We start from the raw sequence: 243,793 nt of genomic DNA on the forward strand, positions 1-243,793 counted from the left end.
TGACTAAAATGTATTGTAATAATAATAATTGGTTGGGCTCTAGACCGGACATGATTAATGTCTATGTAAGCACTAAAAACAGTGATGATCTGGGACAATTTTGTTGTGAATGTGGGAAAACAGGAGAATTTTGTGTTTTACTGATATTTATGATAGTTGGGACACCCAGCGAAACTCAGTCAATTCTGGACAAGTCAGGATGTCTGGTAACAGTGGGTTAGGTTCAGGGACAAAAACAACTCGGTTAAAGTTAGGGAGCGATCATTGTCATGGTTAAAAGAAACCAGCACGGGCTGTTGGTGGAAAACGGGCAGTTTCCTGTGTCAAAGTGATGATACAACACTATGGTCAAGATTAGATTTAATAACAAAAATAATGAAACGGACCCATAATGCCATTTCTTAGTAGGACAGTCTCCTTCTGTCTTGTTTGTTCTCATCTTTCTTAAAATTGTGTTGTATTTATATAATTTTCCCACCATTTCCTCGTCTTTACATTGCTGCCACCTCTCTGATTTATGCTCCATCTCTTCCCAATGCGTCCTACCACACACACACACACACACACACACACACACACACACATTCACACACGTCTCTTCCTCCCCGTTGTCCCTCTCTCTCCTTCCACCTGTTCCATGGTCCACTGGATGACTGTGAATCCTATTAGGGGAGACCCCTCAGCACCGCCCCCCCCTCCCCAGCCACACTACCTGGCACTAATCCATCAGAAGGGCAGTCAGGCTGTGCACCACCCCGCCACCACCCAATCCCCGATACCCGCCAGTGCCCAGTGCTGCAGCAGAGGCCCCAGCTGCGGGACCGCCAAAGCTCGGTCGTTATCAGATGACGGATAGCTTCATATCAGGTGTATAAAGCGGGCGAGCGTCGGCGAGGGCCATCTGGCCGATGATTTGGGGGAAGTTGGGAAGTCGGGTCCGCAAGCGAGGTATAGCAAGGTGGGTGATGATGATGGATGGGGCCAGGAGCATCGCCGCCAATCACAGCAACCTTCGGCAGCTATTATACATACATGTGTGGAAAAACTGTTTCACAGCCACATAAGTATGCAGACATGGTTAGACACGTACACACAATCTCTCTAACTTCACCTTTCTCTCAATCACTCATCTCTCTTTCCTCCTCAATAATCCTTCTTCCTCTTTATCTTCCCGGTTGCATTGCCTTCTCTCTCCTGTCTGTACAGTACATTTGCTGTTCTCAATCCAGGCAGAAAAACACCAAATCTCAGTCTAACATGAGGTAATGTCATTGTAAATTCAATACCTGAGGCGTGAATATTCCCTCGGTACCTTTACATGATGTTTGGTGAATGTGACAGGCTCCCTCTGAAGAGGAAGTCTTATTTGGGTAGACAATGTGAGAAAAGCAACACTAACTTTTTATCCACTAGCTGAGAGAGAAGACACCAATTCCTCCACAAAGTCTAGTCGTGTTTCCATCAACAAACTTCCATGCGCAAGATTCTCATTAGTAAAATCTTGATGGAAACACCAGTTTTTACACTCGATTTAGGTGTTTTTTGTCTATTTTGTAAAATAGGTACTGCGCTAAATACATTCTGACATAGTGAACTTTAACATTTAATTTTCTCTCATAGGTTGCCAAAGTTGTTTAATTAACAACCTCTTTCTTGTTGTTTCCTCTCTCTTGCGTAATATCTACTTCTTCTAGCATTTACTGACTGATTAGCCTACAGCAATACATTACACTGCCATCTTCTGACAAAAGTACATTTATGCAGCTTTGTTTATTCCTCTCAACCAGTTGATGGAAACTTCCCTAATTTAAATTTTCTTTAATGCGACATTTCAGAAATGAGCGCTTCAAAATTCACTTTGACTTTAATAGAAACACGACTACAGACTCACTTATATGAACAAAATGTTTTTGCCCTTATTCTGAAAAAGACAATATTCCTACTAAATTGTAGAGGTGGGGGGAAAATCAATAGAGCATAGCATCGCAATATTTTGTATGGCAATATTATATCAATTCATGGCCACCGAGTATCGATATTTAGTGTTCCAACGGTCTGTATTTTTGACCGTTGTGCATCAGGATATTGCGTCAGGAAGTTGTTGAAGTTCTTTAAAGTTTTAAAGAATACCTTCTTGGTCATTCTGTGGCTTTGACTCTGTTAAGCACACACTGTTAAATCACAATATATTGTATTGCAAGACTCACCATATCGCAAAATGCTTAAAATCGCAATAATATTTTTTCTGACTCAAGTATCGGGATAAAATCGTATTGTGGGGCCTCCGGGGATTCACATAATATTCAGCGTATATTCTGGTATATATACAGCCTGCATAATGGCTGAATTTGCTGTATACTTGTACAAAAAATGTTCTTAAAACCCAGTAATACCCAAATAAGATCAGCATATCTTATACGTCTTAATCTGAAAATGCTGCATTCGGAATGAGACATAATTTAGAATATCCAAACAGAACATAATGTTTACATGACCTGTATCTGATTCGGAATATTGTCGAATTTGGAATATAGTGGAATATTAGTGTCCAGATAGTCACTGTGAGGATTGTGACAAGCCGAAGACAGACATTTTATCCATTATAAGTAAAAAATAAAAAAGACACAAATTCTTCAACAAAATGAGTCCTTGTCTTTTTAATTTGACCATTGTACTGTTCAATTTAATTTGTATATATATATATATTTGTTTTGTGTTAGTATCTCAGTCTAATAGAATCTATAGCAGATTGATATAATGTTGTTATTATAGAATCAGAAGACAAAAATAGGTCAGATGAATCCACCATAAAAGAAAACATCAATTGTTATGAAAATCTTGTGAAATGTTAATGAATGCAACTTTTTCCATTATACTGCGCATACATCTAAAGCCATTTAATGTGTCCTTGTGTGTGATGAGCTCCTGCACAATCATGTCTATGAGCAGTTATTATGACATGCCCTTGTGTGTTTGATTTGCCGGCTATCGTGTATAAAATCCCAAGGATACGTAAAGTATACCTGGCTTCCTAATTTTCCCTGGATGTGTTTTAAAGGTCTCACCGACTGAGTACACTTCCAGTTGTTAAAACATGGTTCCGTCTTGGCAAATGAATTCACTCCATCATCCCCCGGTGTAAAATCAGGACTCAACTTTCAGAGGTTCTGCTCACTTCGAAAACCAAAAAAAACAGACTTTCTGCCAGACCGACTGACAAGGAGAGCAACAGAACATTTCTCGCGTCTTGTCTGTCTTCCTCTTGTCTGTCAACTTTTTTTCTTTTCACAACCAGAGGGAGTACAGGAGTGACGAGAAGGGGAGGAGAGGGGAGAGACAAAGGTGGTGTGGCGGCAAACAACAGGAAAATTTTCACGTGTTCACATCAAATGCACATGGAAAACTACAGCACCTCAAAGCATTGTGGGAAACTCTTCAGGCCCCAAGAGAGAAGCAGTGACTGACGTATATACATCTGCTGTTTTGGGATTTGACATACACAAAGACAATACATTGGGGATATCCCTGTATCTTTTTACCTTCGCAAGCTTCCCTTACATCATGTTTAAATATGATATATTGGTTAAGATGACAGCCTACTGGTTTGCTCATTAGACATGGATTTTGTCCTCTAATATAATATGACATCGTTATCAACAAAGTGATTTGAAAGTTATTGTCTTACATGTTTGCATGCTGTCAGGATATTTAGCCAGTCTTCTCCAGAAGTTGGAAAGTCTCATTTACATTCTCATGGAAGACGGCGAGCTTGTCAGTTTTCGCCCACTTAGTTCTTCTGCTCTGCTACGAGCCAGACGGTGGGTTGAATTCCATAATACCCCAGTGTGTGAGTAAGATCCCTCTCCAGACACTGTACCTGCATAAGATGCTGCACTGCAGCTGCTATCCCATCATGCAGCTCTGTCTCTATTCCTCCCTCCCACAATCCCTTTCCATCTCTATCAAAGGACGGTTAGGGGGGGATTTTTTAATTTAAGTCGTTAAATTTAATTCATTGCTTTTCATACTTTTTCAATGAGTTGTGGAATAATGTCAATGGTGTATAAATATCTAATAATTTGTGACAGAAAAAATAATTGTGTTTGGTTCAGTTCAGTAATGCAGCCTGGTTTCCTAAACTGTACCTTCCCCTTCCCATGCGGTAAAAGTGCATCGTCAATAACCTTATGCAGGATTACCTTTGTTGTTGGGTTGGACGGAAGGGTCAAACAACATTAACCTATTTAGGTTACCAACATGCTTATAATTTTAACCCAAACTTCTTTTGGTAAACATAACCAAGTAGTTTTGGTGCCTAATCTGCCACCATTTCACAACATTAACCATGTGTTTAAACTGTAGTTTTGTTTCAAAAAGCAAAACTGCATCTGTAATCACAGAAAAAAATACACTGAGGAAATATACATGTACAATATACATTGAGAATACCCGGGGGGAGGGGGGTAATATTTCAAGAAAAAAGTCGCAAATTTACGAGATTAAAGTGACAAATCTACAAGATAAAAGTAGCAGATTTACGAGGAAAAAAAGTCAGAAAAACTGTGTTTTGTATTTGTCAAGGAACCTCAACAAACCACAGATGCCGCCCGGATACGTTAGTGAAGATGTGCAACGGTTTGGCACATACGCGTATAAATTGCAGTGAGTCCGGACAACCGGCTCCCCAAATAGCTTTTTCTTCAATCATGATGGAGCCAGTGAGGCCCAGGTCTTAGAGGCCTATATTCATAGACTCTGAAATTCCAGTACGTAACTAACGACCTATTTTGTATAGGCTTCGCCCTCTAAGAGCTATTTCTATTGGGCACTCTTCTGTGTGGAGTTTGCATGTTTGCATCTCCCCGTGTCAGTGTGGGTTCTCACCGGGTCCTCCGACTTCCTCCCACAGTCCAAAAACATGCACTTAGGTTTAATTGGTGACTCTAAATTGCCCATAGGAGTAAATGAGAATGTGATTGTCTGTCTCTATGTGTCAGCCCTGTGGGGGTTGGGTGGGGGTGAACCCCGCCTCTCGCCCAATGTCAGCTGGGATCGGATCCAGCCCCCCGCGACCCGAGTGCGGATAAGCGGTTAAGGATAATGCATGAATGATTAAACCCAGCCAACATGGCACGCGTAAAAATGCATCATGTCGTAAATTTGCGACTTTTTTCTCGAAATATTACCCAGACCCCCCCAGGTCTGTATTTTTTTTTTCATACTTGGCTCTAATACGCCGTTGTAGAATACAGTCTGATCTTATGGGCACGTAAATTATAGGAATAGTTAATGCATGTGTGAGTTGCAGTGTTGATAATGGAATCATGACATCATATCATGTGGCTGACCAGTCCCCAGCAAAAGATGTTGGCATTTCATGTGACTATGAACCAGTTACGTTGATCTGAAACATTTCTTTATCCGGTGATAAACAATAAGATGTAAAAGACCATATAGGATCACCGTAAGGCAGGTGGGAGGTAAGAGGTTAATGACACCAACCGACCCAGGACTTTATGGGTGACAGTTGTTTACATGCCATTGGTTGAAGATTTGTCCACAAGTAATGTTTTTAAGTCCAACACTGTTCTTTAACCAAGTAGTTTTGGTGCCACACTTTAATCAAAGTGTTTTTAGTGTTTCAAACTACGATCAGCATGTATGTAAAACAGCAATTATCACTTGTTTGCAGCGTGTTTAAAGCAGCAGTTGTCACATGTCACAATGAGAACAGGTTGCAGTGATTCAGAAACTTTCACATTTGAGATATAAATATGTTGCAATTCAACAAATATATGATTTGCTGAAATGTAAAATGCAAATATTTATTGTGACTTTGTTGGAAAGACTTCTAGTTAAACCTAAAGCTCTAAATATTTCCACAAATATAAAATTTGAACCAGTTAACACAAAATCCCTGACTCTTTCTGGATTGTGCATATTCTGATCAATTAACCTTGGGAGTATTCAATAAAAGCCAAATTTTTTCCTTGATAGACCTGCGCTCCCCGTCTCCATCAATGCTTTCCTTTTTTTCTATCGCAGATTCAGAAACTATCCAATCTTTGCTGAATCACTGGAGGACAACTTCAAAAGTTTCTGTTACCTTGGACACGATTCTTTAAAATATTCATGTACAGTTGGAAATTGGTCTTTAAACAATATTATGTGCAGTTGGGTGTTGCAACATTAATAACATTACTCCCTTTTCTTCACCAGAAATATTAGTAACTGACTCTGTATTACCTGGCTTGGACTGAAATGCATTAAACAGACAGGTAAAGTTAAGAGTTCAGAGTTACTCATGGTCAGAAACAAGCAAAAGTCAATACCAGAAAGGCAAGGAAGAAAAATTATACAGTTCAGGCAGAAGTCCAGAAAGAAGTCAAGGGTTCATGCAGGCAGAGAAACGGCTGGAATGCTAAGTTGAAACCACAGAAGATATACTGTGTGCTGCTAAGGCTAATGGGAAGTGGGGACAGGTGTGCAGGGTAGGTCAGGTGATGTGAAATGGCGGGAACGCCAGGGGTTACTGCAGGGCAGGAGGGAGCGGCAGGAGAGGTAGAATACGGGAAGAGAGCGAATAGAAACCATGGAAGTAGAAACACTGATTCAACTGGAAAGAACGAAAGATTCATTATGTCATGCAACCTTTCTGACTTAAACTCCACTGCTTCACTTGATGTCTTTATCTTAATCAAAAGTAATCACTAATTGTGTGACTCTCTCATCATGTTGTTTTTATAACAGTGGTGTTAATGGTGTTGATGGTGGCCGCTTGGCCTCAGGCTATGTTGACCCAACGCCAGATAATTACGGGGGTTTGAATGGCACTTGTTTACTGTCAACTCCGGACTTATATTTGTCTCATTTGGGCTTTGTCTCCATGAATGTAATATGTGTGTGTGTGTGTGTGTGTGTGTGTGTGTGTGTGTGTGTGTGTGTGTGACTGTGTGACTGTGACTGTGTTACAGGTGGCCGCCCAGTAGGTGGGAAAATGCAGGAAGTCTGCTTGTCTGTGTCCACATGTATCAGACGCAGCATGTTTTTCCCTTTCAGAGGCGAGGTATCCTGTGTGTGTGTGTGTGTGTGTGTGTGTGTGTGTGTGTGTGTGTCTGAGTGCGTCCGTGTGTGTGTGCGTGTGTGTGTGTGTGTGTGTGTCTGTGTGCGTCCACATGTGTGTGTGTGTGTGTGTGTGTGTGTGTGTGTGTGTATGCCGCCGATCACACTGGGCGGCTGACTTCCAGGAACCCCTGCAGCAAAAACAGGCACTGTGTGTTTCCTGCTCTCACGCACCGTTATCACAGGACACACACAAACACACACACAGATCATTGCCCTATTCTCTTTTCCCTTGCAGGTTTCCTCAACGCCTATCCTTGTGCCTCCGGCCGTCAAGATGTTTCGCTGTGATTGCCATGAGAGAACTTGCTCTCCGGGAACAAACCAGAGGACACAAATAGGCGAGGAGTGACGGCATCCTCACAGCCCCGCTGTTGTTTTCTGACCACGTTAGGTTGCTCAGTTCGAGTGGGCACTTCACCTCCTTGCACCTTGTCTGAATCAGAGGCCACTTCTTTTCTCATCACAACCTTCCTTTGTTTCATTATGAGTCACGTCTCACTTTCTTTTCCTCTCTTCTTATCATGCAACCTCCCCTCCCTCCCTCTCCATCCCTCACCTTCTCCTCCTATATCTATTCACACTTCCCGTGTAGTCCACTGCTTTTGTCAGAGATTGACAAAAGGACCCGGACTGGAAAATGGAAGTAGAGCGCAGAGTCCTTGCTCTGTGCTTGTGAGAGTGCCAGAAACTGTATCTCTCCATATTCCCTTTGAGAACACAATGCTGAAGCAGTGAGACAAGAGAGATGAGAGAGAGAGAGAGAGAGAGAGAGAGAGAGAGACAAAGTGAAAAAGAAAAATGCACAATGGCACTGTTGCAAACAATTGCCATTAATGGCATCATCTTTTCCCCACAGAGATCGCGTTGAGGGAACAATGAGCTCCATGTTGATGCTGCGCTAACAACCATTGAATGTTTTACATACGATACGTGGCAGACAAAAGTAGAAGATGTTACTTTTGTTGTGATCATGCTCCATAAGCTGGATGGAGAATATTACAGTAAAAGATTATTTTGTGAGTAAAAACACACAGAATTAGTTATTTTTCAAATATAACCTTTGAATTGTCTGGAAAGTAGAGACCAGACTGGCAGCATCTGACATCAGACTAAACTGAATATTCATAAAGGACGAGCAATTAAGTGATGTTTAGCCTTTGTTGCGAACACCACATTTGTCGTAACCTAAATACCTTTGTATATAAGCATTGCAGGGTAGAAAACAACAGAATCTTTTAATTTATGAGATGTTATGAACGGGCCGTGGTGCATGACTTGTTCACCCATGCAGTTCAAGTGGACCGGTTGTTATCACCGAGTTGTAAACGTAGCTTCTGCTCTGTGCTTTCACTGGCTCTGCGGGCGAGATGACTTCCAGATGGTCCGGGGAAAGTGTTTGCCTTAGGTTACTGCAGGCCAGCCTGCCTGTGCCTTTTTCAGCTGAGGGAAAGATAGAGATACAGTGTGTGTGTGTGTGTGTGTGTGTGTGTGTGTGTGTGAGAGAGAGAGAGGGAGAGAGTGTGCAGACATGTATCATGCAATCCTACTTTTCTTTTGCACATACAGTACAGCCAACCGGCTCCTCCAGAATTCAGCTGGCTGGTTCTTGTCCATGACACTCCACTGCTGTCTGTGCGAGGGGTTCTCTGGATGGGTAGATATTTTGATCTAATAACTAATAACCCCCACCTCAAGAAAGAGATTAAAGGATGGGTTCAAATGTCTTCACATATGACTTAAAACAATGCCCACATGTGCACTGAAAGAGTTATTGGCCACTGTGTTTGTTGTTCGTGTCCATACTGGATTGGATGTCAGGGCAAGTGATGGGGGACAGATATTACAGATATTACATTTCTTTGCTAGAATGTCCTATTGTGTGCTCAGGAATGAGATTCAAATAATAAACCTTCTCAAAGAGAATTTGAATTCTGTGCAAAAATATATTTATTAGTGCGTTATGAGTTATACAAATCAAGTATCTAATTTCCAAAGTTGCACACTGTTTTGTACGAAATTCCCTTCAGCCAGGAGCCAAGTTTGGATCCCTAATTTGAAGCACATTTCAACAAAAATTCCAGAAAATTAGCAAAGGACCCTCCAAATGAATGCACATTTCCATCCATGACTGTTATGCAAATTAGGAGATCTGTCCAACTGTCCAGTTGGGAGCCATTAAACCGTTTTAGAAGATGCAACAACATGGCGTCTGTTCATCCTCAAACCACTGGTAACAATGTGAAGAACACAATGCCAATGAGGTGATTGAGGCAGATTTCTCCATATCGTTGTGGTGTTGATTATTTTGTAGCATTTATGTTTGTTTGTTTTTCAGTGAAGTGTTTGGTTGTTGTTGTTTTTTCCCGTATTTATCCTTTTTTTCAATTGCATTTTGGACAGAATGAGAAATGCTGATTGTCCATTGTAATTGCATTAGAAATGGATTTTGTCACAGCCAGAATGGACAAAGGAAACAAACACAGCCACCAGTAATGCTTTGAATATACTTATGTGCATGTAAGATTTGTTCTATGACAGACTTTTAAAAAAGGTGTACCTATCCTTTAGATCTGGACTATATGACACACATTTCCTGTGTCCTTGGGTGGAAAACCTTGCGGGTGATCACCCTCCGAGTCCTTGACGTGAAGAAGCTTCGGGAGCTGCTGGTACAGTAGAAAACACTTCGACTTGACCTGACCCCGCTTTTTCCAACCTGTTTTAGGACACACAGATGCTGGCTGCTGCCCAGTCGCCGCCTCCTCCTCCTCAGCAGCGCTCCGGTCCCGCCCACCGCCACCTGGCTCTGCTGCGCACCGCCGACTGGAGGCAGAGTGCTGCTACTCCTCTTACCCACGCCAACGGAGAAGCAGAAAACAAGGAGCCCCGTGACCAAGGGTGTGTGTGCATGATTTTTTTTTTCTCATAGCCCAAATCCGATTTCTAAAAGCCAGACCGACTCGACGTATAAAGGATTTTGAAGGAAAGGTGCGAAAGACGGATAGAAAACCAGACGGGTGTCCTGCGCACTAACTGCATCCTCCCTCTCCATCTCTGTCTCATCTCTCCTCCTTCTCTGCCTCTGCGCTTTTACAAGACTCCCGGCTTCCCATCCTCAATCTCCCCACTGACTGATCACTTTATTGCAAAGCGGTGAGCGGCCCCTTCTTCTTCTTTTGTCGGAGTTTGAACCACATTTCTGAGGTGCTGGAAGTATACCGCCAGAGCCCCTGAGAGCTGGCCGGACTCTGTAGCTTTCGTCTTCCCGATACGAGCGGATCATCGAGGGGACCTTGCGCGGAGTCAAAGGGACTGGAAATTATTTAGCCCTCTCACATCAACGTACCGCATGGTGGGAATTTCTGCCTCTTTTCAGTGTAAGTGCCCTCTCTTTTGCTATTTTATTTTTCCAACTACGCCTTGGCTGAGTCATTTGTGCACCAAATTAGGAAAGAAAACCCATGAAATAGCTGCTGACCCACTGTAGAATCTGACATTTCTGATGTGTGCTTTTGTTTCATTTATTTAATATAAAGTAAGCAGACGCTACGGTGACATAGAATGATGTGGGGTGATTTAAAAACACACCATGTAGGCCTTTATTGCCTGCAATTATATGATTTTTATTTATTTATATTTCATTTTCAGTGTGTGAGATTAACTGCGAGGACAAATATATTGCAAGAGCAAAGAACGCGTGTCTGCTGTGCGTAATAGTATATTTTGAGGTTATAAACGCATTTCATTCTAATGGGAGAAATAAGCTGAGCATTGAAAATAGATTTTTGTTTGGATGGATTGAAGTTGAAGATCAGCTAAAACCGAACATAACTGAAACACCATTTAAATCTATACTAAACAGAAATGTTGTGTCTCGATGACTGCACTTTATACAATCAGTATTTGGCTCATTTTTGTGTCATCAGAAGGACAATTATCTTTCCACGAATTACTGGTTCAGATGGTCAGGTATTATTTCATGCTTGAACCCGGGATGAAGAGTTGTTCTCGGGCAACAGGCAACTTTAGTTCACGGATCAAGTTTTGTGAACCGCTTTTTATCGGTCAAGACCCCTTTCCAGGAGTGAAGTAGCCTTCACATCGTCTGATAATAATATGGACTCTGTTAGGTTTACAGCGAGGCGTGTATCGCCACTCCTCAGCACGGGATAGACTATCATACTGTGCCACGGAGTGCTGAGAGCATGCAGGGTTTTAAATCAAAAACGCAGCACAAGGTGAATTAACTGATTTCTAGTCTTTCCTCGCTGAATGATTAGAATATTCCTAAATTTGAACGCAAATGTTTACTCGTTTCTGGAAGACACCCATCGCTCTTCCAAGAAATTGTGGTGATTTGCAGTTTTGTTGCAAAGATATTTTGGATGCATCCCTCCTCAGCCCAGCCTCCCTTCCTCCTCTGCCACTTCTCTCTCTTAGCGAGACTTTGCATTTTAGAGTTTGCATTTGAAAACATCCTCCGCAGCTCTGTCACAACTGTCAAACGCATCTTCTCAAATCCATGTGAAGTTTCCATCTTCCACCCGCTGCGACTTTTTCATCATCACATAACCGAAAAGCGCAAAAAAAAAAAAAAAAAGAAGACGAAGATAATTTTTTTTAATAGGGTAGCGTAGGGTTGAAATTAAAGGGCTATATTTTACTCCAGTGGGAATCTGTTTTCCCTCGACTGGGAAAAGAGCAGACATGCGGGTTAGGGAGGGAGGCTGCTGGGGCTCAACCTGCTGTCGGTGCCCGACTGTTCTCACGGCTCGGATTAGAGAGAGAGGAAAATATCTCCTGGAAACCCACAGGGCTTTGGACATTTTTTACGCATGCCGAATGGTCCCATGCAAAGCTTTGTAGGCATCCAAGAGGGTGATTGTGAACCCACTGCAGATGTAGTATTTACCCAGTTATATATATAGATAAAAAGGGGAATTGTTTATGAGCATTTTGCATTGCACTTTGGAGTATTTTAAAATGAGAAAATCTTCTGTGAATTTAAGACGTTAGTCTTTTTATTGGGCTGTGATGATGCACATATAGTCTGTGTCTATCCTTTTTATTATCAGTATTAGTTATCGTTATTTATTGCAGTGGTCATTCTATTCGAAGTGGTCACGCTGGCTGTCATTTATTGTGTCATCTGTTGTTTTTTCCCCATTCTTTAACCACTGGGACCTTCATTAAAGTAGTGACTTGACTGAAAAGACCATTACCTGGAGTGTGTGTGTTTTTAGAGATAAAGAGACAGACAGAGAGGGGGACAGAAGGAGTAAATGAAAGGTAAACAAAGCTGGTGATGAGGGCAGAGTAAATGATAAGTGCTGTTTGCAGGTTATCGCTGTGTGTGTGTGCATGCGGTTGCACATGTGTGTTGCATCCACGTGCACGCTGTATAAACAGGCTTGTATTAATGTTAGCTGCTAACTCACTGTGGTCCAGGCTCTGCAGCATCAGCTAGCACTTCCAGGGGCCATCTGCCTAGCCACCAGCCTGCCTCACACCTGTTCTCCATCCCTCCCTCCCTCCCTCCTCGCAGCTCTTAGGCTATAGGGTCAAATGCATCAGACTGCCGCTCACAGACACAGACGTGGCCTTGCAAAAATGATGGCAGCCATTTTATTCTCGCCTTCACACAAGCACACACAAACACTTGCACACTCCTGGTTGGCAGGTTGAAAAATAGTGTCACCTGCACAGTGACAGAATGCACACACACACATCACTTTGTTTTTTTTTTCATTTTTCCTTCAGTGCTTTTTGATGCTAACCACATCTCATATCTTTCTAGTGGTGCATTCTTTCAGATCACAGCCTCAAACAACAAGTTTCTATTATTTCAGAGAGGAAAAAACAGATTTCTCCTTCAGCACAGAGTCATATTGAGGCTCCAGCGCTGTGATGTAATTACAAAGCACTTCTTTTAAGTATGACACACAGACGTTTGGACGCGCTCCAGGTTTGCTATACGGTGAATAAGTGATGATGACTCAACACAGTTAATATGCCGGCTACATCTAGAAGCACCCTTGTGTATTTCTGCATCAGCTGGAAGGCTGATGCAAATATTAAAGGCAGAGGCTCGGTGTTGGATGATGCCCAGAAAAAATTGCATCACCTGCATTGTTTTACTATGCTGGTGTGGTTTTAACTGAGTGAATTTCAGCGTGCTTGCAACATAAAATGATCAGCTAGATACATCTTTTGTTTGACAAGTTGTTGTTTTTCTACCATGCAAACGTGAGCTATGTCATTTATGGGCTGGTTAGATAGATGCTGCATACATGCTGCATGTTCTTTGTTGTATAATTCAGCATACCTGAGCTCTCTTGGTTCTTCAGTTGGCTTGTAGGAATTTCATGTAACTGCAATGTCCTGGAGTTACATCTGGAAGGTTTGTTGCAAGGAAAAAACAAGTGATTCTTTCCATTGCCGTAATTCCTTATGAAATTGCATAGATATGTATAAAGATAGAAATGATAGAGTGTTTAAAACAGACACAGGTTGCATTTCAAGTCAAGAGGGCAAATGTCAGCAATAGAATTGGATACTAAAACCACTCTTCCACACACTCCTTCAAGATGTATAGATCTGTTCTGATTATTCAAAGCCATCTCTTACCAAGTCCCAGAGTGAATTAGAGATTATAAAGTCAGTGTGTGTGTGTGTGTGTGTGTGTGTGTGTGTGTGTGTGTGTACCTACACACACACACATGCCCTTGTAGATCGATAGGCCCATTGATGGTTATCAGCGAGAGGGCAGTTCTCTTCACTGCTTATTGAATTTCATCACCCATGAAAGAGCAGCAGCGGTATAAAAGGACTTTCATGTATGTGTGTGTGTGTGTGTGTGTGTATGGATTTGTGTGCGAGTCTGTTGTATATGTTGCGTGTGTGCACATGTGTGTGCACGCTCTCCAGGGCTCACAAAAGCAAGAGGTCTTTGTTTTATTGTAGTCGTGAGTTGGCCTTTACAGCGGCTTATTTAATGTCAAAGTAAACAGTGAGCACTACAAACTGATTTTATTGGCCTTATTCGTGTTTTTACTCCAGATAACATGAGACTTATAGGGCAAGTGAAGAAGAGGCCAATAGGGCAGAGTTTGACAATTCATCAAGTTTCATGGTTGCAGTTAATTCTTCATAGGTTTTTACACGTTAAGCCATTTAGGAGGCAAATGGGAAACCATATTTGTAATAGATCAGTTCCTTAGTACAACCAAATCCAACTTCTTGTGCTTCTTCTTCTTCCTTTTCTTAACTAAAAGCAGCTGTACTCGCACTGTTGTTAAGGCCAGACAGCTGGGAAATGTAGTTTTTCACTGGCTAACTATCTACATTATAGTTCAGGGTTCTTGGAATAAAACGCACTAATAGACGGGACAACACAAACACACACACACTGCTGCCTCAGTCCTCTCTATATAGACTGGGATTGAGTTGCTAATTAACTTCACTTTCTCAAACTGTATCGCACACAGGCAGACTGCCACACACACAAACACACACACACACACACACACACACACACACACACACACACACACACACAGGCAAGGCAGAATCTCTCTCTTAGGCTCCTTCTCATGATGTCTTTCCTCTCTCTCTCTCTCTCTCTCTCTCTCCCACTGTTTATTTTCCTGCCTCCATCTGGAGTCGGCTGATATTGTAATCGCCCTAATGCACATTGCCTTCCCCTCACACACACACACATACACACCAACACACACACATGCATACAATGTGCCATCCTGACAAGCCCCTTTTCTTATTCCAAAAGATAAGCCACTGGATGGGATTCTGTGACTGTGTGTGTGAGCGTTAAGTGCACATGCAGGTGTCTATACAGTGTGTCCGGTGAATACAAAGGGACACACACACAAAAGTGTGTTTCTCCCTGCACTCTGCCAAAGGTAACAATATTGAATAGGCACTTCTTAGTGATGCGGAGCGTCGATAATGTGGCTGGGTGAAGATGTTACCCATTATCGCTCACCTCCTCAATATTCACCTGTCACACAATTTACATTTAGAATTTAGACAGTGGAAGCGGATTGAAGGTAGGCAGTGGAAGTGTGTGTGTGCTTATATTTGCATGTGAAGGTTTGTATGAAAGGGAAAAGTGTGTACGTGTGTGGGCACATGTGGAAAGAGATTACGGCGCTGCCATCTCTAATAGCTTTTGTTTTGTGATTCAGGAGAGGTTTGGGGATGTTGGAAGGTGCGCTCACACAAATGCCGAGGACACACAGACAGACAGGTTTGATAGATGGCGTGTATGAGCTGTGAAACTGTGCGATTAGGAGCCTTTTTTTCTCCCCAGTTCACGAGAGGACAATTGTTGAAGAATGGACCGGCTTGCTTTGCTGCCAGTCCATAAAACCTGACCATAAAAGTAGTTTCTGTCCCGTGTGTGTGTGTGTGTGTATGTGTGTGTGTGTGTGTGTGTGTGTGTGTGTGTGTGTGTGTGTGAGAGAGAGAGAGAGACAGAGGTGGAGGGGTGGGCGCAGACAGACAGCTCTTAAAACAAACAAACAGGCAGGCAGAAAATCTGACAAATTGACAAAGAAAGAGAAAGAAAGGGGTGAGAAAGAGAGAGAGAGAGGGCGGGAAGAAACCTCACCTCAGCCCCGTCACGCTTTAGTGCTTTTAATCACCTAAACCGAGGTTGCTTCCTCCATAAAAACTCGACATTGTTAACGTTGACCTGCATGTGAAAATAATTCTCTTTATACCCTTCTGTTGCTGTTTTTTAAAAGAAGGACATAATTTACGATCACCATCCCTGCTTATCAGCTTGGATACCCCCAATATTTGATTTACAGCTCCGCTCTCTCTCATTAATTTTGATGTATGGATTTGGACGGTACACTTTATGAAAAGGGCAGCCGCTCAGAGTGGAGGCCTGGCTAGCCTGGTAAAAAGAAGTGTAATTAAGATCAGCAGACAGGGAGAGAGAGAGAGAGAAAGAGAGAAGCAGCGATCAATAGATGCAGACAGTGGACCTTCTGATTTTTTCCCTCCGAGTATTGACGTGTTCAGTCAATTACAGCTCGAGAGAGAAGAAGAGGAGATGGGGATGTGTGTTCAACTCTGTGTGTATGTGTGTGTCAGAAGACGGGCGCATGCGTCTGCTCACATATTGTGAAAGTCTGTTTGTTAGTATATGGGTTTATGTGTGAGTAGGTGCAAACAGCCAATAGACATCTGCGTTTAAGATGTGATTTTATTAATATTCATAATAAAATACAGTCGACAACTGCAGAGCAGACAGATCCACTGTTGTTTTAGGACTTCCAGTTGCTCCGAGCCTTTTATCTACCATCAGCAGACACAACTAAATCATTGTTTCCTCTCTTTGCTGGTTAAAAATCACACCACTGCAGCCAAATAATGAGGCGCTTTTTCTTTTGTGGTTGAATTTGACTTGCATGATGGGTATTGTAGGACAAGAGGGCTTCCAGCTGTTGTCAGTTAGTGTCACAGACAAACAGGGAGATGGGACAATGGGACGACGGCCACGCACTCCGTCCGATTGTCTTGTTGTCAAACCGACAGCAGGTGCCTCGGATGATAAACGCAGAGTGTCAATTATTTCGAGGAAGGGCCATTTTGGAAATTGGTTCAAAGAGAAAGAGAGAGAGGGAGTGTGGCAGAGGAGACAGTGGGGGTTACATAAAGAAATGGAAGGAGCTGGACCATTTTCCCCAAATGGGGCCAAGTAAAAGCCCTATTTTGTTTAACTTCTCCTGCATCCTGTCCACAGTATTTCCCTCCCCACATGCCCCCCCTCTCCTCCACATCCACATACAACCTTCAATAGCTTGAATTGTTGCCGGCCACCCTGCTAAGTGTTTCTATGCTCACAGTCGATATAGTCTTCGCTGGGAACAAAATTACAGTCCATTTTATCTCAACAAAAATGATATTCGATGGCATTTCCACCCCCCCAAAAAAGAAGATTATGCTGAGAATAATCACACTCACTGGGGTTTTTTTTTCTCCAAGGGAATAAAAAAAGTCCTGGTTTTTCGAGGCTGAAAATTGTGGTTAAGTAAAGAAAGGGGGAGATGTGAGGATTAGATGTGAGGCTGTAGCTGTGTATTGATGAATAGATAGAGATCTCAAGAGTTGTCTGTCTGTCTGTCTGTCTGTCTGTCTGTCTGTCTGTCTATCTATCTATCTATCCATCTATCCATCTATCTATCTATCTATCTATCTATCTATCTATCTGTAGTGTCATCTGATATACATTCATGACCCCAGCTGCTCTTATGGATTTGCGATTGACAGCCCTTTCATCAAAGCATCTGTTCTTCCCCTCTGTCGTACTCTCACCATATGGACATGTCATCCTCAGCTGCACGTTTCATACTAGCGTAGATGATGTGTCTCCATGGTAACCAAACTCCACTTTTAGAAATATGATATGAATTATGTTTTTGGCCCCACATGTGCAGGATGTCTTCACACAGACACACACACCCACACCCACACACGCACACACACAAGAGTGGTGTGTGTATTGCGATGCACCTTGACATTTATAGTGTTTCATATCAAGTTAGTCGGCGTGATGGTGGACTCGTGCAGATTTGGGCAGATAACTGCGGCACTCTGTGAAGTTTTATGGCCCCTGCGGTGTGCGGACATGTTTGTCTTCTCTACACGATAAAGCCATTTGTGGAAGAACTTTTTTTTTTCTCCAGGATTTAAACAGCTCCAGATTGCGGCGAAAATCTTTAGTCCTGGTAACACTGGGAGAAGGCGCCGAGCGGAGGAGGGAGAAGGGCTCTCACGGAGCAATAAAAAATCCAGGAGAGAGCATAAATCCATCTCCCCTTGTAAGGTCCGAAATTTTTTTGCAGATGTTTCGAGATGTTTGGCCCAAGTGACGGTAATTTCTTGCCCATCTGTTTTCTCTCCTCCCCCTATGTCTCTTTATCAACATCTGGTTTTCGGTGCAGCAGGGAAACAAGTATCCTTTATAAGCCAAGGGTTCCCAGTTCCCCCTCTGCTTGTGCTATTAACTTAGCCTCAACTACTGCTCTCTCTCTGTGCACACATACTCACATATGCTAACCATTAGAAAGTCATACCATTCAGAAAATGTAATAACTTTCAGTTAGAGGGGGAGATAAAGTATTTTGGCTTTTTTGTTCTCTCTTCACTTTTTCCATAACTGCAAAGAATTTGGGGTTCTGGTTTTTATGCCTCCCCTGTGAGAGAACAAATTATTGCTTAGTTGTTAGTTTGAGGATGCTTTAGTGAGGGGAAGCCCCTTCCCCTTCAGCATTTGAGTAGGACCCTAGGGTGTCTGTCTGCACCTCTGCTACCCATTTAGCAGTGAAGAGTGTAGAATCACAGACGCATCATTTGACTTGCAGGAAGAGGACATGTTTATTTGGGAATGAATGCACACAAACATTTTGCCGCACACTTTAGCATTACAGCAAAACTAAGATCTTAATTTGCTATTTCCTCTTTGGCAATATTAAATTGTCCACATAATAATTCACAGCTGCGCAGGGATTGCGTATTGTGGCGCAGCTGCAACTTTATGTTTGCGAATTAAACCGTCTCGCACACAGAGCTGAACTGCACATCATATGCACACACACACACACATCTACAAACAGACACACCTGTGTGCACTCACCAAATCGCTCTCTCACATGCTCGCAGACAGTAAGAAGTTGAATATTCAGACAAAGACGCAGCTCAGCGCCATATGGCAGGGTTGTCAATCCGAAATCAAGGCATGCGGAGTGTGCTTTGAGTGTGCCATGTAAGGTGGTGTACAATTTTTCTGGGGTGTGTTTGATCGGTGAGCAGTGTCATAACAGCCCTGTATACATACACAAACACACACAAGTTAAAAAAAATACTATTTTTTGTTTCACACGAACCCAACATACACACTCTCCTATTCCGCCACATGCCTATGTCCTACTTTTTGTCATTTAGCTGCTTAACAAAAGCATGCTGAGTTCATTGTTACTGCCAATTATGTTCTATTAAATCAGGGTTGTTAGTGTAACACAACATAGTCTCACAATCTTGTGAAATGAACGTTATGACTAAAATGCAGTGTCAAATACATTTTGAAAACACAGCATGTGCCATTTTTTTTACCAGTTCATTAAAGTGACAGGTTTCCCTAAACATTAAGCTTTTTTAAGGTCAGCTATTGGCAGCAAAAGTCAGGTCAGACGACAAGATTAAAACTTAGTATTAGCTTAGAATGTCTGTCGTCATATTTTATGATGTCAACACCTTCAGTATTTCATTCGCACTTATTCCTCATTCCTTCCGCTTCACTCCATACCACTGGCTTTGCCGTCCTAGCGAGCTAGCTAACTAGCTATCTGTCTCCAGTACTGCTGTCTGCTGTCCTTCTGGTGAAGTAGTCTCCTATCAGCGTGGACTGAGGCGGAGGGACCCAGCATCAACCAGCTGTTTGACTCATTTTTTGTAATCAGTGTAGCATGAAAGCAATTTGGGCTTAGCAAGCTACCTAGCCAGCTGCTTAATATGCACAAAAAAAGTATAACTTGATGCTTTATACACGGTTTTCACATCATAGGAACACACATTGCTGTTCATAGATGAGTGGCAATTTATTTCAGCTCATTTTCTGTAAGCCATGTAGCTTGAAAGCATGGTGAAATTAGCACGCAAGCTAGCTAGCTAACCTGCTGCCGGTGATGAGTGAAACAGATAACACACAACATCAACTTTACATCAAATTTATAAATGAATCTTTGAAGCTTTGAACAATTTGGTATAGCCCAACAAAATATTGGAGAAAATCTTTGGAGACGAAACTGCATCCGTTCTTAAGTTGTAACATGCGCAGGCTTTATATTTAGATATCAAGCCTTTGGGGTTGCCACTTTGCCCGAGGCTACAAGACACAATCACACAAAAACATGCACCCGCACATGACAGATGCCCCCAACTGCCAAAGACACTAATGCATTAGTCGTGCACCGCCCCGGGCTTTTGCCTGATAGGACAATAACAAGACCAAGTCACCAGCTGATCAAGGGTGGAGGACACACACAAACACGTGTGTTTAGCCTGATCCTATGTTTGTTCATTATTACCATATAAAAGGGATTACACTTGTAGCTAAATGCATGCAGATGGTTTTAATAATTCAGTTCAACTCACTAACACACATTTACCTGTTGTCTTTTTTCACAGAACTCCTCTACCGTATACATCTACCTGCACTCTTTGAATACTATTTAAGTGTTTTTTCTGATGCAACCACAAAGCTACCAAAAAATATCTATTTACAGGCAATAGTGTGTTGAGATTAGAATTGAGCCTGGCTGCTTTTGTGTCTTGGAGACCTCTGTTTGCTCACTGGGTTGACTGTGTGTATGCTGGGGGCGGGTGGTATCTTCACGGGGAATTGATTGCAAAGGATTAGATTGTGATTACAAAAGGGGGGTAGAGATCGAGGAGGGAGAGAGGTGAGTGGTGACAAGGTGAGAGGTGTAGCAAGGTGAAACGAGAGAGGAAAGAGATGATTGTTTCAAAATAAGATAGCAAAGTGCAAAGTCATTGCTAGAACAAATGGAATTATTAACTTTTTTAAATAGAAATATATGTATGTTTGAAACAGTGAGTAAAGATTTCCAAGTCATTTTAAATACATTATTTAGTTTTAGACAGACTGCTATTGATTTGACATAATGCTTATTGATTAACACTTGTATGTATTGATCGCATAGCCCATCAGGCTTTAGGTACCAGCGCTCAGTTAGACCAGTGGGAACAATCCAAAATTGGATTCTTGTGTTTTGGAAAAAGAGCCAGCTTATTAAGCTGGGTGAGTGAGGTCTGTGTGTTTGTGGCTCTGATTTAAGCCTGTTTGCCGGTGCCAGTTGGAGAACAAGACCCTGAAAATAGAGAAAGTGGGAAACAGGGAGAAAAGCAAGTGGGACACATTTGTGAGTGACTCTAAACCGCTGGAGACTGATGCCAGAAGCCACAGAGTCAAGCAGTGGAGGGAGATGGAGGCAGGGACAGAAAGAGAGAGAAATACCCCGTTCAAGATGTTCAACAACATTTATGAGTTCCCCAAATTGCTGAGCTCGGAAACAAGCTTCAGCTCTCAGACCTCTAATGTGTTTTTGAGATTCTCTGTCTCTGTTTTAGACAGCCGCTAATGTTGAACTGCCTATACGCTGGAAGGATTTCAGCATTTGGGGAAAAATAACATACGAAATCAGTCAACCTATATTTAACTAGTCCACGTCAAGGAGTTCACACAGCCAGTCTTAACCACAGCTACATGCAAGCCACAGTATACACTAAATATAGCTGCTCTACTGTAATAGAAAATTATAGTGCAACTGGAGATTAAGAGGTTGGGGAAAAATGCTGTATTCATGGTATGTGGAAGGAAGCTTGTAAAATGTGACAGCCTGCAGCTAAAAGAACATCTTGCATTTCGGATGATTGCCAGTGTGAGGCTGCCTTATTTCATGGAAATAGATAGAGAGGCTTACAGTATAGTTTTTTTATTCAGTGAAGAAAGACAAAACAGCTTCTGCATGTGTTCATTGTAAATGAATTGCTTGAAACATGCCAGTGTTTTCATTCAGTCTCTGCAAATTAAATCAAGAGCACAAATACGAACGTGCGGGGAAATTAAATTCATGGATTCACAGATCCTAAAATGCTTCATTTACTATTTGAAATGGAAATGGAAGCATCTGAAGTGACAATATTGTAAATCTCTACATTATAACACAAGTAATGCCTCAATCCGTGCACACATGTTTGTAAGCACAGATGAATGTAGGAGTACAAACTCGTCACACACACATTCACATACTGACTCTGACATCCTCAGTCCCCAGAAAACCATTAATTGTGATACTGCTGAGTGGTTTTGATTCAGGAAAGGTCGTACAGTCTCTTCTCTGATACTTTCTCTGGTGTCTGAGAGCAACAGTAATGGTGCACTTGTACCAGAGGAGGAAGCAAGGACACAGTGTTTTATTTTACCAGCCAGACACATGGACAGTCTGGTTCAAGGCGGGAGAACAGGAGAACATAAAGTTATTGAGGTTCAGGATAATCAAGTACATTTTCAATACTGTAGTCTTGTACATTGAGTTAACAGCTCATTTTTACCTCCGCAAAGGAGGTTAAGTTTTCGGTTGGGTTTGTCTGTTTGTCAGCAGGATAAAAGGAAAAAACACCCACCAGATTTCTATGAAAGTTGCTGAAAGGGTGTAGCATGGGCCAATGAGGGAACCATTAGATTTTAGAGTAAACCACATGGTGGAAACACAAATTATTTGCGAGATAGGGCATTCATGTAAAGTGGAATAATCTGAACAATGAATATCCAGATTGTATTTCATGGCTGATCCATTTGCACTTTATTGTCATGCCTACAGGTGCATCTCAATAAATAAGAATATCAAAGAAAAGTAGATTTATGTCAGTAATTCAATTCAAAAATTGGAAATAACACATTATATAGATCCAATACACACAGAATGAAACATTTCTTGTCTTAATTTATTTAATTTCTTCTAATTATAATGATTATGACTTACATTTAATGAAGACCTAAAATTCAGTGTCTCCAAAAAATGTAATATTACAAAAGACCAATTTTTAACAGTATGTTTAATATGGAACGGTTGGCCTCTGAAAGTATGTCCATCTATATGACTCAATACTTGGTTGGGGCTATTTGACTTGAACTACTAGAAATGGACTTTTCCATGATATTCTAATTGGTTGAGATGCACCTAAACAGCTAGCTTGTTTAAATGCTCTGAGCAATAAAATACAACATGTTTCTACATTGCAACACACTCATGAAGTCAATGAAGTCGAAATCGGACCACCCGAGGAGCATGTGAATGCACCATTGGCCTTGGTGGAGCTTTCTGAGTGCAATTCTAATTGGTCTCTGTATCATTACTGGCAATAAAGCAATCACTTTTTTGTATACCTACGTGCATATGAATGTACATTTGTGTATGTGTGTGTGTGTGTGTGTGTGTGTGTGTGTGTGTGTCCTTTAACAGTTGCGAGAGCATATCTACCCCACTAGTTGTCATGGAAACACTGGGGCCCATGAGTGTGTGGATGTGTGCTTCACCTTTAAGACCCCCAAAATTGAGCAGAGAGCGGGTCTGGTCAGGGGAACCAAAGCCACGTTTAGACCTTTTTCTGGCTCTTGCTTATCTCGCTTCTTCCACTTTTTTAATGTTTGTCTCGATGGCCGCCTCCCATCAGTAAGTTCAGACTCAAAGATCACCGCTGCTCTGGTTTGACTCACTGTTTGATGCTCCAGGCAGCGTCTGACAAAGCCAGATAGGACCCAGGGAAGCAGGCAGGACAGCAGGGTCAGGCTCAAGGCCATCTGTCCCACCACCACCCTTCTACCCCTCTTCCCTCCTCCATCAACTGTCCTCCATCCGCTTTCAGTCCCTCACTTGCTGTTCCAACTTTAATTACCTGAAAACAAGTGAATAACATCCTGGCTCCAGAGAGAGAGAGAGAACTTATGAATGAGTGCGTGCATGGGAACAAGACATTTATCTGAGCAGCGCAACACTGTCTGTCACACACACACACACACACACACACACACACACACACACTGTCCCCCTCACACACATCCTGACCCCGACCAGCCAACCATCCCCACCCTTCTCCTCTCCCTTGCTCCCTGGGTTCCCATCCTCTGGGCTCCCCCTCCCCCTTCCCAGATTCCTTCTGGTTCCCTTTCTGGTTCCTGACCAGCGGGGCTATCTCTGGATGGCCGGCGGTTCCTCTCATTCTGCCGACCCATTGTGTGGCGACTTGGGCTGGGCCCTGGGCCCCCGGGGCCGGGAGGGGAGCCAGGAATGGTCTGGTTCCTGTTGCTGTACAAGTTAAAGGAACTGTGGCACCGTTTCCATTAGTCTGTCATAACTGCTGTGAAACTGATTTTTTAGGGCTATTTTTGTGAAAACAGTTACATCCATGTAAGTTGTTTCCCTCGTTTTTGGAGAGCTTTGGCTTTGATAAGGAGAATTGGGGAGTTTAATTGGATGCCTTGGGTGTTAAAGTAACTTAATAACACAATTTGTTCCACAGCTGGAATGAAAAAAATCTATATTTTACATGTAGAAAATGCAGAACCAAGGAGTTGTTTTCCTCTGGGCCAGGATGCAGCAGGAGAGACATGAAATACTGACATACTCAGAAGCAGGTACATTTACATACAAATCAAGCAAAAACAGACATTTTTATTAGTGGTAGTTGTTCAGTCTGTCTGCCGATTATTTGCATCAATGAATCCCATTTTGAGATATTCAGCGTTGGCCGATGCCTGCGCTCACAAGGCCGATATTTTATTTATTATAATATTTCACTGAGCCAACTTCAGGGAAGGCCACTGCACTAACATTGTATTTTTCTATTTATGTGAGTTCACAAATGTTTGTTCTCTTAGTCAGACACAAGGCCATGCTGCTACCTGCTAAAAAACAGTGTTATAAAGTGCACCGAAACTCTATTTATTAGGGGGTTTATTAAACAAAGGCTAATTTAGTTTTTTTTTAATACCTATTGACATTAATTTAGTTTAGTTGTGCACTGTAGATAGTTGTCGGCCATTGAATATCCTGTATCGGTTGACCACTATTTTTAATGATATTGATTAGATGATGTCAATATTGATTTTTTTGTTTTTTTTTGTTTGTTTGAATGAAGATACTGGTGTGCAGGGAGTGATCTATCAGGCTTTTTAAACAACATTTTAAATGATCCATTTCATTTGACACTAACAAATATGGACAGCTGTATTTTTTAGGATCATTTGGTACCTTATAGCCCAACACTGACTTTGTCAGCAGCCAAGCAGCAACACCCGTCCTCAGAGAAGACTGTGATACTCAAATGAGTACCGTAGGCTTTAAAAGTCTTTTTGTTTTCCCTGAAGAACAGCTACAGTGAAGCACACTTACAGCTCATTATCTTTGTTACTGAGTTGACAATATGATGAAAACACACAATTTAAAGCATGTGTGCTTTAAACGTCCACACACATAATTCATCACACGCTCACAGCCATCACACCCTGGTGCAGCTCTAACTCTGAGCTCCGTCCACTCTGAGCCTGGTGAGCTTCTCCCTTTGAGACTACCCGCTCTCCGCGGGGTGTTGCTACACTAGCTAGTGCACTCGGTTAATTATGACTGTCAAGCCAGGCTGTCACAGTGATTCACTATGGAAAGAGAGAGAGAGAGAGGGAGCGGAAGAGAGGAAGGAGAGAGAGTTGGCAGGTGTACAGATGTATCGTTAGCGCCACCCAGTGATGCAGAGGGAAGAGAATAGCAACTACGACTCATGAAACACTTGAAAGGGAGTTGATTTTGACAAACTGTACGTCATTCTGTCTGTATTGCTGCACATTTTTCTTCTTTGTGCTCAACTGCCTTTATCTTTTCTTCTCAAATATTCCGCTTTCCTCTCCTCCCTCCATCTCATATCTTGCACCTCCATCTTTCAACACCGTGACACTATCTTTTCTTCCCTGCTTTTTTCTCACTGTCGTCACTTCTCTTGCCGATGTCAGTTTCACTGTACTGTTGCGACAAATCAAGCACTCCATTCATCTGGTGTCATCTGTGTTACAGAGAACTGGAAATGTGCACTCTCTCCTCTCTTCTGTCTCCACTGACAGCCACCTCTCCACTTTATCATCCCTGAGCAGATCAGATCGGAACTGGGCCAAGTAACTCAGTGCTGGATGAATGGATGGAGGCTGTGAGCGAGGATTTATAGGACTGGTAGAAGCTGTCCAAGCTGAGATGAAATGGGCTAGCTCCCTATTGTGATCATATGGTTTATTTGCTATAGATCCTTGAAGCACAGCGGGAAATGCGTTCAAATTACAGTTCCCTAGACTCTGTGTAAAAAGGGTTATTGCATATATTGGATAGTTTACTGTTTCCAGTGCTCCAGAAATCAAACATCTGTGCGCAGAGACATCAGATCATGTGTCAGTAATCTGCAGCTATTTTGTGCCTCCAGGTGAGGAGGCAAAAAATGGTTTCTGCATAACCATTAACAACTCTTACGGCAGTTAAGCGAGCGGTTTGGTAGCAGAAGCAGCAGAGATTGGAAGAATTCAGTAACCCATCCACCCACTCACTCACACACACACACACACACACACACACATACACGCAGGCCCGCACACATGCATGCACCCACAGCAAAAAAGTCATTTGTTCTACCTCATTAGCATGTATTGTGGCGAGCGGGCGTAACACACTGAAAGGTGAAATGGGTCCGCCATGAATAGCACACCAGTCGGCAGAGGAGAGGAGAGGAAAAGGAGGGGGGAGGGAGGGAGGGAGAGGGAGAGGGAGGGAGGAGAGTGTCCAGATGGCTGGGGACCTGCCGCACACACAGGGAGTCTCTCACTCGCTTTTTTACTCCGCTGATTGCACCGTTTCGACTACACTCGCTTTCACTTGCTCTCTTTCTGCAGCTCCCCCTCTTTTTTCCCCTTCCATCAACACACACACACACAAAGGCTCACCCCATATGTAACCTCCCTTTCTGTGGAGTTGTTGTTCACATGCAGCCATCGTACACACACACACACACACACACACACACACACACACACACACACACACACACATACATATATATGTATATATATATATATATATATATATATATATATATATATATATATGCATGTATATATATAATATTACCTATATTTAGTATATATACTCTCACAGGCAATGTGTGACCAGGAGGCACAGTGCAGCTGAGTGCCTGCTGTGGCCTATTGCACTTCTGCACAAACTCCTCCTTTCCTCCTCTCCTCCTTCATGTCTTTTTCATCCACCCTCACCACCTTTCTGTTCACCCACTCTTCTACCTTTTACCTTATAGCGTTTGACCTTCCCTTTACTTTAGGCGTCTCCTACAAGTCCTGCTCTGCTCTGCTCTGCTCTCCTCTCCTCTCCTTTCCTCTCCTCTCCTCTCCTCTCCTCTCCTCTCCTCTCCTCTCCTCTCCTCTCCTTTCCTCTCCTCTCCTCTCCTCTCCTCTCCTCTCCTCTCCTCTCCTCTCCTCTCCTCTCCTCTCCTTACCTCTTAATTGTCCATTCACTGAAGTGGTTGTTAATACAGCCTTAATTAATGACTTACATGCACTGGAGTTTGTTAGATACATCATCAGTCCACCTTACAGTCTGACACACTTTGGACACATTTCACATAGCCTCCCTCTTCAGTTTGATGACTGGGGTATGACTACGTTTGATATGCAGTATTGAGACTCTGTTTCTGGCAAGTTACATCAGATTGCACTAAAGCTGAGGCCATCTTTGGTCGATCCTTTGACTAGGAAAGAGGAGCGAGGGAGAGAAAGTCACAGAGAGGAAGAGTACTGACGCTCGCCCTGATGTTCCCTTTCCTCTTCTCTCAGTATTGTGTAGCGCTGCCAGAATATTTGTTCATTTATCTTCCCATCTGTGTGTGTCTGTATATCAGTCTGCCAGTCTGTCACTGACTCTCTTTCTCTCATCCTTCTTCTCTTGATTCTGTCTCCCCATCCCTTCTCTCCCCTCTCTCTGCTACACTTTTGTCTCTTTTCCCGTGTCACTCTCAGACTATGTCTTCCATGTGTGTCTGGTCGAGAATCACTAATGGTCTCCACTGGGGTGTAAACTGTGTGGGGTTCTGTGTATTCTGTAGGCTGTACACACACACACACACACACACACACACACAGATACCCACACATCAATTTCAGACAGCACAGAAGCAGGGGTTAGTGGGCAAAGAAGACAGGAAAGGGAATAGAGTGAAGGAGGCAGACATGTCTGGGTGTGTGCTGATGTGGTGTACTGTCTGTCTGTCCAAACACAACCCTGTATTTACACCCTTTTGCATCTCCACTCTTTTTGCATATCACTACTTCTCCTGCTTCCCTTTTTCTATTCTCTCACACATCCCTCTGTGCCATTAAAGGGACAGTTCATCCCTCAAATCAAAAATGCATAGTTTTCCCATTATGCTATTTGTCAATCTAGATTGTTTTTCTGTTGGAGATGCCTACCTTCTTTTGTGTATCATGGAACTAGATGACGTGTCACTTGTGGTTCTTAAAACACCAAAAATCATGACCCGGTCACTCAAGATGATCCTCAGACCTTGTTGTGAGCAGTTTAATGTAGGAACTATTTTTTTTCACCAAATTACACCCACCAAACACATTACTGTGCAGTTATATTCTAACTGATATACAGCTACTGTTTCAGCTGTAGTTTACATCCTGCACTGTAAAATAAAAACCTTGCATAAAAACCTCTTGTCCATGGATAGGTGCATGTTTCCTTTAGAGTGTAATTCAGTATAGCAAGTAGTTCCTACATACACACTTACAACAAGCTCTCCTAATTATTATTTGAAGATTATTTTTAGATTATTGTGAGTAAATTATGCATTTCTTAAATGTATTTTTGTGGTGTTTTCAGCATCACAAGCCAAGTGGCATCTAGTTCCATTATTTGAAACCTTTAAAAAAGAAAGCAGACATCTCTATAGAACATATCTCCAACTTACATGAAACAAATCAAGATGGATAAATAGTACAACAGGTAAGAGAAAAATATGTTATTTTTTATTTGGGGGTGAACTGTCCCTTTAAATTACACATGCCGAGCTGCCAGAGGCTGTCTAATGGGACTTCAGTGTGTGTGTGTGTGTGTGTGTGTGTGTGTGTGTGAGAGAGAGAGAGAAAGCATTTTGTGTGTCTCACTCCATCACCCCCACCATTCAAGTCCACCTCATTGACTCATCATTGAGTGGGCCCTCCAAAGCTCTATTGAGTTTATCAAGTCTTCCACAAAAAGTCACTCCCATTCTTTCTCATTGAAGCTCTTTAACCCCCCTTACACACACACACACACACACACACACGGCTGGTACACACAGGATGGCTCCATCCCACACAAAACAGCCTCAGCGCTCCATTGAAATCCCCTTAGCAAAACGTTTTCTCCTCATCAGCTTTGTGTGACTATTCAGTTTGTTAATGCGCCTGTATGAAGAAAGCCTTTTATTTGCCTGTTTTGAATTTAAGCACATATATTAACCCATATGTTGAGAGAATGACTCTTTAATAGCCAGACACGGAGGTGACGGGGCTGGGTGTGAGGAGGCAGGAGAGAGGAGGAGGTGGGGTCTATATCTCAGGATGCAGCAAGCTTACTTAAAGCCACAGCTTCTTGACGAGTTGACTTGTTTAATACTTGAATAAAGCAAGTCCTTCATGCTCATTCCTTCCCAGACACACTTGCACACAGAGAGAGTAATTTAACACAGCACGACTCGTATCTCATACCATTGTAAAAGTCGCGTTGCAATGCGAGTGCATAGAATGTATTTATCCCTTTTTAACAAAAGCATTCAAATGACAGAGAACGCCATTATAACAAACAGGTGAAATTACAGGCATTACAAAACTTAGACCAATGCAAACAATCATCACTATTTGGCCGGCGAGTTTTTGCAGAGCTTTTGTCGCTGTCAGTCGGATTATATGTTTTGGCAAGCGTCTCACTAAAGTATTTGTTTGGTTGCCTACGTCTGTTGCTGTTATTACATGTTTTTGTTGCGGATGAGGTGGTGAAAGCGGGACTGATTCCAGACAATCTGGGACAGAGGAGTGAGAACAAATGGATTGATAAGAGGCTTCAGAATACCTGAACATCTCGCTTCCACATATGGAATTATTTCATTTGTGCTGCGAGCTGATAAGTCCTTATCAAGTGAAAAGAAAACCACCGTTCTGTGTGATCACACAGCTTGACTGGCATCAGCTGGTGCTGGTGAGCATGGTAGACCTTCCTGGCACCAGCGCTGTGAATAATCAATAGCAGATCTCTGATTACAATAACTGGAAGGTGGGATATGAAGTTAAGCTCCCAACTGCTGTTTATTGAATAAACTAAATCCATTGTATCAATGTCTGCTTATGAAAGGAAATATGAGCTTAAAGAGAGACAGACTACGTGGATGTGAATGTGAGTAATTTTCAGGGCCGCAAGTCTCAAGGGAGCTGGTGGAGCTATTGCTGAAGTCTACCGGCACACGCACACACACATTTGCACTCTCATCTATCTCGTCTCTGTGTGTGTCTTATTATGTTTCTTTATCCCTTTCTCTCTCTCCTCCATTACTGGCATTTTAAGCAGCTCACTAGGGAGCATGAGGCTTGTTGGTTTGCAATAATGTTAAGATGCTTTGTCTCTCATCCTCACTGTTGTGGGCACACTCTCTCACACACACACACACACACACACACACACAAACACACACACATACACACACAAAAGGGAGGTAACTGCGGTTAAAAGGAGGATCAGTGGAATTTCTCTGCCTTTTTGTGTCTTCACCTTCCCGAACCTGAGACATGGTGCATGAGATTGTGTGACTGTGTGTGTGTGTGTGTGTGTGTGTGTGTGTGTGTGTGCAGATGCCTGCAAGCTGACAGGGAGTGAAAGCCCAGACATATGTTAATCAGATGTTGTGATGATGGCAGAGCAGAAGGAGAGAGAGAGGGAGAGAGCGACAGGGAGAGAGAGCACTGGAGGGAGGATTGAAGGGTGAAAAGAAACGAAGAGCTTTTAAAAGACAGAGCGACAGAGGAAAGAGGGAAAAAAAGAGGAAGCCACGGTAGGAGACGAGGAGAATAGGGAAAATGACAGGAAGTGGTGCAGTGATTCATTTTCTAACTGCAAGAACCACTGCTGAGAATCGATCCAATCCATTAGTTTAACTGAATGGACCTACACTATGAGTTTGAGGTCACTGAACAAAAACGATAAATGTTTCCTGTAGGTACCGGATACATTAGTCAAACACAGCGGGATTTTGTTCTGATTTTAGGATGACAACGTCTCCCTGTTTTAGCCTGCTAGCAACATCTGATATGTGTATCATAAAACTGAAGCTAGTGTAGCGGTAATCTAATATTAAAGCAGCTGTGCTCATTATTTGTATTTAAAAATGTATGAAATGACTACATGTAAGGTGAGAGTCAGAGGAGTCACTTAGAGTTATTCCCAACAATGCAGCTTGCCTTCAGCAGTAAGGACAGTTTTAGCATCTTTCAGCACATTGTTTCGGTTGTATGGCTCACAAATGTACTGTTTTGGTTCACTGCAACAGCTCATATCTATGTTTTTTCCAGCTCATAGACCTTAATAAGAAGTGGACGTAGCCATCCTGACTTATCGTCTATCGACCATAATTTACAAAATGAACATCATGAAGTTTTGAAGAAGCCTTGAAACCAGTGATTGAGACCATAAACTTATTAGGACAATGTCTATTGAGGTTTAAATCAAATGAGAAGTAGAGCTATTTTCTCATAGACTTCTACACACTCAGAGTTCCTTTTGCAGCCACTGTAGTCGCCCCCTGCTGGCCATTAGAAAGAATTCAGGATTAAGGCATTCCCACATCGGCTTCACATTTCAGACCCTGAGGTCGCTGCTCGTTCCAGCTGCAGGAGGCAGCTGTTTTCAGTCACAAAGCTCTAATACACTGCACACTATCAGCCTAGCACCACATGTCCAACACACAAAGTTAGCGGGTAGCTGGTGAACATAACGGGCCATTTAGCTGGTAAGTAGCTGGATGCTTCCCTCAGGAGAACAAGAGCTAAAAGAAGAGTAAAAAGTGGACTTCATCAGATAAGTTTCATCAGGTGGACAGAAACACAATTCTTAACAAATGCTAATGTTGCCTTGTACCTGCTGGATGTGTAAATAAGCAAAGGTTTTAAGCAAATGTGCTTTACAAGGTGATAATGGCCTAAGAGGTTTTTTTCTAAAGTAATGCTGAAATCCACAGTATTATTTTGCATATATTTTCCATATCAGAAGTTAAAATGATTTAAGTCTGAGGTCTAAGGTTATCAATAGAAAGAGCAAATATGAAGGCAGTACAAAGGCAAGCAAATAAGTGGCTGGAGAAACAGATAAGAGAGCGAAAAAGCGAAATGGAGAGAAATAATTAGAAAGAAGGGAAATCCAGGAGGGAGTGAACAAGGAGAGGAGAGATGTGGGGCATTTCTTCTCAGGAGAGTTCAGAAGGGGCCAGAGAAGCAGCAGACGGCTGCTCCAAATGGATTTTCCTTGTTTGTAATGAGGCTACTTCTTCTGCCGCTGCCAGAGCATGTGGTGATTTTGGAGGGGGGGGGGGGGGGGGGGGGGGGGGGGGGGGCGGGGGCTGGATGGAGAGAAGGATTGAGAGGCGTACAGAGATAGCGGAGGATGAGAAGTGGAGAAAATGAGTGGTAAAGAGAGAGCAGGAGGAAGGCAGGGGGACGTGGGTGACCGAATGAAAACAGAGGGTGAGAAAGATTTAGAATAATAGGAGTGGGAAAGTGTTCAATCGTAGATCTTTGTGATGGTGTTACGCAGTTGCCAGAGGGAGGAGGGAGGACCGGCGACGGAGAATGGATGGTGGGAGAAACAATCAGTTATTGCAGGTAGTGGTGTCCAGCGAGAGGGAAAGAAATAAATGGAGCGAGGAATAGGAATAGAGGGGAGATTTGTGATTGAAAATATTACAGCTGTTGTGTTGTCGAGGAGAAAAGTGATAGCTTGGCGCTGTTCCAAAAGTCAAGCTGTTAAACTGTGATGTAGGGATAAAAATATTAAGATAAATGGAACAGCATCTGGACAAAGTAACAATTTCTTCAGTTCGGCAAATGAGCTAAATCATACGTAAATCATACCCCAGCTGAAGAAGAAAAAAAAGGACATGGCTATACGTGTTTAGTACTTGAGTCTTCAAACAGTGGTTCAGAGGTTTAAATGAGAAACATATGAGAGAGCGCTTCACCCAAGGCATAACTCTGGTAAAGACACTGACCTGTTTTAGCTTCTCTTTGATGTGAATTCCACGCTTCTGAACTCATATTACCTTCCCACTTCTCTTCTCCTCCTTCCTTTTTATTTTTTCCTCTCCTCTCCACTTTCTGTTGTCACTCTATTTCCCACTTCTTTGTTCTCACCTTCACTCACTCTTCCCTGAAGTGGAACACTGTGTATTAAGACTGAGATGGAGGGATATTCCACCTTACATTCACTCATTTTGTTCCATGTTTTTGCACCTTTCCTTCTGGTTTTCATTTGACTTGTGTGTTGCATTCCAGGTTTTATATGCATCCATTCCCAAGCCTATATTAAAGGGATAGTTTGGATTTAAAAGTGGGGTTGTAGAGGTACTTATTCATAGTCAGAGTACTCTTAAATTGATTTTTAATGTGGCTAAAATAAGCTTTGCTGCTGCCCCCGTACTCCTGCCTACTTGCATGCAGACTGCCATCTACTGTAGGTAACACACTGACTATGGATGAGTACCTCATGCAACCCCACTTCAATAAATCTGCACTGCCCCTTTATGGATAAACATGTGTTTCAGTATGACTAAAGCACTCAAGGACACCTATTATGGCCTCTCATCTCGTCTGTACATCTGATAGCGAGGGAAGCAGGTTTAGTGGAGAGCCTCTGCGGACTCTGCCTGTCTTGTTCAATTCCAGTTAACCTGAGAAAGACCTGTCAGGTGATGACACGTCTTAATCTTGTATGCGATGGTATAAAAAATACATGGAAAGTGTCAATGCACAGATGAGCGTGACATAACAGAGGAAATCTGCAATAAGATGACGAGAGAATGCGAGGAAAGGGACGGAGAGTTTATGAAAGCAAAAAACAAGGGCAGAGAATGAAGCCGAGGGAGAGTCAGAGGCAGCGCACAGATGGTGAGCTGTCAGCGGCCGGCTGTGCATGTGTGTGTGCTTCTCTGTGTGCGGCGTTCATGCCATGCATATGTGTGCATGCTGCATGTATGTGGAGTGCATTTCTGCCCTTGTGTGCATCCATGCATGTGTGTGTGTGTGTGTGTGTGTGTGTGTCTATCTGTGCCCTCTGAGCTGAGGAGAGGTACTGTATGTGCGCAGAGCTGTTCTTCCCAGATGGCACTGGCAAACAGACACTGCAAGGCTGGCAGAGTTGGCACGGCTACCCGGTGCACAGTTGGCACTGCCAGCCACCATGCTCTCCCCTATGTACCGGGGCGAGGGTACCTGCTGCCAGCCGCCTGAGCTCATTGACTGACTGGCAGGCTGTCTACCAAGTGACTTATTCAGTTGTTAAAGTTTCTCTGTCTTTGTTTGATCCTAAGAGAGCATCCTTTCACCCTAAATGAATATGAAACCTGCTGTTTTCATGAATCGCTTCGCGCACAGCTGCAACTAATGAAAAAACCAGAGTGAAAGCATGAACATCAGATTGCCTGTCACAAGGATTCACATCACACCTTGAAGCATTAAAACGGTTTCAACTGTACACAGCTGCATTGTAATTACATTCTGTTGATTCTATTGTTCCACTAAGAGCTTTCATGTCTTAATTTCATTGTCAAATCATTAAACAGTGATGTGTCTTAACACACTCCTATGATCATGCTGATCTATAGGCCTCTGCTGGCAGGTTGCCAGCACTGGAGGCTTTCCAACTGGGCGCCTTGATGTTTTCTCTCTGTGTGTCGAGCAAAACAAGCAGATACAAACAAGGTTGAATAGCTACCGAGGATAAAGCACCGTAGTAGTGTTTGTGTGTGTGTGTGTGTTTGTGTGTCTGCGTGTGAGATGCAAAGGCATGCATGCCTGTGTGTGGGCTCTGGTGGTGTGGGAGTGGTGTGGCAGTGTGTGTGTGTGTGTGTGTGTGTGTGGGTGGAGATTGTGGACTTTATACTTCCCATGCCTTAAACAGGAAGTGTAAACTAAGCACAGATGTATGTGTATTTGTTTGTGTGTGTGTGTGTGTGTGTGTGTGTGTGTGTGTGTGTGTGTGCATGTGCGTGCGTGCGTGTGCATGTGCTTGCGTGTGTGTGTGCACTACGTGTGAGTCTGTAAGTGTGTTTGCCTCTGAGGAAGCAGCTGTGCAAGCGGCAGCGTGTGCCAGGTCGGGAACACTTAAGCAGAACCAAGACACCGTGTGTGTGTGTGTGTGTGTGTGTGTGTGTGTCTCTATTCTGGAGCATATGTATGTGTGTGCATGTGTCTGTGTGTTTGTGTGTATGCAGGGGGTTATTTTGGCCACCCATCTGCGCTAGGCTATTTCGCTACTGTTTCTGCAGGCACACACTCACATGCAGTCACAGACACACGCAGAGCGCCGTGCCAGGCAAGCTGTTCACTAGCTGGCGCTGGCAACGCTCCAGAGAGAGTGGTGGCATCCATCTGTAGCACTGGAGAGCGGTTAGGCTGTGTGTCTGAGTCTGTGTGTGTGTGTGTGTGTGTGTGTGTGTGTGTGTGTGAGTATGTGTGTGTGTGTGTGTGTGTTTATGCTGCAGAAAAACAAAACAATGGTGTGATGGTGCTATTAGTAGTGTTGGTGGTGGGAGTGGGGGACAGAGTTCAGAGTTGTGCTGGTTAAAAAGCTGCTGTTGTTTGATGGACGGTGGGAGGTGGATGTGGGAAGGACAGTCATCTGAAGCGCCTCCTGCAGAAGGAAGACTGCAATATGTGTCCCACATTGTGCTGTGTTAACTTTCATGAAGTCAGAGAAAAGTTTTACTGTTCGGACTGCCAGCAAACAACATGAACTGCCCTAATATTTCAGAAAAATATGGGGTTGTTCCTGATGGAGTAGCTACATTTATTATCAAGATGAAGGACAGAATATAATTGGTGAATATTGAGCTTATCAATTTCCTTGTTCTCCAGCTTTCATTAAAGAAAGTTAGATTTAAAGTAGATTTAAAGGGGTTGCTTTGACTTGCTTGAAGTGGGGTTATATGAGGTACTTATCCACAGTCAGTGTATTTCCTACAATAGATAGCAGTTGGCACAACCCCAGTTGAAGGCAGAAGCTGGCAGGAGTACTGGCACAGAACCTAAGCAAGGTACTGCTGTGGATGGGGGCAGCAAAGCATATTCTGGCCACCTAAAAAAACATCAATATCAGTTTAAGGGTATACTATATTTAGAAAATTTTCATCGCCTAACTTTGCGATCAGTCCTGTTTACACAGGGAAAACTGAAGCTGTTCTATCTTTTCGTCTAAGCCACCAGACTCCTGTCCTTTAAGATAAAATTACTGTTTTTGTCAATGGAGTCTGGTGGCTTTGATGAGAGCATAAAAAACGCCTCAGTTCCCCCCTCTTAAACTTAAACAGGGTTGTCTGTACCAGTACTCCTGCCTGCTTCTCCAAACCACCATCTACTGTAGATATTAGAGCAACTATTGATTGATATGGTTTAAATGGCTGGTTTTATGTTTTCTGAGAAAAGAAGATACTTCTCATGCACTTAACAGCAATGGGCGTCTTGTTGCAGAGAGGATGGCTCAAAAAGTGCTTCAGCTTAGAGAAAAATTAAGAGAAATCTTGAATAAGCTGCTGATTGTGAGTGCCTCAAAACCAATTGAAAAACACAATGAATGGTTAAATTAACCAGAGTATTTCAGCAGTAAGTGCTATTTCTAAACCCCCTTTTTACCCCCTTTTTCTATTATTCTTGATTTAGTTGATGTATGCACGTTTTTATATACAGTCATGGAAAAAATATTAGACCACCTATTTTCTTTAATTTCTTGTTCATTTTAATGCCTGGTACAACTAAAGGTACATTTGGACAAGTATCATAATAACAACAAAAATATCTCATTAGAGTTTAATTTAAGAGCTGATATCATAATAATAACAACAACAAAAAAACAAATTCAACTCTTATGGGCTATTTTTGTTGTTAACATTATATTTGTCCAAACAAATGTACCTTTTAGTTGAAACAGGCATTAAAATGAACAAGAAAGTGAAGAAAAAGGGTGGTCTAATTTTTTTTTTACATGACTGTATTTAAATTAGATCTCAATGCATTTTAGATTTGCTTTTAAAAACCAAAATTCCTAAAAATAATGAGTCCCATGTGCAGTTACATGTCACATATGCTCTATGTAGCGCACAGAACATGTTGTATCCTGGCAGCAGCTCTGTGGTCCCCTCTGTCATTGATGTTTCAGACAGAGGTCAGTGTATGTCAAGGCTTTGTTGTGAACTGGCATTCTTGCCCATTTTGAGATCCTCTCTTGTTGTTTGTCAGCGGCCTCAGATGGCTGTGGGCTGACAGGGAGGTGAGACAGCGAACGGTGAAACGATGAGGAGGAAACAGCCGAGGAGGAAGTGTGTAATGGTTAGATGAAAAGAGACAAAGACACATCGCTGACCTGGAATGGTCGCAATGCTACTGCGTGTGTTTGTGTATGTGTGTGTGTGTGTGTGTGTGTGTGTGTAACCCCCCTTCCAGACATGCTCTACTCACAGCCACTCAGAGCCATTAGCAAATCATGGTCACCATATCACACACAAACACACACAGGTACACACACACTGGAAATGCCCTGATGCGAGGTCACACCAACCACCACTCTCTGGCTCCCTGCTCACCAGATGTGACTCAAACCCCTTTTTTAAACATCTTCTCCTGCAGGGGAAAGGAGGGAGGGAGGGAGGGGGGAGGGAGGGAGAGGGAGCGTAAAAAGAAAAGAGAGTAGCGGTTTTCATAGAAGGGGCGGTGAGGGGTAAAGGTTTTTTTTTCTGTTTTGCAAATCTGGTTCTACTTAGCAGAGCCCTGGAACACATTTCATAAATTGCAGACATATTTTTTCGGAGCGGTTTTGGGGAAGATAGTTAACCGGCAGTAATTTCCAACACATGGCGGCCGTCATGTGATATTTTGAAAACACCAGGCAGACAGGCTGGTTCCCTCCCCCACCTTCTCCCCACCAGGAACCCTCCTCCCTCCCTCACTGTTAGCCTCTGCCCTCTTTTTCTCTGCGCTCGTCCTCTGCCTCTCTCGTTTGATTTCCCCATCTGTCTCTCATCGGCGCTTAATGTTATCTCTCAGTTTAGGTCCCTGTCTCCACCATCCTCACCTCCATTTTCCTGTGTCTTCCCTGTTTCTTCAACTCAGTTTTGCACATCTGTTTCACCCTTTCATCCTCATCTCTTTTCCCACAAACACTGCACTCTCACTCATATCCCTCCATCACCCGCTCCTTCATCCATCCTCTCTCTCTGTGTGCTTCTGTCTCCGCATAGTAAAAGACAACTGTCATGTAAAACACGAGGGCCTTTTACTGTTGGGTGAAAATTGATTTTTCTCCTGAAGACAGGGATATGATTCCTTTCAGCACTGACACACGCACAGATTCAGATTAGCTGCTGAGAGCGTTCCACGTACCGTAAGGAGATAAAACAGGTGAAAGGGTACAAATTGCTGCTTGGGCATGTGTGTGTATTGGTGCATATCAATCAGAACCAGACAGGTATTGGCCTAACACGGATATATCGATATTTATCTGTAACGGTAATGTTTTATGATATGCGATGATATGACAATCTTTTTTTTCTCAAAATATATTGCAAAAAACAATGCTCTGTGTTGTCTCATTATTCCTTTAAAGAATTGGTTGACAGGGTTAATAATGATAATAAATAATAATAATAATAATAATAATAATAATAATTATTATTATTATTATTATTATTATTATTATTATAATCTTAAATATTCTTTAATGCTTTGTTTAAGTCAGTGCCCGTCTGAGTACCTTTGCATTGTAGTATTGGTGCACAATCCATGTCAAAGAGGTTTATTTTAATTTAATAAAATAAAAAAAAATCACTGTATTGGCCGTCTAATCAGTGAATTTCTCCCCTCTAAAATCGGTATCAGTCTCATTGGTCGGGTTCTAATTTGAGTGTGTTTGTGTTTAGAGACCAATTCGATGCATCAGTGATTTTAAATTGTGCTACAAGGGTCGAGCAGTTCATATCAGGTCTTCCTCTGCACCGACAGCAGAAAAGCTTATAAACTTACAAATGAAAAAAACCCAACAACAAGATTCCCATAGTGAGGTTGTTGTTGCGTACTATAAACAGTGTTATCTTATATATGCTGCAACAATATTAATCCGCAGCCACACAACAGATATATTCACTACATCACAAAGGAAGCGAAGGTAACCCACTGTCTGCGCATGAAGCTTAGCAAAATAAAGCCATGTGTCGTCAGCTTTAGGATGTGTGTGGAGTGTTTTGTGTGAGTCCTTTTCTGCTGGCGTGGAGTCTTGCCTGGGAAAACACCCAGATCCATTTGGGTTCACTTGGCCGCGTGTCAGCGTGGCATCAGAAATGAACCAAACTGTACACAGAAAGCAATTTCCAAAAGGCTGGCTTCCATCAAATGGCCAAACAGAGCTCCCCAAGGCTTACATCTGATTTATATTGCTCCTTTTTCCCCCCAAAAAGCAACATTTATCTAATTATTTTGACATCAAGTTGTTAATGGCAATGACAGGCCAGCTTTATATAAATAAACAATGCTTTTGATATAGTTTTCTAAATATGTTAAGTCCCGCTTGGCCCTGCTGTTTCTAGTTCAGATATAATAATGGTCACACTACATATCCTCATGCTTTCTTTACCTTTACCTCTCCCTGACCCACTTCTTTCTCTCCTCCAACCTCTCTCTGTATTTTTTCCGCCACCTTTTCCCACTTCCTGTCTTTATTTTACAAGGCCCTGTAGTTCAATTTTGCCTGGCAACAAGATGTGGCAGGAATCGGTTTGATTTGAGAGGATGCGTAACGGGCACTGTGAATCATTTTTATTGTTCCTTAACACTTGCTTCCCCTCTCTGTCTCTTTCTCTCTGCAACAGAGACTTTATTTCAACAGATGGGTAAAACAGACATTACTATAAATCTATTTTTTGAAAAAGAGCGAAGGACTTCTAATGTTATACGCCACATATGTTTTATTGTTCGCCGTGTGTGTAGAAGGAGGTGTTTCGTTGGATTTGTGTGTTTGGTTTATGTATTTTTGTGTTTGTGTGCATGCGTGTGCGTGTTAATGTTTGTGTGATGGAACAGATGGTGTTCAGACCTTTGTGTGCGATTGAGAAATCTCCTTATGTCTTTGCTGGCTTGACAAAGTGTAAACACACGATGTTGCACTGAGAGAAAAATACAGATATGGTGGGAGATGCGAAGGACTGTCAACAGTGATCAGGAGCAGATCTGTTTGCAGGGATTTAATGCTGTAATGTAACCGTCACTCCTTCACTCTATACTGCTCCATGTTAATCTCCTGTTTATGATATCGGGGCAAGATAGTATCAAAATTAGCTGAAATAAAGACAAAAACACTTGAACAATTATTGAAATTGTATTGTTTGAGTTGTATTCTTATGTTGTATATCATGATACAGTCTTGTTTAAAACATAACAAATAAGACACACTTTTTGTCCATTTTTCTCATGATATAAAATTTTGATTACAACACACACAGTGACCTTTGACCCTCAAGGAGAAGCTCCAACCTGCCATTTTTCAGACACCTAAAGATGTAGCTTATTTCTACAATACAACCAATGTTCAGATAATTACTAAAAAAAAGTAATGTATTACACCTTACTCATTTCTTGAGTAATGCCTACTTTATTATTTACTCCTTGTTGAAAGTAATTTGTGACACTACTCAATACTTTACTTTTGAATTACTTACAAAATCAACTGAGAGACATCATGTGATTGCCAGTTAACAATAAAACGTAAAACCTGACATTTTCCCACATGAGATCTGATGATAACAAACCTAAAAGAGAGAAAAAAAACATGACTTAATGGCATATAAACTGCATTTAATGGGCCAAACAGACAAATGTGATATGTTTACAGTAATGTATTAAGTGTTTGTAACACTGAATATAAAAAATATAATCATATTCAGATTAGTGGATCCCATTAATCTGCTCCACCAGCTGGTCAACAAAGACAAAAAAATAGGTGGTAAAAGAAATATAAAATTGTCTTAGTGTGTTGATTTCAATACTCTTATGGTTAAAAATAATACTATAATTAATTTTGAGGTGTGAAAGAGAATAAATTACCAGGTAACACATTGAGCAAAGTGTCTATCCCGTGGAGTGAGGTGTAAAGGAATGCATGATGAGTAATAGGTAATATTTTATACGCTAACACTGAGAAAGAGATTTGTATCAAAATGTACCCAAAGTCCCTGCATCATTTAATGTTGCTGTGTTGCTGGGAGATGTGGTGAAGTAGCAGCCACCAGTCAACTAGACCCTTCAGGAGGAATGTGAGTGTTTGTACACAGTGGGAAAGAGTCAGAGCCAACAGAGAGGGTGAGAGAGAGAGAGAGAGAGAGAGAGAGAGGGAGAGAGGGAGAAGGGAGATGGTCGTAAAAAAAAAGAGAAGGGAAGAGAGGAAAAAAAGAGAGAAGTCCAAGGGGACACGCTGATGGTGGTACTGCTCTCCTCTGCATCCTGCATCTGCTGGGGAGGGAAATAAATAAGATGATGGAAATCCAATCTATGTGTGTGTGTGTGTGTGTGTGTGTGTGTGTGAGAGAGAGAGAGAGAAAGAGAGAGTTGTGTTGTTTTGCTTGCTGTTTGTGTGTGTTATGCGTCCTTGCAGCTGTGTGTCTGTGTATGTATTTGTGGGTTTGCGGGCTTGTGGTAGGGCGTTGCATCCATACATCTTCTTGACAAGCGGGTGGAGTTTGATGGGACATGCTCTGCATACTGCTCCATCTGGCTGCCGATGACTCTGTGTGTGTGTGTGTGTGTGTGTGTGTGTGTGTGTGTGTGTGTGTGTGTGTGTGTGTGTGTGTGCGTGCTCGAAAGGAGAGGGATGATGGAAAGAGAAGAGAGGTTACTACACTTGCATACCGATAGATTTCTCTTGTTTGTCTGCATACTCCGCCTGAATCTCAATTGTCCCCACCTGTCCCTCCGCTGCGTTCTTTAACACATCCGTCCTCTCGTTCTCTCCACCTTTATCTCCCTCTTGTATGTATCCCCCTGCTCCCCCCTCTCTCCCTCTCTCTCTCTCTCTCTGTCTGTCTCCACATCTGCACCCAGAGCAATCACCACAAGCCTCTATCACACTATCTCTGTATCGCTTTATCTATTCCATTACCTATCTGTCCAGCTCCCTCTCTTCACACATTATTGTGTACTGTGTGTGTGTGTGTGTGTGTGTGTGTGTGTGTGTGTGTGTGTGTGTGTGAGGGTATAACACACCCAGAGGCACCATTTTGCACAGACATTGGCACGTTGTGGACATTAGTGCTCAATTCACAGGCTTCCTGTGGCTCCAGTGCCTCATGGTTTTCACTTCAACACCTACATATCAGTGTGTGTGCTGAAGCTATAACGCCTATCTAGATTATATGTTTGCCTGCGTGTGTGCATGGTATAAGTGGGTCAGTCTATATGCATTTTTCCATTTAAGTCCATAATGATGATATCTTATGTCTGGCTAATACAATCTTGTGCTCACACAGGCGCCAGCGCACCGTAAATTGTTTATGTCACAGCCGCCAACTCTCGAAAATTCACCCAGCGTGATTGAAATCCATTGTCGTTTTGAAGAATGGGATTTGCCTGTGTGAAGTACTCTCGAGTGGCATATTACTGCCACTGTTATCACATCATTTTCTGGGTCTCCAACTGTACGATCACAGCGCGCGCACACACACTCACGCAAACACACGTACACACAGCGGCAATTCTAACTCATGAAGTGTGTAATGGAGATTGTTTGACTCTGTCTCCTGATGATAGACTTTGAAGTCGTTGTAGCCGCTATGAATAATCTAAAATATCAAGGTTAGGCCATGTTGTCCCCACTTCGCAAGGTGATTTGAATACAAAATGACCTCACAGCTCTGTGTGCGATGATGAAATGCATGCAGTTTTGATATCACATTGTATTTTTGCCTTGAGTTGTGGGTTAGCACAAAGTCCTCTCTGTAACACATTGAACTGTTTCTCAGGGACCGCGTTCCTTCTAGATATCGTTCATTGCAACAACCTTGTTTTAGGCGAGTGATGTAACTTGCATGTAACCTTAGAAAAGGCGTGTTTCACAAGTCAGCGGGGGGATAAAATCTCCTTTCTTTGAGCTCGGCTGAAAGAGGGTGCGAGTGAGAAGGGAGAAAAGCGAAGAGAGAAAAGAGAGAGATTTTGCAAACATTGAGGATCACGTAATCACGGACGATGCAAACGGGTGATGTAAGTGTGAAGACATCCTTGTGAGTGGCAGGTGGTTGTCCAGGGTTCTGCCTCATTTCTAGGATCGCTCTGTGAATCAGAGAGATGGATCATGAAGACATTAAAGAAGTTACAAACAAGAGCAATTCAACTTTCGCTTTGTTATTTCAGCAGGGAGCCTTTTAGAGCAGATTAAGCAGAGATGTGAGGGCTGTTAGTCTATTCAAATTCCTGTATTTTATCCTCAAAGACAAAGACTGCAGTAAAAGCTTGAAATATGGTGGTTTGTAGAAGTGGTTCTCAACCTGGGGCTGAGGGGTTGCAGTATGATCAATAAAACAGAAAAAATGAAGTTTATTTTTTGTGACTTTTCTCAAATGTTTGCTTATGAAATAACTTTCTCCCCTTTCGTCATCTAAAAACTGTCCAAACTAAAACAATCTGAAAAGGCAACATGACTTCTTGATGAACTGTTCACAGCTTGAAGGCAATGCAATTAGGCATAGTGTGGCTCAGAGGTGGAAGCAAGTCATTGTTTTGTAAGTCATGAGTAAGTATGAAGTCCTAGATTTAGTCTTTTAGATACCCAATAAATCATAATGCGCTCTTCATCGAATGTAACAAGCAACAGAGTAATTAAGAATTTAAAATAATCATGACTGCTTTAAAAATTTTATTTTTTTGTTCTTCCTGTTTCTCTTCCACAGTTTAATTGGATTCTGTCAGACTGGTGTAAAGAAAAGTAAAAAATATCATTAAAGCTGCATGCACACCGCCACACAGTAACACACACAAAAAATATTTCATCGAAAAGTCGAGCATTTTTAAAAGTATGCAGCAACCCTTCATAACCCTACTGCCATGACCTTCACTATGTTTCCTTCTCCTCGATGAAATGACTGGAGGTGGCCAGTTACTGTGTGTTGCTGTGTTGATTTAGGAAATCAAAGGAAAATAACTTTTTGACAAAACACAAGTCCAACTGGAGTCATAAGCTATTGGTATTATAGTTCAAGTTGGGTTGCAAGTCTTCATATCTGTGACTTGAGTTTGACTAGTCCACACATCTATAAAAAGTCAAATAAACTGTATTTTATACCAAAAGATTTCTCACTACACATCATTGTAACAGCACATTTGCCATCATCATAATCCCTACTTTATGTGGACAAAGCACATAAAACCCCATCCCTCCAGGGAGCTCATAATTCAGTGGGATATCAGTGTAATTACCTCTGACACATACAACATGATAGCCGGGTAACAGTACACCAAATACATTTAATGAGGCATCACTCCAGCTCTGATATTCTCATGGGTTTGAGTCTCATTCAGGCCACCCATACTGCAAATATTTGCTCTAAGAGCTCCTTTATGATGCTCTAGATGAAACCACGCCGCAAGTGGCTGTTGTGAGACATTAATCACTGTCATCCATAAGCATGATCATCAATAGGTTTGGCACCTCTGCCTGCACAGAGTGTGCAAGTGAATCAACACGCATTTGAGAGGCTCTTCTGTTCTTTTATAGCTAATTGCTGCCTCTTCAACAAGCGTCCTCATCCTCTTCAATCCATTAATTCCTGGACAACAGCGCTTCTGAGAAGTCATAAAATGAGTTAGGCAAAGTCAAAGCACTCATCGGCCCCTTTCCATTAAAGCTCCGCACATCAATACCTGTCCAGTCCTGGAATACCATCCATCGGCCCCGGCCGCAGATCTGCTGCTGCGCCTACAATATGCAACTGGCGGGGCTAATAAATGAACAATAGATGTGCATTAAGTTCAGCCATTAACGTCTTTTAACAGACGTATTAGGCTGGAGGACACGCCCAACTTTGTTTTCAAGGTTGTTTAAGGTTGCGTGTTCAGGTGGTGCTTTTTGAATTGAATTATGCATGAGAAAGCGAGCACTTGCTTTTGTTCAGCTTCACTCTGTTGCTGTAATAAAATGAGCGCTTGTCTGTCGTCCACACATGTATCTTTTATTTTAAAATATATGTGCCATATCTGCTCATGAAAATGGATCGCTCACATTCAGATGGCGTAAGCTGTTTTCAATAATGCGCTTCAGTTGTAAGATGTATTTTTATTTTTCCCAAAGACTGGGTAAATTACCTTGTGGAGGGAGTATTGCTATTGATTCAAGTGGCATTGTAAGTGGAGAGTGAATGGTTGGGTGCAGCCCTTGTTGGTTAGTATGAAGCCATTGATTTTACTCTGCTTATATGCTTTGCAGTGCTCTCAATCAAATCAGGAACAGAGAAGATGCTGTTTATAAATCTGTGTGTGTGTGTGTGTGTGTGTGTGTGTGTGAGACAGAGAGGGAGCATGTTATTGCCTGGATGCATGCATGTATTTGCTGTGTACACGGATTTCACACTAATTCATTCTTTATCTTTTATCTTCTTCCCCCCCTGAGGGACGGCGGACTTTCAAATGCTTTCGGGGGTTTATGTTTCTCTCATCTCCCCCCGACCACTGCCATCCAATCATAACACTGACCCAAGTGTTAATCCCCAATTACAAGCCTGTAACCAAACTCATCTTTTCATACTGCCGCGGGGCCCGCGATGCAGAAGCATGCAGGAGTTCAGGTGGATCTTGAGTCCAGACTTTTCTACCTTTTTCCCCCTTTTATATGTATTTTTACATTGTGCTTCCCCATGACTTTTTAAGTTTTTATAGTTGAATGTTAGGGAAAGCACTTTTTTTGCTCTCTTTAAATGAGTATTTCCTGATGAATAATGCTCCAGGCCTCTCTTTAAACCCCCCACGTTGCTGTAAATTGAAAAAAAGATTTTCTCTTTTTCACTCTGGGGACTCCTGGAGGTCAGTATCTAATTTCACTTCCCATTGTGGCGATATGAGTCATTTACATTATCCTTCCTCCTATCTAGTCACAAAGATTAAGGTAATTATAAAATGATTTGGATCTTAATTTGAAGCCCTAGTATCTAACAATAGATCAATTGAACTGGGCCAGAAATTACCACACAATTAGAAAAGCCAATATACAGAACTATGGAAAGCCTGAGCTCAAAGATCCTGTGAAACAGAATAAGTACAACCATGTGTGATATGGTAACGTCTTTCTGTTTCACTTGGGTTCATTATACATGTAAGGTCTTTGTGTTTGACTGGAAAAATGATGAATTGCCTTGGGTCCTGTCACCCGGGCCGTCTTTTTTAATGACCTTGTATTTTCATAGATCATATTTGAGGCAGGCATACAGGATATGATAGCTGGCAGCTAGAGGTAAGACTATATGTTTCCACTGGCTATACGGCTATATCCTGAGTTTATAAAATAAATAGTCAGGTCCAGACTTTTTAACTGTGGTGAAATTAGAGCAGTAAACCTTTCTCAGTATGGCCGGGTCGGGAGGAGAGAGAGAGAGACAGAGAGACAGAGAGACAGAGAGAGAGAGTTAGCAGAAATGCAGCAGTGTGAGCAGATAGTTAAAGCTTTGGACGGTCATTCTGTTCTCTGTCTTCTTTTCACATTGACTCTTCGTTCACCTCCTGTCCTCTATTCTCTGCTTTCCCAATCACCCGACTTTTTTCCACTTATCTTTGCTCTGTATCTATTCATGCAGCTTTCCGCAATTTGTCCCTTTTTTTCTCCATTCCAGTCCTCCTTTGCTGAGTTAAAACTGGTGTTATAGTAAGAATCAGTGATTAACGAACTAAAGGGGACATTTGCGTTTTGAACTCAAACATTTTTATTTTATTTTATTTTTATCCTACTGTCTGTCTGAGTATAGCTGTATTCACACTGTGTCTCAAACACTCTGTCTGTCTCTTTAAGACGCCGTCCCATAAAAGCCCAGTCTTCTCTAATTGGTCAGTGTTTCTGTGTCTTCCCAATTATGTTCTCTGCATTTCTGCACCATCATTGCAGCCAGGGAATGACTTTAAATGCACTTTAGCTGCACTTTCTACTTATATATTGTATAATTGTGATATCACAGCCTTACAGAATTCCTGGCGGCTCATTTAAAGGCACAGTATTTGAATATGGGCTGTGTGCATTTCTCCGTGATTTGAGCATTTTAACATTCACAGTATTTTATAGCAGCTTAGCCTGCTTTATAATTTAAAAAAATATATGGAAATATCACTTCATAATATGGGACCATTAATAATTTTGTTTTTACAGTATGATTAAATCACAATTTTAGTCAAAACCTTAAAATCTTTGAGATCTTTAGAAGGTTTCAGACCTGATGTCTGTTGTTTTCTCAGTGTTTTCTGCATCTTAACGTCATCCAGATGTGTGACCTCTATCTGGAAAAGTGATGGTTCTTTATTCCTACTTTCTGTCCTCTGACATTGTCATATGGGTTGGGAAATGTTTGTGTTAAAGATCTTTGAAAGCCCCTGTGGACCATTTACCAACAGGGGGACATCTTGATAACAGCATATTGCTGCTTTTATACATCATTGTTCCAGCAGTCAGTAAATTGGTTCAAAATCATTTCAGTTTGATGTGACATAAGGAGCGGTGCAGCTTCAAGGAGCCTTGTGACTCTTGTTGGAAAACTGTTACTTCCTTGTATGTCACAATAGGCTAATCATAACTGCTCCTGAACATGTTGCTGGCCATAAAAGCTTTCATTATGTATTCATATCTTGTGTATTTTTTTGTATTTTGTTTTATTCTTCTACATCCCGTTCCCTCTGCTTATTTGAAATGGAGCTATAAAGCTGTCTCTATTTAGAATTTCAGTGACATCTCCATCTCACACTCTCCTTCCTGCTGAAGCTGAGCTGGCGTGACTAAAATCCTTAGTCACAGTGCACCTCGGCAGCAGTGAGCCAGAATGCTACTGAGTCTTGGGCCTGGCTAACAGGCTTAGGCCATCCTGTCTCTCTTAAATCAGTATTTCTCTTTCATTTCACTTAAACTTAACAGTATGGATCCAAACAGTCAGCACAGAGGGAAACTAATATTTACATAGGGTGTAGTGGGTTTAATGTGCACAAACACTGAGAGAAAAACATGCATTAGCGTAGTTACGTATAAAATGTAAGATTAATAGCATATTTATCGTGCAAAAACGCATACAAACACACTGTAGGGTCTTGAGAAAAATGTGTGACGGGTACCACCCTGTTTCCCCTTACCACCCTGATTACAGTGTGTGCCTTTGACATGCATGTGTGTGTGTTTGTGTCAAAGCACATGCATCCACTCCATGATTACAGCTACATGTTCCCAATGTCACAGATAGTACTTTTGTTTCTTTTGCAGCTCCTCCCTTCCCTCCTCTCACTCCCCTTTCTCTTCTCTCCCTCTACCCTCATTCCTCTCTCTCTCTATTTTTTTTAACAATCTCCTTTTCACAATGTGCCACAGAGACAGTTGATAACAGTCTGTTGACTCTGTGTTACTGCTTATTGCTGAGGGAAGTTCTGTATCTTATCCTGCACAATATGGGCTCAGCCCTCACCGCCAGTGCAGGACTCTGATAACGTCTTGTTGTTGCTCTCATATATTTGATATGGTCAGTTATCTGCTGAGCACAAAGCAACTGAATTAGGTGAAAAGAGGCATGGCATGAAATATTTTTTTTGTTTTTGATTCATGTTACATCTTTTAAATTAATTGTGAGTAGTTTTCGTATGATGCGGCTGCTTTCTTCTGTATCGCTTGTGCTTTAAATGGGACCTATTATATATATATATATATATATATATATATATATATATATATATATTACCATCGAAAGTTGATTGGGCAGACATTCGAATGAGACGTCGCTGCCACAGGGGCCAGCAATCGGCTCGAGATTATCTAGAGTCACCAAAGCGGCCGGGGCGCCCCGAGAGGCACCCCGCATGGGTTTTGGATCTGATAAATGCATGCATCCCCGGAATTATATAAAAGTAATCGCAGCAAGACAAAAATCCAGGTTTCCGATCATTTTGAACACCCTATTTCCAACTGTTTTTTCTATTCTCAGCTCAATGTCCATGTTTGTTTGTCACATTTCATTACATCCACTGCTACATGTAGCTACATTGCTAACATCAGGGTAAACTGTAATATTGTGAGCACATGTTGACGATTTTTCCCTAATTTTGGATCACATTCCTGCTGAAACATGTTAGATTGTTTAGTTTTTGTTTTTTTAGCTTTTATTGGGGATTTTACCCAGAAGAAAGTGCAGATATACTCCGTTGTAATCCTCTGGCTGTAATGAAGAACAGAACAGAGATGGCGAGAGCACAGATGCAGAAGACCTGGAAATGCTGACCAATCTGAGCATGCTGATCTTTTTCAGAGGGAGATTTAAAGAGACAGGAGCTAAAACTGCTGGTTTCAGGCGGAGGGTAAACAGGAGTTTGATCTCTGAATTATCATAAAAGGTCTCCTTTAATTTTCCTGTATGAAGTCACTTTTTCATGAGTGTCACAAAATATCAAGTTGACTGACAAGTTTAGAACAGTTTATGTGATTTATTTGCCATCTTAAAGTTAATCATTGGCTAGTAGTTGTTGTGCAGTGCTCCACTCCTGAACAGATGTGACTATAGTATCCAGAGGTACAAGCATTAGAGCTCTGTGTGTGTGTGTGTGTGTGTGTGTGTGTGTGTGTGTGTGTGTGTGTGTGTGTGTAATGAGCACTGCAGTCGTTAGCAGGGGAGGGGGTGGGTGCTGTGTCGCCGTTGTGTACAGCGGGCATGCAGGATGGCACAGATGGTGGTGGAATAAGACCCGTACTCGCTGCAGATTTACGCTCCTCTCTCGGGTGTCTGTCTGTGCGTCTGTGAGTCTCTCCTTTCTCCTCCTCTGATTCCTCATCTGACAGTCTGAGCATATGCATCAGTGTCAATGTGGCCAAACACATGATGTGGTGAGCCATCTATTTCCACAACTACTCTGTTGCACCTCACGGGCGCTTATCAAATTAAATCCTGCTGCTGTTTATGTGCAAATTATGATAAAGTTCCTCTCTAGATGTTCGCACAGATGTGGAATGTGTTGCTCTGAGCTGTTGTTTATTTCCTGCGTGAAGCTATCAGCATGTTATTATAATCTTTGACTTTGTCTTCTTTCAGATCGCACTGGGAAGCGCTCCACCATGCCCGACTCACCTGCGGACGTCAAGACACAGTCCAGGTTGACCCCCCCTACCATGCCACCCCCACCCAGCACACAAGGAGCACCTCGTAACAGCTCCTACACCCCCACCACATGTGAGTACAGAACGGTTATTGTATAGTTTCAATGCAGAGGTACACATCATCCACGCCATTGGCTGTTATGGTGCTACATATTTAACATTTTAATAACTATGTTGTCTCCTACTAGTTTCCAGTGGACTGTATCAGTGCAGATACTAACTTTATGAAGCGGATCTGGTATTGGCCATGATGTAACTGATCCTCATTAGATGCAGTTTCTTGTTGTGGTTTCGCAAACGGTATCTGGAGAGAAATAGTTGAGTGCATGCATCCATACATCCAAAACTTTGGTGTTTGTATAAACAGGTTCTAAGTTATGCTGAACTTTAAATAAATTCTTAGTTGATGATGGATAGAATTCCACCTTGAGGGCCTCTTTTTGCTACGTTGGCTGCATTTACTAATATTACTAATAGCAGGTGCATCTCAATAAATTAGAATATCATAGAAAAGTTTATTTATGTCAGTAATTCATTTCAAAAAGTGGAAATAACACATTATATAGATCCATGACACACAGAAACATTTCATGTCTAAATTTATTTAATTTCTTCTAATTATAAAGATTATGGCTTACATTTAATGAAGACCTAAACTTCAGTCTCTCAAAAAAATTGAATATTACAAAAGACTAATTTTAAAAAGTATGTTTAATTTGGAAATGTTGGCCTCTGAAAAGTATGTCCATCTATATGTACACAATACTTGGTTGGGGCTATTTGACTTGAACTACTGGAAATTGACTTTTCCATCATATTCTAATGTATTGAGATGCACCTGCATTTTGCTAGTATAACACTGGACAGGCAGAGGGCACTTTCAGTGGCTCTGATTGAAAGTGAGAGATTGTTTCCAAATAGGATGTTGGACACAGGAAAATTGAGATCTATGTGGGTGGTACATGAGAACCTCAGAAAGAGGAGAAATCACAGGGAGAACCATCACCTGGTCCAGGAGCTTGGCTCGGATGATGGTTGGTTTAAGGTTTACTTATAGAATGAGTCAGGGGCAGTTTGACAGTCCAATCTGAAATGATTCGATTGGACATTGGGAAGAAAATGCAAATAACGGCTGCTTTTCTGCTCTGAGTTTAAGTAAAACACCAGACGCTCGGAAACACAAAACACTTCGCTCTCATTGAAAAACAATTACAATAAGCTGCCCCAAGCCACTAAAAAGTGCTCTGTGTGATTGGTCATAAGTCACCCATGGAAAATGAACAAAGTAACACAGCAGGTATACATTCACTCACACATGGGAAGGCAATCACACTTTTTCACAAAAGTAAAAAACATCATAAAAGCTTCGTAACAGGTTGCATTGAGCCTTCCCAAACTGCAGTCATTCCAAACAACTCCCCCAACAAGTTCATTAACACCCACACTCACAAACCGTTGGAGCTCTGCCACGGCGTGCACATTGCCTGTGACGAGCAAATTACACCCCAGTATTCACTTAGAAGTGCATACTTAACCACTTGCATGAAGAGCACTAGAATCAAAGAATCAAAAGGCCTTGTGGTTTAAAATGCTCAGAGCACTCAAGTCTGTGTTAGTAGTGCTGGTTCTCTGCAACAGAGGCATTATTTTTCTTCTCTTTCAATCACTTATTTTCCCTTTCTTCATCTCTGGTTTTTACTTTCTCCCTCTCCCTTTGTATCTGTCTCTCTCTCTCTGTCTCTCTCTCACTGTTGCAAATGCTCACACTCCGCAATTAACATCGGGGCTTCCGTGCGATGAGGGAGGAAAGGCCCAGCTCTCTCATTACGCATGCCGAAGGTTTTAACAAAGCAGTATGCTTTGATTTCCACCCGACGTAATTGTTACCAGATGCAGTTTGAGTATCTCGTCTCTCTCCTCTCTTTACAGTGGCGGCTTTGGACGGCAGCCAGAGGGGGAGTGAGTGGATCGCTAGTCAAAACCTAATCTCATTAGAGAGAAAGCTTTATGCCGCCTTGTATCTCTTTGTACACCAACTCCCCCAACACACACACACACTGCTCCCGTGCTCTGGCACGACAGGGGGTCACACTGTCCCTGCTTGTTTAGACTGCAAGGAGGGAGGGGAAGGGAGAAGGAGGTGCAGAGAGGCAACATGTCTCCAAATGCAGAAATATGTTTTTTATGAGAGGATGCCGCAAAGGATCAAACGAGCCGCGATGATTGGAAACAAATGTGGAGGATTGTGAATGTTTTCAGGGGAATGTAAATCATTCCAAATCAGTGGTTTGGTCTCAGTGAAGCTGACGCATGTTGTTTCCTTTGTTGCCGTTTGTTAGAGGAGTAGTTAGGGATTTTAGGTCATTTTTGGTGATTTGCATAAAGCATTACACAATAGTAATTTTAATTAAAGGTAAAATATCCAGTAAGATGTAATAATCTCTCAGTCAGGATTTATGAAGTGTGGGGCGGTGTCCATATCTGCAGAGACTCTGCCCTCTGCCTGTCCCCTTTTGTCTTTTCATGTTGCTGTGTCCAGGAGGTTTCTGTGTGTCACATTTTTGCCATAAAGCTTTAAAAATAGTGCACACAGCTTCGAAAAAAATGCAAAATATAGCAAGGCGAAATGCGAAGCAGACAGAGTGAATCTGAGTGTTGCTTTTACTTTTATTGAGCCAGGGATGAGGGAACCAGTTTGAATGTTGTGTTTTGTAAACCTGCATAGTTTGCTTTTAAACACATTTTTCTCTTTTTTCTTATTACAATTTTGTATGTCCTTGTCTCCCGCAGTAACCAATGGCAGCAGCCACTCTCCTACAGCGCTCAACGGTGCTCCGTCTCCTCCAAACGGCTACAGCAACGGTCCCAGCTCCTCCTCCTCCTCCTCGCTGGCCAACCAGCAGCTGCCGCCGGCCTGCGGTGCCCGGCAGCTCAGTAAGCTCAAGCGCTTCCTCACAACTCTACAGCAGTTTGGAAACGACATCTCACCTGAGATCGGCGAGCGGGTCCGCACATTAGTGCTGGGACTAGTGGTGAGTGGCTTCTGAGTGTTCAGTTCAAAGGGCTCATAGAGTGAAAGTTGACACCGGGCTTTAAGTTAGCAGGAATAAGTGAATCCATTAGTGGGTTATTTGAGAATAATTAATTTGTTCAGCGTGACTGAAGTAGCAGATGGGATGAGTTTACTGAATCAAACAGTTTAAACAGTGTCAGGTTAGTTGTCAGTCACAGAGATGAATGCTTAAAATACTTTGAAATACTTATCGCTGATTATAAAAACCTCATGGGTATTTCTTTAAGGCTTTTTTTATTTTCTTATGTCAGAAACCATCTGGTCCTCCAGGCGTAAGTGTAAAATAAACAAAGATTTGCAAACCTCTGCCTCCAGGATTGACATCCATCAGTACTTTGCAGCCCATTATTCAGTGGAACACAAAACCTGACAAAACAATGGCAGAATGTTGTCCTCTGGGACAACAGAAACACCAGACCTGCAGACTACCGTCTGTATGCACCTGATCCACTTTGGATTTTATAACATTACCCTAATTTATATTCAAATATGCACAACATGGATAACCAGAAGTACACTGTGATAAAGATTACACTTGTTATTTTAACATCAATCTAATTTTATCACTCTGGTTGTGCATATAGGCCTGGGCTGGCAGTGGGGGACTTCTCAGTTTTTCTGGCCCCCTGATTGGCCTGGAGTGCCAAGCTTTTTAAAAAATGCAAAATTAAACATTTAAATCAAAGCAAAAATGACACAAAGCAGAAAAAGTCAGTGAAATCTGGCTTTTAACATCATATTGCTTAGTTGCTGGACAGAAAATGTGTTTCAGATCAAAATATCTGTGGTTTGCAGACATGTAAAATGCCAACAGTTTTTGCTGGCGACCGGCTGCTTTTCTGTCAGCTGGAAGTAGCTCCAGTTACTGAGAGCTACCAGAGCTGCATGATGATCAACACAAGTCCAGTCAGAGCTCTGAGGAAATTACACCAACACTCCAAATTATAGATATATGAATATTTCTTCCTGTAGCTTTAATCATGGAGCTGCAATTAAATCTGGAAACTGAAGACGTGACTAATTTGGAGGTTTATAAAGTAGTAAAAACTCATATTTTCCTAATAAACCTATGGAATTGTAAATAAATGATGACTGTAGCTTTAAGAGGATGCACAAATTAAAGCAATACTAATAATTACACTTGTAACTCTAATTAAGATCATGCACATTAAGTAGATAAAAACAGCATGTTAGACAGTAGGCCTACATAAATAAGACATATGCAGAGAATAAGAAAAAATGAAACTATTTTCATCACCCGGGTCTTGGGACTGCATTGGTAATACTTCTAAATACGAATCAAGCCTGCAAACATCAAACTACATCTAGCCAACAGAGATTTGATAAGACAGATGTGTTTCTCCAGCTTAGCTGACATGCTCATATGAAGGTGATATAAAATACATGTGCAAAACTAAAGATTTACCGCGTGTCTGTGCAATCTGAGAAGATTTGACTTAACGAGCAGGGGAATACAGGAATAGTGATTGAATGCTGTGCAGAAAGGAGGAGGCGGAGGAGATGGAGGGAGGATTTTTTTAATTAGCCTCACAGAGCATAGCCTCCTTTTGGCTTCACTATGTTTATTATTCTCACCGTCTGCATATGCACATGCCTCTCCTGTGTCGATTTGGCTGGCATACCCCCTCACCCCCCCACTGCATATCTCTCTCCCTCTTTCTGTCTTGCTCACTGTCTCTCGGTCCCTCCCCTTGCCTTATTGAAAAGAGTGACACCGTTAATTAGCTAGTTGTGTGCAGGGGAGAGGGAGAGAGGGAGACTCAGGAGGTTTCACTAGCTGTCAAGAACAGCCCCTACGCAATCTGGGTGAACAGATGTAAGGCTGAATGTAACAAAATTCAGGTCTGGGAAATAACACAGAGAGTGTGGGGAGGAAAAATAATATCTGCTGCTGTTTTTTTTATGTTCTCCGTCTCGCTTAATTCTTTTTTTTTTCCTTGTTTGTATTTTTGTTTTCACGCTCACCTCTCCTTTCCTCTCCACTCTTTCTCTCGGCTCTGCATCGCGGGAATAGCTCATGTTGAAAATTAAAAATAGTGTCACCGCTGTCTTGTCAGCCGTTAATGTTGCAACCAAAGAAGAAGAGACTTTGTTTGGAGTTGACAAACTGAAGCTTATAACCCACTTTGAACCCCCCACTGCTCCAAACACGCTGCTCCTGTCATCAATCATACAGAAAACACACAAATACCTCCTCACTAAATATACTGCCTGCTCCCTGTCCTGCACATTTTCCTGGTTCAGCATGTATTTTGGTTACCTTGGTCTTATCTGGTCTGTGAAAAGAGCCAGGCAGTTATTCGGTTGGCACTGATGGAAAGAGGTAGCACAGGTGTGGAGCTTTATGGCACAAGTGTGTCTGGCTCAGTGTAGTGTGTTGATAAGGACAGGGGGTGTCATGCATGTACATGTATACAGCAGGAAGCATGTGTGCAAACATGCCAATGCATGTCCAAGTGAAAACAAAGACAAATGTACCCTATATATGATACCAGGAGGCTATATTTTAATCCAAGAAGTGTTGTTTCCTACCAACCTTTTGCAAAACTGCAATTAATGTGTTATATTATTATACACAAATGACAGAATTCCCTCCAAAAATGTTCTTCTTTCATGTCACACTTGTCTTCTGCAGACCTGAGCTTAAAGTATTAAAAGTAAAAGTACTACATGCAGAAAAATGTTCCCTGTGACTGTTATAGTTTAATATAATATAATCATCATTATCGTTATGACCTGAAGCAGGATTGAACTAATATGGTTGGTTCAGGTGAAACTCATTTTGAACTATAAACTATAATTGATTTTTTTTTTTTGTAAACAAATCTACTTATTTTCTCCATTTATCAATTTATTGTTTTGTTTGGGGTTTTTAATGCATAATGCATTTTCAAGCCAATATTTGGTTAAAAAAAAGAAGAAGAGAAAAAAATAATAAAATAAAATAAAATAAAACGAGTACATTTGTTCCTCATGTTGCATACTTGTTTGATGATGTGACTCCTGCATGTGTATTTGTTTTGTTAATTGAAGGAGATGTGTGTTCTTTGTTTTCTGTGGCTCTTTTCACTGCCCATATGCTTCCTATTACAAAAGCCGAAACACTCACTCCAGGCCAGGATATAGCTTAGCTTCCAATAAGTAATATTATCACTTAATGCCTTCCACATGGATTCATATGTTTTCTCTCTGTCTCTCGCTTTTCTCCAGAATTCCACGTTAACCATCGAAGAATTTCACTCCAAGCTCCAAGAAGCCACCAACTTCCCTCTGCGACCTTTTGTCATCCCCTTCCTGAAGGTAGATACTTAAATATGCAATTACTAAAAAAAGGTCTGCCTGCCTGCCTGATCGACCAAATCTGGAAAGCATTTAGCCTGCCCAGATCCAGATGTGCATACTTATGTTTGTGATATTTATCCCTCTTTTCTCCCTATTTTTGGACTCATTCTTCTTTATCTCTCTCTTGTATCTATCTCTAACCTGTCTCTTCCTATCTTCTTACTCGGTTTCTCTGCAGTTTTGCAAAATACAGTTGCTCTCCGCCTGTCTCTCGCATCATCTTTTTCTTCCTCTTGCTCCATCTGTCTGTTTCTCTTCTCCAAACTTAACAGCGCATTAGTCTTTTCAATACTGAGGCTGATCTCACTATGTTAGGTTCACGCTGTTCAACCCAAAGCTAGCAAATTTGTTCAAACTATTATTTTTCTTTACAATATTTGAACTGGAAGAAGTCGTTTTTTTGTTCTTGTTGTTTTAAATGTGCCATATTGTGAAAAGAGATTTCATGTCTTTTTTGGATTATAAAGCAGGTCTAGGTGCTACATAAACACTGTGGAAGTATCTAAAGCTCAATCTCAGCAGAAATACTCACAGCCTGTATTTAGAAAATGTGACTTTAAAAGAGCCGTCAGGACTTAACGTAACGTTATGATGTTACAGCTATACTATACTGTATATAGTTAAAAAGTGCTGCTGCAGTGGTGTTGCGGGTTTTCCTCGTCCGTCTTGTGTAAACCTTTTGACAGAGTTAGGCATGAGAGGTGAGATTGGTTGAAGTTAGGGTAAGAATGGCAGGGTAAGCCAATCAGAGGACAAGTAAGGAGGGTCCTGCCATAAATCGGTACAGTTACAATTAGAACATGACGTCATATTTACACAAGACGGATCCTTTCTAGCCATTCCACAGCTGCAATGATGGTGCAGATGCTGAACTCCCAAAAACTGACCAATCAGGGCAGACTGGGCTTTTTCGGGACTGGTGCCTAAAGAGACAGGCGCTAAAATGGAGCTTTTCAGACCAGTGTGAATACAGGTTCATTCAGACAGACAGTATGACCATACTAATGGGTTTTGTTACATTAAAGCATTAAAAAAGTTCTTCAAAAAACCCAGAATACAAGTATGACAACCTGAAAATGAGCATAATATGTCCCCATTAAGAGACTTCCTTTACATGTGCTGGAACAGAGCAGACACAACAAGTGTGGTTGTAGTCCTCCTCCACCTCTTTCAGGTTTGTTTGTCATCAATTCTTCATCTCTCTGAGCCACATTTTCAGCGAGTACTTCCCATTTTCAGCCATTAGCATGGAGAAAGGAGCACTCTTTTAAGCATCCAGTCGCGCCCTTTCTTCAGCTCATTTGTCACCGGTCACAAGCTCGCATCTCTTTATTCTCGTCTGGGAGATAAAAATGAAGAGGGATTGGTGGATTTTCTGTTTGTATCTACAGGAGAAATAGTGGCCATTTATGTGCATTTGGGCTGTTTGTGTCAGAAAGGTGCATATTCTGAGTATCTGCAGGATCTGAGGAGCTAAAGCCGTCTGGAGGTGAGAGTGGTGGCGGCAGCGGTGGCGGTATGATTTGTTTTGGTAGTCAAAGATGACAAATGGGGCCGGGGGGTTTATATTGAGGGATGTACTGTGCAGCAGCAGCAGTTGAGATCATGTTATGGGTCTTGGAGAAGCTGAGATCAATATCAGTGTGGTACTGAGAGATGGAGAGCAGGGACGGGCGTGACATTTAACACAGAGCTCATTTGTTTCTATTACAGACTCTTTTTACCCATTTTTCCCTCTTCTTTATTCCTCTGCCTCCCTCTTCTCTCTCTATCTATTCTCCATCCCTCATCCACCCCTCCCTCCTCCGCTCTGTCTGTCTGACTGACAGGCACGAGGTAAATGTTATTTGTGAAAACAAGACAGTCGGTTCTCCCTGAGCACAATATCTCGCTTTATGCCGCCTGTATACACGTGCATGGGTGCATTTGCAGATGTGTGAAGTGACATTCATGAGCCTATATTACCCACTGAGGTCCTGCATGGACGTGATATTGGTCCCACTAGGATTGCTGTTACTGCCGTTAACGACACAAACAGGGACTTTGTGTCCTCCCTGTCTCCTTCCTCATCACTCCCTTATTCTTGAGTTTTCTTCATCTTTTTCTGCTTTGACTCACCTTCTCATTTTTTTCTCCCTCCATATCTTCATTCCTTTCCTGTCTCTGTTTACTGATCCCCATCTATCCATCCTCCAGTCCCTCCTTCACTTCTCCTCCTCTCCTCGCCAGATGGTTAGTGTATCACTGGGATGGCTGCAGAATCAAAGATGCAACTCTTTTTTTTTTTTTTCTCCTCCGTCGCTCCTTCTCTGCCGCTCTCTCTCCCCAGTCTAATTTTAGTGTCTTCCCACTGCGGAGCCTTTAATGCCAGCTACCATATGGTAGCAGAGAGCAGTTGGAGGTGTAGGGGAGCTTTTATAGGTGCGTCGAAGCACAGCTGCAACAATGCGCGTCAGGGCTCAGAGTTTTTCATTACGCTAATGTTAGACCGAGCCGACCCCCTTCAACCCCTCCCCCACCCACCTCCATCCAAACCCACTCAACTCCTTTCCCCTTCTCTTAATACTAAACCGCAAATTGGTTGGGACTCTTTACTGGAAGGAGGCAATCATAAACCACACAGCGCCAGTGACGTGATGTGTTGGCGGGACGCCCGCCACACGAGACAACGGGCTCACAGAGTAACAATGATTCTCTGTTTTCAAGTTAAAAGTTGAGCTTTTTTAAGGCTGTCAAGTGTTTTGTTTTTCTTGTGTCGCGCTGGAGTGAGACGAGCGCCGCGAGACAGTGGAATAAACATATTCCCCCAAAGAGAGAGAGAGAGAGAGTCGTGATAGGAAATAATTGAAATAGGACAGTACAGACTTGCAAAAGCTAAGTCTCCTCAATTCTCCTCCAACTGCAAATTACACAGAAACAGAAAGTTGATGAAGTGCAGCATATCCTGAACGTGGCATATTCTGAATAGTTTTTTTGGCACCGTTTGACAAAATGACAGATCCAGTATTTTCACAATAAATCATCCTGGGCGGATTTTAGCTGCGGCTGCTGAACACTACTTGAAATTTTCCTTTTATGCAAGTGCAGATGTTGGTTACCATAACTGCACAGAAGCAAATGGCCATACTTTGTCATATGAAAAATGATCCAGTCTCTTCAGTGGTCTGCATTTCTTGACTCAGTCTTTTTGTTAATGCATCCCACATCTCTGGCAATTAGGATGACCTCTAATTAATGAAAGATGAGTTCGGCAGGGTCAGAGCAATCTATTTTATGCTCTTTTTTTCAGAGGGTAATTACGATCATAAACTATTAACGGACCATTAACTCGGGCAGGTAAAGCGAAGGCCAGCGCTTGGCATTTCTTTTACTACAGCCAATTACTGGAGAGGGATTTTCACATGATTATGAAACATAAATCCCACTTAACAAATCGTGGTTGTGTTTTGCAAGTATTATTTCTGTATGCAGAACAAAATGGAATGGTCAAAGAAACTGAAGCATATTCGTATGTAGGACATGAAGAACGAGAGAGGAAAAAAGCCTATGGATTATAAAACTGAAAAAAAAATAAGAAAGGAAAAAACCAAAGCAAGAGACTTAGAGAGAGATTATGTTATTGAGAACAAAACAAAGATTAGCAGACCTAAACTTACAAAGATGGCCTCTCCAAAGGCTCTTATGATGTACCTCGCCAAAATAGCCCTCACTTTTATTCTGAACCTGCCTGACGCAACACTTTCATCTTCTTGCTTCAAAACGCACCCCATCAGATGTCTTTGAAGTCAGTGCGCCCATACCTGCATGACACTGTAACTCCGCACAAGAAAGCAGACCCCCTTGTTATGTCAAAGAGATTGAAAATAGCTGCTGTTTCTTTATAAAAAATGCATATGCCAGAGAAACTCTTTGGTTGGTGGTTAATGCACTCTGGGTCACAGGAAGTGGTGGTGGTTCAGAGGTAATGAGTGAACAGGGGTCAGATGATGTGGAAGAAATGGATCTCAAATTGGTGTTTTTGGAATGAAAAAGCTTTATTATATCAGCAATATTTTTGTGCTCTATGAGCTTTACATTTTGCTTTAGATCAAAGAGATGCATCATTGTGGTTGAATTTATCTTTGTTGTGATATAAATTATCAACTACATGATTATCTTTTGCACAAGATACAACTTGAAGGATATTGCTACATGGATATTTTGCTTTTAATGTCTCGTATTGTAAAATTCCCCTTTTTTTTATTATAAAACAGGTCCAGGTGGTATACTGTATACTGTAGATAAATATAATATAATCACACACTGTACATTTAACAAGCTGTCAGGACTTAGGATGTGACAACTATAATATGTATAGGTAGAAACTGCTGCTGCAGAGTCACAAATTACCCAGCTGCAACGATGGTGCAGAGATACCGAGATGCGGAAGACCAACAAATATTAAGAAATCAGAACAGCCTTTTTTGGGAGTGGGAATTAAAAAGACAGGTGCTTCAACTGAACGTTTCAGACAAAGGTTGAATACAGGTATATTTAGACAAAATAATGTGTTTGCTTGTAAGAATGCTCTAGTAGAGACTCAAAATACAAGTATGACCCTTAAAACGAGCAGCATATGTGGGATGCTCTGGTAACTCAACTGTCCCATGTACAATTCTTTGTTGCCTGTCTATCTCCAGCTGTCTTATCAAATAAAGGCAAAAAATCTTTAAAAAGTTCCCTTTAAGAGCTTAAGGTGACTTTAATTACCCTTAAAGCAATACAAACACAATTGAATTTGCATTTTATTGTCTCATTCGGTTCTGAATCTTCATTATTATGTTTCCCTACAAGATTTATCTGTATAAGACGTTGTAGTAAAAACAGCTCGGCTAAGAATCTGACAGATTATTGTCGTTGTTTCCCAAATTAGCAAAAAGGAAATAGAGAGCATCTTAGAAAGAGGAGGGAGTGACTGAGCGACCTGTATTGTTTATTTTTTTATACATTTGTTGAAAGGCAAAACGGCAGATGTGATATTTCTATTCTTGCTTCTCTGCAAGAAATAATTGTCAGCATTGTCTAAAAGCTGTGCAGTTGTTACATTTCCTCTGGTAATACAGAGCTGTTTTCCTTCTGAAGGCCAACCTGCCACTGCTTCAGAGGGAGCTGCTGCACTGTGCCAGGCTGGCCAAGCAGAACCCAGCTCAGTACCTGGCCCAGCATGAGCAGCTGCTCCTGGACACCAGCACCACCTCCCCAGTGGACTCCTCTGAACTCCTGCTGGACGTTAACGAGAACGGCAAGAGAAGGACGCCAGACAGGTGGGTGAACCAGAACGTCATATTTTGCCAGTATGGGACTCGATTGTTTATACATTTACCTGCTCAAAACAAAAAGGGGATAGTACATATTTTTTAAGTGAGGTAGTTGCAGTTTAGGTGTACTGTATATTTAGAATATTTTCACTGCTTTACCTTGACATTAAACAGCCCTGTTTAAGTTTTCCCTCGCTTTTGTCAAAGTCACCAGACTCCTTTGACAATACCAGCAATTTTATCCGGCAGAACATGGGAGTTGCTGTTGTATCACTGCCTCAATTGCATAGTTTATCTGTTTAATTATGTCACTTTGGTGAATCAGGGCGGAGCCTTTAAACACACAAGTCACACAATGACAAAAAACAAACAAAACGATTGAGGCAGCAGACCAGCTATTCCAGTGTTCTGTGAGGTAAAATTGCCATTTTTGTCAATGGAGTCTGGTGGCTTTGACGAGAGCATGCAACGGCCTCAGCCATCCCTTAAAACAGCCCACCAACAGAGTCTTTTTCCTCTATTATTTGATCTCATGCATGAATCCCTTTGAGCCTGCCTGCATCCCCGTGATCCCATACAACACTCACAGACAGCTGAGCCAATGCAAGGCAATAGTGTGATGTGTTAATGTATGTATGGGAAGTGTCTGTCAGTGCGCCACCGGGCCTCATGACGTGCTCCGTTGGACGTCTCAGCTCCCGGCTCCTGCTCTTAATGGGCCAGAACTGAGGAGAGGGAAGAGATGGGAAAAGTAGACCTGGCTTCATCCTAACACACACGCGCACACACATACACACACATATCCCGAGGATAGAGGAAAGGAAGGGAGACAGCTGTGCCTTAATGAAAAGTGTGAACGTGTCAATGAATGTTTATGAATATGTATTCTCTGCAAGTTATCATTTACTTCCATGCTTGATTGGGTGTGTTAGTACACAGTGTGTGCCTGCCTGTGTGTGTGTGTGTGTCTCTCTGCATCAGTTCAACCCCCCACCCTAGCCAAATCATTACATCCGTTTGTTGTCACGGACTTTGGTAATGACTCAATGTTCTCTGGTCTAATGGACAGGCACTGAGACGTGCCGTCCAGGAACACACAGCACTGTAAAAACCTATAGTCCTCTCTCCAACAGTCTTCCCCTGAAGCAGCAGAAACAGAAACAAGCGCAACACCCGCCAGCCCAACGGCGAGAGCGTGTGCATATTTAAGACTGTAGCTCATTCCAAGCCCATTAAAGTACATTTTATTCTGGAGAGCTGCAATATGGTTAAAAAAAATGTCAGAATCTAGGTATAGATTTCTATGCATTTCTCCTAACATGGATTTCCAAAGAGATTCACTAATTAGAATAATAACTTGAACTAATTACAAACCTTGAGTAAATGCAATTAGATTTTCACAGCCCCATGCAAATACCCTTTCATTAAACATTAATAAGCATTTTAACTTCTGGAAAAAAAAGTTTGTGAACATTTGTGTTTTTGCATTGTTATGAGTTTGTGCCTGTGCTTCGAGTACAATGTGTGCATGGTCTTTTGATATAAAGAGTAATTCTCCGGGGGCCTCGAATTTTTAATACAGGCAAGGGAGAGGAAAATGTACTTTTTATATTTGCTGAGGGACAAAAATGCCAAAAACGATATTAATAATTCTCACCTCTCTTTTCCCCCAACAGTCGGATAGGCAGACTTTTTCTGTAATACCTGCATATTTGCAGGCCGTCTGGTGCATAGGGGAGTGAGCTTAGGGGAAAAGGTGTGTGTGTGTGTGTAAATGTGAGAGGGAGGGAGAATATATGGAGGGAGAGAAAAAGTAAGTAGGCATCTGTATTCAATGAAAAAATGTGATCTGTTTGTGTGAATGTGTGTGTGCATGACTCTCTATCCAGTGTGAAGACGTGAGTGTGGTTCATGCATGTGCACCTTTGTACGTGTTTGGGTATGTGTGTGTGTGTGTGTGTGTGTGTGTGTGTGTGTGTGTGTGTGTGTGTGTGTGTGTGTGTGCCTAGGGAGATGGGCTGATAACACTTACAGATGAGGCTCCAGCACCAATACGGCTGGCTAAGCACCTCTGGTTTCTGCTTACCTCTGCTCTGCGTTCCCACTTATTGGAGCCCTGTGTCGGAATATTGGAATTTGAATGGGAATCCTTAATTACAGACAACAGTGCACCATCAATGCATCCTGATTAATACCTTGGTCTGCTGACCAGGAATATCGCCGTACAGTATGCATATTATGAGAAGAAAAAAACCCATACACATCATGTATACCATAATTATCTAACAAAGCCGATATTCAAATAATAGCTGGCAGTGCAAAATTCCTGGTACCTATACTGTAGAGGCTTGCATGATAAATTCAGTGTGATTCAGCATATTTTCACAGCATTAATTCCATCAATGATATGCAACATAATACATTTACATTCACCACTTCTCTTCTTAAGAGAAATACTGTTCTCACTCAGTAATTGATTAATTGTTACCCATTCTGCTTTGTCAATGGAGCACAGATGTTTCACAATAAAAGCCTTCCAGGCAAGTGAAGGAATGACACCCCCCGAAAGCCTTTTTTTAATGTGAAATAGGGGAACTGTTGAGTTTATATAACACCAAAGGGAGCAGATCAAAAAATAGTGAGGCGTTTTACTAAATTGTAATCCAATTTAGCCTACTTATTAAACAGGAATTTAGAAATAAAAGCCCTTTCTCTCAAAGCTGCCAGTGAAGGCATTGATGTTTTACAGTACAAGGTAAAAAATAAAAATCAATACAAAAACTAATTTTCTACTTCAGTATTTGTATTTGAAATTTGGTCATTATTACTCATTGTTTAATCACATCACACGCATGTCTGTCTGTGTGTGTGTGTGTGTGTGTGTGTGTGTGTGTCTGTCTGTCTGTCTGTCTGTCTGTCTTGTATCATGATGGAGCAGGGAAGTTTTTGACATTCAATATACAACACATATTCACTTTTTGTGTAAAAAATAAAAAAAAAATAAAAGTATTAAAATGTCAGGGCATGTAAATTGGGTCTGGATGTATACAGTAGGTAAATTTTGCACCCACACATCAGTGCGTTGTATAGGTGACTGTGAACATGTGTGTACTCCAGTGCCTGTAGATATAAACATTGTTGCAGAAGGAAACCTGGGGAGATAAGAGTGTGTGTTGGGGAGGGGGGAGAGAAGAATGGATGGATGAGTCGAGGGAGGCAGCGAGAGACGGACGGATGGAGGGAAAGAGCATATGGAGAGCTGTGGATGAGCATTAGGAGCCCATAAAAACAGCTCATTAAGAAGTTCAATCTGTTCATCGGAGAGAGAGGTGGGGAGGAAGAGGAGAGAAAGGAGAGTGGAGGATTGCAGATAGTGGGGGGAGGTTGGCAAAGATTTAACTGTGAACTGACAAAGCTGAGAACACACACACGGACACACATGTGCAATATGTGCACACACCAACACACCTGGGCGCATTAATCTTCCCAAGCAGACGTACAAAAATTCACCTGAGCTTTTGGAAGATACTTTAGTGTGCACATGTATGTATGTATGTGTGTCTGTTAGTTATGTGGGAACACACTTAAGTAGTGTGTGTGTGTGTGTGTGTGTGTGTGTGTGTGTGCATGAATGAACATGTTTTACATGAAAGAATTCCATGATGATTCCTTGCAAAACAGCTTTTAGCTGCAGTTGTTATGCCTGTTATCTGGTCAACTCAAGCCTTTGTTACAGCACAAATAGTTATTGTGATGAGAAGTTTTAAGTCTGTGTTTTGTATGTAATAACTGTAAAGACATTCTGAATCAGACATTTTTACAAAAAAGGTATGTCCTCTGCTCTCTCCTTCTTTTATTTCCCTTTCCTTATTCTACTCATCCATTGTACCCTAAGAGGTTATTCACTGTTGCAGGATTTCACTGTGACAAGAATGTGCTTCAGCCATATTTGCTCTCATATTCAATCTGTTTTTACTTAGAGCAAGTGAAAAGTTCTGGTTGAAAAGTAGGTTGAAAAAAATCAGCATGGTCCTAATGCAGCGCCCCATGTTTAAGGGTTCTTACAAAACACCAATAGGAAAAGTTCAAGAAAAATCTACTAATAGAGAATGCTACCTGCAGTGATAATAGCCGTGTTTCCATTCATGTATTCTTAAGTGCTTTTTGAAGTATCGAAAGTATCAAAATTGAATAAAGTTTTGTTTTTCCTTAGTTGAAAAAGAGTTGATGCATTATAAAGTATAATGGAACACAAAGCCGACTGAAGAGAACAATTTAAAGTTGCCCAATTCAACCAAATTCCTTATAGATGTGTTAGATTGACAATGCATCTTGTTTTGTTTCTGGTTTGCAACATCTACTTTTACTCTGTTAATTGGCAGATTACAGCCAACCTTTGCCTAAAGCACTGACTTCTGATGGAACTAATGCTGTAGCCTCCTTCATTCATTCCAAACCAGTTGCTGGAAACAGGGCTTAATTTGCATTTGTTTTTTGCAACATTTTAACAATTCCCTTAAAATTTGCAACAGTCAAATGTAAACATGTCTAATGAAATACCTTAAATGTCTCTCTTTCTTTTTCTCTCTATCCAGAACCAAAGAGAACGGCTTCGAGCGAGATGGTGCCCTGCACCCGGATGTTCACCCTAGCAAGCGGCCCTGCACCATAAGCCCCGCCCAGCGCTTCAGCCCATCCAACGGGCTCTCCTACCAACCCAACGGCCTGCCCCACCCCGGCCCGATCCCTCCGCAGCACTACAGGCTGGATGACATGGCTATCGCCCATCACTACCGTGACACCTACAGACACCCTGCCTCCAATCATCGGGAGATCCGGGAGAGACCCAGGCCTATTGGTGAGGACATGCAGAGTGTAAATGTGTGTGTGTGTGTGTGTGTGTGTGTGTGTGTGTGTGTGTGTGTGTGTGTGTGTGTGTGTGTGTGTGTGCATCTCTGTGTGTCCGTACATTTGGATTTTGAGAAGCAGACTAATTCCACAACATGGCAGACGGTCAAATCTTCTACTCTGTTGTAGTACCAAGAGAAACATAAAGAGGATTTCATATAAAATAGTAAATAGTTTCAACAGTTTCATCATTTTTACATCATTTCTCAGGCTACTCTGCTCTTTATATATGAGATCCGTATCCATTTTAATAATACTGATAATCAGTCTGCGTCCACTTCAGCCTGGTGGATGCTTGTGACTGACAAACAGTCTCTCTGACCAATAGGCTGTCCTGCTGCATCAGAAACACCAAGGCCACGGCAACCTGATGTCTGACTGAAGTAATGCACTGTGAGACGTATGAGCGCACAACAGCAGCACATTTAGGCACAGTGCCGTCGTATTAGAGACATTTTTCTGCACAGACCGAGCCTTGATGAAGCTGTAATGACGACGTCGGCTCAGTTCTAAAAATAGGAGAGACATTTACCATGTCTCGCCTTGTGATGGATGTTTATTGGACTGGAAGCTCAGTCATTTGAGTCCTGCCCTCAGGGTGGGAGAGAGATATGGAGACAGCAAAGAAAAAGAGGAGCAGGGGTGGAGGAGAAAGAAAAATGGATAGAGAGGGGTTCAACCTGGGACCAAATGAAGGATAGATAGCAGGGAGTGATGGAGTAATGTTACATTGATCCTCTGTGTCAGGCTGACTTACCCTTTGTTTATCTTTCTATCTGTCTGTCTTTCTATCTATCTTTTCTGTCTTTCTTACAGGTCTGCATACAGGGACCAGGCAGGAGGAAGTGATCGACCACAGGCTGACAGACAGAGAGTGGGCAGAGGAGTGGAAGCACCTTGACCATGTAAGAAAAGTAATAACATTTTTTTATTACTACACCTTAAGTAACATAGATTAAATCTTCATTTTTAGTCCCTTAAATTGTTATATATCACATTCTACTGTAAGTTACAGTGTTAGGAGAAAATGTGTTTGTTAACTGCTGTACACAAAATAAGAGTGACCCCAACATGTTTTGTGTGCTAGTCAAAAAATAGTGTTATACAATCAAGTTTGGAACACAGTGTAATAGTCACTGTTTTCATGATATATAAAAGACGTGTGTATGTGTATGCTTGCATGTAATTGTTAATCCAGTCCTATGTTCAAACTGCAACTTACATGAAATATGACAGAACATCTATCTTTACATTTGTGATTCAGTTTCACCTCAAAGTCATTGGTATGAAGTGAAAATTGAATCACTCAATTGTGTGAGTTTTCTTGTGTCAAGAGAATATTGAAGGTGTTTCACGACCAAACTTCATGATATAACTGAGTATTATAATGACAGCGATTAAATCAAAGATGTCACCTTTAATTTAGAACCCCACATGCCGCCATTATACTTGCTAAATTTAAATCAACAACCCCTACATTCCTATGTGTAAACTCAGCGCCTTGTCCGCTCCCTGTCACCTCTAGCTGCTGAATTGTATCATGGACATGGTGGAGAAGACGAGGCGTTCACTGACAGTACTGCGGCGATGCCAGGAGGCAGACCGCGAGGAGCTCAACTACTGGATCCGACGATACAGCGACGCCGAAGAGTTGAAGAAAGGTGCCGCTAGTGGGCAGTCAAGGCAGCAGAGCCCGGCAGCACAGGAAAATGCAACACCAGGTAGAAGATGACACATACTGTACATGTATTAAAGTTATTACAGGACATAGTGGCAAATAAATTACTATATGTATGTTTACAGGACTGCTTAAAGCCGTGATCCAGTAAAGAGTGATGGAGTTTTCTTTCTCTATTTGGTACTTTTTTTGGTTAACTAATGTAAACACTTCTTGCCTCATGACCTTTCTTAGCTCCCTTAAATCTGAAAGTTTATGTGGAGTTCCCCAGGGAAGAATGCTAGGTCCTCTACTGTTTTGTCTGTGCGTGTTGCCACTATGATTATACTGATGACAGTCGGTTCTACATACCACTGTCCAGCCTGGTCTACTAAAAAATTGCATGCAACTGAAATACAGTTTCAATTACATGTCAGGGAAAACATATTTTTCCTAGATTACAGTTCTTGATGCATCACAAAAACATTTCTAATCAAATATTGTGGATGTCCCTGCATGGAGGAGATTCTTGAAAGCCAAAACCAACAATCAACATTGATATATTTACACAACAAGTGTATCTCTTTGAACCCAAACCATGGTATTTTGCTAAATATAACCAAGTAGTAAAGCCAAACTATGACTATTTCACAACACTTACTATGTTTAAGACTGCAACTGTAATACGGGAGGACATTTAATTAATCTCAAAACGTAGTTGAGAATGCAGATACATTATATGGGTTTGTAATTTTTAGGAGACAGTCTTTCTTGCTGTGTCTGATGTCTGATTACCATGGTTCGTGTTTGTTTCTCCCCAGAAATTCACAGGGAGCTGCTGCACCGGCCCGTCTCTGGCTACGTCCCTGAAGAGATCTGGAAGAAAGCTGGTGAGCAGCACTTCCATGCCTGCCATCATCAAAATAGATCTTCCTATCATTACACACACACATTTTTTTCTCTTTATCACTCTGTAGTTTTAAGACATTTTGCTTTGTAGAAAACAAGTCCATATTTTTTACTCAAGGCTGGAAGTGGATCAGAGGTGCTCCTTTAAACCCCATTCTCCCCTCTCATCCCAGTGTTGTCTGCTGTCTGCAACCTCCTCCCCTGGTAGACTTGAATTCATGTGTCAGGTTGCTCTTAGAAAATCATTTATATTTGATACAGTAGAAAGTAAAAAAAAGAAAAGAGTTCCACCACCACACTCTGCACGCTCCAAATATGATGTCAGGTCGTAAAACGATTTTATTGCACCAGTCAAATAAGGGACATAAGTAGCTTTAACAGCTGGTTCGGCGGTTCTGCTGTTAAAAGTACAGTAGCAAAACTCGGCATCTTCTTGCTTTTGGCACTTTTGTAATCCCCTTAGCGACAGACATTGCAGCTATTCTATTTAACCAAAGTGTTGTAAAATTGTGGAGGCGAATTTGTAGAGCCAGTGAAGCTCAGGTATTGAAACTAATTTGTTGCTTTAACAGCTTTCATTAGTTGCCATTAAATTTTTAGCGTACACAAACAGCATTCTTTAAACTCAGCTGCAATCACCATTATCGCTGAAAACTGAAAGAATTTTCCGCTGAGGGTTCAACGCTCGAGGAATCCACTTTGTATTCACCGTCAGTGATACAGTATATCTGCTTTTTAAACCCCTTGGAGAAAAAGAAATTGTCCCCTTGCTTGACCAAGCATGATGTGTGAGATACTCAGAACAAGTAATATGCATTTAAATTGAATTGAGTATCACCATCGGGACTCTGCCTGCTCTCCAGTACTCTCCTCCCCTCACCAGCTTTGATCGATCTTCCATCTAAGGCATTTGGTGTGTAATCACAATTCCATGCACAAGGCATATATCACACGGCACCGGAGCAATTTCCATGACTTCAGGCAGCACAGTAGGTTAAAGACAAAACCACCCTGGTTTGAAAATTTAGCTCAATCATGATGGAGAGAAAATCTCTCTGTGTTTAGAAAAGCACACATTCTGTCTGATACTGAAAACAGATTTTACATTTGTAATACAAGTGTTAAAAGGAAATGAAGTAAAGTGAAGCATATTTGTTCGACATAAAGCTGTATTTATCTTTTGTCTGTAGGGTAAATGCTGGCCGCTATTTTTCATTCTCCCTGCATTCTTCTCAGTAATTCCTTTTCACTTCAGTCGCATATATTCTGGCTGAGGAGCAACTGATTTAAATGTGACCCAGGGAGGTTTGCAAAATAGGATTTTTAACACAATGGAGTGCGGCGGTGAATACATCTGTTTGAAATGGGCAAAATGTTTACAGTTGGTGATAAATATTCAAGCACCTTGCACGGTGTCCTACCGGTTTCCCACTTCCCCTCACCACATGGGCCTTTGGGATCACAATGGAAATGCATAATTTAAATATAAATTGCCTGATTTGCATACACAATTAGTCAAGTTACAGGCTTGATGGGAGAAAACAAAAAAGCCCTCCTTTTGCTTTGACGTTCGGTTGGAATTCCACCGCTTAACACCCGCGCGGCAAGGTTATTCATTACACAAAACAAGTATAAAATAACACGTTCCATCTCAAAAGCACATTTTCTGACTGATTACCTGAGATTAATTGGCCCACGCTGCTGTATCCAGGATATTTTTTCAAAGAGAAGAAAAAAATATGGGTTATGTTTTCAACTTTTTAAATTTAAAGAAGCAGGAGTAGGAGAATATGTACTGTAACGGATAAAGACACCAAAATCACTGTTACTTCCAAAAGACTTTAAAGATTTTGGGCTCTTTTACTTCCATAACATGTCTTATATCAGACTGGTGGAAAGAAAACATGCAAAACACACATTTAGGTATTTATTTATTTATTCAATTTTTGTTTTATGTTTTTTTTAGTTCAACCCTAGTCTATTTGCATCTGTAGATTCCTCGTAAATTCACCATTATATGTTTCATTTGCCTATTTAAATATACCATTTCAGAAAACAACAATATGTCAGTAGGCTGCATTTTCCCCCTCATTTTCCCCCTGTTCACCTGTAGTGTTTTGCAAAATGTATATTATAATGCATGGTTTTAATGCTGTTTTCCCAAAATGTGTGTTTTTTTTCACAATCTGAACCAGAAATCTCCACTTCAGTAGCCTTTCATATACCATACATTCCCTATTCCCTCCTATCTATAATCAATTTTTATTTTTATATAAAAATACTAAATTAATATTTATTAGTTACAACTTTACTCCATTCATCTGTAGTATGCCCCCATATAGTTGGTGTATCTCAGAGGGTACTACATGCAGCTGATCTTGGAATAACAAAAGCTTAATAAGTGTAATATTTCCCTACCATGTGACTTAACTCTTATCATCTCCACAACTACAAAGCATGTCTTTTCTCAGATTTTGTCCGCACATAAAAATGAATGAAAGCATCAGTTTTACGGTTATGGTTTCTGTTTTCCAGATGTGTTACAGACTTAGCACATGAAATGGCTTTTACAATGAATCTTTTAGAAGACACAATCTTAGACTTTTGAGGGGTTTTTTTTTGTTTTTTTGTTTCTATTCAGTATAAAAACATCAGTGAATTCTTAAATTAAGCATTGTACAAATAACCTTCCCACGACAGGATGATACAATGCAAACTACATTGCAGGTACGGGAGGCTTGACTTCCTCTGTGTCCACACTCTTTCCAGAAGAGGCTGTGAATGAGGTGAAGCGACAGGCCGTGTCAGAGCTGCAGAAGGCCGTGTCAGAGGCTGAGCGTAAGGCTCACGAGATGATCAGCAGCGAGCGAGCCAAGATGGAGCGTACGGTTGCCGAGGCCAAGCGGCAGGCGGCCGAGGACGCACTCTCCATAATTAACCAACAGGAGGACTCCAGTGAGGTAGGAACATACACTTCAAAACATTACAGGTGTACCCTCAATCTTTCAAACACATCATGAAAACAAAAAAAAATTGCTGTGCCATCCTCTTGTTTGGTGTTTCTTTGACTCCTCTTTAGTTGCCAACTGTTCTAGTGATTCCTAATGAAACACAGATGATAGGATCTTCTCTAACAAAGAAGTCTCGGTTGTGTTTTACATCATATTAGAAAATGCTAATCATTGTATGCTATCTTTCAAAGATCAAAGAGGTTGCTGATTATTTGCAGCTTTAAAATAGAAGTTATTTAATAGTCAGCAGGGAGAGCAAATTAAAGCGAAACAAGGTCAATCAGGCTTCTGTTACCCTCGCTTTACTCCTTCCTCTTTTTCTCTGCATGTTTAGAAAGGTGTTACCAGTTCAGCTGGGAAGAAATAAGGGAAAGAGCTTTCATTTGCTAATCAACATTAAAGACCTTGACTTTAAGTGAGAGGGAAATATGGCTCACATCTTTCATTAATTGCAGGAGTGATGTTTATGAGAGGGAAGAGCCCCAGAGGAAAACTTTCAGAAGCTGTTTGTAACCTTGTTCTCCTGTTTCCTGTGGATATGCAGCCGCCCTGACATGCTCTCCCTGCGGTTTCCAAGATATACTGCACAAGGCCCTAGGTGTAATCAGAGATGGGTTTTTGATCTGCCTATGGTTTGTTTTAAGCTTAAGTGTTGTAAAAGGAGAAGCTCGTTCTGTTAATGTGCAGACTGGTGGGCTGTTGTCTGCTACTTCTCTGTTTATGCTGTCTAACACGGATGGATTAGTGAACGGGCTTACCGGCACAGGCCCAGAGGCCCAACGTGTCAGGGGGGTTTGACACTTTGTTGACACTTTTTTGTTTTGCTGCGTCTACACAAAGAAACAAAGAGACATAAAAAGAATACAAGAAGACCAAAAAAAACAACAGAGACGCAAAAACAGCTGCAGAGAGACACAAAGAGACAAAAATAACTGGAAAGTGAGACAAAGAGACAAAATTATGCAAAACAGCTTCATAAAGGGATGAAACAACCACAGACACAAATAACTACAAAAACAATTACGAAGTGACACAAAACAACTGTGAAGACACAAAATAACCACAAAAAGACACAAAACCACAAAGAGACGTATAGCAACTGCAAAGACACACAACAAGGCTAAAAACTATAAAGTGTGTGTGCTCTTGTGTCGGATATGTGGTGGCCCCTTTTGCGTGTCTGTGCCCTGGGGCCCCTTGTCTCATGCTCCACCCATGGTCACTAACATATGATTATCTTTTTGTGTGTTTTTGTGGACACTTTTATCAATCATCAGAAGCTCCGGATTTTAAATACTTGTGCTGTAATACTCTTTGGTTAGTTAACTCTGTCTTTCTCTCTGTCTGTCAGAGCTGCTGGAACTGTGGCCGCAAAGCCAGTGAGACGTGCAGCGGCTGCAACACGGCGCGCTACTGCGGCTCCTTCTGCCAGCATAAGGACTGGGAGAAGCACCACCATGTCTGCGGCCAGACCCTCCAGGCCCAGCAGCAGCAGCAGGCCAGCCAGCAGCAGGGCGGCGTTCCAGGGTCAGAAACCCCTGCTCCCATCAGCTCCTCTGCCTGCACCCCGAGCAGCGGAACTGGGAGTCCGGCTGCAACCCCGCCTGCTGCTACCCCACGCTCCTCCACCCCCAGCACCCCGTCCTCCTCTGCCCTGGATGGCACACCGCGCTAAGACACTCCCACAGAGGATGGAGGCAAAGGCCCCCGGGGCTTAAACACCCAGCCCTCAACCCCATAAACAGCATGACTGTCTACATTGCCTTGCAAAGATACTAAGCTAACGTGGCTAACAGGAAGAGACGGCAATGCTTCTGTCTATCTTGCAGCGTAGTCATAGAAGGAGGAGCAGGAGGTCCATAATCAGGTCATATTGACTTGCCATGACTTTAAAGAAACACAAAGATATTCTTTGTTTTGAATGAATGAATTTAAATATTGACATCCTTTTATCGTTACACTTGCTATTCTTGTTGTCCGTTTGTTGTCGTGCCTGTTGTTGTTAATGTTGTTGTCATTGTAGCTTATCTTATTTTTCCCTGTAAATATTAAGAGACTGGGCAGAGATAGCCGTGAACTCGAGAAAAGTATATCTGACCTCCCCTTTTTTTTAAATGTTTTTATTTTCCATCCTTGAATTAATGCTTATTTGCTTCCTGTATCTGGGACATGAGACTAGTCAACCTCATTTTACCAAACAGCATACCAAGGGAACACAACTAGCTAGCAGATCGAGTGACGTCATCGATACTCTTTGTAGAGAAAGATATTAAATAGCCTGTACGACAAACCGACGGATGGATGGATAAACACATTTGCTGCCTGGAGAGTGGAGAGGGTTGGACTGAATCTCTGGCCCACAGACAGCCATGAAATGGGCAGATGTGCAGCAGATTGCAAGCAGAGCCAGCTGTTCAACCAATGTTATTTCCCTCTCACTTGTAATAATATCCAGGTCAGTGGGCTGGGAAATACAAATCCGTCTCCCTGAAGGATGTAAAAGGAAGAATTCTCGGACAAGATAAAAAAAACTTTGCCCACTGCACATGTGGAGGATGTACTGAGAACTTTATATAAGTGAAGTCACCGTCCCACCGGCGAGACTGTCAAATTGCCACGACAACGGCCGCCGGGCCGCTCAGAGCTGGAAACCTACAATGTGGAGAACTCAGTAGGAAGCTAATTCCGCGCCCCAGACGCTCCCCTCCTGTCTCAACTCTGAAAACATTCTCATCTTTCTTCATGTTCTTTTTTCTGTAGATGTCATGGTGTTAAAGACTTCTGTCCTGTGGTGTCACCAATGGTTATTTATTGTATATGTGTTGGACAATTGTGACAATGCATAGTACTCCAACCAGTCACAACTCTTAAGTCCTTCATAACTCTCTCTCTCTTTCTCTCTCTCTTTCTCACACAAAAGAGATAAAAAAAGAAGTGTTATCTTTTTTCCAAGCTGCTTTTCTATTCTGTGTGTAAGTGGTAGATCCCTTGTAGTTCTATGAGTTTTACTTCCCTTCGTCCTCAAGAAAAGACACAAGCTATATCTCAGAGCTGCTACTCGAGTCCGACCCAGATCTTTTCTGAGAACTAGCATGTTGCGCGGAATGCTAACCTAAATGTTTTGTACAAGGGACATACATAAATGTATTTGCACTGTCACAGAGGTTATTTCGGCATGCTTCTTTTCAGCATACTTGTGTTGTCGGTATAGAGCCATAATTCATCAACCATTTTGTATGTAGTGATAGCATCATCTGTTTTCACATTGTTTGGGATGGGGGGGGAGGGGAGGGGGGGTTGGAAAAATGTAAAATCACTTTGTTTTTTCTTCTCGACATGATAACAAAAGCGGCCATATCTTTTTTCTTTTTTTTTAATAGTTACAGACAGTGCATGCACATTACTGAACGTTTGTTAAATATTTGTTATTTTTTAGAAAAACTGAAAAACAACCAAAAAAAGTAAAAAAAGTTACAAAAAATATTCTAACAAACTAACTTTCCAAATGCAGAGGTGTAGACTCCGATTGACAGCTTTAACACTGCAAAGCACCAGGTAACACACAGTATTAACACAAGAGATAAAACAAAAAAAAACACCAAAAACAGCCAAAGACTGACACCAAGGACCAAAATCCTGATTTAAACGATTTTCAAAAGAGGTTTGTTCACACATATATTTGGTTATTTATTTCTGCTTCACATATTCATGGAACAAAACCATCATAAGAGTCATTTATTTTAAATATTTCTGGAAACCCACGGCACTCATCTTACATTGTGAAATGAGAAGGTGTGAAGTAAACATAATGAACATAATTTTCACAGCAGTGTTACATTTCAACTGGAGCAATAATAACTAATGAACACTGATGACTTCTGTGACCATTTTTGAAGAAAAACTTTGAGATATTTTTGGATCTTGTATATACATTTTCTCATTACACAAGCGTCAGATTAAGTGCCCATTTCAGCTTTAAGCAGTTAAGTTCTTTAAAGAGGTGAATGTGAGACTGGGCTTTCACACCAATGCATTTGCTGTTGTTTTCTATTTATTAATATCAAAGTATGTCTTTTTTTTCTTCTTTTTTTTTTGTTGTTGGGATAAATCATCAGTTTCAGCTTTGTTGTAAACCTTCAATGTAAAAATCAAACAAACCTCTCATTCGCAGTAAGAGAGTTCTTATCCTGACGCACACAAAGGCTCTTCACCCCAAACACCTTGGTGCTACACAGAAGCGCGTTACAAATTCTGACCTCAAGGAACAAGTGGAGGCCCACAAAGGTTCTGGGCTGTTTGCTCCCTCTGTACTTCCTCATCTCTCCCTTCTTGTCGAAACAAAATACACACCTGCATTCTTGACTCTAAAGGGTTAAACAATCCAAAAAGGTGTCTGACACCCTACTAGCGACTCCTCAGAAGCTGTGAAGAAGCAGCCAAGCTGTTTTAACACTAGTGTATTTGAAAGTATACAACAATGTGTGTTCATTACTATCAGGGCAAAACCTGGGTTTAAAAAAAAAGGGGAAAAAACGAAGACAAACATTATCACTCAATGATTCTTTGAGAAGCTCTATTTTTTCTTTCTTCCCTCCTCTATGTGTGTTTTGCTACAAATTCCTCGGTGGCAAACAAGTCTCACTCTACCTCTTACAGCACGATAAGAGCATCAGTCGCGGCGCTGATACTGGTCTAGTCTAAACCAAATGGGCACAAGAGAACAGGAAAATAAAAAACCCAAAGTCGAAGCTCATACAGCTGCAAAACCATATCACTACTTGGTAACAATGCAGACCTCATAAATGAAACATAAATGAATAGAAATGAGAAAAAAAAGTGAAAAAAAAAAAACTTTTGTTATGTTCCTTTATGCCTGTGGCGTTTTTAGAGTACATCAAGAGTTTGAATTGTTTGAACAGATTTAAAAAAAAATTGTGCTAATTTTAAAGAAAAGTGTTGTCGATTCTTGATGACACAAGCTGGGGTCACAGAAATGTTGTTTCTCTCTCGCTCTTTTTTCTCTCCTGTTTCCCCTTCACCTTTTTCTCCTCTTCTCTTCTCTGTTGTGAAGACATGCTAAAGCGCTTGTCGACTTGTCAGCGGGGGTAAACTCAAAAGAGGGGATATACAAAAGGCAAAAGCTTGTAAAAAACTAAAATAAAAATAAGGCTATGAATTTAGGCATGCCTGTTTTTCACAATAGGTATGGAAATGTTATTTAAATTTCCTACCTATCAAGAAACATTGGGGAAATGTGTGGGGCCAACAGTGAACAGCGAAGGCCGTAGCATTAATCTGGGGGGTGAGTTGAACTTCAGGGGTGGGAGGGCTTCTTTTTTTTTTTTTCTTGCGTTCTCTTGAGAAAATTTATTGTGAAAAAAAAGAGCTCAAATGATTTGAAGTTGTTGTGCAATACTTAATTGAGACATGAAAACCACAGGTTAGTGGTAGGCTGACACTGGGCGGTCTCTCCATCGCCTAGAGTCAGTGTCCTCTAGAGAGCTTTCCAGTCTACTATGTCAGAACTGTGGTTTCTTGTTGATTTTTTTTCTTTTTTTTTTCTTTTTTTTAAATTCTTTTTGGGCTGTAAACTATGGTCTGTCAGTCTGTGAAACTTTGCAGTATAATTCTGGTATTGTTGTTCTCTTAACGGTGTAATAAATATGTTAATACCTGCCTTGGAGACTAAGACTTTGTGTTCTTTCATTACAAGATTAGCAACACCATCCAGATAAACACCAGCAGCAGATACCAAATTAAAGGGACACTGCATCGATTTTACAGTTCAAGTTCGGTTTACATGTTTAATAATAAGAAATATAGGATTGGAGCTTGACCCATGTGAGAAAAAAAGGTCAGGATATCTTGGCTTCAGCTGCTTTGATTTTGATTTTGTCTCTGTGCAATAGTAAATCGTGGGTGTACTCCTGAAACATCCTTAAGCTAGATGTATAAAGTTCTCAGCTACTGTATGGCCAGATGAGGCATTATCCACCACAATAAAAAGGCAGGGGTGGAAGTATGCCTGGGGTGAAGAAAATATCAATATACTTGAGAATCATGGTATTGTGTTTTGTGATAGCCTACTGTAAGGATCTCAAAAACACTATTGACTTTTTTATTTGTTAATAATTTACATGAAAAGATAAATGGCAGCAACAGTGGTTCATTTTGGGTTATGTTTAAACATCTAACTGTGCTAGTTAGCAGCACTGTTGGGATCTTCAGCCACTTGATCCAACTTAATGCTGCAAACTGAGACAGGAAGTGCCATAAGGGTGCACCATGGATGTATACTGAGCTATTTGTGTGGTTCTTTATGGGTGTTATTATGGATCTAGGTAGTCTGACTGTATAATATTTGAACTCTTAATAGAGTAAGTACAAAAAAGTAAGGAAAAAAAAGATAAATATAGGCTATCACCCTGCTTACAGTATTGCAATATATTGCATTTATAATGTAGTCTATATATACAAATTCTTGCCAATACACAGGTGGAAGTAACAACTATTGTTACTATTGTTACTATTACAAAGTATTTTTTTGTGTATTGGTGTGTAGCCTACTTGTACTTTTTTGAGTATTTTTAAAAATCGGCTCTACCATGGATGTATAAATTGAACTCTGCTCTCCTTATTGGGTCTCCTTGTATGGTTGCTATTATTGCACCTCGGCATAGTTTTAAAAAGGTTGCATCTGCCTTAGGCCTAATTAATCACTGATTAAATGAACCACCCGGCAAGCACGCTGAGTGATACAAATCAAACATACCTACGATGTTGCGTCACAAGCAAGTGCATTCTGGATCAAGCTAACATGCTAAATACCAACATGCTCTTCCAAGTGACTTCTATGTTCATTGAGGAACTCTTACCTTCACTGTGGCGCAGAGGCTGAGTGGGCTGGTTGTATTATGGACTAACAAGCAGACATGTTGAAGCTACAGCAGGTTGAGGAGGACTTCGCGGTGCTCAAGACTCACAGAAGCCGTTCAGACGGTTCAGACAGGTGACTGCTAGTTAGCCTACAACAACCACAACCACGTGACCTTTTCACGTTCAATATTCAGTGAGAAAAACTGCAGCTCTTTCCGAGTATTTATTGTTTACACACATCCGTGTGTTTGCTTTGTTGATGTTTTATTGTGCTGTTGATTCTACGAGTGTCACACTGTTTAGTTTACGCAGCTTGATTTTTCTTGTTGTGGTGTCAATAACTCCTTTTATTTGTTGTTGGTCATTTTTGTTCAATCGTCCGCATTTTTTCTCTTAAAGTATTGGGGCTACAATGAGAAAAAGTGGTTTTATATTCATTTTTTTTACAAGTTGTGTGCATTGCAAAGTGGAATCTATAGGAAATTGATTTATTGTTGGTTTGGACATCAGGGTTCATGTTGCTAATGGTGTGTATTTTGACATTCAATGCAATTAACTATGTAGCCTAATGATGTTCTTTGATCTAGTATTGTAGCCAGTGTTGGAAAAAGCATTCAGATCCCTTACTTTAGTAAAAATACTAATACCACACTGCAGAATTACTCCATTACAAGTATAAGTGCTGCATTCAAAACTTACTTAAGTAAAAGTAAAGTGCCAGCATCAAAATGTACTTAAAGTATCAAAAGTAAAAGTACTTGTTATGCAGAATGGCCCCACTAAGATTGTTTTATAGCCTATATTCCAAATACATTATGAGATTATTATTATTGATGCATTTATGTAAGCAAAAATTTAACTAAAGCTGTCAGCTAAATGTAATGGAGTAAAAAGTACAATATTTGCCTCATATAGTAGTGGAGTAGAAGTATAAAGTAACATAAAATGCAACCTTAAAATTGTAATTAAGTACAGTACTTGAGTAAATGTCCTTAGTTACATTCCAACACTGATTGTAGCCTATTTATATTATGTAACTTTAAAGATAAATATAGGCTATATACTTTCCCTTCTAAGCTAATACTCTTTCCACCTCTGGTCTGCGTTTTAGGAAAAACTTGTTGGAACTGGTGAAGGGTTGGATTATAAAGCTGGAGAAGTCATTTCAATGTACACAGTACACACATGTCAGGTGTCTATACTGTTTAAAATTTCAAGTAGCATATGAACAGATCCAAGTGTGACCTAACAGTCCACAGTCCTGAATGGGACATAGGCTACTGTAAGTTAGAATAAATAATCAATTTCAGTATAAATTGTGACTCTCTTGTTCCAGTTTGAATGGATTTAGCTGATCGTGTAGTAGAGGAAACAGCCAGACAGTAGGAAGTGGAAATCTGTTGACGGTCATAAAGGCTGTAAAGCTGAAGAATGACTCTGCTAAGTACATACACAGCTTCTTCATTCTTCCACATGGCTATCTGTTCAATCATTCTTGACCTTAGACCTTACTGTCTTTATTAAGGGGCTCTACTATTGCAGTGTCTTCATCATTTTCCGATGGCTTGTTCATCCTTCAGCTAGACACAGTTAAATTTTGGAATCTGCACGCCTGATCTTTTTATTAATTTCACATCACACAAATATATATATATATATGTGTATATATATATATATATATATATATATGTGTGTGTGTAGAACCTCATAATGATAAGGTTGTATAGCTGTATAATACGGTCTAGTTTGGAAAAGAAATGTTGGATATGGGATCGAAGGTAACAGTGGAAAAAGATTTCCACATTCCTTACATTTTACAGTCATCAGACAATTGTTGTATGATTGCAGATAAGAATAGATTGAGGAGAAAAAAACAACATAGCACTATATCCGTGAAATGTTGCTTTATTTACTTTAAGTGATGGACTTGAACTGACTTGTGGCGCCATATTTTTTTTTGCATTTTCAGCAAATGCGAAGATGCCTTTTCAGCATTTCTGTATTATTAAGCGACAAGTTGGATTTATTGAGGCTGTCAGAAAGAATCACATTTTCCCAGTTGACTTGAATGTTGATGGGAACTGGACAGCTGCAGTAATTGAACACGCAATAAGACAGTCACACATGTCAGGAAGTCTTTGAATTTCATGGTCTTGTCTGACTGGCTGTAATTACTTTATTGGCCATTTAACGTATGACCCTTAAAATATCATGTACATTTGCAAGTGGGCTCCTGAGAGAACAAAGATCAGAAGCTATAATTGACAATGAGTGCAGGTAGCCAGAAAAACTAAATGATTGATTCTGAGGTTGTGTCTCAGGTGGCCGAGGGTTGGGGTTTGCTGAGCTCAGGGAAACAAACCAGCTTGACCATATGTGTGACCTTATTGTCTTCTCATTATATGTTTTCTGAAGATTTATGACCAATTACTTATGAAAACAAGAAACAAATCAGCCTACTCGGAGAGACCCTTCTTTCCAGTTGCATCATGATGAACCAGTGAACAATCTTACTCTATGTTTTAAGCAGGGTGAAAGGAACTGTTAAATTAAGGGGAGTATATTTATTACATCAAAGCTGTTAAAATAGGATCCATATGGGGCTGCTTTGCTGCTCTGTCACCAGTACAATTAACCTCCTAACTAACCTCAGTTTTTGCCTGACAAGATTGTTGGACCTCAAAGAGCTGGGATCAGCTGCTCCTTTCCAAAACGAATGACAGTGAAGCCACAAAGCAGCTTGTGAGGAAGCTCAGCGTTTTATGACCCCCTCCCCCCTCCACCTTTATCTCTATGTTGAACCACTTTAGAGTTGATAAAGCTCAGGGATGAGTTGGACTGCTGTGATATTCCTGCCACATTCTTCTACATAAAGTTCATTGTGACCAGGGCTCTTTTCTTCTCCCCCCTCATCTTCCCCTTTCCTCTCTCCACCCTGTCTTTCCTCACTCTCTCTTATCAAGCCAGGCAGAAGCAGACAGCGACTTGAATTAAGCGCTGGTCGGGGGGGAGCTGCTTGCAGCCGATAACAATACAAAATGGATTTTCTCAAACAGAGAAAAACAGCTGTCTCCATTATTTGAATGCTTCACCTTTCCCCGCTCCATTAATTGGCTCTTTGATCACAGGCAGAGGTGCACAGTGACTGATAAGGAATAGGTTATTAGTAAAGTAGCCTGGAGGACCGGGAGGCGGCCGGCCGTGCCGGGCTGCAGGAGATGAGATAAAGGCGTGGTAATGCCGGCGTGAGAGAGTGCCGGTGAGTGATAGGGCCGTGCCGGCTGGCCCTCGCGTTACAGCTTTGGCTCACGGGCGACGGGAAAAAGAGCAGCAGCAGGACGAAGTGTGATATAGCAGCTAATATAGGATTGTGATTCAGCTCGTGGGGGGATAGAGCGTGGGATTTGATTCCATAACGGCTTGCTCCTTTAAGTGGTAGATCTCTCTCTCTATCCCTCCCCGCTGCCCCTGCCCCTCACACCCACTGTTACAGAATCAAACTGTGTGACAGGAAATTTCCTCTGCGCTTTTCATATTGGCCTGATATGTGGTAAATGTTAGGCCTATGATAGCCCGCAAGGAGGAGAAGTAGAAGGAGGGGGGAAATGACATTACCCCATCTAGGGCCTTTAAAAAGATGGGCGGCTCCTTTGATGTTGCACTGAGCTAAATTCACTGCATTAAATCTGATGGAATTTTCACTATAAGCCTGTTTATGTATTTTCTCACATCCATGGACAAGGGGCGATTTGCCACACTTCTCAGCAGAGGAAAGGCATCTTCAAGAAGTCACTATCTTGTAATCCTCTCTCTCTCTCTCTCTCTCTCTCTCTCTCTATCTCTCTCTCTCTCTCTCTCTCAGAGTCTCTCTCTCTCTCTCTCTCTTCAAGAAATAGGACCGGAGGGGACAAGCAGGGTATTTGTGTGTTGTAAAGCGTGGTAAGAAAAGAGGGAAAGTGTTGATATTAAATTACCGAACACAAGGTTATCTAGTTCCTGCACATGGCTAGGCTGCCCTGGGCCAAGGGTAATCTGCTAATAGCGTTCACACCGAATGACATTATTAAGGAACTGGGCCCGTGTGTCAGGCCTCTCTGTGTCTCTCTTTCTATCCGTCTCTCTCTCTCTTCTCTCTCAGACACACACAGGGAACAGTCGAGAGGAAAAGAAAAATAGCAAAAGAGACAGGGGGCAGAGATGGATGAGGAGAGCTGGAGGAAGAGATAGGAGTGGAGGAACCAGACTGAGAGAGAGACGGAGAGAATGAGGGGAAGCGTGAGGAAGTCAGGGGTAAAGGATACAAGGCTGAAATGCTTTCTTTTTATCAGTGACATTTATTTAGAATTGCCCTGCAAATATCAAAGTTCAAAATGATTTATGGCTTGTTGAAAGCATGTGACCAAACACTTGTAAGTAGGGAATTGTGTTCCACTAAACCACTTTAAGGTAGGTCAGGCATCAGAGTTGCATTAGGGCATGTTAGTTAGTCCGAGAATACAATGCAGTAAACAGACAAAAGTCACACACAAACACACACTGTGCGAGGAACGCCCTTACTTTACGTCTCCTCAGCATTGCAGTGCAGTGTATTCAGCTGTGGCATATACAGGCCAAGGACAAAAGCCCATGCAGCTATCAATGTCAAGTAATGGCCTCCATACACTGCCCAGCAGGTGAGTGGAGAGAAAAATACACTATGCTTCCTTACGCCCCTGGGGGATAGTGAAAACTCACCGAGAGGATTCAACAGTAAAAAAAAAAAATCTTTCTCCTTTTCTTTACACTCCCTGCCTCCCTCCCTCCCTCCCACCTCCTTCAATCTCACCCTTAGCCATGGCAACATCCTGTAATCCACCATGCAGTTGTTCTAGTTGAAACAGCCACAGTTGTTTCACACACATGGAAATGCACATTCAAGTATACACAGTCACAGTTTGCTCAGTGTGGAGGTAAAAAAAAAAAAAAGCCTGGAAATGAAAATCATTTAAAGCAGTGCCACATGTTTGTGTGGATGTTAAATGTGCTGTCAGATAGACCCATTCATTTACAACTCAATCAAGTTGACATACTGACTTTTATCAGTCAATAAAGTTCTTGGAACGTGTTCAATTCTCATCATTTTTCAAAAGTTTTCAGAGAGTTTATTTGTCACTCAGAGTCACGGTACATGTAAGTGTGTTGATCCAGAATCTAAATACAAGTATCAATATAGATTTACAAGTGAATTTCACACCTCAGAGACCTGAACTGCTCTGGCATAAACAGATCTGGCATGATAGTAGAGCAGGGAAGTGTGTGAGTTGCTCCAAAGCCTGGACCTGGTTGACACATAGGCTGGCCAGAACGATGAGCAGCAGTGAGCAGTATAGTGATCCTATATAACCTCTGGATGCAGATTTGTCTTGAATTTCTAAAAAAGTAGTACAGAAATAACTGGCAGATAAACTAGACCACTGACTTCCTGAAATAGACCTGGAATCTTATCTAATTTTCTTGTATTTAGCAAGTTTTCACAATGAATATAATAATAAAACACCTCTGAATCAGTGTGCAAGATTTCCATCAGATGATGAATTTAAAAACTGCATCGGAAAAAAATATAGACTTGGTGCTCAAAGGCCTGAAGAAGTAAGTTGGTTTTATCATTAAAAAATCACTTGCTATTAATTTAAACGCTGCCCTTTTGCTGTGCTTATATAGAAGTCACTGAGGACTCCCTTTGACATTCTCAAAGTCTCATCCAACTATTCAGGACAAACAAGATCTTTAACTTTAAGAACTGGCAGACCATCAAATCACAACTAACCTGCACTGCATTCTCAGAGCAACTAACCTCTCAGTGTTTGACATTGACTTCATGGGCAGAGTGAGTATATGTTTTCACTCCTGTGCATGTGTGTGCGCATGTGTGTGTGTGGGGGTGTTTAAGTGCCAAAGTGAACATCTTGCTAGGACGTGAAGTCAGGAGGTCTCTTCCCATGCAGGCAGCCAGTAGAGAGGAGGTGATTGATGGCTAATGAGGGCTGAATGAGGAGCCGAGGCCAAACACACTGTATACTGCCTACTGTGGCTTTACTGCATGATGGATGGCACGCTGAGATACAGGGCCCACACACACACATGATACTGCTCAAAGTGTGTGTGGACATGCTTCTATGTGTGGTCTGTGTGGATGCGAGACATGTATATGGAAAGCTTTATTTCAATGTTTTCTACTATTTCTGAATTGATTTATAAGTGTGTGTCCTTCATGTACCAGGTAATACACTGTACCCTGACTGTGCAAACCACTAGCATTAGCTGATCTCCATTTATCACTTCACTCCCTACAGTAACTTTGGAAGCACTTATCCCACGTTGTATTTTCTCACACAAGCCATTCTGTTCCACTCTAAACCCACTGAGCCAAATCACATCCAAAAACAGTTTACTATGACACACAGTGGGACATCACACTCCATCAGTCATCTTGAACCCCACTGTTTCCCACTCAGTGGATCCATCCCATACCATTCAAATACCACACAGACTTCTCCTATAGACGCAGCATGGAGCTTCGTATAAACCCCGCAACATATGGATAGTTGAGAAATCGTATTTTATCTTCCAGGTTAGTGTGATCAGTGATAAATCGGCCCACGCGTTGGAGTCTAACCTTGACTGCGATGTTTGTGCATGCAAGAAAACAGACAGAGACTTAAAACATACAAGTGATTAGGGCTGCAACAAATGATTATTTTCATCAGTTTTTTTATTTATTGATGGGTTTCACGTGTAATCTATCAAGTGAAAGAAGCCTGGCATAGCTTGTCATCATCAAATGTCTTATTTTGTCTATTTTAGCAACAGTCTCAAACACAAAGATATTCTGTTTATGAAAACTCAAAATTGACTATTTATTAAATAATGAATCAGTGATCACAATTGTTTTTGATTCATTTTCTGTCAATGGACTAATCATTTGACCGATTGTTTCAGCGAGTGTTGTGATTAATGACACAGCATAATGACTAAATAAAAATTGAAAATTGTGGGATTCCAATTATTTTTTCCAAGGGATAACAAAAAGCTGAGGGACTCAATATAAATGGATATCATTAGTCCCATCAAGGAAATAATAAATGTCATGATAAAAAACAGAAACTAAAGTCATGGGTTGTTTTCTCAGTCTGTGACCTCAAGCAGTATTTCCTTCAACTCTTGACATCATTCGGCAGCATATTTAATCTTTCTGTCTGCATTGTGAGCTGCAATAAATAAAGCTGTCCATTAGCGTGATATACAAAGAATGGTAATGCAGAAATAACTCACACTGAAGGCACATAGAGTTCACTGTTAAACATTAGTTGCATGCTTTGGGCTACATCATGCACTTGAGCCGTATATCAGAAAGTGAAAGTGACTGGCTGCTGGCTGCTTTGAACATTAAGAGAATCTACAGTACAGTATCTTTTACAATCCTGAATGAAGCACCGAAGCAGGGCTGTAAATCAGCAGGTTCTTTTTCCTCCACTCGACACTCTCAGCCTCTCTTCTTTTTTATTCTTGTTCCTGTTTATCAACGGACAGTATAGAGCACAAATTAAAGTTCATGCTGGAAACAAAACTGACCAAGTGTGCCTGATGAAACTGGACTTGCCACCACAGCAACACCATAGATTAGTACTGTCGGCACAGACAAGGAGATGCTGTAAGCACCCGCAGCGCTCCAGGGGAAATTTATAGCTTATTCTTGAGCATCCTTTACACCCTCTGGCCCAACTTCCATCCACCCATCCCTGGTCCTCCGTTTCCCCCCATCCCTCCTTACCCAGCACCCTCCCCCTGGCTTCCCCAGCTGTTGTGCACCTGGATGCTGGCCGAGGAGAGGGATGGGAATGCACGCTATCCATCTCTGAGGAGGCATGTGAGGTGTGTGTGTGTGTGTGTGTGTGTGTGTGTGTGTGTGTGTGTGTCTGTGTGTGTGTGTGTGTGTGTGTGTGTGTGTGTGTGTGCTGCTGGGGTTTTCATGAAGCAAAAAGACATAGAGGGGGAGTGTTGTGGATAAAACATAAACGCTATTGCTCTGGATTGGGGTTTTGCTACTTGGTCCTGCTTGGCTGACTAGGTCCTGCATTAAATAGATAGTTCAGATTTACAGTTGTTTTTCAGTCAACACACCCTTACTTTAGAGAAGCAGGCAAGAGTACTAACGCAGAAGCAATGTAATGTACTCTTTAGCCTGCTTGACACGAACTCTGGTGGGTTTTGTTGGATTGTCTGTTGGTGCAGCCCAAAGAACCAAACTCTAGTTTACTAAAAATTTGGGGTCTCGGTTTGCGTCCAAGTGCACTAGAATTCGATTCGCTGCAGGTGAGATCACAGTCCGAAACCAAGCAAACCAAAACACAGTGCATTCTGGGTTGAATTTGGGCAGAAATTTGAGAATCAACATCAGGCAAGGTAGTAGCAACCTTGAAAAATGTCCTGGGACAGACGTAATTAAATTATTACATTATTTTGTTACAGAATGGTGCTCATGGATTCAATCGCACAGTGGATCAATGCTGGATAAATGTAAAAAAAAACTCCACCAACAAATCATTAAAATTCCAGGACTTGCATCTAAAAGGTGTCAGCTCTTTCCCTCACACATTCTGTCGAAGGACATTTGTTTACAATGCTTGGTGCACTTGATAAAGCACAGTGTGAAAGCAAACCAAAGCAAATAAAAAATGCAACAATGTTGCAACTTCACCACTGAATCGCCAGCAGACTTTATATCTGAAACAAATAAATAATTAAAAAGTATAAATAAGCTCTGTTCCAACCTGCAGAACTTTCAATTCTATATAAAAGAGAACCTGTAATCTTTTCAAAGTTTCCCTTATAACTTCCTGCGAGAAGAGAAATGCATTAACAGTATCTACATAAATAAGTTCTCAATTATTCTCCAGTGTGCTATTTTACTTGTTTTATTCGTCCTGGTTGTCATGAAAATAAGTTTTCATATTAATGACTTGATGAAAGTTGAAGAAAGCGTGACAGGGCCAATGGAATATTTATCACTTCATGACGTCGTCCCTGTGGACAATATAAAATGAATGTATTCCAATGCTATGTATTAATAAAAACGTTAAAATGTGATAGAAGCACCGCGGGCACATCAAGCCATCATCTTGATTAAAAGCTATTTTATTGGTGAATGGTTTGTTTGTGAAATCAATTTTTCATTCTAAATGTCACATTTCTCTGAGTTTTGCAATGCAGATTGGCTGAGATATTTTGCTGAAATATACATGGGACTTCTTTGCTGTCCCATGGCACACAAATTTGATTGGTGTGAAAGGGAAGGAAGATGGATGAAGATTGTCCGGGGCTGGTTGTCTGGAGACCAGGGGGAGGTTGCAACGTTGTTCTATATCTGTGTGAAACGTCTCAGATCGGAAATGGCAGCTCCCTTATGGATTCAAATCCAGACACAATCCGCATACTAATGAGCAAACAGCACACAGAGATGTACAGAGAGGATGTGTGCGTGTCGCAGCAACAAACATTCATACTTCCTGAAACAAACTGGAGTTAATAAATCTAAAGTAGGCCTCAACTCAGAGACTCAGTAACCGTAATGTTACTCATGTGTGTGCAGCTTAACGGCTTTGTGGTTTTTATAGTTTTTGGAGTGCTGTAGCTAACAGTGAATCAGGTCATGTTGAGCTACACTTTATGTACATTAGATGATTTCTATAGGGAATGTGAACTGTTTGTGTCATGCTGTTGAGAGAAATACAGCACTCTTGAAGGTCCGAGACAAATTTGTCTTTGGAGACAAATTAAATAATGGATCAATTAATGTTTTCATCAAGCTAATGCACCCAGGCTGTTGCTGAGTTTGTTTATGCCCTGCATTGTTCCAAGCTTGCATAATGCACCATTGAGTACTTCATAGTAATAATCTTGAAGATTTTAATGTAAATAGATGTCTGTTCAGTCACTACTATATTGCTGAATGAGGTAACACAATGGTGACTGAAAGCCTGTATAATTGCAGTATTATTAACTGCAAGTGTGTGGTGACATTTCTGTGAAAAATCACAAGTGGAATAGAGTTGAAATGTGTTTATCTCATACATGAGTTTATTATAGCCTATTCAATATATGGCCTTTAATGAGAGGCTTAATGGTCAGCTTATAACACCTCTGGGACTCTATGGATCTCTTAAGGATGCTCCTATGCTTCTATTGCTGGTCGTATAAATAATCATAATGATTAACATTGTCAGGTATCTTTTATGGTAGGCTGTACGTTTCACAGCGACTACATGTCATCTCTGACATGTATTGTCCGTCGCATAATGTTTGCTAATGCCCTTGAGAAATGAATGAAATGAATGCCTGTCTCTTTACTGTTTGTTACATTGACAATGTAGTATGTTTTACCCATTTTTGTAGGTTGTACCTCCCAGATGTTGGTTAAATCCTTATTTTGTGTGTCAAAGAGGACACTATATTGCAAGCCAAATGGATCTATCAAATTCCATGTTTATGATTGACATTATGAACATAATTATAACATTGACGTACTGGCTCTAACTCAAACCAATGCCATTAGAGCGTTGGGACTGGGCTATATTAGGTCAAATAGCTACTGACAGACCATCCTGAAACTATTTCCTCCATCAGGACTTCCCACTCTGTCTCTCTCCCTCTGTTTCTTTTTTCCTCTGACATCTTGGATTCATCTTCTCTGCTGCTTATCTTTCTCGCCCGTTCTTCTTTCTCCTGCATCATCTTGTATTTATCGTTTCATCTGTTGATTTCTTCTCCGCTATCACTCTTTGTCAGGTGGCATCTTGCATTTAGGAGTCCATCCTTTACTATTCCAACATGTTGGACTAATCTATCCTTCGTCAGTTCATTGCTCTCTCGCTGTCTCTCTCACATCTACAACAAATGTTTGACCAAGCTGTTCCACACTGTATTATTCAGCGCTGTGTGTGAGCTGCCGTCATCAGACATGTATGCCTGACATGATGCATTGGCTCTGTTTAATTATAGAGATGCTGAATAAATATTTACAGATGGCCGATCCGTCTTCTCCCGGCCAGGCCCACAAGTGTGATTTATGAATCGTCAGTTAATGCAGAAGAAACGGCTGTCATTGTTTCTGTATGGAGGCTGGATATTATACACTGCATAAATGTATTATAACAAGCTATATGGTGTTTCGGGTCTCAGACCCTGCTGCATTAATACATGCAATTGGCAGCTGCTGTGAGTCTAGATGGAATTTGTTCTGAGTTCAAACAGGTTCTTGAGACCGTATTAGCCTGTAAAGGTATTGCCCTGGTATTAGCTTCAAAAGCTGTCAGGTCTTGTCAGATATGATACCGGCAAGGGTAAAGAGTGAATGGAATATATTAAAGTTATAAGTGCTGCCCTGAAATAACCCTACTTGACCCGGTGTGGATTCTGTTTTACCTTCTCTTTACTGAACTTCACTGCTACAATATTCAAAGGGTCACTTTATCCCTGAATTGCTCTTTAAATTATTGTAAAATGGTCTTGTTAGTAAAGTAAGGGCAGTTTGTTAACTGTAGATGATCTGCAAAAGGGCTGATTGAAGGCAAGAGTTGGGTATTAAAGAGAGAGTTTTGATTTTTGAAATGGGGTATTATGGTATGAAGAACTCATCCATAGTCAGTGTATTACCTGCAGGAGATGGAAGAGCATATGGTTATAATGACTTCAATTCTGTATCAGAAAGGGCTGTCTGACAGCAAGTCACAGTGGTAAAAAAATTCCTATAGTAAATATAGTGTCAACATGAGTGTAGACTAGGGTTGGGAATAATTAATCAATGATCGATTAATGGTCGTTAAGAATTTGGTCGATCACCTGGAATTTTTAATCGATCTGTGTATTTTTATTTAATTTTAATTATGACTATGGCTGCATATCAGTCCTCATTGAACTGAAACATGGCTGAGCTTTCAGTTCTGCGGCTGTACATGAATGAGCTGAGAATTAAATTGGATAAAGCTACAGTTTGAAAACTGAGAGTTGCAATAACAATTATAAAACACACAGAAATAAAATAGTATTAATTTGAGTAAAACTAGCTTACTGTATCAAACCTTGCTAGCATGAATTACTAGGTTTAACTTTATCCGATACATATTTAAACACAAAACACACTTTAATATGCAAGATTACTGTGAAAACTAACTTCATATCTTTTCGGGGGCTAAAACATAAGACATTGATCTTGACCTCATCTTTACAGTATCACCTCACTTGAGTTAGTTTTACGATTGACAGGATTAGGTCTCTTTTCGTCCTTTCAAAATAAAAGTGTCCATTATCAAAACAGGCTTTTGCATAGTACTGTATTTATATATTTTATTTTGCACATGTATGCATGCAGCGATTAATTGATTAATTGATTGTTAACAGATTATAGATGATCGAGTTGGCAGGTTCGTTCCAAACGCCCATCCCTAGTGTAGGCTATAGCTAGAATGTTTTCACTGCTTTCACCTGCCATCAGGTGGCTCGAATTAAGTTTATGCAGGGTGAACTGAAGCCATCCTCTACAAAGCCACCAGACTCCATTGACAAAAACACTAATTTGACATTGCGAAACACTGGAGTTTTTGGTCTACTGCTGCCTCAATTGGTGAGTATGTTTGTCTTGTTGCATGACTTTCTAGTTTTATTTAATTCTATTTTTTTTACTCTTTATTGTTTGTTTTTTCATAGTAAACAATTTTTGTGTGTTAAATAGATTCAACGTGTTTTTTTAAAGATAGGTACAAACAATAAATGATATAATCGCATTTATTGCTTATCGCTTCTGTTTCGGTCAGATTTACCAAAGTCACACAAATTCAAACAAACTGATAAAAAATTACTGTTTTTGTCAAAGGAGTCTGGTGGCTTTGAAGTGAGCATAGACTGATGCAACAGCTTCAGAACCCTGTTGAAAAAAGCTGTCTGGCGGCAAGGTAAAGCTGTGAAAATACTTAAAATATAGTGTACATTAAAACTGATATTGTTTTCTTTAGGTGGCTGAAAAAAACATTTTGTTGCTGTGATTCATGTAAAATGTATGCAGACAAATAAATAGTATTCCAATTTAGGGGAGTGGGGTGATGAATAAAATTAAACCTGACCTAATTCGAGCCAGAGGGAATTAGATCCTGAATCAAGCCAAACCCAGAGAGTCGGGCTAATCGGGTTTGGGCTGAGATTCAAAGCTTTAGATTAGCAACCCCTGGATCCAAAAATCAGTGTATTACCAGCGTGGGCGGCTGTGTGGAAACAGAGGAGCTGCAAAGCTAGTTATAATGAACTACTTGTGAGCAAATACTGTGTCTAAACATCCAGTATGATTCAAAGATGAAAGCGTTACTTCAAGCTAATCTCACTTTTATAAAGTGACTCTATAGAAGCAGGTGAACTGTAAAAAAAAATAATAATAATGCTCAAGCAGCTTGGAAATACTTTTTTTTTTAATTTAACCAGGACATTTCCATTTAGAGAGAGAGATTTCTGGCCAAGATGGGCAGCAACACAAGATAATATTGAGTAAGTTTAAACACAAAACAGACAATAGCACAATATAAGGAATCCCAATGAACAGTTACCTCTCCAGGTCTTAGAAAATTGATTTAAAAGCATTCCAGGAAAATAACTCATTCTGCAATGTATTCCAATGCCGAATACATAAAAATCCTGTCACCACAAACAGTACTGTCCAGCACTCTTCTGCAAATGAAGAGAACCTCAATCCACATTACATCATATTTCACACATTATAGCATGGCTATACACTAGACACTTAGACTTTGGCATGCGAGTTAAGCTACTAATGGAAACTTTGGCCCACAGTTTGAAGAGATATTGCAAACAAAGTATTTATTCAAGCACCAAAACTGGAGCACCAGAAACTCTCGAAAATTCATCCTGATGTAGTGGAGCTTTAGACTTTATGAGTGACATTTATGAGAGCTCTGAGATGGAGCGAGTTGTATATCGCCGTGTTGTGCATGACTTGTACTTCAGCTGCTGGGAGAGAAGTACAGTAAAAACACATTAAGCATTTCACTTCCAAACTCACTGGAGGGCTGCAACGTTTCCCTAATGCTCTCCTTTTTATGGCGCACGACAGAGTGTCTTTCTGTGTGCACGACGTGTATATAAAGTGTGTGCGAGCCAGTCCACTTGCATGAGTAACTGTGTGTGTTCCTGTGTGTGTGTCGGTGTACTTGCCTGCCTGCTGGTGCTCCACAGCCATCTGGTATCTGGTCAGTCTAGTGAGCCTCTGGAGGGCACCTGGCCAGCAGCTTGCTCACCTGGCTCTGCTAGCCCCTGCCAACCACCACACCTGGCCTGGCCAACACACAGGGAAAGGGAACAGATTGCAGAGTGCAGCCAAAAGCACTTCTACATTGCAGCATGAAGTTATGCAGTGATACAGGATGTATTTGCTGCTTGCAGTATTAATAAACACTACTAAGAATTTAATATTTTTAAAGTCTCCGTGTGATGAAATATATATTTCCCAGTTTTAATCCTCTCTACCTATGGTTATTGTTAATTTGTGTCTTTGTATGCCAAATATATGTCACACATTTGTATCAGGGTAATTTCACATAAAAAATTCCCTCTTTTTCTCTTCCGACAAAACCAGGATTTCAAATGTATGACGACACACCGGTTATATAAATCCACACTTCATAGTAGCCTACATTATCTGCATTCACCTTATCTAACCACACAATTCACACCAAAATCAGAAATACATATTTTACCTCTTCCCAGTAGTGCTTTTTATTAATCTGGATTGTTTTGATGTGAGTGGCTGAGTAGAGTACAGCTATACAGAAATGGTATATATACATCCATAAATTCTAGTTCCTTATGTGAAATATATGTCATATGAAGTAAAAACATGTATGTACACGGTCCCCCATAAAGATGGAATAATTCTGTTTTCAGACGCAATCCTCTGTTAATTGTGGTTTCATTTTCATTGTGATATTTTTGGAAGAGACTAATTAATAAAGTTTTGAGAATATTCACTTTATCTGTCAATAATAAATCACATTGTCACAATTTCATGGAAAGATGTAAAAAATATTTTATTCCAACTTTATGGGCGACCGTGTACATATATGCATAACTTTATGCGAGAACAATTTCATGAATTGACATGGACTACATACAAATATGTGTGTTTACATATGTAAAATACATTATTAACATACATGATTATTTATACATATATGTATTATATGTGTGATATACAAATTACAGAGACATGCATCTCATATTATTTACATATATGTGACAATGTCATATTTCTTTATTAACTGACATTTTTATCCAGACTGACCAAGGCTTCTGCAGCAAGAGATCCAGATTCTTGTTCCAGCCAGTCGATAACTCCAACATTTGGCAACTCACAACAAAACAGTCTAGACTGATAGATACTACAAAGTAGTAAGAACAAAATATTTATTTGTGTGGCCCTGAATTGGCTATTACTGCACAAATGTTTTATTCATCAGACAGGTCTCAGCTTTTGGATACACCACTCATTATTTGTTTGGAAACAAGACTTTCAACATCCTCATATAAGATTCCATAATGAGTAATGTTGACTTCTCCTGCATCTGTCCCAACAGTTTGTGCCAGTCTGTGCCAACCCATCCATTTAGCATATGATGGCACTTCCTTCCTGCAGGTTGTCCTCTGCTATCAATTACACTCTCCTCTCCCTGCAAGAAAGATGCTCTTTGTCCCCCGTCGCACACACACACAACTGCGCGCACACACCGCGGACGCAGAGGGACAGACACCTGCAGAGTGTTTGTCACCTCTTCTGTTGGCATCTGCGACCGCACGGCATTGTGGGAGAGACGGCCATCTGGTGTCGGCAAGGCTGGATTGGAAGGGGGCAAGCGGGCACGATGCATCATGCTGCTCTTTTCTGTTGGTCTGAGCTGTGTGAAGTGTTGTGCTGTTATGTTTTTGTTGTTTCGGTGTTACTCAGCTGAAATAATATAGCAACCATAAAAAGGTAAACTTAATTCTGCATTTAATACGCTACAAATGCAACTACTCTACAGTGTTAAAAGTAATTGTAGCTTCTCTCTGCTGCACTAAAACCTTTTTTTTTATCGAAGAAATTCAACATGTGCTAATTACACAAAAGCAACGTCCCATACAAAATGTTTTGGATTCATTAAAACCACATGCAAGCAGTTGCCTTTTGTCAAACTGAACTCTCTCCTAATTATCTTGGAAATGTTTACCCCTCTTCACAGGGAGACAGCACATGAATGCTTGATTGACATGACAGTGGCTGCAAAGTTTCTTCAATTATCCTGGCAAGGTTACGATTGCTGCCTCTTGATTCACAGCAGGTCCTTGTCATTCTGAGCACAGAAATAATAAACTCTTTTCTCTACCTACGCTGCTGTAACCTATGAATTTTAAGTCTGTTGAGATTGTATATTTAAGATGAACAGGGAGTTAGAACCATTAAAAATGATTGTGGTATTTAAAACGTGGAGTGAGCTGAGGGCAGCTTTCTCTTTGTTTTTGTCCATCTGCCCATTAGTCCACCACTTCTCTCCTCACTGAAATATCTCTGCAGCTGTCTGATAAACAGACATGTAATTTTGTTCCATGGTTCCCAGAGGAGGAATCCTACTGACTTTAGTGATCCCCTGACCTGTCCTCTAGCGCCACAATAGGATTGACATTTTTGTTATTTAGTCAGATGTCTCCACAATTATTGGATGGTTCGCCATCAAATGTGGGTCACACATTCATGTTCCCCCTTCAGGATTTATTGTAAACACTTTTGTCACCTTTTATCGGGTGCCATTTTTATTTGTTCAATACTTTTATGAACAACTATCTGCAAAATTATCAACATTCCCATCAGCCTCCTCAGCTGTTTTTAATATTCATATCTTTGAAGAGTAACGTACTATAACTCGTAGATAACCCACGTAATTGTGAGCCATGAGGCGCAGCTATTTACGACCCACTTTGACGTTTGCAGTGCCCTCTAGTGGCCATAGTAATTATGATGGGAGCAAAGGAGGATGGCAACATAATATTCAGATGTTTATGGCTAAAAAGGATCCTTCTTGTGTGGGGGTGACTGCAAATAGTTGGATCCAATATTCAGTATTGGTATCGGGCTGATATTGGCCAAAATGGATCAGTTATTGGTAGGAAAAAAGAGTATAATTCGATCTATTAGCCTGGAGTGGATTTGTTATTTAAGGGATTTGTATCAGTTTGGTATTGGTATTGGCATCGGCAGATACTTAAGGTTGCCATATCTATATCAGTATCGGACCTGAAAAAGAGTAGTGTGCCATCCATACTATTTGACGATTCAATCTAAGGACCCTAAATAATATTCCAAAACCCTCTTAGACTCTGATCTTTTTTCTTCAACTTAACCAAGAAGTTTTGGTGCCTTCACCTAGCAAAGTAGTTCTGTCCCACAACGTTGACCACATGTTTAAAACTGCGACCGTTTCCTATGTAAAATAAAACGGTCATATTTTATAAGACACCATAAAGACCCTTCATGGAATACCTTGTTGTGTTGTGTGCTAATTAGGAAATGTTAGCATGCTAATATGTAAAATTAGCTGCTAAACATCAGCTTGTTGCCATTGTAAGCACACATTGTGAGCTTGCTCAAGTTGCCAGTATACAATCTTGATTGTACATTGACAATTGTATATACAAAGAAAAAGTAACAACATACATTCTATGTATATTCTGACTGTATGAATACCGAGTGACTGTGTTCATTGTGCTGTGGAAATGCATTCTTCAGTCATGTCTCTGTTTACAAAAGAAAGTGTGCTTGAAATAGCAAACATATTGGCTAGAGGGTTAGAGAATACAGCTGAGCAATAAAACCACCTTTCTTATTTTCAGCATTGACTGTCACAACTTATGAATATACACGGCATCTTACTGTAACAACAAAGACAAATATGTGGTTGAAATATGCACAACAAACTTCAGTTTTGTCACTGGAGGCAAGAGCTACTTTATGATGTTGGAGGAAAACATTTGGTTCACAAGAATTGAGGCTTTAATAAACACGGAGCTTTAGAAAATGTGGTGTTTATCTGGAGGAATTGGTACAGAACAAAGACAAACAATGACAGCAGCTTCGCAAGAGAACGAGCTGAGATTGAGATATTAACCCACATATTCCTGAAGGACGTTCCATTGGGCAGGACGTTCATTTGGCTGGTTGGTTGGGTTGTGGGTCTGCTCATCCAGCCGGCCTGCACATCGCGGACAGATGTTCGGCCAGCCAAGCCTGCAGCGCCACAGGCAGTGTGTGTTCTAGAAAAACCCGGAGACCAGATGCTGCTACCTGGTGTCCCACCCGCCTGCTGCTCCGCTATACTGGGCATGCTCCAGTGGCCATCACTTGACCTCAAACTGGGTTCTCAGATTGTGCGCCGTCAATCATATTGATGATAGAGTAGAGCGGAGCAGGTACTGAAAGACTTCGTAGGGTCGACTCAGCAGGTTCGCCACTGTGTATGTGACAGGCTGAATTCATATGCCAGATTGTTTTGAATAATGAATCAAATAAGGTAGCTATAAGAAAGTGTGAAATATGAAATGCATGTGAGTCAGAGAATTAGCATTTTCTAATTGAGAAGTCAAGTTAAGTAAAAATCAAAACCTTTGCATAATAGAGATGAATATCACACTATAAAGAATTATTTTGGGAAAATAAAGGCATCAAAACACGCATCATAAAACGCCACATGCCATCCTACTGAGTGAACTATCAGAAGTAACATCAAAAGATAAAATGCAGCAGATATCTCTTTCAGCTTCATTTTCCTCCAGTTTTGTTCCCCTAATAAATAAACTCGCTTTCTCCCGAACAAGCAGAAACACAGATTCTTCATCCTTCTCCGCATCTCCCTGTCATTACCAACACTGAGGAAACTTTCGAGGAGATTCAAAGACATTCAAGATTAAAGATTTATTTGTTCTTTTGAAGTTCCGGCGATGTTTTTGTCTCCTCCGCCAAATGCAGCGTGGTAATGGTGTTTTCGCAGTGTGGTTGGTGCTGACCCAGAACTGCCAGGGAGAGGTTGCTGGCCTGACGGGCCGCACTCTTGTCTCAAAACTCCCCCTAATGAGGGACGGCTCGGTAATGGCAGCGCTTGCTTGTAACCTCAAAGGACAGACAGTTTACTTGCTTGCAGCTGTTATTTATATATTATATTATGGTGTGTCAAAGATGAAAAAATACTGATAGGATGCTGGGTTACTAGGCTGGTACATCTGGGTGGCTTTGTTTTGCAGCAAATCTTTTTTCCATTATTTTTCCCACCTTTTAATCTATATCAAGGATGCTCTTTTGTTCAATTGTGTTGATTTTGATAAAGAGATGGTACAGTTATTGTCTCGTGCATCTGGTGTCTTTGTCATGTCTTTTTCTATTGATATGCATCAATGAGAGCAAGCAAACTTTCCCCTTTTTCTCACATTTGGTTGCACTTTTTAGTTTCAGTAGTCACACTTGAGTTACAATGCTCTGATCTGATGCTTAGATTTCAATTAAGCTTTGAATTCCAATAACAGTTCATTGTTCTTGCTTTTATTAGCTGCTCTATCTCTTAGATTCATCAGGCATATCTCAGTGTGCTGTGCCTCAGTGCATCTCTCTCCTCATCTGCTCCGAAGCCAGCAGAGAATCACACTGCCCCCTAGTGCCCGCAGTCGTTATCAACACAACAGAATTGATTGTGCAGCCGTCAACCAGACAATACCCTGGTACTCTGCCAGTGGCTCGATACCAAGATCTGTCATGGGCAGCGATGCACGACAATAGATTCTACTGATTGGAGTGGTGCACACTCCTGGCGATGACACCGGCCTACCACTCGCTATCGAATGGCTGTTTTTCTCTCTCTCTAGTCACAAGCCCCCTAATTCAGCAATCAATGCTACTCATTTTAATAGCACCTCTGCTGTTGCCCTGAGGAGAGAAGAGGAGAAATCAGGGTGGGCCGGTGTCAAATCATTTTTCTGAGGGGAAGACCGCAATCATGGCTCTGATAGATCTCAGAAAATGACAAAAGATGCTAAAATGCTGCAGTGTGGATATCATTCTGGGCTGTGCTTGTTAAAGGAACCAGTTGCACATATTTGTTTAAGCGTTTAAAAGTATAATTCATATACAACAGATAACCATGCAAACTATATAATAAGCCTTAGTGTTGGGAGATTGCTGAATACATGCCCTGAAATGGACTTTGTATCAAAAATACATTAGCTTACTTTAATTAAGTTACAAATTCTAAATACTTTGGATTACTTTTGGAATACTTCAACATGGTCTTGCTGAACTAATTTGTCTCTCATCCAAAAACACATTCCTGGCAGAGTCCTGGCTGTGTGTCTATCTGCCATTGTCATGTGGCAGCTTCAATGCACGCACACATTTTTGAACTTTTGAAATGTCTTTTATTTGAAGTGCATGCCACATATGGATTTTAGAGCAAAAACAAAACAAACTACAAGGGCAATTTGCAAGAGCTGATCTTTGCCAAGGCCATGACCTCTTAATGATAAACCAAACCTACTTGCCTCTCATTTAAATCTGTAATTGTAACCAAATAATCCCATTACTTGAATACCATTATTCCCCAACCCTGTTCCTTACATGTAGTGCTAAGACTTGATGATGAGTATAAAACCAAAGACAGTCTTAAGTACAGAGACAAGGCTGCATGTGACCTTCAAACACATTCTCATCATATCCATTACAATAAAAGCTTGCATCCAGCATCCTTTGTTCTGTTTTTAGCAAACATATCACTTGCCTTTGTAGCCACAAGATGCAACGTGAGCTCCAGCAGCCATAGGCTCCTCTAAAGACATCCTAAGTAAGTGCTCCAAATGACAAGACAGACTAAATACCCTCTAACAAACGATACAAGACTGCAGAAAGCGCTTTAACAAAGGAGCTATGTAATGAACCCAAGGTGCCTTCTCCCCAATATATCATCCTGAGTGAATTTGCCAACATCACTCTCTTTACCTCCAAGCATGGTAAATGAGAATTTATGCGCCCGCTACTTTGTCATTCTTTACTTTTTTCACCCCCCCGAGGTAGCCATGCCATGAGAGACAGATATTTCCACCAAAGGCAATATCCCCTCGCAGTAATTATATCAGAGCGAGAGAATGGCTCATTAACATATGCTAGGCATGTCAGGAATTTACAAGCGCCTTTTGTAGATGCCTCTCGTCAGTGTGCTGCTCCCATCCGTATGGTGTCTCCTTTGAGGATGCAACCTCCTCATTTCCATAGACGTCAATCAAGCCCTGCATGTTTTTTTAGAAATATTTTGTAGGAAAAAAACACAGGACTCTCTGAATATGGCAATCATAAGGGACAGCTCAGTGATATGGAAGAAGTGTGTCTGTGCACATGTGGGGGTGCGACTGTGTGTTTTGTGAAGCGACATGATGGAAACAAAGCGATGGGGGCAGAATTATCTTGATGATGTGTCGTCAATGCAGAGTGGGTGGAGTGATTTGTGTTTGCTTTTTCTGCGGTGGGTTAAAGAGGCGTGTGTGAATACATGCAGAAAGCTTGACACCAGACACCAGACACCAGACCGACTAACAGACAAGTCCCGAGGCCACTGAGCTAGTGGCGCTGCTGCTGCTGCTGCTGCTCCACTGCTCCAGGACCCAACATCTGCTGCCTCCAAGAAGACACATACTGTTGGCCTTTCACCCATTAGTATGATGACCTATTTATCAGCCGTGTTCATATACACCACTTAAAAATTACTTTTGATTCAGTGAGGTCTGTGAGGAATTTGTGTGTCTTGGATTTGTAAGAACAAAACGGTGTCTGTGTAATCTCAGTCATGGTAATTAAGTCTTTAAAAAGTTTGAATGTCGATGCGCAAACGATGTTGATGTTCCGGCGCCGGAGGCAGGAGAGCAAAGTCTGCAGTGATGTAACCAAGCAAAATTTTCCTGTGAACTGCTTAATGGGTAATGTGATTATATGCAGTGTGATTATTCTGGATAATGAAACATTTTTGGGAGAATGTTGAATGCAAGTCTATAAAGGAATAGCTTGGAAATTCACTTTCCTGTCAAGAGTAAGGTGAGAAGTTCATAAGTGCTTCTTATCAATCTTCTCCAACTTTCTGCCAGAGAGTGAATAAGGGTGTTTCTCAAAATGTTAAACTATTTTTAAGTATCTTGAGACGAGGTTTTTGATCCTTTTATGCTCTTTTGAGAGTTGCTGTCAAATCCAGACTTTTCAAATGTCGGCGATAATGACAGAACATGATTTCTGTTCTTTGGGTGGAGCATTAATGTGTTGCATATTGCAAATATACTTTATACTATAGCTATAACTTGTTTAATCTACTGATAATTAAACCATACTATGTAGGGCAAATGCTTTATCTCAGATGTCTCTGTGTCACTCCTTGTCTTTGTCTGCCTGACCCCCAGGCTTCGTCCACTCTGTGCCAACGAAGCCGAGGCAGACTGGTGTGGTGTTTAGTTCCACCACACTGGGTGACTTGGCCCAATTCCATCATACTCTAATTGACAGTAAACTAACTAAGCTGACTGGAAAATTCAGAATTCAGACTGTGCTGGAAACACAAACGCCTCCACTTAAACAGATGGCAGCCTCACTTCAGTTTTCCTGTGCGGTAAATGGACAGTAGCTTTGAAATCGACTTTTAAAAAAAATGAATAGGGCAAGTGAACATGAACAAAAGAAATAAGGATATGGATTCATTAGCTGGCAGTGAAAAAAGTGACCAACAGGAGTTTGACAGAAAGCCTACAAAGTGAGATGGAGACAGAGAGAAAAGTCATTTTGTGTTTGAATGAGTCCGGTCTTTTGCCCCAGCAAATGTCACAGCAATGACTGAAGACCCAATGTTCATTTCCATCACCAAGCGCTCTCTCTATCTCCCTCTTTCCTTCTCATTCATTGTCATTGCCTTTTCTCTTTAAGTGCACTTTCGCCCACACCACTTGGAAATTGATTGAAACAAAATGTCACAATTATGCCCTGTAGCTCGCCGCTTCAATTATTCATCAATTAGGGGCTAGGCTCCTTTTTTTCTCTCCTCTGAGCTGATTTTTCATTCAGTTTGCTCGAGATGTATGGCTCCCCTGCTGTTAACCAGTCCAAAGTCATTAGTTTCTGGGTTTGCAATTAAACCTGATGCCTTATGCATGAGGCTCCGACTCAGTAGACACACGCAGCAGCGGCCGCAGCAGCCAGCGAACGAGCTAGCAAGCTCTGGAGGCGTGGATGGGAAATTAATTTGCTAGAAATGAAGTTCTCTCTCTCTCTCTCTCTCTCTCTCTCTCTCTCTCTCTCTCTCTCTCTCTCTTGTCTGGCAGGTTGGAACAGATGCCACTGGATGGAGATAGAGATAGAGATAGAGATGGAGAAACTATGGATCTCAGTGCAGCTTGATCCGCACTGACATGAGATTAGGATCTCACTAGATGGACAAAATATGTGTAGGTGATATATGCTGGTAACATTTTCATTCAGGTGTTACAAGAATTTGTTCGCCAAGTGTGACTTTCCTGGGTCTTTATTGTGTATACAACCGCACCAGTTTATTAGATATATGTAGCTACTAGTGTGATGAGTGTGAGTCGTGAGTGTGAGGAGTGTGATGTTATGTTTTGTGATACTGTATTGATTCTTAGTGGGACTGTGATAAATGCAAATGCAGATCCCTCTGTTCTGATTGCATAAAAGTTTATTTACTTGTGATTTTATGCATATGTTGTATTCTTTATACAAAGACAGTTTTTCAGTAATTAGATTACAAAATTGCAATATATCACCTTTGCTTACACCATTGTGATATATCTCAATATATTGAACCATATCGCCAGACTCTCGCCAATACACAGCCCAATAGTTCCAACTAATGCAGTCTAATGTAACAGTCCTGCAATAAATTTGACTTTTATATAGTTTCGAGTGTTCTGTTTTTGTTAAAATCGTATTAGAGAGGACTTGATTCAATTTTACGATCATTTTGGAGGATGCGGTTTATGGTGCTGTAAAACTGTATTGCATTATACAGAGAGGTGTTTCCATTATTTAGCCTACCCTCACTGATATAATGAGTAGTAAGGAATGTGACCATGTGCACATCTGATATCCAGTGTTTATTCTATTATTGGGAGTTGTATAAAAGCTGATGTTTGCACGCAGGATAAATATACTCTGCATGATATCAGTTGAAGCCTATATTCAGCATTAAAAGCCGGATCCAACTAGATAAATATTTTTCAATGTTCATTGGATGCCACCTAGTGGTCACAGAGTCAAATGACATATGAGATGCATTGAAGGGCACAAATCTCATGGAGTGGATATTCCATATTTACTGCTAATATTGTTTCCATGTTTACTTTGTATATGAAACAATACTGAATGATCTTTGTCTCATCTCCTCTAAGTGCGCATGTCAGCTTGCAAGTTAGTTTGGCCTTCTGTGTGCAGAAACTTTAAATCAAAGTGTCATCTCCCTTTTCCTGAGAGAAGGTCCTATCTTTTCTCTCTCACAGAAACAAATTAGAAAGCTCTGTCCCTGGAGAAAGGAGGATAGATAAGACAGCCAGGTGTACTTTCTTGTGAGTGCTTGTATTGTTGACACAGAAGGATTTTTGTTTTTTAAATATAACTTTTTCCTGTCATTGCTACGAGTGCAGATCAATCTTTTCAACATTGACTGTAACTTAATTTGTCTTTTGTCTTATGAACGCAGTAGCTCTGGATTGAACTGAATTAGATTTTCACATACTGGAAATCAAATCAACCTCTACACAACTAACCTTTACCAGAAATGTATTATATTGACAAGGTTTGTTGTTAAATTAAAAAATTAACAGATCTGTGTCCACAGTTTTAGTTTAAAAAAAATAAAACAATAAGCTGGGATAGTGATTGAGATCATGAATAATACCTTTTTAATAAACTTGTATTCATCTTGTGGCAACACCATAGAAGGCGTGTCCTTCTGTATTAAAGCAGTTGTATGAACAGAGAAGAGCACGCACTGGAATAGCCTGCGAACGCTTCATTTTCATGTCCTGTAAAACAAACAAAAGATGACAATGACTGTTAATAACGTGAACAGTTACATCTTCATCCTGTATTTTATAAAATCATTTCATTTCAATCATCAAAACCATTGTTGAGGAGTAACTATTTACATGTAATGGCATTACGTAATGAAATTACAAAATAAATGCATGGTTGTAAAATGTATGGAATGAAATTAGAGTTACTAATCAAAATGTTGGTGATTACAAAGGGGTTACATCTAATACATTCTTTTTGGTGAAAAGCTGTATGTAGATTATAACATAGACTGTATAAATAATGGACTTAGTCTCCGTGACATCACCACAAAGACTGTATGAATAATTATAAAACTTGTTCTGTTGCTTTGAATCTAATCATCAAGAAGGATCCCTTTTTTTGCTATTGACACAAATTTGAGTGCAACACCCTCAAGTGTAGGATGGCTTACAAGGAGTTATCTTTATGTACACGCTCCATTTATTTGGCAGTATGCTCTTAATTTTGAGCTTTGGTTTTGATTGGTTCTCTTGCATCGCCTCTCGTTTGCCAATCAAATCTATACAAATCGCTTGAAGCAACTAAGTTTGCCACGTTTGCGACCAGCAAACTGTGCTTGCATGTCGTCAGATAAGGACGCTTTTTAAATTTGCTTTAAAATCAAAGCAGTCCAGTCTTAACCCTTTATCAGGCAAAGAACTATATTTGGTAACTTCAGGTAATATTTCGAGAAAAAAGTTGCAAATTTACTAGATAAAAGTGGCAAATCTACAAGAAAAAAAGTTGCAGATTTATGAGGAAAAAAGTGGGAAAAAAGCAACTTTTTTCTCTGAGATTCACCACTTCAAATCTCATAAATCTGTAAAAATGTTTCTCGTAGATTTGCCACTTTAACCCTTAATAGGGCACTCATTGAAATACTTGCAAATTCCAAATTTCAACCCTAGAGAATGTAGGAGGATATTACATACTGCCAGAATGTGTAAAAAAACATAAGAAAATAATATTTTTGAGAAAAAAGTTTACGAGATTAAAGTGGCAAATCTACAAGAAAAAAATGTGTAGATTTATGAGATTTAAAGTGGTGAATCTGGGAGAAAAAAAGTTGCTTTTTTCCCACTTTTTTCTCGTAAATCTACAACTTTTTTTCTTGTAGATTTGCCACTTTAAATCTCTTAAATCTGTGACTTTTTTTCTTGTAGATTTGCCACTTTAAATCTAGGAAAATTGCAACTTTTTTCCTGAAGTTACCTGATAAAGGGTTAATTCAAGTTTTATCAAAGAACTTGAAGTTTAACCGTAATCAGTTTTGCATTCTATTGGTAGGTTTACATGTATGTTCATCTTCATTTCACAGTTTTTAACATTCGTTAGAAAAGCAATCAAATGTATCAAGTTGAATAACTTTGATGAAATCATGAAAATAGTTACTTGTTTAAATTTGAACTGGGCAACCGGTAATCCTACTCAGACAACAATACAATGATAGTAGAACAAAAACATTCAACCTTCTTCAGACTGATAAAATGCACACACTCCAGCCAGGTGGTGAGGAAGGGCTCCAGGCAGAGTGCACAACAGCTGCCACTGGCCAACAGGGCAGTCAGGACTGGGTAGTGGGGCAGCATCTGGTGGACCAGAGAGGACCTGTTCCTGTCCTCTCGCAGGACAAATCTGGCAACCAGTTCCTGAGAAACAAAGATGAAACGGGAATAATGACGTGCAACTACACCCCTGAAATTATATTGAGTAAATACAGAGGCATGAGACTTATTTACCTTTAACGTAAGCACCTCCGCATCCTGCACTGAAGACATTGGCTCGCAGCGCACAAACCTGTTGCCTTCATAGTAGAGCTCCTTCAGGGGCAGCAGGTGGAACTACGCAGAGCAACATAAGTGAAGTTGTCATTGCATATTTATTAGGGATGATATAACACTGTGTACTGTACCTCAACAGGGAACATGGACAAGTTGTTTCCAGCCACATCCAAAACTTGGAGTTTTTCCAGTGTTCTGATCCCCTGGGTGACATGTAAGGTAAGGGTTTGGTTCTGTAGCTCATTGTACCGTTAAAAAAAAAAGGAAATCTCAACACAAGTGAATACCCACCTCTGGTAGGCTGGTCAGCTTGTTTCTGGCAACATGCAGCTTGGTGAGTTCTGTGCACTGGTACAGCTGCTGAGGTAGGCAGGACAAATTATTGGAAGTGAAGTTTATCTCAGTCAACTCGGTGAGATGACCCAGCTCAGCAGGGACCTCCTCCAGCTTATTGTCCAGCACACTGAGATGTCGAAGCCGACTCAGACTAATAGAAAAGACAGGTTTGTGTTTTTTAACACAGAAATGCATTATTCTTAACTCCTCTGTGACATTAATTTATTGATTTCTTGAGATATATGTGTATTTATGAGTTTATCAGTCAACAATAGACAATAATATGTGCAAACATTAAATTGGAAATCACCCATTATTGCTGGTGTGAAGATCTTGGGTACCATGGTGCAGTGGTGGAAGAACTATTCAGATTTCTTACTTAAGTAAAAGTACTGTTAACACTTTGAAATTACTCCACTACAAGTAAAGGTCCTGCATTCAAAACGTACTTTAATAAAAGTAGAAAAGAATCAGCATCAAAATGTACCTAAAGTAAAAGTAAAAGTACTTGTTATGGAGAATGGCCCCACTCAGATTGTTTTTTATATTCCAAATATATTGTTGGATTATTATTTTTTGATGCATTTATGTTAGCAGCATTTTACTGATGTCCAGGTAGGGCTAATTGTAATTACTTCATATACTGTTATGTGGTTTAATTTATAAACATGTGTAATCATTTTAAATTGATTGTTTTGGGGTTGTTGTTTTTTTGTTCATGTTAAATGTTGACCTATAAAGTAACTGAAGCTGTCAGCTAAATGTAGTGGAGTGAGGTACAATATTTTCCTCTAAAATGTAGTGGAGTAGAAGTATAAAGTTACATAATGTGGAAACTGTAAAGGTGTATTTAAGTACAGTACTTGAGTAAATGTACTTAGTAACATCCCACCACTGTCAATAATTAAGGTAGAGTTAATTAGAACTACTTCACATACTTTTGGTAGTTTAAATTGTATCAATAACTCATATTTTATAAACTGAACATATGCTACAATATCTGTCTCTAAAAAGTATAAAGTAGCATGAAATGAATATACTCGAGTAAACGTCACAAAAGTGTAGGCAAACTGGACTAAACAGAATTTCCAGCACTGCCATGGTTTCATCAATGTACCTTTTAATCTCTGGTGGAAGTCTTTGAATCTGGTTGTGGTTCAGATTGAGCACCACAAGGTTTCGTAAGCCATCTGTAGAATAGAAATACGACAATAATTTCAGTTTTCTTTTTTTCTTTTTCTTTTTTTAACAAATCTTCGAGGTGCTAATCACGCCGAACAGTGAGGAACCTACCTATCACATCAGGTGGCACTGCTGTAATTTGGTTGCTGAACAGATACAGTTTCTTCAAGGACTCCAGATGGCCCAACACAGCGGGAACCTCCTTCAAGGCATTATTTCCCAAATTCAGCTCCGCCAGCTTGCAGGCATCGCAAAACGAAAAGTATTTAATCACAAATCTGCGCGGTGTGTAAAACATTTAAAGAGTTGTCTTGGAACATTTCCAGCAAACAGATGAGCTCGGTAAACAAACGGAGGAGACTCACGTGTTGCAGGCAGAGCAGCTCGGCAGGCAGGGCGCTGATGGAGTTGTTGTTTAACAGCAGAACTGACAGGTTTGTTAATCTGGAGACACTCTCAGGAACGACCTTTATCTTCCTAGAGCTCAGATTTAAAGAAGTTGCTCTGCCGTATAAAGCTCTGACCACTGACTCGGTCATTTCGAAAACCTAGAACGTCAGGTTTCCATGGCGACAAGACGCTTCCTGACCTGACACGTCATTAGGATATATTTTGAGGCAGTAGCGGCCTCTAGTGGTGACAGCTGAGCATGGCAGGGTGTTTCAGTTTATTAATGTCTAATTCACAGGATTTTCCAGTGGTGGAAAAAAATATCTAGATCCTTTACCTAAAGTAGAAGTAGGCCTACTTAAATATAATAATAAAATTACAAATACAATTTTTCATCATTTAAATGTGTAATTTTATTGTATTTTGTTTCATTTTAATTGTATTGGTTTCACCTCAACACAAAAACCTGTCACAGTAATAACAAAGAGGACCCCAAAAGAAAAACAAACAACCATACAAATCCCACACAAAAAAAAACAATCAGGAAAATATAACTGCTTGGAACTTACATTGCTTTTAATAGGTCTTCTGTTTCTGTTCTTGTGACTAAATCGGTTATCCTTATTGTCGCTGTTCAGTGTCCTGAATAATGTCCATTTCTCCCACTTTTATTCCAACTGTTTCTTGAATTCTCGGACGATGTGTAAGTTTTCCGTTATGTAAATTTCCTCTACTATATCTATCCATTGCTCCCTTGTAGAAGGATCAACTATACCCCATTTTCTGGCGACTTTTTTTTTATTTTTACCAGCTATCAACAATATTTTAACCAAGTATATATAGCCTACTCGTTTGTATATTTTCTGTGATTTCATTGATTCAACTTGTAATTTGTGTTTTTAAGTTCCCAATATACCTTTATATACCTTTTCAAGCTATTACATTTATACTGTGTATGCATGTACATCCACTACATTCCTCGCTACAGTCAGTTTATTTATTTACATTTACTGCTCCAGAAGTCAATATTAGTATATTTTATATCTTATTCGTGTCAGATTTTATTCCTATATTCAAAATGCACTATTTTATGTCTTGGAATTGTTTTTTTCCTTTTTTATGACATTCTTTCTTTTATTCATACTTAATTACAGTATGTCAGAGGGTCGCCTGGAATACAAGATTTTCATTACAAGTGCTTCTCTGTATTTGTTGTGGATATTATTATGAAGACCTTGAACCTTGTATTATCAGCAAAACACACTTTACACAGTATTCTTTTTTTAAAATTCCCATTTTGCAGTATTTCTTTTTCTAATATTTTCATGTATAGTCATAACTGGATTGTTATTACTGATGCATTGAAGTATAAGAAGCATTGTGTCGCTGGTCAAGGTGAAGCTTGTTTTGACTAATGTATTTACAATTATTATTTGGTTTATTTTAGATCTGTTCTGTATTCAGATTGTATAATATTCTCCTAGGACAGTGTTGTTTTTTAAGTATTAGGAAGCATATAGAGCATACACTATATGCCTTCAGGGTAGGCAGGTATAAGTCCAGCATACGCCTCAGAAAGTTAACATTTGTTTGTTTGTTATCAAAAACAGGCAGAGGGAGCCATGATCTATTTGTTCTTTGCTTGCTTTGCCGAGTATATACTATAAATTACATGAAACAAGTTAACTGCAGGCAGACGTGACGAATACTGTCTATCTAAAATAATTTTTTTGAACTGATAACTTAAATTAATCATGTCCATGTAAACTTAAAGAACTGGGACAGATTGTGTCAGGAGCATTCAGGTATTTCTTTTTTCTTCTTCTAGTTTTGCTAAACACCTGCAAATAATGAATGGATGTGCACATGCTTCCTGCTGATCACGTTTAGTTAAAGAAAAAAAGGTAATCTTTCTTAGTCTTGTATTAAAATCAGTATTCAGTATAAAATATTATTTTCCTCATCACAAATATTAAAAAACAAAGCAGTGACATACCATATTAGTATTGCATGTTTTTATGTAACATTGACACAAGTTCCACAGTTCAGTTAATTCATAGAGCGCTTCAAAAGTCCACTCAGTGACTGTTGACATTTGGAGTGACATGAATGATCCACAGCTCCTACATCCTCCCCTGCACATTCTGGATAAGAGTTTGGTGTACACCATTGCTTCCCAAAATGGGTAAAGTGAACCCCAGGGGTCACTGAACTGACTGATAGACCTGGGTGTCCAGTGTAAAATCATTAACATGTTAATCTATGCTAGTTTTATTAGCACAATAATTCTGTTTTCAGAACTGGATTTCACTCTCTGCACTGATATGTTTTGACATTTAAACAGAAAAGTCTCATTATGTGTTTAAACCAGCAACATTCTCTGTCAACCTCAGATTAAAGGTGCCTTCATTGAGGGGGGTGGGGGGTCTCCCTGCAGATACATTTGTATTTCGGGGCCCTTGGTGTGAGTGGTTAGAACACTCTCAGCATTACACACATTGGTTTATGTCACACCAAGACTGAGCTGTCCCTCAGCTGTCCTCTGCGTTGGCTGGGTCCTTTAGCCGCTCCACAGAGTTGTAGTGCTCTCCTAGTCCATAGGCGTGACGCATGTAGCTGCAAACAATAAGAATGTGTCATTTTATATTGTCAATGTGTAGATTGGAGTTATACATGTCTGTCTGACAAAATGATTCTTTTACCTAATTTAAAACTAATTTTTTATGCGACTATTGCAGAAAATGCTGATTTCAGCCTCTCAAATATGGAGATTTCCTGTTTTTTTTTTATTTTACATTTTTACATTTTTTACATTTTATACACCAAACAATTCATTGAGAAAATAATCATGAGTTGCAGTTCCAGTGACTCAATTTCATAAAATTTTCATGGGGTTACATTAAGGTCCAAAAGTGTTATATGATATATAGCAAGAACAGCATCCTGTACTTTTTAAATACTACTACTTAAACCGTATATATCTATTATATTATAATTATGTTAATGTCACCTGAATACCTGACAAATATAAAACATGTACACAACGTACACAAGGGTGATGGATTCACTGTCAAATTCCTCCCCAATTTTTATAGTTGGGGAGTCGGCCTGGATCACTTCTATTGGCTTCTGAAGGACTTGGGTCAAAGCTTTCAGCTGTTGGGTAAAATACAAGGAAAAGAAAACTATTATTGAAAAGCACAAACAGCAACAGCAGAGTGTATCTGTCACACAGCTTTAACAACTCACTTCCAGCTGTCCACCCCAAGCTGCTGTGTGCTCCACGTCACTGCAGTATTTCTCAAACTCATCTGGAAAATACACACAAACCATTGAATACTGTGCGACAGAACTTTAAAAATACTTAATGTCATATGTTATATATATGGCTACCATTCTTGGATTTTTATTATACTCTAACCTAGCCTGGCTAACACCAGACTAATCACAAATGAGATTAGTCTGGAAACCAGCCGTTCATTTCTCCGTAGAGGAGGCGTGGTTTACGATCCTCCAGAGCCGTTTATTGGACGCTTAGACTGTCTATCAAAAGCATCTGTAGGTAGCTCTTAGCCAATCGTATCAGTTACACCAGATGACGTATGTAGAGCGACAGAAATTGATGCTAACATCTATGGTTTAAATAGCCAGACTAGCCCATCTCTACTTTGAGGCTAAAATGCTCAATTCTGCTTCTGCAACGTTTTTCTGCACACACATCCACTGATTTTATGGGCAATAAACAAGCTGCTGCGGGTCTCTCGGCGGCTCCGCTGTCCCCCGGCTCGTAGTGAGATCACCGGCGTTACGGTAGAGGGCTAGTAGCGGTGCTAGTAGTGGCGCTAGTTGGTAGATTAGTAGATTAGACTTTTCCCAAATCCGGAAGCAAGGCTAAAACATCCTTTTTCGTGGTGAAACAGGAGTCTGCTGCAGCCATGTTGGATCCGTAATAAAACTACAAAACTACAAGCTTCCGTCTGTCGAGTAGTACGCGTCATCGTCTTGCCGTCCCTCCCCGTTCTGTGATTGGATCCCTAAAACAGGGCTAAGAAACGGCCCTGGTTGCCAGACTGCCTGGAGGTTCAAAATGAAATTCGAGCCATAAGGCAGTATGGGTATACCCAGGCTAACTCTAACCTCTAAAAGAAAACCAATAACAAGACTAAAGTGTTACCTGTTGTGTACATGTCACCAGTGTTGGGGTTGGTGAGGAAAGGCAGGAAGTCATCAGCGTGAGCTCTCATGTGCTCAGCAGTGCGGGACCTCAGTTCTTTTACACTCATGATTAAAGCCGGCTAGAATAAAACAGAACAGTATATAAACTTTGTGTATGAAACTTGGTATTAACATTGGCAGTAACATTTGTACGATTTGAGCAGCATTGTGCTTTTATTGGTTGTAGCAACTCTTCTTATCATGTTTCTGATTAGGTATTCAAACTACAGCTACTAGAACAGTATGTACCTTTGATCGCTGTGCCAGCTGATCTTCTATGGCTCGGTACATGCAGTGGCCATCAGAAGAGATCTCCTTGATCTGGAGCTGTTGCTGGGAGAGTTTCTGAGTCAGCTTCAGACCCTCCTGGTGCCTCACACCCTGCAGGTTTTGCACCTCGGCCTCTGCTATCCTGCTCTCCCTCTCCTTCTCCTGGGCAGCCTTCTTGTCCTGAAGAGAATTATTTGAATTGCATACATTTAATTGGCGCTTGAAACAAAATTAAAACAGAAAGCAAGCACAGTTCGTTGATTAAACTATCAATTATAATTGAATGTTAAGGAATAACCTGCTATATAGGTACTGATATTTGTTTATTATTAAGAGTGTTGTGTGGATCTCTGATATGACACCCCCCTTTTGCTTTTCCTTTGGTCGGTCAGGTAGCAATTACTAGGTATTTATTTCTGGCCTTGTGTGATCACTCAGTGTGTAGTCCTGTTTTAGACATTTAGATATCCTTAATGTGATAATGTCTGGCTGTGAATGTTCTGTGTTGTGTTGTACCTTACTTGTTCTTTGTTTTGTAATACTTGAATTATATCAAAATGCAGTAAACATACATGTTTAAAAAAAAATATATATATATATATATATATATATATATATATATATATATATATATATATATATATATATATATATATATATATAAAAAGAGTGTTGTGTGTGAGAATTGTGGATAATAGATTATTAGCTTGAAGTGTGCTTCTTCTACTGTACACTAAAGGACAGTTACAGTTCTGTGGCAATAACAAACAGCACTAAAAACAGTCCTATTTGAGGTGGATATGCATCTCACCCTTCTCTTCTGGGCCTTGGTTACTCGTGGCTGTTTGACCTCTCCTTCTTCTTCTTCTCCTTCTTCTCCACCTTCCATCTTCATGGTCTCCACTCCATTTAGCACCTCTTCCACCTTTTAACATATAACAAGGAGAGCTTTGGTCATGTTGCACATTGACATTTATCTAATAAACAGACTTGATGTAAGCATGTATAATGAGATAGAAATGTGAAAAAATGCATTGTGTGCCGACTTTGCTCAGTACAGATATTTACCTTTGAATCAGTTGTAGATTTGAGTTGGCTCAATTCCTCCTCATGCTTCTTGCTGAGGTCAGCCTCTATTTTTGCTATCTCCTCTGTCATCTGTTTCCTCCTTTTCTTGTCATTTTTGGGGATTGCATTTTTCATGCTCTGGATTTTTGCTGAAAATTAAGTACAAGAGCAGATAGCCAACACACACTCAATACAGAATAGAGCTAACACATGGTGCTGGATGTTGGTTGGTTTTGTTAAAAACAATCAAAACTTTGAATCGCAAAATGGTCTAGTGCAAAATCCAAATTACAAAGGGCACTAATACCATTCATATTCTGCACACTGGTGTGAGAGAAAAAAATCGAAACATGATCATTTTCATATATTATTTTTCATATTATATTATATATTCATAATATTTTTCAATGAAAATGAGAAGTTAAAATACAATCACAATGTGTCCAATCACACAGTCCTGACAGCCAGAATAATAAACATTAGAAATGCACTCACAGGTCATATTAATGTACCACAGTGTTAGTTTATTGATTAGAAGAAATTAAGGTCATTATTAAACATCCTTCTTAAAACCATTAATCATATGTTGCAGGAAAATGCTGCTGCAACTCTCCCCATGAATTAAAATAGCTTATCCTACATAATATGGCATAAAAAGTTAATGAATTGAACTTTCAAACTTATTTTTTCTCAGCCGAGCCCAAAACCTGTGATGCCATTGGTTGTAGTTAGCCTCTGACAGGTGATGAAACACATTTTGGCCTCAGTGATCAGAGATCACAGTCATAAGAAGCTGGAAAGGTTCAGCCCATAGAGGATGAGGGAATGGATGCATAGATCTCTATCATTCACTTTAAAATCAACCCCTAAAGACAGAAATATTGTGAGCTAAACTTGATGCACAAACTGACTGTCAAATACTTGAGAATGATAACACTGTTATTATAGTAGGTTTGCTCTTAATTGTCTCCTGTTAAATGACTTTTTTTACTACTTGTCTTGCTGGTAGCTATGTTTGCTCAATTCCATTAAATAAAATGCCACTTGAGATGCAAACAAGCTGACAGTGGGGGTGAAAACAGCTGAGGTGAGCTACCTTGCATATCTTTCTTCTCCTTGCGGTGCTGCTTGGCCAGCTGCTCCTCCGGAGTCTCCACTATCTCCTCCTCCATGACTGGATGATGCTCGGTTTGTTCACAAGAGATTTCTGCGAGCTATATGACACTGACAATCGTGAGATAAACAAAGTCTTAAAATGGCTCTGTCATTTAATAGGCCACATCACTAACGACAGCTAAAAATATATATTTCACAATAAATAAAACGTGCTGATATGGCCCTGACCGGAAGAGACGAGGCTGTAGGGCGGGGCTTCTTCTTCTTCTTCTTCACCTGTAAAACTCCGAGATTAATTGTGCTACACCGCCACCTGTTGGCTCGTTATTGTATTATAGTTCTGTCCTGACAGCAGCCAACTGTAATATGCGTGTTCATTCAAATCATCCTCGCTATTTGCATTCATATTTATTCAACCCATGAGATAAATTTCCTGAAGGATCTTATCTTAGTCCAGCGGGAGAACATGTGTTGTTCTAGATACAGGAGACTTGTACAAAGTTATGTAAATTTAATGTTGAGATTATGTGAACAGTTGTTTCAAAATACTTGTTTCACTTCCCCTTTTCTCTGTTTTATAGTTGCTCAAACATCACTCTGCCCTACAATGTAGAATGTTTTTGTAATCGCGTTTACCAACCTGGGCTCTGATCACCTCAAGGAGTCAAAAGCTTAAGAAATAAATGTAATAATCATCGTTTTTTTTTTTTTTAAAGTGGGAAAAAAAGGTTTTATTAAATTATAAACCTGCAATAGCGTTTGAGCAGCCTTCTGAGACCTCTCTATGTATGTTTTTGTTTTGTTGTATGTTCTTTTTTTTTTTTTACACATACTGAATCACAATTATGCTATTCAATCACCTATATGGCAATTAGCACTGTTTTTATGTATATAATGGTAAATACTTTAAGTGTCCATTCCTTCAGGCCTCACCCTAACCCATCCTTGGAAAAAAAACTTCTATAGCCTATGTATGATACTGTATACTGTAACATATAGTATATATACTATTTGTAAATTAGCTGGTTTAAATAATGATCACACTGCGTGTTCATGCTTTGGAAACCTTCTTAGATCCTCTAAATATTTTCTTTTCCTTTAGATAATCTGAAGCTTTCAACTTTTTGGAGGTTATTTTAAGGTTGTTGTTGTTTTTTTCAGGAATAACCTTCTGTAAATTTTAATATAACATTTTCCACCAAATATATCTTTAAAGAACTTGTTTGATCTTTGCTGGCTTATTTCAGTTTTTTCTGAAATCAATAATCTGCTGCTTTTTTTCTTGTGAAACACTTCGCTTCACATCTCTCTAAAAACTGATCAAGGCAGACAGTGTGAAAGAGAGAAAAACATTATTTGATTGAACTGCTCAGAACTAGTAGACATTTGCCATGGGGGTGAAAAATAAAAGCCAAGCCAAACGCTGATTTAGAACCAAGTTTAAACATCAGTTGCATTATTATTAACATCGGCAACAAAACTTGCCTTATCTAGACACAAATGTTGATCTCTGTTTATTAACATATCACACACTGTGCTTTGCTTCCTGCCTGCTTCAGTTTCGTTCATTTTCAGATGTTTTATACAAACAGCTTGCAAATTGTTCCTCGTTTATAGTCTTAGATAAATATCAACGGTGGCTGTTAAACAATTCATTGTAAACAATTATGGTCCCCAAATATATAACTGTGCAATATATTCAAAACATAAATGTGAATATTATACCAATGATAATGTAAGCTCATATTGGCACATAAGCTACCATTAACCCTCTGGAGTCTGGGGCTATTTTGGCCTTTATTGAATCCTTTTCATTCTGCCTGTATATAACACTTAAAACAATGTTTACCACCTCATGTCGGTATCTTTTTTTATCAGCACAACCTCACCTTTATGACCTGATAATTATTTTTTCACTTTGACTTACTGTATCAACATTTTGAAGCCAAAGAAACACAACAAAGTGTTGCAAATGTGGACACAAGTTGCATATAAGAGGTAAAATGAGGATAACATCTAGTTCTATATTTTTACTTGGCCTATCATCATCAAACAAAAACTGGCATGGAGTTTTAAGCCAGTATTTTAGAGGAAAGTTGATGGCAGGGAAACACACTGCTTCGTTTTTTTACGCCATGACATCATGAAGAAGTCATATAATTTGATAATGACGTAAAAACGAAGCAGCATCGAGCCCTGCTGTCAGCTTTCCTCTAAAATTCTGGCTCTTTCCAAAAGTTTCCATGTCAAATTTAACGCGTCAACTCTTTTTCAGTGAAGGTAAAAATCACCAGCACCAAGTGTAACATGATTTCATTTTTTTTTGCAGAGATTTTTCAAATTTTGCAGTGTGCGTTTCAGCATTTTTAATGCAATCTTTTGTGTTTACTTTTTTTTTGTGTGTGTTTTTTGTGTTTTTATCTGGTTGTTTTTTGTAATTTTTTGTGTGGTTTTTATGTGTGTTTTTGTGTTTCACAATGTTGATCCAGTAATTCAAAATGACAAAATAATAATCAGGTGAGGTTGTGCTGAAAAAGATGATACCAGCATAGCATGGTAATCATTATTTAAGTTGCATATACAGGCAGAATGAAAAAGAGTCAAAAACAAACAAAATAGCCCCAAACTCCAGAGGGTTAAAAGTCTGGTTTTATTGGTAACACATTAGCTAATTGGCTGAGAAACTAATTTGTGGAGGGCAGACGTGCTGTGTGACGTGGCACGGGGGGCGGAAGAGCTTGTTTGTGTTTTGGTTCTAAGGGGAAGTTGCGAGAAGAAAGAAAGGAGGAGACGTGACGGGATTGTTGAAATTATTTTTCTTGGTTCCCCAACACCACCCACCACAGTGTCGCGGGTTCCGTGTGTAAATACTACAGCAGTGGTATATAAAGTTCAAACCATCGTCTGGCTCTCAGGTAGTGTACTTGACGTGAATGGACAAGTTGTGGTTTCCAGCTGGCTGCCTGGCTAACACTCAGCTAGCGCTAGCTGCCTCCAGCTAATGTCAGTGATGTTTGGTAGCTAAGGGAATGCAGACACACGGGCCTTTATCGTGTCTTGCTGAGTCCAACTGTTTTTCTTCTGTGTTGATGTGATGTCATTAGCAAGTGGTTAGTTATGTCTTGTTAAGCGAGCTAATGGTAGGCTAGCAGATGGCTAACAGCTAAATGGGTGGAATCTGGTCTGTGGGTGGAATGCTAACAGTGCTAGCAAGCTAACGTTAGTGTTTGTTGACTGAGGGTTGGCTGTTCCCCAATAAATAACTTTAGCCAACCAACACAACCATTCAGTTTGATAACGGCCTGTGGCAATACTAAGACTAGCTTGTTAACCCATCGTATTTTTGTGTAACTTAGTTAGCAGAGCAGGTCATTTTGTGTGCTTTTCTGAAAGTGGTTGTGAGACTAACGCTGCTGGCCAGTTAAAAAGCTATGGCTGGCTAACATCAAGTACGCTAACTAGCTAGACAACAAAAACAATTTGGAAAATGGCGTCCCTCTCTGAAATCAAAACAGATACATGACTACAGCTAACACGAGCAAGTGTGTTTACAGTCAACTAACGACGGTCAAATTAAAATCTATTGTGGGCATTGCAGTGCGCAGCGTTTGTTGACAGTCCCTGTCTAGAGTCTGAAGTAGACGCAGGTACTGGGTTTACGCATCAGTTTCTTATGGATATTTGTTTTGTCATGCTTGCCTTCCTTTAAAGGATCCGTTGTCGAACGATGTTTGTTAATATAAAGGATAAATGCCAGCCCTAACTACCAGGGGAACGACATCACTCTTCACTTTCATGGTTTTTGTGTCCCAGGTCAGAGGACAATGTTATTCCACATTCCCGGATATGTTTTGTTTTTACGAAAATAATTTGACAGGTGCATGACTGTTTTTTGTAAGATATATCCCTCATATTTTGTTATTAATTCAGCAGAGCCTTTATTATTCCAAAGTCATCATTTTTGTGTTCATTGACAAAATTCCACAGATCATGCTCAGGACAAATTCTCCTGTCAAATGGGTCATAGACTGTGGTTATCTTCTGACAACAGCCATTTGTTGTAAACAAATTAGTCAGCTGTTCAATCCTAAATAAGTTACCGAGAAATGCATGAATGCATGGCATGTATCCATACTGAGGTTCTTGCAGTTGTAAGACACTCAAGAAGTGTGGGTGGGTGAAACCCTTGTGAAAACTCATGAAACCACTGTGGTTGTGGGACAAGACTTCCTTTGCTTTATGTTACTGTATGTGGTTGTGGTGGGCTTTCTTTTCTTCTTTCATAAAGGAATTCATAAAGGCAAGGAATGCATACTTGAGCTTGTAACAGTGGAAAAATTGTGTCAGCGATGGCATAATTGAATGTAAATGAGGGATTTGCATGTTTGAAGTGCTTTCCACGCACAGTCAGTCCACTGCATTAGCTTACTCAAAAATTATTTTACAAACGAATATAATTTTTCATATCTTAGCCACAAAAATGAAAGAAAATTATTGAATAAATTCCAAGTATAAATTTTAACTTATTCAATGCAAACTTGTTTATTGCTTTAGTACTGCAGAAGCCAGCTGTTTATTTGAAATGGCCTCTGCAGAACTGCCAAATGCACAATGTAAAGTAGGGTAATACTACTTGGCTACAGCTTGAATTTGACATGTCAACGTAGGGGTGTGAAATGCATCACTTTCACTATACTGGCTCTGTTTTCAGTGGGCAGGCTTGGTTATGTCATTGAGAATGGAGGGTGTCTCAAACTGCAGTGATGGTGCTGGTTGTACTCCATTACATCAGTCAATCAATCAATTTTATTTGCCACATATCAATTGCTATTGATTTTTTTTCTTTATTAACTTTTACACAATGCAGACTAATGTATTCATTTATTCCGGTTTAGTCTTGTTTAACTGCATCAGATGGGCTTATGTTTGCATCCTGTTCTCCCAGTATCCTTCAGAATTTGAAAAATGCTCTATATCACATGTTCATTAAGACCAGTCAGTGAAAAGGTCATGGCAGTTTGAGTAACATAGTCTGCACTCTGTTCACTTATACAGAAGCAGACCAGACTTTTTTTTCTTGTCATAAGTTTTTTTTAATGCATTTTATTCACGTCTTCTTTCGACAGATTTAGTCCTATGTTTCTGATTGTTACCCATTACTTAAAACCACCATTAACTGCTCACACAAAGGAATTATATCAGTAGGTTTTATTGTTTCCACCTTTTGCACAGAGTTATACTGAATTTTTTTCTCAAGTGCGTCATGTCGGAAACCAAATATTTTGTTCTATTTTGAGCCATGTAGAGTCCCTCATCATACCAAAGCAAAGAAAAAAAGCACCTTATTTGAGTAACTGCTGACAGCAAAGGGTCGGCTGTAGACACTGCTGCTCTTCGTATTTTGGTATCACTTGAATTATGTGTTTTGTGTTTGAGAACACTGCACTGTTTACATAAAATATTGGGGCATATTTCACTGATGTGGTTTGCTTATTCTGAGCAAAATTCAACATGTTAGACACTCATGAAACGTATTTCTTCTCTTGCTTCTTTCAGCAGAAGTCCTGATAGTGAGGTTTGGCACACAGGGCACTGGGGGATCTGATTAGGTCATGGCCAATCGGGGAGGAGCTACGAGACCCAATGGACCCAATGCAGGGAACAAGATCTGTCAGTTTAAGCTGGTGCTGTTGGGGGAGTCAGCTGTTGGGAAGTCGAGCTTAGTGCTTCGCTTCGTCAAGGGTCAGTTCCATGAGTTCCAGGAGAGCACGATAGGAGGTGAGTTTATATCCACAACCAGGCCATTTCTCATTAGCTGCCAGTTGGTTGTTACCCAAATATGTAAGATTCAGGACAGGTGCACCTTCTTACAGCCTGTCGGGTGCTTTGCTGTTGACACAACAGCGCCTCAAAATAAAGTCTCAAAGCTCTAAAATAAAAAGCATTTGGAGAAGTTTGCGATTTTATTTTGCAGTCAGTGTCACTTCCACATTTGTAAAGTAGCACTTGTATTGCAAATGTCATCTGTCTCTTTTCCACTTTAACTGAATTAATAAACCTAATTCTACAATCTGTTTGTCTCACATAATGGATAAAAAATGACTCTGCAAAAAACAATTGTTTTTGTGTAAATATTCATTATGTAATGCTGACTAATCCCTCATCTTTTATTTCTTTCCAGCTGCCTTTCTCACCCAGACAGTGTGTCTAGATGACACAACAGTGAAGTTTGAAATCTGGGACACTGCAGGTCAGGAGCGTTACCACAGTTTGGCACCCATGTATTACAGAGGAGCACAAGCCGCCATCGTGGTCTACGACATCACAAACGAGGCATGTTCATTCACCCCTGACTAAATTCTTCCATCATCTTGCTCTCACTTCAAATTGTTCACACATTTACCATTGTCATGCTCTCAAAATTAAGTCAGATTACAAGAATTGTACAACAAGTTGTAGTTGAAATACAGCTAGTGGCCTTTATGAAAATGTCACATTATTGATGATCCTAAGATAATGACAGATTGCACTTTCTACTTGTAGGAGTCCTTTGCGCGGGCAAAAAACTGGGTGAAGGAGCTGCAAAGACAAGCTAGCCCTAATATAGTCATTGCTCTGTCGGGTAACAAGGCTGACCTCGCCAGCAAGAGGGCTGTCGACTTCCAGGTCAGAGCAAACAAACAAAAAGTGACTGTGTCCTGACAGTCACTCTTGGTTCTGCATAAGTTACTGTTTCCTACTTCTCATATCTCTGTTTTGTCTTGTTTTTGTCTTATGTTTATATATCCAAGACCTACACAGCAAGTTATTAGTTCCTTTACCTTTCACTGCCAGGATTTGCAGTCTCAGATCCACATCTAATTGTAGTTTGTTGTCCCTGAACGTGTGAGTACATATTGAAAACTCATGATGTTTACATTATGTTGACAGGAAGCCCAGTCCTACGCAGATGACAACAGCCTACTTTTCATGGAGACTTCAGCCAAGACATCTATGAATGTGAATGAGATATTTATGGCCATTGGTGGGTAATTCTTTACATTTTATTCATAGATTATGCCAAATTTTGATAATCAGTAATGTGAATACAATAACAGGCATAAAAAAGAACAGCTAGAACAGTCTGGTATGTTCAGAAAATTACTACTAATAATAATAATAATAATAATTAACAAGCAGTACTGAACGGGCCCTAGCAGTACACGCGTGTTGGGGCATGCTGCCGTTGGGATGTGTGCGTTACAGGGGCCAGTCTATACCACCCCTATGAATTTCATTGCCTTAAGTGTTATAGTGTGGCCACGCTACCAAATATGAAATTAGACTGCCACCACAGTGCCACCTAGGGGCCGATCAATACAACCTTAAAGGGTTATCCTCAGGAGGGCATTGACAATAATTGTACCAAGTTTTGTATAATAATGCACAAACTATCCCTTTAATCCTCATACAGTGTCTGAAGGAGGACTCTTAACTGATATGTATAAGTTAGAAGAGGCAGGTAGCAATGGTGGAAAGTAACTATGTACATTTACTCAAGTACTGGACAATTTTGAGGTACTTTTATGTACATTTTATGTAACTTTATACTTCTACTCCACTACATTTTAGACATATATTGTACTTTTTATTCCTCTACATTTAGCTGACAGCTTTAGTTAATTTTCAGGTCAAGATTTAAAATGAAAAACATGATACATTTAAAATGATTACCCATTTTTATAAATTAAACCACTTAAAAGTTTATTAGGTAGTTAAAATGAGCGGAGTGGAGTCATTCACAGTGTGGTATTAGTACTTTTACTGAAGTAAAGGATCTGAATACTTCTTCCACCACTGTCCTTTTTACTTCTTTACTTTTTCTTTTTTTTTTTAACTTTTTTGACTTTTTTTTTTTTTAACTTCTTTTGCCTTTTCTTTGTTGACTTTTTGGACTTTTTTGTTTTTACACTTATTACTTTAATTTTATTTATTTTTTAAATATTTTTTTAAAATTGCTTCTGCGCATGCGCGGCCCAACTGCACTACAGAAAAAAATAATTTTAAAAATAATTTTAAAACATTTAAAAAAATTAAATTAAATTAAAATTAAAAAAAGTCAACAAAAAAAAGTCAACAAAAAAAGTCAACAAAAAAAAGTAAAAAGAAGTCAAAATCTATTTATCGATATCTACTCATATCACAATATCGATATGATGTTGATATATTACCCAGACCTTCCTGCATTTCTTCAGAGCCAGCCCAAATGTGATTTGTCAATACCACTCAGACTTCAAACAGAAACCAGAATTTCTGATATTTATAAAGAAAATCTAGATATACAGGCATATGAGCCAAATTGATTAATCCCACTGGTATTTGTATTTATATTTTGCACCCTGCAAATGAAAGATTTCTTTTATTATTGTTTAGTGTGGTTTGTTTTGTCCCCTCAGCAAAAAGATTGCCGAAGAGCGAGCCACAGGCTGCAGGAGCCAATACCGGGCGAACCCGAGGAGTGGACCTGACAGAAACTGCCCAGCCAGCCAAGGCTCCATGCTGCAGTAACTAATGTGAAGAGCACCTTCCCTCCAACCAACCAACCAACCAACCAACCAACCCACCAACCCGTAGAGCAGTAACTAATGCGGCCGATGCCCTGAATGCCACCGCAGTTACTAATGCAATGTGTTGTTCTCTTATCTCCAAGTCTCTGATCTGCAAAACAAGAAAAGATACCTTGTGCCCCTCCCCTATTTTTGCAGTAACAATGACCATTACACTGATCTCTCCTCATGGCTCTGAATCTTTTCCTCCATCGTGGTTCTGCTGCTACCTGGTTAAGCCTCCTAACGATTCTTTCCTACTCTTGCCATCCAGCTTGTTACATCTATTAATATTTATTGATAGATTAACAACAGCAGATATCAGAGACATTAGTGCACCCGGCCTTCCATCATCTTCCTTCCAATGTGTAGATATGAGTTTAATTTAGAGGAAGTGGTCACTTCCCTTTTTGTGGGATAGCTTAAGACTTTACTACTGCATTTCTTACACCAGTCTTCGGTTTTTGTTTTTGATAATTTTTGTTACTTTTTGTTTGCTACTATATTTCAAAATGATGGATGCACAAATCTGTATACTTACATGGCCTAAATGAGAAAAAACGTTTTGTCTGCAGTAGCACAGAAAAAAATGTCTGTTCGAGAAGACGAGAGTATTCTTGGGAATCTGAGAAAGAGGAACGGCAGAGGGTGGTGAGAGAGAAAGACGGGAACCCTAAACTCCACACCTCTCTTGTCACTTGGACCCTTTTATCTCAAAAACATTTGTGGACTGTAGACCTTATAGATTCTCTCTCACTCTGATGCCCTCTGCCTGCCCAGACTGTCCGTGTCCCTTCCCCCACTAAACTCAAAGTAGCACTAGTGTACATTCTCTAAAGCTCCATTGCGGGGCCATGCCTGCTTCTAGCTGTCCTTAGTGGCATTGTGCAATGTTTCACAGTATTTATTCTGTGACTTGAGAGTCTGCAAGGACCATTGCAGCACAGCAAAACCCCATGTCCCTCCCAGTTGTGTCCACAACAAGGCGCAGGGGCCTCTGAGGTGCACATCAGTGTCACCACCCCTCCATCTCCTGATGCAGCGTCCTTTCAGACCACCCCTGTGTGGTTATACTTGGGTCCCTCGGTTTCTGTCTTTGGATGCTTTTAGTCGATGCAGAATACCCTTTTCCATTGTGTTAATGTTGCTGGACCGCTGCTGGGTTTGCACCTGGTTTAAAAAAAAAAAAAAAAAAAAAGCGAAGGTGATGGTAGTGAGTTGGGAGTTGCAATATGTAAGGCTGCTTCATAATCACCTTTGATTCATAATTATTTGTCATCTTCTCTTGTTTAGGAAGTGCTTTAGACACAGCCGTGTGTCAGTGTGTATAAACTGGGCCTGGGCTGGCTGGCTGATGACAGATTTCATCCATAGACTCACTCACACGTGCCCATTTATGTGTGTGTGTGTGTGTGTGTGTGTTTGAACACACATTTGCACATGAACACACACATTACATTGACTTCTTCCCTTTCTGAACTGTGTCAGACCTAAACATAATTGTACATAAGCACACACACACAGTCTGTTACACCTCTCACTTATGTTGAGCGCACACTTTTTTTCCCATCACACCCCCACTGTACATTGTTACACACAGCCGCACACACACATACAAACATATGGTCAATAACTCTTTTTACAGGTCTTACTCATGCCTTGCACTAATGATGCTCATGAATATATCTTGTCATAATTACAGCCAGTGTGATATAAATATATATATATAAATATATAAATAATATACTGTAAATAGGGTGTTGCAGTGTAGTCTACCTTTTTTCGATTTACCAGTGACAGGACTAATGCTTGCTAGGGAGTTGTCTAGATAATCATAAAAAAAACTGTACAGTTAGCAGAAAAAACAGCTACAATCTGGGTTTGGAGTTTTGTTGCTGTTCCTTTTTTTTCACACAAACGGTTAAATTATAATCAGTGGTGGTCTTTATAAATGTATGTAGTGTTATTAACAAAAGATGAAAATGCATTTATTTAGTCGTCTGTCTTGTACCTTTTTCTCAAAAGAAAAAAATAATATCCGAACATGTTGGTTTCTATTTTTAACATCTCTTTCTTGCATTTCACTAATTCTTTTTTAGTTGTAACAGGCTACTTGTCCAATTCTCCCTGTAAGCAGACCCGAAACTTCCAGAAACACTGGTTGTAAAAGCTCCAGAGGAGTCGGACACAATACAAAACAGTTTGATTAACCAACTGTCTGCCCCTGCATAACATCTCAGTAACCTTGTGACGATATTGTAGGACAATGTAACAACTATCAGCTGGCACGATGGTGATTCATGAATAAATGAATTAACACATAATAAGGATGTAAATTGTATGTTTTTTGCCGTGAACACTTAATTGCAGCTGAAAACATTTAAATGCAAGCATTTTACAGAACTGTTATGTAATGACCAAATAAATACTGAAATAAATTTGATCATTTATTATTGAAATCAGGTTGTGTGTATGTGTGTGTGAACAGATTGTGATACTATTTTTCTCAAGAGTCTTTCTTCGTTTACCCAACCTCTACCTCTCCATTTGATATTGAATTGGTAAAAGCTTTTTAAAAATTCTCTGGTCACCTTTAACTTTAGCGTTTTTCAGCAACAATTGTCTAAATTTGATTTAATGCCATGTTTTCTCTCAGAGATTTTAACATTATTGTGAACAAAAAAATTGCATTTTTACATTTTAATGACACTTTTAATATAGTCTTTAAATACTGAGTAATGGTATTGATTCCTTCATGTTTAATGGAATTACCACTATTCATTATTCACTGCGAGCTGAGATATTGCAAGCAAGCAGTTTTTTTCTATTACATTTGACCTTGAAATTTTGCTACAAATGGATGCATTTTGTGACCTCTCCTCTCTGAATTGTGCTGGATTTGGCCTATCCCATTTGAGTCCCCTAGCGGAGGAAAATGGGCCTACAGTGAGAAATTGAAAATAAGGATGAGCGCCATGTCTGATCCTCCGCTTGTGGAATAGAGCGGACGGCAGAGCGAATATTTCCCGGGCCGGGGGTCCCGTCGGGGTTCCGTGTGAATCATGGCCGACAGCGCTGGGATTCAGCAAGGTTCGCCGGCCATCGGGGCAGCGGGCCTGGTTCCGGCCGCTCCTGGAGCCGGGGGGACGGAGGGCTCCGGCGCCGCTGGAGGATCCGCACGTATCGCCGTGAAGAAGGCGCAACTCCGCTCTTCACCTCGGCCGAAGAAACTGGAAAAACTCGGAGTGTATTCATCCTGCAAAGTACGTTTTATTTGCAGATGGCTGACTTTTTAAACACAGCGGTTTTAAGGTCAAAATGAATCGTGTTTCCTGGGCTTGGTTGCAATAGTTTACAAAATGCAAGCGCAGCAAAGGAAGCCATTGCCGCACTTCATTTTTTTCATTTTGCATGCACGGACCAATTATTGAAAGAGCGATATTAATAATCCAGTTAATGAAAGCGTGATTGTTGCAGGTAAACAGGAGCACTCCAGCTGCAAGCTGTCCGCTCTATGTACAATGTTACTATGTTTCTGTGTAGGTGGGGGGTCGGTGAACGTAAACATTGGCTTGGCGTTGGCACTTGGGAGTAGCTGGCTGTGTGCACAGGGGCTACATCCCAGTGTGTGTGCTCGTGCGCGCTCTGAGGCTTTCCACGGGGAAAGATACAGTGTCCCCGTGCCGTCTGTCAACACACGGCGTTAACAGAGACGATTTTATTGGTTTTATGCAGTATATCATCCGCAGAGAGGGACGGGGTCTTTGTTTTGACAGGGTGACAGCTGCTGGAGGGGCGGAGTTTGTTGTTGTTTCACGGCGCATGCTCAGTGCGGCAGCTCCAGCTGACGCTGACAGGCCTCCCCACCTTCTGATACTGTACAATGTCAGTCATAACAAATCTCCATTAACCTGAGCAGCGTAGTCAGGTTTAAAATGTATGCTTTTTATACTATAACCAGTGCACTGCATATATAAATAACACAATGAATCTTTATTGCTGATCATTATGTCCAAATGACCAAAATATATTTTTCTTTCATTATAATCTTAAAGTTTCTATATTGATGCTTATTGTCATTTGCCCTTATTTGTTTTCCTGCCTCTACTAATTTAAACTGTGTTGTTCCTAGGCTGAGGGAGCTTGTAAGTGTAACGGCTGGAAAAGTCAGAACCCCCCTCCCACCCCCCCACGAACTGACCAGCAGTCCAGCACAGTCAACCTGCAGGAGCCCTGCCGGAGCTGCTCTCACACCCTGGGTATGTCAGAAAGAAGCTACAGCAGCTAATAACACTGAACAGTACAGAGTGTAGAATATATCACTTAAAGGTTTAATCATTTCTTCCAGGTGATCATGTGACCCATTTAGAAAATGTTTCCGAGGAGGAAATGAACAGACTACTGGGTATCGTCCTGGATGTGGAGTATCTCTACACGTGTGTTCACAAAGAGGAGGATGCTGACACTAAACAGGTCTACTTTTCACTCTTCAAAGTAAGCCTCCGCTTTTATCATCAAAATATACAAACACAGGATTTTACAACCGGCATTGTGTACAAGTGAACTTTTCCTTTTTCTGCTTATTTTTTAGCTGTTGAGGAAATCCATTCTACAGATGGGGAAACCAACGTTAGAAGCACAGGAGAGTCCTCCATTTGAAAAACCCAGCATCGAGCAGGTAATCACATGATTTGCGTCATATACACTGCGATTGGGACCCCATGACCTCAGGTGACCTCTAGGGAAAAAAAAAAATCACATTTCGCAGTCGTATTAGATATGATAAGTTAAACAAAGTTAATGAACAAGACCAGAACGAAAGTCAACACAATCTCGGATATGTACCCACAGTTTGCCAGCACGGCAGCCCATGAATTAAATTAAATGAATTACAGAAGCTGGTTTAAGAATATTGCAACAGCCATGTGTGTCTGCATGTTGGAATTACTTTGGGATTTACTGATAATAATAAATCACATTATGACAATAATTTCATGGAAAAGAGGAAAGAGGAAAAAAATATTTCATTCCAACTTTATGAGCAACCATGTATAAAAGGTCACAGTAATAATAAATAAATCAAGAAAAAAGTACATTAAATTTGATACAAATATGACTGAATTACTTAAGCATAGTTTTCCAAACTAGTGCTCTAAATGAACAACTATTTACTGTTTTTTGTTCCTATTATGTAAAATCCTTATGGTTTACCAGTTACAAGAAATGTTGCCCTTTTCTTGGGCAATTTATTTTAACATTTTATTTAAACTGCACTCCTTTTGTCTTCCTCTCTTATTTGATCACTGTACCAGACATTGTGCAACATTAGTAGTTATTTTGGTAAAACACTGGGACATCTAACACATATAGTCAGATGAGATCCAGCCCTTTCCAATGAAAGCATAACACTAAAGTATGTATCAAACTTTAACCTGTAAAAACAAAATGACCTGAGAAGCACCATTCTTTGAGTTAGGGGTAACAGAAAAATACTGTATTTTAAATGCAAAAATAAGTCCCTACAGGGTATCCGCGGCGTCTTAAAAAGTCTGAAAATGTCAAAATCCAATAATCTGGATTTAAGGATTTAAAATTTCTAAGATTCTCTTAAAATCTCATAAAATGTCTTAAATATGATTATGAAAGGTCTTAAAAATGTATTAACATTACTTTTATTTAAAACAAAAGCATAAACTTCAGTCTCACTTTTAAATGTTTCGATTTTTGAGGAAGCTAACACATAACTACAAAACGGAACTAAGTACCTGTGCAGCTTAACCAAAACCCACAGCAATGCCAAATTACTTGCATGAGATGGGTAAGTGCAAGTTCAATGATTTGTGGCTCCAGAACGAACAATTTAATGCATGGTTGAAGCCGATGGATGGAAACATATATAAAGCACTTTGCACCTTCTGCAAGAAAATTTTGAAACGTGGTTCTTAAATTGTATTCATTATGGTTTTAAAAAAGTCTTTAAAAGTCTTAAATTTGACTTGTTGAATCCTGCACCCTGTATTATGTGTGCTTAAACAACCCAAAACCAAATTCTATTAATGCCCTCCAAAGGTCTGGGTCCCACCCTGAAAGCAACATTATTCAACACGAATAGTTTCAGTGTGTCCATGTTCCATTTATAGATTCTATCTTTTCCAAACAGGGGGTGAACAATTTTGTCCAGTACAAATTCAGCCACCTGCCGTCGAAGGAGCGTCAAACCATTATGGAGCTGGCCAAGATGTTCCTCAACCAGATCAACTACTGGCAGCTGGAGACGCCCTCACAGAGACGCCAGAGGGTTCCCAACGATGACGCAGCTGGATACAAAGCCAACTACACCAGGTAGCTGCGGACGAGATGTCCTGCCAGCATCTTGTTAACAAGCCTCACACCTGTTTACAGTTAATTCCATGATGTGCTCGTTGCAGATGGCTCTGCTACTGCAATGTACCTCAGTTCTGCGACAGCCTACCCCGGTACGAGACCACTCAGATCTTCGGCCGGACACTGTTGCGTTCGGTGTTCACTGTGATGAGAAAACAACTGCTGGAGCAGGCAAGACAGGAAAAGGACAAGCTGCCACCTGAGAAACGCACACTCATTCTCACACACTTTCCCAAGTAAGAAAAACAAACGTAAAGGAACCCTGAGATGGCACACAAAGGAATATAACACAAACCTAATCATAGATTCAGACTAACTTATAATTAGCCGATAATATGAACATTCTCAGTATCAAACCCCACATTTATGCTGGACTACTTTTTTATATAATTAAAATTGTGGTTGCTTTGTTTTCTTTGGCTCAGGTTCCTGTCTATGCTGGAGGAGGAGGTGTACAGTCATAGTTCTCCAATCTGGAGCCAAGACTTCTTGGCAGGAGCGTCAGGAGGGCAGATACCGATCCACACAGGTAACACACCTTCAAGCTGACATTAGACCGTGGAAAAAAATGTCATTAAAGAATACAACAATAAAAACATGTTCTCACAGCAATGTCCTCTCTGTTGCTGTGCAGTTATCAGCGCGCCTCCTGTGGCCAGGCCTCTGTACTACAGCACCAGTCCTGTGTCAGTGGACCCGTCCACTTGCGGCAGCGTCAGTCCTGCCAGAAAAACAGCCTCTGTACTGGAGCCAAGCCCAGGTATTACAGTCAAACCTGCAATTACTCATAACAACTATTCCATGCTGTTACATAACACCTCACAGTAAACAGTGAGCACTCTGGGAAAGTTAGCCCATGTTTTTGTGTTATTGTGGCATTTGCACATTTCCTCAAATACTTATTTTAATGTTGGCATTAGAGCTGTATCAAGAAACAGAACTGAAAACACCCCAGAACTGCTCCTCACGTACTGAAAGGAAGGCAATATTTTCAGATATATAAGCTATCCTTAAATGCTGGGTATCTTTAGATAAACTACTCAGGTGCTGAGGAGATCTAATTTAATGACGAAGATAAGATAAAACTATAATTATCCTGCGGAAAGATTCTGTGTGCAGCAGTTGCAAAGTGGGAAGAGTGCAAATATAAAATAATGATAGTCATAATAAACTTTATTTGTCATCTCTTACCTTTCTAACATAAAATGCAGCTCTTTACATAAGAAACAATATAAAAGTACAAGTAATAAAAACAGGAGTCATAAGATGCAAAACAATAGAATAATAAAATCCTAATAATAAAAGTAGAGTGCTGGTAATAAAAACAAGTTGATAATGATACAAATGATTTTAAGATATAAAAACAATAAAACAAGTAAACAGACTATATAAGATTCTAACAGCACCTTCCTCTGTGTTAATGCTTTATGCAGTTGGAGAAAAGCGTAAACCTTCAGAACCTCTCCCCCACGAGGAAAACAAGAGACCCAGGGTGGTCGGTGACATCCCCATGGAGCTCATCAATGAAGTCATGGCAACCATCACCGACCCTGCCGCCATTCCAGAGGTAACCAACTTACAGTTAGAGTCCAATAGGGTCAGAAAATACAACTTATTGACATCAACCTAGAGCTGTACCAGTTGTCATTTTTATGACATTTGATGCTTCAATCAAGGTTTTTGAAATGTATGTCATCATACTTTATGATGTCATCACCCTTTGAAAAAAATGATTCATTGGTCTTTGTTTTCGTAATAAAATCAATTTTCTTTAATCTATATTATTATCAGTTCCATGCCTCCCTTTGTGTGCAGCAAGGTAAAGAACTAACAGGTTTATTGACCACAGTGAAAATATTGTTAAAGGAGTTATTGGAAATGTTTGGATCACATGACTCCAACACTGTGCCTCTTGAATCTGATCCGACAAATAGTAATACTCATAATATTACTGTAGCCAAATCTTTATCTGTCATGGAAAAAATATTAAATGTTGAAATTAGAATTCAAATGTCAACACTTTGAACTTTTAAGCTACTCTTTACAGCCTGACATCTAACACATTTTAGCTCAAATAATTAGCAAAATGCAGTTCTCCTTTTAAATAATCATTCTGTATTTATGGCAAAAGTATGTTTGTGAACGTCACATAAAGTTTATAGAGAAAATTGTTCTTCATTTGGAAAGAATTGTAGACATAAAGAAAAAAAAAATATGCTTGATGAAATTTGAAGATCTTACTCCTGGTAATGCTCAATACTGTTGTTGATCTGAGATACTCTCAGTAATAGTAGTCTTGCAGTCTCTCAGGGCTTTTATCAGATCCTGTGTTTGGGCCTCGGCTCCTCGACTCTTCCTCTATAAAATTATTTTTAAATTGAACATTGTTTAGTTTGCCAGCTTGCAGTAGGTCAAAAAACTCATCAACCTTACTTTTATTTTTCATAAAGTTGAAATTGTGTGACAACTTTCATAAAGTTGAAATTGCGTGACAACTTTGTGTGAATATGCAGCAAGTTTGTGTTTCTTTTAATCTTATAATAAATACAATTAAATTCAGTGTGCGAAATGTATCAATTAGGATGCTATTGTAGCATAGCATAGAAGAAATAAAAGGTAAAATAGGGAGGGGGGGAGAAGTATGATTTAAATAACAAGAATTAAAAAATCATATGGGGGGATCACATTTCGCGGTTGTATTAGATATGATAAGTTAAACAAAGTTAATGAACAAGACAAGAACGAAAGTCAACACAATCTCGGATATGTATCCACAGTTTGCCAGCACGGCAGCCCATGAATTAAATTAAATGAATTACAGAAGCTGGTTTAAGAATAACTATTTTCATATTGCAACAGCCATATGTGTCTGCATGTTGGAATTAGTTTGGAATTTCCTGATAATTGTGGTTTCATTTTCATTGTGATGTTTGGAAGAGATTAATTAATAAAGTTTTGAGAAGATACACACTTATCTGTCAAGAATAAATCACATTATGACAATAATTTCATGGAAAGAGGAAAAAAATATTTTATTCCAACTTTATGAGCAACCGTGTATAAAAGGTCACTGTTCACACTTGATGATGTGTATCAAGACCTCTGATATGGAGCAATCATCATTATTTATATCTTCCTGTGCAGACCAGTCTGCTGTCTGCTCACTCTGCACGTGATGAAGCTGCCCGTCTGGAGGAGCGCAGGGGGGTGATTGAATTTCACGTCATCGGTAACTCCCTGAACCAGAAGCCCAATAAGAGGATCCTGATGTGGCTGGTCGGCCTCCAGAACGTGTTCTCTCACCAGCTGCCCCGCATGCCTAAAGAGTACATCACACGGCTGGTCTTTGACCCGTGAGTGCAGTCGTACTTTATCACCACATATTACATTCCACCAGGTCACTTTACTGGTTTATTTTTTTTGCACTATCTCTGTTTACATCCAACCACATTCTGTATTTTTTTCTATATTATTGTACAGTCATGGAAAAAATGATTAGATGACCCTTTTTCTTAAATTTATTGTTCATTTTAATGCCTGGTAGTATAAAGGTACATTTGTTTGGACAAATATAATGATTACAACAAAAATAGCTCATAAGAGTTTACTTTAAGAGCTGATATCTAGATATTGAGATAACATCGTTATCAAGAAAATAATGAAAAAATGGCTAGATATCAGCTCTTTAGGCATTAAAATGAACAAGAAATAGAAGAAAACAATGGTCTTATAATTTTTTCCATGACTGTATATGTCCTATACCACTTATACTATACTGTGTATATCTCTGCATATATTTAAATATATGTATTCACTGATGTTCATACCACTAAATGCAACAACCTATTTAACCTATTTAACATGCGAAAATATTTTTTTCTCCAATGTGCAATATCTGTAAAATGCAAAGTACTTTCAGGAAAACAAACAAACACAAAAAATAATACATTAACAGTAAATGCCAAATAGCAGAAATGTATATATAGAATGTGTATAGAATGTATGTATATGTCTTATTGTTTATATTCTTTTTCCTGTTTTCCATATCCATGTTTCTGTATGTTGAGCTGCTGTGACAACTAAATTCCCCCACTGCGGGATAAATAAAGTCATATCTCATCTCTTATCTTATCTTATTGTGAGTTGTTGTGGAGGTTCATTCATCAGGAAATTCCTCCTTTTTTTGACAGGAAGCACAAGACGCTGTCACTGATCAAAGATGGCCGTGTGATCGGAGGAATCTGCTTTCGGATGTTTCCGTCGCAGGGTTTCACGGAGATCGTGTTTTGTGCTGTCACCTCCAACGAACAGGTCAAGGTAAGAGCACTTCCTGTTTGTCAGCTTCATGAATCCATGCTATCTGATTGGCCAGTTTTTGACTCTTGCCTTTTTTTTTGGCTGTGTTGTTGTAGGGTTATGGGACACATTTAATGAACCACCTGAAGGAATACCACATAAAGCATGAAATCCTCAACTTCCTCACGTATGCTGATGAGTATGCCATCGGCTACTTCAAGAAACAGGTCAGTCTTATGTCTGTTAAAGTATTCATGGTGTTACAGGCTTTAGTACCATGGTAACTTTGATCACACGATACATTATTGTGCTTCCCTTTCTGTCCTGAACATCTTCACCAAACCTTACATGACCTGCAAAAACCAAAGTACTATTTAACAATTTCAATTACGACAATTTCACTTGTTTCCATTGTAAATCAGCTTGTTTTAAGATATTGAATTAAACTTTGCTTCTTTTCATACAGATGCAATCTGCCTTGTTTTATATAGAATATGGAAAATAAATGAAAAATAAAATAAAATGGCGATGAAATAAATCTTGAATAAATAGCAATAAATTGCATAAATAGGCAATAAATATACAAATAAATGTGAATTTAAATATGTAAATGAATCATCTTCATTTGATACATAAATAAGTAGGTTTTTGTTTTTGTTTTAAAAACAACTAACTTATTTTATTTATTTCAGGGCATTTTTATTTCTTAAATCCATATTTATTTATTTCAGGAGATATTATATATTTGTTTATTTATTACCTAATTTATTCCTCATGATGATTTATTTCATAGGTATATTCATGTCATAGGTATATTTATACATTTGTTTATTTATTTTTTTGACATTGACTTTAATTCCATAGTTTCAAGCTACTAACACACATTTGTAGAAGTACAACCATGATTCGCAAAAAGTTGGGGCGCTGTGTAAAACCTAAGTAAACAAAGAATACATTACATTCAGAATGAGTATATATATATATATATATATCTATAAATATCATGTCTTTATTCTGTATAGAGTTGAATGTAGGTTGCAAAAGATTTGCAAAATATAGCATGCTGTTTATTACATTTTTCATGGCATTTTTAAGATCTGGATTGAAGAATTACCAATACCTAGCAGCATTTGTTCTGCTTTTAACTTACTTTTGCTTTTAATTTTTTGGTCTTGAATGTTTCATAGTAAATTAACACACAAAAAAAAGATTTGTGATGTTTTTTAAGTGTGCTCTTCTGTAGCCGTATAACACAGTGTGAAATCTCCTCCCCCTCAGGGTTTCTCAAAGGATATCAAGGTTCCCAAGGCCAAATACGTGGGCTACATCAAGGACTATGAAGGAGCTACACTGATGGGCTGTGAACTCAACCCCAGCATTCCCTACACAGAGTTTTCTGTCATTATCAAGAAGCAGAAGGAGGTGTGTGTTTTTGCTTTTCAAGTTTAAATGCTTCCTTTTCTATGTTTGTCACTGCACCCTGAATTTGTTTTAATCTCATTTTTCTCCCTCAGATCATCAAGAAGCTGATAGAGAGGAAGCAGGCTCAGATCAGAAAAGTCTATCCGGGGCTTTCCTGTTTTAAGGAAGGAGTTCGGCAGATTCCCATTGAGAGCATTCCTGGCATACGTACGTTAGTGACAATATTAAGTTTACAGTGTCTTTCTCTTACACCATTGTGCTTAACATGTATGCATTTCTTTAGTATGATCTACAAGGTTAATTTGAGTTTCTTTATATCAACAGGTGAAACTGGCTGGAAGCCTGTGGGAAAAGGGTAAGTGTGACTTGTGTGATTTGAACCAAGCAGAGTGCCTTTCTATTTCTTCAAACAATGACAAACTTTTCTGTTGTGGTTTAGGAAGGAACTGAAGGACCCTGATCAGCTGTACAGCACTCTGAAGACCATCCTCCAACATGTGAAGGTGAGGGACAGACACACATACACCTGCAGTGCTCCTGTAACACACACTTTATTCTTACCGGACTGTTTTTTTTCTGTCCTAGAGTCACCAGAACGCCTGGCCTTTCATGGAGCCAGTGAAGAAAACAGAGGCACCTGGGTACTACCAAGTTATTCGCTTCCCCATGGGTATGTATACAGTAATTATGTGACAAGAGCATGTAAAGGGAAAGTTTGTAGATGTATGAGGTATTTATCCTTAGTCACACATCAATGTCAGTTTTAGGGATGGGCGTTAGGAAGAATCCTGACAACTGGAGCATCTGTAACATTAACATACATTATACATAGTCCAGTATGTATAAAAACATGCATACATGGGCAAAATAAAAGATATATATACAGTAATATGAAAAAGCCTGTTTTGATAACGGAAGCTTTTATTTTGAAAAGACACTCCCAACAACACTAACTCAAGTGAGGTGATACTGTAAAGATAACGTCAAGGAGTTCAGTGTTTTATGTTTTAGCCCCCGAAGAGGCATGAGGTTAGTTTTCTGTGTGTTTAATAATTGTTATTGCAACTTTCAGTTTGCAAACTGTCGCTTTATCCAACTTCATTCTCAGCTCATTGGTTTATTCACATACAGTCACACAAGTGAACGCTCTGCCTTGTTTCAGTTCAGTGAGGACTGATACGCAGCCATGGATAAAATTAAAATAAAAAAGTACACACATCGATTAAAATTCCATGTGGTCGACCATTAATCGATCATCGATTAATTATTCCCATCTCTAGTCAGTTTAAGTGTACACTATATTTAGAATATTTACACCGCTTTACCTGGCGGTCAGACAGCCTTTTCTGACAGGGAAGTACAGCCTGTCACTGATGTATAATTACTTCATACACACCCACTTAAAAAAATATGAATGTGAACTAAACTTTTAACTACTCGCCAATAAGAAGACCTAATTATTTTTGGAAAATTACTACTGAGGGGTAAGTGATGATGAGGTTCAAGGACAAATCTACAGGGCAGCTGCATGCTGGGATTGAGATTGAGGTCTAATTTAAATTAGGATGAAATATTATGTTAGCATAAGACGTTGGTTAAGTGTCCAAACTTGGGGATTGTGAGGATTCCTCGGTTAGAATACCATAGACCCGGGTCTGAATTAAGGATGAAAAATGGCAGCAGCACTTTTGTATTGTCTGTATGACAATGATAATGAAGATGAGGAACAACATGACCACCAAAATATGAGATTGATCTGCCACATCAATCATATGATGGTGTTTTCAATTTCCCACACCATGTATTAACGGGTTTATAGCAACTAGAAAGATGATACATTTTGCCGTTATATGAAAAGAAATTAAACGCCTTCATTCTAAATACAATAACAGGCATGACAAGGCGAGTGCTCATTGAAGAATCAAGTCAACAGTATTGATATTTTAAAGTCAAGATAAGATTTGGCAGTGTTTTATTTGGACCTATTGTCTCCTAAGTACAATGTGCCCTATTTTATCTGATAGCCTGAGATAAAATAGGGCACATTAGTTTAGGGACTGCTTCCTTAATAGGAAGATAGATTTTCTTCATCTTTGAAACTTGAAATAGGAAAAGCAGTTATGATGTTTCCAAGTGGTGTCAAAGGAAAAAAGAGTGTCCTTTGTACATATAGAGAAGAACCCACATACAGAATGCTACCTTTATTAGTAAAAGATTCAAAAGCAGTGTAATTTATAGACATTTTTTTCCCCTGACAGACCTTAAGACAATGAGCGAGCGTCTGAAGAGCAGGTACTACACAACGCGCAAGCTGTTCATGGCTGACATGCAGCGCATCTTCACCAACTGCCGTGAATACAACCCTCCAGAGAGCGAGTACTACAAGTGTGCCAATTTACTAGAGAAATTCTTCTACACCAAGATCAAAGAAGCGGGCCTCATCGAGAAGTAGAAGAGGGGACGAAGAAGTTTCTCATAACCTTAACAAAAGATGAGACTATGAATGGTGTTAAGGTTATGCAGGGGTAATGCAAAGGACAGCTACGTGCATGAAGAATAGGACTACTGATTCTGGAGGTTTCAGAAACACATATCTTAATGTAAAAGGTGCAAACGGGTCTCAGACCAGCACTCTTTTGATGTTTGATGCATGCCGGCCCAGATCCTGAATCAGTAGCTTAGACTGATATTAAAACTGAAAGATAGGCCACAAGGGAAGGCCTCGCTGAAGGCTTGCGAGACTGTTGCTGACATTAAACAAAAGAAGCATTGTGTCTTCATGTTTCATCACGTATCCTAAAGTCCCACTGAAAAACAGGACAGTGGAAGGTGTAACAGTGAGACATATTAAACAGAGGCAGTAACTTCCGTTATTATTTCTGTGTTAGATATTGAAAGGCAACACAGAATGACAGCTGATTGGAGATTCACCATACACCTTACTTTGTCTCTCTCCATCTCTTCCTCCTTTCTTTTCATACTTTCATCCCCTGCCTTTTTACATGTGTCTGCCTCATCCTCTCAGTTGTCTCAGGTAGAGTTGTCAAGAGCAGTACCCGCATCTACATTGTATTAAGTCAGTACACAAGTGTTACCTGTGAGGAGTGTGACTGAGAGTTCAGTCTAGTTAACTTTGTTCCTGTGAGCAACACTGTGTGAGGTCAAAAGTTTGTCTGTGATGAGTTCATCCTGCCAAAAGAGGAATACATACTTTAAATTTGTACAGATTCGAATTATTTTAAAGCACTTATACCCACTGTATATTTTAAATGTGTATATAACATATATTTTCTGTTTCAGAACAAAAAAAATCATTTTTTCCCAGTAAGCCACATAGGGCAGTTTGTCTATCGAAATGCACTTTTATTTTTCCAAGTATTAGTTAACATAAATAACAGCATTCTTTTCTTCAATTTCTTTTCCATATAAATTACCGCTGTTGACTAAGGACTAATTCAATTATCTAGAGTTTATTCTTATTTATGTTCTGTAATTTAAAATAATTCAGCTTAAGACAAGGTCTTAATTTATTCTTTCTTATTTTTGTCCTGCAGATGGAGATTGATAACTTTATACTTTGGAGATAAATGAAAAGATTGTGCAATACTATGTAGTTTTGCTGTTTTGTAAAAAGGTGTTTGTACTTTTCAAACTTTAGGAAAAAATGCATTTTGTAATATGTCTGGAAAAATTATTTCATGCTCTTTGTACAACTGGTTTTAATGACATAGTATTAGCCTATTTTATAGACTGAATAAAACAGAAGTGAGGCTAACTTAGTGTCTGTAGTTTTTTCAACCAAATGATGTCAAAGGCTATGGAATGGATTCCATAGTTTTCACTTGCAAACATGACAGGACACAGCTCTTTATGAGCCTTTCTGTTTTAAAAGTAGAATATTTATAATCGTGAAAATATTATACATTTTATAATAAACTATTCCAGTTCAGACATTAACACCCTGACACAAATTGACTTGCATCTAAAAGTTGATTTGTTCAATGTAAGTCAAAGGTCACAGTACCAAATATGAAATTAGACTGCCACCTAGGGGCCGATCAATAAAAACTTAAAGGGTTATCCTCAGGAGGGCATTGACAATAGTTGTACCAAGTTTTGTATAATAATGCACAAACTATCCCTTTAATCCTCATACAGTGTCTGAAGGAGGACTCTTAACTGATATGTATAAGTTAGAAGAGGCAGGTAGCAATGGTGGAACGTAACTATGTACATTTACTCAAGTACTGGACATAAGTAAAGTTTTGAGGTACTTTTATGTACATTTTATGTAACTTTATACTTCTACTCCACTACATTTTGAGACATATATTGTACTTTTTATTCCTCTACATTTAGCTGACAGCTTTAGTTACTTTTCAGGTCAAGATTTAAAATGAAAAACATGATACATTTAAAATGATTACCCATTTTTATAAATTAAACCACTAAAAAGTTTATTAGGCAGTTAAAATGAGCGGAGTGGAGTCATTTCACAGTGTGGTATTAGTACTTTTACTGAAGTAAAGGATCTGAACACTTCTTCCACCACTGTCTTTTTTACTTCTTTACTTTTTTTTTAATTTTTTAAATTTAAATGTTTTATTTTTTATTATTATTTTTTCCGCTTCTGCGCATGCGCGGGTTTTCGCGCTTCTGCGCATGCGCGGCCCCGCTGCGCTTCTGCGCATGCGCGGGTTTTTCGCTTCTGCGCATGCGCGGTTTTCTACCGCTTCTGCGCATGCGTGGGTTTTGCGCATGCGCAGAAGCGAAAAAGCTGCGCACGCGCATAAACAAAAAAAACCCGCGCATGCGCAGAAGCGGGGGGGGAAGCCGCGCCTGCGCAGAAGCCCAAATAGCCGCGCGTGCGCAGAAGCGGGGAAAAAGCCACGCATGCGCAGAAGCGCAAAAACCCGCGCATGCGCAGAAGCGGAAAAAAATAAAATAAAAAATAAAAAAAAGTGGTGGAAGAAGTGTTCAGATCCTTTACTTCAGTAAAAGTACTAATACCACACTGTGAAATGACTCCACTCCGCTCATTTTAACTACCTAATAAACTTTTAAGTGGTTTAATTTATAAAAATGGGTAATCATTTTAAATGTATCATGTTTTTCATTTTAAATCTTGACCTGAAAAGTAACTAAAGCTGTCAGCTAAATGTAGAGGAATAAAAAGTACAATATATGTCTCAAAATGTAGTGGAGTAGAAGTATAAAGTTACATAAAATCATGAAAAATGCTTAAATAGGTACATTATATTCTGTTAATACACGTGGTAGCATTTTATGACCAATAATGACAGAAAAACACCATATTAAAGGATGTCCAAAAATGATGCCCTGAAAAAAAAGTCATACTATAGCATGTTGAGCTTTGTCAAAATTGGTCAAACTTTAAATTGCCTATAAATGCTAAAAAAAATACTTTATTATAGTCTGTTCATACATATAAGAGCATAGTTTGTTCATAAATGACAAGAAAAACACAATATTGCAGGACATCCAAAAATTGCACACACAAAAAGTCATATTATAGCATGTCGATATTTTGTCAAAATTGGCCAAATTTTAAAATGCCTATTAATGCTTCAAATGGGTCAATTATAGTTTCTTGATACATGTGGTAACATAATATGATCAGAAATGACAGAAAATCACCATATTATGGGATGTCCAAAAATTGGACACAAAATGTCATACATCATACATACATACAGCATGTACATTTTTGTCAAAAGTCAAATTTTAAAATGCCAAAAAAATGCTAAAAATGACTTTATTAGTCTGATGATGCATATTAGAGCAGTTTGTCCTTAAATGAAAGAAAAAACACGATATTACGGGATGTTCAAACCTATTACACAAAAAAGTAATCTCTTAAATTAAACTCTTATGAGATATTTTTGTTGTATCAATTATATTTGTCTAAATAAATGTACCTTTAGGTTTACCAGGCATTAAATTGACAAGAAAAGCAAGGAAAAAACAAGGGTGGTCTAATATTTTTTTCCATGACATGACATTTCCATGATATTGTATGACTTTTTATTTTTAGCATTTTAAAACTTGACAATTTCTGACAAAAATCGACATATAGTATGACTTTTTATTTTGTGTTCAATTTTTGGACGTCGGATAATATTGTTTTTCTGTAGGATGACCAAAGTTTAAAAAAACGTCAAACTATAGCATGTCGAAATTTTTGGAAATAAAAGGTCATAGTCATTACAAAATGCCCTGAAATGCTTAAATGGTCTTATCAAACTTTGTTGATACATATTATAGTATGATTTATCTGAAAATGACAACAAAAAACACTATATCATAGCATGTCCAAAAATATCAAGTTTTCAGTATGGTAAGCCTTCATAAATATCTTGTCTTAGTACAGTAGGATACAAGGATACTTGATTAATTAATTAAATTAGGACCCCATGGAAACCCTGATTTCATTGTCAGTTCACCACAGCCAGTACAGAATTAAAATAACATTTATTGTCACATCGTACAGGACCATATATGACTTAAGAAATATACACATTTATAAATGAAAATATTTACTAATTCAGGATCTCATAATAAAAACATACAGTAGGTTGATGACATATAGAACTGGAAAATCTGGCCATTTTCATTAAACAGCCAATATTATATTTAGCTGGAAATAATACTGCAAGAAACAAGAAAGAACAAAGTCACAAAAATAACATCTAAAACTGATCACTGTTTTTATTCATCACATAAAGAGCTGTGGGTATAAAAAAAAAAAAAAAGATCACTCATCAAGAGAAAACTCGTAAAAACTGACGATGTCAGATGAAATTAAACAAGGTAGCTGCCTTCAATGACATCCAACAAATGACTCATTGTATTTCTCAAACGGCTGCTGGCTGCTCATGGAACTCCTTGATTTCCGCACAGAACTCCTACCAGGCTTCTGCTTGAAAATAGGAGAGCGGAGGAACTGCAGGTCTGTGAATTTGTCTCCGCGCCGAAGTTTCCTGTCAAGATGACAATAGAATTCATGTCATACAGTAAAATTAATCTTCAATGATTTGCAGTTAGGGCAGCATACTTACGCATTAAGCGTGGGTTCCTTGTAGTCTACCACTATGGTGCTGCGCCGCTTGCGGGCAGGAACAGGGGTTGAGCACCGGGCATCGGAGGGCCGCGAGCCACCACAGGAGAACTTCCGATAGGCTGCAGGGGACAGATTGGTCACATCACACAGACTCAAGCCCCGCCCTGCTGTCCTTACACCAAGCCCACCTGCAGAAACATGAAGACAGATGTGAACACCAGTGAGCCACAAGATGACAGAGTGCAAGGAAGCCAATGCATTGAGAAGTGACAATGCAATGAAAATAGTGATCTGGCCAAGTCTCCCAAGTGCCCACTGATGTTGTGACGAAGCTCTTGTCATACTGTGAGATTTAATAAGTAACATACGTTTCTTGCACGTCTTGACCCTCTGGGGTGTTTGGTGGGGTAAAACAGGAGGGGTGTCATTGGAGGCATCTCCAAAATTGGACAGTACGTTGTCTATTCTCATCATCTCCACTTCGACTAGAGGGCTGACAGGCAGCAAACAATCCTTCTCAGTGACTCCTCTTTGATGCTCTGAAAAACCAGGACAAACACAAACATAACCATAAAAAAACAGGACAAATACACAAACATAACCGTATTAAATTCACAAACCATCATCGGCAAAAACAGACACTCAAGCACAACAATGAGCCATGTAACAATTTGACAAAATTCACCCTGACCCATTTGTTACATGTCACAGAGAACAACACACAGTGAGGTCGTCATGAGACAACAGCTTAATAATAAGTCCTGCAATATATTTTGATGATCTAATGAGATAGAATTTGTTCAACAGGCAACCGACAAAAACCTTCCTATTTGTCACATCTGGCCAAGAGATGGATGTCTAAAAAAGTATTTATTGATATCATACTGCCTGAAGGCAAGCACCTTTTTTCATCACTTAATATGTCATCAATTTCAAAATAAGGTTAGCAATTTCTATTTTCATGATTTAGCTCAGCCAGTGTTTAGGGAAGGACACTGTATTATGGAGAATTATATATAAAAGCAATGGACCAAGTTGTAAAAAAAAAAAAAAAAAAAAAAGGGAAATGTTTGTTTCTTTTGTTGGACTATATTTCAGAATTGTTTGAATAGTGAGAGCCATTGTGTATTTTTAGAAGGATGTGACCACCAGTTTCAGCCAAGTGCTAAAATACACTGACATGATGCTCATTGTGGATGAAGCAGCACCATGTTTTTTTGCATCTTCACAGTGGCATTAGACCCTGAGCACTATGACAACATTATAAGGGACACAAACTCAACGTGTTCCTCAGTTAACATACCTTGGTGATTCTCCTGTCCTAACAGCGCTGGGTCAGGGCTGTTGGAAAAGCTAGAATCAGGGGACTGTTGAGCTTCTTCCTTTTCAGGCTCTACAGCCTTAGGTCTTGATTCCTCATCCCTAAAGACTACAAAACACAAAACAATACAAATAAATTGTTTGATTATGAACATATAAACTCTTATAAACCACAAATTAGTGATGAAGGTAAAGTTAAGAATGACAAATCTAAAAGCTCACCAGAGATCTCCTGTTTTGGATCAATGTTTTCTTTTTGATTGTTGACTTTAGGGGGCCGGCCTCTACGAGCCGTGACCACTCTGGTCTTTTTAGGCGAAGTCTGTCTCCGTCTGCTCTTCTGAGGGACATAAAGGCTATCCTCTGATTCCGAAGATGATGAAGTCGAGCTGGAGTCATTTTGTTTGGAAACCACAGGTTTAGCTTCAGTGTGTGGAGCCTCCTCACTGATGGCCGTGGACGGCTGGTTGTCCTCTGCCTTGCCTTTGAACGGTGTGACATGAACCGTCCCTTCACAGTCAAAGTCAAACGTGTCATTAAATCCAAGGGAGGTGTTGAGCTTATTTCCCTGTGATAAAGGTGCTGTTTTGGCTCGTGTGGCTGACCGATCCCGACTCTTGGACCGAGCTCTGGGTTTAGGATTCTCCCAAGGTTTCTTCAACGGGGCACGGTCTGGTTTGCGGCCTCTCTCCGCTTTCGCTGCAGCAGGTTCTGGTTTGGCTCGGGGTTGTTGTTGAGCCTTTTTCCTGCTGGGTCGCTGCTGGTTGTTGTTGTTGTTGTTGTTTTTGGGTGGGACAGGTTCAGGAGTAGAGTGCTGAAACTCTTCAGTGAAAACAGGCTCCATAAAATCTGGTTCTGCTCCTGGCTGTGGCTGATTCATATTTGCACCGTCACTGAGAATAGGACTTGCTATTACAGCACCCAAGTCTGCGATTTGATCCCCCTGACTCAAAAATCGCTCAGATCTCCTCCTGCTTCTTCTATCTGCATGGCGACGCCTCACACCCACTGTAGATGGCAACACAACCTGCTTGTCAGATTGTGCATTCTTTTCAGGGTGCAGAGGGTCTGTGAAGGAAAATGCAAAATCAACATTATCATTACAACAGTTTTTGTCTTTGGATTAATGCAGTAGTCTATTAATGCACAACAACTGCCATGTTGTAATGTGCAAAAGTCAAGTGTGTGTGTGTATACCTGCAGAAATTGGTGAGGCTGTGCACACAGTGGGCCCATCAAGGTTCCGACTTGTTTGCCTTCTCCTGTAAATAAAGAGGAAATTGATTAATTATCATCCAATATTACGCAAAACAATAAACTTTTTGGTTTTGTAAAAGTTACCCTGTCTGCTCCACATGGTTTTTGGGTTCATCAAGGATGTTTTGGGGTTTAATCTAAATCAACACAGAAAGAAATAAAATATTTTTCAATTACAATGACACTTGTGCCACTTCAACTCATATTAACCAGGGTTGGTTAATCAACAAAAACAGGACAAACCACTACGTCTGCTACGTTTACCTCTGAAGCACTCAGTGCCAGAGCTTCCTGCTCTTTGAGCTTCTTCTTCAGCAGCAGTAGGTGAAGGAACAAGGCCTGTTGCTCCCTTTTCAGCTGCAGGATCACTGCATTGCCCTGTCTCACTCTTTCCTTTTCAGCTTGGAGGGCTACAGCCAGTGCCTTGTTGTTCTGCTGGACGCCCTTCAGGATGGTGTTTGCGGAGTTAACCACTGGGAGAAACACGGGTGTTATTTGCATGTTTAAGGCAACAATTAACCTGCATGTTAACATCGTATGCATATCTGCATCCGTACATGCTATGGTTTGTACAATAACAAGTACTAGTAGTCAACACAATTGCGAGAACGTCTACATTAAAACTGTGCATGTTGACATGCAAGATAAGCCTTCCTTACCACTGCTCTTGTTTATTATTTTGGACCGTCCTCTGCTGGGAGCCGAAGCATTATCCAGCCGTTTGTTCCTCTTTTCCTTCATCCTTTCCTTTATGTCCTCCAGGCTCTGCTGGAAGGACTTCTTCTGGACCCGTTCCTTCACCATGGCTTAGGATATCTGATTAGTTCAAAGTTTTTCTCGCTTTATCCAACGTATTAAGAGCGTAAATTAGTCTACCGATAAGCAAAACAAACGACTAAGCTAACGTGCAAGCCAGGTTAGCATGCTAGTTATCGTTAACATCAAGCCAACCAGCTATATCCAGGCGCTGCAATCTGCTGTCATATTTGAAAGCAACGTAATATTAAACTTACCGGAAAAAGTGTGTGTCGCTAAGTTGTTCGTGGTGTTAATTATCGTTTCGACAAAATGCGTTAGTAGCTACCGTTAGACAGCAATATAATCCATTTTATCACATCACATCCGACCGTCTCGCTGCCAGTTGACTTTCGAATTTTGAGCCGCGGCTGTTGATTGGTTGAAATTACAGACAACGTCACTTCCTTCAAGTGATACTAACGTCGGCTAGATGGCGCTAAAGTGTAGCTAAAAGTAAAGTACATTCCGTTGTTGAACCATATACTGTCCATGTGTAGAACAGATGTAACTAATTTGGTTTTCATTATTCGTCTGCATAGTCTGGTCCTTTGAGAATAAACAGTAGTCCACCAACACACAAAATATCTAATTATGATTCTTGCCGTTTCAATCAGCATCTTTTCACCTTTTCCTCTCTGTCTGTTTGTCTGTGGGAGGCAAACAGCAGAGTGGAGAACGTAACACACACTCCTGGGAAAATGGAGTTATAGTAAATTTAAAAATGGAAATTAGATTAGAACTCATCAAGGGTCAGGCTCATTCAGCCCATAAAAAATGACTAATTGGGTATTTATAATTGACTGCTGGAGATAAGAGCTTGAGCAGAGCTCGGTAAAGTGCTCTGCTGCATGTGGATAGAGCTGATAATTGTGTTAATCTAAAAGCCCACTGACTGGCAATGTTTGAGTTATATTCCTTGAGGTTTTTCTGAAACTCTTGTGGCCCTTTCAAAATGAGATTACACAGTAGCTCAGAAAGCAAGTCAATTTCTAGATGAATGGAATTTTTAAGCCAGCGAGTCTTACGACATATTGCTCCAGTGTCCAGCCTCCTGTGTTCTTATGTTATTTTTATTTTTATTTTTTGTGTAGGGCCTATATACACACACATTTGCCTTCATGTATATACACAACTTTCCTAATACCACACTGCTTCTATGTTGTAAGTACCCATTACTTGGATGGATTAGTTAACAGGTCTACAAGGGCACAGGCCAAGGGGCCCAAAGTGCCAGGGGCCCACTGGCCTCCACCTGCAAAATGTCACAGGAAAACATGAAGAGACGCAAAAAGACACACAAAGACACCAAAACGGCTACAAAGACACGCAAAACAACCACTAAGAGACTATAAATGAAAAGACTCTAGAAAAAGACCAAAAACAATTACAAAGTGACATAATTCAGAGACACAAAACAACAACAACAACATGCTGAACAATTATAAAGTATGTGTCATGTGCCCATGTAAGAGAGGTGCTGGGGTGTTTTGCATGCCTGTGCCCAGTGGCCCATTGTCTCACAGTGCACCCATGACCCATTCTACTCTTCTCAGGTTTTCTCAGTAAATGTTCTGTAAATATTGGATTACACTGAATACCTCGTCATGATCTCATTTACTTTCCCAACTAAAACAGGCTTGTCTTATTTGGCAGAGGGCAGGGAAGAAACTTGCACCTTTCCTGGATGCCACTGCAGCTAATGTTAACATCCATTTGGACCTTCTGTCAGTGAGGATCCAAGAAAGTGTCTATGACAGTCAACTGAATGGCATATTGAGGCTACAGGAGAAGTTTAGTAAAGCTTGGGTGTTGTCAGTGTCACCAACTGAAAACAAATGACTTCAGCAGGGCGCCTCAGCTGTGAAACAGCCTGTACTTTCGGGCAAGACCCTTGAGTAAAGCAGACAGTTCTTGATTTAGCTGACTTTTCTCATATATTTGACGCCTGTGTTTTCTCAATGGGATTTTTCCACATTGCCTATGAAAGGTTATGTAGCACTTAGGTTTTAGTACAAACTAAATAAATACAATTTTATTACAGTTGAAAATCCCTAAACTACACACATCATACGTTTTTCTAGTAACACTTTTAGTGGTCAAAGTAAGTGTTGTCGGTATGAATGCTCTGTTACTAAGTGGGCCCTACAGACATGTAATGACTCACTGTTTTAATAATAAGATCACTTCTGTTTACCTAAAAGGTGTATTATTCTTGCTAAAAGCAAGTAAATGTTGCAGCTGTTGCTTCTCAGCGGGGAAATAGTGAGTGGTGTATTTTGTGCGCCAATGTGTATTAAAAAAGAAAAAGAGAGAGACAGAAGGAGGGAGGGAAACATATAAAGACAGACAGATAGACAGCCAGAGGGACTCCGCACATTTTAGTTCAGCTTGCTTTAATGGACAAATCCATCACACAGTCAATTCATGCCACCCCTGACTATTCACATGTCCGACGCCTGGAGAGATACGCATTATCACAGGTACAGCTAAAGAACAGAATGAGAGGGACTGATTAAAAAGTAAAAATGGAGAGAACATTCTGGCAGCCAGAGAAATTCGGGCACACATAGATACAGAGAACAGATGACTATACGAGCATCAACAAGAATGAATACATTGCCTTTTTAGTGCAACAGAAGCTGAGTCTATGTATCCACTGATGTGATTCACTGCTATCATTATTAAGAGATAACAAACTCATCTCTGTCCAGTTACATCTCTCGCTCACTCATCGCTGTCCAGACGGTCTGACTGGCCAATGAAAAGATCATCTGCTCTTCTACCAGATGAAAAGTATTAGCTCTAATCTGTGCACTCGCTTCAGCCGGGGCCAAGAATACGCAGCCCTACTTTTTAATATGGAAAATGTGACTATGGTTCCATACTTACAATTTATGGTAATGAAATCATAACACAGGTTGTGTAATCAACCTCAAAAGCAACGTGTAACACAGAAGCAGACGAGGAAATCAGATTAGACCTTGTTTTACGGATCTTAGGTTGATTTGTAACTGTAGAGCAGATGCAGTAGACCAGGTAGCCACCTACATCTATAGCAGGTGGCAAGGATAAGTTATTTCTGCAAGCTTTAGTGCTTTATTTGCATGTATAGCTCACACGTTTTTTTTTTTATGACATTATATTTTAAATGGGGCCAATATCAGATTATTGTGTGAAATGGTCCCCATCCTAAACTGATCTGCATGTGCTAAAAAACAATAAGAAAGATGTCATTCATTCTAGAGCAAGGGCTCTCAAACTTTGCCATGCCAAGGGCCAACATTAAGCATTCCCCTCTGGCAGGACCCCACTGTTGCAACATTGTTTAAAAAACCTGTACATTATGACAGCGAATATTTAAAAAATCAACCATACAGTTCTTAATATATTTTCCTTATTTTTTAATAACAAACAATCAGTCTTTCTTTGCTTTTGCTATATACATTCCTTGTCATTTGTGCCTGAATATCCACAGCAATATTAAAGTCAACATATTTTCTTTTAGAGTTTTTATCTTTTGTTTGGCCTTTTATTCATTAGATTCTGTCTAGTGTCTTCTGTTATTAAAAAAAAACAAAAAACATATCAATTTTTCCATGACCCCCCTTGCACCTCACTGGAGACCCCCACTTTGAAAAATAATGTTTTAGAGCACAAAATCACAAATAACATATCAGCCCAATACGTTTTCTAATGAGGACCAGCTTACTTATGATTTTAAACTCAAAAAGTATCTTATTCCCATTTTCTGGCTCCATAAAAATCTAAGGAACATGTTCTGTTAAACCTTGGTCAAGCACAACACTAACTCTAGTCTGGTTGACAATCAGTGTAAGAATAAAGAATCTGTTGTCCCAAGAAAATGCCCTCTCAGACCCACACAATATGACAATTCAGTTGTCACAACATCAGATTTTCACTGCACAATTACTACTGTCCAAAGAATTTATGATAACAATATCATCACGATAGCTAGAAATTTTGAAAAATGTATCAAATACTGTGTTTATTGTGCATTTTGTTTATTTTTTTGCAAATTAATTAAACTCCAAATACAAGTTTAGGGAGGTTGAGAGAGAGTCTGTAACCATAACTGTACAAAAGCATAAGGAAAGAAGAAATGTAAATGAATTAAGAGGTGCAGCAGGGTATCAGTATTAGATTTTTTAAATATCACAGTCATCACCAATACAGGTATATCACAACACACCTGCAATACATCAGTTATCTAGAGGGAATATTTAGAGGGGATAGCTGGTCACTGCTGCAGTAATTGCTATAACTTGAACATCTCATAATGCATTTCATTACTGCAGAGGAACTATTTAAATGATGACTGTTTTCCTCATTGTAAAGGGAGCGTGAGCTGTCAGACTGCACTGCTAACAAACTAAACTGGAGGAGCACTCTTTTGCCAACACATACATCCCTTTGAAACCAGACAGCAACACTGAGCCCAGACACATAATCAACTCTCTGTGGGGTACAGCTTGGTCATTATGCCTTACAGCCTGCTCTTGAATGCCCTGCTGAGCCATTTACTTCACAGCCTACATCCCCTCCGTTTACTGATCTGTAGCTGCATGCCATACCGCTGCACTGCCTCCGCAAAACTGGAAAAGCCTCACAGGGACCAAACAAATCCTGTGTGCTCCTGCAAGAGCAACAATTTAGGAGAGAATTTGAATTGACATCGGTGTCTAAACTTACTCTGGACAACTGTTGAAGCGTGTTGACCCAGACAGATGGTGCTTGTGCCACAGCTCCAGTCTGCCCACTCATCCTTTGTCTATACACAAGAGCCAGAGAATCACAGCTCCCATGGGCAGCTTTTACAGCTGTTTTGGTGTAGGAGTGCCAACCTAAGCTGTTACCCTCATTTCCAGTCTTTATGCTAAGCTAAGCTTAGCTGCTGGCTCCAACTTACTATACAGACGTGAAAGTGGTGTCAATGTTCTTATCTAACTTTGGACAAGAAAGTGTATTTCCCAACTCTTCTTTCAAAGATACATGTAACTTTTCAGCACTAAAATGTTAAAATTACTGGACATATGGTATATGTTTTGTTGAGTCCTGTACGTACATTATCCCAAATGTTTCCAATAATTTTCAAACCCAGAGAAAACTGTAATTTCAGTCTCGGTAATGCTTCATTTGTTTTTCTGTCAATGGTGGCATATCACCCTTGCACATGCATCAGCGCTGTGTTTGTCTGCCAAACGTTATCATAAATTGACTCTTATTTAGTTTAAGCCAGATTTTTATGAGACATTTTTAACTTCATATTTTAACTGGATGGAGGATTTTAGTCATTGGATGTCTGGATCTTAAGATATCAGAGAAACAAGCTGAGCAAACAATAGTGACAGCTTAGCCCACTGCCCATCCAGTGCTTCCTTTTTCAGCCAAACAGTGTCAGAGAAACATTTAGTTTTTTTCAGTGTTAATCACCTGGTCTGTTTTAGCCATATGTTGGTTGTATATTAAAGTCTTGGGCTGCAAATACAGATTGCAGTTGTATTTTACAGTTGACTTTCATGAAATCTTTATTTTTCAAACCCTCATTTCTTTTGCTCACTGTCTCAATGCACTTGTCTATGGCCACCTTTGTTTTATTATGTGCAAAAGTCAAAATGCTGCATCCTCGCGCCAAGAGCTTATTATAGTCGTTCTCTATGTGAACTGCCCTCACATGGCATGCAAAGGTCTGCTTTGTACCTTTGTACTCTCTCCAGGTAGCGAAGAATGAAAAAAAATTCCCTGGATGCCAAGTCAGGCCTTTGTGTTACTGACATATGTTTATGTGTGCGTGTGCGCATGCATGCTACAGAGAAGTGAGAGACAGTAAGGCGGTGGAGAGACTGGCTGTGAATATATTGTGAGATAACGAAAGAAAGATGACAAAAAGTGAAGGAAAAAAGGCAGTGAAGGCTGGAGAGAGAATGAGCCAGGGGGTTAAGGGGCCAGAGGAGGTCTGGATTCTGACAGCCTGTGGAGAATTGAGCATCCCACTCACAGATGTTCACAATCATCACCCCAGACAATTCATAATAATGATAATGACCGCTGTGACAAGTGGGAGAATCAGGAGGCCATGATTGATTGGAAGATAATTCTTTGAATTGGCCTGTAGAATTATTTGCTTTGGAATGACTGCGGGAGGCAGAAGCGAAAAATATCTAGCTAATTAATCCAGTTTGGTGTCAGCTGGCTGATGAAAGAGCAACAAGAAGATAGTGTGAGGTCACAGAAAGTTTAAAAAACAGCGTTAACACATACTCTGACCTGATGGGGTGAGTTAACACTCTGACCTCTGAGAAAGGTTAAAATAACCATCATTTACATCAGCATGTAACCCTATCAGTGGTCACACAAGTGTAGTCAGTCTAAATTTCACATAACTCAAAAAACAAGAGGCAATATGTACAACGTACAGTAACCATCAGTGCGTGTACTGAAGCAGCAGTACAGAAACTCTCTCTACACCTCCAGGCTTCTCAAAATTAACTTCCTTTAAGATATAAGCTTTCCAAAATGAGCCACACATTGCTCGAGGCTGCAGTGTAGTAAACATCATCAGAAAGACAGACAATAAAGTCAGAACATTCCTGCCTTGATTTATCTCCGAGGATGAAGCTGGAGGGGATGCAGAGGACGGGCAGAGGTTTATCTGTACTCTTAAGTAATAAATAGTTGGAAAAAAATGTCTTCAAAGTCCTCCGAAGCCAAGCAAAGGCTATGGATGTGCCCTTTTTCATTTTGTTTTTTAGCAAAATACCTGAGTTCAGACCAAGAGAAGTTTGTTTTTGCGTGCTGCTAAATAGCGAAGGGGGATGAAATGGTATTAGGTCTGTCTGAATGCAGAGTTATGGGTTCAGGCAGAGGTGATGCACATCTATGTTTCTGGCAGTGTCTGGGTGAACACGTACGTAAGGAGCTGAAAAGAAGAACATAGATGTTCGTCATGGTGTATGCATCTTATTTAATGTATGTCGCAACAAAAATGTATTACCATTCAAACACCATTAAGGATTTTTAAATTGGTAATAAAGAATTTCCTGGAATCCAACATGAGTGTCCACAGCTAATGTTTATTGGAAAATAATAAACCTCTTTAGTCAAGCATGCTCAGATTGGCTTTCATACTGATATGCATAGCTGCACACATAAACACACACAGTTATAGTCATCATGGAAGTTCACCATAATGCATTTTTCATATATCTATACTGGATTAAACTGTCCATTTTAAAGCAGCCACAAGGAGTTTATTCGTTTTGAAATCATCTCAATTTAATACTGATGCCTTTATATGACCTACATAAGCAAATGAGACCATCAGTGAGAAGATTGGCTGTTTCTATACAGTATTCTTAATGCCTGTCACCAGTTTCGAGTGAAACGATTTATATCAAGAGAAGTCTGCATTTACGTTGTCCAGGCAAAGCTTGGCAGTGAGTAGCCAGTTCAAAGGAAGCAGGCGGAGATTTTTCTTTAGAGGAATTTAGTTTTTCTGTTATAATTTGTGGTCATGGCTGATACTGCGGTAGATTCAGCAAAGAGGAAAATAAAAGAACTTACCAAAAGAACATAAAAAAAGGTCAAAGGGACAGTGATGAAGCACGGGTGAAAACACGTTAAACCTTGGTCAGCCATTCGACAGATGGAAAGAATTTGGGCATTTAAAAGAATTCAAAAGGATCCTTAATTAGCCCTTGTCCTCCTTGATAAGTATGAATTATGTCTATTTCATTTATGAAATATTTGCAAGATGTAGTTCTATATCAGTACAAAATAGTATTACAAGGTCCATCTTTCTTCCAAAAGAAATACCCATGCTACCCAGACCAAGGTTTTCACACACAAAGCCTTGGTGCTCATGGAAACAGTACCGCTTTTGTCCACAGGGGTCGCCAAAATCAACGCAAAATAAAAGTTTCTTATCGTTGCTTTTAGAGGGATTTTCATAGATGATCAGCATTTATAATATTTGGTTATTAATGGAGGAATGAAGCAGTAGTACAGCAAACATGTTGTAAAAAGTTGTACTTCTATGATGGCTATATCTGCACATGCACACACACACGCACACAGATCAGAAAATACTCTTGTTTTCACTCATTTGCTGCTTTCTTCTTCCTCCATCCCAATGTACTTAATGTTTTTTGCCCAGCAAATACTCTTCAGTCCTGGTCCATGACACCCACAGTATCTATTGTTAGTAGAGCACAGTAAGCACTGTCTTATATCACAACTTGTTCAGGTCTCAAGTCTGCTTTTAGCTGCAGTTCAAAGCTGATTGAGACGTCGACAGGGTCAGTAGGGGGAAAACAGAACCGGCGTGTGTGTCGAACAGATGGGTCCAGGGGCCGGATGCAGCAGCGCCTGGGGGAGGGGCTGACTCTGAAATAGGGTGGGGCTCGAGTTTGAGACAGGGCGGAGAGAGAAGGGGGGCAACGTTGTCATGGCAGCAGCAGCGGCAACGGAGAGTTGGCGCTGTAGGAGACAGGAGGCGAGAGGTTTGGTCGGGTCTTGGTTCTTCCGTAGAGCGAGACGGATCTGAGGAGGAAAAACAGAGACAAACAAACAGCAATCAATGTTTTTTTCCGGGGAGGAAATTGAGAAGTTAAAGTAGGAAACCAGAGATGGACAACGAGATGAAGTCTTAGCAGCTATTTGGCCAACAGAAGTACAAGCTGTCCAAGTTACTGCCAAACAATCTTATCATGAATCTGCACTCCCTTAGTGCGTAAGATGACTTTTTGTCCCTCTCAGCTAGGATTATAACATCCCAAACACAAGATTCTTCAACCATATCACTGATGAGTTTGTAACTAAGGAGGGGAGCTTCCTCTGGAGAGTCAACTCATGTACACAAACACAAAGTAAATCAAGTAACAGCAGAGTACTCACTGCTTGGAAACTCTGGTGGCGCTGGGTGGGAGTATAAGGGCTGAACTTAGGCTTGGCTGGTTTACCTGCTGCTCTATCCTTGTGCCTCCTACTGCTGATGTGCTGCAGCGGAGGAGAGAAAGACAGATAACACACAGAAAAATGAAGCCAGACAAATGCAGGCAGCAGCATAAAGACGAGTGGGACAAACAAAGAAAGCATCAGTCGGCTTTGTTTGGAAATGTCAATAATCAGACAAGAGGAAATTAAAGAAAGCCTAATCAAAGTTCCTATTTTGATGATTCAGACTGCTGGCTCCAACTTTGAGATTTAAAATATTCATGAGGGGGCGGGTTTGGAAAATCTTTTTGATTTGACTGACAAGCACAAACAGATGGCTACAGCCACACAATCAGCGGTGTACTGCTAAATATTCATGAGCACCTGGCCAAAGTTAACTTTTAAACAGTCAGACCAACACTGTGCATTCGCATCACGATCAGAGGTGCTAACATCATATTCAGATGCTCGCTGGAACAAGCTAGGTTCAGTAGTTTTGTCCTCATTATCTTTAGGGATCTGTGATTTAACTCACCTGCAGCGACAGGTGTAAGATGTTCACACTGTGATTTGTAATGAAATATGCACGGCCCTGGATTGCCTTTCTGTAGTGCATGACGGAAGATCAGTCTTTGATGCCTTTGAGTGGCTCAACTGTGCGAGAGGTGACCTTTTCATAGCTTTAAATTCCACAGAGGAGCTAACCAGGAATAAGTGTGATGAGGCAACTTGTCTTCACTCTGCTCAAGCAACGTAACAACTATGGTTAGTTATAGTTATTTATTGTGTCATTCACATTTGCATAGATTTTAAGACACAAAAGAAAAACATAGGTGGAGAGAAAAAGGGGAAAAGTGCATTGCTCTATTTACTACGCTTTCTGCTAGTTATATAACTAGCAACTGTAACTGTCTGCTTATAGAAATATAAAGTGGCATAACATGGTTATGCAAATGTACAAGTGCCTCAAAATTGTACTTACAGTAAGCACAGTAAATAGATAAATACATACACATATATATGTATACATATATACATATATATGTGTATGTATACATATATACATATATGTATGTATACACACATACATATATGTATGTATACACACATACATATATGTATGTATACACACACACACACACACGTATATATATATATATATATATATATATACACATACATATATATATACATATATATATATGTATGTATGTATGTAATAAGCTTTTAAATTACCCCACATTGTTAAAGAGTAAACCAGTTGTTGTTGTTCCTCTCTAAATTTCTCAGATGGTTTCATTTAAATAATTGTTCAAGGCTCAAATTATCCAGTAACCAAAGATTATGAATACAAATGTGTGTGTCAGAACTTTGTTTTGCTTCTGTGCTCTCCCATTAATCATTCATGACCCCTCAGATTTATCTTGTGGCCCATTGGAGGCAGCCCTACTTAGTAGCCCCATATATAAAGTACTGTATTAAGTATTAAATTAAAACTAGCTAGCTCTAAACTTAGCTGTGTAATGTGTCTGTATTAATCATTTTAACAACTCATCACTGACAAAGTCACTGACAACACGTTTTCAGCAGCTGACCTGTTTGAGCTGAGTCTCGGAGTTGACGTGCACATCACAGATCTCACAGTGGAAAGTTTTGTTCTGGAGCCCCGTTGACAACTCAGTGGGCATGACCAACTTGGCCTTGACCCCCGCCCTGGGAAAGGACTTGATGGCTCCATGACCACTCCTCGCCTCGAGCATCGTCTTGTGCTTAGTGCCTGAGCAGATATAAAGTCACACATCAAGAGAGCATCAAACAAGAGCAAAGATTGACTGCTGCAGCGGCTGCAGGTTCTCACCGCTGTTGTGGGCTTGCAGCTGGGAGGCAGAGTTGACGGCAACCTTGCAGAGGGAGCAGTAGAGAAGACGCATAGCTTTCTCCTCTTCTGTTTCCTCCTCTGGGACCTCCGCCTCTCCGTCTCTTTGTGTCTCTTTCTCCGGTGTCCCCTGGCTGGGCGACAGGGAGGGGTCAGAGGACGCGTTCACAGTTTCAGTGGGGTCGATGCTCGATGGTGCCGCCTCTGAGGTGAGGTTTGAGGCTGAGGGTTCTGAAATGAACAAACAAAGAAACAGATATATATTAACCCTCTGAACTCCAAGTTGTTTCAGGGCGTTTTTTGCTATATATTTGTATTTTTTCCAACCTCTACTTGCAACCTCTCCTGTCCTCTCCTCTCAGCTCTGTGTAAACAGCCTGTAGTTCAGTGAATATTTGTAACGTGACTGGTCATCTCAGTGAAATCATACCTTCACAGTGTCACTGAGGAGTGCAGAATGTAATTTTTTAACAGTATCTAGTTATTCCAGTTAATTGTTGTCAATGTTTTAAATTATACATGTAGAATAAAGTGATTTTGACAAAAATATCACAATTTTAAGTTTTGTTTTGGTTGCTTTTTCCAACAGAAACTTTCATAACCTATGATCCATTCACTGACTGTGTAAAAGTTCAGATTCCGACCATAAGGCCTGTTTTTACAGTGTCTTTCTATGATAAATGGTGTAATTTTGGCGATTGTTGGGGAGGAGAGTTAAAGATATTAATAATAAGACAGTGTAAGGAGTGTGAGAAACAGAAATATGGCAAGAAAAGAACAGCAAGAGAATAGAAACAAAGCAACAGAGATAGAGGCTGAGAAAGTCTGATGAAAAACTTTTTTCCATAAATTCCTGAACTCCTTACTGCCTACAATGAAAAGCACCAATTTCATAACACGCTCAGAGACAGAGATAAAAACTCACCAGGCTACAAGTGATTATGAGCTCTATCAACCTCTCTAATCGCACTAATAATCAATGATTTCCCCAAGGATCTGCCTCCCAGCACTTAAATTCACAGTTTTGTATAGAGATGATTTGACTCTATTATCTTTTGTCAGACTGACTTGTAGAGGTTCCCTGGAGGAGCGCGTGCTGATTTAAGGATTCACTTTTTGCTAATAACAATGATTAGCTCTGCCTAGCAGAGTGGGTGTCTGTTTGTTACCATTGATTCCCCACTCTTAGAGGCCGACAAGGCTGTTTGCTGAAGTAATCTTCAACTAGCTCTCCTGCCGTCTCATCTACTTTCATGAAACTTACTCCAAACTGGAAATGATCACTCATTCTCTTCAAGCACACTCTCACATTGGCGATGTCAAGTACAATTCTTCAATCTTTTTATTTTTTCCTTTTTAGCTTGCAGCAGAATGTATTATTTTCATTCTGCAACACCCACACACGTGCAAAAGGAGCACATCAGGACTGGCACGCACATATATAGACATGTTGGAAAGCAGTCGATCCTTTGACACACCTCCACATTTATATTGACACATTTCCAGGCACACATGCACTCAGACACTATGCAGATCGTATTCATCGTGCAGGTTTAATGTGTTTTTGATCTCAGGAGGCCACTCAGGAGGTCGGTAAATGTAGATATGAAGAGAGAGAGCGGACGATAATGCTCAACCTTTAATCCCTTCACTGTGAAACCAAAGGAGCAGGAGGTTTATCACATCAAAGAGTTAAAGTCGTGACTGGGAAAAGAAGGTTTGAGCCGTACATTCATATATCTAACGCTGTCATGCATTTGATGTCCACACACACACAAACACGCACACACACACACACACACACACAGATATGCAGGGGAAGCATGCATGCCTGCAGAGACACACACCTCCTGATGTTGTGTCGGAGCTGGAGGGCTGTGAGCAGAGTGACGGGAGGATTTGCGATGTGGTTTCCTTGGCAACCGGTTCAGAGGTCCTGATCTTTGATTCGGGGGTGTCCATTGCTTTTAGCTTTTTTGCGTGTTTGGTGCCACTGTAATGGGAAGTAGCCTGTGCCTGTGCACACAACAGCAAACAAGAAGGTATGAATTAATTCAACACGATTATTTAGTTAAGTGAATCTGACAATGTTTTATATCAAGACAGAATACATGACTTGAATGTGAATGTGTCTCCAGCGCAACGTTTTAGAGGCTGCTATTACTCCCACATTGATTGACAGATGTTTTAATAGAGCGGTTCCAAAAACCCATCAGCCCAATCAGAGAAACTATTGCACTCCGTCATAGATTCCCAATGCATGTTCCAAATGTGCAACGATATTCATAACAGTGGATATTGTTTAATTTTTCTTATAATTGCACCGTTAATATGCTACACAGTGGTGTAGTAGTTGGAACTCTTGCCTCACAGCAAGAGGGTCGTGGGTTTGACTCCGGCCTGTTTTGCATGTTTGCATACTGTCCCTGTGTCAGCTAGTGTTCTCTCCGGGTACTCCGGCTTCCTCCCACAGTCCAAAAACACGCATTAGGTTTAATTGATAACTCTATATTGTCCGTAGGAGTGAATGAGAGTGTGATTGTCTGTCTCTATGTGTCAGCCCTGTGATAGTCTAGCAACCTGTCCAGGGTGTACCCGCCTCTTGCCCCAAGTCAGCTGGAATCGGCTCCAGCCCCCCGCAGCCCGAGTTCAGATAAGCGGTTCAGGATAATGCATGAATTAATTAACAGGTAACGCTTTATATTAAGGTCCTTGTAATAACCATTAATTAACAAGTAATAAGGCCCTTGTAAGTCCTTACAAGATGCTTATTAACATTATTGTGTGTTTATAAGCTTATATAAGTGTTAATAATGGCATTACAAACACCCATGACCCACCCATTATGTCTTTGCCATGCCTTTATTAATCTTATTTTGTTTGCTTATTGATATTAAAATATACTTTATTGCTCATCTATTATAAGTTAACTATAAGTTAACTATGCTTTTTGCAACTACCAGATCTAAAGCAAGAACAATGCCTTATTACTTTTTAATTAATGGTTATTAAGGACCTTATTATAAAGCGTTACCAATTAATAATGTCAATATGTAGTTTGGTTTGGTTGGCAATCACACCGCTAGCTCCTTGGAGAGTGCCTGAATGTTTAAACTATTTAGTCATTAATTTAAGCAACTTTTTCAACCTGTTTTTCTTCATTATTTTCAGCTAATTATTTCTACATTTTATCCATTACTTTTAGATAACTATTTTAACTGTTTAACTATAAGCTAACTGTAACTTTTAGCTTTTCAACCGCTTTTACTTTACTTTTACTTTTAACCAACTATTTTATCTGTTTTTCCATTACCTTAAGCTCACTATTTGAATTATTTAGTCAGTGCTTTTAGACAACTATTTCAACCAGCCATTACTTCTAACTATTTAAATTGTTTATCTATAACTTTTAGCTAAGTAATTTCTCTTAGGTACCAGTTTAAACTTCTGTGCTTGATTGCTAACAAGTTTTCGCCACTCCCGCATATCTGTAGTTGTTAGGTGTTACAGCTGACTTATTATGTGGATATAATCTTATGATCAAATCATGAATTCTTCTTTTCTTTTTTTGTTTAAACTGGTTGAACTACTCTATGTGTTTCCGTACTCTTTGGCATCAGAAGAAGTACCTCCTTAAATTCAGGTTCCCCTGGTTGGGAATCATTTTAGAAAATAAAAGTTTGTGATGTAATGCAGAATCAGGAGAGGTGACAATGCATTGCAGTTCAGCACATAATAGTCCCCGTTTATTAATCATTCTGTAATAAGTACACTAAGAGAATAAATGCCCTTAAAATATTAAGAGGTGTGCACATTTCACCCAATTATGGAAAAGGGCTGGTCTAACCTCTGGGCTTCTAAGCCGTTCAACTGCCATCTAAGGGTGTGTGTGAGAAATAAAAGCACCCTGAAAGAAAAACAATTAAAGTCTGCCTTTCCCACAAGACAACGCCCACCTCAGAGTTGAACCTCAGTCGACATACTCCGCAGGAACTGGGCTTCCTCTTCAGCGGCGATGTTAGCCCGAAGCCTTGGCTGATCAGAGCTTTATGGGCGTGATCCATCTGCAACAAAGGAGAAGCGTAACATTAAGGTCATGACTGTTTAAAGCTGTGAAAGGCAAGACTGAGTATGTGGTGAAAGTGATTACCTGAGGTGTTAATGGCTTGTTGTCTGCTAGTTAATACGCTTCTTTCAAGAAAACACAGATTTATGATATGCCAGGTTAGAGGTGGAGGTTGTAAGAAGGAGCTGAGTGGGGGAGTAGCTTGTCTGACACTCAGTCATGCATGACACAACAAAGTGTGTAAATGACATGACTAACCCCAGCAGGTTTACTATGAAACACTTAACCACGGTTCTTGAAAGGTGAATAATTTGCTCCATTGTGCAGAACAGAGGCTGTTTGGATCCGCTTGGTTTCACAGCAGATTAGTTTATTCTAATAGTGATGTGTTTCTATGCCAGAAAAAAATAAAGTATCAACATGTTTACATAAACCTTGTCAAACTGTTCTGGCAACATGTTCCAAACACAATTTTTTTGACATGATTCACAACCTCTATCTCAGTTTTCTGCCAAGCTTGCAAGCATTAGCTTGCTCACTGGCTCTCGCTTTTCCATTGGTCAAAACCCAATGAGTCTTAGCTGACTAATTGACTAACCTTATGCTGTATTTCTTTTACAAAATGCTGGTACAGTATATGGGTTAGCAGAAACGTGGCTCATACAGCAGGACATTTGAAAAGCTCCTTTGAAAATTTTACTTTCCACACAAAAACATGTAACTGTGTGAGTCCAGTGTGACCACCCTGAATCCCACCTGACCACAGCCTCCGCTCTCCATGATGGAGCAAACTATAAAGACTTTACAGCCACCTTTCAAACCTACGGGGGGCGAGGGCATCATGCAGAAAACCCAGCCCTTTTCTGAGAAGTCTCAGACAGATCCCGCTGATGGTCTTAACACACAGACAGTAAGAAATGAAGGTGTGGTTCAGAAACATTCCTCACAAGTGTCAGCCTCTTTTTAAAGAGAATTATTTTTACCATTTAGAGGAAATAAAAGGAAACTGTACTTTTAAAATCATGACTTGCTGTCCAACGTGAACACACAAAAATCATCTAAATAGTTAGGATATTGTACTTTTCACCCCAGTCTAGTTTTCTTTATGAGAGTTAGAAACCGCACTAAAACTCTTTGCAATACGCAGCAATATCTGACCACACAGTGTTTTGCTCCTCTGGACATTACCTACTGGTAGGTTTAATGAGCACATATACTTAGCGCAATAAAACCCAACTGGCCTTTGTGGAACAGAACAAACCTATTACCTGTGATGGGATGTAGGGGGCCATAACCAGCCACAACCAGGGAGGCTTTATGGAAATCTGGCTGGAGTTGACGTAGACATTTATATGTTGTTGCGGGCTAGCCGACCAGCGCTGTAAGCCAGCTGAGAACATATACTGTAGCACTGCACTGGAGATTTAGCTTGTTTCTCTACTGCCAAAGATGAATTCTTCACTCTTGAAATGTAAAAAGCAACAGAATCTGTCAGTACGTGTGTGTGTGTGTGTGTGTGTGTGTGTGTGTGTTCATTTTCTTTGATCATCACTCTAGGCGGCTGCACTGGAATGCATCTCTGCAGTCATTGGCCTCTTATCTCTCTCCGTTTCCCTGCAGCTGCTTGTCTATGTAAAACTTGAGCAAACACATCTTAAAACAAATATAGTTTTCTTGTGTTGAATCATTATTTTCTATGCTTTTTAAACATGATCTTTCATAGTGACTTGTATGGAACTTATTTAATGTGGTGTAATATTTTGTCTGCCCTTGGTTTGTTGTTCTGGACCCTGAGTCTGAATACATGTTGAATTGAAATTAAGTTTATTCATTAGTTTTAAAATATAAATCATGAAAAATCAAGTAATCATTTCCTAAATGTCTGTCTCTGCTGATGTTTTTTATTTACAATAAACAAAAAGCCATACAATAATCTCAGCATATTTGCTCTTTGATGTACTCATCACTGGACATTGTTTAATTCACTTGAATGGTCTCCACTCAATATAAGGAGAGACATTCATTGGTTGCATCTTATCCCCATTACCTAAATCAGTTTTGGTACCATATTCCTTAATATCATTTAAGGCATTTTACTCAATTCCTGAAGTAAAAAAGCAACATGGAAGAGAATATTTATAGTTACGGCTCAATCAGACTGGAATAACTTGCATTCAAATGTAGTAAAAATGGTTTGTCTACTTATTTTAGGTTGAAATGCATTGTATACAGCACCTACAATACACTGTATCTTCTATATATTTTTTTATATTCTGTGGCCACCAAGTGCTGATGTTCACCTATGTACGCTTCTTTCTGATTTTTGTGAGTGGGCTCCAATTTGAAAGTCTCCATCGCCATCTTGTTTTGTTTTTTTTAATCAGTACATGTGCGAAACGGATCAGGTAGGTAGCTTGGTTAGTTAGTAAGGGGCATCTGTTTTTTAAAATAAACAGGAGACTCCTTAGAGTGTCTTTACACTAAACAATACATTTTTAGTCGACCGATATGTTACAATTAACTTTCACAAACTGAAAACATCGTGAAAAGTTCTAAGATGACAACATAGTATGCAGGCAATCACAAGGTAGCCACGCCCTAATGCATACCCTGCTTTATCGTCTGTTTTGCTCTAAATGGGGCTACAATTTACTACATAAACAACATGCCGTATTGAAGAAGACTTGAAAATTAGTGATTGAGACCATAAACTCATATGGAAAATGTTCCAGATATAATATATCATGTAAGAAGATGGGTATTTTCTCATAGACTTCTATACAATCAAAACTTCTTTTTGCAGCCAGTGGAGTCGCCTCCTGCTGGCCATTAGAAAAAACGCAGATTTAAGGCATTTCTGCATTGGCTTCACTTTTCAGGCTCGGAGGCTGACTAATAACTTTATTCTCTTTGTCTCCTTTCTTGTAATTAATTTTTGTCTGGAAAACAAGATGGTTCATCTCAAGGCGTTTAGTCTACTCTAAATCTAAATCTAAACGTGTACCACAACAGCAACGTCTGCAATAACCGTGACATTAAAATATATGGTGAGTGTATAATGCAGCACAACATGGCCGCATTAATGTGAAACATTTATGAGAGTCTAGTTTATGCTTCTCTGAATGAGACTGAACATTTCCACATCGGTAAAAGCCTGTCTCCCTCCCTCCACGGCCCCCGAGGCTCCACTTGTATCACCATCTGACCTCCCATCACACATTCCTCACTTCACCTCTCCATCTGCTCCCCTCTGAACTTTCTGCCTCTCCCTTTTGTCTCTGTTTGATCAAAGTCACCTTCCTGCCTCCCAGTGGACCCACTCTCTTACCTTTCACTCCCACTCACACTCTGAGGTGGACTAGCACCTGTGGCAAAGTCATTTCGCCCTTCTAACTCATTGCTTCTTCTTTCATTCTTATTATACACACATCACCTGCTGCATCAAATCCTTCCTCTTCTTCCTCTATCCACACCCTCCTTGCATGAAAGCAATAAAAGCAGTAATTTCAGTGGACTATACAGTCAATAAAGGCACATATCTTCAGTATTTATCCGTTCATTCTGTCCCGTTTCCTCACTCACAGCGGTGGTGGCGTGTCAGACATGCACCGCTGCATGAAGTGAGTTATGGCTGAAACATATGGCCAAGTGAAGTAAAGCAGACTTTTACCTGGAAAGCAGTCAAGGGCCTCAACATTTATAATGATAAATGTTCCTGGATTTGCATCGCGTGGCGGTGTGACAGCTATGTGTGAGCGCATGACGTCAAGCAGCAAAAAAAAGGGAGGCTTATGATGAATGAGCTGCTACTTTTGGTTCTTTGTCATTTAAATTTGCTTGGAAACAAAAGCACTGTTTGTTTCCATTTCTGTCAAACTACCAGCCAAAGTAGCCAGTGAAGTCCCAGTTTGGACTCACGACAAACAACACGCACACACACATGCGTTCAACCTTGTAACCACGACAACCCACATGTGGGCACTAAACAAACTCCTGAGCTGCGCTTTATAAAGATGGACTTATACACACAAAAACCCTCATATAAAAACACACTGGAGGAGAAAAGGCAGGCAGCCAGAGGTCAATTGTGTGCCCACTTACTTAACACCCACAGCTTCACAACAGAGGGAGAAGATTCCCTTTAAACTTTGCTGAGAGATCCAGGGAGCAGAAGAAATGTACTGGAGACAAAACTTTATTATGATTCTTTGTGATGGTGTTTGCATATTAAGTTCCACCATATGTCTCGGTTAACAATATTTAAATAGAAACTATGTTAACCTGACCAGTGGAGCTGAAACAATTATCTGATGAATTGATTAAAACAAAATTAATCAGAAACTACATTCATAATCAATTAGTCCAATCACGATTTTTAAGCAATATTTATTTTACATTAATTAATTTCATTTTTAAATAAAAAATGCATTTCTTAATCTATTGTGGGGGTTCACTGCTTTTATTTTAATTGAATATTTTGGGTTTTTAGGGTAGTTGGTAAGATAAAATAAGATTTTTGCTCTGGAGAATCATACATTGCATAATAAAATAGACATTTTTCACCAAACTGTGCTTGAGTTATGATGCTCGCCTTAGGATGCTGACTTGATCATGTTTCTTTCACCTAAATAACACAGCCAGGTCAATAAATGAAGTGATATGAAGATGCTAATACGTGCTTTTTATCTTCTGTAATTCTCTGTTTATCTGCCTTAATAAATCTTCTTTATACAGTGAAAAACTGCATCAACTCCATCAAAATGCCGATGCTAAGCTCTTATTACAATACAAACATTGTCACATATTTCACCTATTTTAACCTCTCTCCACAGGCTTCTTGTTAATTTTAGAATTAATTTGTGCTCGCTTACAGAGCCCTACATGGTCACAGGCTCCACAGTACATCATGGATCCTCTGCACCCTCACACCAAGAGCCAAGCTATTAGTTTCCTCCACCCAGGGTTTTCTAAGTGTACCTCAGAAACTGTTGAAGACCTTGGGAGATTGCGCCTCCCTGTTGAAAGCCCCAAAGATTTGGAATAGCCTTTTTTTTTTATACACTTGAGATATTGGGATTCTTTAAAAAAGCGTGTGTGAAATGTGTTCAGACAGGTGGCATGCATTTTATGTTTTATCTGGGGTTTTATTTATTGGGTTCTGTTTGATTTTATTTCTTTTCTCTGCGCAGACCTTTTTGACTGTCTGTGAAAGTTGCTCTACAAATAAACTTTACTTGCTTGTTTTTTTCCTGATTAAATGATTTTTCAAGGAAATAGCCAGCAGATTAATTGAAATTTATTTCACTCATGCATCCAATTGCTCCTTTCCCAACTCCATTGTATTAAAAGCCATAAATCTTCAAAATTACACCCAGCCAGTAACCAGCATTGTAAAGGTCAGCTACTTTTTACAGTGCTGACAATAGTCCTGAAACTGCCGAGTGGGAGAATGTGCTGGAAATGGAATAAAAAGGAAAGAGCTATAAATAGGTGAGAGGGGCTGTGACTCAGCAAGGGGGAGGGTCATGAGATTTTTAAGTACATTTTTCAACGTGTGTTAAGTTATATGTGAGACCGAGTAGGAAGGTCATCTACCATGAAAAATCTACCAACAGAAAAATGAGACCACAAAAAAAAAAAGTATGTTTTGACTTTTTTGGGGAAAGTGATGGAGAGATGAGGAGTCGAAAACTGAAAGCAAGAAAGAGCGCATGAGAGGGTGAAGGATGGAGAAGATGACAGCAGGAGACAAAGTGGAAAATACAAGAGAGCAGAGCTGAAGTGAAGAGAGGGTGATGGAGCAAGAGCAATGCAGGGAAGTGGAAGGGATGAATGAGAGGGCTGGAGAGAGAGGAGGGAGGAGGGAGGGGGCAAGATCTCCTCGGGTGGCAGAATGGCTTTTTGACAAAGAAGAAGATGCTACACACGCACAGAATATATTTACTGCACAGACACACAATCCCCTCTTTTTTTAAAACCTTCAATTTGTCTCTCTATATCTCTCTTCTTAACATCTAAGAGCAAATCACAGTTTAAGACCAAAGAGAAGGGAGGAACAAAAAGAAAATTGTCAATTTTGCTTCAGAGTGGGTATTTGGCCAGACGCATTGATGTTCTTATGAGTCATCGTAACTTCATCTCAAGTTTAGGTTTTGTAATAGGTTCGGTATTAGTGAACGTGTGAGGACAAAAAAACACATCATGTTTTCTTGGCTGCGTGTGCTCGAAACAAATAGAGGCGTTAGAAACTGTCTCAGTAAATACGTCGCAGCTTTGTAGTGAAGCATTGCATTGCTTCAGGCCGAAGAAATGACTTCATACATCACACAGGCAGAGTATATGGAGATGTATAGCTCGTGTGAAGCAGAAGTCAGCCCTCAGCCCTGCCTGACACATGAGCTCTCCTCAGGGCTCGGGCTTGACCGGCTTTGTTTCTCTCCACCTTCACCCGTCATAAACACCGGGACAGGCAGCTCTAAGAAAAGCTGTGTGAGGAATATCAAGGAATCAGCTCCACCCCCTAGGTTGTGTGGAAATGTCACAGCTCTCCGCATCAGAGGTGATATATTTGGAAAGTGTAGGCAGCTCGCTCATGCATCTGTGTATTGAAAAATAACTCCACGCAGGCAGGCTGTTGCATGGAATAAACTCCTCCACTCGCAGCAGAAATCAGAGTGATAAAGCCAGCGATTTGGGGTTTGATTTATTTTTTTAAAAGGGCACAGTAAGCGACAGCATGGTTGCTGTGACAACTACCCTGATTGACAGTACTCACGTCTGTGAATGCAGGCAGCAGCTGGAAGGGGAGGAGGGGCTTGAGGTCGGCGGAGGGTTGGGTTCTGCCCAACGCGGGGCGGAGCAGCGGTGGCAGAGCGCTGTGACACACACTGCCTAGGGAGGAGACAGGTGGAGAGATAAACACATGGAGGAATAACTCAGCAGAGAGGAGGTGATTCATTTTAGAAATAATACCATGATGATGAGCAGAAAACACCAGAGAGAACTAGAGGAGGACATTAGATTGTGTGCTCTCAGCTTCTCTGTTTATGTAGTCTGTTTGAGATTATTTCCCTCATCTTTTTCCTCCCTTATTTTCGCTGTAACTTTGCTATGCTTTAATAGTTTTTTTCCATTGTTAGTTTTAGTTGTTAGGCCGAAAGCTGCCGCTGCAATCCTGGACATCTAAGAAGGTTCCTACATTTGAAATGTGGCTATGGGAGAAAAGGAATGTATTATACCTGAGAAAATTAGTCACCTATAGGAAATCTTTTTTGAAAACATGGCAACCTTTCATTTTTCTAATGACTTAAAGTTAATGCCATCTGTCAATGAGCCACTGTCTACTGTATGTGCTGTTCAGTATGTTATGGGTCAAATCCCCCTGTCAGGTCATTCCTTCTGTAAAACCAGCTATTGTGTTTATGTATCAATTCCCTTATAATGAAAACAATTAAAAAGATTAACACAAACCTATTTGAGTGCAATGTTATTTGCAGATTAGAATTTTAAATACAAAGCATATTTAAGAATAGGCTACTCTATTCTACATTCTGAGCTTTCTTTTAATATATTATCTGCAGGCTGTCAGGTCACACTGGGTGCACTGAAGGCTAATCTACAGCCTCAGCTAAAAACAAATACAACACATTACTTTTTAACGCACACACTTGCAACCGCACACACTTGCAACCACACACACACACACACACAAATATGCACACACATATTTCTGGTTCAATGAGGCCATTACTTAAAGTGCTGTGTGACAAGCGTCTTGTTTGTGTTGCTCCGTCTTGATTATGGCCGCTTGTTTTCTGGGTTTGCGCTTGATTACAGTTTGATTCGGGACCAGCCCGCATGTGTAATCATCATAATCAAAATCACAACACACCCATCCGCTCCGCCATTAGCCTGATTGCCTTTAACAAGCTTAAATCGTGTGTGTGCGCACGTCTCGTTGAAGTCTCGACATGAGTATTTGCAATCGCATGAGCGCGGGGACGTGTTTTCAGTGGGGGGCTTGCGCGCGAAAGATAACCCTACATGCACGCGCGTATTACAGTAATGTTTATAATAAACAACTTTTCGCGGAAGTAAAATTACAGCAGATATGATCAAAAGGATCGAGGATATTTAAACCTGTGGGGGAAAAAACTGCAAAGCCGATATTTATTTTTTTAGAAACTATAGCTGTGTTTCCTGTGTGTCGTCAGGATCAGCAGCTGTCACTACTGTCTCTGTGCAGATGTTTCTATTTCCTACCTCCAATTCCACAGTGTGTTGCTGTTGCTGTGTGCTAAGGGACCGCGGGCTCTATATAGCGGCGCAGATTGCAATCAGGTGCGCTCTTTCTGAGGCGTGCCAAGCGCACTTTCGGTATGGCCAGGCTCACCTGCGGCACTTGTAGCACAGCTGGATACTGAGCGAGATCAAAAGAATATCCTAACATAGTTTATATATGTCGGTGTTAGTGGCGGTGATAATAATGGCTATGGTGACAGTACTTTCATCCACTTTATATGCAGGCTCTCCTCGTGTTAAACTGAATACACTTTTTCTGGACATGCTGACGATCTTCATGTTTTGCATAACAGTGCGCCACTTATGTGTCATCACAACGATCAATGCAATGCTCCATCCTCACAGTGTTATTTATACATTGAAATTATAATAACAAGTTTGGTGTGTTTTTTTGCATGTTGATGTTTATCTGAAATTATTTTTCCCGACTGTTTACCATGATTATGTAACTAAAAACTCAAAATCTAGAAACGTATTTGTTACCTCGTTAATGTGCATGTATCCCTAATGTTCGTGTATACAGTAGGATTTTAGAAATACCACTTGTGTCTATTGGAACAGTCTAAAATGATCCGCGGGCCGCGCACCGTGAGAATAGTCACACTTGGCACCAAGATTACAGTGCGCAGCTTTACTGGCATCGCCACACCCTCTACCACACCTCTCCTGCCAACAGAAACAGTTTAAAATATTTTTATTACTATTCTGTTATCAACATTTATTTAAAAACATAACTAATATCTCACTCTTTCATTTGTCCAGCAGGGGGCTCTGCAGCCCCCACCTCCCCGCGCTAATGTGCTAATGAGATAAATTACTTTACGAGATCAATAAACACATGGACCATGTGACACACCTGAAATGTTTAGACACGTCTTTAAGTAGCCGCAAAACGCAAACCATCATCGTTAAATATCATTTCAAAAACTTGCATGTAATAAAGCAATAATATTGTTTTACAATCCTACAAGAGCTAGAGCACAAGCATGCATATATTTATATATAGTAATTCACATGAATTGTGTTTTTTTCTGAGCTTTTCTGCAACTATGTTATTTCTCATTGTTCTCTATGCTGTATCATTTTTCACAGTGATTACTAAAGATACAACTGCAATTAAAATGCTCTGAACTAAAACGGATGAATAACATAATGTTGTTGTTTTTTATTCTAAGTGATGTCTTGAATAAGCTGCACTAACACTGTCTCTGTTCCACTGTGCAGGTGACTGACTTCGCAAAGCTCACATCAATCTCAACGTAGCAACAAGTGACTCCGCTGCGTTATTATCAACACACAAAACAACTCTTTAGAGAGGAAAAAGCATCGTTTACGTACCAAAATACATGGCGGCACCAAGTGAAATCCGTTTGTTCAGAGTGAGATAAAAGTATCTTTCATCTCCAGCCAGGCAGAGATGAAGCTTCGCGTCTTCTCCTCCACAGTCTGTCTCCCCTCTCTATCTCTCTCCTGCGGCGCCGATGCTGCTCCTTCCCATCTGGATTCCCTCCTCCTCCTAACTACCCGCCCCCTCCTCCTCTTCCTCCTCCTACTCCTTCTCATCTCTTCACGATTCGTGTACAAGTCTGCTCCTGTATCTAAATCTCCCAGAAATGTGTTTTTTAAACAGAAGGAAATGGCCTTGATGAGTGTACAGTACCACCCTGGTTTAGTAAAACCCTCAAAGCCAACACACGCAGAGCAAGGATCTGTGTGTATAACTCAATATAACACTAAGAAACAGAAAGAGGGCATGTATTTCATTAACAAAGTTTCATGCAATATCCAAATCAAACGTGCATGCTTGAAAGAATGAGGGGAAATCCCTCCCCTGCAGGTCACAGGGTGATTGCTGTCTGCAGGCTTCCCTCCGGGGCTGCTGTCACTGGAAGCAGCCCTGTGTTCCTCTTCTGTAAATGGTTTCCCATCCTCACTTTCCTCCCGGGCCCCTGGTATTTTTAGATGCATCCCGGAGCTATCACTGCATAGAGAGGAAACTCCACACGACACATAACAGCGAGTCCAGCTAAAATCATCACAGGCTGCCATGCTTTTACACAGACGTATATGCGTGCACTCACTCACTCACTCACTGCAGGGGAATCTGGCATGTTCATGTGTGTATTTTTATGTTGCACACACATACATCCGTGCAGAGTTTAGATGTACTGTATCCTTTGGCAGTGACCCTGCTTCAACTTTCCTGTCCTTAAGCCCAGGCATGAAAGTGCACAACAACATGTGTTTTCCCACAATCTACAACTCCAGGGAGATTTAGCTCTGGAAGACCGTCAATTCAGCAACTGTTGCCCTGAAAATGCACACACACACACTCACACACACATCTGTGTGCTCTTGAGCTTAAACTAAGAAGCATTTGAATTAGGGATGCGCATAAAAAGGGAACATATTTCAGTGACACTTTCTACGAAGACCACATCTACTGTGCTTTATGAGGGGCATTCATAGTGAATTATAAGGCTATACCCCAAAAAGAAACAAAATCACAACTTATAAAACATTATACATGTGACTTATGATTAAAGTGTCTTATGTACGCTGTTGAATAGTTATACATTGATGTGGCTTACAATACGTCATGAATACATATATTCCCAGATACACACATTTAAAATAAAATGTAGTGAGGACTCATAACATGCTATAATAATCCATGCAGGATATATTGATGCACATAATGCATGCTTCATCATAACCATTTGTATATGGTTGGATTCAAGGTAAGAAGACAACAAAATACATTTCCAAGCCTTATTTTCACTCAAGTTAATAACTAGCTGAGAGCATCCATAAGACACTTGAACTTTAATAAGTCACATCATCATCAAAAAGCATGATAATTCAGTATAGAAAGAGTTACACATATTTCTGATTAGAAAGTGCAGCCCTGACCACAAGGACTTACACAACAAAATCATAACGTGAAATGAATATAAAGCCCCAGTCAGGGTCATTCAATGAAATTATTCAGCGGAACAAAATTATATGTGAAGTGCATACGAATACCAGTGGTATCTTCACGCTCCTGGCTCAGCCATGTCATCTGGACTGCACCTTCATGCAAGAGCCACATGGAACAAAAGCTAAGCAGGAGAGAAACACACACATGGAAATATCGACTCATAAACTCAATTTAACGCCCCTTTTGTCACTTACTTTATTGCCAGACGTTTTGTGTTCCTCTGAGAAAGAGCAGAGCACATTTTAGGGGCTGGGTGGTACTATTGCCTATTTTCCCCCTCCTTTGGAAGGAGCAGCTGAAAAGTTTCTCTCCGAATCACACATTTGGGAGCTCAGGGTTTCATATTCTAGTTTTAGCCAGGTGTCTGCGGGTAAGACTGTCGGACCAGCTGTCAGAAATTTCTGGTTGAGTGGATTTGTGGTCAGTGCTGCTTCATGAAACTAAACAAGTCAAGAGTTATGACTGTGGCTGAAACACTTTATACTCTAATGTGACTTAAAAAATTGCCATCCACTGACTAGCACACGATCTGTGTCGTGCTCTCCATATGCCATCACTTAAATGTTCACTCAGTGGAAAGCTCACCTGTCACACTGGAGCTAATTTGTTAATGACAATGCTATTTTGCACCGTTTCTGGTCTCAGATTTCAGTACTCAAATAATAGTTCACTGCATCACTTTACACCTGCAGGCGTTTAGCATCGCACACTCGCAGACAAACACTGAGGCTGTCATGGCAACTGAGGTATGTAATATTATGTTAAGTGAACCAATGCTGAGGCTCTTGACTCTGTTTGTCACTGGCAACCTGGTTAATTGTACGCCGGGAAGGAATCTTGTGACCCGAGCTGGGCCTTGAAAACGGACGGCCAAGCACAGCAGACTCTGTTGTGAAATTAGAGGCTTTTAAAGAAGTTAATTGACTGGAGTGTATGGCGAGGTGATGCAGCTGAAGATGAGGGCACCCAAATACACACACACACACACAGTTATGAAAACTGTTTTTAATCTCATAACAAGCTGCGCTGAGACTAAAGTCTACGAGGAGGAGTGATAAACACACTCTTAACATTTTCTCTGCAATCACCTCCAGGCAACTACCCAGCGCTCTGCTCTCTCTCCACTGCGTATTTTGGGGAGTAGAGAGTCTAAACACGCAGCCACCCATCAGCTCACCTCTCCCATTGATTGGTCGCCATAACAACATCACCATGGTAATCGGCGTGCATTGACTTTGATTCTATTCTATTCTATTTATTTATGTGATGATGTCATCTAAAAGGTAATCTAAAATGATTGCTGACATGCACTGACAGATGCAGGATGGAGGAATATCAGCTGTCACCAGCTCTTTTTTTGGACTTTGGTTTTGTTTTTGTGTTTGTGTACACACATCAGTCGTGAACGCACACACATACACAATTATATACACCCACACGTGGCACATCACCCAATATGACACAATGGAAACAAATCTTAAATTTGGCTGTCAGTGACAGGGGTATGTTCCAGAGCTCAGTATTTTAACATAATCTTATTATATAATGATATAATATATCATTTCTGTCCACTGAATACCCTCTATCTCCAAATTTGGTTAGGATTACGGGTTGAGAAAATATTTCTTCAGCCTAAGATATATAAACTACTTAAAAACCGATTAGCAGAAATACAAATGCATAGTCACAGCTGCAAACAATGTTATTTTTCTTAGTTCCTTAAAAGTTCTGAAGACATATTTGTCACAAGACAATGATATGCATAAATGTCACTTAATGCACCTTTTTGTGTGTATTTCGGGAAAATTATGCAGCTGAGAGACTTTTAAAAGATACAGAAACAGATAAATAAAAGACAAGACAGTATGATTGTTTTGTGAGATCTTGTGTGTATTTGAAAGGAAGTTCATGGGGTTTAATGGCAGTCTCTGCTAATCTCTAAACAAACAAACCGAGATGCAGGAAGAAGAAATAAACAGCAGGAAAACAGCCCTGTACAGCCTGACACCAAGTGGGAAAAGTCAGGAGTCTGTGTAATCAGGTATCAGAGAGGAGAAGACATGGGTGGATTAGGAGACAGTGGGCTCCTGGGCACAGACATGCCAAACACCCCACAGCTTTCTACATACAGTACAAGTAAGATACACAGACTTTACTGTTGTTTAGACTCTGTTTTGTAGTCGTTTTCTGTCACTTTGTTAATGTTTTGGTCTTTTTGTAGATGTTTTTTTATGTTTTACCAGAGGTAGTTGTTTTAATTCTCTTTGTATTAATTTTGTCTCTTTGTTTGCACTTTGAATGTCTTTGTTTTCTCTTTGAGTCTTTGTATTTTTTTGCATCTCTGTGGTTGTTTTGTGTCTCTTGGTAGTTGTTTTAAATCTCTCTTTATTCATTTTGTGTCTCTTTGTAGTCACTTTGAATCTCTTTGTTTTGATTATGTGTCTCTTTGTGGTTGTTTATTTTGTCTCTTTGTAGTCATTTCTTTCTGTCTTTTTGTGGTTGTTTTGCCTATTTACAGAGTTGTTGTGAGGCTCTTTGTGTCTCTTTGCAGCTGTTTGCATCTCCTTGAAGTGGTTTAAGATATCTTTTAGTTATTTAATGTTCCTCTTTGTGAATGGTACGTGTCTCTTTAAGTGACATTTTGTAGGTGAAGGCCGGGGGAGCAATGACACTTTGGACCCTCCGCTTGTGCCTGCTAGGCCTGTTCGGTAATCTATCCACAGGGAAAGAAAAACAAAACAGCAACAGAAGGGTTTTTAGAAAAGATCCATGTACCATGGGGGTCAAAGGTCATATTAACACAAAGGTCACAATAATACCCATACAGATGTGACTATACAACTGTAAATTCTCAGAAGACAAGATTCCCCACAAAGGGCTGGAGGGAGCGGTCTCGTAAATAGGAGATAAACAGCACAGTGTTGGGGTCAGAGGTGCAATACCACTCATCACTTTAGCATATATGCGTCCTGGTTTCAAACACACTTTTTTTACAGGCTACACATGTCAAGTAGCATGTGGGTAATAGCCACCACATGTATGTGCTAAATCCAAGTCTTTCCGACCACGGCAAGAGCTTTAAGGAGAGGTCAAAATGCGGTCCACATACAGATCGAGGAGGAATTTGCAAGACTCTGTAAAGTGCGGAAGGAAAATTTAACTATCCTAACTATCCTAAAAAAGAACAAAGAAGAGCTTGTAATTTTGATTTCATGATTTTTACAAACATAAGCCTTACCTCTAGGCTCAGGACAGAAGGAGATTTACTGATATCATGACCAGGCTTTCAACCTGTGCAGCCTGCTCAGCCTGCGTGGATTATTACACCAGATGCTTTTACTCAGCCCATAAAATACCCTCATTCACAGGAAATAATTAAACATTTACTGCCCGGTGCAGAGCCTTCCCTATCATATTTTCAGAAGAGAAACTTAATAAAAGCATTTGTGGTCATTTCACTGTAGCAAAATGATCTCCGACAGAGAAGTCTTGCTTGGGGACACCGTGCGTGCGTGCGCGCCTGTGTGCCTGCGTGCACGTGCGCACACACACACACACAGCTCCTCATGCACATCTGTGAGCCAGAGATAGAGCACTATCTGTCCAGAATGTCATTAACTACCACTGCTGTAGATTTATATTCTCTCAGTCGTGCCATATGAGCCCATCCAATTACAGCCATAGTCTGGAGATCATCTGCATACACACACACACAGACACACACACAGACACACAGACACACAAACACACACACAAACACACAAACACACAAACACACACACACACACACACACACAACCGTAAAATCTTTGAGTGAATTTACTATTTGTGGAAAAAGTGTGAATTAATTCCCTTCTTCATAGCCACGCTGATTAGCTTGTGAAGAGGGCATCAGAGGTTGCTACCATGGCGACAACACTGCAGCGCCACACGAGCTTAATATCGTGATCATTAATGGAATGAACAGTGGGATTAGATGATGGTATGAGTCGTACTGGAGTTAATAAGGAAACGAACAAGCCAACAAATGCCTTGCAAAACCAAGTGCTGATGTTTTAATTCAACATGCAACATCAGCACTGCCATCTACAGGCAGAGGAGAGGAGCAACACCTTCAACTATTAGAACAGTTTCCAGTTGATTTTGAGTGTGAACCTTAACATCTTCATGTTAAGGTTGTCTAGTAGCATCCAATAACAGGATGTGAGACATTTAATCAAAGAGTGATTTTTTTCATCTGAATAATTTCTGATATTTAAAAAATGTTCTAATTAAAAATAATATTTTTCTATCGTATTATTATTATTAACATTATATTATTATTATTTTATCATTATTATTATATTTACCAAACATACTGTAATGTTCTCTCATTGTCCCATACATTACCTACTGTGTGGAGGAATGGGGAAACATGCAAAATAAATACTAATCCAATTTTCATGCAGAGAATTGTGATTCATTTAGATTGTTGTAAAAAACCAGCCAATGCACTATTTATTGACTTACAAGATAAAATGTAGTGACCGAGCTGATTTTAAAACAGCACACATAATGTATAAAGCACCATTTGCTTCCACACAGAGAGCCACGGTGATATAAATATAAAGAATAGTAAAAAGGGATTAAGATTTTGTAGGTAGCCTTTGCAAATCAAGAAAAAATCTTTTAAAATAAGGTTTTCACAAATATAAAATTGAGGTATGATTATTACTGTGTATGAATCTTTAAGAAATATGTTTTGTATGAACTAAACCTGTTAGAGAAAGGCTTTCCTATTAAAATTATGCTTTGTTAAAAGGGCAAACATCCCAGTAATATACTGTTATATAAACAATAGTATAATAAAGACATTCTGCATCATGAGAACTGATGTCTTCCCTCTATTTACACTATAATTTGCTTATAAAACCTCAGGGACTTTTACTTGCAACAAAGTTGTTTAACATTTATAACATAAATAAAGGTTCTGAGTCCTTCTTCCACCGCTGTCTTTATCTCACATCAGCCCTCTCTCCAATTCCCTCATCTACTTTAGATAATGCGCCTAATGCAGATAATAAATTCAAGTCATTGTGTGGTAATTACATGCAGACAGAATAACATAAATAATTTATTCCAAGTGAATCCCAGTGCATTCCTTCATAAAAGCATAACAAATTTACAATGCCTTTCAAAACATGGAGAAGAGAAATTGCACAGGAATGTGTACTCATAAGCACCCTATAGCCACCAAAAAAATATAGAGTATTTAAAATATAGATTTTCTCAATATTTGCATATCTTTCTTTTTGTTCGATACTCCACAGCCTTAATGTTTAAGAGCTTTGTTCACTGACTGCTCAAGTGTCAAGCAGGTACCTCGCTCTTCATATTGCTGGCGAATCATTCTTAAGCTTCAAAATGAGCAGAACAGCAGCAGTCTGTTAGGAGCTATTGCAGCAGTTTCTGTGGCCCTGTGCCTCGCTGGTGGGGCCGAGGTGGCTGGACAAAGTTACAGCACTGATGGAGCCGCGGGTCACCTCTCTGCTGGCCACCTTCTTATGGATCGCTGGAAACAAAGATGCCAGGTTTGCATCAATAAGCCAAAGGAAGAGGAAGTATTGGTGACACATTGACTGAACTGAACGTACCTGTGAGAACTTCATTAAAAGCCTGTTCGACATTCGTGGAGTCCAAAGCTGAAGTCTCCATGTACATGAGGCCTCTCTTCTCTGGGTTGGTCGAGGGGGGTCAGTGAAAGGTCACAATCAATCACAAAGACATACTCAAGGAGAAATATTTAAAAAATTGAGCATTAAATACAGTATTTATTGTCACAAAAAAAAATTGTAAATATGCTTTTATAGCAACACAATCAAAAAACAGGTTCTGAACAGACCTGCAAAATCCTTGGCCTCCTCTGTGGGCACAGTCCTGAGGGTGTCCAGGTCTCTCTTGTTTCCCACCAGCATGACCACGATGTGAGGGTCCGCATGTTCAAACAGCTCTTTCAACCATTGATCTGCACTCTCATAGGTCAGGTGCTTGCTAATGTCGAAGACCAACAGTGCTCCAACTGCTCCCCTGTAATACCTGAGTCCACCAGAAGAGAAACATATATGAGTTGGAACTGGTTATTAAAAACTGGAAGCTGTTATTATTGCAAAATATGTGAAGGAGGTGTGACTGTTAATTGCATGCAGTAAAATCAGTGTTACTTAAACTGGTGCCTATGTGTGAGCCAACACTGATGTGAAATGTTTTTTTTTTTTTCATGTCTGACTCATATGTGTGTGTGTGGTAGAAGTGAGGGAGGAGAAGGAGGAAAGGATGGGGCAGAAAAGAGGAGGCAGAGGTAAACAGGGGAGAAAGGAAGCAAGAGAAGAAACAAGGAAGGTACACAGGAAAGGAGATGATGAGGAAAGAGCAGACAAAACGAGGAAAGGAGGTGAGGAAGAAGCAGAAAGGGAGGTAGAGGTAGTATATATATATATATATATACACACAAATGTATATACATATATGTGTATATATATATATATATATATACACATATATGTATGTATATATATACATACATATATACACATATATATATATACATACATATATACACACATATATATACACATACATATATACACACACATATATATATATATATATATACATACATACATGTATATATACAATATATAAAGAGCGTGCATGTGTGTGTATGTGTGTGTGGGTACCCACGCTGAGGTGATAGCCCTGTAGCGTTCAAGCCCAGCAGTGTCCCAGATTTGGGCTTTGATGGTGTGGTTGTCCAGCTGAACAGTCCGCGTGCTAAACTCGACGCCGATGGTGGTGCGACTGTCGTGATTGAACTCGTTCTTAGTGAAGCGAGACAGAAGGTTGCTTTTTCCTACGCCAGACTCCCCTATCAAAACAACTGAACAAGAACAGACAGGAACAGCTGAAATGCATTCATTGAAAATACTTGGTTTGAATAACACATCAGGGCCTTTTTATTTAACACATGAAGTGCAAAAATATAAATCAATCAAAATGACAACTTTCTGTGCCGAGTCAGATATCCTTCATCTCATCTAACACGTGTAGACTTGCTGTCACCCTCACGACACTGACATCAGATAAACGTGGCACTATGGCTGACTTCACGCTGGAATGAATGGAATTAAGTCATGTGCAGTTTATGTCCATCAAAGTGTAACCTTACAGGATATATAGTGATGTGAAACATGTAAGATTTGTTTCTTTGTTAGGTCAAAGGTCAAATGATTTAAAGCCAAATGGACAGAAAGCCATCACCTCCTCCTTTACTCCCTCCCCCTCTTTTCCCCGGAAACTGGAGCAAGCAGTTACAACCAGATCTGCACCTGACAGCTCACAGAAGCAACACACACTACATACTTTTTATCTCTTTAACACAATCACAGTTATGCACACATGACTCACCTTTGAAGACAAAGTTGTACGACTCATCAGAGGCCATGCTGCATTTAGTGGCGAAGGCTTTTCACTTCGTAAATATCCTGAAGCCACTATCAATATTTGTTCCCAACAGAGCAGGAGTCGCAAAACGGATAGAAAGAAAAACAGATGTAATCTCACTCTTTCTCCCTCTCCTGTGTGGAGAGAGAGTGAGGGTGAAAATGAAGAGACAAAGAGAGCAGGTTCAGCTGCCTCCACCTGCTTCCTTCTTTAACTGAGGATAGGGTTTGCTCCTGGATTGAGGACAGGCAGGAAAGAGCCCTGTGGCCAGCCGATCCCTCATCAGCTGACACCCAAGGGAGGGCCAGGGGGAGGAGAGCAGGTGGAACAGGTAGAACCACTGGCAGGAACAGACGCCACCCATCCTTTCATTTGTATGACAATAAACCTGACCGAACAGGTGCATCTCTGTGCGACAATATGGCGACATTTTTCCACTTGTCTGACGCCTTCAGGGACGTGGGTAGAGATTTAATTTGGCCTGTAGTAGTAATTTACAGTTTGGTTTTCATTGTACATGTAATAATTGAGTTATAACACAGTCTAAAAGCATTAATAGGAATGTGGCAACCAGGAAATTTAGAGCTCAGACTCACATGGTATTAAAGTTATCTTTTTGTTTTCCAGGTTAAGATACCATGTTGTGGTTATATTGACTCATTTATCTTTCAACAATATTGTTACCTCCGCCAAGGAGATTATGTTTTTGGTTTGTTTGTCTGTTTGTCAGCAGGATTACAGAAAAACTACCGGCCCGTTTTTTTTTTCATTAAAGTTGGTGGAAGGATAAAGCATGTGCCAACAAAGAACTCATTAAGTTTTGGAGCGTATCTGACTCGTGGGGCGCACAAATTATTTTTTCACTTTTGTTAGTATTGCCAGGTAGGGAATTGGGCCTTGGTAGAGGTATGGTGCTCCAAGAGCCCTTCTAATTTAATTTAGATTGGGAAAAGCTATATTTAACACATTCATTCATAACTACCTTGTAATTTTCTAGAAAGCTTCCTGTGAAGAAGTATGCAATTTTGAAGCAACTGTAATGAAGATGGAGACAATATTTAGAGGACAGTGTATTTAGTTGGATTATTTCCAGGGGATATTTCCTTTTAAAGAACTAGTTGATGAAAATAATTAAATAAAAAACACACACAAGCAACAATTACTGTCTTGTGGTTGTTTCGCCAGCTAGCTTTCAGTTTACATCCATGTCCATCCAGACTCATTTGTAGCCATGACAGCAGACAGTGATTCAGATATGGATGTTGCTGCACAGAAGCTACAAATACCTAAAACTGTGTGCTTCATGCACATCTTCAACCTGGCAGCAGAGAAGATCTATACAATCACCTCAGTCTCAAGGGGTCACCCAAATGTGAAATATGGTTACAAGCTCCCCTTTTGTTCCTGAGTTATGGCTTGAATAATGCCCAGAAAAGTGGCAGAACATTATTATTATGTCAAGTGAGTTGTACCAGGTATAAAAAGTATTTTTATCATATAAGTGTTTGGGTTAATGTTGTAATGTCGATGACCCTGACCTTTGACCTTATTTATCCCACCTGCATAATGCCTCCGACCACGGCTGTTACCTGTATTTGTACCAAACGAACTTTTCAATACGACCATTTGTTCACCAAGAATGATTCAGTCTTGCAACCTCAATTCCAAACAAGTTGGGAAAAAATTTGTGTAAAATGTAAATAAAAACAATGCATGAAATTCAGAATTCAGAGTGTATATTTATAAAAACATATACTGTCGTTGTACAGTTTTCAATTGGAAACGTCACTAAGATTATCAATTTATTGCATTCCGTTTTATTTAAATTTGAGACAACGTCCCAACTGTTTTGGTATCAGGGTTGCACATTTCAATACACAACACGTCATATAAAATAACAAACAGAAGCAGATCCTAAATTTAATTACTTTATATGAATTCCAAGGCTATAAAATTTAAATAAATGAAAAGCTACAGAAGTCTTCTTGCACCATCACATGGCTGTAATCACCTGACACAGGGCGTAGACCGTTTTTGACCATGTTTTATTCTTTTTTAGTACAGTACTGTTAAAAGTTAGTTTCAACATGTTCAATTGTAAGATGGATTTTTTTCTTCAGCTGAGGTCAACAGACAAAGCAAAGCTATAGAAGCAGTTGCCAAGGTTACCACAACTACAATGCTGAGATTTTCAAAAGAAAAAAAAAATAAGACAACCTAGAACTTGATTTAGAAATGTATGGTGCCACCATACCATACCTTTTGTAAAGCCTTTCCATTATTTATTCACTTATTTTTTACTCACTTGATTTTCATGTTTATTTTATGCGAGACAAATCATAGTTATCTCTAGGTACTAACTGCACCTCAAAAAAAAAAAAAGAAAAACATAATAAAAAGAAGAATCAGATTAAAATGAAAGGAAAGCTCGTATGCTTCATTCATATTCATTCTAACAGCATCCCCTGCTTCGGAGCTGCTACAATGTGATATTTGATTATGGTTACAGTCCTGGATGATGCTGTGTGGAATTTATTGGTGGTTTCTAATCAACCCACTGAATGGGGGGGGTGTCATTTGCTGTGAAAGCTCTTATAGGGCAGGGAAGGACAGAAGGCACAGCAGTGGTGCCTCAGAAGGAAAAGACACTGTGCACCCGTGAGTGGGCACTTTTATCTGGAATGACAAATTACAAGTCTAGGGAAGTGTGGAGGGCGTCTTTTTCTTAAGCGCTTGCAATAAATAGTGAAAGTCGTTGGGCAAAAACAGCTATTCATGTAGAATCTTGAGAACGGGGAAAGAGGGAGGAATGGGGTTGAACGTCTGTATGGACAAGATATCTTCCTGCTGTGGTTCAGGATTACTGTCTGTATACCAGGAAATGTTCATGTATTGATTTGCTAGTTAAATGCTAAGAAACTGCCTCACAATGGCCATGTGTGAAACAGAGCCAACAGCCAATCACATCACACGGGTTTATTCTGTATTATGTAAATGTTTGTCTGCAACACTCGACTCCAGTTTTATGTGAAGAAAACAATGAATGAAGAAATGGTTGGGAGTCCCTTTTCAGGAGAGGTTTTCGCTCCTTTTCTCTGCACCAGAACACCCCTCACGGTGAGAGTGGTTCAGTCCGGCTCTACAGCAGCACTCTGGGACAGAGATCTGGTTGGATGACGCCAAAAAGTATGGGGACTAGGGAATGATCTGAGAACAGATGTAGAATGAGGGTCTTACAGATCCTGCCCAAGTTTCTTCTGTAAAGTTTGGGACATTACACTTAAATTTCTCTTGGTTCTCTGTAGATGCTGGGTGTGTTTATGAGTTAGGTGTGTATGTATGCACGTGTCTGTGTGTCAGTATGTACTGTATGTCTTTACGAGGGCTGTGAGCCCAGCAGTCTCTCGATAGCGGCGTTGATGTCTCCTCCAGTAGCGATGAGGGCCTGCAGGTTGGCCTCGCGGTTGATGAAGCCCATGGCACTCAGCTGATCTAGCTGGGACTGGAACCGCACCTCTGGGGTCTGGGTCTATAGGGGGGAGATTAATGGAGCTCAATGGAAACTCATACAGGTGTGAAGGATGCAATTATCAGTGCGTGTGTGTATGTGTGTACCGTTGCACTTCCTCCACCACCTCCACCTCCTCCAGCAAACATCTGGAGCATCTGTTGCATCAGCTGCTGCTGGGCGGCGTTTGTTCCTGCACTGCTGGGTGAGGAGGCCGGGTTCTCTGTGGGCAAGCCCCCACCAGTGGGTATGCCTGGAATCCCACCAGGAAGCCCACCAGGAATCCCACCAGGAATCCCTCCAGGAAGTCCTCCAGGAATTCCTCCAGGAAGTCCTCCGGGAACTGCACCAGGAACTCCACCTGACATCAAACTAGGCCAAAAGAAAAAAAAGATTATTGGGACAAAAGACTCTAAAAAAAATAAAAAAGCAAAATGTGTGTATGTCTGTGAGAGTCTACCTGGGCATGAGGCCTGGTGCTTCTGTCTGCAGCGTCTGTAGCCCCTGCTGGATCTGCATTAGAGCCTGCATGGCCCGGGGATTGGTCATTACTGACAGGGCTTCTGGGTTCTGCATCTGCAACCACACAGAGGGTGTATCAATGATACAATTGCCTGGGGTTTGTATGATATATATCTTCCAAACGAAATAAAAAATATCCACCATACACATTATTATAAATCATTCTATCGCAGAAGCCAGTTCGGCTGTATGCATTTTAGCAAGATTCATGTGATTTGGATGATTTAAATAGGCTTTACCAAGTCGTTATGTCACATAGAGCTTATTATTTGTTAATTGAATTACCAGAAAACATGCTAGATCCTAAAATGTATCGTTCGAGATTTAAAATGACCTACAGTAGTGTTCAAAATAATAGCAGTCCAATGTGACTAACCAGATTAATCCAGGTTTTTAGTATATTTTTTATTGCTACATGGCAAACAAGGTACCAGTAGGTGCAGTAGATTCTCAGAAAACCAACAAGACCCAGTATTCATGATATGCAGCTCTTAGGGCTGTGCAATTGGGCAATTAGTTGAAAGGTGTGTGTTCAAAAATATAGCAGTGTCTGCCGTTGACTCTACAAACTCAAAACTATTTTGTACAAACTTTTTTGTTTCTAGGATTTAGCAATCCTGTGAATCACTAAATTAATATTTAGTTATATGACCACAGTTTTTTATAACTGCTTCACATCTGTGTGGCATGGAGTCAACCAACCTGTGGCACCTTTCAGCTGTTATTACACTCCAAGATTCTCTAACAACATTCCACAATTAATTTTCATCTCTTGGTTTTGCTTCAGAAACAGCATTTTTAATGTCACCCCACAAGTTCTCAGTTGGATTAAGGTCCGGGGATTGGGCTGGCCACTCCATAACATCAATGTTGTTGGTTTGGAGTGCTGGCTTCATCCTTAAATAGAGGCCACCTGATTCACACCTGTTTTCTCACAAAATTGATGACCTCACTGATTGAATGCCACAAGGCTATATTTTTGAACACACCCTTTCAACTATTTGCCCAATTGCACAGCCTTAAGAGCGTGCATATCACGAATGCTGGGTCTTGTTGGTTTTCTGAGAATCTACTGCACCTACTGGTACCTTGTTTGCCATGTAGCAATAAAAAAATATACTAAAAACCTGGATTAATCTGGTTAGTCACATTGGACTGCTATAATTTTGGAGACTGCTGTATATAAGGACAAATAGATCGACAGATTTTGGCCATATCGCCCTGCCCTATGACATAACCAACCAATAGACAGATTAAAATCCATTTACTTACCCCAGTCTCGGCAGCAAATTTTACCAGCTATATAACCATCAAAGGTTGTTAGAGTACAGGCCCCCTATCAATTGATTACTATCAATCTTTGTAATGGGGAGATTATTATGATGGGGACTGTCTTGGTGTCTTTTTGGTTGAAGAAACATTACAATACACGGCTGAGTTGCTGACTGAAAAGTGTGTGGTACCTGCTGCAGAAAGATGGGCAACTGAGATCTGAACTGTTCCTGCAGTTGTGGGTTTCCAGCAAACAACGGATTATTCATCAAAACCTGGTACAGAGAGACAAAGAAAGGGTCAAGGTAATGTGTCATTCCACATCTGGCTATGCTGCTTAGCCACTCGAGTCGCTGTTAAGAATTTTTATGCTTTAGCACCTTAACTGGCAAATGTTGAATGACAGAGGAAAAGCTATGGAGTCTACCTGTTTTTCATGCCACTGTTTATGCAACACTCTCCTGTACGGTTTTCTGGTTTGCCATAGTCATTATTTGTAAGAACCAAATAAGTCAGAGCTGCGTTGTTTATTCTTTCCTACAATTTGCTGAAAATAGGCTTAACAGACAATAGCCTCTGTTAACTATGAACTAAATAGCTGGGCTTATTGGCCTTATGCACAACAGGCCAAGCTAGATCCCATTATTTACGATGCATTACAAACTGCAGAGTTCAACATATTTAATCAATTCCATATGTGGTACACAATTTGAATAAGAAGTTCTAAGGCAAGCTTTGAATTGAAATAATCAGGATTTGCACCATAAAAGGACTATATATGTGTGTGTGTGTGTGTGTGTGTGTGTGTGTGTGTGTGTGTGTGTGTGTGTGTGTAAAGTACTGTACATGTGTATGTGTGCAAACATCTTTCTGTGTCATACCTGGGAGGCCAATTCTGGGTTTTGAGACAGCGACTGCATCATACTGCGCATGTAGGGAGCAGACAGCATGTTCTGCATCAGCTGAGGGTTTTCCGAGATTTGCTGCAGTAGACTTTGCATGCCTGGGCTGTTGAACATCCCTGCAACGCACAGAAATGATCAGAGTTTGTTTATGTACGTATGTATACAGCTAAGTAAATGAATGACAAGCAGGTGCATTGAGAACCATAGCCTGTTTTGTCTTACCATTGCCCAGACCACCAGGATTGATGCCCAGAGGGTTGGACACACTGGGGTTGGTGCCCCCAGTGTTGCTAGTGCTGCCTGTGGTGGCCCCTCCACTCTCTGAGGGGTTTGAAGAATTTGGTGGCCCCCATGGATTGGGCAGGGGCTCCCGGTTCTCTGTCCGTGATGGCTGGGCACCGGACTCAGAATTCCCACCTAGAGCTGAGAATGGGTTGCTACCAAACTACAGGGAAAGAAATTAGAAACATGTGAAAACACAGAAACTGTCCAAATATAGTTAGCCACATACTGGCGAGTAAAAGGTCAAAGACTTTGTGAAAACAAATGGTAAGAAGGACTGACACAGTGCAAACAAACAAGGATTTGAATGGTAAACATCCTTCCTAGATACCTGTTCCCTGGCAGCGCTGAACATAGGTTCCTGGATGTCTGTGTACATCCTCCGCAAAGCATTGTAACCTCCTGGGATGCTCTCCAAGTTGCTCAAAGCCCGGTCCTGGTTCCGCATCATTTCCTGCATCATGGCCGGGTTCCTAGCCAGCTCCATGGTCTGTTAGGTGAGATAAAAGGAGAAAGGAGGCAAGTCAGTTCAAGTTATTCTAAACAGAGGATGTAAAATCCTGAAGAAACTAAGAAACCTTTACCTGTCTCATGAGCTCAGGATTGTTGAGCATGTGGGAAATCTCAGGGTTGCGTTCCATCAGCTGCTGCATCTGAGGGTTGGCCATGATCATCTGTCTCATCAGGTCCGGGTTGGACATCATGTTCTGCACCAATGGGTTCTCCATGATCTGAGAGAGCATCTCTGGATTGGACATGAGCTGCCTCTGCATCTGCTGCTGCAGCTCCATGAAGTTAGCTGAGCCCATGCCCAGTCCAGCCAGACCGGCCAGGTCACCGAAGCCAGCTGAGGGAAGCCAGATGGATGGGTGATGGTTACACACATTATCTTTGTTGAGCTCAACTAATAATGGATGTTATTAAATATAAATTGTTACATACAGGCGGACTCACTCAGTATGTTGGGCGTCTGTGTGGGTGGGGCGGTGGTGCCGGTAGAGCCTGCTGTGGAGGAGGGGTTGGTACCTGGACTGGAGGTGGAGGTATTGCCTGCTTGAGCGGGGGTTGAGCTAGAGGCTGAGGTGCTACCGCCATCTCCTGCCCTACAGAGATCATTTGTAGGTGTATAAGAAACTCAGTATTTACGAAAGTGTATAGAGACATATATGCAACATTGTCTGGGATTGAAAACCAAGATTGTATTGTGAATGACTGCTTCTTTGTTTGATAATGTAGCCTTACTTGTGTGCTGTCTTTATGACCAGGTGAACTGTCAGGCCGTCCTTGATGCCGTGTTGGCTGAGGCTGTCGCCGTCCTTCAAGATCTTCCCTGCAAAAATCAGAACCAACTGGTCCTGTTTGGCTTTGAACCGCCTTGAGATCTCTTCTTTAAACTAAAAAGGCATGAAGGGAGATAAAATGTGACAAGAGGGAAATGAGGTGAGAAAGAAACAGGAAATTAAACAGATAATATCAAAATTAGATGGTTCTACTTCAGCAGTGCTACTCAAATCTGTTCTGTTCGCCTGTTGCAACCTCCAGGCCCTAAATTCCAATTTCTAAGTTCCAGTCCTCTGTACTTATCCTATTAGCAGTGGTCTTAAACACTCCAAATCTGCCAAACCACAGTTACTCCTTGACTATTGTGCACAGCATAAATCGCACAGAAAAATTGTTATTTGAGTTAAGGAAGCTGCTCTCTTGTTCTATCTTTAATTTTTAATGTAAATACAAGGTATCTTAATACTGAACTAGCCACACAGTGAAATTATAGGAGATGGATTTCTGAGCTGAAAATGATGGGACAGTGCAAATTTAAAAGTAAAATTTATTTTAAAAATATCACGAAATCAAAAGCTTAATCTCAAATGTTCTTATTTTTGTTTTAGATGTTGCTGTTTAGGGCTAAATAGCTGTTTACTTTTATAACTGTTTTGTATGCACCCCAGCCAGACTGGTAACCACTTTGTGGTACCTGATGAGGATCCAAGTCAAGAATAGAGAACAAAGAATGCTGATATTCACATTAGTTCTCAGCTTTAATAATTTCACACTGCTGTATATAAAGAGGCACAGATTAGTCGATTAGTTGTCAACTATTACATTAATTGCATCACTATATGATAATAAAAGAAACAGCATGAGTCATTTTTAAAGAATAAAATAAAAAAAATGTCAAGCTTCTTAGTTCTTAGTTTCTATCCTTCTTCATGGCAGTTAACTGAATATCTGAAGAGTTGTGGACAAAACAACAAGGTTCATACACTTTTTCAGTGGACAAATACAAGCACTTTTCAAGGACTTTCAAGGTCCATTTTCAAGCTTTTCCAGTTTCTTACAACGGTTGTAAGTTGCATGTTTTAGATGAGTACTTACATGCTTAAAGGGGCAATTTCACTTTTAACAACCAAAAGTACAGTTTGCTAATCTCAATATTCAATTTAGTATTTTTTTCATTGAACATTATGATCATCTATAGTCAGATTGCACGAGAAATACAGTAAGAATTTCAAGCATTTTCAAGCACTTTTCAAACCTTGAAAAATACAACATTAAAATGTAAGCATTTTCAAGGATTTCAAGCATCCGTATGAACCCTGAAACAAGAAACTCAAGCGTGTCCTCTTGGGCTTTGGAGATCACTTATCTACATTTTCCACCATTATCTGACATTTTACAAACCCAACAGGGCAATGAAAAATAATCATGTTCTGTAATGTATGTCTCAAGATTGAAACTGTTCTTATTATAATGATCAAATATATAAAACCACATGTACGTTAGATAGGGATGACAACACAGCCTTAGAAGTGAGAGATCTAAGTCCAGGGTGTGAGCGTGTAACACATGCATAACAATAAAACACACACACAACCAGGTAATATGGCTACTTAAGACCACACTGTCATGATAAAAACCTTTACTAGCCGACAAACAAACCTAAAGAAACTATTCTGGCTACATGGGTTGCAGTATGGTTTCACTGTAACACGTCGCCCAGCCAACAGCAGCTCTGAGAGACTCTATTCCCTGGAAAGCTCAATGACTCAGTGGCAGCAGTGAGAATGTTCTAGAGAGATAGCAAGCTTTAGCCAGGTTAGGAGCTGATGAGCAGAAACGGGAAATAAAAGTGATTCAGCACATCCTCCATCCAGAACCACTTCCATGGTTATACCAGGCCATTACTGCTTGAGCGCAGCCCGTCAGCTGACACTTGTTTGGCTACTATTAGCTAACGTTGGCTTAGCTCGCAACCTGAGTTAGCTCACTAGCTAACCGTTAGCTAGGCTAGCCGGTTAGCCGTTTCAAATATAAACGTGGTTATATCTCTCTGTTGGGTGTCAACAACGGTGGTAACGCCTAACAGTTGTCGACCCAAGCAGTATTACTTTCACTACACACAACCTCTTTAATTTCACACACGATCAGTTCGCCGGTAAGAGTGACGACAGATGCTATCAGGCTAACTAGCCTCCTAGCTGAAGTTGTGGGCAGCGGCATGACGTTAGAGCAGCTCCCCGCCGGGGAAACCCACCCACCTGAGTGACAGAGGCATCTTCTGCGATGGCGATTTCTTCTTTGTCTTTCGGGGTTTTTACTGTGACCTTAATAATAGTTCCCTCCGATGCTTCAGGTTTATTATTGTTGTTATTACCAGGATCTGCGGCGCCTTGGTCAGCCATCTTTACTCCGCCGATGGAACAGCTCGGGTCTGGCGTCAGCTTCCGGGTCATAAGAGGTCAAACCTTTTTCCACAACGAGTCTCAGGAGCTCCCATGACTGCTCAAGGAAACTACAATATTTCACAATACATCTTCTATACTTTCATTCGTCTGCCCTGTCATCTCAAGCACTAGGCTGAAAATGTGTCTCCCCTGAACTTCCTGTTGTTGATATAGTTTTATGTGCTGTTTAACCCTCTGGAGTCCACAAAAGACGAAGCAGTGTCGTGCCCTTCCCTTGAAAGTCCTGACATGAAACTACATGCCAGTTTTTGTTTGATGATAATAAGTAAAACCAGAGATAATGTCAAACATATTTAGTATAAAAATATAGAACTAGATATTATCCTAATTGTATCTCTTATATGTTATATTTGCAACCTGTGTTCAAATTTGCAACATTAAAAATTCTTAATTGAGCATGATTATGTTTAGAAGGTTAAAAAAAACAAAAAAAAACATTTTAGATATCCGATATCCGTTTTTTTGTGTTTCTTTTGTGTTCAAAATGTTGATCCAGTAAATTTAAGTAAAAAAGAATAGTTATCAGGTCATATAGGTGAGGTCGTGCTGAAAAAAATAATACCAACATGGCATGGTAAACATTAGTAAAGTTGCAGAATGAAAAATATTCACAAACTGACTGAACAGCCCAAGTCTTCGTAGGGTTAATGAAGAAGATCATGTCTTTAAAAGGGGTGGTTGGCCTGTGTCAAGCAAGATGTCTGAACATTTATTCTACCAAACATGAATGAAATTTGGGGATTTGCTTCTTTTTCTAGATATCAGGGGAATCAAGCAACTATAATTGTGCTTGCTGCATGTTCACATACGGAGTCATATTTTTGTTTTGGATGTTAGTTTCATATTTCTGTGGTCTGGTATCTGGTATGATATGTGGATTTCAAAGAGAGCTCCAATGTACATTCAAGTATTTAATTTAACTGATTAGATTTCACTATCAAAGGCCAGTTTCATGTATCCTTTGTGAAGTGTTACCATTTTAAGTACTAATGCAATTTAATAGATAGAGTTATCTTATAATGCCGTTTCAGGAAAATATTAAATTACTATAGGATTTGTTTTATTTGATTGTATCTATTTTTATGTTTTTTTACTTGTACATCCATAAGACTGCAAATAAAAAACAAATAATTGAAAAATAAGAAATGTGCCAGGAGAGGTCAAAAAGCCACAGGCTTGTACACGACAATATCTGAGGGATTACTGGCTAGGGTTTTGTTTTTGTTTTTTTGCAATTATATATTCAACCTCTGTGAAGTTGCAGGTCTTGATAATCTGGTCTTAGATAATGTGCATAAAGTGCCAAAAGTCTTAGTATCTGAACAACAATTTTGAAGATATAATGGACATTTTTCACTTCCATTTAAGTTGATATTTAATAAGCTATATCATACAATGTAACTAATGAAAGTAAAATAATTGTTAGATGCAGCAATGCACAATATTGGATTTAAAAATTTTTTTTCTCATTTTATGGCATGATATAAGCAGACATTTTTCCACCTAATTACTGAGAACATTGCTTCTCTCTTGTATTGGAATTAACATATTATTATTATTATTATTATGTCTATTATAATGGACCACTGGCAAATGCTAACATGAAATGCGAGTTCTTCAAAATTCACACACACAATTACACATTCACTAGGCAAAATAAGAAAAGTGATTCAAGATAAGTTACGTATAAAGCAGTCATTGAAAATAGCAAACTTACTATCTATTTCAGATACTTTAAACACCCTGACATTGTATTGGCCACTTTTGACAAAAGTACAGTGAGAACTTGTAAATAATAATGTTAATCTAGTCCGTCTGACTGATGCCACCCTGTTCCGGAGTCATCTGGTGGGACCTACACTCCTGCGTCATCCTGGGCTCACACCAGAGGTGCCAGAGTTTATTATGGACATGCTTACTGACATTGTGCACTATTTTCATAATGATGTAAAAGAGGTTTCTCTGAACGCAGGGCCTTCATAAAAAATGCAAGCGCACAGATGTGAAGCCGCCAAATATAACCTCAGTTCCCAATAGCTTGGCCTTAAGTCTCCAGTCTCCCCCATTGGAGGCCACTTCTCTAAACTTTAGGACACCACTGCCTACATCTGCACTTTTGCATTCATTTTTTCGCAGCATGAGAGACTGAAACAAGCTGTCATTTGGACTAATTTATACATCCAAACACTTGCAGATAAATCCAACAATATCTATCCATCCATCCGTCCATAATCCTTAATATTACTCATAATCCCTGATCATTGACTTGAATTTATGTATGCTAAATATATGTAGAATATCATGCTTTATATGTTGTTGTTTATTTCTGTTGAAAACAACATTTAAAAAGTTAACTTTTGGAACTGGCTTTGGAGTGTGGATGTTCCAGAGCTAGAGGGAGAGACATTTTGTGTTTTTGTGAGTCAGCTAATTTGCTGAAAATCTTCACTTTCTAAACATTCATCTTGAGTCCTATAGTGTGTAGATCTCCGTGTATAAAAAGATATATTTGATGTTATTTAAGACTAATGTATAGTGTAAGAGAGACACTGCCTGTATAGAGCGATGCCTCCATATGTGTCCCTCCGCACCGCCACAGTGTGACAGCACTGAATGAAAAGTGTGTGTTTCAGCATGTTGCATTGACACTGACAGTCCTGCATACCTATGCATATCCCCAGTTCCAGAGCACGCCATTTACAAACAAACATAAAAAAGAAACATGGACCTCCACCCCTTTTCCACGGCCCCACAAACCCCACACAGACTGACACTCCAATGTACAGGGTCACATGCCCTGTGGCCCCTACGGTGTCTCATTCAAGTGCGTCCCACACAGGGAGACTCACTGCTGCAAAGGATTTTGCTTTCATCGACAGAAAAACGAGGGGACAACTTTTTGGTTGTAGTATTGTCTGTGACTCTCTCTCTTTCCCCCCCAAAGTGAGCAACACCTCTCTCTCTCTCTCTCTCTCTCTCTCTTTCCCCCTCCACCCGCTTCTATCTTTACCTCAGAAAGGTGGGCAGTAGAGAGGGTGCATTTCCAGAAACAAGGTAAGGGATCCAATTTCAGGCTGTTTTGTGTGTGTATCCTAGAGCAACACATTTTCACTTATGATGACTGTGATTGGACAGAGGCTGCCAGAATCACATAAAACCTCATTACAGCTGAACAAGCACTGCTGGTGTTACACGAGGATTGGGAAGAACAAACTGCAACATCATAGATTTTACTGTGGTTTTCATTTGCATCTGTTCAACTAATAGTGATGGTTCCACTAAAGAAGAGGTAAATATGTTTGATATCAGGGGATTCAAGCAGCTAGAACTTGCTGCATGCTCATAAATGAGGAATATTTCTCAGTTTGGATGGTTGTTTCATATTGTGGATTTACCTTTTGTGAAATGACACGATTGGCTGGCATCCTGTGTGGTTCTCAAACTCCAAATGTACAATCAAGTATTTAATTTAAATGATTAGATTCGCTATCACAGTCTGTTCTTATGGATCCTTTGTGAAGTGTTGGCAGAATTTGTATTAACAGGTTGAATACTTGTGCATTTTTAATAGATGGTCATGGTGTATTGTTGTATTTTGCCATTTCACATGAAATATAATTTTGTAGTTTGCAGTTTTATTTATTTTTAATTTTTTAAATACACTTATAAGACTGCAAAAAAAAAAAAAGCCAGAAAATGGAAAAAAAGGAAAGGTCAAGGAGCCACAGGCTTATCTGTAAACCACAAAATCTGAGGGAGTACTATTTGGGCTTTTTTTTTGTGATTATATATTTAACCTTAAGTTGCAGGTCTTGAGGCTTATGTTTCTACATAAAGTCTTAAATTTGACTAGACACACTGTAAGCCTGTGAACATGTATCTGCAGTACCCTTAACTTCCATTTTCCTCTTCCCTCCCTACATTACAGTTGCTCTGCAGCGGCCCCGTTATCTCAGCTCAAGATGTACAGCTTCATGGGAGGGGGCCTCTTCTGTGCTATTGTTGGTAATATCCTGTTGGTGGTCTCCACTGCAACGGACTACTGGATGCAGTACCGGCTCTCTGGAAACTATGCCCACCAGGGTCTGTGGAGGTACTGCATGTCCAACAAGTGCTACATGCAGACTGACAGCATAGGTAAGCACACTCAGGATGCCTTTCAAACCCTGTGGGACAGCCACGATCACAATGGAGACATCTGTGTTCTTATCACTGGATATCGCTGGATTTTCACTACTGATACTGTTGTGTGATTGTAGAAGCTTTGGCTGGACAGTTATGTGTGAGAAGGACCAAGAGCCCATGCTTAACCCAATTATGTTCCAAACAAACAAAAAAATATCTACTCTAAATGCACTGATAAATTATTAAGTTAAGATAAGTTAAAAGAAAAAGAGTAAAATACTTTATTATGTGTTTGTTTTTGAGTTCTGAGTCTGAACACCACACAAGTAACCACCTCACAAAAAAATCAACATTAGTAAATTAAGAGACCTTTTTGAACAATAAAACACAAGTTGATTTATTTTTATTTATTTATTTTATAACTTCAATCAGTGGATAGAGCTGTGCTTTAAACAAATATTATTTATTTATTATTTATTATTGAACAAGCTACATTGACCCCTTGTTTTTTTTTACAATGATTTTGTTAATATACCACTATTTATATATATATATATATATATATATATATATACATACATACATATTAATTTTTTTTCTATTTATGGTGACTATATTAACATTGCAGGGAATCTAATCAGAAAAGTCATAATACATTTCCTGATTCAATTCATTTATCCCTTCCCTGACTGACATAATGTCACCAGAAGGGTAACTAAAAGACAACGATCTTTCAGATGACATTTCTTCATCTGTCATTAATTAAATGTATGATTAATATATTAAAATGTGCCTTACACTTTCTCTTTTCCTCCCAGTCAGCCATGCTGGTGCATCTCTACTGTCCACTTTAGATGATGTGGCACACTGTGATTGGCTTACTGACATCCACTCAAATAAATTTGTGCATTTGCAGTCAGATTAAATTAATCACAGATCTAGACATCCTAGAAGTTATGGTCGAGGGATCTGAACGGGTTAAGTCCTTTCACTATATTTGAGCACCAGCTATATCCGCCTTGTGGGTCTGTTATTTAGATACAAGTTGAATATAAAAATAATTTAATTATTTCTCAGAAGGATTGAAGGGCTAAACGGTTCATTGGTTTGATGAGCAGCAAATGGTGAATTAGTTTGAGTGAGTGTCCCTGAGCTAAAAACTAATAAAAGTCCCCTTCACAAAGCCTGGCCTTCAACTACAAAATGAGGCTAAACAGCTACAGTCATGGGCTTTTGCATGTTTATGCCTATTATCTGCTAATCCACTGATGCACAGAACAATAATAAAAAGGTTAAAATCACTCAAAAATTTCTTGATCTCTGTGCTGAAAATGAATTTTCTGTTTGTAAAGACCTTTCTAAGGATAATATACTTGATGATTTCTACCTCTCTCCTTCCAGCTTACTGGAATGCAACCCGGGCCTTCATGATCCTTTCAGGGATGTCGTGCTTTGCAGGCATCATCGCTGGGATCATGTCCTTCTCTCACTTCTCCTCCTTTGAAAGGTTCAACCGCTCCTTTGCTGCAGGAATCATGTTTTTTGTCTCCAGTGAGTCTCACACACACACACACACATACACACACACACACACACACACACACACACACACACATTCACATACTCTGAAATGTAACTTAATCATAACTGGCTTGTACCTCCCTGTCCCCCCTCTTAGCTTTCTTTGTTCTGCTGGGAATGGCCATTTATACTGGAGTGACAATCAACTTCCTGGGGAGGCGCTTTGGTGACTGGCGCTTCTCCTGGTCCTACATACTGGGCTGGGTGGCCATGCTCATGAACTTCTTTGCAGGTGAGAAAGAAAAAAATGAAGGGGTTCAATCTTGTCCAGACATACACCTCAATATTATTCAAATTTGTTAGAGAGCTAAGAAGATAAACATTCTGAGCATTTTCCAACAAATTTTAAGATAATTTCTCGTCCTATTAATACAGGACGAGTGATTTTTTAATAATAATGAGGGTTCAAGCTTAAATGACATTTGATTTTTTTTAAATTGTTAATAAAAAAAATGTAAATAAAACAAATTCTAAATCAAATTCACCTTTGAAAACCCAAAGCCAAATTATTTAATCTCACTTAACCACTGTAGACCTATTAGATGCAATTGTGTTTTTATACATACTGTGTATCACCAAATTGTGGTTGCCTCTTTTTGTTGCAGGTATTTTCTACATATGTGCCTACAGAATGTGTGAATGCAGGAGAGGGAATGGCCCACGCTAAAGAGAGACAGACAAATAAAAAAGAAAAAAGAGGACGATGCCACTTTGAGTTGAGGACAAACAGAAGACAGTCTTGACTGATCTACTGAAGAGATGACGTCGGATGCTGCTCCTGGTCCTTTGGCGGTCTGCTGAACATGTTTTCTAAAAGTCTTATTCTAGCAATAAGCTGGGATAAGCTTCAGCTCCTGTCTGACCCTGAATAGGAGAAGTGGTTACAGATTATGGATGGATGGATATTCTTGTAATATCGATTTTTTTTTAGGAATAGTCATGATGATAGCAAAGAGGAACTTAATAATCATATGTCTAATTATTGGAACCGGATATTGGTTTTTGTTTTAAAGATTCTTTTGTAATTTGGCACTTCCAATAAAGTTGGTCCTCAAATGTTACTGTGATTTTTGCAGCTGTACTAAAAGGCCGCCACCAGATGGCAGCACTGAAGCACTCCACTGAAACAACCAGAGCAGAGAACTTGTATATGAATATGAGTGAACATTGCATTATAAGTTAAATCCAATCAGGATCAAACATCTGATAAGACTGCAGACTGTTGAGAAACATCGATCATTAATCTACACCACTGGTTCCCAACCTGAGGGTCCCGAGCCCCACTAGGGGTCACTATAGTCACACGGAGGGTCACAAGGCCTTCTGGATTTTAAGATTTAAAGTTATAACAGTTGGTCGATATCCCATCATTTAAGCCATTTGTATGAAGAAAATAAAAGCAATTTTTATGTTTTAGTCTTTGGGTTATTAATTTAGGTATGAATTAAAAGAAAAACTCACAGGATGAGGGCACGGTGAAGACACAAGCTAAATTCACCGACTAATATCTCCATAACAGCCCCATCCTGTATTAGAAAAGCTCTAATAGAACAATGGCCAAACATCACAGAAAAGAAAACACTGACTTTGTCGAAAAAGAAACCTACCAAGTATGTATAATTGAAAAAAATAATAATTGGGGAAAAAAGCATATTAAAGAATAAATATTAAAGAATAAAAAAACCTTTTTACACAGTTAACACTCAGAATGAAGCAATTCATTTGCAGCTTTCCCAGCCCATACTTCCTTACATACAACAGACAATGAATAAATTAAGTCAGTAAATAAGTTAAAGAAAACATATTTGTGGCATGGGACGGTAGGAGGGCCAAGTTACAATAACAACCATAAAAGAAAAACATATAAAACCAGTCGGGGGAACGACTCTAAAATAACGGTCACTTAAAATGAGTACGGCCTGGGTTCAGAAGCTTAATAGGAGAAGGGAAAAAGGACTTTTTGTGGATATTATAACGCCGGCCATTTAGTTGTCCTGTACAGTTGTTGTTATGCATTTAATATATTGTGAAATTTCCATAACATATGTCACTTTATTAAGAACCATTACTCTTTAAATTCAGCATCACAGACAACTAAAACAATGTTTCCCTTCAGGAAATGCTTTACATTAATTATAATATATAGATGGAATGTATGTGATGTTGAAATAATAGTCTACACAGCAGAAAACTATACATCAAAGGTGTACAATACATATGTGTGTCTCAGGATTCCCCCTGAAGCTGTTTGATTTGATGCTTCAATACTTCTGACAGGGATCCCCTCAAAGTATGTTCTTTATTACGTTGTTGTTTGAAAGGGAAAGGGCCTTGCCTCTGGCAGGCAGCATGATCTTCCACAACATGTTTACTGACGTCCCCTGAGTACACTCAAGTACAGTCTGCACATGGAAAAGAGATGTTTGTGTCTGCAGAACCGGCTACAGTACATGCAGCACAACCTGAGGAGAAGATCATGTTCCTGGACCGGGGGGGGACCAGGGTGGGGTCTCCAGCCACTGATTGTTCCCCGGCCCCTGTCTTTAATAACTGCTTCCTCCTTTTTCTTGGTCCTCGTCCATTCCTCACCATCAGCTGGGAGGAGAGGAGCACTAGCTGCCGGGGTAATGAATGCTTTGGCTACTTGGTGACGCAGAAACAATGAGAGAAATGTAAACAGTCACTGGACAGATCCCTTGATCCAAGTTTCCATACTTGGTCCCTGTGGCTGCTGCGGAGAGATAAGCTCTGTAATATTGTGTGCTTTTCTCCAGATTCTTTCATAACTCACTCTGAAGCTTTCTCTGAGGCCCGGTTATAACAGTCTGTTGGATAACCTGGTAAATGTTCATATTTTAGCTAATCGGCTGAATGATTAGCAATAATTATTTCCTGCGAAATACAGTGGAAGGTTTTATAGCACCGTGGGAGTAAAATTTTAGGATGGTGGTGGTATTTCCATTCACCTATCCCTTTATTTATACACAAAGGCAATTATCATAATGTTTCGAACACAACAAGTCTGTATGAGTGTTTTTGTTTTTTGATAGATTATAAAAGATTGAGAAGTATTAATAGTTTTAAGGTCAAATTCTGCATTGTTTCATTAGCTTAGAAAAATCACATTGCAAAATGTGTTATTTATTTTGTCCAAAACAAGGGAAGCAAATTGCCAGGATTGTATTTTATTGGCAAGATATTTTACCTCAAAACACAACTTTATTAATGAACAAAACAAAATGAATGATCCAACACCACTGTGACTGATTTTCCCTTGAGGGCACAATTAATAAAAGACCATTCAGGAAAAAAAATATAATTAAAACAATCAAAAAACAAAGCATTTATATTCACTACACTGCATCAAAATGCTGTTCAGGAAAATTAATCAAAATCAGTTTTTTACAAATAAACTCTTATCGTCATTCTGCTGTAAAGTATATGTGCAATATTAGCTATGTTGAGAAATAGAGTTTGAGTAGGATGATCCCAAAACAGATTTTTAAGTCTGAATATAGTTTATAGTTTGTGAAATTGCAACAAGAGCTCACATGTTACCAACAGAAAATGGCAAGACCAAATGTTTACTTATGTTGAAGTGTAACTTAAAGAATGCAGTGAACATACTCTGAATCTCATTAAAATGCCTCATAGGTGAGTTATTCGATGCAGGAATGCAAGATGAAGGTCACTGCTGCCAAGGTCTGCACTGGACACAGCAGGTCTGTTCACCCTCCTATTAGTGTTTGTTGAACAGGCTGTTGGTGATAACACCTGGTAGTTTTCACTGACACAACCTCATGATATATGTGACAATGTGCTAAATAAGACTAATTTTACAGACCTGCAATTTCTCTCACTTCAAACAGGAGGGTGTCCTCTCTCCAGGTTACAACACTGTCCCTCTCGGAGGCAGGTGTTCACCCAGGTGTTTATGTGGGTCACAAAGGTACAGACATGCAAAGTACTCTCGCACACCACAACAAACATAAGGAGGGGGAAACTGTGGAAAATGTATTTAAGGAAGCACTGTGGAAAGAGTGGAGATTCTGTTTATAGAGAGTTTCCAATTCAATTTGACAATCAGTTAATTTTGTTACGTGTTTTTAAACAAATCTAGCTGAAAGGAAAATTTGCAAAAAAGACACAACAGACAAAGGACACTGTTTGTTGCAGTTGCTGTATCTCACCAAATAAAAGCCAGATACAGAGCGGTGTGTATATAATTCCAATCTCCTTGATAAAAAAAGTCCATGAAAACCAACTCTACTCAATGAGATCTTCTCCATTGTCATGTTTGCAAACTTAAAGCTAGGATAGGCAGTTTTTTTTTTTCTTTTCTTTTTCTTTTTTTAGGTGACCTTGAGCAAATATTGCATAATAACTCTTCAGCATGTTGTAATTCATGTGACCTGGGAGAAAACCAGACATTTGCACCTCCTCTTGTAGGGCTTTTCGACCAGAGCCAGTTCCCGGGCCGTGCCCAACTGCAAACGGTTCTTTGGTTTTCCACCGCCAAAGAACCGACTCCCGGCCAGGAAAACAGGTTCCATGGCGGCACCAACTCTTTGCTGGTCTTGAACCGCGAACTGCTAACGGTTATCTGACCAACAAGACAACCAAGAGAGCAACTAAAACGTGCGTCATTCATTTATTTGATTTGTTTAAGTGCAATGTGATTAAGGTTAGCGGGCGATCGCTGGCGTGCTAACATTAGTGGGCTAGCGTACAACAAAGTCCAACATTAACATCTTACATTCAGTGTTGATAAGAATGTATTGGCCTTCCATAGTGATCAAAATGAGCAGCACAGATGTGTTCTAGAGATGTAGTCTGCTGTCGTTATTATACTTGCCGAGAGGGCGGAGACACATACGGACGTTAACAGTGATGTAATGACGTGGCTCTAGAGCAGACCTGGGCATTGGGCATTGCTTTTTGCATAAAGTTAATAAATTACTGGTTTACTGCATAACATACATGCTCTTTATTGTTTTTGTGGTTTTTTTTTTAAATGTATTTTTTTGGGCTTTTTCATGCCTTTAATGGACAGGATAGTTGAAGAGAGACAGGAAACAGGGGGCAGAGAGAGGGGAATGACATGCAGTAAAGGGCCGTCCGATGCGGGACTAGAACCGGGGCCAGCTGCAGCGAGGACTGTAGCCTCTACACATGGGGCGCCTGCGTAACCCACTACGCTACCGACCACCGTTTTTGTGGTTTGAATGAATGTTTAGAAGCATCCTGGCTGAATGACGTTCGACTCTTTAACTGATAGTTCACAAGATTCATTTAAAATCGTAGCTCCATGAAAATAAAAATAAGACATTCATTGGTCAGCTTGTGAATCCACCATAAGAGCTATGAGGTGGGAAAACAATAACAAACATTTGCATTAGCACTTGAGCAAACAAGCACTTTTACTAGAGTTAAGGCAACAAATATAGCCACTAATATATAAGAAAACAAACCTTGTTCCTGTCAGCCAGCCACTATAGAAGCCTTTTTGATACTTTATGACGCATTCGTTATTATTTACCTTTCATTTTTCATTTTACCGTTCCACCTGTTACTTCCTGTCACTACCTTTCAAAATGAAAGCACCCGTTTCACACTGGACGGCACCATTTCAAAATAAAAGCATCACAACATTGTAAAACACCTAGAAAATGTACAAACATGAAAAACAAGCTATATAATATAAAAATATGAACCCTGCTAAAGGTAAATAAATAAATAAATGGAAAAGTGATATAGTGATTGGTGTTTGATTTACTCCACATTAACAGTCTTATCATAACATGTATTCTATTCTGTATATCTATATCTGTAGCAGCTCAAAACCAGATAATTTACTGTATTTTATTAAGAGATTAAATTAGTATTGAGCAGAATTTAGTTCAGAGTTGAAATAAGATTCAAACATTGAAGGTGTATGCTGTGAGTTATGGTTTGGTTGAAAAGGGGTTAAAGTGCTGTTTTCAGGCTTTAGATAAACAAGGCTGTGACGGGAGACTTTGGCCAATAACAGGTCGATTTTTGACAGAGAGTGTTCTTATTGGCTGTTCTACAGCTGCAGATGCACATACCGTCAAACGGTGAAAGCCAAATACTGATCATCTGTACACCACAGTGTTTTGGGGTTTTATCGAACCATTTCATGACAAAAATAGGATATTGAATTATTGATGTTTGAATAATTAAAGTTTGTACAGAAAAAAAAAACTAGGACTCACTATTAACCAAAAAATCTCATCTCACACTTTTGTTTCTCAATATTTTTTCACCTTCTGACCTCTGTGCTCAGAGGAAGAATTGCAGTTCTCTGTAATGATCTCAGTGAAATGTAACATGTGATTCAAAACATTTATGTCCAACATTTTAAGTCTGATTATTTCAATTACATTTTTCTGAATTTTTCTGGATTATTATTATGCAGACTCTTTGGCCTGGTATCTCACCGTCTGATGCTCAGAGTTATTGCTCCCAGTGATGGAAGAGTATGCTGACCCAGCAGAATCTTATAAAAACTGTCCTCATCCCACCCGACCACGTCCCATGGAGCTCCCCTCCCCTGAACACCCTGCGCCCAGTTCCTCCCATTGTGGCTCACTGATCCCTAATGTTCCTAAAAATCACACACCTTCTCAACCATCTAACACACCATATAAGGTGTTTTCTCTCCGATCATATCACCTTGTTTAAATACTTCAATGGTTCAATACAAACTAGTGCCAGTGATCACAACGAGACCACTTTTTTGGTTTTGGAAAGACTTTATTGTGCCGCACAAGTGAACACTAATGTGGTTTTGCATTTAGTGCACACGATACAAGAGACAGAGAGAAAATAAAACATTGCACAGGAAAACAAGGAATAAAAGTATATAATTTACATATCTTGTCATAAATAAAGTCTACACATCAGTGAATATGGAGTGGTTCATTTTACATCAAATACACAACTTCTAAGTGGATGTCTACTGCAGCTCCTGGGTGTTTCTTTTGGAGGAGAGGTTGTGTTGTTGGAGAAAACTGTTGCAGAAAGTAAGATTCTATGGAATAGATTTGGCTTTTGAAGAGAATCTCTAGTAATATAGTTTTTATTGGTCCCATTTGAACTAAAAATATTAATAAATAATATGGCACGCGTGTTGTTCATGAACATTTAATGGAGAATGCTTTGAGGTTTTTTTTATACCTCTTCTATATATCAGGCATAATATATAGTGCCTCGATCCAAGCTAACAATGAATCTGACTGACTGTTAATCCAACGACAAAATAAATAAACTGACAAAAAATTCTCGACTATCTTTGGTCAGATTCAAATAATTCCTTCTGCATGAAAACAGTGATTTTTCTGCTTTTCTCAGGACGCTGATACACACCAGTGAGTACAGAACTGATGCAACTCACATTGATGCTAATGATGTGCGAGTTATGAGTGAATCAATTGAAAACAAACAACTCTTTTTACTGACTTCTCGTCAGAAGTTATCTCTCTGTGTCACTCACACTCTTAAGTGTTTTTGTGGAAATGTATCAAGTTAATTACTGTATTAAACAACCCTATGAGAGAGGCCAAAACCTGCTCAATATTATGGGAAAAGGAGTGACTATAAATTTTAGCCGTCAAAACCTCTGCAAAAAGACTGATTTAACTATCAAAATTTGATCCATTCGGTCCGGCAACAACAGAGGGATAAACCAGAAGTTAGTCAGCTCGGCCAGTGAGTGTTTCGTACAAACTCAAGTCAGTAAAAACAGTGGAAACTCCCATCTGTAATCGATGCTGCTCTTGAGGAGGTCATGAAATATCTATAAATTAATAATAAGGCTTCCAAACTTCTGATGAAACAAATGAGGCTAATCCGTCCACTTTCAGCTATGTAAACCAATCTAACAACTGAAGTTTTTTCCACTGATCTATTCTCTCTTGTAAAGGAGCTATATCAACATGTCCACAGATACAATATATAAAAGAAGACTCCCTTCCTTTCAACATAAACCACTGCAGGCCAGAGAGCTCAGTTTCACATTGGAAAAAGCTGTTGTCCATCTCATATTGATGGCCTCCCTCACTCACTTCAGAATGAAAGCAAAGACTCGTGTCAGAAACATGCAATAACTCCTAACGTATCCACCACGTTGCACATTGCCTGCCCATCCTGACATCTATCTTTGCTTTTATGCTATCTGCTTATCCACGCCTGAAGGAGATGATAGAGGGACCTTAAAGATCACAAGATGTGATGATATAGAAATGGAAAAGCCTTTTGAAGTTACAGCTGAAGCACACTGGGATTTAATTTAAGGTAAGTGGTAAAAATACACCAAGCTTTCCTTTTCAAGTGAGGCTGTGCTCCCAAAAGATCTGAGAATCCCTCAGCAAGCCTGCAATCGGTTGAATATAAAGACATCATAAAGCGGTGCAGCTGATAAGTTGGAACATGTTAAGTTGCAGAGTAAGTAGCAGAAAACAATATAAAATATAAAAGCCAAACAGCTCATCTGCAACCTGTGTGACGTGAAGTGTTTCTGCATTAGTTGGAAGTGGCTGTTTATTACACATGAAAAGCACCAAACTACAGAGTCTGCAGTCAAACACTGAAGCACAGACCGGACTTTAGCAGCAGTATCTCCCCCTCGTCCTCCTCGCTGTGGTCAAACAGTTACAACTATGTAGAAGCACAAGCAGAAAAGCGACTGAGTGATGAGTGTGTTATGAAAGTTTCTACATACAGTACATCGTAAAACAAGTAGTAAAATAAAACTTCACAATATATAACTGCAACAAAAAAATAACTTTTTTTTAGCTCAAATTGTAACAGTGTACATAGAACAGAGCAAATTAAGACTACTATACACAAACACTTTCTTTTGCAGTGGTCAAAACTCTGTTTCTTTAAGGCATTACAATCTTTTTTAACCTCTTAATGCTTCAGGGTTTTATCTTTTTAAATGAGATGGCGGGGTCAGGATTGGCAGCATGGCTTTTATTTATATGTTCATCGTTCATGGTGACTATTTTAATCAAGCATGACTGAAAATGATTTACTTCAGCTGCAGCCAAATCATACATGCTTCATTTTCTGTATTAACACTGAATAAATGTGTAGAAGAAAAGCAAATATTTAGTCTGATTCTCTTCTAAAAGGGACCAGCTCAGATTTATTGAAGTGGAGTTGTATGAGGTACTTCTCCACAGTCAGTAGATGGCTCACAGTTTAGAGAAGCAGGCAGTGTTTAAGTGTTTAAGTGTATGCTATATTAAGAATATTTTCAGTGCTTTACCTTGCTGTTAGACGGCCATTTCTGACAGGGAACCGAAGCCGTAGTGCTCTCATTAAAGCCACCAGACTCCTTTGACAAAAATAATAATTTTACCTCTCACAGCAGGGAATTGCTGGTCTACAGCCGCCTCGATCGGTTAGTTTGTTTGTGTAATTGTGTGACTTCGGTGAATCCAAACTAACCCTTTAACACCAGCGTTACACAGTAACACAAACAGACTAACTAAACAAGGCAGCTGTGGACCAGCAACCCACACGCTAAAATTACTGTTTTTTGTCAAAGCAGTCTGGTGGCTTTTCAGAGGGTAGAACGGCTTCACTTCCCCATGGAAAAGGGCAGCATGACAGGGGACCTTTTGGCTAAAATACATAGTACACCCCCCTCCCTCCACAGCAGCACATTACTTAGCTTCTGTGTCAGTATTCTGCCTGCTTCTCTAAACTGGAGGCATGCTGAACACCATCTACTGTAGATAATACGCTGACCATAGATAAGTACGCCATACAAACCAAGCCTAAATTGTCCCTTTAAATTTCTCTCATAAACTGGGAGTCATTTTGATTGCTGGTCATGGCCAGTGGCAATGTAAATCCTCTTGAAATCTCCTGTTTCCAGCATCAGATTCTAAGTTTTCACTGGAATGTGTGAGAAACTCTACTGCCTGCAGCTACTAACTCCATCCAAGTGTCCTCTCTAAAACTGAGGGAATGAGCTGAACTGTGCCTCTGTATAGCTGACAGATAAATGTCAGTAAGGTCATCTATAGTATGTTATCACGTTACACACTTCAGCTGGGTGTGTTTCTCTATAAGGGCCTGATAATCTGTTTCTCAGATTTCCTCTTTTCTGTCCCTCTGAAATTGTGCCTGTTAAAATTAAAGACTTAGAAAAAGGTTGACAAAGAAGCACAAAGAAGAATAAAAAGATCAGACTGAGCTTCTCCTTCTGTCTTCACCCAACTTTGACAAGAACATGTTTCACCAGATGTTACATTGAGGATTCTGGGAAGTGTGGTCTTTGGATCAGTAGGTACCTGAGGTGCCTAGTTGTAAGGCGACGTAAAAAGAGCTTTAGCTTGGTTGTTTTGTTTTTGGTGCCATAAACATTGAGTTACAGGAGCATGGGGAGGGTTGTTCTCTTAAAAGGGTGAAGATGGAGGAGAAGAGGGGTTGTATTGATCCCCAGAGTGAAGTAAGGTATAAAAAGATAAGGTTTAGGGGCTCTGGGGTTGATTTTGTGGCTGTCCCAGCCAGCTTGATGGGTTAGGGGATGTGCTGAAGTTCTGAGACTCTTGGTGTGGTTCTCCTCTGGGGTAAAAACCATCTACAGGTGGGATTAAAAACAAAGTTCTGTTGGGTTTTAACATCGGTTGTGTGTCTCTAAATGTGTCGGCGACGATGGTGGTGATGATGGTTGTGCATGTCTTCCATCGTGATCCGGCCCCACACACCGATCACAAACGTTTCAATCTCACACTCATTGTCCCCACGAGCGATACGGAAGTAGCCATTCTCTCCCCAGTTCTTTCCCCAGGAGTTGGCAGCAATCTGAAAAGAAAAAGAAGAGTTAAACACAGCACAGATAAGAAAGATTTTACTGATTTTTATTTGAGAATGCATATACAGAACCTGGCTATATTCATACACATTATTATTTATATGAATATTTTTTTGATATAGCCTTTTCAGGCTAAAGCACAAGTACTTTCCAGTAAAAAAAAAATAAGTTCATGAATAAATATATAAAATCTGGATAAGACAAATAAGCTCCTATAAAAGAGGCAGAGTTTAAGTAAATAAAAAACAAACCAATATATATATATATATATATATATATATATATATATATAAAACCTAATAACCTCAGTCGAAATCAATACAAACGGATATATATAAATATTTGTTTTTAAATAATTATAACTGGCTTTAATTTTGTTGTGCATTTTTTCTTTTTTTTTTGCCTAACACACTAAATATAAAAATGAAGGGAATTGGAGAGGCTGTAAACATAGTATCATATATATAATATAATATAATCATATTACATATTCAAAATATCATGGTTATCATCAGTACTGGTATATTACGATAGTAAAAATAAAACACCATGAAAGTCAAAGTAATCTAGAGAGAAATATGAACTGATGTGATAATGGCAAAAACAGAACTGGCAACACTGTAAAACACCCCTTTATTATTCAGTAGGGAAAAAGCATGATTAAGAGCTAATTTGGGCATCGGCTTGTTTATCACAATGGAACTTACCCAATATTTTTTTGATGTCCCATCAAAGTTCCTCTCCTCTCCCCATCTGGTGCAGGAAGCAGAGAGGATACGTTAGTGTGAAGGGCCAAACAACAGGACAACAACATATTTTCAGCTGTGTCAGAGTTAAAATGCTATTTTTAAAGAGTGGATGCTCCCAATAAATGTCAGATGTAAACAATTCTCAGGAATGCATTCTCCTAGAACTCACTTGGCATTATTGATAAAGAATAGCAGGAAGAGTTATAAGTAGATTTCAAGTGGTGGAAAAAAAACTTTCATCTTGTTAACAACATCCTGAAAACAGAGTATTTATGGCTGCACACCGCCGAGCTGCACTCCTACATCATTCCAGCCCAAAAGAACACGGGATCCCCCTTTTCCTCCGCCATTTCCGGACACGAATCAGGAAGGAGAGGGTAGGTTACGAGGAAGTGAACACCACCTCAGTCCTGTCACAGACAGCCGACAAGACACAAACATACATGTGTGAACCTGAACTTAGAAGTCTATCTTTACCCTTCTTCCCTGCCAGCAGCTTTGTTCTCAGGAAACTTGGCAAAGGCCCATAAATTCCCATCATGCCTTGCACTTTGGTCTTAGCTTAGCCACTGCCAACTTTTAGACGCCCGTCGTTTCTGCTCGTCATGATCAAAACATTCTCCCAAAGCCAATTCCCATCCTGTTTTTGCACTCCAGGCCTTTCGTTTCCCAAGAGACACCCGGTGCCCAATCGCTTGTTATCTTTTATAAGGGAAAGGAATGCTGGGAAAGAGAGTGGCTGGTCGCAGACTCTGCCAACTCAGTGGCCTGCCACCACAACACTGGCACATAGTGCCAACCTCCTATCAGCCAGTGTCTTTATTAGTTCTGTGTTTCCCCGACTGATGTCAGACGTCACATTGAGCAGACACATTAAAAACAGCTGTGTAAACAACAACTACAGTCTGAAACAGACTGCAGAGCTGAGAGTTGTGTTTGTGAGTAAAGGCCAATTCACACCTGTGTGTGTGTGTGTGTGTGTGTGTGTGTGTGTGTGTGTGTGTGTGTGTGTGTGTGAGATCCCATATGCATGCCTGCCCGCCTGCATATTTATTGGTATGGACAGAGCCAGACAGAATCGGACCACTGCTGATCTCTTATCTGGGCTCCAATCAGCTCACTTGTTCACTGGGGGACAATGATGGGCATACCTCTGTGCCCATGTGCCCCGCCCTTCCCCAACGCCCCTCAGCCCACCCCTGACCTCTTCTCCGAGGATTGATCCCCCGCTCTCTGTCCGGTGCAGTCAGGATCAGCGGCCCAGACAATGCCCTTTCCACCACACTGGACCTCAATGCTCTTTCCACAAACTTTCCCAGGCCCTAGGCTTAAAGGAACGCACCGCTGTGGGATTTGGTCTATGTAAACACACTGATGCCTGTGGCTGGCAGGTTGGAGCTCAAAACACCCCGCCTCGTTGTGTTTCATCCGTCCCTAAACCCGTGTCGCTGGTACATCCATATCACTCGCACAGTGAGTCAGTAGAAGGAGCCAAAGAGCAGGAGGCATTCAGGAAAGCTGGAAATCCAACATCCTCATCCTCAGCATCATCTCACATCCTGCAAACCTCCACACTTTAATGACAAACTGAGGTTGTGGAGATAAGCAGGCTCACAATTAAATTTCTATATTGAAAAATGATCAAAATGAGCTTTCAATTTCAGGATCAACAATTTGATAAATGGTTTTACTTTGACTATGCGGCCTTAAAGCCATTTTACCCCAGAACAGTGCAGATTGTCAATACATTTGCACAGACATTTATAAAAAGTGAATGCTTTCACATTACTGCAGAACATTTGTTCAGGGAAAAAAATATCGGACCTCATAGATTTTCAACTGATGTCGTCCATCCAGGTCACAGGTCATAGCTTGCTGTCAGAAGCACAGAGGCTTTGCTTTGGACCACTGGGAGGAGGATGGATTCTGTTCATATTGATGCACCGCATATTCGTCCTGCACACCCAAATCTTTCACCCAGAGGATCTGCGAACGCGTGCTGTCGGAAAATGATTTTATTGCGTTCTATGTCACTGATGTAACTGCGTACAGTAGCAGTCGCGACTAACTTGTTATAATTGTCACTTGTTTAAATAACTGCCATCATTTTGTTGGATATCATACGAACTATGTTGCAAAAGTTACGTTATGAAACAACAAACCCGTTAATGAGAATACGCTGTTTTACATCATGCACACCAATAAGCTCTAAGATCCTTTTTTCTCCATAAATGTTGTTTTTTGAAGTCCTTGCGCCTGATGTGCATATACTTACTCTCCTTCAACAGTGAAAATTGTAATGGGATCGTGGATTTCGAGAATCGTGACACCCCTAGTAGAGATATAATTACAGTCCACACGTCATAAGCATACTGAATAAACATTTGCATCCACAGTTTCCCAAGAGGACGTTTTCAGAACAGCGCATAAAGTATGTGGTTGAAGCAGGCTAAGTACAGGTTGGAAGCTGTGTATATTATTCACATGCCTATACATGCCACATGATGTTGTAAAATATACACGCAAGACACGCACATGAAAAGGGACATGAAAAGCTGCTTGTAAATGGGTTGTGTTTTGTCTTCATCAATCAGATAAAAGTGGAGAGACTTCTTTTATCACAGCACTGAGATCCCCTGTCTGGAGTGTTTGTGGACACGCTCAAACGATGAGGTACAAACACTCAAACGCTCACAAACACACATTCCTCAGCCCCCATTAGAGACCCATTACTCTGTAGCTGCTCATTTTTATAATTTGGAAAGTGAGACTGGTGAGCGGCAACGTATCATTGTCACGGCAGACACACTTGAAAACCAGCTGGTTGGCTCGCAGAGAAGAGTCAAATATTTACAAGTGAAAAGGGTGTTTACAGGTCAGAAACCTCTCACTGCAGCAAGCATTGCATAAAAGCAGCAGCAGATAACTGCCTGTCTGTAATCTAAATGATAACGAGAGTGTTTTGGCTTGGATGTGGAGATAAAGAAGAGAAAGCGGGGTGGTCAGTGAGTCAGATGGCGAGCTGAGAAGTGATGATGGAGACACCACAAAGATGAGGCAGGAAAGCGAGGAGGACGGAGGGGGAATAACGACAGACAGATGGGTGGGGGCAGGTAATCCAGGTGTGTCAGCCGTCTACCTGCCTGCATATTTGTGGTCGCAGTAGTTACTATATAGAGGAGGAAGAAGGGGGAGGCCTTGTCTGGGGCAGACGAAGGAGTGGAGCCAAGGTGTGTCTCCATGAGCAACAGACTGGGAGGGAAACTCGTCGGCACGTACACTCTCTGCAGCTTTGGATCAATTAAAACCTGATTCATCATTAATAAACACTCTTTTCTGCTGAAATGGCAACTATTGAGCATGTAGCAACAATAAAACCAGACAGGAAGATTAGAATTAAGTCCAATTCTTGTCCAGACCACATTTGTTAGAGCCATTTTGTACATTGTAGAGAAGCTGATAAATAATTCAGATTTGTATTTCATAAGTTTATAGTTCTTTATTGAGGTTGTAGGAATGCCTATTGGTTCGTAGGAATTGCACTCTTATTATTGGCTGAGATGTGTGTAACGTCATAATTGCTTACTTTGTTGTAATTAGGATTATGGAGACGAGGAGAGCACACTAGTTTTTGACCGTGCTTATAATTATTATTATTTTTGGATTGCTGCAGTTTATTGTTTGTAATGCTCAAACGAAAGGTTTTCAATAAACCATAAGAAAGAAACTGTGGGATTTTTTCGGCTTAAGACACGCGTCAACTACATCCTCACGCTCCATTATTGAAGTGTGCGTTTTAAGTAAAACTAGACGGAGCCACACTAACAACATTCATCAAAAAAATAGTTAGTTTCCCTGTCAATAACTTCATCAAAAGGCAGAAAATCTTCATCTCAAAGGTGTTTATGTTGAATAATCAGATTTGTGCGAAGAGCCAAATCTCTACTAAAAGCTATGCATGACTAATAAGGTGTTGGTTCACAAAAACACAGCAAAAAACATTTGATATTAAATTATATTTTACATTGTATGCTGGAAACTTACCCAGTGATCCTGATTGAGTGTGTGCCGTGTTTGCGGTATTGTGGAGGTTTGGTGAAGCTGACGTCAGTGTGTTTGTATATCCCATTCTTATAGACAAAGAAATCCTCGTGGACCTCCATAATAGCTGCAAGAACAAACACGCAGGGAGAATTAGTAGACGCTTATAACACACACACACACACACACACACACATACATACATACATGCACGCACACATACAGTATGACTATTCAGACTGCTGAAGTTATTATGGAAGGGAGAGATACAAATCTTATCCAAGCAACAATTAATCTAAAAGTAATTACTTAATTTCACCAAACAAATTCCAATTTCCCCCCCGAGTCACACACACCCAAACATCAGACAGGACAGAGATGTGTGTGTGTGTGTGTGTGTGTGTGTGTACTGAACTCCGTGTGACTTTCTTATTCCAGCTCAACGGGAAAAAATCTCCGGATGTACAGCTGAGAAATTCCCTCTTTTGGAGGGCTACCTGCACCAAATCCAATGTTCTCTGGCTGAGAACAGTGTGTGGACCTCCCCTCTTATAAACAACTTACACTGACACACAATGTATGAGTACACACACACACACACACAAACACAGACACGCACAACTCTATGCCTTTGTGTCAGAGTGAAACTCAAAGGCAAAAAGGACCTTGACATGAAGCCAATAAGTCTTCGTGGACTGCTAAACAATAAAACAAGAAGCTGGCACAGGCTCATAGGGAATAACACACACACACACACACACACACACACAGCTACACGTGACTCCTCTATTCAAGTGAACTTGACAATGGTCCAGATGGGCACTAGACAGTGAGGCGGGCTCATAAAGGAGGGTCAGCTTTGACAGGTGAGTTGGGGTCAAAGTTGAGACCCAGGACAAAACCATCACGATGACAAGGTCAAACATGACATCATCTGAGGTCAGATACCTAACACGAGGCTTCACGGTGCATGTGTTTGAATTTGTGTGACCCTTGGGGGTGCGGTGTTGTTTCGATTATTTAAAAGTAAAGCTCACTTGGGAGCAAATGTTGACACTAAAATATTATTTATAAGTCTTACCTTGCACAGGGCCATTATCCATAATCTCCTTCATGATCTCCTTGTCCTGAGAGAGATAATAAGAGGAGCAATTTATAGGCAGAGGAGAGAGAGACGGACAGGAGGATCATTACATGTCAGTGAAATGGAGAGAATGAAAACAACCCCCCTGGATGTTAAAAGTCAGATAACAAGATTGAGTCCAGCAGGGCCCCGTGGCCTTAATGCTCGGCTTATTGACTTCACAGGCCATCGGGAGACAGAAACAACAGGCTGTAATGATTTCGGGAGGCATTAGCCGTCATTTAGCACTGATGGATGCTGGACGATAAAACCTCATGTCGGCTGCAGCTCAGCGGTCGACTTTGAATTGGAGGAGATGCACGGCGGTGCATGCAGAGGCGGCTTCTGGAAACGGTTTTAGTGAATGTTACACGATACTTTTAGCGCAGAAGGAAGGGCAGAGGTGCTTTTTACATGGACAAGAAGAAGTTTGTTGTTTTAGATCATCCAGCTTTTAACCAGTACCAGACTTGTTTTAGCCTTTTCACATTGGCACCCTGTTTTGTCTCTCTTCATGACCTGGCTCCAGATAATATTTTACAACTTTTAGTCCCTTACGAACATTTGCATACTTAGAGAACCTTATATAGTGGTCTCCTGTCCATGCTGGACTTAAGGGATGCAATCAGGGTCCCGAGGCTCGGGAAGGACCTTCCCGAGGGAAATAGGGCTGTCTGAAGGCTGAATTAGCGCCTTCTATAAGATATTTTCTAAAAACACACTTTTATCGGAAAGTACACCATGATTTATCTAAGCTGCAAGTTTATTTTAATATTTATTGGGTTTCAATTCTTCATGTATTTAAGGTTTTTAGATCATTTTGTTCCTCTTGTGTTTTAAAGGTGTTCTGTTTTTATTGTAAAGTATTCTGTACCAGTGCAACATAAAGTTGGTGCTCTATAAATAAAGTTTATTATCATTAATTATTATTATTATTTCTCATTGAATAGAACATATCATATAAATGTGTATACACATATACACACATACACGTTGTATGTTTTTCTGTGTTTTCTTAATATAATCAGTCAGAACTCTTGGCCACTGTGCTCTCTTTTTGACTGATTGATTCTGGTTGACTCAACTCCTTATTGTAGCTGAGCAAGAAAAAATTTAATATTGGAAATCTAATTCTTGATACATATTACAGTCTTGAAATGATTGTACGGTAGATAATGATTATGGATGATGAGATCCAAAGTGCAGACAGTAAATTGGTTTAATTCACTCACTGGCCTGTGTATCCAATATATTTTGAACCAAAATAATCAAACTACAAAATTGATTCAATTATGTATAATATTTCAATCAGCCGTCTCAATCCTGAACCTAACAGCCTGCACCATGAAAGTGGCAAACAGGCTGGTAAAAATACAACTTTTCGCCCTTCAGTGATTCAGGGAAGAGTTCTACAGAGCACTTAATCCTGTACATTCCCATGATCAACCATGATGGAGTCAAGTATGCATGAGGAATGTGTGCAAAAACACATACTGTAATAAAACACGTGAGAGAGATTATAGTCCACTGTAACACGAGGGAGTCCCAAAAATGTAAAGCATGCTTATTAAAGCTGCATGTTTACTGCAGATTTGAGAACATGTTGTACTGGCTGGGATATCTGTAAGCAGGTGTGTATGCAGGAATCACATATGTCTGTTTATGTGTCTGTTTATGTGTCTGTTTATGTGTCTGTTTGTGCGGCGCTTACATTGGATGAGAGCCTGTATGGCGGTGTGGACTGGTAGATGTCATTCTGGTAGTTGTGTGTATTGGGGCAGCGCTGCGTGGCCTGCCTCTTCCCCCGGCCCACCGAGCGACTCTGCATCATACAACGGCCCACCTCCGCTGGACTGTCCTGGGGGGGTCGGTACGGATAGCAGTCTTCTGTCACCACTCTGTGAGAGAAGAGGAGAAAAGATTCACCAAAGCTCATTGTATGCTGCTTTGCTTTTTGTTTCAAGCTCATATAGAATAAATCTTTACCCTCTACGGCGCAGGTACCACCAGGCTCCGTCGATGCGGCCCCCGGCACAGCCTCCCTGGTTGCGGGTGTCGCAGGAAATAAGATTTTGAGGGGACAGCTGAGGAGTCATGTGACCCATTGACTGGATGGAGATTCTGTCTGATGCAACAGCTAGTGAAGAGGAGAGGCAAAATTACAAAATGTCATGCAAGAAACACTGAAAAATATCTTAGATTGTCAGATGTATGATTTTATCCTCTTATCGTTATGTATTGCTGTTAACTATATGATAATCATAGATAGATAGAAACATAAATGTTTTTGTGCATTTGTCATGCATCTGTATTTAACTGTAAAACTTTTGTGGTTAGCACATTGTCATGTCCATTAAAATAAAAGAATTGGGAACAAGACTTTAATGTTTAGGCTTTTCTTGTCTTTCTGAACCATTTTCACCTAACCTTTTAAATATGTCAAAAGTTGTTTCACTATCTCAACTTTTTATTCTTTTTTTTTTCATTTATTGTATTCCTGCTCTACCTGCGGTTGAGAAGGCCCAGGATGCAGCACAGTTGCCCTGGTCCAGTGGTTCATGGATCTTTCCGGGCCACTTCTCTGCTGAGTTGAAGTAGAGTGGCAGACGGTCACCCTGAGGATCCATGTTCATCTGACAGAAAGGAAAAGTGAGAGTTTAATCACTGTTATACTCCAACAGAATAGCTGAAACATTAATGTCTCTCAGAAGTGACAGCACAAAGTTTTTAACAAGGACTCAGAGCTGCAGCACTTGTTCTAATGTTGTTTCAGGCAATACAGAGTAATAGTTTGCCCACAAACTAACAGCTGCAATTAAAATACTTGTGGACAGCTTTGTATGACAAGTTCTGATCACTGGCGGATTACATAAGTCTACTAATCAACCCTCCAGTAGAAGGGGACTTATTCACAGGCGATTAGGACCATTTGGCCCAGTGTCAATCTCTGACGCTGTGGAATAGACAGGAACCTTTGATCCCGGTCCGCTGCATGAAACCAAGGGGCCGTTTGGTTACACTGAATGAGTCATTTGAACCAACTGAACTCGTTCATGGAGGAATCCAACTCCAGTACCACTATCACAGGATGATAAATCCTAATTAGGATCACTTGCAGGTGCTTCTCAGATGCCAAACATACTCAATGTATTAGTCTCCACTCAAATCTGGATGCTCTCTAATCTCCCAGTTATGTGTGATAACAGAGCACTCGCTTCTGTACAACTCACTTCCTTCCCTCTCTCTGTCTCACAAAGGGCCTGGCTGCCAGCACTGCATTCCTCTGACTCATAATGAGGTATTCAAAGCACAAATGGTCACCTAATGCATAACTTAGGAATGTGCTGCTGGTCAGAGATTTGTAATTGTGGAAGGTCAAAGTCCAAAGGCGCAGACACCTGAAATACCTGACCTTAAGGCGTGATAAAGAGTGAAAATGGCTGCATAAATTAGATGAAATTCATTCACAATTTCCCATCCTTTACACAGGAGTCTGCAGACAGACATGAAAGAAGAGAAGGACACTGAGATTTATGAATGGGCTGCATGTCTCTGATCTCGTTCCTGGCACAGGTAGGGGCACGCTGACGGCGGAAGAAGGAGGGGGAGCTGAGAGGTTTTTTTTTTATGGTGGAAGTAGTCGTGGAATGCTGGGAGACGTAAACAGGGGGAGTGAGGATGGACGGATGAAGGGATGGATGGAGGAGGGGAGGTGTTTTGCTCTTTATTCCCCGGGCAGCCACCATCCTCTGCTACATCTTCTCTGTCTGATGTTTTGGTTCCGTCTTATGTAATCTGTCTGGATGAAATGTAAACAACGACTGAGGGGATCAGAGCAGGCTGAGGTTCCAGACGGAGACGCCGTCACGTACCAACAAGAAGCCACCATAATTAAGCGAGAAACGTTTTGATCAGCGCTCCCTTGTTGCACAGTAATGGGTTGTTTTAAAACTGCATATCTCAAATCATAATATCGTCCTAAGGTGTGAGAAGCCACAACAACACTGTCAACGAGACAATTTAAATCAGTGTGCTGTTAACTGAGATGTGAGTCCAGAGGATATAAAGTGATATGTACACTTGTTATGACTGTTTGATGTGATTTTATTTGTTCATGGAAAGTGTCTAATGTGTAACTTTATGTTCAACCTGTTTCTTCAATGGAATCGCCTAAGGATGCAAAATTAATTTCAATGAACACTGACAGTAATGTTGTGATGTTTTTCTTGCTTTTCTCTTGGGTCTACCAGGAAAATGTACTCGGTGCATGAAAACTATATTTCAGAAATCTAAAAATATATATATATATTTTTTAAAAACACCACTCTCACTGGAACTAAGTCCAATGCTTTGCTATTTATTTATGCACTTGTATTGTGTTTTATTGTGTTTTACTGTTTGTACCGTGCATGTTGTGTTATTTATTGTGTGCAACCCCCATTTCCAAAAAAGTTGGGACACTGTGTAAAACATTAATAAAAACAGAATGCATCAAATTCAGAATTAAGAGTGAATATTTACAAAAGACAAGAGTTTTATCAGTTCGAAAATAAAATATAGTGTTTTGTACTGTTTTCAATTGAATATATGTCACAGAGGATTAGCAAATTATCACATTGTTTTTTTAATCAGGGTTGTATTGTGATTTACTTAATAACCAAAATGTGAAGCCAAATGCAAATGTTCATATTTGTGGGGAATAAAGATTAGATGAATCGTTTTAAAAGTTTTCATTGACACCAAACTGCATATAAAATGAAACAGGAGAAATCTGTGAGGTTTACTCTTGCTGTGATAGTGCAGCTATCACAAGCACAACATCACACAGTTTGAAGTTAGAACAATTAGATAACATATATGATGTAAGTGACTCTACAGTGTCAAAGTCCAAATATTATTTTAAGTGGAATTATAATGGGAAACCCTATGGTTAAAAGGTCACACCCAGTAGCAACAAGTAACTAGATATTCTCCCAATCCCTGTTTGAAAAGTAGTTCTCTTGTGCCATCTCTTAAAAACAAGGTCAGGGGTCAAAGGTCAGCTACAAAACACTAAGAATGGCAAGGTTTTCATGACTTGCTTTAAGGCACTTGAGCAAAGAATACAAGTGCTGACACTGATCTTTGTACTTGTGCCTTTAGGAGCTTGACCACCCACATATTTTTCTTTTTGTGCTTTTTTACCCCGTCAACCCCGAAACTAATATCCAGTGATGAAGACTGTCCTGTACCTGGATCTCATTCATGTTCATGATAGTCCTGGAGGGTCTCTGAGTGCCCAGACGGAACCGGATGCCCTCGTCCAGAGTCATGCCAAACAACTGACTGTAGTTAGCTGCCTTCCATCTGAAAGCACAAAGTAGGAGGAGAATGTGTTTGTGACCATATATAATAGAGTAATAATTGTAGAACATCAAGTATGTGTGTTAATGTTTGTTTTTTTACCCATAGTTGCCTCTGTTAACAGCGTGGATCATGTCAGGATCCATCAGACAGGCGTTCTGCTCACACTCCCAGCGTCCGGTGGTCCCACATGTGCTACAGAGGAGAGACAGACAGCAGAGGGAAAGACATGAGACCACTGAAAGGCATTAGCAGCTGTAATTGCATGAAAATAGCTACAATTTCCATATTAATGCTACAGCCAGTGAAGTCAACAGCTGATTATCTGAGACATGGGCAAATATGCAGAGGCTCAAAGGAATTCCGAAATAAGAAATTAATTGAGAGAAGAACGTCAGTGACTGGAAATAAAATGGAAAAAGAACGAACAAGGGAGTGAGAAACGGAGGGAGAGGTTAAAGGAAACATTCAGCCTTTTAAGGCTGCAGAACACGGATCCATTTTTAGTCAGAAAGAAGCAGACAAGTATTCAAAAAGATGACAGAAGAGATAAGAGGACAGGATATTAATGGTGACGACAATGTTTGCTTTGGGGATGCTCAAAAATAACTTGTACTGGGTGCTCTCTGATGACTCACTGTGAAGAAGTGTGTGTGTGTGTGTGTGTGTGTGCGTGCGTGCGTGCGTGCGTGCGTGTAGCCAGAACTGTGGTGGAATAAGTATCAAGGTCCTTTAGTGTAGTAAATGTACCATTACAACAATATAAAGTCTAGACCTTCAAAGTAAAAGCCCTGAGAGTATTATCAGCCAAACATATTTCAAAAGTCAAAAGAAGGAGGATTCATTATGGACGGACCCTAACTAAATGTTATATGATATATTTTATATACTATTGGGTACAGTAATAATTGTAATGTTGTACTATTTCAAATCATTTTACCAGTAACCATAGTTAAAAAATAATGTTGTGGAGTAAATATGTGACATTTCCCTCTCATATACAGTTAAGTACAAAATGGAATAACTTCACTAAAGTAAAGTAAACTAATCTGTGTGAGTAAGCTTTGTGTCTGGTGCAATCTTTTGTAAGGTATTTTTTTGAAATACTTAACAAAAGATTGCACCAGACACAAAGCTTACTCACACAGTTGAGTCACCATGCACGCGACCTCAGTTCACTGTACACTGATAGTTCAAAAGTAAATGATTTCCTGTAGCTAAACGTGCAGTTTCATCAAAGTCCCTTAAAACATTCTTGAATAACTGTGTGAAACTATAAACATCTACAGGATACTAAATCCCTTAGGCCATATTTCCTAAAAGCAGCTGTCTGGATGAACCAAAACACCCAAACTGAGGCCTGTTCATTATAAAATTAAACCGTCTCACCAGGGTAGTAAATACAGAATAATAACAGTAATAATGCAATGATTTACAAATGACTTTTCTTGAGCATAAAAATATTCGTGGGTCAATTATTAGATTTCAATTTATTGAGGATACATTCTGTAATGTCACATTGCTCAATAATTTCTTACAAGAATAGTTTGGTATATTAGAGTTTATAGTAAATATGAAGCAACAGCCAACAGCTAGTTAGCTTAGCTTAGCATAGCATAAAGACTGTAAACAGGTGGAAATAGCTAGCCCAGCTCTGTGTAACCAAAGGTAACTAAATCAGCACATCTTAAGCTCAATATCAACACTTTATATCTTGTTTGTATAACCTGGATTTAGTTTTAGACTAGGCTAAGACACCTGCAGCTACATAGATATTCTGACAAAACAGTGGTATCAAATTTCTCATCTTGCTCTCAGCAAATAAAAGCAAAGGCAAAATATCATATTATCTCACTGTTGGGATATTTAAAACCCAATCTATCTTTCCTTTCTGTACACAGTGAACCTGACTGCACTAGATTCAGGTACGATCTACCTTTAACATTAGTTACAAACAGGTCTCAAGCCATTCAGAGATTTGACAGCTTTATTGATGTTTTCTTGGTTTCTTGGTTTCTGTGTTGGCTGACTGTAAATATTTTTGTTCTCAGGTCCCTCTCACTAAGATTACCTGGGTAAATAAAGTTACTAAGTCACCATAAATAACAGCTGCAAGGTCGGCCGCTGTTTGGGGAATATCATAATAAATGAGTGCAAGGGAGAAAGAATGAGGGGTGTTTCCCACACAGGCGTCATGTACAGACTTCCAACTATAGAGTCTACTGTACATTAGACATGATGTTTACAGAGAGCGGGCTCTGCCCAGGAGGATCATTAAACACACACAATGATGGAGAGGCCAAGTTCCCCTTTAGTCACACTGAAGCCCACAGAGAGTGTACCACCTCTCACACTGCACTCCTCCCAGCTGAGTCTCTGAGACACCAGCAGATATAATGTTCAAGCACACACACACTTATACACACACACACATATAAACAAACACACACACACACACACACTTATACGCACGCTTATACACAAACACACACGGACACACACACCAGCAGCAGCAGAGTTTAGACAATGACCTTTCACCTCTGACTCCATCATGCTGGGAGACATGCATGCTGCTCAGTGCCACAGTGTCAAAAACAACAATAAATTCACACGTAATAATACTGCACACCCTCACACACACACACACACACACACACACACACAGGCGTAATGACAGACTTATGGAGACAGGGGGACAGAGTGTGGCTGAGAAAGAAAAATGATGGTCCGAGGACAGTGGGAGGCCATAGTTCACATAGTTCTCTGTCTCTCTCCCTGTTTGAAGAAAACACCGTGTTCACCTCTGAGATTATACACACACTTGCATGCATCTAATTAAAATTTAAGGAGTCTTTGTGCGTCTGTCTGTCCTTCGGTTATCTCAACAATCGTTCATTTGATTGACTTCACTCTCGGGTGTTTTGCTGAGGACCCAAGGAAGTGCAGTGAGATTTTAGGAGACGTATTTATTAGTGGTGTGTTATGTACACACAGCGTGGTGTATTGAGAAGGGAACCCTATTAACTGTTCCACCAGTGAACGGCTCACTGTCTGTTGCTCTCTACGAAAGAAGCCCAGTTCAAGAGCAAGAACTATGAATGCAAAAAATCCCCCTGTGGCCCAAAAGGTATTTTCTCTATAGAACACAATTGTAAAAGAGAAATTGCAAACAAGGTAGCCTAAAGGTCCTTATGAATTTTACACCATTGAAGTGTAAGGTTTTTGAGCCAAGCAGGAACTCATGGGCAGGGCCAACAAGACAAATGCTTGCACATATTCAGTAGGCCATATATATCGTAGAAATATCCCGGAAGCGAGAAAACCTTTTTGGCGTCTGTATCAAGTGACTGATTCTCATTAGACTTATAATTCTATAATTCTACAATGTCATTTAGCAGACACTTTTATCCAAAGCTAAATGTACATTTGAGAGTTAATACAACCAATAATACATCCATGTAAAAGACAGATAAAGAAAGAGAGACTGGATATGTTACATTGAAGTGAACTTAAACATTTCAAGCATCAACAATGTAACTTTAAGAATTCTTCCAGCCTGCTTTCGAATAGCTAGCTGTTAACAAATGATGCAGGTACTTTAGCACCGATCCGGGACGCAACTATGTCATGCAGGTTTATCGCTCATTACCCAAGGAAGCGCACCAGAGGCAAAACAAACGGGCCATTACAAACAGACAGATGTTTGGAACAGGCACTGGTACATACAAACACAGACACCTGCGAGACATGGAGTGCATTGTCTTGACATATCCTGCCAGATCAGTGGGCCCCGAGCCATGTTTGTTAGAGTTTAGATCTGACGTATCTGCACCATCTGAGAAACTATACAGCAACTTAGAAAGTCCAAGCTGGCATTGGCTCATGTCCAATCTGAAGAAGATGCAGACAGAGCGGAGCTGCTGCCAAATCACAGAGATAGTTGCTCCTTCGGGGCTGTGCGAGAGGCGCCGCGTTTCAGATCATTTGGAGCAGATAAAAAGTTATCAGGATGCCAACAGCTCGGGGAGGAAAAGGGTCTCAGCTGGGGATCCCATTAACACAACAAAAGTCTGCCACAGAAATCATGTTGTATCTTCACACATGCGCACACAACACGACACATTGTTTTAATACTTCATGCTCGGTCGAGTTGTTTCTGTGCTGTCGAGCACTGAAGAAAAGATAAAGTTCATGCCGACCGTGATACTGACAGTCAGAGAGCTGATTTTTATTGACTCTATCAGTGATATTTGGCTTCTTGTGCTCATGTCAGGAGTTAGTCAAGGCATGTAGGAGGTTAGATAGCAGTGTGCGGGAGCTCGTCTACTGCTAATGAGAGACTCTCGAGAGAGAGAGAGAGAGAGAGAGAGAGAGAAAAAAAGGGAGAGCTCAAAGCGGAAGCCGTGTCCTCCGCCCTGCGGCCCTGATTCTGAGTTGGGAGGATGCACATTTGGGAAATCAATAAGTGGAGAGAGTGGGAGTAGGAAAAGGGAGTGTGTGTGTCCCTCCGCGCCAAGCTTCGGTGCAATTTTTCAAGCATCCATGCATATTGCCTTAACAAGAACGTGTGAGAGCGTATGTGCATAAGACTCTTTTGTTTGCTGGTGAAAGGGGGAGTTAGCACGTAAACGCTGTTTTCTGGCGAACTAGGAGGCTGGAGGTTATCTTTACCACACAGCTCAGCCTCACCCAGGTATTTCCTCAACAAAAAAAAGAAAAAAACGATCACCCTGCCATTTATCAACCACCACTTAGGTCAAACCTAATTGAGCTGTTGTGATAAAAGTCCTACTTCAGGCATATCACACTGACACGACACAGCTTCCTGAGTCAAACAGCTGCGAGGTTTAAAGCAGAGGATGTGGAGATCAGCGAGGTCAGCGTGGTTTGGGTTAGACGTGTCGTGACAAACAGCCAGCGTGTTCTTGTTGCATGAAGATAAATATAATATGGATGCACAAATGGATGTTAAATCAACATTCGTGTGCATGTTCACACTCGTACACAGGGTCTTTGAGGAACATCGAATAACGCAGATGTGAGAAACCACAGTGGAGGACAGGTGAGGAATTCCGTTTGCCTTCACTCACTTGACCCTCTCCGTTTCCGCCCGCGAGTCTCTCAGGATCTGCTTTACCTCTCCTTGACTGCTGTCGATATCACGCAGAAAAATGACAACAGCCACATGGACTCTGGTGCCCTCAGGGTGGAGAAGGCCAAGCAGATAACAGACGCTTTGCTGTCACAGAGAGCTAATCTAAAATACTGTTCTTTTAGGGGGGAGTGTCTTAACTCCATGTCAGGGTCACAAAGTACAGGGCTGTTTGTAAATTTGTCCACCAGTATGCTTGAACTGGGAAAATGCAGCAGCATCTATTAACCCTTTATCAGGCAAAGAACTATATTTGGTAACTTCAGGTAATATTTCGAGAAAAAAGTTGCAAATTTACTTGATTAAAGTGGCAAATCTACAAGAAAAAAAGTTGCAGATTTAAGAGATTTAAAGTGGCAAATCTGCACACAAAAAGTCGCAGAGTTACGAGAAAAAAGTGGGAAAAAAACAACTTTTTTCTCCCAGATTCACCACTTTAACCCTTAATAACTCATGGAAATAATTGCAAATTCCAAATTTCAACCCTAGAGAATATTAGAGGATTTTACATACTGCCAGAATGTATTAAAAAAAAGTTTACCAGATTAAAGTGTGAAATCTACGAGGAAAAAAATGCGTAGATTTATGAGATTTAAAGTGGTGAATCTGGGAGAAAAAAGTTCCTTGTAAATCTGCGACTTTTTTCTTGTAGATTTGCCACTTTAATCTAGTAAATTTGCAACTTTTTCTCGAAATATTACCTGAAGTTACCAAATATAGTTCTTTGCCTGATAAAGAGTTAAAGATGTATGAAATAAAAAACGATGACCTTTTTATAACAATATTTGACCTCAATTTTGTGCATTTGAGAATTTTTATTGACATTAAAGTTGAAGCTCAACAGAAAATCTTTTCAATTATAATTGATTTTAGTATGTTACACAGTAGGGGATATGTAAGACACTGTTGGAGATGTTGGCAGACACACACACAAACAGTAGCATTGGGCCTGTTTTGATTTATCCTCAGTTATGCAGCTTATCTTCCTCCTGTTACAGACGGACTGCCAAACTGTTCTTCACTTCACAACAGATCATAACAGAGAACGCTTTGGAATAAATAATTATAAACTCCATCAGCATTAGCTATGTTTGAAAAGACTAAACATTGTTCTCCATAGTTCTTTAAACACAGCACTCATTTTGACTCATAGGTGGGTTTCCCTGCACCTATTTGCATGCACATTCTGGATTTGTGCATAAAAAAGAGCGTAAATGAAGTGCAGTGGAGGCAGATTTAGCAAATAAACAATGACGTTCCTGAAGCATGTGGTTTCAATGTCTAATGAAGCTTCTGCTCCATTGAAGAGATTAAAAATAGCTGCAGATTAAATCATCGTTCCACACAGATCTGACACAATCTTCCTCAAATAAAAACATGAAACAAACAGAAATGTTATATTTCCATCCAGTTTTCTACATTGTTTTTTCACCATTTGAGTTTCAACTGGCATTTATTTCTTCATCTTGTTGCCCTCTTCTTCTACAATAGTAAAATGGTTTCACTTACTGGGATTAGTGCCACCTCATGCTAATCTCCATGAACCGATATTCAGATACCTAACAGTAGTGAGTTGTTGTTAGCCAATTTTCTCCAGATATGGTTAAAATTTGTGATACATTTGGAAATGATGCAGCTAAATGGAAATCAATCATCTTTCTTTTTATTATTTACATGTGTGCTTTTCCTGCTCTCAAAATAACTCATGAGAAAACAGGCTGTTAGAGACAAAGTGACAAACTGAGGTAGACGAGGTTAATGTGTGATATAAAGGTCATGTGATCAATGTCATATTCCAATCAAAATATGGATATAAAAACTGAATACTAGTGGCTTTATTATTAGAAACACATGCTGTGCACACACATATTTTTGTTAACCCACCCAAATGTATTTTTAAACTCCAGTACAGATCCCAGAGGTTTTAGGAACGCAGCGTACTGTGTGTCAACATGGAGAAATGTGATACACAAGACATCTTCGATCTGTTGTAACGGTGCATCCATAAAAAACAAGGCCTGTTGTACTTGAATATTTCACTCAGTATAAGCATCAAGGGGTCCTTGTGAATTGTTAGAACATGTAAACCTGGAGAGCATGTAGATGAAGTGAGGGGGAAAATGTTTTAGTAGTTTTAAGCTACTTAAGGGGGCATTTAAGGGAAAGCCTAGGATTTAAGAGAAGTAAGAGGAAGAAAGAAGGGTTTACGTACCATAAATTGCAGTTTTCTTTGTATGTTTGTCCTGAAAAGAATGTGTTTCCATTTCTTTCGCAGGTGCCTGAGAGGAAACAAAGAGGGGCAACTTAATATATATATATATATATATATACAGTTATCGAAAATATTATTAGACCACCCTTGTTTTCTTCAATTTCTTGTTCATTTTAATGCCTGGCACAACTAAAGGTACATTTGTTTGGACAAAAATAGCTCATAAGAGTTTAATTGGTTTTCTTGATAATGATTTTGTTATATATATGGGTTTGATGTGGCTAAACAACAGTGATCCTTCCATAAAAGCCTCAAATACTGAGACACACTAAGGAGACAGAGATGCACTTCGATAAACAAATAAATCACACTCGCCATATTTCTGCACTTGCAACCACAATATAAAGTGTTAATGCTTACTCCCCAGGTGTGTGTGTGTGTGTGTGTCGTGTGCATGGGTGTGTGTGTGTGAGTGTACACACAGAATATGTGAGGTCTAAGGAGCTCTGAGCTCCAGTAATCCAGTGTAGGAATGTGGCGTTAGCTTCTTTCCTGCCTTCCCAGGCTTCCTGGGCTCTCGTCATGCTTTAACCAGCTTATGCTTCACTTCGCCACCTCGAGTGAAACCAAGGGAAAGGGCCGCAGAAGTAGCCCGTCTATTACATCCATGATTAAGCAGAAGAAAATCATTAACGTTTATGAGCTGCAGTGTTGAGGCCACGCAGCATTGCCACAGCAGTGACACAGCGTTATTGTGGCATTCCTGCTGGATGAATTTGACCCTTAACACTTGTAGTCTGAACCGTGCTTGCTAAAAGATTGTGAAAACTATATCAACTTGCTGACAGTTTCCCCGTGATGTTTATCTACGAGTTGATTTACAGTGCGAGGTGCTGTCAGTGTGAATTTCATGTGGAATTTAAAGCATGAGCGTGCGGAGAATTTACAGTGTGAGCAGGTTTATTTGCCTGTAGAGTGATTGTGTGATTTATGGCTGAGGCCCTCTGTTACTCATCATCCCCCTCTCAGCTGTCTCAGCCGGTCTATCACAACTCTGCAGAGCAGAAGAGTGTGACAAGTTACTCATTGACTTAGAAGGATTTTATAGAGGGGAAATCTGTTGACCTAAAGTATTCATGTAATGTGACATGTGATACATAGAATGATGGAGACAGTTTTCCTGTGACGAAATATTAGAAATTGTACATCAACTTGAAGCATTGAATTCTGGGTTATAGACTATAAAGATCTGTCGCCTCCTTCCCTTTAAAGCACCGTAGCTTTCCTCCAGGCTGTGTGTTTGTGACCCACCTTGAGATCCCCCTACCTTTTCGTCCAGGGAACACATACCTGCACCGACCCCTCTGCACCCGTTGTCTGTCTGTCTGTCTCTCCCTCCCTCCACATAGCCCACATTCTTTCTCCTGACCTCCATTCATCCCTCCATCCACCCCTCCTCCCTCCCTCTGTCTGAGTTAATAAGAAGCCTACTGTTCACCGCTCTGTTCTCCGGTAGGCCTCTGCTGTCGCTGGCCCATTTTACACCTCTGCACTGAGAGAATGCTACTATAACTGCGCCGGGAGTCCAAATGTAGTCGACTCGACAAAACAGAAATTATCAGGGGAGGACAGAGGATTAGAAAGTGGAACTCTAATTTGACTTTTTTTTGGGAGAGCAGGAGTCTCTCAGACATATTTATATTTTTATTTAAGCCTTCCCTTCTGAGATGAATCAAAGCAACTATAAGGGTCTTTCATTTTGTGTTGATTTAGGCGGTAATATGGAAAAACATGTTAGTGCTTTCATGTTTTTTTGTTTTTCTTCGCAATATTCTTTTTCTTGCCCCAGAATCAGCCATGATCACAAAATATAACTTAAAATTATCTTAAGAAAAGTCTCATTCTGCTTCCTTTTAACTGGCTAACGTACTTCTCACTGGCAAAAGTTGTCTGGGAAAATGTAAACATGGGCTCATTTTGTCTGATTTTGTGGGGAATCGGACTTGGTGACTGGCATCAAGAATTAAAACATAGAAACAGCCGGTCTTCACGCTGATGGTCTTGTTTGCTTATTTATGCCATACAGAGACATCAGTGTTAAATAGAGACGATTACACACAAAAAATATTGTAGCTGCTTTAATGGAGCCATTATCTAAAGCCCAATTCTTGCTTGTAAATTTTTTAAAAAGCAGGTATGTAATTGTAATAATTCTCAGGTGTCCTGCTGCTTTGGGCTGTGATCCAGCACTCTGTTCTCTGACTGAGCTTTACTAACGATGACAGGCCCGCACACCTGCAAAACCCACTGATGCACACACAAACACTTCTACACATCCGCTCATGCACCTTTACTTACCTATGAAAGGTGGCTGCACGCCGAGACAGTGACCCCAGAAGTCGGGGCAACAATCAGAGACGGTGCGGTTGCAGAACAGGTCGCAGTAGCAGATGGTGTCCAGGTACGGGACCGTGCACAAGTCGTCTCTGCCGGGGCAGCAGCCTCCTCTCCTCTGGCAGTAGGAGCCATACGGGTCCCTGATGCCTCCAACGTGGAGCGGACTGGCAAGCTCCCTCTTGGTCCTTCTGGACAGGAGTCTTTCTGCAGTGGTCTCTCCCACCACTAGGAGCAGCGCCGCCACAGCGAACAGGAAGAGCTTCATGATAAATCTGTGAACGGAAGCAGACAGGAAATAAGATATAAGATGTGTGGGTAAAGATAATACTATATAATCCATTCTTTAATCCTTATTCTTGTGATGGACACGTATATGATGAAGTAGAAAAACATTTGTGAAAGTTGGCCTGCTTTTCCCGACAAAAGACACACTGTGAATGTTTCACACTCCGCAGGAAGAGAGGTGAAGAGGTCGCACTGTGAGCAGCATAATTGGGGTATGACTGCTGCCAACACAATATCCAACTCCTGCTGTGCAACTCACATAAACACTGATGCATATACACTCAGTAGCACACACACACACACACACACACACACACACACACACACACACACGAGATACATTTAAACAGAGCTGGCAGCAAAACCACATGATCCTGAGAGATCATCTGCTTATTTTTTTCCCACTTTCCTTTCGAGCATCCAAGACAAACAGCAGCTAAATATGAAAATGCACTCAGCAGAAAGTGATGGAAAACAAGTATGTGATGATAAAAACACAAAGGTCTTTTAGCATGAATAATGTATGATGAGGTCACGTCAGGTCTCAGGGTGAAAGGTTCTTCAGCTACCGTTTTTTAATCTCAATCCTTTTTGTGATTTCCACATTTTTTTTATATTGTCCTTAATAGGAGCTGGTATATTTTAACTGTTTCGTGTGCATTAATGCAGCACTGTTTGCATTGCAGTGACATAAATCCAGCTGCAGGGAGGGGACCAGATTAGCACGCTATCTCAGCCCCGGAAATAAAGTAATGTCCTGCTGTCGAAGCTAATCTGTGACACTCGAGGAAACCGTCTGAGTGAACAGACACAGCCCACATCCAGCATTAATGGACCACAGTGACAACAACATTTCTCTAAATGCCAGAGGGAAACCATAAACATACAGTAAAAGTGTGTTCAACACAGTCAAAGAAACTGATTCAATTACACTTGTGCTCTGTTTGGTGACTCTAATATCAATGGGCACAATCAAAGAAAATTTGACTGTCATTATCGAACCGAGTGCCAAATAATTTTACATACTGCTATTAAAGGGACCTTCCACTATTTGTGTCAGCGCACTGGGTTGAACCAGCTCTGCATAACTTCAAAATAAGCCTAGTTTAAATGTTATTTCTGAATTAGGTCAAAGTATACACACTATTAACATTTCAAGGGTTGTATCAGCTGAAGTCCACTGTAAAATAGTGGTTGGCATGGAGCATCATTTTTAAAGGTGAGATAATTTGAAGTGAGGAAGTGTGGATTATACTGTCTGATTAAGGTTAGATAGTTCACACCTAATCTTTTTTTATCCTTTTCTAACCATTCACCATTCACCATTCAGTATTCAGAGATATATTGAGCATGACAGGATGTGATTGACAGCACAACAAGTAAATTATTTTCTGAGAGAATCATAACATGGTAAATATGAAAGCCCCGAGATTAACCTTGTCCCATATTATCAGTCCAACTGTTTTCCTTTTGTTTTATGTAATTTGACAAAACAGTCATACACACTTGAATAAGCAACCCATAAACAACTCTCACTCTTAAGCGTAAAAAGGTCAACTTATCATCAGTATGTATGGTTTTTGTATGGTGTGTGTGTGTGTGTGTGTGTGTTGGTCTCAGGTTTCTGAATGAGTGAGTCTATAAGGGTCCGGACAAAGACGAGGGGTTAGCCTGCTTCTTACATAAATAGCCTCATCAATTATCCAATCAGATCTCAGAGCACAATGGACACCCTGCACATAAAGCAGGGCCCCGGAAAAGATCTTTGCTGTCCTGTTTTCTGCATGACTATGCCTTTAGTTGAAAAGCACACACACACATACACACACATGGGGGCATATGGCAGTATGGGATGGGCAGGTCTCCTCCTTTACACAAGTGTTTTGTTGTGGCAGCAGTGCAATAAAACACCCACCAGTCTGCTCAGCGAGCTGCTGAGGCCTGCAGGTCAAACTGTCAGTGTAAAAAAAAAAACACAAGTGCTGATCACAATGCTGTCTGCTCTTAGTAACTGTGGTGTAATGAAGTGAATGTTAAAAAAACATTTGACATGTCTCAAAATAGAAATGCAAATCAAGTTGCGTTTGCATCAACTGGTGTGGAGTGAAAGCTCTAGGGTAGAGGAAGTTGAGGTTGCGGACCAGAAAGAAAACAGGAATTTGGCAACATTCAACATTAGAGCTGATAACAGAAGAATTGGAAGACCAAAATGCATATATGAGGCTTTATTTGAAAGGTAACATCTTTCTTCTAGTTTTCTTTAAAAAACAAACAAACAAAAAAAGTCTTATGCCCATACCTGCTCACAGTCAAGTGGGTTTAAAAAGTTAATATGTTGTTTTTAATAGAATATATGTCATAAAGCAAAAGATCACATTCTGTTTTATTTAAGTTTCAGACAATGTCCCAACTCTTTCATGATCAGGGTGACATAAGTAGCTTCAATAGGTGAATTGTGTTTTTGTGTTTTCTACAGTTCTCCACTGAAGTGAGACATTAGCTGATGAGTCCGTATTCTCATCTTCTTTTATAAAAGAGTGTCACAGAGGCTGCCATATGGCCCATCAGAGCTCCAGACAGCTGTAGCCAAGCTACTGATCCCACACTGCAGCCACAGGACAGATGCACCCTCAGCAACACCCCCCTCACACACACACACACACACACACACATAATGTACATACACAGTATAAATATCACAGCTTCAGGATCATGTAAACCTGCTTTATCTCAATAAATACTAAAAAACTCAAAATACTCAAAAACATGACTATTTCTATATTAAAGGTCCAGTTTATCCAAATTATGTAACATAGGGAAAAACCTCTTTATATAATAAATGTGTCCAGGTTAGTCTTGCCTCAATGTGAGCCCTGACACTTCTTTATACTGAAGAATTGAAGAATTATACTGCAATTTTATGCAGTTAGAAATAAAACATGTTCAGCTCATTATTGTATTGGGGTGGAGGCAGACATATCAGAGACAGTGGGCAACTAGGAACCTAAATTATCTGCATGTGTAAGCCGATCTGAAAAAACTATTTTTTTACTAACTATTTTGATGTATCATTAAAGTGATTTTCGACACAAAAATGGCAGAAAATGCTGTTTTCAGAGCCTAAAATATGAACATGTCCAGCTTTTCTCTAATATTAAAGTGAAACATTTAAAGACATCACCTTGGAGTTTGAGAAACTTCAATGGACATTTTTTCAGTATTGTCCGTCATTCCATAGACTTAACAATTAATCAAGAAAATAGCAGATTTATCTTTCTGAAAACTATTTTTAGTTCAAGCCCTATCTGCAAAGCTAAAATAGATATTCCATATAAAGCAAACCTTTAATGCTCCCTGCTCACACTTCGTCCTGCAGCTCCCCTCTTTCACTTTCTTCACACAGCTGAACTTTGAGATATCACTGCACCACCCACAAGATAATTCAGGCACCTCGGCTCAGTGTATCTGCATAAAAGCTCTTTCAGCTCCACTTCCCCCTTGTGTCACACAATCCCTGACCACTATCTGTCCAGCTCTATTTTTAAAACACCCACCAGGTCGAGGAGAACAGAGCCCATCTATAATACGGTGCAGGTGTCTAATGAGGCCTGGACCACAACAGGTGAGTGACGGGATAACTGCTTATCAGTCTCACTGTGAATTACACACACTCACTGGACTCAATAACCTCTTCAAAAAAAAAATCTCACCAGCTTCCCATTCATATTCCTGAACCTATTAATAACTTGAATATTGTATGCAACAATCACACACCCAGAAGGTAAATATGTGGCAACAGTGAAGACTTGCCTCACTTAAATTCTGTATCTTTGCTTAAATAAAGCACAGAATTAGTTCTAATCTCAGAAATATACTGATTTGTAAACACTCGTCACAAGAGCTCCAAAGTTTCCATTAATCAAAAAAAAGGTTATTTAAAGTAACATGATCTCAGTATCCACACTGTGACGTTGAGCCTGCACCTGCCTGCCATAAAGAGAAGGCTGCTGTGGAAAAGTAAAGAAAGCAAAAAGTGTCGTTACCTGGAGTCGAGAGAGAAATCCTGCTTTTGTAATCCGATAGAAACTTTGCCGAAGTGTTGCTCAGGAAGTCATCCACAGGTAGAGAGGGTAAAAAGTCTGTCTCTCTTCTCTGTCTGTCCCTCACTCTCTCACTGGATCTGCTCACTCAGACTCTGTCTTCTCTATATACAGGCAGTAAGAAGGGCTAACCACTCCCCCACCCGACCCCCTTCACTCTCTGCCCTGTCCCCTGCTTCACTGCCTCCTGCTCAAATCTGTGCTCTCTCCCTCTCTCTCCCTCTCTCTCTTACACACACATACACTTCTTTCCCTTTGCTATCACGCCTTCCCTCTCCTTATCAGACCAGAACCTTCTATCTGAAAGTGAAATAGTTTGCCCTCATCTTTATTCGCTCTTCTTCTTGTATTTTCTTACCACTGTCACTTTCTCTAACAGCAGCAACAACCAACAGCAGTTTCCCCTCCACTATCTGAGCCTTTTCCCTGCAGGGTCAGATCTACTTGTCCCTGCTGAGTAGAGACACAGTGGTGGGTGCTACTGACCTCCTGCTCACCATCTAGTGGTCACGGGTTGCATATCTTCACCTCAGGCAGCCAGGAAATTATGGGATAGCCTGTGGGAGACCTCCCAGCTTCTGGAAGCGTACAAACTAGCCTCCGGAGGTGAAGTTTTGGCAGGTGTTTTAGGGAGGCCAAATACTCAGTTTACAAAATATTACGGATGTTTTCTTTCTGCATGAGCCATGTGTCTGGAATCTGTTTATGTCATTTTGCTCTATTTTGTAACATCTCTGCCTTTCCAACCTGAATATTTTCAGGCCAAAAAAACAATAAGGGATGAGGGTTGGGGTTTTTAAACAGTTTTTTTTTGAGACAGTTAACTGTAATTTTTTTTTTTTGTAATTTAGCATCCATGGTTTATATCAACCCAACTTATGTTTATATGATTCAGTCTGCTGAAAAAGATGGCTATGTTTATATTTGATGCCAAAATTCAAGACACAGTATACAAAAAGTCAGACATTTCTTATTTTTTGTCTTTTTTTCTTTAGTTTCAGTGCCTATTTCTCCGCAGGTAAATGACATAAGTAAATATTAATATACAAGAAGAGACAGAAAAATTCAAGACTTAATTAAAAATAAACAACAACAACAACTATTGTAACAACTAAGTAAATTATAACAACAATGAATAATACAGTTTTTAAAAATGATATAAAAATAATAAATAAGATAAAGATAAAGATAAAGAGTTGAAAAATAAATATAAATAAATAAATAAAAGTGAAATAAAGCAGAGAGCAAAAGTGCTATCAAAAATCTGAGAAATGAATTAATTAATTGATCAAAATATATAAGTTTAAAAAAAAGAAATAACAAGAAAAGAAAATAGCATAATATAATTAAAGTAATAAATAAATAAAAATAACAGTTTTACAATACAATGCTTTTTTTCTAATAAGAACAGTATAATTAAAGTAAATAAAAGATAAAACACCTTACATACACCTAGTCTGGTCACCCATCAGATTAAATGAAAGATAACAAGAGAAACAATATAAAAGACTCAAAAAGGCAACATATTCTGAAATATTCCACTGTAATTTATGTACCACCTTGAAGAAATACTTTAAAGTCTGGCTGATGAACATCTCACTTTATAAATATCAGTATTTTCCACTTATATTGCTGTAAGTGTGTTTGATTTGTTTAGGCTTTTTTGCATTTTTCTGGATAAGAATGCTAAAAAGGTATTTAGGAGACTGACATGGTGGTCCCGAAAGACACAGCTGTGCCACAGCTAGACCCTCCTTTGGGTTGATCAATAAGCAAAAGGCTGAATCAATAACTGCAAAGCAGTCTAGGTGGGTGGAGTGCAGGGCTCCCCAAAAAGCCTTTCAGGAGCAAGAAAGCATCTCCCACACAAAGGTACTCTGATGTCCTTTTATTTAATTTGCTTGACATAATTAGCACTTGTAGAACATTTACAGAAAATGGGCAGCGTCCTCTAACAGGTCAGCCATTGCCCCAATGATCAGCGTCAGACAGTAAACCCAATGGTTTCCCTAAAAAATGTTAAATGTTAAACCTTAAATAAGTCTTTAGTTGACTTTTAACAACAGTTGGCTGTTTTTGCTGGTACAAAAAAAATATTTTGAGAATTCTTTATTGTCATTGCACAAAAATGCAACGAAATTGGATGGCAGTCCTCTTGGTGCTTATAAATTAAAAATGAATAAATAAAGGCAAATAGAGTTGTAACATAATACAAGACAAAATAAAACATACATGTCCAGCTATTCACAGACATTCACAGACAGCTCCCATATTCCCACATACATTCACATACATTCTCTAGTGCATGTTTTAAAGTGACAGTGGGGTAGAATGAGAAAAGTGCATACAGTTAAAAAATAATTATTTGTACATCTGAAACTCTGCTGCATCGAAGAATTAATCATTTTTATAATTTTGACCCTTTCACAATGTGTTTTCAGTTCATTAAAGTTAACTTTAACATTTCAGTAACCTAAAATGTTTTGACTATTCTAAAAGAGACTCTAGGAAGTCATATGTTCTCTTTTTCTGGTAAGTACATTTTGTTTTAGGCATGTTTTTGGAAAAATAGCATTCTAAATCATATCACAGTTACCATGAATTAGTGCTAGCACTATCTGGTAAACTCAGCTCCACCCTCTTGTTGCTTGTGGCTTCAAAAAAAGTAGTTCACAATTCAATGGGACACATCACTTCTTTTATTACAGTCTATGGGACATAAACAGAAGGGACTTATCCATAATTTTAAAGGCAAGACCAGCCATTAACTCAATATGACATTTAAGATGGGTAACCACTAGTATGAAGCAAAACCAATGGTATATTAGATGTTGGAGAAAGTCAAAATAAACATTTGTATGTGAGACAAAAGTGGCTTTCAAAGAGTTTCTTCACCAATAACCTTGTCTTTAAACTGATATATCTAAAGATACATTGGTGCCAGGCTGCAGCATCCCTACATGTGAACACACCAGTAATAAATAACCTGCAAAAGTCAAAGCAGTGTCTCCAACATACATGACAGAAATGAAAAACTCTCAGACGGTTTCTGTCAGTAATGTGAGCAAAAATTAGACAGTTCTGGGTAACTGGTTTGCTTTTCATGCAGCACTATAATTAGGGCTTTAACACCTCTTACACAACATCACAGCTCCTGAGGAAAGGTGCTCTCAGCTATGTTTACAGCATTTCACCGTCACCACCTTCCCAATCATTTCACAACTTTTACTGCACATGTTGTTTACCAAGTGAAGATTGATTCAGATTTACTATCATGTAAAGAATGTTTGCACAGCTACTGGCAGCATATGAGTCACGTATACTGTAGAAGAGTATGGCCGTGACGCTTCATAGACGGTAAATGCATAAGAGGTTGATTGTTGCCATTTGTAGGAGAAGGTGTGTGACCCTTGGATAACAAGAGTCCTGATTCATGAGAGGAAGTGTGTGATTCATGTCCAGTTCATCAGTGAAGACGAGGACAATGAATCACCTTTTAAGGATGTAAGAAATATGTTTCACAACATCTGTAGGCGGTGTGTCGAAAGACTCTGTACATTGGATACGTACACTCGTAGGCCCGACCCAGCCTGTGGTGACTCAGGCTTTAACAAGCCCTCCAGATGTTTCACCGTGACACTTGATTCTTAAGGGCAGCAGCAGAAAAGGGGAACCAGACATCCGATCAGCGCTGCTTCTGTTTGTGAGGTCATTTCCCCGAAAATAGACTGAACTGTGGAGGCTGAGGACACACATGGCAACAATAGAGCCTATAGATACACTAATAACCCTCAGTGGGTGCACGCTCGGGAGCATACGCACACTCGGAGCACACAAAAAGACAGTTGTGTGCTTTTACAGATGCATTTGTATCAATTTAAGATGTGTTTAATAAGGAAACTTCCGGGAGAATAATCTAGAAGTGAGATTGGACACATGGCGTGGGCCAGACACACACACACACACACACACACACACACACACACATATTTATCCTGAGAAACAATCCACCTCTTTCTCCCAATCATTGCATCATAATCCTCCCATGATGCTACGCAGTGCGGCTGGGAATCCCAGCTGCACCGTGTCAGGGTGGAGGTGTTCTCTCGTGACCCCACGGAGGAGTGGACACACATCCATCTCCATGTCCCTGGTGAGTTTCCTGTTCCAGGAACATGCGAGACGAGCGCAGTTGATAGTAAACAAGAACGGGAGTGCTGGCGGCGCACACGTGGACAGAGCACATCAACAATCTTTCTAGATGTTTCTAACGCAGCAGGTTTATGGACACACACCCACATGTAATGAGAACCACAGATATTTGGGAGACGATCATGATTTTCATTGTACTGTTTGTTCTGTCTTTTCTGCAGCTGTGGTTTTGTTTTCAGCAGAAATCGATGTACTTTTGTTTGGAGGCCTCAAACACAAACAACTCCATGCTCTGGAATATGAGACGTACCTATACTAGTCTCTTTCTCTCCATAATCCTCTTGTTCAGCTGAGTTTCAGGCTCAGATTTTTTCTCATGTTGAGTAAAAAGATCCTGTGAGATCTACATCTACATGTGCTTTGTTCTGCATATCTCTCGTTCCACAGTCAGTGTATCGACGACAAGGACTTTTTTCAAGGATGTGGAAATGCTTTGCAAGCAGAGCTGAGCAAATCTGAAAGTTCCAATTCCTTAAAACGAGTTAAAGGGCAGATGAGATGATGGTTTCACACACACACACACACACACACACACAAATCTGCTCATCATAACACTGATTCTGTAAACTCTCTCTGTGTTTGTTTTTTGTTAAACCCAGAAGAAATAAGTGAGGAAAATGTGTTTATATGCTACTAATTTGTTTGTTTCCAAATAGGTTTAGAGGAAATAAGGGACCTGTTCATGCTGGATAGTGAGCGTATTAAGCATGGGGCTGCTAAGGGCTGTGTGTGGTCATGTTTAGGCAACAAACACACTTTGGTTAAGTTTAGGGGAAGACTACGGTTTTACTTAAATGTTAGAAAGTCAACATGTCATATCTTGTGCTGTAAGTCACCTTTATTTCAAAGATACTTTGAGGCACTGAAAGATTTATTTAGATAATACCCTCTGCCGCAAAAGTGCTGCTATGGTGCCGTAACGAGCTTTGCCTGCATTTCACCATAGGTCATTCATGCTTATTCCACAACGGCAAAATATTGGCGTCCATTCACATTGCAGTCCGGCTTTTACTACTTCTGAAAGCGGTACAAAGCCGGGATCACTTGGTCCCCCCCATTACCCCTCTGGCGTGTTCAGATTGCAGGCGAAAAGTCACAGAGGCGTAAATATCACAGCTTGAAACGGCAGCCTGAAAGGAGCTGGTGATTGACAGGAAAACAGAGAGCAGCAGAGGGACCTGGCCTGGACTCAAACCTTGATAAGGGCTTTTTCTTGGTTAAAAAATTAACCAAGTGCTGTGCATGTATAGATCTGTTTTTCATGATTAAGTTTCCATGTGCGAATATAAAATAAAGTTGGGAAAACTGATGTAATTTGTTGTCAGATACTTTCATTAACAAAGTTCCTTATTATTTTATTTTTCGAAAAAAAAAAAAAAAAAAAACAATCCGGCAGCATTAAGTTTCCTTCAAAACATTTCTGATCTTGCAAATCACTAATGTAATATAAATATAATTTCTAGTAAACACAGTTGCAAAAAAGACGGCATCTGTTATCTATATTGTATAATTTTGAATCTACAGAGAGACAAAAGCCGTATCCACAGTTTCCATCGATGTCAGAGACGTTCAGCATCATGTGATGAAGAATTGGATTTCTCAGCGTGTGTGTTGCAGGATGTGATGTGCAGTAAAGGTCAGCCTGTCTGTCACCTCAGCCACCCTCACATGTCAGATTCATATTGATTGTGAAACCACAGACTTGCAGATTTGTTATTGCTGAGTGAGAAGTGACACATTCTGAATCATTCGGTCAAAGGAAAATCTGAGTCGCTAAAACTCTCAAACCTTCAATTAAGCGGAAAATTAAATGCAAGTTCTGCTCGATTATATTCATGAATTGAAAGCTCAGCAGATGCAGTTTCAGTAAATGTACAGTATGTGTAAGTCAGAGTCATGCTCAGGGGGCCAGTAAGTAAAGTCCTTCCTAGCACTCTACTTCCAGCACCCTCAGTCGGACCAAACCAAAAAAATCATCAATTTAAAATAATCGAATTTGGGCTTCATTATGATCTGAACTCCACCACCTGTAGAGTTTTACAACTTGTTCTTGCAAGGTTGTGATGCTAATGCAGTGACTAAATTAGAGCTGATGTAGTGGGTCTGGAATAGCCACATATAGTTATAGTTATCAGTTAACAGACACCCCCTCTTTTTCATTTTAATATCTGAACTTTTATTTGAATCTTTATGAACAGTTTTGCAAAAGCATTACCACTTTGCGCCATTAGATGGTGCTCTAACGACCAGTGGGTCCAGGCAAATAGTTTCTGCTCTGCTTTGCTCTGCGCATGTGCAGAGAATAAACCTGCTGAGCAGCAGTAGCATGAGCTAACAACTCTCGTGTTTCTGTTTGGATCCACAGGTATGTAAAATGTATTATTTTGTACCTTTTGGTTCGGTTAAACTATGTAACAACATACAGTGAAGCCATGACGAGAAGCTAAGCATGGTAGAATGTTGAAATATGTACTTTATCGTCTGAGTTTATTATGTGGGCGTTCCGTCCAGGTAGGTCGGTTGAACCAGAGTGAGTGTGTACGTGTGTGTGAGGACAGTTCCGACCATAAACATTGCCTGTTAGATTTGTTGTTTATTAATATCTTTCTGGAAGTACCTGGTACAGTATTTACAGTGTTCTGCATTCTGAAATGTGAATATTTAGCGTTTATTAATTTTCTGGAAGTAACTGATACAGTATTTACAGTGTTGTGTATTTTGAAATGTGAATGTTGGGCGCATGTGCAGAGAATAAACCTGCTGAGCAGCAGTAGCATGAGCTAACAACTCTCGTGTTTCTGTTTGGATCCACAGTAACTGTTAGCTGCAACGTAGCTCAGCCGCTCAGTGCCTGCTGCCTGAGTGGCTCATGCTGCCGGACCAGAGACCCCTAGCTCTGGCGCCGGTAACACTGACACATTAGTCAACTAGATGATTAGTCAGTCAACAGAAATAATAACAACTTTAGTGACTGATTTGTGTTTTTAAGTAAAAAAAATTTCAGCCTTTCAGATATGGAACTGATTTTCTTGATTTTCTGTTAAATCAGCTGAATATGTTTGTGTTTGGGACCAACAAAAGAGGACATCACCTTGGACTGCGAAGGACATTTTTCACTGTTTTGTGACATTTCAGCTGAGAAATTAGTCGGCAGATGAATCAATCATGAAAATAATTGTCAGTTTGACCTCTAGACTGGCCGCAGACAGACAGACAGAAATATAAACAAAACAAAAAAAACACTTGGTAGTTCCCAAGAAAGTAGTTGTCTCCAGGACCACATTTTGGCAAGATGACACAGACACACACACACACACACACACACACACACACACACACACACACACACACACAATTGCTTCTCTTCTTTATCACTCGTCAGATCTGGAACCATCAAACAAAAACTATAAATCCAAAAAAAGATTGTGATTGATATTTTGTTACTTTAAATTAAACTGCACTGAATCTTCAGTGCCAAAGATTACACATTATAAAACAAAGTCAATGCCTTCAGGTGCCTTTTTGTCTCATTAAGGGAAGGCCTCAAACATTTTGTTGCCACAAGTAGAAGTTACTGTATGTGACATGCAGAGGCTTGTTACTTTGATCCCTTTATATTTTCCAGCTGCAGACACACACACACACACAAACACACACACACACACACTTCTGGTGTGTGAGAGGTGTTTATATAGATAGATAGATTACTTTATTCTTCCCCGAAGGGAAATTCGGTGAACTGCTAAAATATCATAGATGATTGAAATCAACACGTCTTGTATAAGAACAACAACGATCAATTGAAAGAGTAATTTGGGATAAAAATTATTTGACTTCCAAAGGGAGGAAATGTAACATTGGACAGTGAAGGAAACACTTGGAGGATCTGGCCAGATCTGAAATGTGTGTATCCACTGGGAAAAAAGAAGAAAAGCACTTCGTAGACGCTCCCTCCAACACACACCCTCTCCCTCGCCTATGATGTCATCTCTGCACTTAAAACAACAAGACAACAGGAGGCATCAGGTGGTCTTCCAGCCCCCCATCCATCCATCCCTCCATCCCCACAGGGACTGACCCAGCTGTGGAGGTCTTAACACTCTCGCTCAATACCTGTCACCATCCATTCACTGAAGGTACTCATCTCTCCTAATGGAGCCTAATTCATCCAGCAGACCTGCTCTGTGGACCACTTTAGAGGCATAGTGACACCAGTATTTGCAACGTTTTGTGGCAAAATCAGTTAACTTCAATATAATCGCTAAAATCTGCTTGTGGGATCATCCGTGTTATCTTATTACAACACAATTTTTTATTTTTTTTATTTGTTTGGTGGGAGGCGACCTCTAGTGGCCATAGTTATAATAATCAATTGAAAAACGTACAGATATTGGGATATATATATATATATATATATATATATATATATATATATATATATACATATATATATATATATATATACATATATATATATATATGGGATTGACAAAGAGCGACAAACTATCCACAAAATACAATTCATGACAACGAATAACTTCAAGTGTGTTGGCATCTCATGTTTAAAAGTGTTGCTTCACTTTATAAATACACTTTATTTTAGAAATACTGTCCCATCAAATGTTAAGCAGTGTGACTCATTGCAGCGTGACTCACTTACGGCTTGATTTTCCTTGAAAGTATCTTTTCCACAAATAAAGCGGAGGCAGGCTTGGCCCTAAAGGAAGAGATTTGTTTTATTTGGAGCAGACAGGAGATCAGTGGGCCAGTGGCGAGGCTCAGGGGCGGCAGCACCAGCAGCGCTCCTCACCTCTCCTGTGTTTATCATCTGTTTATCCTGTGAATCCAACTGTTACACAAGCTGATCTCGAACATTCGAGACTGAGGAAACATCCCATGGTTAGAAACTATTTGGCTTGTTTATGCTTGTGAATTAAAGATTTATTAAATGGCTTTCTGAGTGTTATTTCAGCTCAATATTATACTTTCTCTGGAAAATTAATCTCTTCTTTATTCAGCTACTCTCAAGTTGTTTACAGTTTACTCTCTGGCCTCTGTGGCTTGTGTTCAGATACAGAGGGACTCATTGGCTACAGGAAGTGTGTGTGAGTGCATTAAATAAACATGCAAACACATGCATGAGCATGGGTGCGTGTGCAGAGGCCTGTGTTGTTTGCAGGCAGCCGGCAGGGACAGTGCGAGCAGTCCCCTCGTTGTTTACCAGTCACTGTCACAGGAGTGAGATTGTCTCCCTGAGAGGCGACAACAGGCTGGCAAAGACTTGAGATTACATTCCTGGACGCCTGCGGAAAAACCAGCATCATGTTCCATGTCAGGCAGCCGTACGGGGACCGTTACCACGGAGACCCGGGCAGAAATGGGCTAAACAGAAGTGTGGAGAAGCAGGACGAGGAGAAAGTTTGAGTTGTCTCACAAATGTCAAGAGGGTGAGCAAGTCAGATGGAAAAGTGCCGCTATTATGAAAAGCACTTAATGTTAAATGCAGTTGCGTCATGTTTTTAAATGGAAAGTATTCTCATGTTGAGTCTCATCTCAGCCAGTCTCATCTCATGTCAACAAACAAAGCACTTTATCATCAAGTGCTACTTCCCTCTTCATCAGGGACGTGTCATGAGATTGACTCAGCAGATAAACACGACTTTCAACCAGGAGACCGTTGTAAAACCAAAAGGCAGCGCTGACTTATTTACGCTGACTACTAACTTATGTATGTAACTTAATTTATGTATCAACATAGGGCTGAGCAATTAATCAAAAATGTATCTAAGCTGACATAATCTTGCCCATTGTGATTATTCATTCATTATCCTTAAACGATTATCGGCACTTGGGTCGCGGGGGGCTGGAGCCGATCCCAGCTGACATTGAGCGGGAGCCGGGTACACCCTGGACAGGTCGCCAGACTATCACAGGGCTGACACAGGGTGTTTCCAATACAGCCCAATACCCGGAATGAGGCGGGTCTCACTCGCCGAAACGCCCCTAATTTGAATATGAGCCGTCCTGAGGGGTCTTTTGATGGGACTTTTTTTGGCCCTGTGGAAGAGCAGGGCCGTTTTTCTCCCCTGAAAAAAGTCTGGTTGCTGATTGGATAAAACACTAAGCAGGATGTGACGTAGTACTCGACGCCACAACAACATGCGCCATTTGTTAAAGCCAGCAAAGCAGTGTTGCTAATTTCGCGACTTTGTTACTATATTTAGCAACTTTTCAGACCCCCTTAGCGACTATTTTTCAAAAAAGTGACTGGCAACAAATTCAGCGATTTTTTTCTGGCGTTATTTGAGACTTTTGGAGACTCTTTCTTACTCGTCTTAATGAGCCGCGGGGGCGGCGGCTTTTCTTAACCAGTTGTGGGGGCCGGCGACTCCTTAAGAAGAGTAAGAACGAGTCGAAGCAGCACAGTCCTCCTGCAGCAGTCTCTCCCCGCTGCAGTCATAGAGCCGGAAGGGATGTTAACCCCTTAGCGTCCAGTCTGCAAATTGCTAATAGGCTAACAGTTAGCTCTGTAGCAGTACAGTGTGTATGTGCTGCTGCTGCAGGAGGTGTTCACTTAGCGATCTCTGTTTGTTTACAACAAGCACCAGACACTCTGTGCACAGTTAGCGATGCCGGTTAATTCACGATCACTATGTTTATGATCAGCAGATATGCTGTGCATAATTAGCCGTGCTGCTTTGTTTATGATCAGCTGCTGACGTTGTGTAAGGGTATTGACAGCGGCCATAGTTGAGTCTCCCGTGTTTAATCCGTCGCATATGTGATCACGGATCTCGATCGAAACTGTCGCTAAGCGATTACGCGACGATTGAAAACCAAACGTTACCTCCAGAGTCTAGTAAATCACTCAGGACACTCACTTTTTGTAATGGAGACACGCAGAGTGAGCGGACATTTGAGAGGGCGAGGCCTGAAACTTTCCCTGTGGCATTCACACCTACGGGCATTTTAGAGTCACCTATTAAACCTAAGTGCATGTTATCGGACTGTGTTAGCAAGCCGGAGTACCTGGTGAGAACCCACGCTGACACATGTTGTCCAATCCGCCACATGGAGGAGAACTCAAACACAGAGCTAACTTAGCAACTCAAGTCAAATGTAAACAATGTGGAAAAACTGTTTGCAAGAAATGCACTTTATTTATTTATTTTTTACGGTTTTAGATTAGTTGATTTCTACTTTAAAAACTAAAATGTGACATTTTCAAGTGATGCTTTGATTACAGGTCAAAATATTCAATAAATAACCACAAAATAGTTAACCTATGTGTGCTTCCTTAATTTAAAAACAAAACAAAGATATATATATATATATATATTTATCTTTCATTAGAAAGAAATTACCAGCTTTAATAGTTGAACATATTTACAGGAGAGACCATGTCAGTGAACAATGAGGGCAAAAAAACAAAAATTGTTAGCCCTATATCAAATAAAAATATTTCCTTAAATAGAACCAAGTCCTTATGTTCATTGTTTATTCA

At 40.1% G+C, this 243,793-nt stretch overlaps 11 protein-coding genes across 16 annotated transcripts; 4 read left to right on the forward strand and 7 right to left on the reverse strand.

The window, feature by feature from the left end:
* Window positions 1-10,030: 10,030 nt before the first annotated feature.
* Window positions 10,031-78,321, forward strand: runx1t1 (RUNX1 partner transcriptional co-repressor 1). Its single transcript, XM_059349721.1, has 11 exons — window positions 10,031-10,502; window positions 50,362-50,499; window positions 53,217-53,458; window positions 56,731-56,820; window positions 61,984-62,165; window positions 66,755-67,017; window positions 67,884-67,972; window positions 68,593-68,788; window positions 69,546-69,614; window positions 72,403-72,593; window positions 73,996-78,321. The coding sequence occupies exons 1-11, from the start codon at window positions 10,475-10,477 to the stop codon at window positions 74,317-74,319; spliced, it is 1,812 nt and encodes a 603-aa protein (XP_059205704.1). The 5' UTR covers window positions 10,031-10,474; the 3' UTR covers window positions 74,320-78,321.
* A 26,234-nt stretch (window positions 78,322-104,555) lies between these two features.
* lrrc69 (leucine rich repeat containing 69) lies at window positions 104,556-108,653 on the reverse strand. Of its 2 annotated transcripts, none has more exons than XM_059350844.1 (8): window positions 108,389-108,653; window positions 108,135-108,261; window positions 107,959-108,031; window positions 106,797-106,992; window positions 106,637-106,708; window positions 106,464-106,565; window positions 106,194-106,373; window positions 104,556-104,693 (listed from the first exon to the last, which is right to left on the reverse strand). In XM_059350844.1, the coding sequence occupies exons 1-8, from the start codon at window positions 108,560-108,562 to the stop codon at window positions 104,586-104,588; spliced, it is 1,032 nt and encodes a 343-aa protein (XP_059206827.1). In that variant the 5' UTR covers window positions 108,563-108,653; the 3' UTR covers window positions 104,556-104,585. The 2 variants fall into 2 exon arrangements, with proteins under 2 accessions (XP_059206827.1, XP_059206828.1); XM_059350845.1 differs by having other exon boundaries at window positions 104,620-104,693; window positions 106,222-106,373; window positions 108,389-108,651.
* A 182-nt stretch (window positions 108,654-108,835) lies between these two features.
* Window positions 108,836-115,344, reverse strand: otud6b (OTU deubiquitinase 6B). The gene is made up of 8 exons (XM_059350846.1): window positions 115,063-115,344; window positions 113,967-114,115; window positions 113,710-113,823; window positions 112,878-113,078; window positions 112,588-112,708; window positions 111,663-111,724; window positions 111,463-111,569; window positions 108,836-111,029 (listed from the first exon to the last, which is right to left on the reverse strand). The coding sequence occupies exons 1-8, from the start codon at window positions 115,136-115,138 to the stop codon at window positions 110,945-110,947; spliced, it is 915 nt and encodes a 304-aa protein (XP_059206829.1). The 5' UTR covers window positions 115,139-115,344; the 3' UTR covers window positions 108,836-110,944.
* A 2,487-nt stretch (window positions 115,345-117,831) lies between these two features.
* LOC131985177 (ras-related protein Rab-5A) lies at window positions 117,832-126,105 on the forward strand. Of its 2 annotated transcripts, none has more exons than XM_059350239.1 (6): window positions 117,832-117,997; window positions 120,639-120,860; window positions 121,264-121,415; window positions 121,626-121,748; window positions 122,013-122,106; window positions 123,518-126,105. In XM_059350239.1, the coding sequence occupies exons 2-6, from the start codon at window positions 120,695-120,697 to the stop codon at window positions 123,631-123,633; spliced, it is 651 nt and encodes a 216-aa protein (XP_059206222.1). In that variant the 5' UTR covers window positions 117,832-117,997; window positions 120,639-120,694; the 3' UTR covers window positions 123,634-126,105. The 2 variants fall into 2 exon arrangements, with proteins under 2 accessions (XP_059206222.1, XP_059206223.1); XM_059350240.1 differs by having other exon boundaries at window positions 120,642-120,860.
* Window positions 126,106-126,527: 422 nt separating this feature from the next.
* kat2b (K(lysine) acetyltransferase 2B) lies at window positions 126,528-138,434 on the forward strand. The gene is made up of 18 exons (XM_059350741.1): window positions 126,528-126,930; window positions 127,800-127,926; window positions 128,016-128,161; window positions 128,259-128,345; window positions 129,828-130,009; window positions 130,096-130,287; window positions 130,477-130,580; window positions 130,686-130,811; window positions 131,485-131,618; window positions 133,196-133,404; window positions 134,242-134,368; window positions 134,464-134,574; window positions 135,626-135,769; window positions 135,862-135,976; window positions 136,094-136,124; window positions 136,209-136,272; window positions 136,355-136,439; window positions 138,028-138,434. The coding sequence occupies exons 1-18, from the start codon at window positions 126,730-126,732 to the stop codon at window positions 138,219-138,221; spliced, it is 2,379 nt and encodes a 792-aa protein (XP_059206724.1). The 5' UTR covers window positions 126,528-126,729; the 3' UTR covers window positions 138,222-138,434.
* Window positions 138,435-142,242: 3,808 nt separating this feature from the next.
* sgo1 (shugoshin 1) lies at window positions 142,243-146,579 on the reverse strand. Of its 3 annotated transcripts, none has more exons than XM_059349123.1 (10): window positions 146,441-146,579; window positions 146,087-146,243; window positions 145,692-145,900; window positions 145,512-145,564; window positions 145,368-145,432; window positions 144,393-145,238; window positions 144,154-144,279; window positions 143,219-143,389; window positions 142,849-143,038; window positions 142,243-142,770 (listed from the first exon to the last, which is right to left on the reverse strand). In XM_059349123.1, the coding sequence occupies exons 2-10, from the start codon at window positions 146,229-146,231 to the stop codon at window positions 142,611-142,613; spliced, it is 1,965 nt and encodes a 654-aa protein (XP_059205106.1). In that variant the 5' UTR covers window positions 146,232-146,243; window positions 146,441-146,579; the 3' UTR covers window positions 142,243-142,610. The 3 variants fall into 3 exon arrangements, with proteins under 3 accessions (XP_059205106.1, XP_059205107.1, XP_059205108.1); XM_059349124.1 differs by having other exon boundaries at window positions 146,087-146,267; window positions 146,441-146,539; XM_059349125.1 differs by having other exon boundaries at window positions 142,849-142,969; window positions 146,087-146,576.
* Window positions 146,580-153,171: 6,592 nt separating this feature from the next.
* LOC131985598 (zinc finger protein 385D-like) lies at window positions 153,172-170,877 on the reverse strand. Its single transcript, XM_059350792.1, has 8 exons — window positions 170,759-170,877; window positions 167,895-168,010; window positions 161,010-161,117; window positions 158,901-159,069; window positions 157,036-157,284; window positions 156,773-156,954; window positions 155,139-155,240; window positions 153,172-154,784 (listed from the first exon to the last, which is right to left on the reverse strand). The coding sequence occupies exons 1-8, from the start codon at window positions 170,766-170,768 to the stop codon at window positions 154,542-154,544; spliced, it is 1,179 nt and encodes a 392-aa protein (XP_059206775.1). The 5' UTR covers window positions 170,769-170,877; the 3' UTR covers window positions 153,172-154,541.
* A 6,733-nt stretch (window positions 170,878-177,610) lies between these two features.
* On the reverse strand, window positions 177,611-179,976 carry LOC131985123 (ras-related protein Rab-25-like). Its single transcript, XM_059350169.1, has 5 exons — window positions 179,847-179,976; window positions 179,124-179,319; window positions 178,285-178,478; window positions 178,037-178,117; window positions 177,611-177,954 (listed from the first exon to the last, which is right to left on the reverse strand). The coding sequence occupies exons 1-5, from the start codon at window positions 179,881-179,883 to the stop codon at window positions 177,830-177,832; spliced, it is 633 nt and encodes a 210-aa protein (XP_059206152.1). The 5' UTR covers window positions 179,884-179,976; the 3' UTR covers window positions 177,611-177,829.
* A 1,932-nt stretch (window positions 179,977-181,908) lies between these two features.
* ubqln4 (ubiquilin 4) lies at window positions 181,909-190,105 on the reverse strand. Of its 2 annotated transcripts, none has more exons than XM_059350490.1 (11): window positions 189,911-190,105; window positions 187,614-187,765; window positions 187,326-187,474; window positions 186,956-187,218; window positions 186,703-186,861; window positions 186,312-186,534; window positions 186,066-186,205; window positions 185,376-185,459; window positions 183,851-183,966; window positions 183,498-183,762; window positions 181,909-183,411 (listed from the first exon to the last, which is right to left on the reverse strand). In XM_059350490.1, the coding sequence occupies exons 1-11, from the start codon at window positions 190,103-190,105 to the stop codon at window positions 183,259-183,261; spliced, it is 1,899 nt and encodes a 632-aa protein (XP_059206473.1). In that variant the 3' UTR covers window positions 181,909-183,258. The 2 variants fall into 2 exon arrangements, with proteins under 2 accessions (XP_059206473.1, XP_059206474.1); XM_059350491.1 differs by having other exon boundaries at window positions 187,314-187,474; window positions 189,911-190,069.
* Window positions 190,106-193,307: 3,202 nt separating this feature from the next.
* Window positions 193,308-196,490, forward strand: LOC131985413 (lens fiber membrane intrinsic protein-like). The gene is made up of 5 exons (XM_059350482.1): window positions 193,308-193,406; window positions 194,046-194,254; window positions 195,644-195,793; window positions 195,921-196,055; window positions 196,429-196,490. Exons 1-5 carry the CDS (start codon window positions 193,387-193,389, stop codon window positions 196,488-196,490), a joined length of 576 nt encoding a protein of 191 aa, XP_059206465.1. The 5' UTR covers window positions 193,308-193,386.
* Window positions 196,491-202,932: 6,442 nt separating this feature from the next.
* On the reverse strand, window positions 202,933-232,474 carry tinagl1 (tubulointerstitial nephritis antigen-like 1). The gene is made up of 12 exons (XM_059350407.1): window positions 232,021-232,474; window positions 227,654-227,964; window positions 225,296-225,362; window positions 218,034-218,126; window positions 217,820-217,934; window positions 215,095-215,221; window positions 214,575-214,725; window positions 214,300-214,486; window positions 212,547-212,592; window positions 211,469-211,592; window positions 207,383-207,428; window positions 202,933-206,665 (listed from the first exon to the last, which is right to left on the reverse strand). The coding sequence occupies exons 2-12, from the start codon at window positions 227,955-227,957 to the stop codon at window positions 206,498-206,500; spliced, it is 1,428 nt and encodes a 475-aa protein (XP_059206390.1). The 5' UTR covers window positions 227,958-227,964; window positions 232,021-232,474; the 3' UTR covers window positions 202,933-206,497.
* Window positions 232,475-243,793: the final 11,319 nt, after the last annotated feature.

This window comes from Centropristis striata, chromosome 14 (genome assembly GCF_030273125.1).
Source record: "Centropristis striata isolate RG_2023a ecotype Rhode Island chromosome 14, C.striata_1.0, whole genome shotgun sequence".
Lineage (NCBI taxonomy): Eukaryota > Metazoa > Chordata > Actinopteri > Perciformes > Serranidae > Centropristis > Centropristis striata.

Coding starts and splice junctions, on each gene's coding strand:
- runx1t1 (XM_059349721.1), top strand. CDS start 10,475: ATGGTGGGAATTTCTGCCTCTTTTCAGT. Junction 62,166..66,754: donor AAGAGAAGGACGCCAGACAG/GTGGGTGAACCA, acceptor CTCTCTATCCAG/AACCAAAGAGAACGGCTTCG. Junction 67,973..68,592: donor AGTGGAAGCACCTTGACCAT/GTAAGAAAAGTA, acceptor TGTCACCTCTAG/CTGCTGAATTGTATCATGGA.
- lrrc69 (XM_059350844.1), bottom strand. CDS start 108,562: ATGACCGAGTCAGTGGTCAGAGCTTTATACGGCAGAGCAACTTCTTTA. Junction 108,032..108,134: donor AGTGCCACCTGATGTGATAG/GTAGGTTCCTCA, acceptor TCTATTCTACAG/ATGGCTTACGAAACCTTGTG. Junction 104,694..106,193: donor ATTTTATCAGTCTGAAGAAG/GTTGAATGTTTT, acceptor TTTGTTTTACAG/GACATGAAAATGAAGCGTTC.
- otud6b (XM_059350846.1), bottom strand. CDS start 115,138: ATGGAGGAGGAGATAGTGGAGACTCCGGAGGAGCAGCTGGCCAAGCAG. Junction 113,824..113,966: donor AATCTACAACTGATTCAAAG/GTAAATATCTGT, acceptor ATATGTTAAAAG/GTGGAAGAGGTGCTAAATGG. Junction 113,079..113,709: donor CCAAGGCCCAGAAGAGAAGG/GTGAGATGCATA, acceptor AATTCTCTTCAG/GACAAGAAGGCTGCCCAGGA.
- LOC131985177 (XM_059350239.1), top strand. CDS start 120,695: ATGGCCAATCGGGGAGGAGCTACGAGACCCAATGGACCCAATGCAGGG. Junction 120,861..121,263: donor CCAGGAGAGCACGATAGGAG/GTGAGTTTATAT, acceptor ATTTCTTTCCAG/CTGCCTTTCTCACCCAGACA. Junction 121,416..121,625: donor TCTACGACATCACAAACGAG/GCATGTTCATTC, acceptor TTCTACTTGTAG/GAGTCCTTTGCGCGGGCAAA.
- kat2b (XM_059350741.1), top strand. CDS start 126,730: ATGGCCGACAGCGCTGGGATTCAGCAAGGTTCGCCGGCCATCGGGGCA. Junction 128,162..128,258: donor TCTACTTTTCACTCTTCAAA/GTAAGCCTCCGC, acceptor CTTATTTTTTAG/CTGTTGAGGAAATCCATTCT. Junction 135,977..136,093: donor TGAGAGCATTCCTGGCATAC/GTACGTTAGTGA, acceptor TTATATCAACAG/GTGAAACTGGCTGGAAGCCT.
- sgo1 (XM_059349123.1), bottom strand. CDS start 146,231: ATGGTGAAGGAACGGGTCCAGAAGAAGTCCTTCCAGCAGAGCCTGGAG. Junction 145,565..145,691: donor TGGCACTGAGTGCTTCAGAG/GTAAACGTAGCA, acceptor GTGTTGATTTAG/ATTAAACCCCAAAACATCCT. Junction 145,239..145,367: donor AGCCTCACCAATTTCTGCAG/GTATACACACAC, acceptor TTTCCTTCACAG/ACCCTCTGCACCCTGAAAAG.
- LOC131985598 (XM_059350792.1), bottom strand. Junction 159,070..161,009: donor GACTGAGGTTCAACTCTGAG/GTGGGCGTTGTC, acceptor TTGTGTGCACAG/GCACAGGCTACTTCCCATTA. Junction 154,785..155,138: donor GCCACCAGAGTTTCCAAGCA/GTGAGTACTCTG, acceptor TTTCCTCCTCAG/ATCCGTCTCGCTCTACGGAA.
- LOC131985123 (XM_059350169.1), bottom strand. CDS start 179,883: ATGGCCTCTGATGAGTCGTACAACTTTGTCTTCAAAG. Junction 178,479..179,123: donor TACAGGGCTATCACCTCAGC/GTGGGTACCCAC, acceptor TGGTGGACTCAG/GTATTACAGGGGAGCAGTTG. Junction 178,118..178,284: donor GGAGGCCAAGGATTTTGCAG/GTCTGTTCAGAA, acceptor CGACCAACCCAG/AGAAGAGAGGCCTCATGTAC.
- ubqln4 (XM_059350490.1), bottom strand. CDS start 190,105: ATGACCCGGAAGCTGACGCCAGACCCGAGCTGTTCCATCGGCGGAGTA. Junction 187,475..187,613: donor GTCATAAAGACAGCACACAA/GTAAGGCTACAT, acceptor TGATCTCTGTAG/GGCAGGAGATGGCGGTAGCA. Junction 186,206..186,311: donor TCCTGGTGGTCTGGGCAATG/GTAAGACAAAAC, acceptor TGTGCGTTGCAG/GGATGTTCAACAGCCCAGGC.
- LOC131985413 (XM_059350482.1), top strand. CDS start 193,387: ATGGTTCCACTAAAGAAGAG. Junction 194,255..195,643: donor CATGCAGACTGACAGCATAG/GTAAGCACACTC, acceptor CTCTCCTTCCAG/CTTACTGGAATGCAACCCGG. Junction 195,794..195,920: donor AATCATGTTTTTTGTCTCCA/GTGAGTCTCACA, acceptor CCCCCCTCTTAG/CTTTCTTTGTTCTGCTGGGA.
- tinagl1 (XM_059350407.1), bottom strand. CDS start 227,957: ATGAAGCTCTTCCTGTTCGCTGTGGCGGCGCTGCTCCTAGTGGTGGGA. Junction 212,593..214,299: donor CATACAGGCTCTCATCCAAT/GTAAGCGCCGCA, acceptor TATCTCTCTCAG/GACAAGGAGATCATGAAGGA. Junction 211,593..212,546: donor GGATAATGGCCCTGTGCAAG/GTAAGACTTATA, acceptor TTGTTCTTGCAG/CTATTATGGAGGTCCACGAG.